The 257,062-nt window shown below is 50.5% G+C and overlaps 3 protein-coding genes across 5 annotated transcripts; 1 reads left to right on the top strand and 2 right to left on the bottom strand.

Moving 5' to 3' along the window:
• Nucleotides 1–7,610: 7,610 nt before the first annotated feature.
• NAIF1 (nuclear apoptosis inducing factor 1) lies at nt 7,611–9,521 on the bottom strand. Its single transcript, XM_032200028.1, has 2 exons — nt 8,938–9,521; nt 7,611–8,344 (listed from the first exon to the last, which is right to left on the bottom strand). Exons 1-2 carry the CDS (start codon nt 9,464–9,466, stop codon nt 7,881–7,883), a joined length of 993 nt encoding a protein of 330 aa, XP_032055919.1. The 5' UTR covers nt 9,467–9,521; the 3' UTR covers nt 7,611–7,880.
• Nucleotides 9,522–18,304: 8,783 nt separating this feature from the next.
• Nucleotides 18,305–33,359, top strand: SLC25A25 (solute carrier family 25 member 25). Of its 3 annotated transcripts, XM_032200218.1 has the most exons (11): nt 18,305–18,878; nt 26,270–26,396; nt 26,485–26,572; nt 27,012–27,047; nt 27,345–27,456; nt 28,178–28,336; nt 29,053–29,205; nt 29,322–29,429; nt 29,676–29,843; nt 30,252–30,402; nt 30,852–33,359. In XM_032200218.1, exons 1-11 carry the CDS (start codon nt 18,654–18,656, stop codon nt 31,034–31,036), a joined length of 1,512 nt encoding a protein of 503 aa, XP_032056109.1. In that variant the 5' UTR covers nt 18,305–18,653; the 3' UTR covers nt 31,037–33,359. The 3 variants fall into 3 exon arrangements, with proteins under 3 accessions (XP_032056109.1, XP_032056110.1, XP_032056111.1); XM_032200219.1 differs by lacking the exon at nt 27,012–27,047; XM_032200220.1 differs by lacking the exons at nt 18,305–18,878; nt 27,012–27,047 and adding an exon at nt 23,950–24,108.
• A 9,244-nt stretch (nt 33,360–42,603) lies between these two features.
• LOC116497028 (collagen alpha-1(XXVII) chain-like) lies at nt 42,604–192,854 on the bottom strand. The gene is made up of 61 exons (XM_032200523.1): nt 192,799–192,854; nt 183,841–183,911; nt 177,576–179,011; nt 168,666–168,719; nt 160,725–160,778; nt 155,693–155,746; nt 153,627–153,680; nt 148,485–148,529; nt 147,565–147,618; nt 145,120–145,164; nt 143,094–143,147; nt 141,830–141,874; nt 130,132–130,185; nt 125,943–125,987; nt 123,390–123,443; nt 122,937–122,981; nt 115,865–115,918; nt 115,092–115,145; nt 114,883–114,936; nt 113,311–113,364; nt 112,947–113,000; nt 110,966–111,010; nt 109,570–109,623; nt 108,062–108,106; nt 100,847–100,900; nt 97,912–97,965; nt 97,035–97,088; nt 94,066–94,119; nt 86,685–86,738; nt 86,265–86,309; nt 86,063–86,107; nt 85,804–85,857; nt 84,979–85,032; nt 83,102–83,155; nt 81,190–81,243; nt 80,650–80,703; nt 79,101–79,208; nt 65,866–65,919; nt 65,636–65,743; nt 64,252–64,305; nt 63,894–63,947; nt 59,342–59,398; nt 59,127–59,180; nt 58,144–58,197; nt 56,704–56,757; nt 55,092–55,145; nt 54,909–55,016; nt 54,467–54,574; nt 52,945–53,052; nt 50,528–50,581; nt 49,938–50,000; nt 49,434–49,487; nt 48,535–48,570; nt 48,005–48,022; nt 47,575–47,610; nt 47,210–47,236; nt 46,903–46,968; nt 46,352–46,520; nt 46,108–46,217; nt 45,093–45,311; nt 42,604–44,573 (listed from the first exon to the last, which is right to left on the bottom strand). Exons 1-61 carry the CDS (start codon nt 192,852–192,854, stop codon nt 44,427–44,429), a joined length of 5,238 nt encoding a protein of 1,745 aa, XP_032056414.1. The 3' UTR covers nt 42,604–44,426.
• Between the last annotated feature and the right edge of the window lie 64,208 nt (nt 192,855–257,062).

A 257,062-nucleotide genomic window follows, 5' to 3' on the forward strand; every position in this document is an offset into this window, starting at 1 on the left:
GCTACGCCGGGCCCCTCCCCTCCGCCGCCTTCCTCTCCCCCCCTGGGGCCGCGGGGAGGGAAGGGCGAGAGCGGCGCGGCCCCATTGGGTAGGAGGAAAGAGGCGGGGAGGGTAGGGAAGGGCGGTGATTGGTGGGTTTGGGAAAGGGGAGGGGAAAGGCGTGCGGGGATTGGAGGAGGGGGCTGTCTGTTTCGGGGAAGTCCCTCCCCTCCCGGCTGAGGGAGTGGGAGGGAGGCGGGCGGCTCTGTGGCGGCCCCGGGGGTCGCCGCGGTGGGAGGGGGGCTGCGTGCGGCCGGGGCGTCGTGGGGCCTTCCTGCCCCACAGCGGGGTGCTGGGAGCCCTTCCTCGGGCTGAACAGCCCCGAGGTGGCTTTTAAAATAATTGTTTAATCACAGAATGGCCTGGGTTGGAAGGGAGCTCTGAGATTATCTCGTTCCAACCCCCTGCCGTGGCAGGGATGCCGCCCATCAGACCGGGTTGGCCGTGGCCCCATCCAACCTGCTCCTGAGCACCTCCAGGGACGGGGCCCCCACAGCCTCTCTGGGCAGCCTGTGCCAGGGCCTCCCCACCCTCAGAATGAAGAATTTCCTCCTAACCACTAACCAAAATCCCCCCTCTTTTAGTTTAAAACCATTCCTGTCATCCCATCATCATCAGATCGAGCAAGGAGTTGCACCCCATCTTTTTTACAAGCACTCTTCAAGTACTAAAAGGTTGCACTGAGGTCCCCCCCCCCCGTGGGCTCTGGGGTTTGCAGGGCTCGCTGAGGGGGTGTCAGGGCTCTCTGAGGCACACCTCAGCCCCCGGGCCAGCAGCATGGCACTGGGGGCGAGCTGAGGTGTCTGCACCTCCCTGCGGGCTGGGCTGAGGCCATGGGGGACGCAGCAATGAGGGCTTGGGCTTCGTGCCCGTCCCATCCTCAGCAGCCTCCGGGTGCCCGGCAGCGGGCTGTGGGGCAGGCTGACCTGCCTGGGATGGCTGCAGCAGGAGCCTGGCCCTCCGCGTGTGTGAGATGTGCCAACTGCTTCAAGGCAGCTCCTGGCCAAAATGGCTCCCTCCTGCTGAGGTGTCGCTGCCCTGGCCCCGGCTGGCGGCTGGGCTCCCTGGTTAGGCAGGATTCCATTGTTTAAGGGCAAGCAGAACAAAACGTCCCTCCTCGTCCCGGAGGAGGCTGCAATCACTGGCGTGATTTGCCTATTTTTTAAGGTTAGGGATGTGCCGAAGGAGCCGTGTTGCTGAGAAGTTGAGGCTGGTGTGGGAGGGAGTTTTCCCAAGGCTGATTTGCATGTCTGGCAAGGCCTGGATGAAAGGCTGGGAGTCCCGGCTCTTTTTGCCAAGCTTTGATGCCCAGACTCCTTGCCTTTAATCTTTGCCATCTATGCAGACGGTATCAGAGCTATCAAATCATTTTACCACAGAATGAGTCTTTTAAAAGTAAATCTGCTAGGAAAAGTGCACGGCAACATACTTGGCCAGCACGGGCTTAGACCAAATGCTTTGCTCTGATTCTTGTTTACCAGGTTAAACAGATCCACAGGCCTGGGACTGGGAAAACATTTCTCGTGTTGGTGCAGTGAAACCATCACAGGAGATGTCAGCCTTCCCACGTAGCAGGGGTTGTGGAGGCTGTTTAAGGGTAGGGACCGAATCCATCCCATCAGCTGATATTCAGCGCTTTCAGTGCCTCGAGACATCAGTAGAAACGGGCTGTTTTTTTCACTTTGTTTGTTAATTTACTGGGAAGGAGCCCAGCCTGCTAAATATTTAATATTTGTAAGCTGGGATGCCTGAATGCAGGAAGCATCTGAGGAATCCAGCCCGGTCCCTCACACTTCTAATTCCCCGAGCATACCACCGACAGACGTGTCAATCTTCCACTTCCATCGCCACGTAAAGGCCAAATGATCTCTGTTTGCAGTGTGGGAGGAGGCCTCGTGTTATCTGCTGTGATTCACTCTGATAAATAACCTCCTCGGAGGACTTCTCTTGTTTGTAGCAACAGCCTCACATGGTAAAGTTTGCAGGGCTTTTAATCCTCGCTGCTCTCACGCATATTTACCCTGCAGTTTTAGCAGAAATTTCTCTTGAAAACCTCAGTGTTTTTTATAATTAATGGTATAATGTGACTGATGTTAAAAATAAACTGATTTGGAAAAGTGCCCAGAGAGCTGCTGAGCAGTGTGTAAGATAGCAACCGTAGCCGATTCTCAGGGGTATGTATATTTTCCTAACAAAGGCAGCCTCATGACTTCGAGATTACATCTCTATTAGTTCGAAATTCACCCTGTTGATTTTTCTGTGTTTATGCTGCATAATTACTTGTGGACAAAGCCTCATTTTTTAAAGGAGCAGTGCTTCTCTGAGGGTCTCCAGTGAGCCCTGCTGGGAGGGATGTCGGAGCCCGTCGGTCAGTCTGGGCCCCGTGCAGGTAGCAGAGGGATAGGCAGTGTGTCTGCCCATCCACCATCCCACTGGCTTTGTATTATTTTCAGATCCAGGTCCAAATTGTTTGTTAAAGGGTCGTATATATGATCAGGGTGCTCTGATGTACATTAATTCTGCTCAGCCCAGACCCCAGCGCCCAGCTCTTTATGCCGGTGGTTGCTCTTCCCTGACCCCGGCCCCGCTGTGCCCGTTTCACCTCTGCTCCACCAGCCTCAGCCACGTCCTTACCCCGTGCTCTCCCTGCCCCGAGCCTTTCCTGATGACTCTCCCCAGCGCTGCCACCACTTCCTCAACTTTTGCTGGTTCAGGGCATTATTGTATCAGCTGGAGATAATAATTTATCGGTTTGTGTTCTGCTTAATGCTGGGCCTCACCTCTGCTGCTGCTGGAGAGGTGCCAGCCAGGGGCTGGGATCTGCGGGCTCTGCTTGTCTTGGGACCAAGGGGCAAGCAGGAACAGAGGCGGCTTTTCTTGCCTCCTCCCTCCCGACCTAGGGTACCGGGATAAAGAAGCGGGGAAGAAACGAGGCAAGATAAATTCAGAAGGGACACAGCTCAGCGAGGTGAAGTGAGATAATGCGTTTGGTGAGCCATCAGATCCTGCCTCGTATCCCAGAGGAATCCCAGATACACGAGCAAATCAAGCCCTGTAATCTACATCATCAGCGTCTTCCTCTGGAAAACATCATCAGACTAATCCATTTGTCCCAGCAGCCAAATGATTAAAGTTTGAAAACTAAATTACACAGGGTTGCTGCAACAGCGTAAACACGTAATGGCTCTCCTCTCTTACATCTGGAAGCTCTGCTGTAATACCCTAATGGGCTGCCAGTCCTGTCACCCGCCCCCCAACCAACCAAACTACAAAAAAGATACCACACGGTGCTCTCTGCTATAAATATTCTTCTTGCTGCTGGTGGCCAAGCACCTGCAAAGGCACCTGCTGCCCGGAGCCGTGCTGGGAGCTGCCTTCCCCAGAGCTCGGGGAGCCCCCAAAGCAGGGCAGGGGCTGCAGGACCCACAGCGGCGGTGTCAGCCCTGCCTGCAGCATGCTGAACCCCCCCTCCCCAATTCTGTAAGGTTTTCCTGGGGTACGGTTGTCCTAAGCTTGCATCTTCTCCGCTTAGTTTAATAGCCGGCTGCGAGCTCGACTTTGATCTGCTTGGGGTTTTCGCTAGTTCCATATTTAACTGGGCTTATCACCATAAAAGCCAGGAGCTGTTTCACTTTCTGCACCAGGCTGGGTTTCCTGTTGGCCACGCAGAGGACACACCTGCTGGGGGGGTTGTGACCCGCCGGGTCCGGGGATCCTGTTATCCTGTTATCTCCGGAGACAAAGGGAGCACAGGAATCTGGAGCTGGTGGATTCCTTTCCCCAGGCACGTGGCCAGACCTGAAAACCCAGCTGCCTGCCTTTGGTGTGTTTGCTGGTTCCCATATCTGCTCCCGGCTTCCTGGGAACATGCGGCGGGGCTCTCCGCTTCTCGCTGGGAGGCCACGGGGCTGCTTTGCCACTCCTAAAACCTTCAGAGTGGAACCTGCTTTGCCTCGGGGCGTGCTGCAGTTACCGAGCCTTCCCTGTGCTGGCATCCCCGCTGCCACCCTCGGCACCTCCACAACCCATCTGCTGATCCAGGCTTCTGCCTGCAGCCCCGGCAAGCAGGGGCCTCAAACACAGCAGGAACAACCAGGGGACTGTGCTTTTCCCCTGCCACGGCAGCTTTTTGTGCGGGATCCCAGCTAGAGGCAACTCACCCCGCTGGGGCCATGCTTCTGCCCCACACAGGATGGCACCAGGGGCTCCCGAACCCAGTTTACAGGCCGTGGGGGCTTTGGGCTGACTCGCCTGGAAGCTGTGCTGGGCATCTGTGTAAGCTGCTCATCAGAGGCTTTCAGGAACCCTAAGAACCTGAAACGCCTCAATTTCCATACTGAGCTAAGCAGGCCACGCTTCTGTTGACAATATCTGTTGGCAATAACTTCTCAGATGGCAACAGAAAAAAAAAAAGCACACACAACCCAACAACCCAACTGCAGAGTGCTTTGCCAAAACAGCCTCGACAAACTAAGAACATGTCGGAGGAGGCAAGGCAGGTTGGGTGGATGTGTGGATGATATCAGCCTGTCTGCAGGATCGGCTCCCAGAGCTGGCAGGGAGCTATTTCAGCGCGCTGTGCCCGTGGGATGCTGACACATTCGTGTGTGGCCTCGGAAAGAAAATCTTCAAACCGGTTCCTTTGGTTATAAGGAAGGAATTCATGCATTTTTTATCATGTGCCTGCCCACTCTCGGTGCTGCAGTGAACTCATCGCTGCGAGCCCCAGCATCACAGCCCGTGTCCCCGTTCCCAAGCAGCCCGAATTTTCCATGGCGAGCGGCGTTCCTCCTCCCTGAGCTCTGCCCGTTCAATTTCTGCCTCTGCGGGCTCTCCGACCTGAGCAGACCCAGCGGTAAGAGGATGATGAAGCAGGCCCACCAGAGGGCTGGAGGACTCGGGTGATTTCTGAGACCATCCCTGCGGCACCCAGAACCCTGCTGCAGGCTGCAGCTCGGCATCGCCGCGTTGCGCAGTGCCATCTCCTGGAAGGCCGTGCCTGAGCTGCGCACGCCGCTCGCTGCCTGAGCCTCGCGACCAGGTTTTTGCTCCTGAAGCACCCGGTGGTGCCACAAGCAGCTCGGCCGCTGCCTGGACTTGCTGCTCAGTGTGCCTCCTGCCCCAGCACAAGCGTTTCTTCCTCCAGCAGCGAGAGGTCTGCAGGATGCCGCTCACCGCCGGCTGCTCGTCCTCCCCTCCGAGGCACAGCACAGCACAGCCCTGCGCTGCTCTGGGTGCTGCACACAAATCTCTTGGTACAAGAAGATCAGCACAGGAGTACAAACAGCCCTCTGTGAGATGCTGCCCTTAGCTTTTGTTCCGATTTGGGCACAAATTCCCCGTTCAGCGCCATACCGTGCGTGTGTTTGCCCCGTAAGCGCCCCGTGTGGCCGGCCCCCCTGGTTTTGGCTGTAAGGGACACGTTTTCTCTCCCGCCCCGAGCCCGATGACCTTGAAATGAGCCAAGCCCCTAATGACGGTGCTCACCCTGTACTTAAAACCTTGCTACAGCTCTTTAATGAGACAAAAATGCGCACGCGGAACTCGCTCCCGAACGCTGCCGGCCTGACTAAGCTCCGTGTTTATGCTGAAAACACCAGAAAAATGGGAGGTTCCGAGGGCAGCACCTTCACTCCTCTGAACAGTGACACCTTGAGGGCTTCGCACTGCCAGGACGAGCGCTGGTTTCAGTCGGGAGGCTGGCACCGCATCCCTCCTTTTGGGCTGGAGCAGCCGGGAGGTCGGTATCCCTCGGGAGTCTGTCACACGTGGAGAGGTTAGGCTGTAAAAGCTGTGATTTGGGGGAAAAAAAAGAGCACAATTATGCAAATACAAGGCCACAAAGTTCATAAACGAGGAAAAAAACCTACCGTGACACCTGGCTGTTCACAGCTGCCTTTGGCTGTTTCTAACTGAGCCCTCTGTGCTGCTGACTTGGTTTCACGAGCTCGCCTTGCCCCGCAGCACGCCGACGGACTGCAAACTGTTTACCAAAAACGTGTTTTTTTTTATTAAAATTTATATTTGCAAAGGAGAGATCGTTACACAAACGAGGTAAAACAACACACAGGGCAGAGCTTTTCGCTTTAAAAATAGCCTTCAGTTGAGCAATTGATTTGACTCCACGGCGTCTGAGAGGAGTCAGGCGAGCGTTACTCACACGGCTGGTGCCAGGCAAGGTGGGAAGGCGCTGCTGATGCCGCCCTGACTCAGCGCAGAGCTGTCGGTGTCAGGGGGTCAGGAGTCCTCCCCGGGCCCAAGCCTTGGGGCTGCGTTGTTCTTTTCTCCGCCCTCAGACTTGCAGATGAGAGCAGATCACTACCGGGGCGGGCAGCGGGAGCCTGTTCGCCTCCTGCTCCTCCCAGGGGGACCTCCTCGGCACCTCACCATAACACAGGTAAAGGTTTTGTTTGGTTGTGCCAATTCACTCCCTTGGCAGTCTTTGTTCAGCACTTCTCAGCCCCACAGGAGACGTAACAGCAAGCAAATACCAGCTCTGAAAAGGTTCGGTTTCAAAAGCAGCATCCGGCAAGCACCAAGCCCATTAAACGTGAAACGCTCTGCAAGGCATGGGGCAAAGAGTTCTGCTTCCTTCTCTTTAGTTTTGGAGTTTGTTTCCATGCAGGTACACATGGAGCTCTGTCTAAAATCTCATTTAGTGCCCTGTGACACTGAACCCAGCAGCCTGAGCGCCTCACGAACAGCGGCTGCGAACGCTGCCCAACCCCGTGTAACCGTAGGAAGGGCTGAGCTGAGCCTCGCAGCCGTTTCTCAGCCTCCTGGTCAAAGCCAGGAAACTAACCCGGCTGAAATAACTGTTAGCAGGCTAACAAAGAGCTGCTGTACTGCCTCCAGCTCTGAAAAATGCAGAACAAACACCACCACCAGACCCAATTCATGCTCCAAACCTCGCTAAAACGAGGGGCTGACAAACCCCTCAGGGTTGGGAGTCGCTGCATGGCTGAAGCCCTCTAGTCTGGGCCCTTCGATGGATGAATGGATCAGGGAGGTGACAGAGCAAGCGTGGCGAGGCAGAGCTGGAGCTTCGCCTGCAGGCCCACCTGAGTGAAACCTGTGTGTGCTCCGACACGCAGCCCAGGGCAGCGCCTGCTAACCAAGGCGCGGCGTTTTCATCTCTGCCGAGTTGAAAGTGCAATCTCCTGGCCGCACACAGACAGAACACGAGGTGAACGCTCGCTTTTAACCCCATTTATATCCTAAGGGGACGTGGGTGGGATTTAAACCGCATGTAGGCTCGATGCTGGCCTGCGTGGGCTGCATTTCGTGCTCTCAGAGCAGCATCCACCACTCGCAGTGCAGAAAGAGGGCTGAAGCGCCGCTGGCACCACGTTTCCAGCAAATGCTTTCAGCAAGAGACAGGAAATCACCCACGGCCATGCACCAGTTACAGTAACTGTACCTTGGCAGCTTCAGCACTGTGATACAACAACCAGGCTCTCCCTGTTACAAGGCAGCTAAAGGTGAGAGAGAGAAAGGTAGGGGGGGAGGAAGCGAGGTATCAGACTTAGGCGAGGTTTTCAAACAAATATAAAAATAATTATCGTCTTTTCTACGTTTTTTTTAAACAAATCTATTGTTCTGAGGAACTAAAGCAACCAATGTTACATTCCTGCTTTATTACACACCCGGCTACCCCTCTGCACGGTGAGTCTGAAAAGGCAGCTTAGCATAAGATTAGGGGAGAAGAAAGCTGTCCGGGCTCGGCCAGCCTCCCAGGCGAGGCCATTTCACACCGACAAGAGCTCGCAGCCCTCGCTCCGGGCCCAACGGCAGCAGAGGCAGTTTTGTGTTCCAAGAAAGACGTCCCAGCATCGTATCTTTCACTGGATAATGCCATCTTGCTGCCCGGCATGGCTGGGGTCAGCAGTCACCGAAGGGCTGGGCGTATTGCTCTGCAAAAACCGACGGAAGTCCTTAATCATGGGGCGCAGGACCTGGATGAGGGCGCTGAGCGCGGCCTGCGTGCCTTCCATGGCCTGCGCCTGCCGCTCCTGCGCGCACGCCTGCACCTCCTGGGAGCGCCGGATCATCTGCAGCAAGTCATTCTGCTGCTCCAGGTGCTGGGCGATCTCCTTCACGTGCAAGTTGGTCACTCGCTGCTCCTGCAGGAGCTTGGCTGAGTTCAGGGCGATTCGGCTTTTCAGCTCCTGGGGTTTGGCCGACACCTCGTGCTGATGGGCCATCATCTCCAGGGGCGCCTCGGCCGTAACCGTCGCGGGGGCTTCCGTGGTGCAGTACTCCACGACGCCATCCTCCAGGCTGTGGTAGGTCGTCTCCGCAGGAACTGAGAACAAAGGACAGAAAGGGGTAAGGAGCAGCGGCAAAAGGAGTGGTTTTATCTACAGGACTATTCAATGAAGGTAACTGTAACACTGCCTGTTCGCCGAGATAACGTACAGCAAACACTGAGTGCACAAAATGAGCTATTTAAGGCTGCTCCACCCTCATCTCGGCTTCCTTCTGGGGTGTACACGCTAAAGTCCAAGGGAACAGGGCACGCTATGTCTGCCTAGACAAAATCCCGCTTCAACCTGCAGTTCAGCGGGCTCCTTCCAAGCACCATTCACCAACTGACGGAAGGGCAAAGGCCCAGAATGGCGCTTATCAACCAGCCAGCTCCTCTTTGGGGCACACCAGGGAGTCGGCCTTGGAGATATTTCTCCCTTTGCTTTTGTTCTGAGAGAAGGGGACCGCACAATTCCTGCTCTTAAGGCCGACCCCAGCTGTCAAAGCTGACTTCCAGTACACGAACACCTTGGAGCCGCTCCCCTACAGCGCTTTGGGAACGGGGCTTTTCGTTACGGAGTAACTTGGGGTGGGGATGGGGAGGCTCCCCACAAGACCTCCAACCGCACCTCGTGCGGGCGCCGCACTCACTCTGCGTCAGCGTGACGGTGGCGGCCGCGGCGGTGATGGGGATCTCGCCGCCGTCCCCCGCGCCGCACTCCCCGCCGGGCAGGCTGATGATGGTGGCCTCCCCCAGCAGGTTGCAGATGCGCTGCTGCATGGGCGTGAGGATGACGGGGGCGGCCGCCGCCCCTCCCGCCGCCTCCTCGCCCTCCGCCGCGCCTCCTCCTCCTCCTCCTCCTCCTCCTCCTCCTTGGCCTTCGCCGCCTTGGCCTTCCATGGCGGCCCGCACCTGGGCCACCTTGCGGCGCACCTCGGTCTTGAGGTCCGACCACTTCTTCTTCACCTCGGGCAGCTCCCGGCGGCAGGTGGCCACGGCGTTGACGCGCCGCAGGATGTCGTGCCAGGCGGCGGCCTTGGCGGCCAGCGGCACGCCGGCGTTGAAGTGGTTGACCAGCAGGTGCTTGCCGCGCTCCAGCTCCTCCACGATGATCTCCACCTCGCGCTCCGAGAAGTTCATCTTGCGCTTCTTGGCCGGGGGGGCCGGCGGCGACGCCATGGCCCCGAGGGGAGCCTCGTGAAGGGGCTTCGGGGGCGCCTCGAGGGGTCGCGGCCCCCCCCCGGCTGGGGAGGGGGGCCCGGGGCCCCTCAGGGCCCGGTGGAGGCCGCGCGCCCCCTTCCTGCTCCCCCCCCCCCAGCCGCGGCCCTTAGCAACCGCCAACGGTACGCAATTTGCGTACCGCCGGCAGCCGGCGGGCCCCGCTCAACGGCCTCCGCCCTGCGACACTGGCGTAATGGCTTCCAGAATCAGCCCCCCCGTCCCGCCGCGCCTGGTTGGGCCGCAAGGCTGCTCGTCACCCGCGGGGTCCCGCCCCCCCGTGAGAGAGACGCGCGGCTATTGGTTGCTCGGGCTGTCCCTCAAGAAGAGGGGCGGGGAGGTCCCGCCTCCCCGCTTCCCTCATGGCATTGGGCCTGAGTGAGGCCGGGCCCGCCCCTAAATTTCCCCGCTCTAATCCTATTGGTTGTTTCCCTGCCAATCAACGCACAGCGCCCACCCCCCTCTGGAAGCTGCTGGGTGCGCGCCACGTCCGTCAAGATCAAACGGATGCCGGGCTCGCGATTTGATTGGAGCATCCGCAGCTTTTCCCCGCCTCCCTCCCGGCGTTTTAACCAATAGGCGCTCGCTCAGCCCTCCCACGCCGGCTCGCGCGCGGCGCCGCGCTCCGATTGGCCGCGAGCCGGGAGGCAGCGCGTGCCGGCCCGACGTCAGCGCGGGGAACCTCCGCCATTGGGCGGCGGGGGGGCGTCACGTGGGGGCGGCGGCGCGTGGCGCGAAGGCGGAAGCGGCCGGCGGCTGGCGGCGGCGGAAGTGCCGCCATTTGGCGGCGGGGCGGGCGGCGGGAGGATGCCGGGGGCGCGGCGCTCGCTGGCGTCCCCCGTGGTGAGCGGCGTGCTCTGCCCCTGCGGCTCCCCGCGGGCCGCCGCCGCTTCCGGCACCGCTTCCGTGACCGACGGTGCTGCTGGTGGTGGTGGCGGCGGCTCCGGTCCTGGTCCCGGTGCCGGTCCCTGCGGGCGGGCGCTGTGCGAGGCCTCGGAGCAGGAGCGGCGGCTCCGGGCCCTGTTCCAGAAGCTGGACGTGAACCGCGACGGCGCCCTCTGCATCCACGACCTGGCCGTGGGGCTGGGCCGCCTCGGGCTGCACCGCACCGAGCTGGACCTGCTGGTGAGCGGGGGGCGGGGGGCACCGGGGGGAGCGGCCGGGCCCGGTTTGTGCTCGGTAATCCCATGTCAGGATTTTTTTTTCTTCTTTTTTTTTTTTTCCTTTTTGCCTTCAGGGGCTCAGAGCGTAGGCAGGAAGGTTTCTGGGGCCGTGCCGTTGGCACACGAACCCTACAAAGCTCCCCGCTGGGTGCTGGGCATCGGGAGCTGCCCCCTGCTGCGGGCACCCAGCTCCCGGGGCTGCCTACGGCGGAGCCCCGGTGCCAGCTGTAGGGACACGGCCCCTGGTCTGTAGCACTCAGCGGGGTTGAGGTCCCCGTGAGTCAGGAAGGAGCTTATCGGGGCACACGCAGCTCAGCCCATGTTATGGGTGCAGGGCCATAAAAGCGCTGCGTGTCCCGGGGTGACTCCAGGGAGGGGAAGGGCTGCAGCCGGGCTGTGACCGGCAGGGAGCTTCTGAGGCAGAGAAGAAAACTGAAACGATGGCTCCTGCGCCCTCCCTGCCCTGGGAGCAGCGACCCCTTTGCTTGCCCTGACCGCCTGCATCCACCCTTCCCGAAGCTGCTGGCTCCCTTCTACCCGTGATCCCCCACCTTTTAGGTGTTGTCCCTTTCCAGTTGGCACCTTGCTGCTGCAGAGCGCGATAACTCTCGGGCAGCATGAGGATCCTGGGGGTGATTTCCTGCTGCTGCTTCTGAAATTGCCATGCCGTGGCAATTTGCTTCAGTGCTGAAACCCAATCGCCCCCCATCACATCCCATAAATCAGCCGTGCATACCCTGTGGCATGCCGGCCTGCTGCCCGTGGGGCTGGAGCCCTGGGGGCTGGCAGGAGGCAGTGCCCCAGAATGTTCTGTGCCTGTGTGCTGCTCTTGGTTCGCATTGCCTTCTCCTCCTGGGGACTTTGCTCCATCCAGCCTGACACTTTCCAGGCTGGGAGGATGCACCACGAACCCAAATGCCATTCTGCTTTCCAGCAGAGCGTTTCTTTGCTTGCCACACTGCAGAACCAGCAGAGAGGGAACATTTTGTGGGGTCTGGAAGTGCCCTGCCCCAGGGGAGCGCTGCCTGGCTGCTGGTGCTGCTGCTGAAGCCCTCACCCATTGGGACTGTTCCTTGGCCCTTTGCCTCCTCTGCTTCCCCTCCTGCTCCTTAGGAAGCAGCTGGGTAGAGAAACAGAGCTGGTGGGGGTATCAGAGCCCCCCATGCAGCAGTGTGAGAGCTCCGGGTAGGGGCTGAACGCAGGGTTCGGAGCTCTGGGTTCCACTTGGGCATGTGAGAGCCGGCTGGAAAGCTTCCGCCCTGTGGCTTTTTTTAAAAAACTTCCTGTTTCCCAGGGAGTTCTATTAAAAGCCGTTCCTTTGCCTTCCCCAGCCGGGCTCAGGGTGACAGTGTCATGTGGGTGACTACCGCCACGTCGCAGTCAGGGCTGTGTAAGGTTGGGATGAAAACCTCCGATGGAGCAGACGTGGTGTTGGAGATGGGTTTGAGCACAAATCACACGGGCTGCTTGTGCTCAGTAACTCGCTCAGGGCCTCGGGTACCTCTCACTTCTCCTCCCATGCAGGAGTACATTCGATAGGGGAGCTCCCTCCCCGTGCCTGAGGGACAGCAGGGGCAAACGCCAGCCCTGCGATGCCAGGTCAGTGCCAGCTGCGGGTGGCTGAGCTCTGTCAGCAGGCCAAGAGTCCTGGTGGCAGCAGCACCCGCTCTGGGCTGGCACTCAGAGCAAAGGAGCAATGTTCTGTCTCCCTCAGCCTCCCGGTTCTCACCCAGATAAAGCCCCGGGCCGTGTTCAGGAAGCTGCTGCCTTTTGTTCTGGGGTGGCCTTTGGCGGCAGGGAGAGAATTTGGACCCAGATGTCCTTTGGGGTGGAATTTGCTTATGTAAACCATGTTTTTTTTTTAAGGCTGTGCTGTTATCTTTAAGCCATTTGACAAATACCGCGTGCCAGATCTGTGAGGCTTCCAGAGAAACGCTTGTTTGTGCTGGGGCCGGGAAGCAACGCGCACACCTCACTGCCCGAGCGGGCAAACTGCTGTAAAGCATTGCTCATCTCCCTGCTCATCTCCCCTGCAGGGAGCACGAACCTGCCTCGGGAGCAGTTCATGTTCTTACTGCTCTCTGACTGCCCTCCTGAAGACGTTTGTGTGGGTTTTTAGAACTGAAAATGTGTTCAATGGGAGTAGGGGTCGTGCAGCCAGCACTGTGCCTCCTGCTCTGTGTCTGGAGACGGCGTGTTGCTAAAAACTGATGGGATTTGGCCTCTCTGATATCCTTGTTTCTCCCAGCCTCACCTTTGTGCCTCGCTCTCACCTTCCCAAAGGAAGCCGCCCCAGCTCTGCCCCAGTCCTTCTGCTGCCTTTCTCTGCCTGCTGTCCCTTCTCTGCTCTCCAGGCGCTGTCCAAACTCCCCCACAAGTCCTGGTTTCAGGTGTCCTGGAGGGGCATAACCCTGCTGCTGCGGGGTTTGGTTCCTGTCAGGCAGCTCTGAGGGCTTTGCTCTGGGGGCTGGCTCCTGGGCTCCTCCAGCTGGCAGGGAACAAATGCAGTGCCCCTGCTCTGTGCACTTGGACTCCGATGGATGGACTGAGAAACGCCTTGTGTTACTGCGATTTTGTAAAGGTTAAATCTTATTTCTGATCAGTACTGTATCATCTCTCACGCCTTTATTTGATATTTCTGTTAGACTCCTTATTTCTGCAACTATTTTACTCTCCAAGACTTGACCACTCCGTATCACGCTGTCTGTAATGTCCTAAAACCCTCAGCAGCTGTATGGGGTGGAGGCAGCAGGGACTTTCTGTGCCGTGCCCTCACCTGCTTCCCTCTGGCAGCTCTCTGGAGGCAGATAACCCGAGCTTTTATTGCGCTACAGCAGTTTGATTTAAAAAAAAAAAAATAAAAATCAAAGCTCAGGTGGTGTTTGGTAATCCGGGCTGAAATCTCCCCCCGAGCTGTGTGCTCTCAGGTCCAACACCTTCATGGTCTGTGCATCTCAGACCCTGCCAGGGTGGTTGAGGAGCTTGTGGCCAGGGCTCTGTAACCCCTCGGAGGGGCTGAGCCCCGCAGGGTCACAGGCACAGGAGTGAGGCCGTGTTACGGGCTGAGGTCCCAGCTGCTGGCCTCTCAGCCGCCTCTTCTGGCTAAGAGAACAAGTGGAGATGCCCTGAGCCGGTCTGAGAGCGGTTTCACCTCGTGGTAATGACACCTTAAATACCTCCAGAGGTTTGGGGGTGGCGTGTGTTAAATCAGCCAGGAACGGGGTGCCTGCTGCCCGCGGGGAGCGGGGCTGGTGGCTCTGCGTGCTCTGAAACGCGGTGTGAGGAGAGCCCTGCTCCCGGGTGCTGGGGAAACACAGAGTGTAGGTCAGTGCTTGTGCTGCAGATAACCCTCTGCGTCCGTGCTCAGGGCTGAGCCAGCTCCGTTTCACCCCAGGAGGTGTTGTGAAGACGTGGACGAACCCTTTGAACCCTTCACAACCCACCAGAGCGCCAGGCGTGATGCCTGAGATGAGAGAGGAGGACCGAGGCTGAGCCCTGCCAGGCGTGGAGGTGGCCCTGAGCTCCCCGTCCTGACTGCTGCCATCACCCAGTGAGCCCCGGTGCTGCAGAGAGGTGCCCTGTGTCCCCGTGGGGCTGTGCCCTGGGGGTGCTGCTCGCTCCAAATGCCTGCGGGGTCCCCGAGGTGCACTGAAACCCTGGAGCTGGTGCGAGGCAGCTGGCACGCCGAGCGGGGCTGGGGCTTTGGCCTTTCCCTGGCAGCCCTGCGCGGCGGTGTTTAATTACCCGGGCTGCCTTCCCTGGTGAGCAGCCTGAAACAGCCTGCTCCAAGCCAGGGCACTGCTGGTTGTCAGCTCGGGAGGGGAATAAATGGAATTACTGGGATAGGGGCAGGGAAACGAACCCAAAACTCAGTGTACTTGGGGGTAGTCTGATTTTCCTCAAAGAACAGAAGTCAGTGACAGCTCTGGCTGTGCAGCGTTGTGTTAGCACTGCCACGAGGACTGCCCTCCTGTTTGGGAGCCCCCGTTCATGGCTGTGCCCCCAAATGTGGGACACCAGCACGCTTCGGTGACACCCCGGAGTTTGTCAGAGCGAGGCAGAGCAGCGGTGGCATCGCTGCCAGGGGCTCCCCAGCAGCTGGAGGGGCTTGGGGCAGGGAGCTGTGCTCCAGGAGTGATTGCTGACCCCACCAGGCCCCGAGCTGCCCTGAGAGGCGCTGCCACACGGAGTTTGTGGCCCCGGAGGTGAGCAGGGGCTGGGTGACGTGGCCGCGGGGCCGTCACGGCTCAGCTGCTGCTTTCCTGTGGGGCTGTGCCCGCTGAGCCGTGGGGTGCAGGGAGAGGCCGAGTGGCCGCCTCCTGAGCGCTGAGGGCGCCCTTCTGGCCCTCCCTGGGATGGGACACGGCCGTGGTGGATCCCTGAGCTCCCCCAGCACTGTGCCTGTGCCCGGGTTCCTGCGAAGACGCCTGCCTTTTGTCCTGCTGCTGGCTGGGCTCTGCCCCACCACCCCGATACGTGAGCGGGGCTGCCTGGTGCTGGGCAGCTTCAGTACTTGAGCAGCAGTGGCCAAGACGTTGAGGTTCCTCCAGCGCGCTGCCAGAAGTGCCGTGCAGGGCTCCTCTTGGCTCCCTTTCCCCTTTTCAAGTCCGTCAAGTCTCATCTTTCCCTAATTACGTAGGGAAAGACGAGAGGTGAGCGCGAGAGCGCTGCCAGCAGCATTCCTCGGGTGTCCCTGCTCGGGGGCGTCCCAGAGCTGCGTCACCGCGGGGTCACGCCAGGCCCCGGGGCAGCTCCCCTTGTGCGGGAGGTGAGGTTTGGCTGCTCCCCTTCCCTCTGCCCGGCTCTCTTTTCACCCTCCCTCCCGCATTTTTTCGGCGTGAGCTAGCTGTCTGCTGATCGGACGTGGGTTCCTGCTGGAAAAGGCTGCGTGCTCGCCCAGGAGCGGTGCAGAAGCCCTCTCACAGCAGGCAGGGGCTGGGATTCGGCTCCTGCCCGCTGCTGCCGGCCCTGAAAAACCCCAGGGCCCGCGGGAGACGTGGCAGGTACCGGGTGTGCAGGGTGGGATCGGAGAGGATCCAAAACACCTCGGGTTTGGCGCCTACCAGGAGACCTCCCTTCGCCAGCCTGCAGCACGAGGCGAGCACTGTTCTAATTAAGCAAAACACGGCATCCTCCTGCTCTCTCCCTTCTCCTCTGTCTCCGTTTGGGTTTTATCACCTCCTTCTCCTCCCCACCCCAGGGCTGCACCTCGGTGGTGCAGGACAGCGGCGTCCCCAGGAGCCCTTCCCTCCCGAAAGCCCGACCCTGCCAGGGGTGAGGTAGGGAAAGGAGCTTTGGGACAGCCTCGGTTTGCAATTTCTAGAAAAAAAACATGAAGTTTTGTTCCCCTTCGTGCCGGCTCAGGCCGGACCTGCTGCGTTTGTGGCATCTTCTGTGCGTGAGCGCTCAGCCTCCTGGTGCCGGGGTGGTGCTGGTGTGCGGCTCCCCGGAGGAGAGCCTTGCCTGCAGCTGTCTCATCCCGCTGTTCCTGCCTTCATTGTTCTGACCTAATAACATTCCTCGCTTGGTAAAATAAATGCTTTTTTTTTTTTTTTTTTTTTTTTTCCCAAATATGATTAGAAAAGTCTGTTCTCCAGGAGCTGGGGGAATTCCTCCGAGGTTTTCAGTAGCGAGGACAAAAGCCGAGGAAGAGTTGCCGAGTTCCTGCTGGAACTGCACCCCGAGCAAGTACTTCCTTGCACAGCTGACTGTTTACAGTGCATGGGCGAAGGCAGATGGGGTCCCTGCCATGCACACACCCCAACCAGCAGCTCGCCCAGCACAGAGGAGCCGAGCAGTGGTTCCCAGTGAGGTTTGCTGGCCTGGCAGGTCCTTGCACGGAGCTGCCCGGCGCCGTGACCGCTGGCACAAGCCCAGTCCTGCTCGTGTGCCCTGCCCTCCGTGTCTCCGATCCTTCTGGTAGAGCCATGTGCCTGCCTCCTCCCGACCCCGTCCGTGCCTGCAGTTGTTCCCCAGCGCTCTGCGTGTCCTGGCTGTGTCGGTGAGGCTGCAGGAGCGAGGTGAGCGCGGGGCTGATGGGGCTGTGGGAGCTGCCTGAAGCTCACGGCCACCAGGAGAGCTCCAGTTTGCTGCTGCTCATGGAGCTGTAGCCCCAGGTTGCTAAAAGTGGATTTTGAGGGACTGTGCCCAGCTCAGAGAATCTGCTTTGCTCCTCCTTTGGCTCAGCAGCATTAAAATGCTAAAACCCCACCTCAAAGGGCTGTGATTTGGGTCCACAGAAAGCAGTGTAACTTCTGTGCTGGCAGCAGCACCACACAGACACCTCCCTACCTGCTGCTCCTGTCCCTGCTCGTGCCCCGTGTGGCTGCCTCTCCCTTCCCTTTTTGGTTCTGCCCCGGTGTGTGCCTTGAGGTTTAAAGTTAAAACCTCTCCGTGCTGTGTGTGGGCCTTGTGATTGAGCAGCATTTTTGTCTTGTTAGGTAACCCTGAAGCGCATTTGCAGAATTCTTTGTAATGTGAGTTCTTCTGCATGCTCGTCCCTTTTTCCATTACTCAGGTTGCTTAAAGGAATTCAGCAGCAGCAAGTCCCCTAAAATGAGATGCTTTACATTCTTCCTCTCACATCTATTTGCAGATGGGCTGCTTAAAACTTGTGGTTCGTCCAGGTTTTGGGTTGTAGTTCTGTATCTGATGCCTGTAAAGCAAAACTTTCCTCCTGTTGCCTCCAGCAAAGGTTAAAAAGTGGAAATGGAGGTCGGGTGCGTGGCGAGGAGCTCGCTGAGCTGCTAGTGGGAGGCTCGGTGATGGGATGTGCAGCGTGCTGTGTTATTGGGGTATGGAAACGAGCTGTGCTTGTAGGGCAGAGCTGTAGTGCTCCGGGAGGCGAGGCACGCGGTGCCCTCCTTCTGCAGACACAGGAGGTGGGCAGGGATGGGGGCTGCCAAGGAGCTCCCTGCTACCCCAGCACGGACACTGTGGGGCTGGTGCTGCTCACGGGGGCTGTGCTGCAGCCCCACAGCAGCTCCAGGAGCTCCCAGGGGGATGTCTTGTGTTCTGGGCCACGCGCTGCTGGCTGCTGGTGCTGCTTGTGCTGCCTGCGCTCTGTGCCCAGCTAATCCCTCGCTCATCACGCAGAGCCCCAGCCTGTTTGCTCGGCGGTGCCGTACCCACGGCGCGTCGGAGCGTGCTGGATAAGCGGCCACCCCGTGCCAGCAGGGCGCTGGGAGCCCGCTGGCAGGAGCACAATGCGGCACCAGCAGCTGTTGCGGTGACGGATGGCGCTCGGACAGACCCCGGGGAGACGGGGGGAGCAGCTCGAGGTCCGTTCAGCCACAGCTCCGGAGTCCCATCCTCTGCCCAGCCCCAGGAGCGGGTAGGTAACCCTTGTGCCCAGCCCCGAGCTGCCCCGGGGCTGCTCTGGCCGCTCTCCCTGCCCGCCGGGCGCGCTCCCCGCGGGTCCCCGCGCGCTCCCGGCCGCCTGCGCGCGCTGCCTGGCTCCGGAGCCCCGCGGCGCTGGGAGCGGCGATTGGCTGGGCGCTGCTGCAGTGGGGACGCAGCCCCGGTGCTCAGCCCTGCCGCTGGGATGCGCCTCGGCGCCTCTGAGAAGCCAGAGCCTTTCCGAAAAGCTCTTTTTTTTTTTCTTTTTTTTTTTTTTTTTCTTCCCCCTAGCCCTCCTCCCGAGCGCGGCATCTCGGCTTTTCCGTGCAAAGCTCGGCGTCTTGGCTTCTCCGCGCCGCAGCTCCTTGCGCTTTGTCTGTTGCCACCAGATTTGTGAGGCTCTGGTACAATGAGCTGCTTGGCAGGCCAGGCACGACCGCGCTAGCAGCAATTTCCAAAGGCAGGAAGCGTCCGCAGGAGCCGGGCCCTGAGGAATCGGAGCCTGCAGAGCCGCCGGCTCGAACCTCCCGCTGGTGCCGTGCCCCTTCCCGTCCCCGGGGTGCCCGGCGGGGTGCTCAGCACCCTCGGCAGCGGGCGGCTGCGAGCCTGGGGGGCTTTCCCTGCCGGGGACGCTCGCCGCGGAGGCGATGCTGCAGAGCCTTTGGCGTTTTCTGTCTAGCTTCCTTCCCAGGGCCGTGTGCCAAGGTCCTGCAGCTGAAAAAGAGGATGAGGCCGGGAACGGCAGCCCGCTTCCAGGCCCCGGGGAGAAAGGGCCAAAGATGGTGGGGAAGCCCCAGGACAGAGGGACTGACCCCACTGAAAGGAGACCAACTATCCTACTGGTGGTTGGACCCGCAGAGCATTTTCCGAAGGTAACGGGACCTCCAGGGGCCTGCAGAGGGGTCGGCCAGGCCAGTGGGGACAGGGGGAGCGCGCAGGGACGAGCCGTGTGTGTGTGTGTGCTTGGGGAGGGGGCGGCAGCAGCGAGCGGGCCCGACGCGTGGGCTTGCCAGGAGGGAAAGGGGGGGGAGCAGGGGAACGGCTGCAAAGGGACGATGTAACCTTTCGGGTGTGATGCTCAAGGAGAAAAATAGTTATAAAGGGAGGAGGGGGGTCTGGGATCCTTGGTGGCTTGGAGGGCAGGGGGTGGTGACGCAGGTCAGTGATGGGAGAGGGACCCCAAAAGGTCCTGAAATCCTTTGGGGTCGGTCTGGTAATTTGGCAACCCCCTGGAAACTGCAGAGAGCTGCCATGTGCTGAGTAACTGAGCATGGCCCGCAGCAGGCAGGGCTGGCCCCGGGGAGGGGGCCAAAATCTGTGGGGTCGGTGGGTGAGCGGGGGCTGTGGGGGGCGCGTGGTTGGCGGCGGGTGAATGGCGAGGCTTTGTCTGGGGGGAGGCGAACAAAAGCGGCTCAGTTTCCTGCTGGCCTCGTACTATGAGGCTGGCTGCTGGCAGTTCGGGGTTATTTGTGAGGGGGAGGGAAGGCCGGGGGGGCATCCTGTGGGGTTTGTGACCCGGCAGAGCCCCTGGGGGAGCCGGGGCTGGCTGTGGCGCGGAGGGGAGGCGGTGGGTGGCTGGCAGGATCCAGCTGGCTCGGTGAGGAAACGGGGCTGCTGCTGCCGGGCTTCTCCCCGAAATGGGCACTGAGCGGGCTGGGGGGGGGCTGAACACCTCCTGCTGGGGCTGTGAGGGGGAGCAGGCAGGGGGTGTTCACGTCCTGCCGAGCAGCAGCCACTCCCTGCCTCGGCCCCGCTGGGATATCTGCAGGGAGGAAGACTTCTGCCTTCATCCCTGCCGCCGGCAGCGAGCACCGCGCGCCTCCTCCAAATCCAGAGGCGTGTGCGCCTTGAGAAGAGGAGCGCTCCTGTGCGCAGAGGTTGGAGAAGGACAGAGGCTCAAAACAGATGAGGTTGTGATGAAAACCTGGGGAGAGCAGGGCTGCAAATCCCTCCGGTACCTGCCGAGGGAACAATGGCCCTTCAGTCAGCTGTCCGCACCTGCAGATGAGGTTTTCTCTGCAGTGGGGAGGGCGCTGACAGCGATCTCCTCTCGCCTCCGTGACCCTGAGAAGCTTGGCTTTGTAGGAACCCTAAAATTGGCTAATGCAGGAGTGCCTGGAGGATAAGGCTGCGATAACGCGGAGTTACTGCCGCTTAGGAAGGAGCTGCCCATCTGCTGCGGGGCTGGGGCTGTGTAATTTTAGCCTGTCCTCCCTGCCCAGTAAAATACGGAGCAGAGCTGTCCTCGGGAGGATTATGCAGATGGGTTTTACCTTGCTGGGCAGCCAGCTCGTGCTGCACCCAGCCACCGCGGCTCGGCTGACGGACAGCAGCTCGCGAGGCTCGCTCGTGTATCTGTGCTCTGATTACCTGCCTGCAGTAGGGGTGTTGTAAAAAGTCCCTTAGGGGCAGGTTGTAAATCACCGCGAGCAGCTGGTGTCATGGGAGGGGTAAAGAAAATGTGGGGGACTCCTGGCTTCTGGCCTCTGCACGGTGCTGACCTTGGGGTAAGTGTCTTCGCCGCGTGCCGCTTTGTTTCCTGAGGGTGCCTGTAGCTGCTAACAGCACACACAGCACCGTGCTGGGCTTCCCGTGAGGAATTTGTGCCTCCATAAATGCCTGAGGGTGCTTCCCAGCCGTGGCTCCTCGATCCTCGCCTCGGTGGCAGCTCAGCTCCTTCACCAAAGGCTTTGACACGAGGTGTAGGAGAACCTAGGCGAAAACGCCGCCCCGAAAGGCGATGAGTTGGCTCCGGGGCGTGTGCGCAGGAGAGGCACGACCTGCCCTCCGTGTCACCGCCTGGACTTGTGACTTTGGAGCGGTGTTGTCAGCGCAGCGGGTCACCTTTCCTGCTGTCACCTCTCCCGGTGTGCTCACCCCTGTGCCACACAGCGTTTGTCTGCCTGCCCTGCCCCGGGCCTGGCCGACCGCTGCGCCGCGCTGCTCTGCGGGGTCCCTGCAATCATTAACTCCCCCCTCAGTCCGCTGTTTGTGCTCCGCGAGGACTTTCTGTACTGTACAATTAATTATCAGCTAACTTCCAGCAAGCAAAGCCCCGAGTCAGCAGGACCTCCTGCCATCCGCGGGCAGAGCGGGTCTCAGCGCTCGCCCCGAGAGCTCGTTGCCTCCGCAGGATGTTAGCCGTGCGGCTGTGACGCTCGCCGCCACTTGATATTTTTAGGGACTTTTTTTTAGCCAAGTAAATTAAAAATCCAACGGCGTCGTCTCTGCTCCTTGTATGGCTGCATCTGCCCATCCTCTGGGAGGTACCTCCCGGGGCTGCTGGAGGAAGCCAGCGGGGAGGCAGATGCCTGGGGGACTACAAATGACTTGGGGAGGGTAACGCCGACGTGGCAGCACGTTGAGCTGCTAACACAACGTTTAAGCAAGGGCCAAATCCTATGAATAAACTGGAAAATGGGCTGGCGGGTTCCTTGGTGAGAAGAAAAGTGAGTGTCTGGTGGAAGGAGCCCAGAGCCCTCTGCTGCTGCCTTAATTTGTGGGGTGACAGCTGGTGGTGATGGCGAGGGTGACTTGGCAGGGCTGGCTTGCCTTGCAGCCCTCAGCCCTGCCCTTGGCTCGATGGGCTGGGGACACAGCCCGTTTTTGGGGGATGCACTGCCCGGAGATCCCACATCTCAAGCCCTGGGACTCCATGAGCGTTTGGGGGCTGCGTGGTGGCAGGGGGCAGCGAGCCCCTGCTCCTGGGGTGCAGGCAGCACGGATCCGGCAGCTCAGAGACCTGTCCGGCTGTTGGGTGCTTCCACACTTACCAGGGTGATTTTTAGGTGAAATCTAAGAACTGGTAAATGTTTTTTTTAAACTCCCTTCATCATTATAAGCAGAGCTGCCGGTATAAGCTTAGTTCGTAATCTGCCTCTCCTTCTTAGCTCGCTGTCCTGTAATTAATACCCTGCATAAATCAGCTTTCTTAGCCTCGCTACCCCTCTCCTTTCCTCTGACGTAGGTGGTAAGGCTTTCTTTCCTAAAATGTGCAGATTTTGCCTTTTGTTCTAGCTGCCAACTGGCGATGGAGTTTATTAGGGAAATCTGCATCACGTCGGCATGGCAACTGAGCCGCCAAGCGCCTGGAATAGTGATGCTTGGCGGCTCGGGGGAAGGCGTGCAGGGGATCTCGAGGCTCGGTGGGCAAATTTTGGGTTCTGTTTGGTCATTCAGCACCTGCCCTGGGCTGGGAGGTCCCGTGTGTGAAGTTGGGGCGCTGCTTGCAGCGAGATGCAGGGTGGGCAGCCTGGGGTGCGCGGTGGCGTGCGTGTGGTGAGCTGCTGCAGTTGATCCCTAAGAGGATCGGGAGGCGCTGAGCAGATCCTGTTTTCGTGCAGAGACGTCAGCAGGGAGCAGGTTAAGCCCAGTTAGGTAACACAGCGGTGGTGTCGGGGCAGGTGAGGTGCTGGGAAGCCCTCATGGGTCACGGCTCCCCGCGGCACCCCACGGCTGCAGGGCACGAGCTGTTAAGCTTTTCAGCAAAATAAACCAACAACAAACCTTGAAATAACCCCCAGCTTAAATATCCCCACTTTGTGTCATGGACACGCCGCCCTGCAAAGAGCTCCCGGCTGCCCTTGGCTTTTTCCCCAAATCTAAAGAGCAAAACACCGCCGTGGCAGTGGGAAGGGCCCCCCGAGCATCAAGCTGCGAGGAGGGGAGCGCTGCCTGGACTTTGCCCCGGCCGGGAGATCTGTTTGATGAGCAAACACAAGGAAACGGCGCTGTGCGAGCAGTGGTGCCTCGAGCGTGGCCAGCACCAAGCGTCTGGGACCCTGCTCACCGGGTTTGGGTCCTCAGCGGGACAGCTCTATGGAGAGTTTCAAGATAGAAATGCAGTTTGTGTTTGTAACTCGTGCTCTGTAGTGGTGCTGGCAGTCAGTCGGTGTGTTCACTGCGGGGCCAGGCGTTATCCCGGGCACCTGGCTGCAGGAAGCGCCCCCAAGCCTGTAATTAACACCTGCGGTAATTGCTGCCTGTGCCGCGCTCCCCCTTGTCAGGCCGTGTTTGGGATGAAAGCTGGGGAAGTCACTCACCAAGTGGCAGAAACTGGGAAATGTTCTGCCTGGGTCACTTTTCGTTATGGAGCACAACCGAGTGCCTCGGGGCTGAGGGAGGCCGGGCAGCTCCTGGCTGCTGGGGGAGCCGTGCTGGGAGCAGCTGGGGGTGCTGGAAGCCTGCCCGTGCTCCGGGAGGTTTGCTGGGCAATGCCCTTCATCGCTGCCTCCGTCAGGGTGCTGGTGTCTGGGGAAATCTCCCTGCCAAAGCCGCTGCGCTCGGGCACAGCAGAGGAGCTGCTATAACGGTGGGATTTGAGGCTTTTGCTCGAGGTGGGCATCCCAAATGCAATGTGAAAGCGACAAGTGGCTGGCACACTGCTCTCGCTGGCTTTTGGAGGAAGTAATTTGGGGAGGTGGCGTCAGTGCTGCTGGGAGAGGTGGTGATGGAGCCTGGATCCCGCAGTGCTGGGCGTGCAGGTCCCTGGTGTTACACAGCAGGGTCGGGAAGGAGCAATGGGGTGGACGGAGCAGCAGGCGAGTGCCGCGGGTGTTGGCCGAAGCCTCCTGGTTGAGAGGAGACACCCAGCAAGAATTAACCGTGGCGAGGAGTGATGCAGGGCTCTGGGCGTACTGGGAGCGGGCTGGGAGTGTACTGGGAGGCTGGTGCCGGCGGCGGAGCCTTCGTGGGAGGCTGCTGGCTGTGACGAGTGCGCCGGGGCCACTGCCGCTTCCCTTTTAAGTAGAAGGGCAGGGCTTGAGCAGCCAGTCCCACCCGAGCCGGGGCGCTCATAGGCGCGTGGCGTGGGGCTCGCCGGCATTTCCTTCCCACCGCGCTGAGCTCAGCTCACAGGGCTCGGGGCTCGGGGCTCGCCTTCCCTTCGCTTCTCGTCCCTTCTCGCCCGTCGGAGCAGGGCAGCCGAGGCTCCGGCTCAGGACCATGCTCTGCCTCTGCCTGTACGTGCCGCTGCTGGGGCAGGAGCAGGCGGAGTTCGAGTACTTTGAGTCCAAGGGGCTGCCGGCCGAGCTCAAATCCATCTTCCGCCTCAGCCTCTTCATCCCCTCGCAGGAGTTCTCCACCTACCGCCAGTGGAAGCAGGTAGGGCCGCGGCTGGGTGCTGCCGGGGGGCTCGGACAGCCCCGAGTGGCTGCTCAAGGGGGGGAGAAGCTCGTTAGGGCCCCGCTGTAATTTTGGGGCACGGCCACGTGTCCCGGAGCAGTGCGGGTGGGCTCCTGGGTTCTTGTGCCTTAATTCCGGTAGGAGCCCCGTGCCTCTCAGGCTACTGAAACCAGTTGGTGTGACGCAATTTAAATAGTTTTTTTTTTTCAAGCTGTGGCTTCCTCTGCTCTAATTAAAGGCCGCACATCCTCTTCCTTTTCCTCCTGCGTGCTGCCGGCTCTGCCCCGTATCCCTGAGCCCTGCCTGCTGCCGCAGCGGCCACGTGCTGCTGAGCGGGGAGCGTGTGCAGGAGCACTTCTCTCCCTGCTCACGGCAGATTCGGGGACTGCCGAGCGCTCTGCTCGGCTCCATCTCACAGCCTGTGCTTCCAGCTGGCTGCTGCTGGCAGCGTTTTCACCCCCAGGCTCTCGAGAGCATGGGCAGCCGGCGGTGGGGCTGCTTTTGGGGCAGCCACCAACCTGGCTGTGGGATGCGTGGGGTCCCGAGCACGCTGCAGGGCCACGTGCTGTGTGGGTGGCTGTGCAACGCAGCCGGGGAGCGGCTCTGCCTGCCCCCATCGCTTCCCTGCCGGTACAGCAAGGAGCTGCAGGCAGCTTTTTGTTCATAGAGGACGGCGAGTTGCATAGTCCCATCTCCGCGCTGCCCCCGAATTATTCGTGGCTGCCAGCTGGCCGGGGTTAGGCTCAGGGGGAAGCCCCGGTTCAGCTGTCGGGGCGGCTGCAGCATGTGAGAGGGCTTGGGCTATCTATAGCCCGCGAGCTGGCTGCCGAGCCGGGCCTGAACTTTCCGTCAGGCATGTGATAAGTGGCAGGTTAGCGAGGCTGGGCACGCCTCAAAGGTCAGCGCGGCTGGGATGGCACTTTCTTATTTAAAGCTCCTAAATGATTAGGGGTAATCCTCATAGCATTAGGGCCGCAATGACAGGACACGGCGGGGCAAGGGGAAGGTGGGATTTTCACAGGGAAGTGTTCAGCATTGAAATTATCTTAAAATAGCAGTGAAATCAAAACTTGGCTAATGGAGACCGGTGTCCAGAGGCTGGGGAAATAGCACCAGGAGCTTAGATTTCTCCGTTACCTCTGAAGCCTAAATATTGAACAAAATCCTGGCAAATGGGGTCAGCCTGGTGCTGGGTCGTGGTTCAGAGCCTCCTTAACAACCCGCCTGCCGCTCACACAAGTGGTACCAGGGTTACAACCAAAATACAGGCGACGCAGTGGGCGGAATCACGCACCGCTTTGTGTCGCTCACTGACTCACGTTGGGGAGGGCTGTCAAAGGCAAGTGACTGAGCGAGAAGGGAAATGGGAACTCCCTAAGCCACATTCCTGCAGCCTGGAGATCACCTCTCCTGTCAACAAGGAGCCACGTGCCCCTAGGTAGGACAGTTCATCTGCTCTTGCCCCATGCTGGAATGAGTTAATTCATCATTCGCCTTGTCCTAGATGTCTGACACCACCTGATCTGGATTCTAGCTTTGCCCTACTAAGAACCTTTCCTCGTTCCTTATGCTTCTCAGGGAAACTTGTACAATTAAAGCACATAGCTCCGGGGTACTGAAACCAGTTCGGAGGGGTTTTTATCTTTGGCCGTGTCCACTAGAGCTGGACAGGCTCTTTCTGGTCGGAGTCGGTTCTTGCCAGAGGTGGCTTACTTCTCTAAGTATCGTATTAGGCATGAAATTCCTTCTCCTGCTGACTTTATTATTACTGAACTTTGGTGATTTTATGCAAATCTGGTTGCCTCACACTTAATCCCCGCGGAAGCTCCTGAGCTGTCATGCAGGATGTTAATCAAGATGTTGGGCTGAGATGAGATACCTGATAGTAGCAGAGTATCCCCAGTAAAAGCATGAGGCATTCCGTTTGCGTAACTAACTTTGGAAGAGGGTTGCCTGGAAGCAGGTGACTTTTAAACGCTTCGCTCAGATTTCTTTGAGGAACTTTCATAATTCTGTCAGCTGCTTTCTGAGGGGGAAAGGCCAAAGTCATGTGGGAAATAGCATTTGGATATGGTGCAAGAAGGGGCAGATCTGAGCAAACAAAGGAGCTGACGGTTTTTGGGTTTTGTCTTCTGAACAGAAAATTGTGAAGGCTGGAGACAAGGACCTGGATGGGCAGCTGGATTTTGAGGAATTTGTTCACTATCTCCAAGACCACGAGAAGAAACTGAGACTGGTCTTCAAGAGTTTGGACAAGAAGAACGATGGTAAGTGCCTTTCTCCTGCTCACCAATAGACTGTTGCTTGCTGCAGCTGGTCACACACGTACTTGAGCTCACGGCCTTATCTTTGCAGGCCGTATCGATGCTCAGGAGATTGTACAGTCCCTTCGGGACCTGGGAGTCAAGATCTCTGAACAGCAGGCTGAGAAAATACTGAAGAGGTAAGGAGTCAGCTGGTTCTTCTGTCCTCCTGAACGTGAAATCTTCATGTTGAGAGAAGGAAACCTCTGTCTCTGTACCCCGTACATACTTTCTGGTCACGTCAGCTCCTCCCTTTTCGCCCAGTACTTTTCTTTTTGATTTTTTCAATGAATTAACACTTTAAATGCTGTAATGTGTTATGGGCAGTGACTGCTAGAACCTCTTTTCTTGCTGGCCTGTTGTGGGGAAGGGCTTGCACCTGAGCTGGTTTGCATTCCTGTCTGCCTGTCCTGCTACCCTGAGCTTGCTGCTTTGGAGAGGGGCTGTGCAGTTGCTCTTCAGAAATGCTGAGTGCGTTTTGCATGTGGCACTAACATGTTAACAACCACTTATCTGTGCTGTTTTTTTCCTCTTTCTTTCCTCTGCAACCTTCCCTCTGTCTGTTTGCCTGTGTGTCAGAATAAGGACGGGACACTTCTGGGGTCCTGTCACCTAGTAAGTATTTTCTTCCCTTCAGTTGGGAAACTAGCTGGACTTGCTTTGGTAGGAGGGGGTTCAGCAACTTCTGTGGTTCAGTTAGAGGGGAAGGAGGGGAGAAGAAGGGAGAGTGCTTCTATCTCTGCAGTGTTTGGTGAAGAGATTTCCTAGCTTTGTCTTGTGTCTCTTTGGAAGTCTTTCAGCAGTTGCTTTGCAAAGCTTTTTCTGGCGTAGGCCTGAGTAATCAAAGGGAAGGGGAGGAGGAATCTGTCACCCAGTGGGAGTCTGTGCTCATCTAGTGATAAATCTTTTTAGCATGGATAAAAATGGGACGATGACAATTGACTGGAACGAGTGGCGAGACTATCACCTGCTGCACCCGGTGGAGAACATTCCTGAAATCATCCTGTACTGGAAGCACTCCACGGTAAGAAAGGCTTCCCCCACAGCAGGTCTTGGTCTTTCCCCAGGTTCTCAGTCAAAGCCATGACCCCCAGGAGATGCAATCAGCAGTCTCTATCATTTTCTTTATGGTTCAGTAGCTGCCTGGAAGCCGGTTGCTTCCTGTTCTGTCCTCTTATCTTGCCACCCATCACAGGCGCTATTTCTGGAGCCTCTGGCACAGGTGATAACTACTTTCTGCAAGATGAGTGTGTTTGCTTGGCTTCTACCTCTGAGAGCTTGTACCGGTGGCCAGCTCCTGCTAGTTCAGAACTCATTAAGAGGAGGAACTGATGTGACAGGCAGCCGTGCTTCCTGGAGATATTTCAGTGTGTGTAAATAGCGTGTAACGAGATTAAACTGGCTGTGAGCTGTGAAGGTTGAAGTGAGGCTCAGCTTTTTCCCTACGCAGTTGCCCGCAGTGGATCATTTTGTTCCATATCCTGATCCACGGCACCTTAACGCAGACAAATGTTTAGCAATTCCCAGCTCCCCAGACAGAAGTCTTGTAAACGTAAGGTACCCTTGGACATGCTTTGGTGCTGGCAGTCCCGCTGGTCAGACACAACAGTTAATGGTTACAGATAAGCTGCTGACTCGGAGTGAGCATATTCATTGCTTCAACACTTAGCACTGATAAAGAGCAATAAAACTTTGGCAAGATTGCCAGCTGATAAAATGTTTCTCAACACCTTACATTTTTGCAGATCTTTGATGTCGGAGAGAATTTGACCGTCCCTGATGAGTTCACAGTGGAAGAGAGGCAAACGGGGATGTGGTGGAGACATCTGGTTGCAGGTGGAGGTGCAGGTGCCGTGTCCAGAACCTGTACAGCTCCCTTGGACCGCTTGAAAGTGCTCATGCAGGTATGATGGAACAATCCCAGTTTGTTTGAATAGCCAGGTTGATTCCTTTAATATTCCTGCCAAAGTGATGCTGAGGAGACGATAATAATGATCATGAACAGTACGGCACTCTGACTGGCATCAATCCTTTTGCTCCTGTATTAGCATTTTAGAAATCTTTTTGGGTTATTTGAATAATCAAAGTCATGTCAGCAAGTAATTCCTCACTGTCCAGAAGAGAGAGATTTCAGGAGGTAGATGTGAAAACTGTCAATAGTTGGAGAGCTCTGTCGCTTAGATTTTGGTGAAGCAGGTTCAAGTTGTTTTCCCACGGGAGTTGAAGTGATTGTGGGGATCCGCAGGCAGAGCTGGCATCCTGTGCAAGTGTTATGTGTTATAAAGGCATTGCTAAAACATAATTTTTAGCCTGCACCTGCTTTTAAGCCAGCTGAGAAGTCTGTTCTGTGTAGCTGGCCCTGTTCTAGGTATGGGAGTTGTCTGTTTAACCCTTCCCCCCATTCTGAAAAGGAGATATTGATTAGATTCATTAGCTAACATTGGACTTTTCGAAAAGGAAGAGAAGCTTGCTTTTCTATTGTAGAAGTTATTTGGAAGGGATTAAAGCCTTGGCAAATCTCTGGGTAAATAAAAAAAGTGCCCTTTTGTCCCTGGATTACGGAAGAACGTAACGCTGTCGTAATCAGGCCTGGAGCTAATCCAAGCTCGCTTTCTCCCAGGTTCATGCCTCCCGCAGCAACAACATGTGCATTATTGGTGGTTTTACCCAAATGATCCGAGAGGGTGGACCAAGGTCACTGTGGCGGGGGAATGGCATCAACGTGCTGAAGATTGCACCGGAATCTGCCATTAAGTTCATGGCCTACGAGCAGGTGAGTAACAGAGCGTGGAGGAGTCTGGCTGCAGAGGGGTCCGTGGAAGGACAGGGTGAGAAAAGAGCAGCTGGGATAGTCGGTGATCCTCAATCCTTTCTTTTTGGCTTCCGCAGATCAAGCGGTTCATCGGCACCGACCAAGAAATGCTGAGGATTCACGAGCGGCTGTTGGCTGGCTCTCTGGCTGGGGCCATTGCGCAGAGCAGCATCTACCCGATGGAGGTGAGGCCATGGGGCTGCCGGCCCAGCCCACGCAGGGTGGCGGCGAGGTGCCGAGACGAGAGCTTATCGTGGAGCTGGTGTTCTGCCCTTATCTCTGAGAACTCCTTAGTTAAGCTGGTGCCAAGTAATACTGCTCACATGATGCGTGCTCTAGTCCTGGACATCCTGCTCCCGAGAATGACGTTGCGTGTTTTTCTCCTGTTGGTTCTCCTGTGGGTCTTCATGGCATTTATTCCTGTCTTCTAGGTTCTGAAAACACGGATGGCTCTAAGAAAGACGGGACAATATTCAGGCATGTTGGACTGTGCCAAAAACATCCTTTCCAAGGAAGGAATGGCTGCCTTCTACAAAGGCTACATCCCCAACATGCTAGGAATCATTCCATATGCTGGTATTGACCTGGCAGTCTATGAGGTATGGAGCCTTTAACTCTTTTGTAGGGTTGGGCTACTTTAGCTTTATTACTGTCAGACCTCTCAGTCACTACAGGATTTTAAATAACTTTTCAAGGCTTTCCTAATCAGCCTTAGGGGGGGGTACAGGTGGATTTTTACTCAAAATGGCCTAAATGACAATGCAGTACAAGAATCCTGCTTTCGTAGTTGGCATCATGCATGATCCCTTCTTTTTTGGAGAGAATTGCAGCAGAAAATGGAAGGAGGGTTTTTTCCTCGGCCCCTAAAGTAGCAGTAGCTCAGAAACAAAACTGAGAAGCCTGGTTGAAATTGCACACATCTGCCTGGGCCTTTATGCCAGATCTTTTATATAACTTGATACTCTTGATTGCTTCTTCACTGCTAACATCTAGCTTGTTCCTTCCAGACACTAAAAAATGCCTGGTTGCAACGCTACGCTGTCAACAGTGCTGACCCTGGAGTCTTTGTTCTCTTGGCTTGTGGCACCATTTCCAGTACCTGCGGACAGCTCGCCAGTTACCCACTGGCTCTTGTGAGGACACGCATGCAGGCCCAAGGTGAGAACTTTGGGGAACTCTGTAGTAGTGTGCGAACTGCTGCCATGGTCTCTGGGCAGGGTAAAGGTCTGCTGGTGCAAACATTGCAAAAACAGCCTTAACTAGCCCGTGCAGCTGAGCAATAGGCTATTTGCCATGCCGCAAGAGGACAGTGGACTTTGTTCTGCCCTTAGCACCTCGTGTCAAGCACCTCCAGGACAGAGCAGTTCTGTTTTGCTCACGTTAGGAACTGGGGCTAAGGGCATTGGCAGAGCAGTTTGGGAAAAAGGCTGTGATGCGTGGCACAGCCACGGCTTGCTGAGAAGTTGGGTGCTGTCCTCCCTAAAGCACCTTTGGTCTGTGAACATCCACAGGAAGCGCGTGACTCAGAATTGCTCTCTGAGACAGGGGTTATCTTAGTGTTTTAATGACGTAGGCTGCATTACTTACTGAGTCTTTTCGTGTTGCAGCTTCTGTGGAGGGTGCTCCTGAAGTGACGATGCGGGGACTGTTCAAACACATTCTGAAGACAGAGGGAGCATTTGGTCTGTACCGGGGTCTGGCCCCGAACTTTATGAAGGTGATCCCGGCCGTAAGCATCAGCTACGTGGTGTATGAAAACTTGAAGATGACTCTGGGTGTGCAGTCACGGTGACCAGGAGATGCTGAGGACTTTGAACTCTGAAATCTTGGGGTGTAATCCCAAGACGTATAGCCATCTCTCATTCTGTGAATGTGTCGACACTAAGCTGACTAAGCAAAGCTGTGAAATCTCAGATAGTTTGTGAGTCAGTAAGGGGAGGGGAGCATCTGGTGTCCTTTGCCATCTTGCTACTCAGAGCTCTACGTAAACCATCAGGTGGTCCGTTTTGTTGGGCCTTTTGGGAGACCAGGAGCTGAACTCCTGGCACAATCCTAAGGCGTGAGTTGCTGAGGTCAAAGTAGCAAAGATTTGGGGAACAGTCTGCTTTCAGCATATGACATGTACGGAGCTGTATGCCTGCAGATGAGCACCTTCTGACTTGCTGAAAGAGCTTCTTTTTCCATTCAGTTGTTTAACTTCCTACCTGTTGTTTAAATTTGTACAAACCTTGTGTAGGAGCTGCTGCCTCACCAGGCTTGTCATTATGTTTACATATATTCCTTTGGGTAGGAGACATTCATGTTCTGCTTCCAAGACTTGACATGAAATGTAACTTTGAACTATACTGGTTTTGAGGGCTGGTGGGCAGTGGTTTATCCGGTCAGGCTGAATGTTACTTAGGCCAGCCTGATGAAGGATTAGGATTATTTATTTTTGATAGGTTTAAGTGTGTCTCATAAATCCACTAACAAGATGCACTTACTAACAGAAGCAGCAGACTAGAGCCTGCATGCCTGTATCCTTTGCATGCCGGGATTGGCTTGTCTTATACTCAGCAGGGGCTTGGAAAGGGGAAGGCTTGAGAGTCCTCGGTGGACCGGCACCTTGATGCATGGCTTTAGTGAATAAATGACAATACTTCACAGCTCCTGTGCAGCTGTGCTCCCAGCACGACAAGAGAGCCCCTGTGCAGCATCGCATGGACCTCTGAATTCCATTCTGCCTGGTGCCAAGGGTAGCTGATGGACCTTTCCAAACCCAGTGCCTACGCTGCTATCTATCTCTTTAGACCTCTTTGTAGATTGATGTTCAGGTTTGCATTAGCGGGATGGAGTCCCCGAGCCAGAAGGGTCTGTTGTGGGAAGGGGTGTTAGGGAGAGGGGCTGGTTGTCACTGGGAGAGGTGAGCTTTCAGTCCCGAGGACGCGCTTGCTTTTGTTTCAAAGGGTGCTTTTCATAAGGCTAAGGGAAAGAGCTGGCTTTAAAATTTCTCTGCATTATGGGCTACTTTAGTTGATAGGATCTGGCTTCTGAGGCCTGGGAGATCCTCATCCAACTTTTCATTTTGGGCAAGATGGACCAGCGTTGCATTCCACTGTTTTACTGCTTAAAGCATATTTATTTTGTATTTATTTGAACAGAGTTATGTCAGACTATTTTTATAGACTTGTTTAAATATTGTTACTGTGCTTGTATTTCTCCTGTTTTAAAAAGTTCTCTATTTGTTCTCGTACATCACACAGCTGAGTCGTGGGAAGGACACTGAAGTCACTAGCGTACCTTCCCTGTGGGGCTTGAGCTGCCTTTCCCCAGTCTGGGGTTGTTGCTGGAGGACCTCAGCCCAGAGAAATTCTGTAGCAGGATGCCATAAGAGAGAAGGGAGCTGGTGAGGAAGCAGGGATGAGGGCAGAGGGTGCACCGCGAGGCCTGCCTTATTTCGGAATTGCCTCTGTGCACGGCTGAAGGGGTTTCGGGTGGATGGCTGAAGTTGGGAAGTAGAAGGTCTGTGCATGTTGGGTGTCACAACAGCTAATTGAGAGCGATCTTGGGGAATCTTTAAGTAAAAGGGGAGGGGGGGAGAAATCTCAGGGACTAAAGAAAACACAAGTTTCTAGAGAGATGGGAGGAAACTTGCCCTTGGACCCAAGCTGCTGCAGTTCTGCTTTGAGGCTGAATCAGCAGATCCTGCTGCTGAGCCACTGCTCTCTATGTGCAAATGGACACTGGGGAGAAGTGCCTGAGAAGTCAGAAAAGGATCTGTTAGCACTCAGCAGCTGCTTTTCTGCTGACAGACTTCATGGAGAGCCTTCCAGGTGAGGCTCTCTGCCTTGGTTATCCAGTGCTGTCAGTAGTTAGCCACGTGGGAATCTAAGCGGTCTGGATTAGTGATAAGATTTTTTCCCACCCCCCCCCTCTTTTTTTTGAGATCTATTGTAAATTTTGCAGTGGCTCCTTCCTACCAGTGTGGCCTAATGGAAATATGAATATCAGAATGCAAAAATCAATGCAAAATGACAACCATCTTTGTAGCTGTAACCACAGATTGTTAATATGCAAATCTAACTCGGATCCTTCATGTAGGGAACAGTCTGCTAATAAAGGTCTGTCAAAGAGATGCCATGTGTCTGTCTCTTTCTTGATCTGGCTTATTGGTGGTCTGTGGCCAGACTAGGATGGCTTTTACCAAGGATGGTGATGCTGGGAATGGTTCTCCCTACAAGGACCTGGGAGAAAAGAATTCTTAAAGGGAGAAAAGAGCAAAAATGAGATCAAAAGTAATGGTGGATGTAATGGCTCAGAAACACTTGGATATGGTTGGCTTAGCTCTGAGTGCTGCTGGACGTTTTCCTCATCTGTTCATTGTCCATAACTTGTTCAGAGAAGTGAGAGTCCTGGAAAATCTGGAAACTCTGCAGTCTAAATAATGCCCCTGAAGGAACAAAGGAACCTTGAAGGACTTTTAAGGTTTTCAAAAGTTTTTTTTTTTTTCCAATTTCTGTCTAAAACAACAACAATAAAACTGAGCTATTGAAGGTTCCAGAAAACAGCTAAATCAGAGGGCACTTGCACTACCAGCAAACAGAACTCTCCGTGGGGACCACACTGGGGTTGGTTTTTATGTCTCTAACTGTATGTCTCTGACTGTCATTCAAGGCTTTTATTCATCTATAACTCTACTTATAAAGCCTTGGCCCTTGCAATCTGAGGAGCTGCTTTCCAGCAGCGTCAGCTCTGCTCAGCTGAAGACATCGCAGCCTTCACTGCCCCGCAGCTCTCAAGGCTGCTGGCAGCACCCATCTCTGCTGTCCTCTCCTGCCCTTCCATGGCTGGCTCTGAGGTGTGGGGTGTTAAGATTTTGCCACAAACTGATAAAGGTGCTGGAAGCAAAGGCTGGCAGGTACCTGTGCCCTGAGACCCCGAGGGAACGTGCTGATTTCACTCTGTAAAACCCAGTTTTGCTTTTTGCTACAAGTAATTGGGCCAGAAGCCTGAGTGAAATGCTCCCCAGCATGCGCTGCCTTGCAGGGTAAAGGCACCCTGGTGGCACTGCAGAGGGGCAGGGCTCCTCGCTGTGTGCCAGCAGCTCGTCCTTTTCCTCCTTTTTAAGGCAGAGATATTTTCAGTGCTTAATTACTAGGTTAGAGCTGAGACTGAATTACCTCCCAGCCATGCAGCAACCACGAGTGCTTTTTTTAACCTTCCCTTAGTGTCACAAGCATGGAGCAGCAGCACTGTGCTCCCCTGGGTGAAGATGGAGGTGTGGGGTGTCTGTCAGCACCATACCCCGGCACCGTGCTGAATTTACGGGGATGTGAGGAATTGTGCCCTTTTTCTGGGGAGGAATCAAAATCCTGCAGGCCTGGGTTAGCAGCCCCAGCTCCACCAGTGTCACCACAGCCGAGCATGCTGTGGGTGAAGGCTGGGGAGCTCCAGCCTGGCCCGAAGGGATAAGAGGGAAGGGCAGCAGCAGCTGGGCTCGTTTTGGGCAAGATGGACCAGCTCTGGCAGGAGTTAGGGGCTGCTTCCAGCTAAGCCTCATCTTCCTCTCAGCCCGCAGGTTGAGAAGTTTCTGGCCTCACATGGATTTCAGTTACGATCAGATGCTTGGCACGCTCCTATGCGTGGTAACCGATTGCCCTCTTCTGGTAAGCCTCCATCACTGCTTTCAGAGTTACCTCTGGAGGAGCCCAGCTCCCAAACCCGGGCCTGGAGCACGCCATGAGGGGCCGTGAGGCTGCAGTCACCCCATGCGCCTCATCCTGCAGCCACGGCTGATCGAGGCTGCTGTTCCCAAACACCAGGCGAGGCACACACAAGGCAAATCAGGTGCTCGATCTCTTTTTTTGCACTCTTGAGCCCCAACCTCTCAGCAATGAACAGCAATGTGTCGGAGTGAAGCATTTATTGGTGCTGGCTCATCGTGTTCCCGGCCCCGCTCGGTGCTGGTGACTCTGGGCCTGTGGCCGGGGGGGCTGTGCCTCCGGCGCCGCCATCTTGGGTTTCCTCCACTTGACACAGCTCCTTCAGAACAACCAGAAATGGATAAATGGATAAATGAAACGGCCACGGCCTCAGGAGAGAACGTACTGCAGGAAGAAGGGTGTTTCTTTATCATTTTTTCTTTTCAGCTGATTATCGTTTTAAACAGGCACAGAGATTACGTGTGCTTTCCTGTGCTACCCGAAGCACAGACCGCGCAGTGAGCTGCTGCTGTTTTCTACACCCATGCCCAAAAGAAACCAGGTTTCTGAAGCAAATCCGTGCTGTACCAGTACACTGCACCAGCTTGCTCTGAAGGAATGGGAGATTCAGGCTTAATGAGGAAATAAGCTAAAAACGTGTACTACCTGCATGCTCAGAATTGCTAACACCTGGGGCTGATGCAGTGATACCCCAGCCTCCGCTCACCTCTGGCTCCTTCAGCCCAAGGCCTGCATTACATTTGTTTTCCCACTTTAACTTCAATTCACTTCAGCCCTGGTGAACCCTAGCACCTTGGCCTGGCACAGAAACCCCTTCTGGCTGTGATCCCCAAGCTCTGCCGAGGACACATTGCTCGGGCACGTTCCCCTCACCTGGGCTTTCTCAAAGCATTTCCATTTTGCCCAAATATCAGTGACAGTCCCCACACCTCTGTGTCCCCTCGTCAGCAGCTGGTGAGCCCAGCTGGGCCCAGCCCCAGGTGCTGCTCATTGCCTGAGCACCTCTGGCACCTCCCTGCCACCATGGGGGCTCGAGGTGGGCTGTCTGTCCCTCTGTCCCTCTGTCCGTCCCCTCCCTGGTTTGTGTGAAGCTGTGGGAGAGCCTCTGTAAGGAAAATCTGGGTGAGCATGGGGAAGGCAGGTAGGTGCAACTTAGCCTGGGCACGGGCTGGGGTGAGGGTTGGCCCTGCTAAACTTTTGGGTGGGGAACGGCAGGGAAAAGCTCTGTTCGTGTGGGGAGTGGGTGCGGAGTTGGTCGGTGGCACTGCCCCCTCTGTCGGCAGCAGGAGGGGGATTTGGGGCTTTTTTCCTGATACTCTGGGCTTTTCGGACTCAGGGCTGGATTCCTGACCCAGAGGAGCCCTCAGTACTCCCAGCCCTGGTTTCAGAGCATGCCAAGCTTTTTTCAGTTGAAGTGGGGCCGTGGTGTGCCCAGGGACACGAGCCCCTTCAGCCCCATGCTGCAGCTCCAAGGGATGCGTCCGCTGCTGAGGGTACAAAATGAGGAGTTTGGGGGCAAAACTGGGGGTTAGGGATCCCCTCTGGGCAGGGGGAGGTGGCTGCAGAGAGTCACCCCAATTCCCTTTGGGGCTGCTGAAGGGCAGGAATTTGCTCTGGGGAGCTGCGGCTCTGTGGGCTGTAAATCAGGGGAAGGAGCTCTGCATCTCCTCGGGGAGGCGAGGGCACCCACCTGCCTCCATGGCGCGTACACGATCTCCCCTTCGCTGAGCCCCAGGCGCTGGGCGTGCTGGGTGAACTCCTCCTGCTGGGCCTTGCTCACGGTCTGATTTCGGGCTGAAAAACAGAAGTGTTAACACAGGTCGGGGGCCACACTTGGTCCATCGTGCCTCCTCCCAGTCTGTATTTCGTGCCCTCCCCTTGCTCCCACACATACTCATTGTGGAGGTACTGGGGTCCCTCACCCCACCTGTCAAAGCCAGCCTTGGGCATCATTTTATTTTTATTTTTACTCCTTCCTTGTTCCCACTTTAACTGCTTGCACAATAGTTTGTCACGCTCCTGGGGTGTTCGGAGGGATGCGTGCCCCAGGCAGGGACCGAGGCAGGTTTGTGTTTGCCAAACGTGGCTTTGGACTTCCTTAAGCAATTGCTCTGCAGCTTGTAAGGGCAGCGGGGAGCTTTATCGTGGTCTGGTGTGCTGCTTCATGGGGCTGCGGGTGGGCCTGGCTGGCACTGCCTGTGCCGGTGCTGCAAAGCCACGTGCTCTGCCCCGGGAGGTAAGCACTGAAAAATCACGGTTGGCTTGAAAATATTGAGATTTCACGGTGATATCTGTGGTGTTCTGCGTGTGCTTCCTGTTCTTTAAATATTTATGGCGTAAGTGGGTTTTGGCTTTAACTTGTTCTTTCTGCTCTGCCCAGAGATTTAGGATTAATGGGATTCTGAACTATTCCCCTGACCCTGGCATGGTGGTTTGAGGAAAAATCACAGATTGTTGGTGGAACTGTGCAGCTGTGCGTGGTTAAGTGGTGGTTCTCAGTGCATCGCTTGGTGTTGGGTGGCAGCTCGAGGTTACCTTAGGATGTGGTTCACGTACCGTAGAGATACAGCGCCGAATACATCTTCTCCTTCTGCAGTTGGTGCTGGATGAGCAAAACGTCCTCAGAGCTGAGGTTCAGCAGCATCCCCACAGTCTGCTGGGTCTTGGCTTCGAGAGAGCAGCGCCAGCGTTGGGGAGCGAGAGCTGCGTTAGTGCAATGAAACGTGCCACGAATGTTCCCCGCCGTTCCCAGAGGGATTGTGAAACCATTTGGAAAACGAGGCGGCCTCCTTCCACGTCGGAGGGGGCAGGTTTGTTGCTTGTTCCCGGCACGGCATTGCTTCATGGGCTTTATTGCTGCCTCATGCGGCTGTGCTGCGTGCTGGGACCTGGCTGTGGGGTGGGCTCGGTGCCCGCTGGTGGGGCCCTGGCATCACATGGAGCTTACCAAGGCTTCGGACCCACAAAACCATCCCAAAATAAAAAGGTGTGGGAAATTGCAAGGCATTGATCAGTGCCCTTCTGAAATGTGGGCTTAATCACAGCCCTGCATGCCGTGCCACCACTCACCGTGCTTCACCAGCACCGTGCCACCACCATCAGGGAGCTGGAAGTAGGTGGAGTTGCTGGAGAGACAGCGGCCGCCCCTGCGGAGAGGGGGAATCGAGGCAGAGCCGTGGTGCTGAGCCCCCCCTGCCCCAGCCAGGAGGGCACCGAGCCCAGCCCCACCACGGGGACCTTGGTAGGGAACAGGCAGGGGGTAAACGACAGGGACTGGTGGCACTGCAGGGCCCTGGGGAGGGTTTGTGTTTGCCTCCCGTGTCCATGGAGCAGGCAGGGTGAGGGCAGGAGGTTTTGGTTTGGGTAAGCTGGGGGCTGCTGGAGGAAACTAAGATCTGAGGGAAGAAGGGGGTGGGAGAGCGTGCAGAGAACAGCCAGGAGCCGCTCCTTGGCAAAACCGATATGAAACCGTGCCCACATCCTTCTGGAGAGGCCGGGCACCGAGGGCTGATGTTAACACACACGGGGGGTTAGGAGGAAGGGGTCGGGGACCGGCGGGGGTGCGGGCGTCTCACGCGGCCACGTGCTGGGTGACGAGCAGCTCCTGCCCCCCGGCGCCAGGCTCCACGCGCAGGTGGCCGTGGTCGATGAGCAGCAGCTCCAGGAGGTGCTGGGGCAGCTGGGCGGCCCCGGCCACGTACCGCCACGTCCCCAGCAGCTGCGGGAGAGGTGTGGGGCTGTGGGGGCTCCCTGCCTGCCCCCCACCCCCTCATCCAGCACCCGGCCCCCTCCTTACCCCCGGTGCCGTTGCGTTGGCCGGGCTCTGCGTGGGCTTGCAGGGAGCGGCCGCAGCGGGCGGCAGCGCTGTGAGGATGAGGATTGCGGCGATGCCGGCCGCTGCCATGGCCGCCTGAGGGAGCGGACCAGCAGGATGGACGGACGGACAGACGGAGGGACGGACAGATGGACGGACGCTGCTCGCTTGGGTGTTTGCTTTCGCAAGGCGGCTGCGCGCAGCAGGGGCTGCGGTGGCGCAACGGCAGCTTTCGGGGAAATCGCCCCGGTGAGGGCCGGGTGCCCGGCCCCAGCTCAGGGCTCTGACTGGCTGGGCAGCACGGGGAGGGCGATGCACTTCCCATATTTAAAAGTGAAATCTGCCCAAAATTTCCCCGTTTCGCTCCCCCCTATGCAGCTGCTGTAGTGGCTGTGCAAGTGAGGAACTGCGCTGCTCACCGGGGCATGGGCGCTGTCGCTGCCTTGTGCCAGGGCGCGGGGCTTTGGGAGCCCTCTGGGTGTGAGCTGTGCTCACAGCGGGGCTGGGATGGCCTCCAGGGGCTGCCCGGCCTCCAGCCCCAGGCCAGGGACTTTCCCCATGCCTCGTGTGCAGCTGGCAGCTCACGGCACTGCTGCCCTGGTGCTGTTCCTCGCAGGAAAACTTCCTTGGGGTCTGCCCTGAACCCTCCGTGTAACCTTATTTGTCCTGCTCAGTGCCCCCCGTGTGCTGCCACGTCTGTGTCTTGCTCCATGCCCTCACCCCTGGCAGGGCACAGCTCGGGGGCTGGCTCGGTTTCTGTTTGTGTCCTGTCCCCGAGCCCCACGGGCCGGCCCTGGTAGTGGCTTTTCCTCCCCCCTGCCCTGCTCAGAGGCACTCAGGGCCCCAGCTTCCCCAGGGAGCCTCGGAGCTGCTTACAGACACGAGCCCGAGGGTTAAGTCACCACATCCCCTAAATCCCTGGGGTTTTGTCTGACACTGGGTAGGAGATGGGGTCCGAGCTGTGCCCCCAGCCGTGCCCCATCCCACATATGGGTGCAGGGAAGGCACGCAGCAGGCGGGTGTCACACAGGCTTTATTCCAGCTCGATGTGAGAACAGAAAAGCTGCACATCCCTTCTGGGAAGGGCACGGTGTGGGTCCTCTGTTGGAAGAGAAAAACTTGCCAGGACCTCCTGAGGCTGAGCCGAGCGCCGGGGGACGTCCCCACGCAGGGGCTGGGGGCCACGTGCAGGGGGGATGCGGGCTCACTCCAGTTACACCTCTGCGGTGGCCAAGGTGGCTTCATCCTTCTCCTTGCCCTCAGGGGGACAGGCGTCCTTGGGGAGGGGGGACAGGGGCTCGCACCCACCCAGACACAGTCCCGGGGTGCCCCGTCCCACCCGCGGGTCCCTACCTTCGGGGAGGTGACGAAGGTCTCCTCCTGCGTGAAGCCGAGGCAGCGCACCTGGGCCCGGAACTCCTCCAGGTGCTCCTTGCTCACGTTGGGCGTCCGCGCTGTTGGGAAGGTGGCGTAAAAACGGGGGGGGGAGAGGAAAAAAGGACGGGTTTGGGGGTGCTCCCCCTGCAGCCATGCGGGGCAGTGCGCTCACCTGAGAGGCTGAGGCCCAGGAAGGACTCCTTGCTGTGCTTCAGGACCAGCAGCTCCTTGTCGGTCTTGATCAGCTCGGCCATGGACGCCTCCTGCCCCTCCACTGGGAGACACGGGGAGTGCAGGGACCCCAGTTAGTGACTGGGATGCAACTGGGGACGGGAGTGTCCCCCTGGCACCGATGTCCCCAGTGTGCGGGGCTGGGGGTGTCCCCTGCCCCCAGACCTGTGTGTGGGGGTAGGAAAGGCCCGGGGGGTTCCTACAAAGGGCAGTTTTTGGGGAACGTGTGCCGGGAGAGGCTCAGCAGGGCACTGCCTCTGGGGGCTGCGGCCGTACCGTGCATCAGGGTGGAGTTGTGCCGGAAGATGAGGATCTTGCTGGCGTTCCTCACCACGCACGTCTCGTTCCTGGGGGGGCAGAGAGGTGAAATGGGGCACGGCTGCCCCGAATAAACCTGGGGAGGGTCCTCGGGCTGCGGCCCCCTCCCTCGCCTCCCTGAGCTTGAGGCAGGGCAGCCCTTTTGGGCTGCAGAGCTTGGATAAATGTGGGGTAACAGCTCCCAGCCCCAAATTTAGTGTTGATAGGTAGCACGACAGGCACTGGGGTGGCTGCTGCCACTCGTTTGTCCCCCATCACGGTGGAACCAGAGCCCTGACCACAGCCTGGGATGGCTCTGCCCTGGGGACGTCCCGGCCCATCCCCACCCCGTGCTTACAGCCGCAGGGTCTCGGTCACGCTGAACTCATCGTCGTGGCTGCCGGGCAGGAAGGTGAAGGTGGCGTACTTCAGCTCCTTCATCTCGGCCACGTGCGGGGGGTAGTTGGAGGCGCCCATGATGTACACCCAGTGCCCCAGCAGCTGTCGACGGGACCAGAGCGCAGCTTTGAGGACACATTCCCCTGGGGGTCGCATGGGCCCGAGGGATATTTTAGGAACCGCGGGTGTCACGGCTTACCCCAGCCACGGTCGCGTTGTCCATGACGGCCGGGGTGAGCGGGGTGCAGGCGTGGGGCTCGGTCGCATGGGCACGCACCAGCCCCACGGCCAGGACGGGCAGGAGGAGGCAGGGCAGCATCGCTGGCACCGTGTGGGGCTGGGGGGGCTGCGGCGAGGCTGCGGCGCGGGTGGGACGTGGCTGCCCGCCGGCACTGTTCTATACGGCCCTGCCGCAGCCCCGAGGCGCTTATTTAACCGCAGGGCTGTTTGCTCAGGCGTGAAGCAATAGCAGCTGAGTGGATGTAAACTGGCAGAAAAGTGCATTTTTTTTTTTTCCCGGCAGAAAAGGTGAAGAAAAAAATAAACGCGTTGCACCACCGTGGGCTTTGTTCTCGGAAGCCGTAATTCACCCTGCGGGTGGCGGGCCGGGCACGCTGCGGGCTGCAGGTGTGTTTGTGCAAAGTGCCATGGGGCAGCGAGTGCTGCTGGGGGCTTTTGTACCTGCCCTGCCTGGGCAAGCAAACCCCTGCCCACAGCCTTTGCCCTTAAGCCAAAAAATTTAGCTTTTTTGGTTAATTATCCCTCGCCTCTTGCTGCTCGTCTCGGCCCAGCCTTGGGTTGCTAACGCAGCCCCTGGGCCGTGGTGCTGGCGGTGGTGCCCAGCACTTGGGTCTGACCCAAATGGGAGCACTGGGACTGGGATGGGGCCAAATCTGGGCTGGGGGCACAAGGCGAGGACATGAGCAGCAGCGTTACACGAGGCTGGGGCTGGTGGGTGCACAACCACGTGCGTTGCATCTATTTATTTATTCACTCTGTTTTCTCCCTGACCACAAGCTGTGTATACCAGCAGTGACCCCGGTGCTGCAGCCCCACACACCCTGACACAACCCGCGAGATCCCAGGCTGTGAGCAAGAAGACTCCTTCCAAGGTCACCTCGGAGCCACTGAGGTGAGTTTTTGGTTCAGCAAGGAGAAAAGCTCATCGCTTGGCCTCCCCACCCTTTCCTCTGGCTCCCCAGCACTGCCAGGACAGGGGTGACGATGAGAAAGGTGCCGGTGGGCACAGCAGGGGACGTGTGGTGGTGGGGAGCTGCGGGGCACAGCCATGTCGTGGGCTCAGCATCGCCCTGAGGGCTGGGTGGGCGCTGCTGTGGGATGGGGATTTGGGGGCTCCCCTGTGGGGGCCTGGACGTGGAGCCTGCTCCTCGCCCCCAATACCATTTCTCAAGAAGAAGGAAAAAAACAAACCACAAACATAAAAGTCCCATTTCGTTGCTTCAGTTTTAAATATTTATTTAAGTAAAAAAAAAAAAAAAAAAAAGAAAATGAAGAAGAAAAGGAAAAAAAAAAGCGTAAATGAGAACAGACGGTAACTGCGGCCGGGAGCAAACACACACGGGCAGTGGGGGGCCGGGGGTGAGGTATCTGTGAGCGGGGCAGAGCGCGGAGGGTGAGGTATTTGAGACGGATCCTGTTAACCTGTGTCGAGGGTGGTTGGCAGCCAACCAGCGGGCAGTAGTAAAAAAAAGAATACACCAAGAGAGACGCACATATATTTCTTTTTCTTTTTTTTCCTCAAAAAAATAAAATCCATAGTCCGTACGAGACATGAAAACTCCAAACAGGCACTGAAGCGTTTCCGATACAGTACAGCTCCGATTACATCAATATTATTCCTTATATAGAATTAAAGATTACCATAATTATCCTCTTTAAAAAAAAAAAAAATCCTCCAAATTTACATACAGAGACTAGATTTCTACAAAACTTAACAAAAGAAAACCCCTCCAAGCCCGGCCGGGGTCTGGAACCAGGTACCATCCTCTCAGTCTCGGCAGAGGGGCCCGGACAGAAGGGTGCAGAGCTGGGTTTAAATACGCGCTGAGCCCGGGGAATCGCTGCGCGCGGAGCCGCGGCCACGGGGCCACCACGGCTACAGCAAAACGAGTGAGTGACCTGGGACCGGCCCACGCAGCGCCCTGAGGCTTCATCCTGCAGCGGCTGCGGGTGAGCTGGAGCCCTCGCTCTCCTCCCAAAGCAGTGAAGTGCTGGTTTAAAAAAAATAAAAAATAAAAAAATAAAAAAAAAAAGAAGAAAGAAAAAAGGCAAATTTGCTTTTAAAACATCCTGTGAATTATTTTGGATGCGCTTCGAGTTGTCGCGCAGGATTGGCATCCGTGGTGATTCAAAGATCCCGTTAAAGGTGTTTCTCTGATTTAGCTGTAGATCGTGACCACCTCTCTTCCTAGAGAGATGGCCCTATGGGCTTTTTTTGGGTCTGTGGCAAGACACTGTAGCACCTTCACAACCTTAAATAAAGTCATATATATAAAATAACACACTTTTTTTAAGAGCACCAGAGATTTCACAGTGAGAGGTAGAAACAAATCAGACAAGCCCATCCTCTCTCTCTATTTTAGCACCAATCTCTTCCCCTCTCCTCCTTCCATTCCCCTCTTTCAGCTTTGGGACTCTCCCCTACCCCACCGCCACGCCTGAGAAGGGACATTGGTTCAACTCACCCATGGAAGGAGGAACTTAGTTTTTTTTTTTATGTTTTTTTTTTTTTCCTTTTTCTTTTTGCTTTAAATAATATAATATATATATTTTTGTTTCTTCTAATATTGCACATCAAAATGCTTCCGGTACGCAGAGCAGCCAGATTCGACTTGCGGCTCCGCCTGGCAGAGCCCGATGCAGCGCGTGGCCGTCCGGGAGCGACGAGCTCTGCGAGGGAAGCTCTATCATCTTTTAATTACTTTTCAATGGAGACAACATTTGGTAACTCAGGAACCAGGTAAGACAAAAATGGGGGAGGGGAGAAAAAAAACAAACCCACACGCTGCAAGTTGCTTGAGGTTTCTCTCAATGTTTTCTTTGGTCATGGAAAAAGCTTTGTGTGTGGAACCGCTTGGACACCTAGTCCCCTGATCCCTTTTCACTGGTCACGTCCCGACTGATACCCGCTTCCCCACCATCCTTCTTATTCCTCCTTTCCACAACCTGCTGAGTTCAGTAGATCACGGGTTCTTTGAGACCTTGAGCCGAAGGCTAGAGCAAGAGTTGACCCAAAAAGACACAGCCCAGCTGTCCTTGCTGCAGAGAGGTGGGAGATGCTGTGTGAAGACCTAGGCCAAAAGTGGGGTCAAAGCCTTGGAGCCCGGGTTTGGCGGCGTTGTTCAAAGGAAGCACACGGGGCCGACCTCGAGGTGGTATTGCTTTCCTGGCTCGGATGGGGGAAGGTTGTAGATGTTGACAATTGGCAGCTGCTGAGGGTCCTGCGTCCGAAACGAAAAGAGAGTCCGATGCCAGCGTCCGTCCTTGATCTGTGCAGGGAGGAGGGAAAGACAGAAAAAGTTGTTTTGCTGCTGGAGAGGGGGTGAGTTTCACGGCAGTGTATGAAAAGCCCTGAGCAGGTCTGGTGAGAGGTTTTGGGGAACCCTTTATCCAGGTCAAGTTGAGGGAAACAGATTAAAATGGCATCATAATACTCGTGATGCAGTGGAAAACCCAAATGCAGGCACACTGCTACCACAGCAGCACATTGGGCATGAGCTGAGCCTGCTGGTGGCAATTCTCCTTCTGCTGTGTAACTATACACGTGTAAATTTGGAATTCAAATTTTAACTTTCTGTTTGAAGGCAGTCTTCCTAACAGGAGAACCCTATAGCACCCTGGACTGGAAAATTAAAGTGTTAAACAGGTATCTTAGTCCCTTTCTCCCCCCTTTTTTTGGGGTGGTCACGGAATAAGAACCACAGGCATAACATGAGTCCCGTTGTGTACACTGAGTGGGTTCTGCCTGGCATTTCTCTCCACCTCTCCCCTCTTTCAGGACAATGTACCTTGCAATCATCAGCTGCCACTTCTGGCTTGAGCTGACCTTCTGCCTCAAACATCTGCCCGTTCCAGGCCTTGAAGCGCACAGCTTTGTCTGAAGGTTTCTTGGATGAGCCTTCCCGCCAGACGGAGGTGTTCAGGCAGTGGATGGTGATGTGCTGCACCACCTCTGAGCTCAGCAGGCGAAGGAAGTTCATCTGGACTCTGCCGACGTCAAAATCCAGCTGTGAAGGTGACAGAGATGTTAGTGTGTGCCCCCTGCAGTGGGGCTGGGGGAGACAGCGGTTTGTCAGTGCAAGGGCCAACAGCAAAGGAGTGCCCTGGGCTCTGTGCAAGTTGAGATGGCTGTGCTGGATGTCTGAGCCCCAAACTGGTTCTGGTGTGACTATGGGCACGAGGGCCAGGCACAAAGTCATTCTGGAAAGTTGCTATGGGGACATGGCAGGTGCTTTGTTTTTCATAACAAACTGGTAGGTCCTTAAGTAGGAGAAAAACAACGCGTGCTTGAATTCAATGCGTGCTTCTGCAAGGAAGTGAAGCAGCTGGCTCTGGTGGGCACTGCAGATGAACCCAGATACTGCCACTGGTATTTTTCGGTCCAGTTACTTCCTCAAGAAAAATTCCCTGGCATTCACGTCAGCGTCAACTTGTGTATTTAAGCTGACCACACTTTTTCAAGTGGCAGACAACAAAATGCAAGAGTGACCTGAACATAAATTAATCCAACAAAGCATTTGGGGGCAGCATGTTTGCAGGATTACTGGCCTCTGTTAAGGTTATGGGTTAATTAAACACTGCTGGAAACATGCTGCTCTGTCTTGAAAAGTCAACAATGTAGGAGGTATGTTTTTAACTGCATGAGAGCAGTGCTGAATGCTACCCGCACAGCCACGCTCGCCCTGCTGCCGGGATTAAGGCAGCTTGCTGGGTTATAGTGGTCACTGTCCCGGGTTCCGGGAGAATATGCTTGTGGGTAAACATTTCGTAACGGTTGTATGGGAAATGCTGCAGTGTGTGTACCTTGGAGACAGTGATGGGGCTGAGGCATGTCTGCCCACCGTTGGTGAAGTTGCAGATGACCTGTATGGTGTCTGAGGAACAGCCGAGATTTGGGTCGATCCAGTAGGTACCTAAGAAGTAGAGGATTTGGGGATTAACAAGAAAATTTAACTTTGCTGTGCATAAGCAAAGGCAAGTCTTGATTCCTGCGTTACTGGTCCCAGGGAAGGAGACCAGGATGGGGGGATAACTCGGGGCTTCCTACCATCGTTCATCTTCTGTTCACAGTTCATGAGGTCTCGACAGATGCGTGCAGGGTTTTCCTTGGTGCCCAGGGGTCTCTTGATGCTCTGAATGAGGTTGCTGAGGTAGTGTAGAGTCTTAAAGATCTCCCCTCCGTGGTCTAGCATGAGAAGGTCTGGATGCTGGTAACTCTGGAGAGAACAGGAGGCAAAGTCAGGTGTGCCCTGGGGGCATGAGGTGCTCTAACCACAAGGAATTCTCTTTATAGTGGGAAAACTCCATGGGCCAAAGGCAGGCTGTGGCAGCAAGTTGTGACAGCGTGCACTGTCCTGCATGGGGAATCGCTGCTGCATTGGCAAAGTCATGATGGGAAAGCCATGAGGTTTGGAGCCTCACAAGTAGGGAGCAGAACTGCATCCTCGAACTGGCTCATTGCATGCACAAACCCCGGTAACTCCACAAGAAGCAGACAAAGCAGAGCATTGCAGACAGAAACTCCAAGCATACAAAGAACGAGCAAGGCTGGGAACGGCCCCAGCACAGACCGGGGGGAGTTCCACAGTACCCCCGTACCTCTGTCTTGAGTGCAGTGCTGGAGTCGATCAGTGTCCGGAAAGCAGCCCCAAAGCCATCTTGTTGCTGGTGTGGGGTGAAAAAGATGGTAACTGGGACTGGGGGAAGCTGAACATGCCCTGATGCAAGCAATCCCTTCTCAGTCTAGGGATGTGATTCAAGCCTTGTCCTGCTAACACAGCGTCTCTTGCTAGACCTGAGTGTGTGTTTTTAGGGTCCCAGCAAGCCCTTCTTGATGCCCCAACAGCACCTCAGCTCTGCATGATTTATTATCGTCATTAACAAATGAACAAAAAACAGAACTTACAAATGAAGCTGGAATTCCTGGAGGTCCCTAGAAATCAAAGCAGAAAAGGGGCATCAGCCAGAACAATGGGCACTCACTGTTGCAAAGATGCTCATTTATATCCTTTTGAAATCCTCTTTACCCCGAGTCCCTCAATACAGATGAGTGAGAGAGGCAACAATGCTGTCTCTATAAAATACTTGGAGATGGTTTGGGCTGAAGTGCGATAAACACTAGTCCATTCACACACACACACACGTTTTTGCATATGAGGAATGGGGCTAAGCTATAATTTCCAGGGAGTGAACAGTCCCTCCGGAGAGTATCGCTGCAGTAACTTCAGCTTGTTTCAATAATGTCTTTGAACTCTTTCCATGTATACGTACCGGAGGGCCAGGGTGTCCTCGTGGGCCTGGAGGACCCTAAAGACAGAGGGGCATCAGTTAGTGAAATGTCTTCAATTTGCATTACAGTTTCCTATGGCTGTCACCAGAATGAGTCTGTTCCCTGCTAAAAGCCTCCAGATTTTTGACATTTTACAGTATCCTCTCCCTCAAACACTTCTGGAGACAGGACATAGCTCTGTTTCCTCCATTTCCCAGTTTTGGGTGCATCTGTCTGTACCCGGTCCAGTCCTGCTCTATCTCTTGTTCCTACCCTTGGTTCCTGAGCTCTCAGTAATGCCAAATGCCCAGGTACACATCATGTTCCCTGTTTCCATCATGTTACCCACCCTACAGCATTATATTTGCTAGCAGCAACTGCTTTGTTTAAATGAAATACATTAGTCAGAAAAAAGTGATATCAAATACTCACCCTTGGACCTGGAAGACCCTGTAGGAAAAAAAAAAAGAAACCTTCAGATGTTTATTATTAAATTGATGCTCATTACACCCTGTACAGTCACGGCAGAGCCCCTGTGTGTGGAACAACCACTGGGAGCAGTGTTGGGGTCCCAAGGAAGAGGAGCAACATGTGTCCTGTACACCCGACACAGCCCCTGCATGCTGAGAACAAAAGGAGCTACAGGAAGGTGTGAGAGTCCATCAGGGCCCCTGCGAGAAGGGGAACGAGGGCAGCAGGAGGGAAGTGCCCTGGCACCACCACAACTCAGACAGGTCCCTGTGGGAGGGACACGAGGGGGTGCAGCCTCCAGCCACTCGCTGCATTTTGTGCCTGGAGATGCCGCAGTCATCGTTCCAGTGGCAGCTTTTGCTATATTGAGTTAAAGAAGCTGGAGTTTTAAGAGCAGCATGTATCCATGAGCACATGTGGGTGCATGCATGCATCATCTCGCTCAGGGGGGACCCGATGCCTGAGCAAGAGAACCCTGGGTGCCCACTTACCATTTCCCCGCGGCTGCCTTTGTCTCCCTTTGGCCCCTGTGAAGGCACACGAGACGGCTGTCAGTGACTGCAAGCTGCGCTTTTGGATGCACTGCCACCCAGAATCGCCTTGCAAGCACCCAAGCACATCTTAAATAAATCATATTCCCACCCTAAACTCCATCCAAAACAAAAAAAAGCCATTCCTGGACGTTTCAGAGATGAAACGTGGAATAAGCAGAGGCCCCTAGAAGCACCCATGCATGCAGCACAGAGGTGCCCAGCCCCTGCCTGCCGTGAGCAGCCGCTCGCCTGCCTTTAGGCACAAGCAACCCCTGTGTCCAAAGCATGGGGCTGCCGGCATCTTCCTGGTTTTCACCTCTGCCAACAGCAGCCTCTTTGTGCTGAGCTCTGAATAACTTCACGCTCATGTTTTTATGAAGCACTGACCTGAACTTTAGTCTGTGTTCAGTGCCTTTGGCATCTTGGGGCAGGCAGAGATTTTCAACACTTCCCTGAATCCAGCTGGTCCCAGTTTAATACATTTATCGGTTTTCTGTTGATTTTTTTTATTTTTATTTTTCATTCCTCCCTGGGGCCCCCCAGCCCAAGTTCTCTGGAAAAGCTGGCAACTTGCTTTTGCAAAACTGAAATGACATTCTTGTCTTCCAGTCTGATCTCTCTATCCAAAAACTTGCACATAAATAGATTATTCCTCACTTTTCAGTTAGTAATCCCCCTCAACTACATATTCAGCCAGAGACTGTCTCGAGCTTCTCTCAAGCTGCTCATCTTGAAGATCACTTTGTTTCCCTCATTACAGAAGGACTTGAGATGTAGTTAAGATGGCCAAAAGCATCTTGGATCTCAACCACTGTGCCCTGCTACAAAATACAGGCAGAAGAAAGGCAAATACTCACGGGGCTTCCCGTGGGACCCAGAATGCCATGCGGACCAATAATTCCTTCTTTTCCCTAGACAAGAAAAGATATCCATGAACCACCAGGTGGGAACCGATGGTCAGTTTGCCATGGCAGACTCGGTGATGACACCAAATCTCTTTGCAGCTTCTCAGCAGCAAGGCCACGGTGTTTGTGTAGCTGAATTAAACCCCTTTCAAAACACAGACCTGAAGACACAAGCCCTCACAGTGTGGTTGTCACAGCCCATGGCAAACCTCAGAAATTCCAGGAACAGAGGGATTTCAGTGTAGCTGGAGCGATTTGTGCAGTGCTCAGAAAAGCACGACGGTCTCTAAAGGCAGGAGTGCCCCATGTGGTTCAGTACACATGCTCTTGGTGGCAGCTTGGCCACAGCTTGGCTGATGGGCACTGGGTGAACTAACAGCCTGTGGCCTCACAGAAATAGAGGCCAGAGGATGGAAGAAAATCCTCCCACACCAAACAAACTGCAGAACCACTCACCATGAGGCCGGGTGGCCCACGTGGTCCCTGAATGCCTTTGAAACCAAGGTCTCCTGGGGGCCCCTGCGAGCAAACACGAGATGCCAGGTCCTGTTAAACGTTCCCCACACGTGTGCCCCTGCTTACAGCCCTGCTGCAAGGGCAGTGGTGCTGCCCCTAGTCTATGGGAATGGGACGGTCCAGTTTTAAACATTTCCACTCCTCTTTTGCAAGCCTTTTACTTTCTACAGAAAACAAACTGGTTCCCCTTCACCAGTAAAAGTATATGCCAATAAAATGGGTCTAAACTGATTGATGTTGGAGAAATGAGGGACTGCAAGATGTGCGGGTGGGGGGCTATAGGACAGCCATTTTCCATCTACACCACACCCATTTTAACAGGAATAAATTTCATCAAAGCATATGTAAATGCACTGTCAATGATTCTTTCAGCCATTATGATGCATAAATGAAAGAAAGTTGGAATCACAATTTAATTTCAATAGTTTCTGCAGAACTACTACTAATAAATAATTTTCAGCACTTATTGCATTGTCTGGCCACAATAAAGAGAGACTAGAAAGCCAAGTGGTCACAAGATAGCCTCTTACCTTTGGCCCAAAGATGCCCGCGATCCCTGGAAATCCTGCCTCACCAAAGTCTCCCTGGAAACAGCAGCCAAGACAAACACAAGAACAAAGAGCAACAGTAAGTTCACATTGAACTGGTCACTTGAAGACACGCCAAGAGCGCAGCAGCTTCAGAGAATGAGAAATCCATTAGTATTCTTCAGTCTAAGCAGGACTGATGAGAAAGAAGTATGAGAGAAATCTGAAGGAGGCATTACACAAACATCAGGCTGGAAGCAACTCCAGAACATCTCACAGACTAAGCCTTTTTGCCCCCAAGACAAGAGGCATACCTACAATATTTCTAGCAGATGCTTGGCTAGCTTGGAGAGCTTGGACCACAGTCAGCAGGAGCAGGGTGAAGAGCATCTACTCTGAGATTGATCCTGGAAGTCCATGCTCCAAGCCCTTTAAAATAAGCACTTCTTTTATTTCTAATACCAACTGGACTGATTTACTGAAGGGTAATTTCAAACTATGCTCAGTTATACTGTCAAAAAAGTGTGTGTTCCTACAACAGAACCTCCCATTCAAAACCAGGAAAGCCATACATATCCCCTAATTCTTTTCCTATTCATCCCTGCAGGGATTTTTGCTCACTTTCTTAAGAAAAATAATAATAATAAAATATTTGGAAGGCCATCAAGCTTGGATTAGCACGTAGCATGCACTCAGAATTAAAAAAAACCTCACTGGGTTGCACGTCCATATAGAAACACCCTCATTTCACCATAATGTTTAGGATATATGCCCTTTGACATTTCTGGGCTTCTCAGATGTTAAAATGCAAAATGATTCAACATTAAAAAAAATGGGACAGAAACATGCACCAGATGATTCATCTACAGTCTCAGGAACACAAGAGATGGAAAAGGCTTGTTTGGCCTCTCAGCTGGACGGTGTGACCCACGCTGGATTGTACTTTACGGGATGTTTTACAATGTCTTGTTCAGCCCGGTTGTAAATGACTCAAGCGATGGGGTTTCCACCACCTCTATTACAAGGCTATTCCAGAGTCAGTCTAGAGACCTTACTGTTAGGAAGTTTTTTCCTGCCACGACAGTGAGAAACTTCTTGGCAAGAAAGGTCTTGGTTGGACTCGGTGGAGTGTAAGAAACTTTCCAAGCATACGAAGTGATTTCACTGCCCGCTTACGGATCCTGGAAAGGAAACTCGCTACTAACAGAGGACTAAGGCCTTTCCTGTTTTACAAGAACCAACCAGGCCCTCTTTCTAGGGGAATTTAGGGCAAAAGTAAATGAGAAGTCAGAAGGGTTTTAGAGAAATCTAAATGCCATGGAGTCAGCTCAGCTGAGGGGACCTGATCAGTGTTTACGCAGCAAGGTATGCCCCAGTTCTGGGCAAAGCAACCTGCCAGAGGCAGGCACAAGAGGCAAAACAATGCTGTTGTTGTTGGCTGCCACCTTCCAGCCTGAATACTGCCATCACAGGGTTGGATATAAAACATGCAAATAGGGCAGCTACCTTTAATTGAGGTGTTGAGGATAACCATCTTGTGCCTTGCTTTGTGTTAGTCCTAATCTCTCTGGTTTTATGTCTGTCGTGTTCTGGAGATGCTCAGGCTGCCTGGGCAGGGAGAGGTTGCACAATGTCTGTGCATGTCAGGTGGCTGGAAATGCCACTGGTGCCAAGATGCTGAGCAGACAGAGGGTTTATTAAGTGAGACTTGAAAAGGGCCCTGCTTAGGGGTTTCTGTAAGATTTCTAATAAGTGAATCTAAAGCATGTAAGTAGTTATAGTTTTGTCTACTCTGTAAGAGTGACTCCTAAAAAGCTTCCAATCTAAATAGCTCAACATAGCCTCAGGCTGATAAAGTGTGACACCTCAGTGCTAAGCTGGGCAATCCCACCGGTACAATAAAAAAGCACAAAGGATTAGGAGCCTGCCCTGCAGACAGGTGTGGGAATTTAACTTCTGCTTCAACTGAGGGCTCGTGATGCTTCTCCCACAGCGTGCTCTGAACCTACATCTCCGCTGCCTTCCAGCCTGCACAGGTGATGCCTGCTCCTGCATCTCCTGCATGTCCCTGCTGGAGCTGCAGCCCCTTGCACCTTTGGGATGGTTTGGATTGCAGGAGCAGCTGAGGGCACTGGGGTTGTTTGGTCTGGAGAGGAGGAGGCTCAGGGGAGATGGGCACAGCTGCGATGTCTTGGGGAATGCAGGCACGGATTAGACATCTCTGCACACAAGTGAGCAGTGAGGAGCAGAGAAGCGTACACATTGGAGGGAGCTGCTCTGACACTCTGGCACTGATGTGCAAGGTTTATGGGTTCCCTTCTCTGTGACCCTCCTGGGGTGCACCCTGCTGTCCTGGCGTGAGGCTCTGCACCTCCTCCTACAGCGAGGGGTCAGCGCTGCTCAGCTCAGCGGTCACTCACCGGCTGGCCTTTGGGGCCTGCATTGCCAGGGCTCCCTGGAAGGCCCATTCCTCCTGGTGATCCTCGCTTCCCTGTTTGGCCAGTCTGTCCAGGCAATCCTCTTTCACCCTAAAAATAACAGAATTCAAACAATTCCAAAGGACAGGAGCTAAATATAACAACATTCAGCCGAAATAGCCATAGATGGAAAGCTGGAAAAAAGTGGCTCATCAGGATAAGGAATGTGGTTTCATCACAAGATGCCTCAGGTCTGCTAGGGCTGCAGGATGCGAGGCCAGCGAGGGGCATGGCTGGGGCCCCTCCTGAGCTCCATGCGGGGCAGGAGCTGCAGCAGAGGGGTGCTGCCTGCCTGGGGGCTGAGCACAGCAGGGGTTGAAGCATCTTCATTTGCACTTGTGTGCGTTGCCTGTCCTGCCCGGCAGTTTCCCATAATCTCGTCCCCCTAGCAGCCGAGCAATTGATGATTAAGCCATCGGAAATGCTGAAGTCATTCCAAGGCTTCAGCTGTGGGACTTCAGCACCAACACTGCAGCTCAAGGCCAGGAGCGGGGTGTCAGACCCAGCACCGCTGTTTGCTCCCCAGCTCTTCCCCTTGCCAGGCACCAGCAGCAGCACAAACCCCAGCTGCTGGGACGGAGCATCCATGGTGGCGAGTGCCCGGGGTGGTCGAGCAGGTGGCCAAAGGGCAACCAATTTCCCTGCAGCCAGGGCGTGAGCGTGGCACAGCTACACAAGGGTCTGTCAGCCACTTCTGCTAAGAGCCTGTTATTCTGCCCAAGGCAGCTGGAGGGCAGCAAGTGACAGTTTAAGTGTGATGTGTTAGGGGAGGCATAATTTAAATCAGACCTGATAGCCCCAAACCCAGCTGCAGTCTTCCTACTTAGAGCCTTTCTACACACGGCTCAGTTGCTGTTGGTCCAGTTTAGGCCCTGGGGCCTGTCTGGACCAGGGCAAGGACCAGTAAGAAACCCAGCTGTCACCAAGCAGCTTTTCCCTGTTTCCACCCAAAGTGATGCCCAAGCCCATGCTGGTTCCAGCAATTCCAATCAGGTAAATGTACGCTAAAAGCCAGTGGCACAATTTCGCTTCCCCAGCTCAGGCCTCACAGGGCAGCAGGGGGAGGACATCCACGTTTCAGTGGAGTTGTCCGTCCTGGATATCTCACAGCCAGGCTGTAGCAGTTGCCTTGCAGCTTCTCCAAGGTCACATTTCTTTTAACCGGGTTTCTACTGAAAGGAGGCTAACGTGTTCGCAGTGTGGGTACATGTATTTGTAAACGCCTGTGCTCAGAGAACTTTGACAAAGGAGGAAAAGTTGCTGGGACATTCAGCTGCTGTGAACTTAATGAAAATGGATGGGTGGATGAACGAGAAGACTGGATGGAGACTGACTGGGCCTCCAGCTAAGTGAAAGGTGGCAGCAGGAGTTCAGACTTCATTAGACCCTGGAGAATCGAAGCTCTAGAGACACGAGGCTCACAGACTGCATAGCTCATAGAAGCATTTTAAAGTCACAAACTCACCTTGAACCCTGGTGGTCCCTGTGCCCCGGGCAGTCCTGGTATGCCAGGGTTCCCTCTTTTGCCTGACATCCCTGTTACACCTTCTTCCCCATCATCTCCCTGCTCTCCCTAGAAATGAAACCCAGGAGAGGTTATGAAACACGGCGCTCTGTCTCTACTTGTGCACATCTTCTGGGGGCAGCAAGCATGCATCTGGGCATGGGCGGACTTGCAAAATCTGTGCATGCAAGAAGCTATTTGTCAGGCTAGAAGCACAGGGTTGTTTACAGATTTGGCCACGCCTGTATGTGAGATAGGAAGAGCAACATAGGATCCACTCTGGGTACGTGTAAACTGGGATATCTGTGGCTGGACTACATCCATTTCTCCTGTGTTACCTTTTATTTTTCCAGCTCCTAAGCTGCACTTGCATCAATACTATGAGGTTACAATGCGAACTCACCAGCACCCCAGGCACGCCATCCTTTCCAGGCACTCCGTCCACACCAGGGGCACCCTCTTGACCCTGCCTTCCCACCACTCCTCGAGGACCTGGTAGCCCAAGGGTGCCCTAAAATCACAAAGGCGTTAGCGATGGAACTCCTGAACAGCATCTGCTGGGGCAGAAAATCAATTTTTTACCTACCGGTGAGCCTCTGCTCCCGGCACTGCCCCTTGCTCCTTGCTTTCCTTTTTGACCCTGCAAGGAAAATAAGAAAGACATCTAAAACTGCAGCAGTTCCAGCACAACTCCACTTCAGAGCCTGACTTCAGGGTGTGCTTTTGGATAATGGCTGGAAAGAGTTTTATAAAAAGGAGATTTATAAAGTCAGTTGCTCCAGCACTGGGGAATGAACTGCTATTTGGTTTTATTACAAGTGATTCTTCGTATGTCTTGAGAGTTCTAGGGCAGGAATGAATAGCTAGAAGGCAAGGACCTACATTTTTCCTAATACAGAGCAGATGAGGACAAATAAAGCAGGATGAACTCAAGGGAGGACTCAATGCACTGGCAAACATTAGAACAAGATGCTTAAAACCTGTGTCCTCTGTCTGTTCATTGACAGCACAGCACAGAACCAAGGCACTGGCAAGTCTTCTGCAGGGCATTCACTCAGGGCATTTCTCCCCAAGTAGCTCCCTGTATTTTGGGAAGTTAATGGAAATGAAAAGGGTTCCTTGTGTCTAAAATTTGCAGTGCTGCTTTGTGAATAAAGACGTATAAGAAATACTCCAGAGGTTTATTAGCTGTAAAAAGGATTAATTTCGGCAGAATGAATGGAAAACTCAGCCTCACCATCTTCACTAGGGCTCTTTTAGTGAGGTCATGCACTAAAGCACTTTTAAATTGAGGCACTGCATTTTCTGTGCATTGTTTCTCCATCTGCAGAGGACCAGGCAGACCAGCTACACGAAATAAATACTCCTGGGGGTGCTGTCTCTGCTACTCATTAGACCCAAAGGTAGTTCCAGATCATCCACTGATGGGTAGAGTTTATTCATCTTATCACCTGGTACCTCCCTTGCCAAGAACACCTACTGTAGGTTAGGCTATCTTCTGGCATTAACACAACAGGGTAAAAATAAAAACCCTAATGCCTGCCAAAAGGGAGCAGGAATGTGCTGAGTATTGAGGTCACATTCTTATGTTTTAGCAAATAAAATCCCCGCTCTGTGAGAATAATTAGCAGGCTGTCATTACAGCCAGATGTGGAAGTTGGAGTAGGTACCACAATGAACCTTGAAGGAGCTGTGTGCTGTGTTTCCTTGCTCAATGAAGGCAAGGAGTTAGAGGGACTCCTCCAAGAAAGGTAAAAAATGCATGGATAAATTGACTCCCTAGCTGGAAGGTTTCAAGTCAAAAAATTTGATGGTTCAGGTGAAGGAGAGGAACACTTGGCTGGCTCAGATCCCCTCAGGGACAGACTGGAGATGGAGCTGGCTGGAGCTGGAGGCAGCACATGGATGAGTACGGGAATGGGGCACAATCCATGGCAAGGACTAAAGACCTGCCCAAGATTCACCTGTCATGCAGGAGCTGTTATTGCCTTGATCATCTCCATTTTCAAAAAGTCAACCAACTATTGGGTTTAGACACTTAAATGCATGTTTACAGCCCTCCCACTAGGTTTTCCACAGTCTTTCAAGGTGTAGACCATAGGCCAAATCAAACACATTGGGAAAACACATGACAGTCCTCTTAATTAGACATTTTCTTCAAACTTGGGACACTATAGATCCACCCTGCTGAAACCTACCACATCACCTTTGGATCCCTTTGCTCCTGGCTGGCCTGGTGGTCCAGGATCCCCCTACAAAACATAAGCAAGAAAAATCTGCTTGAAATTCTCTTCTGGCAATATCTTGCATGAAGTACAAAGAACAGCATTTTTTGTGCCCTAACAACGCTGACCGTATGGAAACAATTCACGGGAACAGCCTGTGCTCAGACAAGCCTCCTGGGGAAAAAAGAAGCAAGGAACTGTCTCCAGAGAGCATTTAACAGGGTATCAATCAGAGAAGAAGCAATGTTACCCCCTCACTTGGGTGGTGCTCGTGTTTGGGGGAATCAATCACTAAATTCCAGATTGCGCCTGGAAAACCATGCCTTGAAGTGAGCAGGAGGGAGCCTGGTTTGAGAAAGGCACTGCACAAGCTACGTGCAGAACGAGTGGTTCACACAGCAAACACATCTTGAGTGTTGGTACCACCTCCCTTTTGCGTGCTGCAGCCCTTTCCTTGGTTCTGCCTGGATGTCACATCTTGGACAACTACCTACAGAAACGTGAAACTCGTCCTGTTCAATTCCCCATCACACACATCTCCGTGCTTTCTTCTGGCCATCCAGATTTTTGTGTATTTGTGTTGGGCAGTTTCTGGAGGACCCACCTACAGAGCTCCCCCTCTTCAGCTTGTTTCTGAGCCGCATTTCTCATGTCCTTTCCTAAAGACAAGCCAAAACTCCCGCTTCCATTTGAAACACTGACATCTGCGGGGAAACCACCCCTCAGAATAAATTTACTCCACTGGGGAATGCAGCAGCTCTACCCATTTCCAGACAGAGCACATGACAGAGCACTAAGATTTTAACCCAAACTGGAATTTGTTGTTCTTCCCGGCAGCCCTACAAAGAATGGGAATCAATTCAACTTGATTTCCCAGTATGAACTCCATTGAATGTGCTACTGCACTCTTGGCTGCGATAGTACACAGATATAATATGTCTGTCTGTCTGTGTGCTCACATATGCAAATTAGATCTGCCTTATATAAATAAAGGAATAAAAAATAATTTCCTTAAATTTGGATTTAATTTACTCTTTCACAATGCACTGAACTGGGAGTCACTGTGGTCTCACTGGACCAGCTCTCCCCAGAAGCATCATTTCCAAGTGGCCCCTTCCAGTGTCACTGCCGTCTTGCACTGCCCACCTCCTAAGCTTTCCAGCCCTTTTTGGGTTCTTCACAAAAGCCAGTTCTAGGGACAGGCTTTTGCAAGTGCCCCCTGTCCTGTCACCTATTTATTAGTCTCAAAATGTGACTCCAAAAGCCCATTTCATAGACCTGGCTCATGGAAACACACACCCTGTGTTTCACACCTCACCGTACATCCCTACTGCAGCCCTTCCTACCTTCCTCCGTCTCTTTTTTCATATGCATGTGACATTGGGTAGCTTACAGTAAAGCAGCATCTCTTACAGGTAAGCCTTGCTGTCCAGGTTTTCCTCTTTCTCCATCAAGCCCTTCTTGACCCTTAAATAAAAAACAAGAGAAGGAACATTCGTTTGTTCTTGGGAATTTCGGTGGGAATGGGGAACAAACACAGGTGTGACAAGCAGAACGGGCAGGGTAAGATGAACATCTCTGCATTCTGCTAATGCACAAATGTTGAACCTTATGGGTAGTGTGCATGCTACCATGGATATGCATTGGAAAGAAGTAGCTAAGTGGAACTGCTAAAAACTATCTAAGCAAGGGGGAAGTTTTTCTAATGTGCCCCTAAATACACACAGCTAACTTAACTGCTGCTCCAGTGAATTTAAACTTTTCTGTACTTTCCTGCAATGGGTTGCTCTGACCAGCTGCTTTTGGAGGTGAGACAGTCAGCAGAGACTTTCCGACCAACAGCAATTAGCTGGAGATGTCCCACAAAGTGGAAATCATTTGTAACTCTGGTCTTGCTTTTGAGAGTAATTGCATTAAGATTTTGGAAGCTTCCAGACATCCAAGTTAACAGAGATCTTCCCATGAAACTGTTTACAGCCATTGGCACATCAGCCTTGAATTTTGTCTGACTGACAATGGCCTAACTTGTACACATCTTCCCCAGGGCATTTCCTTGATAACCACAAATAATCCTAATGAGAAATTCCTGCTCCTTCTTTCAGTCTAGTGTGCTCCAGCATGTGCACAGCACTGTTGGATGCTGAGCTGCAGGAACTACATTTGACTTCAGCAAAATTTTTATCACTTCTGGTAAAGACAACTGAATGTCTCTTCCTTGTTTGAAACACAGCCATGTGCAGCAGTTGACAAGGCACAACAGCAGGTTATGAATTGTGCCTACTGGGCAAAGGGTAGACCTTCAGGGGGCTGATACAGATTAGGGGAACTTCTCCAGGACTACAATTTCTGAATCACGCACTGGGAATAAGACAATCATTTACTGGGAAAAGACTCACAGGATAACCAGGGTCTCCAGGTTCCCCTCGATCTCCTCTGTCACCAACGGGGCCCTACAGCCACACAACAAAAGGCTTAAGTTAGATGTTAACAATCGTCTTATCCACAGAATCTCAATGGCTTTATGCAGATTCTACAAGAAAGGAAGCAATCCAACTAGTCCCCTGGCAAAAAGCAGGCCAGGACTGATTAGAGATGGGATTTAACATCTTACTCTGTCTCCGGGTGGTCCCTGCGGGCCTTCCACCTTCCCGTCATCACCTTGTTCTCCCTGTGAGTAAAAATACTCGTATGAATATAGATTACAGCTTATATGGCAGATGTTTCTGTACAGATCTTATCCAGTCTTCTCATATCATGGGCATGTAAGTCAAAGTCTGCGTTGATTTTGCTAATTGCTCATCCAAAGAACGTCTAAATTTGTTTTGTTTTGTTTATTTGTTTCACATCCTGTGGTACCCTGACTGTTCACATCACTTCCCTGATTTCTTGGTGGTTGTTTCTGCCTGGTCTAACCATCCCCACTAAGAAGCCAGGTGCAAAGAGTTATATTCAACAGTTCCTAAAACTAAGCAAGAAGCATGTAATTAGGACAATATGGAAAACAGTTTTCTGCCTCTGAATTTCATTGCCAACAGTCAAACCAAACTCTTTAATCAAGCACTTCCCCACCCTCACTGAGAGCAGCCTGGGCTGTCAAGGGAACGGGGGTGGTCTGGACGGGCTCCCTGGTCGTGTGCCACCACCGTGGGCTTCTCTGACGTTGGACCAGGTGAGAAGGTCGGTCCCTCACGCTCGCTGTGTGAGCAGCTCTGCTCATCGATGGGATGCTCCCCAGCAGGAGCTCAGAGCTCATGGTTTGGCTGGCAGATAACATCACCCGGATTATTTATAACTGAGGTCTCTCTAAAACATCCATGGAGAGATCCCTCAAGACTCTCAAAACAGAAACTATTTTTTTTTTTTTAAATTCAGTTGTGTAAGTCACTTGGGGTCATGGTGTCCTGTTTTCTCTGGAGTCTTGCTCAGACATGGCTGTTTCTTTGCTCCCCTTCAGTTTTTGGCTACTTTCTATCAAGCAGTCTCTGGCGCTCAGGCTCCTTAGCGTGGATGCATCTCACACTTTGATGTTGCAGCTACTGGAGCGAGGAGGTCTGGGGGGTTCTGGCACTGTGGAGCTGCTGTGTTTGGACTGTTTGGTATGCGTCAACATCCAAAACGAACATCCAAATCCACACGGCTATGCAGGCACGCATCTTCCACAAACTTCTGCGATTTCCAGTGGTGGCATCAGCTCTTGCTGGTGTGCTTATGGCTGTCTTTGACTGTTTCTCTGTGACTCTCATCTTCTGCTTGAGTTGGAGCTGCTGGTAGTAAGGGTGCCTGTGCAATTTCTCAGTGGGAATTTCTCTGGGAGAAGGTTTTTGGGGTGCGTTGCTAATATATGATGTTTGCTAATGGCATAACTGGAGCAGCAAATAAGCAGCAGTGAAAATGCTCTGATAATGGAGCCGATGGCTTGGCTTCCACAGGGACTGGGCACACAGCTTGGAATCAGGGCTGTGCCACTTCTCATGGTGCTGAGCACCAGGACTGACATTTGCAGCTTGGTAGAATGAGACTAGAGATTTGGAAAATCTCCTGCAGTTAACCTCAACAGGCAGCAAAGAGCTCAGTGCACCTCTCTTCATTACGTGCTTGATGACAGTGGCATTTTCTCTGCTGTTGCACCATTTGTTGGATGGGTGCTGCAAGGATTTTAGATATAATCCCAGGTTATGGTTATACATAGCCATAGGAGATTGGATGTTGGGTGATGAACTGTTTACTTGCCTGTTTTTTGGGGGCAGGTATCTTGGTAAAATAATAATAACAATAAAAAAAAATATATGGGGAGAAACTGTCAGTATGGCTTGAGAATGCAGTACTGAGCAATAGGGACAGAGAGATTTGGGTGGCAGAACAGAGGGAAAGAAAAGCAATGCCTAACAGGCTCTGCCAATAAAGTTTCCAGTGCTAATGAACTCACCGATTGAAATCAGCTGCAGAATACCTGGCAGCTCATTTAATTTCTAGTCACTATCAAAGGAGTGTAGGATAGAAGAGAAACAAAGCCACCATTTCTCAAGTCTCAGAGAAAATAAATAAATCCCAGCATACGTGTTACTGCGCAGAAGTCTTGGCACCAACTGCTTCTGCTCAAACAGGATGTGAACACCTTGCCATTTGGGAGCTGGGATGGGTGTGATGAACACAAAGAAAGCTTACAGCTCTGGGGAGCTCTGAAGAGCATCAGGACTCACAGACCTTCTCTCTGAAGTTTTGTGTCTTATTGCCACTTTGTCCTTTGTCTTCTGAGAAAATCCTGCAGGACTGGTGAGCTCTAGGACTGCGAGACTGAGCTCCTCCAGGACTTCCTGATGCCTCAGCTGCTCGAGAGGGAGATGAAAGGTCTGCACTAATTCTTTGGAAAGTTGCAGTGAAAAGAAGTTAGAGTAAAGGGCAGCAAAGTAAACATGTTGGGATACAAATGGAAAATGCATGGAGAAGAAGGGAAGGCTTGTTGTTGTTGGCTCCTTTCCCAAAGTGAGATACACCAGTTTGTAATTTTTAAAAGGATCCCATCTGGACTGCTTTAAGCAGCTGCCAAGTGCAGGCGTCTGCTCTGAGCAAGGCCTCTTTGAGGAGCTGTAAACGTATTAAACACAGCAGAGTAGCTGGCTGGGATGGCACAGCGGAGCTGGACCCACAGTAATGCCTCTCACCACTCCACCTTCTGCTCTGCAGGAGGGAAGGCCTTCCCCACCATCCTGTATCCTCTTTCTTCAGCAAACCTACATCTACCACACGGCTTAAAGCTCACAGAACAGCCACGGTCCCACTTTCATTTCTTCTTCCGTTCCCAGCTCCAGGCTTCCATTTTAACATGCGCACGCGTGCGCGAGGTTACAGACGTCTGGAGGGGAGGAATCTGTCTGTCCTTGGGCTGAGGTCCGGGCAACTCTTAGGAGATAAGAAGGAAGGATGGATAAGAAGACTGAGATGCAGGTTTTGTGGAGAACCTGGGTGCTGCAGGAAACGATGCTGGAGACTGAGCAGACGAGGCTGGGCTCTCCCTGCAGCGTGCCAGCAGACCTGCTGTCCGTCAGGGACGGTGTGAGCAGGACCTGGCTCTCCGTGGTCATTAACAGGCCTTACTGTTCTCAGCAGATGCATGAGATGCTTTGGAGTTTTTTGCCAGGCTTCAGCTTGGATACTTGCAATTAGAGTCCATTTTATCCTCCATGGTTAAGCTATTGCACAGCGTTGTTGCGCTCTGACCACACAAGATCCGTGCTATCTCCGAGGAGCTGCAGGCTGTGAAGTTTCCTTGCAGCTGGGTGAGCAGAGGGACACAGGCAGCTCTGTCACAGCAGCGCTGGTGAAGGGGAGACAGCTTACCAAGCACTTCAAATTAATGATTTGGGGTGATGGGAGCTTTCAAGATGGCAAATTTAAATGTGGAGAGATTTTAAAAAAATCAGCAGTAACAGTTTCAACAGAGATACCTGTCTGCACATCTGTTACTCCTCCTGTTCTAAAGCCAGTGGCAGTTTTGCTCTTGGTTGCCACAGCTCCCAGTGTTTTGCCAGGATGCTCAAGTTTCAGCAGAGAGACTGTGAGAAACCTCTGGCCAGGCTGCACTGGAGAGTGCAGAGGGTGGAAATGCATCAAGGCAGTGATGTAGGTGCTGAGCAGCAGGAGCATCACCAGCTGCTGCTGTGCCACGGGTGTGACAGAGGCAGGAGAGGAGAGAAAGAGCAGCAGGAACTGCAGCGTTTCTGAGACACGGGAGGTTTGTTGGTGGAGCACAAAAGCTCCTGGCCACCAGCGTGAGGAGCCTGCAGGCAGAGTGAGAGGAGCAGCACGAACAGGGTGTCCTGACACTGAAATGATGCACTCAAAGGCCCAGCACGGACGTGGCCTCGGGATCTCTGCCCCGAGTCCCACGAACTCCTTTTACAAGCAATGAAGTTCCTGCTTGCAGGCGCACATCTGCAGCCACACACGGAAGGGAGCAGAAGGAGTTTGCACATCTTTCCTCTTTGCTGGGACCCCACGGCTGCCCGTTCCCAATCACCACCACTTCCCTCCCTGTGCTGGGGGAGGGAGCATCACCGCTGCTACTGCAGGCACGTGAGGGGCTCCAGCGGCACCGAGAGCAGGGCCAGAGCCAGCTGGGTTGGCCTGGGAGCACGGCAGCCAGCCCCACCGGCAGGAAACCATTAAAGCGTGAGTCACTTCTCCAGCCTGAACTGGTTACGGCCGCGCTGACTCAGCAGAAGGGGAAAAATGCACGGGGAAAGGGAAGGAGGGCTCTGAGTCAGCCCAGCACCCCTCGCCGAGCCCCCTCGCCGCAGCTGGGCTGAGTCAGAGCCCTCGGCCCACGGCAGCGAGGAGGGAAACAGGGCAAGGGTGATGGAGACCGGTTCTGCCCCGCTTCGATAACCTCATCTTAGCATGGGTGGGCTGGAGGTGCACGAGCTTTGAGACACAGCAATCCTAGTGCTGTTCCTGCTGAAGATGGCTATAGCACGAGCCTCTGTCAAGAACACAGCTTGCGTTTCTGCTGCAGGGTATGACCATTGTCCCTGTGGCCTGTGTGACTGCGCTGTGCAGGCCTCCTGGGGCTGAACTTTGGTGCTGAGGCCGTAACTGATGCTGCAGCAGCAGAGCAGCGCTGGCTCATGTTTATGACAGACCGGATGGCTACACCGCCAGCTTACCTTCTCCCCCTTTGGCCCCGGTGGTCCAATTGGCCCTGGTGGTCCTGCGTGTCCCTGCGGAGAGCAGACAGCAAGTGAGGAGACAGGAGAGAGCTGCTGGACCAAAGGTCCTGCCTGGTTTCCTGACAGCTCGCACAAGCCCTTTACTGTGCACCCCAGCTGTGGAGGCACACGCAGGTCATGGCAGAGATGAACAGGCTGGATCTGGAGAAGCTGACACGGTGCAAACAGACACTAGAAAAACAACTAAACCAAACCCAACTTCAGATCAGAAGTAAGTCATAGCCACGTGCTGCAGTGGCAGTTTTGCTACAGCTCAGAAGAGCTGGAAGCCAGAGGATGAAAATAAAAACCTTACCTGGTAACCCTTCAAGCCGGGCTCCCCCTGAGCACCCATTCTTCCCGGAGCACCCTGGAGAGACAAGCACAGAAAGCACCATGAGAGCAGCCCGCGGGTGCAGCCGCAGCAGGAGGACACACCAGGCTGCACAAAGGAAAGCTCAGCACAGCAAGGGAGCATTTCAGCATGGCCACCCTCTCCCCTGGCCGCTGGGGAGCATTGCTGCAGCCATCTGAAATGCCCTCTCTTTATACCCAAATTGGCTTTGTGCTAGGAAGTCCACCAGCGAGACCCTCCTCACGCATGACCTAATCCTAAACTGCAGGGAGGAAACCTTGCGGTGTGGGTTCTGAGGCCGGGAAGGGAGTTTTCTGGGTTGTGCTGAGGGCACTGCAAAAGCTGTTCATTGTATCTCTATCAATCTGCACAAAAGGGTTTTAACCAGATCATCAGGTTAAAGTGAAGAGCAACCTTCCCAGATAATCCCATTTAGTGTGGAAGGAAGCTCTTTCCTCAGGACAGACTGCAGAGACGTGCTCAGCCCAACACACTGCTCGGACACTGCTCAGCTTCCTTGTGAAATAATCCACGGAGGCTTTGCCAACGAATCTAAGGGAGGATATATGGGGAGGCCATAATTTTTGACACAGGAAAACACTGTCCGCAGAACCCTTATTCCATCACTCATTTGCTACTGTTCTGAAACATCACCGCGATTCCCGGTTCATAAATAATTCCTGCTCTTTCACTAAGTTCTACCAAATAAAATTGCAATGAGTTTGCTTACCAGCCTGCCACGTGTGAGGAGGTGCTCGTTACTTACTGCTGCTGACCACACCTGCTTGTCTTACGTTCCTAAAGCAAATTAACTTTCTTCCCTCTCTGCCACAGAGCTGTTCTCTCTGAAAACCTTACCTTCAAGCCCCAACTCAAACCCTTTCCCATGCTGTATTTCTTCTTGCTGTAAGTGTTTTAGATAACTATATCAAGAGTGGGTGTAGAAGCAGGGCAGAAGTCCAAGGCAGAGTTCCTTTTAACAACACAGTTTGACTTGGAAGCGGCTCTTACCATGAGTGTGCAGTCTCAAAGGGAAAGATCTTAGCAAAAAATAGCTTATCAGCTCACTCCCTTCTCAAGAAAAAATCCCCAATACTTCAGCTCGTCTAGGGACTTGTAAAGAAGCGCCATGCTGCAATGTGAGCTGGGCTCACGGGCACCACCACCACTGTGGAGTCTCCTCTGCTGCTCAGAGCAATCATTAAGCTCTTTTGGTCAATTTAACCCATCTAGCATCATTTCACTCTCCCTGCTCTGGAGCCCTTGTTGGGCTTTGTGTGGGCTCGTGCCCAGCACAGTGACGTTTCTGCGTGTTGTGTTCAACCGTCTGCAGAGCTCTTCTCACCATAGGTCCCAGGGTACCTCGGGATCCTTTAGGGCCTTGGTTCCCCTTCGGCCCCTCCTTCCCTGGAGCTCCTGTCTCGCCGAGCTGCCCCTGGTAGCCCTTGCTGCCCTGCAGAACAAAGGCACAGACATTAATGCAGGACAAAACAGCTTGTGCAGATAAATATCAAAGAGGAGCAAAGAAAAGGGAGATCCAGAGGAGGCAAGGTTATCAATGAGAGATGTTCTTACCTTCTGGCCAGGCTTGCCTTTTTCCCCCTGTTTTCCTGGTTTCCCTTCTGGTCCCTAGGAAAGATTTAAAAAGCTGTTGGAATGGGAAAGCAGAGAAATCCCGTCCCAACCAGGTCCTCATTTCATTTTCCAGGGTGCCTGCAACCCTGACAGCATCCTCTCCCATCCCATCCCATTCCCAAGGGAGCCAACAAGGAGGTGAGGCAGTCACGGGCACAATTCCCAGGTGCTCGGCAGGAGCATGGCCAAGTTTCTTCTTCAGCTGCTCCTGCACGTGGACACGGACCCCTGTGCCCAGTGAGCACAGAGCAGCAGGGCAGAAAGGCGGCGGATTTCATCTTCACCCCACATGGCAAGGACAGGCAGGGGATGGCAAACCACTGCCTGGTGTGTCCGTCCGTCCTCGAGGGCCTGGAAGGGGAATCTCAGCAGTGCTCCTTGAAGCACCCAATGAACTGAAAACTGGTACCTGCCCCTGCTGCACAAAGGGTTGTTTCCCTCACCATCAGCTGAAGCACCAAATTGGATATCAATACTTTTTAGAGGGTTTTAGAACAATGGCAGTGAAACCACTGCTTCAGCAGCAATCCTCTTTATCTTCACATTGACAAAACAGTTGCTTATTTCATTTTCTATCTACCTGCCATACGCAGGTCACAATGCAGAAACCATCTCCCCGTGTTACTATCCCTGCAAGGAACGGCACACAGAAACCACAACGTGCTGGTCAGGCACTGAGAAATGCACGGGGATGCAGCACTTCAGGTGGGAGCCACAGCAAGGACAGACAGAAACGCTGGCCTGCTCTGTGCCCCTCCGTGGGTGTCTCACGTGCAGCACACCCCACCAGCTGTCCTCGCACACACACAAACCGAAATTAGCGGCGACGAGCAGCTAAGTATAGCACACTCTCCTTGGGGAGCCCAGGGAAATTATTTTTTCAATGTTTGACCCCGTTGGCTGCAAGGCAGACAACATATTTTGGACTTGACAGAAATGAGCAGAAGTATCACTGAAGAAAATAACTCAGACTTCTTGGCAGCTGCCACGTGCTTTTCAGCAGCATCCACACACCAGCACAGCATCTCTCCCCTGCCCCGTTAAGGAGGTATCGTTTGCACCCCTGTTGATGCTGCAGGACAGCATTGGTCTCTCAGGTGAACAAAAGCTACTTGGAAAGCTGGCCATGTCTGAGGGTTTTCACTCTGATCTCAAACACGGGCCTCCTGAGTGCCTGCTCTTAACACAAAGGAGCAATTCAGGCTTATTATAGCCCTGAAGAATCGTGGCAGCTCTTCACTGCCCCCGAGGGAACAGCTCCGTTTGAATAAGTCAAACATTTCAAGAGCCCACCTTGCCAGCACTCTCAGAGCTTCACAAAGGACGAGTCTCTGCGAGGACTTCACGGGTCCTGGTCTGTTGCCTCTCCAGTCTGCTCGGGGCTTTTGTTGGCTGTTTTGTGCTGCCACTTCCCCAGAGAGCACTTTGGGGATTAGTTTCCCACAGACGCTGCCCAGCCGCAACAGGCGATGAATTGTGGGTGACAAGGCCCTGGCGTCACCCCGCGATGTACACTTTTGACAGGAGTACAAAGAAATTCTCGCCAACAAAAGCATCCGACTGGGAAGTGGCCACCCCTACCCAGCCAACCCAACCCCTGCCAGGGTACCAGGGCGCTCAGCTTCCCCACGTGTCGGTGCTTGGAGGCACAGCAAAGCAATGTGAACGCTCACAGACCCTGCTCTGCAGGAACACTGCGATGCCTAGTGGCTTGAAAACTGGGAGAGGGAACAGTGGTACCACTCACAAAAGTTTACTGTCAAAACAAGACCTGAATGAACAAAGACACAACTGGGATTTCCAATTAGTTGCATAATAATTTTTTTTCCATCGGTCTCCCTGGGCTGTGCTCTAAGATCTTTTGGAAGTTTGGGCAGTGGATATTTCTTGCAAATTGGAGAAAGGACGTTTGAAGCTAAATCTGTTCCTGGCCCTGGTGAGGGCCAAGCTGTCGATCTTCTCCAGCAGAGTCATTTTGCACGCTGAGACGTGCTCCTGAATTGCTGTGATGTGAAATCTCTTGAAACAAATACTTCCATGCTACTTGTGTTTGCCTCCCCAGGACGAGGATGTGTTACAGGGTTTGCGAAAAATGCAGACGTCCCACAGCGACATCACAGGAGCAGGATGTAGAGCCTGATCCCCCCACCTGGACACATCTCCCATGGAAGCAATGACTGAAAAGTGCTTCTGCCCTGCACCCAAAAAATGTCTTTGCTTTTTGAGAAGATGGGTTTGGGTCTTAACTCTTCCCTAACGAGAAACAAAATTCCCACATCACTCCTGAAATCTGCCAGCATCCAAGTTCATGCCACAATCATGCACTGCAGCTACAGGGCCAGAGTCATTTAAGAGAGGTGGGAAAAAAAAAAAAAACACAAACCAAACCCCACTTTGACAGCCCAAGGCCTGTGCACAAAAATAAATCGACCCATAGAAGACTGTGCAGTGCTCAGACAGGGTCTCACTCTCTCTGGGCTCCGTCAGCTCATCTTTCCGTGTTGGGATACAGATACAGGCTCTGAAATCTTCCTGGGCTGTCTTTTCCCCTCCTGATGCACCAGCCTGGGTGAGCAGCGATGTTCATCCACTCCTGGAGGCTCTCCCGAGCCCTTCAGCCGGGGTGCGGCTCCTTCTCCATCACTGGAGAACAAAACTTGGCAGCATCTCCGCCTCCTGTCAGCGATAGCTGAGCGACCAGCAGTGACTCGCGGTAAACCACAGAGCCCTTCCTTTCAGGCTCCCTCGCTGTGCTAGCCCTTGTCGGCCAGTTAAAAGCATCGCCGGGGTAAATAAATGGGTCAAACCACGCTGGCAGTGCCGGCAGCCGAGACGTGGCTTGGATCTTGCAGCCTCAGCCACCTCCTCGAGCGGAGCGAGCTCTATCAGCGAGGGATGTTTCTGGGCTCCACCAGCGCGCTTTCTAGGACTTTGGCCAGCGGAGCTGTGCTGGTGCGCGGGAAGCCTACCATATGGCTCATTTTCCTGGATGTGCTTTCTCCAACTGCGCAGGAATGTTGCCCAGATGAGTTTAGAGGCAGTCCTGCATTTGTCTGGGGTTCCCAGCTATGTGGTATCTCTCCTTGTGATGCTCCAGATGCGGTTGCTGCTTGGTGCAGTCCCAGAAGTTTGCAGGGCACACACGCAGCGGTTTGCACAGCTCCAAGCAGTCACCGTGCCACCACATGCCACGTGTCACACAGGCAATAACCAGCCCAGCACCAACTTTGGTAGCCTTCAAAAAAAGGTCAGGTTTTCTTTCTCCCTGTTCTTTTGATTCATCTGTCCGGGGATGAAAAAAATGGGGCCAGAACAGGAAAAAATAAATCGACCGATAAATCAAATTCAGCGGGATTGACACTTCATGCAGAGTCTCCAAAATCCATCAGCAACCCATTTGGTACCTTTTCCGTTGCACTGTGAAGTTTCCAGGCTTCCTGCTGCCTTTAGCAGAGAGAGCAACAAGGGGTAGAAATGCAGAAAAGATGATACATAACAATAATTCATTCCAGGTTCTTTTTTCCTAGATACAAATCAGTTGGGTTAGTGTGCCAAGACACTGAACGCTTGACATGTTTATTCTTGGGGTTTGTACACATTTTGTTGTATGCTTTGGGTCACTGGTTTTCTGAAGAAACAAATCTTTCCAAGCTTCTTCTGGGAGCAGCATTATTTTTAAATGGCCATTTCTCTTTACACACTGTGCCCGTCACTGGAGAAACACATCGGTATCTTCAGAAGATGGTGGTATTTGTGACCAGGGACAGCAGAAAGCAGCAGTTTTTACAAGTTTTTCATGACTTCAAGTATGCCAAAATATCCCAGGAAAGCAAAAATGTTCATCTTAGGTCTAGTTTGTTTAAAATTTCATTGCCAGCTTCAGTAAGGAGCCAATTTTTTAAGATTTCTTCAGCGTTAGATATTCCCGTATGGGAGAGACGTGGATGGTTTATTGTCCAATGCAGATCGATACGTTTGTAAGGAAAGCAGAGGCATCCAGAAAACCACACTGAGGAAGCTGAACTGCAGGGATATCTGCCCCAAGCAGGGCAAACAAGCTTACGGTGCAGCCCCAGGCTTCCCCCACACGTAGCGATGCTCCGCTCTGCATGCACCAGGCCTCGGGACGTGGTTTCTGAGACTCCCCGGCCTGGTTGGCCTCAAGGAGACCGTGGCTCTTGGCACTTCAGAGGACAACTTTCTTCTTTTCCTGCAGGCTTGAAGCATGGCACAGGAGGGAGGCTCTAGGAGGACACAGCACCTGGCGAGACAGCTTCCCAAATCCCGTCTCAAGCAGGTTCAGGACTACAAGACTGCCGTGGAGCATGTTTTTGGGTGTTTTGGGTGTCAGTAAGTGGGGTCTGAGGTCACTCTCCTCTTCCAAAAGTGAGGCAGGAAGAAAAAGAAGAACCAGAATGCAGCCAGGGAGTAAAGAGAAGAAAGTGCCAATGGTGATGGAAAAAATGGTGCTAGTTTGAGGCACTGGAAGCAGGAAGGGCAGAAAAGCTAAAGCAGCAGTAGGGGTAGTAAGCATGAAGCGTAGGATGACCATGCCCATATTGTTCAAGGCCCAGCCAGCTCATTTAAAGGGAAATGAAAAAGCCCCATATCATTTCCTACTGCTCAGCAACGTCTCCATATGAGAACCTCTACTTAATAAACTTTGATCGAGAGAAGCCTCCCCCCATAGAGGACAGCTCACAAGCACTCAGGAAATTAGTGGGATTATTGGGGCCGGGCATTTGAAGACATAAATGTTTTGGATTTATAAGAAACACATTTCCTAATCTCTCTGCCTAGCAGTAGTTTGCAAGGGGAGGAGACACGGCAGTAGCTCCTGCATGGGTTTGGGAAAGAAGAAAGACTCAACTGTTCTTGAGAAGAAAGACCTGATTGTACTGTAAGGTTCAGAGGGTTTTGCTGGTATCACTGGGAAGCAACGGGCTCTTGGGCTGCCTGTGGGAACCCAAGTGGTGAGCGCAGGTAGAGCTGGCTGGCTGGATTCAAAGAAAACGCAAACTGGGAAACCCTACAAAAAGATCTCAGATGGAAAAACTACTGCAAGCACCGCTATGACTTCCTTTTCAGTTGAGTTCCTCAGCTTGAAGTGTGGAATCCAAAACTAAACCTTGTATCCCAAACTCCCTGCTCTAGAGCAAGTCCTTATCTGCAGGCAATGTCGCTCTGAAATATGCAGCTTTGGTTTTGTGGATGGGGACGTCTATTTGACTCATCTCTTCTAAGCAGCGTAAGCAGTTTCACAGTGCAAGGCAGCAAAGAGAATTGCATGGGGAGCAGTGCGGTGTGCTCTGAGCCACTCTGGTTTGGCCTGATTGCTCTGAACTGCCACTGAGTTGTTGTTTCTGGGAATTTCTCTTTTTCTCCTTTTTTTTTCTTCCTTCCCTATTTCCTCATCTCTAAGGCAGCACACGAGACAAAGGTGCTACCCAAAGGTGGCTCAATGATGGGTGGGAGGCGCAGGAGAAGTGCAAGCCCTCAGCACCATGGATCTGGGAAGCTTTCCCACAAGATGACACCAAAACGCTCCAAAGAATTGGCCACTTCTGGAGGCTGCCAACTGGGAAGAAAGCAATAGAGAGAGCGCTCCGGCAGTACAACTCCTACTTGCACTAATAAGCACTGCTCGGGTCTTTCTTTTCTCCTGCAAGCACTAGGGGTTAACATCTTCCTTCTGAAGGACACGAACGCCCTGGGGTTGTGGAAGAGGAGGGGAACGAAATCCTCTCTCGCAATAAGGAGGGGAATCTTGGAGTAACTGCACAGAAAGCGCGTCTCCTTCGTCTGAGTCAGGAAAGAAACCGTGCCAAGTCAATGGGATTTATTTCAAATTCTGGCTCATTTCAACTCCTATTAACTCTAAACGAAGACCAGCTGGGATCAGCCTGCCTTCCCAAGCGGCAGGGACCGAGCAGCGCTGGCCGGCGTGCGGCGAGGACCAACGGCCCCGGGGCTGCAGGCAGCGAGTCCCCACGCACCGTGGGGTGCCCGGCTCCCCGGGGGGCTGCGGTCTGCTCCAGGGGACTCAGTGCATCGGGTGGGCTGAGTCACGGACACCAGAATAGCAGATGAGGGTAAAAAAAAAAGCAATAAAAGCTCCCAAACAACAAAATCCAGCACGTACCTTCCCCTAAAATGGGATGTTTAGACTGCGGCAGAAGCAGCTGAACCTGGGGCCATTGGAGATGCCGTGAGTACTGAAGGAAAAGGAGTGCACAGAGGGCAGTGATTATGAAGGACAAGGACTACACGGAGGGCAGAGCTGCCCGGGGGTCACAGCACCGCTTCCAGAAGGGGAAGGAGAACCTGGGGGCTGCAGCCACACAGAGCCACTCACCCCGACCCTTGCTCCAGCCCTAGCCAAAGCAAAGGGTTCAAGCACGTTTGACTTCACTCCTAAGCAACCCTGTTCCCCTTTGATTTTTGCTGCAAGGCCAATACTTGCTTATGGCTCTGCTGGATGTTTGTCCCCACGAGGAATGACACTCAGCGGCTCCAAGGCTGTTAAACAATGACACGCCACGGCCAAGCACAGCACCTCCAGCTACAGAAGCTTCGCTCCAGCAGAGGAACTGGCGCTGTAGGGACTGGAAGGGACAGGCAGGAGAAGCACGTCCCACTGCGTCCCCTCCTCTTGCATGGAGGCCGTGGCTGTGCCTTGGGAGCTGGGTCATGCACAAGCCCCAGAGACACTCAGCTGCTGCAGCATTGCACCCAGAGCCTGTGGGCCAGCACAGCCCACGCTGAGACAATGCAAAGGGCACAGGAATGGTGCTGGGAGACTCCTGATCCCCTTTGGCCTCTGCCACCGACCTCCTGCATCATCCTGGGCCTGCTGCTCAGCCAGAGGGCAACCCCACATCCTCAGGGAGCTCCTGCAGCAAGGGCTCCACACCCAACCCATCCATCAGGGCACAAACAGCTTGTCCAGGAAACAACAGCTCAGCACATTATTATATATTAAAAAAAAAAAAGGCATGGATTCCTGCATGGACAACTGAGATTGAAACCAGAAGTGACTCCGGGACTGTCCCTCGGCAGCCCCAGTGCTCTCTTGAGCCAAGTGCCATGGCAGTGCCGTGGTGCTGCCAGCTGTCGCTGAGCTCATGTGCTCGACTGAATGGCTGGATGCAGCAGCGAGGCGCTTTGTTGCAGAAAACCTTTGAATTATGTTTTCAGGGGCAGGAAACAGAAAAGAACAAAGAGCGAAAAAAAAAAAAAAAACAAACAAAAAACGCTTTGGGACAAACGTTGCTGTAAGTGATGTTTGGACAGCTCTATAACAGAGCAGTGTGGCAGATGGGAATTAGCTCCTGCCCAGTGCTGCTATAACAGAGCCCAGAAACCAGCCCCAGCGCGGCTGTGACCACGGCGTGGTGTCACTGGAGAGAACATGTGAGCTCAGAGCACAAGGTCTTCCCCGACCAGCATGTCTTCCTTCTGCTTCAAGATTTTGGCTTGTAGATGATGGAAAAAGGACAGGAACATTGGGTGTAAGTCGATGGGAAGGATGCTGTCCTCGGGACACCACCCAAGGCTGTGTGTGGAGTTGCCGCTGCTCTGGGGAGACGTGGCTGGGACCATGGTGCTGGAGCCAAGAGCCACGAGTTCTCTCATTTCTCAGGCGAGTGGCTTTGCCCTTTTCAAAGCACATTGAGTTCCCTCCGAACACCTTCTCAGGTCTTCACTCTTGCCCAGTCCTGTTACTCTACCCTCTGGGAGAGCAAACAAAAGGACTCTGACCTTGTCACACCGGAGCAAAAGGACTCACCAAGGCCCTAGAGCTCTTTGGGCCTGGCGGTGCACATCTGCACCAGGCAGCAGGGCCGGCACAGGCAGCCAGACCTTCTCTGATGTCATTGTTTATGGCCATTCCTGCCACTGAAGCAGCTGGCTCAAAGCTTTCCATGTCCTGACGTGGCTTGAATGACACTGCAGATAGGATTTCAGGTTAAAAAGGAAGTGGAAAAAGAAAAGAGCTCAGCTCCCAGTTTTGCTGAACAATGAGGGATTTTCTTGTTTCTGTGCTTGTTGTATTTCGTTACCTAGAGGCTCTCCAATTGCTTTCCTGGAACTGTAAAAGCCTTGCTATCAGATGTCTGCCTTGTATGACAACCAGCGCGTTACGAAAACCGCAGCGCGCAGCCACGGAGAGCAGCTGGAAAGCCACGGCCTGCCGCCTGCCAACTGGCCCGGGCCCTGCGCTCCGGCACCGCGGGCCGGTCGTCCTCCACGGGAAGGGCTGGACGGGGGCTGGAAGGGAGCACTGCCAGGAGGGGTCACCCTCTGTGACCCTGCTGTGTGCCCAGCTGGGTGGCTGAACACCCAGACTTCAACCTTCGGTTCCTTCCATCCTCTGTAGTGGAGAACGGGACTGACCGGCAGCTGGATCCTCTGTATATAAACATTACTCTCTAAAAATGTTCAGGTATTTCAGACTCGATGGCAATGTCCCCTCATACAATTACCAGTTACGATGAATTAGCTTTTTATTTTCGTGAGCTTGCGTGACACTTGCATTGCTGCAGGACAGCTGGGGTTGAAGGGCTGTTCCACTCCCATTCTGCTCACAAACTGCAGAGGTACGGCCTCCTCCTGCTCTCCTCCCCAGAGGAAAAACTGCTCCCCGTGCTGTCAGCCTGGGACCTGCACCTCCAGCCTGATTGGAGATGCCCAAAGTGGTGCTCTGCAAGGGGAAGAGGTTCCCAGCTCCTTGCGGCTCACATGAGCCGACTAGAGGTCAATTGGCCAAGCCCAGAAGAGTCAAGATCGAGTGACAGCAACGAGTTTGTGTTAGAAGAAGTAGGAAACCACCGGGAGGAGATGACAGGTAGGACAACAGATGCACATCTCGGATGGATTTCTGAAACCTCAGCTGGATCCTGCACTCAGCTGTATGTTGGTGTTTCAGATGCTCTGACTCCTCGCTCACTACCAGAGGGACAACTGGCAGGAGCAGGACCCGGAGTTGAACGGAGCAGTGTGAACTTGGACGCAGTGACCAAAAGACAGAGGATACTTGTGCATCACGGCTCCAGCTGCCTCGAGCCTGCCAACCGCAGCTGTGAGACTCATGGCCCATCTCGGCTGCCAGGTTTGTTTGCTGAAATCCACTGGCTTTGAAATGTGTACAAACTACCCCTGGAGACTTGGCTGGGGCCTCCCTGCTGCTTTTGTTTGAGCTTTAAAACCGCAGTGGAAACCGATTTTCAGATATGTTAACGCTGGAGATGGCCGGGCCAAGTTAAAGCTAACAATCTTTGAAAAATGCTTCCTGAGCACCCAGGGAAGCGCGGGTGTGCTCTGTCGGTAATGCTGTATCAGCATCGGGATGGCTCTCTGGAAAACAGCCTTGCTCAGTGAAACCAGGCTGTGCCCTGCCGTGGGGACCAGCTGCCGGTGAAAGCCTCTCCTCGGTGTGCCCCAGCAGGGCAGAGCAGGTCCCTGCTGCCTCCTCCAGCACTAGCACCTGTGGAGGTGCCCCAGGACGTCCCCTCTTCCCTCACAGGGAGCTGTAGGACTTCACGGGCCAAACACGCTGCTCTCCCCTTCCATCTCTTCTGCTGGTCCGTTGCCAAGTGGTGTGTGAGTTTGTACGAGCCCAGCCAAGCTTGACCTGCTGTGGGGCTACAGGGGAGCTGCCAGCATCAGGTCTTTCCCTTGGCCATGTGTGCAACACAGACTGAGAATGTACCAGCAGTAAAGCTGGATTGTTTTAGAGCACTTGTCTGCTTCCTTGTAGAGCACTCGTCTGCCTCATTTCCTACATCTGTCAAGGGGATACAATACTGAAGTGTCTTTTTCCTTTAGACATAAGCAAGACTAAGAACAAGACTAAACATCGCCTTGGTGTTAGGGAAAATTCTCCAGGAGGTGGTGTGGCTGCGGGGATCTGCGATGAAAAGGGTGTTCCCAGAGCTGGTGCTGTTCCTGGAGGTCATGGCCGTGTGGGTTCCCTCCAGCACCGGTGCAGAGAAGCAACACAGAGCCAAGCCGAGGCGCTGCAGAAGCTCATCTCTGTGCCCAAGACCGTGGATGGGTGTCAGCTTCCTTGAGCTAACCCGAACCTCTTCCAGAAGCAGAAGATAAGCAACACGCTCCCTGCTGCAGGTCAATTTGTTGGCACAGGGAGCAGCCAGATCCTTGTGCGTCTCTTCCAGTAACAGCACGGACATCTCCCCTGTCACTTCTGCAGACGAGGATATCTCAGCATCACTGGAGCACAAACCACTGCCTCTAGCCCAGGGAAAAGGCAGGGGAGCCAGGTGAGACCACAGCAAAGCACAGGTGGAGACCCCTGGGTACTGCCCCAGCACAGCCCTACTGCAGATGGATGAGCTGAAGACAAGTTCTCCTTAACACCACCTAAAGCGGGTACTGGACACAGCACTGCTGTCACGTCGGCTGTATTAAACAAAACCAGATGCAGCGTGCGCAAAGTGTAAACACACCGCAGCCACAGCACACCCAAGCCCAAGGCACGTGTGCCTCATCCCCATGGAGCGGGTGCCTCTGCACCTTCCACAGGCGATTTCCATGCTACCGGGCAGTTCTGCACAAATCCTGGACAGGATCTGGACATGGTGCAACCTTTGCACTTGCCCTTGTGTGAATACCTTCAAGATTTTCTCCTGATGTGCTTTCTCCTATCTTTCTCCAGCAGCCTTAAAAGCCTCTGTCCATCACTCCCTTCTGCAGCGGGCTGTGCCTGTGTGGCTTGTCTCACTGAGGATGGTTTGACTTTGTATTGCAGCTTCCAATCCTTGCTTGAAAAGGAGAAGTTGTGGTTATTGCTCGTGGTTTGCGTCTCTGGTCCATGAATTTTGTACCTTGGCAGAAACCTGAGGAAGATCCCACTAATATTTGTACATTCTCTCCATGGGAAGCTAGGATAAAAAAACTCCAAGAAAAAATGGGAGGAGAAAAATTATTTGTACTTCTGTCAGAGGGCTTCCATCTCTGAATTAGCTCGGTGAGCACAGGAACACCAGCCTGTGCATTAGGTAATGGCCAAGCGCTTGGCAGGAGGCAGAGCTGGCTCAAGCCTGTGTGGGTCCCTGAAAGTCTGCTCGAATTTCAACGTAGGGGATATACAAAGAAACGTTAAAATAGTAGATGGAAATATAGCACTCTGCTGTAAAAAAAAAAATAAAAAAATAAGAGGGGAGTGATTATGAGCCGGAATCTTGGCTCTATTGAGTATTTTTTTTATATAAATAAAACAGAAAACGGCATCATGTTCCCAGGGACATGCTGGCAAAGAGCAGGGATGGAGTCTGCGAGAACCTATATTTTATGCCCTATAACTTAATAAGGCCTTTGCATGATTTTGGTATTTTTATTGGTTCTCAGAAGCGCGCAATGTCAACACGTGAAGCAGCCAGAAGAGCAGCACGTGGAGGGCCATGTGCTGAGAGGCAGCAGGGACGTTGGGGACCACGGGATGGCACCAACCCTGCAAGGGCTCCTTGTGGGCACAGGGGGAAGCAGCCTTATTTGGGGCAGGGCTACAGCCTTGTTCTGCGTATTTACGGTGCAGGACTGCCATATTAAGCCAGTGTTTCCACTTTCCAGTCAAGCCAGTGCTCAAACCACCACCTCAGCCCCAAAACAACACACATCCAGCTCCTTTGCTGCTTCCATCCCCTCACACTGTTCTCCTTTATAGCAGCCACAACATCACCAAAGAGAGAAACAATGCACTCCAGCATCAAGCATCCACACCGTGCTCAAGGACACCTGCCTGCCCTGCAGCCTCCCTTTGTCCCAGGAGGGACTCCAGGAGCTGCCACCAACCTCGTTCAGACGCGGGGTCCCTGCACGCCTCCTGGCATGCACAGTGTGGGAGCTGACCTGTTCTCTGGCTGCAGAGGCAGCAAAACTTGTGCCCCAGGTGAGCCTGGCACCTCCAGCAGCACTGGCTGCATCCAACCTGCTGGGCTATTGCCCCACAGGATGAGCCTCTGAGTCCATGCTTCTGACAGCTGAGATCCACCACAATAATCAGAATATATAAATCATGTTGTCAGGCTGATAACTCCCCTTTACAAGCAGAGAGATCTGGCTTCAGTTGCAGAGCAGCCCGTTGGCACTGGGCAGCACCATCCTGCACCCGGCACCACCGAATGAGCCCAGGCCAGATCCTGCCCTACTCCCTCGGCCCTGCAGCTCTCGTCTCAGAGACAAAATTATGTTTCTGTTTCCTATAGCATTGAGATCAGACCTCCAGACAAACCACACAAGCCTAGGATATTCCCTGAGGATTCGGAAATCATTTCCTACTAATTCCTCCTCCTACCTATATTTAGGGGAGAAACCTTGGAAGGGAAAAACAGAAGTAATCAAGTAATCACCCAAATTAAGTGACAGAGGGCAAATCCCTAAACTGCAGGCCGAGGCCAGCTGGGACAGCCAGGGCAGATGCAGCAGAGAGGCAAGCCCAGGCTGCACAAGCTGTCCCAAAGCCTACGCAAAGCCTGCAGCAGACCAAAGAAGTGATCCACGTCTCAAAGACCAACCCTCCCCCTGGATGCAGCTTTTTTTTGTGTATAAAAAAAATAATGTTTTACGCCAACCCTTGCAACAAGCCATGTCTTGGATGACTTCCTGCCCTAAGCAGTGTCCTGGTTCAGTGCCTGCATCTCCCACTCAGTCTGCCCCCACGTGTTTTGCTGCAACATGGCAAGTCCTGTTACAGCAGGACTAACGTCCGCAGTATTTGCTGTCCTTGAAATAAAAATAAATCAAATAAAAATGCATATTTCTTTCTTGCTAAGGTTTAAATGGAATCCAGCCTCCCAGACAAAACACTGCGAACTTCCTTTTGTCCCCTCACTGCAAAAGATGCCCGTACTGCACATCTGGGCTCACGCTTCAGCCACGAGGAAGGCAGAAGTCATCTTGCACGTAGGGGATTTAGACAAGAGCACACAGCATTCATCACTGTCCTTCTGGGGCAAGATGCAACCACCAAAATTTGGAAACCAGATCACAGTGACCCTCTGGAGAGGGTGCAGGAGCTGTGCTGGGCCAAGACGTGCACCTGGCTGGCTGTGACGCACACAGCCAGCCAGTGCAGCTGGGAAGAGACCACTGGCTGCTCCAGGAAACCCATGGACCGCCTGGCGGAGGTGAGCAGGATGCTTTCTCAGACTCACTCGGACACCTGTGATGCCGGGATATCCAGGAGGCCCTTCTTTTCCCTTCAGTCCTTCAGTGCCCTTTTCTCCTTTCTCTCCTTCCAGGCCTTGCTCTCCTTTGTCTCCCTGTGGAAAAGAGAAAGTGGGAGTTTTCATACCCACACCATGCACGGATCACCGTAAATGCCTCTCGCAAGGTAAAAAAAACACCACATAATTAATATTTCAGGAGTCTGGGAGGAAGAGAGCCTGCAACCAAAAGGATGAATGAGGATGAGTCATAATACACTTGACATTTAAAAAAATAAGCAAAACCATTTTTTTTTTTAAAGTTTCTTGGCTGGAGGAGAAGGAACTCCCCCATTACACAGGGTAATGTGAACTCTGCTTCTCCTGCGATGAGGCCTGAACCTCCCACGTGAATGAGACAGCGGACAACATCTGAGAGACTCCCTTGCCTCACCCAGAAGCCCTGAGCTCAGGATGCTGGAAGATTTTAAATAGGACAGGTTTGTCTGGAGCAGCCACCTGGCTCTTTCTGCCAGCGGGAAGCAGCCCAGGGCTTGACTGAACACTACAAAACCGCGTTATCTCACCCTGCGAAGGGTTTGCGGTTGGAGCAGTAGGTATCATGCCATGTCTGCTCTTATAGCTGATGGCACGTTTCATGGAGATCATCAAAAGGGCCGATTCTGTACTGAGAGCGGCACCATGCTGGTGCACCAACCAGCCTCGATGGACTCAGTCTTTGCTGTGCTAGAGCAGAGCCACGTCTCTTTGGGTTACAGCAGTGAGCAGTGGCCCTTCTGCTACCCAGAGACAAGTTCAGTTCGAGGAAACCTTGCCTGGTTCAAGAGCTCTTGGGGACAACCAGGGTGGCAAAAGAATACAGACAACTTGACTGTCTTTAAGGGGGAATCTTTTGGTCCAGCACTCAGAGATAAGCAGAACTAGAGACACATGGCAAATAGCTTAACCAGAGCGAAGCAATAAAGTGCATTGTTGTGGGACCGGCTGCTTTTTCTTTCCATGGAACAAAACTGTTGGCCTGTTTGGAAAGGCCGGCTGTGCAGGGACAGAAATCAGAGTCCTGTTCCAAAGGCAAGGTAGCAAGCTCACAGCAGTCAGATAAAGAGAGCGATGCAAGCCCTAAGCAAGCACCTGGGACCTTGCCAAGAGGAAGGGGATCTGATTTCTCTCCTTGCAAACAATGTTCTGGTCAGCGGTGCAGGGGATAATGATGGACAATTCTTGATTTCCCCTGCCAACCCCAGGAATTCCTGATTAGCTGGAAATTCAATCTGTAAAAACTCAAATAAAACAGACAAATTGTTGGAAACTAGATCTTGAAGGAGTTGACCTTTTTGGAGATCTGATCACATGCCAAAAATGTGGGTAGAGGAGTGAAACACGAGGAGTCCATTATGTGTGTCTGCAGGAAAAAAAAAATCTTCACTTCTTATTTCTAAATAAATTAACCCATCAAAGAAGTGAGGGGATCAGAGACGAGGGCACACTGCACCAGAATGCCCTGCCTGCTGCAGACCCTTTGTATCACACATCTTACCTTGATTCCATCTGGCCCGGGTGGTCCGCTGTCCCCTTCCAGCCCTGGTTCTCCCTGCAAGACAGAAGCAAGCAACATAAAGCTGTGCCCACACACTCTTTTTCCGCCCCTCCCACTGCCTTCAGCAAATGATTCATGGCAGCAGGTCAGGCTGCAGCAAGAGGAGCCCAGGCCAGCACTTCCAATGTGTCCCATCCCATGCCCTAACGCTGATTGAGCTCTTCCTGGGGCAAGAGTAGCAGCTCAGCCTCCTGCTCTGTTCTGAGCTTTTTCTCCATAGACCCAGCTGTGGAGAGGAGCTCTTTCCCTGTGCTGGAAAGGGGACTCAGTCTGCCCTCATTTCACCTGGGGCTTCCCCATCCTGCTCCAACAGCTGACCTTGGTCCCGAAAAGGGACAAGAGCCATGGCCAGCTTCAGTCCATGAACTCATCCCGTCCCTTCTCCCTCCCATGCGGCACGGAGCAGCCAGTGCTGCCCTGCCTGCTGCCTCTGGGATCTGGTGTAAGAGAGGAGCCCGAGCAGAAGGTGACTGTACTCACTCTTTGACCGATGAGGCCTTGCTCTCCAGGAGCTCCCAGCTGGCCAGGATCACCCTAGAAAGAAGGCACCACAGACATTGAGATGCTGCTAATGAGTATGGAGTGCTTCCTGTTGCGCTGCTCATTTTGGCTTTTTGTCCCTGTGCTCACACAAACACCTTCATCTTGCAAGGCTGGCATCACCTGCACCTCCTGCACCCCTCGGGGGCTGGAACAGGGACACCCACCAGGACAGGGCGTGGAGGAGTGGGGCTGGGATGGGGGTAACGTTCCCTGCAGCAGCCATACAGCGCTGTGCTCTGCACCCGTAGCTAGAACAGCCCTGGTATCACACCAGTGTTGTGTCTTGGTGAGCAGTACTGGCACAGCACCAGGACTTCACCCAGAGCCAGCAGGCCAGGGGTGGGTGAGAGATGGGAAGGGGACATCGCTAGGGCAGCTGGCCTAAAGCGACCAGAGGGATATCCCATACCGTGTGGTGTCACACTCAGCAATAAAGGGTGGGAAATGGGAAGGGGAGAGGGGGCTCTTGTCTCTTGTTATGAAAATGTCTGTCCTCCCAAACAACTGCTACATGTACCGAGGCCCTATTTCCCGAGACATGGCTGAACATTGCTCCTTGATGGGAAGTAGAGAATAAATTGTTTTTCCCCTCTCTGTGCTTCCACGCAGCCTTCACTATTTTTTTTTCCTCTTCCTGTTCCCTTTAATTAAATTATCCTTATCTCATCCCAGTCTCATGGAGGAGACAGCCAACTGCTCTCCAAGCCCCAGCATGACTGCAGAGGGCGGAGAAGATCCACAATCTTCAATGGGCCCCAAATGAGTGACCTGAAGGTGTCTGGAGCTGGCAGATGGATCTTGGTGACAGGCTGCGAGGCTGGGATTTCCCTCTGAGGGTACAAGGGACATGGGGCAGCTGCCTCCCATGTGTGCCATCCAAGATAACTGCTTTGCGAGGAAGAGAGCTCAGGAAATGCAGTGACAGGGGCAGAAGGGGAAGGAGTTGTGCTGTCAGGGGGCAGAGGGGTGCTTGTGCAAATCACCATGTCCTGCTCCAGGAATGGCAGAGCAGGGGCAGCCGGGAGCACGGGAGCTGAGACAGCCACGCAGTATCAGGACGCCACAGACACGGTAGCACCAGTGAATTGTCAGAAGATTTGCCAAGGAAAACATGGCATAGGATGGGGCTGGGGGTGGGGAGCGAAGAACAGCGAAGAGGAAATTGCATTTAATCCCCACACAGAGACTGTTCACAAGCTCTCCACACAGGAGCAGACCTTCAAACCAAGCCGAGAGGGGGACAAAATAAAATAAAAACCCCTCTGAGCTGCTCTGCACAGGGATTTTGTTCAAACAAAGAGATGGTTTTTATAGGCCTTTCCATGTGGACAAGAAGGTGCATTCATGGCCCTGGAGCAGGGCTCCCTCCCCCATAACCCTTAGAGGAGCTCAGTCCCCACATAGCTGAGGCTTGGAAACTGTGGCAAGACCTTGTCTGAGGGTATTTTACGCTTGAGACCTTCCTAAGACTCTTCTTGTTTCACATCAGAAGCTGCCTGGATCTCTGGGTCTCGAGGACTCGCTTCTCTGCTCAGATTTTAGACCTGTGAAAGAGCTGAAGTTTATTGTCACGGCCCTTCCTCAGCTCAAGGCAGAAGATCCCTGGGACAGAGCTTGTCCCTGGCACTGACAGCTTCCCCTGCTGTGATGGGGCTCAGGAATTGGTAGCCAAGGACTTGAAGTTAAACTGTTTATTTTTTTTTTTCCTTTTAACCTTATCTTTATCGATTGTGCTGTCTACATTGGCTGCTGGAGGGTGAGCCTGCAATGCTACCCATCCCTGTAGGAACCAAAGTGTCTATTACCTCCCTGCTCTGACAGAGAAATCGCACTGAGGGCTTTTTCTTACCTTCATGCCAGGTTCACCTGCAAGGCCAGGTTGTCCCATTGAGCCAGGCGGTCCCTGGAAAAAAAAAAAATGAAAAAAACCATTGTAACCAAGTAGAAAGCAAGATCAAAGGCATAATTCCTTTAGCAGAGCCCTCCTGGGATAGCACAGCCCTGGTTGCAGTGTAATTACTTCCCCGGAGCTGGCTCAGGGTATGCAGCATCAAAGAAGCCAGCATCCCCTTGTGCCTGGTCCCTGCGGGGGCTCTGCTCTTCTCTCACGCCCCCAGCCTCCTCTGCCAGGCTCCTCTGTAACTCCTTCCAACCCTCTGCTGGTAACCCTGGCAGAGGGGCTCAGTATCCCTCTGACAGCCAAAAATGAGTGCCTGAGCTGCAAAGTATGGAAAATTAAGGTATAAAAAGGTAGAAGAGAGAATGATCTTGCAAATCGTTCATACTAGGTGTGCAGCTGCCACTTGCAGCTTTGCAGTCGTGGGGCCACAGTTCCTTAAACACCTTTGGTGCTGAGATCTATTGGGAGCTTTAATCTTTGTACATTTTCTGCTACTGCTGGTAAGAATGGGGAATGACAGTCTGGAAAGCAAGCCCCAAGATGTGACAGCAAAGCTTGTCTTTAAGGGATTTGAGGGCTTTATTTTCTTATAATACTTGCTTTCTGGACAACAATCCCCCTTCTCTTTGCAGCTAGGAATAAAGGAAAAAAGAGCATATAGTCAAAGGGAGCACTTGGCTGCACAGGGAATAAAGCCAGTTCCTGGCTTGCTGAAATGGATTTGGGCAGAGGAGGGAGCAGGGTGAGTGCTGGGTTTATTAACAAATGGTCAAGTCACGCAAAGAGAAAACTCAAGCTCCAATGAAAGCAAAAATCCTGCTTTGGTTTCCCCAGCAGTGCCAGTGCAGGGAAAGGCTCCTGGAAGAGACACAGATTTGAATAAACCTCTGTACTTTCTTGGTTGGCAGCATCCAGAGAGGCTTGGTAGCAGCTTTCCAGCTCCCCAGTGTGGTTTACCACGCTGAGAGCTCGCTCCATCCAGTCTAGCAGCCATGAGAATGGAAACTTTCCTGACTCATACACTTTGCAGTAGACTGTATTAAAAGGCACCTTTGCTGCTGTTTCCACAACCAAGCGAAACATCATGGCTGCTTCACAGCTCAGGACCTGTGGAAGGAGCTACCCAAGGGGACTGGTACCCCGGTATAATCAGCCAAAACTCTAATATTTCAACGAGAAGCAAATAAGGCCAAGACTGTGAATGAATTAGGGGGAAGTCATGGAGGCATCTCCTGCATCAGGGCACTGTTTGGCAGCTGCTGCTGCCTTGGTTATGGTGTGTTTGTGCCACTGCTTCATGGCAACAGCAACCCAAAAAGCACCGTCAGCAGCGCAGGCATTTCTCTGAGCTCCTTCCACTGGCTGCAGACCTCTGATGGGAGTGCCACAGCAGTCCAGGCTGGCTGACAAAACTGTGCCTGGTCAGCAATGGGACTAGTGAGGGAGGCAGAAAAGACCAGTTTTTATTTTGAAGGCTCTATTTTGTTTCTGACTCTGCTCCCTGGTACAGAAGTGGTCCCTGGAGTGGTGGTAGAGCCACGCCTGAGGTGTGCTTGCTGGAGGGTGGCCAGCTTTGCAATGTTTCTCTTGTTGTGGAGATGGGGCTGCCCACATACCAGCAGGGTGCCCATGCCCTGAGATGAAAATGATGCTCGGATTTCTGGCTCTCACTGTTTGCTTTGGAAGTTGATATTCAGACTTGAGGGAAATCCTTCCTGCTCATGTCCCTGGGTGTGAAAGCTTTCACCTCTGCACCCTTGATTCTCCCTCAGTCCTGCCACTCTCGATGTAAAGGGAAAATAAATAGGAGCAAAGACCAGACCTACCTTATGCCCGATTTCTCCCAAAGGCCCAGGTGGCCCCTGTGGTCCTTGTGGACCCTGGAAAACAGAGACACAAGGCTCTTTTCATGCAACTGTTTTCCCTTCTGAAGGGCCATCATTTCTGCAGCCTGTAAGATAAAACACTGGTTCCCTCCCACATCACAGCAGAGCTACGCAGTGTGCCAGAGATGGCCAGCAAGATGGAGGGACCGGTAATGGGTGCTCTGAGGCATCAAAACAGGCAAACAACAGCTCAGAAGGCCCTTCACCTTTCTGACTCCAACCTAGAACAACCGCTGATGGTTACCTGGAAGTGTCTGGTTAATCCTCTCCCTCCAGTCTAGGAAAGTCCTGCAGACACAGACAGCAGAAGGCCCCTCACCTTGTTTCAGTGGTCCTGCTGGCTCTCCTGCAGGTCTGTCTGCACATTTCATCTCCCAGAGCCTCCCTCAAAGCTGCAGGCTCAGTTCTGACACCGTCAGACTCCCTCCTGTTCCCCCCTCAGCCCAGCCCAACTCTTCTCATTACATCTGATCCTGTCCAGACCCAGCCTTGCATTTCTTTCCTCCCTTCCCCTCCAAAATCCACCCCAGGCTGTATCCCACACTGTCCCTGGTTGATCCACAGTCCCCTTTTCCTTTCTAGGGGTCTGACCTGATCTTTCCTCAGGCCTCCTAGAACTCTAGCCACATCTTTCACATCTCTGACCACACTGGAACTGGCCAGGATGGAGATGGGAATCAGTAGCGGGGACAAACAGACAGAGAAAGAAATGAAGACTGTATGTGCATGGAGAGACAGATGGAGAGAGAATGGTGAGACACTTGCCGGGTCGCCTGGTGCCCCTTTTGCTCCTGGAGGTCCTGAAGGCCCTTGGATACCCTAGAAAAATAAACGACACCAAGGTTAGCTCTAACCCCATGGCAATCCTTCATGCTTCATAGCAGTGACATGCAGTAAGAAGAGCGGAAAGGTGGCCCTGTAAGTGTGAGACACTCCAAGTTCTTCCTCCTGGACCAGGAACCAAAATATAAGAACTTGAGTAAAAACGAGTTTATAAAAGAAAGCACCAGTGATGGGCACTTACTGGGAAGCCACGCGATCCTGTCTCCCCAGTCTCGCCCATCTTCCCCTGTGAACACACGGTTACAGCCATTAGCAGCTGGAAATGTGCTCGGACACCTGCAGTGCTTTGGCCAGAAGCTGCAGGTTTCTGGGCACCGTGGGCACCCCCAGGGGGTTTGTGCCTTGCTGGAATTGGCAGGCACTGGGTCCCTCAGGGGACGTACCTGCAGCCCTTCTGGCCCCAGCTTGCCTGGCTCCCCGGGACGGCCCTGCAAGGCAAAAAGACAGCACACGCTGTATTGGTGAAGCTCTTTGCCTCACCCCACCTGCTCTTGTGTTTTTCTGCATCAGATATCCACACCAGTTCCCTGGAGCTTTTGAAAGGCCAGATGCCCAGCATCCTGCTCTGAGGAACACCCCAACCCACGGGGAGTTTGGGCAACGGGCTGCATGACCTACATCCTTTTGAGCAAATGCTGCTTTGGAGGAAGATTTTGCTTTGGCTGCGTGGAGGACTCATTCCTGCTGGCTGGTTCTTGTGGAGCCATTGGACAGCCCCAGTTTCTGGAGGAGGATGGGACCTTGGTCTGTCCAGGGCGTTTCATAATGCTGCTAAGAGCAATCTCAGCCAAGCTGGCACTCACCTTGGCACCTCGCGACCCCGGCTCGCCTACTGGTCCATCAGGCCCTCTGGCGCCCTGGAAAAATGAAAAGAAGGGAAAACAAATTAAGAAAAAGAGGGAAAGAAGGAGGAGGAGAAGGAAGATTCCTTCGCCACTGTAATCAGCAGTGCAGCCTGTGTTTGGGGAAGGTTCCCAGCCTCCCTGCTACAGCCTGACAACTCCCACCTCCACCAGGTGAGGTTTGGGGCACACAAGGAGATGGCTCAGGGGAGCTCCACCTGTGGATGGCTCCAGCCTCAACCACCACAGTTGTCCTTGCTCTTCTAACCCTTGGGGCATTTGGGCTTTGCAGGCAGGGCAGGGCTGTAGCTCAGAGGTTGAAGTTTGGGTGCCTGAGCTCCGCTCCTGTGCTAAGGCTTTACAGGATTTGTGCAGAGGATACGGCTCATGGGGAATGCAGCAGTCACCCCAGCTGTGGACACCTGGAAGGACACTGAGAGCAGTCCTGGGGAAGCCAACCCACACCTGGCTGGGCTGAGCAGGGCAGCTTGGAGCCCAGGGCTCAGAAGATCCCTTCTGTGTTGTGTTCTGCCTCATTTCTCACCATTCACCAGCACACTGCACCAGAACACTTTTTATTCCCCTTTAAACTAACCACCAGCTGCAGACCAAAGCCAGAGGAGAAAGGCATGTCAGGAACAGCCCAATTCTCAGACACCACCTCCATGCCGATGGCTCTGCCATGCACAGGGTCACAGTCCCAGCCTTCCTGGTATCACAGAATCACAGAACGGTTTCGCTTCCTTCCTAAAAGCCCTGCTGGTCCACCTGCCCCATGGCACATCACCTGCCTCATGGTCACAGTCGGGGCAATGAAGCTACAGAGCACACGGAGAAGCACAAAGCCCCTGCCACACAGCCCCTTCACGACTGTCCCGAGTCCCAGGGCTAAACCTGCTGGCAGCTGAGTTCATTACCTGCTGTTTAAGGAGGGGGCAGCTGCTCGGAACCAGGCAGGTGCTCATGCATTTATGCCTGCTGGGAAGGCAGCAGCCGGTTGTGCCTGCTCTGGCACCTCTGGTCCTGTGCCAGCACCTGGGTGCGTGCGGGTGTCCGACAGGCTGGGAGCTCCCGAGGTGTACGTGACACTGCTGGCACCCACGTGAGTATGGACTGCGAGCGATCCCAGACCCCATGAGCTGAAATTGCACAGCTCGTGGCATGGCTCTGGCATCCTGCAGCAGAGGATGATGTTCTTCCAGAGGGTGCTGAGCCAGGAGAGCACTGGGCTTGGTGAGAGAGCACCTGCGATGAGCATCCGAGCTCACGGTAGCAGAGCCCAAGGTGCAGCCCCCTGCATCCTCCGAACCCCAGAAACCCATGGGTCAGTCTGATGGGGAATAAACAGAGAGGGCAGGGAAACAGAGAAGTCCACAAGAAACAGAGAAGTCCACAAAGGGCATAGTAAGGGACTGTATTAACACACGGCGTGTTCGTAATCAGGCTGTGATCTCAGCTGGGACTCCGAGGCGCTACTGCAATATAAATAATAAATAATAACACAGAGCGGTGCTAGAATGTAATGGTAAGAGGAATTCTGAGAGCAGGCCAATGTGGAAATAGGGAAAACAGGAGCCAATGTGCTTAATCGGGATGCAAACCGAGTGCCAAAAGTAATAAGAGCGTTAGGGAGCCAACGCGTTAGAAAAGCAACTCCAGTATGACAGGCGAAGAGGGAGACGCACAAAGAGCGGCAGTGTAGCAGCAGAAGATGTACAGGAAGCTTCGCCAAATTATTACAGCAGACAAACACTGTCCATATAAAATAATGCAAAAACTTCTACTGTGCTTGGCAAACCCCCGTGCCGCTGAGCGTACCAGAGGCGGAATAACCAAGAGCCTGTGCTGCATGCCAGCAACCCACGGCTCTCGGTGCTCTGCCTGCTCCACGGGACAGACGGACAGAGGGGGACTGCACAGGCAGGGATGGCACAACCAGAGGGGTGACACTGCCACCACGGCTGCTATCATCAGCTCCAGAGGCTGCTGCCCTGGCTCGTGCTGCCCACTAGACCCCAGAGCAGATTTTACTAACCCACGTCCCTGCGAACCGCAAAGAACAATGATATAAAATAGAAAGCTGTTCAACACCAGGGCTCCCGACAGCTCCAGCTCTGTATGTTGGAGCAGCGGGAGAGCAGCACACGGAGGTTTGGGGAGCACGCAGGAGACCCAGAAAAACACAGAAACCTGCCCCAGGCTGGGAATTGGGCTGCCAAAGACAGTGGGGTGTCAGCACGTGGATGGCACCGGCACACTGCCACCCAGCTCCTTGCCCTCCTTGGAAAACTAACCGGCCCCCTTGGCTCTGAGAAGCGATTTGGCCGTTTGGGGCATTACACCTGTACTAGCCAAGGTTGAGCTGCTTGTGCAGAGGGGAAGGGTTCAACAGCTTGGCCCTGGTTTTACAGGATGAAGGAACAGGGTCCAGAGGCAAGTGGGACATGGGAACGGCAGCAGTGACCCTGGTTAGAGGTCTCTGCTCCAGGACAGGCTGCCAGGAAAGCAAAGCAGGGTGCATCTCGCCCCTTCAGAGCCATCTTCTGCAGCCTGCCCTGCCCAGCCCCGGGATTTTCCACACTGCTGGAGGCTGCTGGGTGCTCCCAGCCCTTCGGCTGGCCGGGGCAGTGTTTGCAGTATCCGCGTTTCCTCCAGCAGAGCCCTGTCACCAGCATGGCAGGACCTGCCAGGGCAATCTCCCTTCGCAGCAGTCACCTGGCTAATCCCATCACAACACATCTCATCAGCCTCTGACCTGCCGGAGGAGAAAGTGACCCCGTGTTCACAAACGCATGTGGCAAGCTTCATCTTCCCCAAGCCTCCTGGGCTGAAACCCAGGATGAAGGCTTCCCCTAATTCGCCCTGACAGGAAAGGCTACGTTTAGCCAATTAGCGAAATCTTTTAAACTCTTTTTTACTGACAACACTGGTTAGAGAGGGGTGAGCGAGGTCCTGGCGGCTCTCCAGGAGCATCCCATGCCAAGCGCCGCGGCGCGCAGCACGCTGCCTTCCCCTGCGGCCCGGCTGGGCACACGAGGGCAGACGCGGCACACACTCGTCCCGAGAGCACGATACGGAGGGTGCAGAGAGAAAGCAGGATTTGGTCACCAGCCCAGCACCTCCAGGAGCCCATGAACAGAGAAGGAAGCTTCTCTTTAGTTGTGTTACAATTCCTATGGTGGTATGCAGCTCAAGAGAGGTCCTGATGGGCCAGGGCTGTACAAGCAGTGCGAGCTCTGGGCAGATTTACAATGTAAAAAGGAAAAAAAGGAGGGTTAAATCACGATCTGTCTGCTCCTTTGCACATGGACTGCCAAGGCACAGAGAGATACAGGTTTGTGGCTGAGGGAGCATTTGAGAACCCGCTCACCTGTTTCACCAAAGCCAGGTGGGATGAAAATGCAGCTCCAAGGCACTGCCGTGCCCATCCCAAAGCAGCTCACCCACGGTCAGTGCAGGGATGTCCTGGGGCAGTGCCACCACGGCACAGGAGCCACTAGACCAAGTGCCACCCCTCATCCAAGTGTGGATACGTCACTGTCACAGTGTGGCCAAGTGGAAAGCAAGCAGATGACTCAGCTGGAGCTTGGAGACATCACTGGTCTGTAGCTAACATTTCCTCCAACACTTCTAATGCTTGTCAGCCAATTAGAAAGAACAATTAGGAGCAAACCAAAAATGCCTCTGCTATTTCTCCATAAGCAACTTCTCAGCTACGCCTGGAATAAGCAACTGCTTCCAGGTTTGTTACAGAACACCACAAATTCCCAGTGTTTAAAGTCCTGCAGTCAGTGCTGCTGCAAAGCAGCGGGGCTGGGTGGCAGGAGATAGCAGTCCCCCCGCACGGAGGGTGCAGATGTGCCCTTGTTGCCTCCTTTTTGCAGGCTGCACCTGGGCAATGCCTAACGCAGGAACCTGATGGCTGAATGTAAGAGAGAAATGTGCTCTGGGACCTGAAAAGCGCCTCTGTCAATATCCAGCATCCCCTCCAGGGAGAGTAAGATCCCATTGACATGGACAGACACACCTTGGCCAGAACAGGGCAAGGTCACTTTACAGAAGGATTTCAGGTGTGGCTTTACGTATGAGTTGCAAAGTTAGTGCTCCAGTCAATATTTTGCCTTTTGTAGAGGCTCTCAGTCAATTCGTAGGCTCCTCAATACCAAACTCCTCAGCAGAGGACGCTGGAGGCCAGGCACTGTCCTCCTGCATGGAGCTGATTGACAGAAACGGGCTTTGGAATATACAGGAGATAGAGTAAGGGACTGGCAGAATCAGCCTCCTCCAAACACAAACCTTGACGTGGCTAAGCAATTAGGTTAAACATGTGCACGGCTGTCGTTATGTGAATGTTACCCACGTGCCCAGGTGCTACACTGAAGGATGAAGAAGGGAAGTGAGCCTGGACTCGCAAGTCCCAGTTTCTCATCCTCTCTCCAAGAGAAGAGAGGAAGGGGGGACTGATCAAAACAAAGAGATAAGGAGGAACAATTGTCTTGTCATGATTGAAAAGAAAGTTACAGTTCTTAAGGAAATTTCTTTTCAAAAGTTGTGCTTCTATCTCGACAACACAAAAGCTATCACAACGTAAATACAGGCCCCCAAAAGTCTTCATTGTTCTTTACAATCAAAACCATACTTGCTATTTACATTTTCTTCAAAAGTGAAATTACTTTAACGAAGCATCCACAGAGCTCATGGAATCCACAAACATCTGGCAGAGGCTGCATTCATGTTTCCACTCTGAATCGAATTACACCCCTTCTGTAAACGGGGACAGACAGAGCGTAATGCCTGAAATTACAACTGGGGGATCGTTTCCCCATCCTGAGAAAACCAAGAGCTGGAATAGCAGGACAAACTAAGCAAACAAAGAATAGCATGTGCCTGGAATCTCTTCTGAGAGCATGAAGAGAAACAAAACGTGAGGGACGGAGATACAAACCAGAAATCCTCCAGGCATGAGATCTGCTGGTCCTTACAACAGCAACGTTCCCACATCGTACTCACTGAAATCTGTAGGATTTCAAAGCAATGCCCGAGTTCCTTCCCTCTGTTGGGGATCTTAGAAAGGATGCCTGTCTTGCAAATTCTGTAGGGATTGTGTTACTGTGGTTCTGGAGAGGAAACGCAGCCTGTGGCTGCCAAGCTGAGCATCTCTACCATGTGGTATGTCGTTTTGGGGATGGACATCGCTGGTGGGAGCTGCTGCCCTGCAGGATTGCTCCTGAGGGTTTGGCACCTGATCCAGCTTCATCTGAAGGCAGGTCCCTGCTGTGCCAGCCCACCTCCTGCCGTGGGAGCTGAATCCACCTTGGCTCTTGGTTTTACTAGCAAGATAATAAATATCCATCTCCTTCATCACTCCTGCCAGTACAAGTGGAGCTGAAAACGGCCCGTCAGCCGTACTCTCTTTGTGGCTTAAGGACTTTAGGCCAAAAGAGATGTAAGAAGCCGAACAGGAGTTACATGGGTGAACCTCCCATGAGCCAGGAGCCCAGCACCGCAGGTGTGTGCTGCTCCTGCTGTAAGGACAGGCTTGGTGCCAGGGGCTGGGAGGGGGCAGCGGGGACTCCGCTGTCCCTCTGTACACTGGGAAGAAATGCCCAGTGCTCCCAGAAGACCCACCTCTCCGAGAGCCCGCACAGCCTGGGATTCATTCAGAAGGCATTTCCCGTTCAGCTCCGTGCTGCAGTTTTACCTTGAGATATTTTCCGCTGTCCACTCAAGGCCTCCCGTGGCAGAACGCCTCCAGTTTCTCATCTGTTGTGCTCACTGAGAGCCCGGGCAGCCCAAGTCATGGCTGCGTAGCAGAGAAACCTCACTCCCAGGGGACCCTCTGAGAGAGGAGCTGGGGACTGAGACCCAGGAGCCTTCCCACTGAGGGGAGCAGAGCCAAGGAATTTTCTTCCCAGCCCCACGCTAAAAGCTGAACCCTGATATACATCTGCTCAGCTTGGATGTCTTTGGTGTCCGTCTAGCTGTGCTTTTAAAGGTTACAGCAGTTCCAGGGTACATAACTCTGTGGTTATAAAGCTTTCTAGCTGGTTATTCCATTTCCTTTTGCCAGTCCCAGCTACTTGAATGGAGTATGAGCTCTGGTAGAGGGAAACATTTAGCTGTCCTGAATTCCCCAAGCAGGAATTGCAGTAGAAGCAGAGTCTGGGGGTGGGTAAAATGTTTAGTTTACTCCAGCCTACGTCTTTGAAAACAAAACATGGAAACAGATATCACAAGATCCTTGGAGGGAGAAATGCAAAATATGTTGTTGTTGGGGCCTTCAGCAGAACCCATGTGTGCTTGTTATTAATACTTTGTAAAGCAGCTGGACAAAGGGAAAAACAACCCACAGCAGAGATGCTCCTGCAACGAATGTCCTGCTGAAGAAGAAGAAAGATTGAGGAGCTCAGTGGGACATGAGCTGGATGTCACAGCCAGGAAAACAAGCAGCTTTGGCAGGTCTAGAGGTCATTCTGCTGTCGGCTGTCACCCAAATGGAGCAGGAAGAGCCACAGATGAACTGACACCGAGTGTGAAATATTCATCTGGTGTAAGGAGTGCTCGCAGCGCTGTCAGCAATGCTACCCAGTGCCATTCGCCAGTGCTGAGCTGGGGGCCTGCTCTCCCCACGCAAAGCACGTATTCACACATGCTTCATGGTGTGGCACTGTTAGATATGCACAGATAAAATCAGAGCTTGTGTTATGGACTGGAAAATCACACGGGAAGACAGGACGTGCTTGTACCTTGCAGCACCAACAGCACACAGCACACCTTTCTGAAACCACGCACAACACTGCCAGAAGGTGTGACTGCCTCCAGCGAGGCTCAACGGGCAGGCTCTTCTGCTTCTTGTCAGTCCCATTTCTGCCAGCCTCAGCTCCTGATTCTATTTCTTAGCACAGCATATCCTGCTGTATCTGCCTCTGGTTAAATCACACCACACCTCAGCTGCTCACTGTCCCTTGGCAACAAAGGCACCTTGTTGGTCCTTTACCTGCACACTTTTCCCCAGCTGAGGCCCACCCTCAGACGACTAAATCTTTACCATCCTCCCCAGAAGCATCCATAAACCCTGTCTGACATTGCAGGTGGCTGGAAAAGCCAAGAGGGACTGCTTCCACGACAGACCACACTTGGACACTCTTCTGCTCATCCCCATCACTTGGTATTCGCGTCCCTGGTAAGACTTGCTTCAGTGACCCTTGTACACAGCAGAAACACAGCTGAGGAGGTGCTGCCACAACCACTGCTCATCTTCACACCCCCAAACTACTCCACCAGATTCCTCTTCCAAAGGCTGAAAGAGGAGAGGCGTAAAAAATCCACGGGAAGCGCTTACCCTGCGGCCCTTCATCCCTCTGGTCCCTGGTGCACCGCGGACTCCTGCTGGACCCTGGGAGGGGAGAGAAAACAGAGTGAAGCTGCAGGAGGAGGCAGGCAGCACTGGGGGTGAGACCCCACGTCCCCGTGTGATCCCCAGGGGACATGGACACAGAGCCTGGAGCAGCCACTTGGCTCCCCGAGCACTTGCCAAAGATGTGGCCATGTTTCCTCGTCTGTAAATGGTCTTTTTGTGAACTCACCGATTGCCTCTCAATTATCAACATTTAGGCCAAGGATGCTGGCTGAGGTTTGTAAGCTTAAGTATCTGCAGCCTGTTGTCTGTGTAAGTGGTATGATTTGAAGAGAGGCTGAGGATCCAGAATTCCCTCCAAAACTATTAAAAGCAGCTGTTGCTCGGTGTCAGTACAAAAAATAATAATAACCAGGATGTGCTTTTCAGTTGTCCAAAATCAGGCACCTCATTGTAGGTATCCAAGTTCGACCCTTTCAGCCAAACTCTGATTTTATTTTCAAGTAACTGTTGTGCTGCTAGTGCTGCACAAACATTCATGCTGGCAGACAGACTAATTTCATTCAGACTGTTGGTGTTGAGGGTGATCCTGTTCATCACACCCTTACAGAAAGGCTTCATGTTGTCATTTATCCTGCATTTGTACATGTTTGATTCATTAACACGCATACAGGAAATACAGAAGAAAATTAAATAGCTATTCTTCTGTTCAACACGTATCAGTTTCAAACACTGAATGATGTGTTCAATTAACGGGACTTATTTCTACATTACAACTTGAATAACCCATATTTGAAGTTGGTGCCTTTCTGCTGTCAGAAAAGAAAACCTCAGAATGACACATTACATTCTTACTCTCTCAAAAATTCCACATCAAGTTTGCTATTTATATATTCAGAGTTTTTGCCAACTGTCAACCCTGCAAGCTCCACCAAGGCCTAGAACAAAGTTGGACTGTGATCTTCCTTCTGCTTGTACCACTGCCGCTAATAAAGATCTTGCTTTTGGAGCCGAGTTATTCTGCATGGCATGTAAACCCAGAATACAAATGCTTTGCTGTTCACACTCAAAATGGAAATGTTAGTTTATGGTAACTATATTTGTAATTATAGCACATCTCAGTGTTGCTGGTGAGGTCAGTAGTGACTGGCACGGAGAAGCAGTAGATGTGTCAGTTGCCTGTTTTATGCAGATTTTTATGAAAAACACATACTGAAATGAAAGTCTTTGTTGGCATTTAGAATATTCTCCTGTAAATCTCAGGCTATCCCAAATAGTTATCCCAATGTGAAAAAAAATGAGCACAAAAAGATTAATTGTGGTGGCAAAATTTTGAGGGGAGCAATTCAATACCATGCTCAGAATTTCAAGAAAGTATTTTAGGAGATGAGTGACCTTTAATATACCAGTATGTATACATCATTTTCAAAACTACAAATTAACAGAAAAGATATACCACGATGGTGAGAAGGAAGAGAGAAAATAAATTCCCAAGCCTCAGTGAGCTGAAATTAAGGGCAGATTTTCCTACCATTGCCTATTCCTTTGCTTTCCATTCACCCCCTACCGAATTAAGCAGCCATCAGGGCTGCTGAGGCCCACTGGACAGCTTCATCTCCAAGAGTTTAACAGTTGATAATAAACAACAACACACCACAGGTCTGGCTTCAGAAGCAAATAATGAAGGGTTGTTTGGTGGAGAAACAGGCAGAAACAGCTGGAGTTAATAAGAGCAGGGATTTAATATTAGGGGATTATTTGATTTACTGGCTTTGCGGGGAAGTTTGACTTACTGAATTACAACTTTTTAAATGCAGCCTTGGAGGAAACATTTTGCTTGGATGAACCTGTTGGTTATTTGCCTGCAGGAGAACAGGGCACTGAGGGAAGCTGAAGGACCTGGGATGGTCTCAGCACCCAGAGCTCTGCAGGGAGGTTTCATCATCCCTGGTCAGAGCTGATGTCCTTACCCATACTGTTGTCCCAGTGAGATAAAATTCAGCCCTCACCAAGGGTACTAGTTAGGGGTACACTGGGCAGTGCTTCAGGGCTGAGCTCTGTGCCACAAGGTCAATGCAGAGCCCAGCTCTGCCCAGGATGTTGTCACGGCCTCTCTAGTGCCTACAGGCACGGAGCCTGCCTAATTCCCTGGCCATCCCCAAGTCACAGAGCAGCTAACGTGCTAAAAAGGGATATCTGAAGATATCCATCTGCCTCCTAGATTTCTGTCAACAGCAAGTGTAAATGCTGCCACGAGGGGCCAGGCAGCAGCTCACTGCTGGGGGCTCTGATTGTAAGGGACTGGCCAGTGCTGTGTTGCTGTTCCTCAGGTCACCCCAGGGCGCTGCTTGACCTCAAACCCTTTCCTTCCATCATCACAATAGACACGCAGCTGTGAAATCTGTCCCTAGCCAGCAGCTGGCTGCAGCTGGTGTGCCCAGAGCATCCCTGAGCTCACTGCGTTGGGCAGAGCTGCCACGGGTCTGGAGGCCAAGCCTTTGGCACTGCCCATCTCACTGCTGTGATCTTCCTCTCAATTAACCACAACGTGGGAATTCACACGCTGAGCAAAATCTGTTCCCCGTTCCCACCCAAAGCTGCCTTCCTGCTGGTTCCAGCACACAACGTGCACTGCCTTCACGGGGCAGCACTCGTGCTGCTGGGAGAGCTGGAGCTCCACCTAAACAGGCTGTGAGAAACTGGAGCCTGAGTAAAATCTACCTCCTCACCAACTGCTTGCCCCAGCTGCGTGTGCACCAGATGAGCAAATCCAGACAAAGGGCACATCTGGGGGCTGCTGCTCAGCTGCCCCACTCTGACAGCGCACGAGGTCTTGTTCACAAATTGTCTTTTGAACTCAAACCAGCCAGGACACGATTGCTTGACTCAATCCATGAACACCCAGGATAGAGGATGCTGTGTAGCACTATGAGGAGGTGATAACCTTTACTTACTGCTGGTCCGGGGATTCCAGGAAAACCCACTGCTCCTGGTATCCCGGGGTGCCCCTGAAAGGGAAGGAAGAAGACATGCCTGGTGTGAGTTCCCGAAATCTGCTCAGCCATTCTTCCCCCAAGTGAGAAGACAGAAAATGAGGCACTGCTGGATGCCTGTAAGGTCTGGCAGGTCTGTTATTTGCCAGGGCAAAACAGCTGGGGCACACATGGCAAATGCCAGACCATAAAAAACCCAACCTCAACTCTAGCAGCAATATAAGCAGCGAGATTTTCTGAGCAGCCCAGAACAGAGGGGGCTGAATTAATGTGAAAATCCATCTTTGGATCTTGTGCTATGGTGTGCAGGGGGTGCATGCCGGGGCAAGACAGGATCTCACTAAGTCCCCTCTGTTAAACTCATCGACAAGGGTCCCCAGAGAGTGGTGCAAATGGCAAAGCAAAGCAGCCTGGCTGTGTGTGCAGGCAGCCCCATGTCTCATGCTGGGATGTGACCACCAGAGGTTTGGAAATCCCTGCCCCCAGGCCCTGTCTGGCCCGTAGCCAGAACATTTGGGAAAAGATAACCCTCGGGGTGCCTTCGGGTGCCATAGCACCTGGGTAGTTCTTCGTTATCTGTTTGATGCAACAGGTCCTCAGCTGCTGGGAGATGCAGAACACACATGGAAACCCAGTGTTACTGGGGAGACTGTTGAACAGGAGTGCTGGGGAGAGGTTACACCTCAATAACCAGCCCACAAATGGCCTCCTCCATCCCCCAGATACAGGAAGAGTTTGCAGCTATTCTCATGTAACCAAAAAAACAGAAGCTGCACCTTTTGCTAGGAAAGAGGAAGAGGCAGCAGCAAGAGCGAGAGAATGCAGACTTACTCCTTACCATCGACCCCTTGACTCCTGGAGGGCCCGGGGGTCCCACTGAGCCACGGTCACCCTGCGAGAGACAAAAGTACATGGGGAAGGGTGAGGAGTTGTGCTAATGAGCACTCTGTGCTGGCTGCAACGGGGATGTAGAGCAATGCAACAACTGGAAGACCCACAGATTGCAGCCTGTGCCGTCAGATTTCCACCAGAGGCTTCCAGTACAGAGTGCTAAACATCTTCCTTTAAGCACCCACCTCATCAGGGTAGCTAAAGGACTACAGCAAGAATTAGCTGACCCTCTGTGACCCAAGAGATGAGACTATACTATCGACTTCAAACCACTCAAGGACGAGAATCGAGCCACCCACTCAGGACCACCTTCAAGTCCAGGCAGTGCTGGGGCTGGATCCCAGAAGAGCTCCGGCCCATCCCACCCACGGCCTGCATGCCTCTGTTCGGCACTACCCCAGTTCCTACACGTCCTGCCCTTTTCAGAGAGATGGATTTGAGAGCTGTAGTCATGAGGGGCTTGCTGAGAGCAGAGAATCACGCTGGAAAAAGGCAGAGAAGCTGTCTGGGACAGATGGCTGGTGATTTCAGGAAATCATAGGCATTTAGGGGTCCCATCCTGTGGCTCATAGTGAGACTGCAGTGCAAACAACGATCTGGAGGCCTGTGTTTATGAGGGATACAGAGCTGGATTCCTCCTTAGCCCAGCTCCTGCCCTGAAGACACCAGTCCTTTTAAAACAAGCCACCATTTGGCATTAAAATCAATAACATACACCCCCAAAATTACTTATTAATTCCAAAAGTCCTACTTATCCCCACAAACAGAACGTCTCACTTCTCCAAGGACATCCTTGGCCCTTCAGCTCAGCCAAGGATGTGGGATGAGGTGTGAGGCTCTGCGAGCACCACCACGTCCCCTGATGCTGTGGGCAGAGCTCTGGCTATGGGATGTCAGCTGCTGCTTTTTGGAGACTGGCAATTCCCACCACGAATGCCTGTGCCCCGTAATGCACCGGGAATTAGGTGTGTTGTGTTTGTGTGCTCGGGGGGATGAAGAGGAGGAGTTAGCAAATGCTGCCAAGGAGTTTACGCCCAAACTCTGACCTACCTTCCAAGGGCTATACTGTAAGGGGAAATATTTTCTGGGCTCTGAGCATCTTATTAAAAAGCAAGCCCCAGAGTATGTGTTGTCACCAGTTGGCCCTTGTAAACCAACGGCTTTTTTGTTTTCCTGTGAATGTATGGATTTTATTAAGTCTGTATTAACCGTATTGTTCTCTTTGATAATCTTTGGATTCTACTGGCTTCGGTCTTAAATTTTGCAGCTCTCGGGACAGAGATTGCTGACTCAGCTCTGTCTAATGAAAGCATATTTCCCACTTCATTTAGCTCGCAGCAACATAGTAAGCTGCAGGATGCTATGCCAACTGGAGGCCTGGTCAAGGTTTTGATTTGATGATAGTTATTTTTGTCATCTCCGAGTTTGTGTTGGTAAAGGAGAAGTCTGATAGAAGTCGCAGCTGTGCTGAAGATCTCCTAGGGCGGATTATAAAAGGACAGCCCGGGTTTGCTTGGACACCAGTGTAACATCACCGCGTTACAGTTGGTCTGCAGCTAGATAGAGCTCATGTGGTCAAGGCATTGGCACAGAACAGGGACAGATGTGATACTGGAGTTTACTGGAGTGGGAAAAAGGTCTTCCCATGTCTCCTGCCTGGCAGACCTCATATTTCCCATTCAATTCAGATCTGCAGCTGCCACTGAGACCCACACAGGGCTCACTCAGGCACTGACTTTCTGCGTAACCACCTTGGACACTTCACAGATGCTTTATTCCTATGCTTTCCTCCTGTAAAACGCAGCCCTCATCACGTCCTTCCTTTTACTTCTTGTGTGCCTTGGCAGTTTGGACTGAGCCTGCTTCTGCTACTGCCCCACCAGAGGAGAGCACAGGGCTCCCCAGGGCTGCCGCAGACAAGCAATAAAAAGCATTTGCAGTGAACACAGCGTAACTGTCACAGAGGCTTGACATCATTACCCAGAGGACAGGGCTTGAAGTAATAAAAGAGAGCGAGTGAGCTGATGTGCGGAATGCATCATTTTATGCTCTTTACTATCTTTATGGCTGGACTGTGAATAATTAAGCCACCAATGAAAACCAGCACTCTGCAGCTGAAATATAATGAATGACATAGATGATTTGTCTTTAAAAGCTACCCCTGAATATAATTTTACACTCTAATAGGAAAGGAATTAACGGCCATTTGCTTTTTATGGAAAATAAAGTCATTTTTCTTCCTGGAGGAAGCATGTATCTGTGCTGTACACAAGAGGGCACCAGCCCTTAGCAGCGTGCCCAAGGCTAGCACAGGGCAGGCAGACAGCATGGTCCTTGGTAAAGTGAAGCATTTGGACAGGCCTTTGCTCGGCTACACGGCTGTGCTCTTTGATGATTTCTGCACCTGGGAATTTGGTGAGCCCTCCTGTCCAGAGCAGGCTCAGCCCTGGTCTTGTGTGACCCTGTTAGCAACGCAGCCTGGGCTTGTGAGCACATCTCTGCACGAATCCATCTGTAACCTAAACCCCTCAGACCTCCCCTGTGACCAGGAGCACAGGGCTGACGGGTCCTTTGTCTCCAGGAAAAACAGAATTGACTGTCAAATACAAGTCTTCTGGCAGATTATGAATGAATACAGCTTAAATAATCCGTGTTTTCAGAGAAGAGTTGACAGCATCTCCTTGGAGGGTAAGGATACTAATTCCTATGCAAAATGGGTGACTTGTGCCTGGCCCACGACTCACTCAGACACCCTGGATGTGCTGCTTTCCCAGCTGGGTGTTACACTGACACGACAACTTAAATCCCTTCAATCTTTCCCCACCCCAGTCTCCCTCATCCTGCAACAGGAAGAGCAACCAGCTCGTTGCAAGCAACCTTACCTTTTCTCCCACTATTCCAGGCTCCCCTACCGGACCAATGAAGCCCATTAGACCCTGAGGAAAGAGAAAAGCACCATTAATTCTCAGTTCTACTCGCTGCAAAAGTCAACGATTTCTTTGGTCCACCTTGCTGGCTGAAGCAGCAGAGCATCCCTCGAATGCAGCTCAGTAATTCCTCCTGGCTACCAGAGCGCACGGAGCTGCTCCCGGCCATGGGAACGGCTCACTCCACAGCTGGCTCTGCTTTGGGTGCCAGCTGGAACGGCAGCACGAGGAGCTGCAAGAGCCACAACACACGCTATAGGGGATGAGTTAAGCACGTTTCGTAGAAAGGCCGAGGCCGTGGTGTGGCTTTGTTTTGCAAGCATTTCCCCAAACGTCAGCACAGCTTCCCCAGGAGCATCGATAGCGGGAGCTCCTGGGTCGCACAGAGCTGGGACTCACCGTCATTTCTACTGCTGCACTGGCTACGTTTCCTCTGGGTTAACTGAGCCACTTCAGACCTTCGTGCAAACTAATTTTGCCTTGGATAGTATCATGCTGTTGGGATGCTAGTAGGAAATAAAAGTCTGAGGACACAGCCAGAGGGGCCAGCAGGGCAGCAGACCTGCCCCACTACTCAGAACATATCTTGGAAAAAAAAATCTAAACAGGATTTGTCAGCATTTAACAACATTTTGGATAATGAAGAAAAACACAGAACTGCTTTTAATTAGGGAGATGGAAACAAGCTATCTTGAGCTAAGATCCCTGAGAAATGGTGTACAGCACCCTCCCCAACAACCCCAGTGCGTTTCTGGCTCTGGGGATGCAGAAGAGCATCCTCTCTGCCACTGCCGGCTCTCCCGCTACGCAATTCCCATGACCTCGTCCCTAGTCTCAGCAAGGGTCATTGGGAGATAGCTATCTATATTTAGTTAGTCCAGTGAATCTGTAACTAAAGGGATTCGCTTCCTGTTGAAACACTTCCTAACCTGCCCACAGCTGGCAGGGTGCTGTCGGTTCAGCCATGCCCAGGCTTGTTTGACAACATCCTGATGGCTACTGGGAGGTGGCTGCTGGGCATGTCAGAGACAGGAGATGGATTCTCCACTGGTACCATCCTGCTATTTCTCTCTGTAAAAGTAATTCAAAATCTTCATAATAAATTGCAAGTTCTTCTGTTGCACTTCAACACCAAGGAGGTTTTCAAATGGCACCCTCAGGAAAACATCCAGAACGAACAAACGCAACGGGGGGAAAAGCTATACCTGCAAAGCAACGCTCTGGAGTGTGGTCCCAGAAAAGCAGGAGGTTTTCACCCTGATATCCCCTTTCTAAGGGGACAGCAAGAAGCAAAGGTTTCTTGCCATACTCCTGTTTCTTTGCTTTCTCCATCCCCAGCTGGCCCAAGATACACGTGCAGCTTGTAGAGGAGCTCTCTGCAGCTGGTGCATTGCTGTGGCTGTTCACAGCAGTGCTCTGATGGTGCAAGGTGCTACAGAGGAGCTACTCACAGGTTGTGTGTCTTCCCCTGCCACCAAAAGCCTCTTTTCCATGAAGTTACGCTCACAACATAAAGCTGTGTCATAAAATACCCTCACTGCTATCCCACATGCGAGACCCAGCAGTTGTATTCAGAGACATAAACCACGACGAGGGTCACTCTCCAGTGCCTTTCAGAGGGAGTAACTTCTGATAATAGCTCCAAATGTCAAGAGTCTTCATGCATTAATGTCCTTCGCATGGTGCAATTAAATGTCGTCCTTCAAACCTCAGTGGAGCTCCTCCCCGAGGCACACTGATGGCACAGAAGCATCCCTCCCTCGGACACCCAGCTGGCTGTGCCTCTTGCAGTGAGCAGCCACGCGCTTCTGTGGAGCCGTAGAGCTCTTGTCAGGCTCTGCATGGGAGCAATATCCAGGTGAGAAGCATTTGGAAAAACTCATGGGAGAAGGCAACAAGTGCAGAGCCTGGAGTTAGATGCTTACATTAGAAATTCATCCAGGGATGATGTCCCAGGCAACTGCTGTGCTGCAATGGAAATACTGACTAATCACAGGAAGGCACCAACTACCAGGAGAGCTCTGCTATCCCGCCAGGGGCTCCATGTCACCAACCCTTCCATCAGTACTGACATTGTCTTTGCTGTGTCTGAAGCTGCAGCAGACCCAGTGCACAAGTGTGCTGCTGTGGCCAGGCTTCACGGAGCGAGAGCAAAGCTGCGCTCCACCGAGCAGCAGATCGGCTGCCGCAGGAACCCAAGGGGCAGCAGGCAAACCTTCAGGATCTGCATATGCAAGGTTGCCACTGGGTGGCATTGCTAAAGGCTGCTGAATCAATTATCCCTTTAATTAGACACAAGTGCGGATACATAGCTGATAACTGCTTCAAGTTACTGAGGTTTTCCATAGCCCAAGGCCACAAAGTTGGCAAATGCTAAGGCAGAGGGGAGGATGGAAAAGCAATGAGATGAAACAAGGCAATGTATTGCTAAACAAAAAGGAGATAAACAAAAGAAGCAAGAAAGAGTAAATATATTCATTTCCAATTTCTCAGAAACCTGCAGACATCCCTTTCCTTTCTCCCTTTAAGAGAGGGAAGGTGCTCTCTAAGATGTTTCTGGGGTACTTAGGTCAGTCCCTGCAGAAGAACAGAGATTCCCTGCTCCTGCAGCAAATGTTGTTACCGGTCAGAACACGGCTATTCCAAAAACATTTCGCAGGGGCTGGGGTGCATCCAAACTTGTACACCCAAACTCAGGCTTGCAGGCTGGTACTTCTGACATACTGTCCGTGGCAGCATCAGCTCCCACCCTGAAGTCTCTCAGGAATCTGGGTCATGAAGCGAGATGTACTGCTTGTGCTTCCCGGCCAAGCTGGTGGTGCTCTCCAGATGGCATGCAGAGCCCTGATTGCAGCACAGCAAGCGGCCCACGAGCCCAGCACCCTCCCGAGACCCCTCTCTCTGTCACAGATGTGCCATTTGTTAGCGCAGCTCGGGCAGAAAGCTGCCAGCACTGCCAACGCAAGCAGGGCTGAGGCAAACGCTGCACCTGCTGTGTGGGTAAATGGATGGAGGGGGAGCGCAGCCAACATTTCTGGCCTGGTTTTCACTCCAGAAATGGGGAAAATTCTGCCTGTTCTGGTACATTATGTTGCTGCTCCAGGGAAGACATTGCTGCTCCCAGCGTACCGAGGAAGAGGAGCATCCCGTGGTGTCATCGTAGCCAGATGGAGAGCAGGGACCCCGAGATGTGGACAGGCTTCCAGCACGGTAGCTCTGCGGTGTTTGCAGCCAGTGCTGGCTGCTCTGGGCTGGATTAACCAGCGCTGCTGTCTGCAGGCAGACAGAGCATGGAATAGATACGTCTAGGCAAGATAAATCTTGGTAAGTTATTGGGACTCTCTGAAACAAGCAGGGAAGATCAGGTAACGATATCCTTCACTGGCCGGAATGGTACAGGTGCTGAAGGGAATATACGCAGCAGAAGATTTAGGTTTTAAGAACCAGAAAAGTCATTGGCAGCAACCCTTAAATCAAAGTGTGTGTGAATTATGGGCATTACACTAAAATGGCTGTGGCATAACATTTTTCCCCCGGTTCTCAGGGTTGAAAAGAAGCTCTACATCAAACATGACTGCAGGCAGATTGCGTAATGATGCACGTGAAGTCCTAGCAGCGGTGGCTGCCCTGATGAAGGGCCATAGTATACAGGAAGGAATGTAAAACATTTGTACTGGATGGGGAGTTCAGCATGTCGCTCCTGATTCAGTTGCTGTACTCCCCAGCCAAGGACATGGCAGAAAAAGGATGGAGATTGTTAAAAAGTTGCTGGAGGCTTGGGGGGCAGAAAGGGGGAGACCAGCAGATTGTAATTCCTAACTCCTGCCTGGTTTTCCCCATTTATTTTCCAGCCCTGTCATAATTAAGCCCCCCCTCTTGGCTGCATCAACAGAGAGCAAGTCAGCAATGAGGCCTTGCATAAATCATAGCCCATTTGAGAGGAACAAGCGAACGGCGAGCGCAGCGTGAGCAGGGTCTCCCAGGGACGGCACCGCCAGTCGCTCCCAGCAGGAACCGATGGTGGCCTTTCTGTTTTACTGGTTCGCTAGAACTCAAAACAAAACAAAGCAGGGACAAAGGGTGGGAGGGAGTAAATGTACAATCCTCCCATTCAGATGAAAGAAAGGGAAAGTAAAACAGTAAATATCGCAGTTTAAGGGAGGACGCTCTGACCCGCAAAGAGGAGCCACGCGGTTTAACCCTCTGCACACCACAGCTACCCGGGGCCACGTCCCTCTGGGAAATGGGTGACGGGAATGTGGTGACACGTGGACATCATGCCTGGTCAGAGCAAGGAGGCTGCGTGCCCTCACGTGCCCATAAAGCCCTGAATGGGGATCCCAGGTGGGTCTGCAGCTCAGAAAGAGACGCTGGAAGGAAAGGTAGTTGCACTGGGAAGGTGCTGCTGTGAGATGTAGGAACATCAGTGAATTCCCTGCTTGCTTCTCAGCGACCCATCTGACCCTGTTCAAGTCAACTCCACGTCAGACCCCACCTGCTGAGCTGGTATCACAGCACCTCCCTCCTCTGAAAGGGTGCTGCAAGGAGAACACACTGAACAGGGAACTGCTCGTTTCCTTTGACAAATTATTTCAGAATAACATCTGCTGTTGTTGGGACAACATCCTTCCTGCCTGAAGGAAGAAATACCCCCTAGATGAGTGTCTGCCTTCCCTGCAGGGTGTGATGGGGGCATGGATGACCACGACATTGCCATGCTTCTTGGACGGGAGGAAGGATTTAGAAAGCTGTTCCTGCCGTGACAAGACCTCACTCCCACTAAGGACGTTTGTCAGCCTTGGCCTTTTTCAGCTGGCACAGGTCTTCACTGATATTTTCAGCCTCTAGTGCAGGGTGCTGCTTCTCCTGTAGGGCTCTCTGACCTTCAGGGTGGACACTGAGGTGAACTCCCAGCTCTGGGATGGGAAAGCTGGTGGCCTGGGCCAGTGGCTCCGTGTTCTTCATCATGTTATTCTGCCTCCATCTACTTGCAAGGAAGGGTTAAATCACACATTTCAGGGTACAGGGGAGATTGCAGCTGGACTTCCAGCATTTGAAGACGACAGGCATCTTATGAATGAACTTTCCCAGCCAGCGTCCTTGTGATGGAAAAACAACGCATCAGGAACTGCCCTGTGCCTTAAAAACTCAGCTCCTCAATGAGAGCTCAAGTGTCTGGAAACACTACAGGAACTCCCACGTTAGCCTAAACAGGTGTCCGTACGAAAGGGGAGAGAGCTGCAACGAGATGGATGGCCGGTCTTTTCTCATGCTGTCATGCTGAGGGTTTCCAGCCAGAGGAAACCCACAGGGAGGGCAGAGCAGCAAGTCTGGGATGCCTGACCACTGCTGTTGTGCCTCCAAGGCCTCCCCAGGAGCAAACAGGGAAAAGCTGAAGGTGGCTTTCAGCACCAAATGACCTTGTTAGCTTGACCCCTCAGAGCTCTGCAAAAAAGCAACGCAGCCCCAAAACTAAATGCTGAGGCTCAGGAGGACGGAAAAGCCAACACTCTGTTCAGCAGAGGTGTGATGGGAAGGGAGGTTATTTCTCACTAAGCCGCTGCGACATTTTTCTTCTAATGACTTAACTGGTATGGAAATGGAAATTCTTTCTGGGTGATATTTCTAGACAGAGACTAATTGACTAAGAATAATACAGGCAGCTTTCATACCACTGTGCTGGTTTCGGTGTCAGCGGAGGCCAGCTGTGTTTTCTTTTCAGCAAACAGTGCCTACAGTTTGCATCCAAGGTCAGTCCCGAGGGATGGTAAAGCATAATAATCCTAATGATGCTTTGTCCTTCAGTGGCAACATCTTGTTAAGGTTCTCAAAGCACTTCTAAATATTTATTTCTAACTGTAATACAGCAGTATCCACATGTACCACCTGAAAATAGGAGGCATAGTGCTCAGCCCAAGGTGTTTCCCTGTCTGTTCTCCTCTCACCAGGCCCCAGACTGGAAGGCAGCACTGACTTGTGCCCTCTACAGGAGGGGAAACTGAGGCACGGAGCACTGGGAGGTGCTCCCCAAGGCCATACACAGGGTGCTAAAGCTGCAAACAGCACTTGGGCTGCAGCCTCAGGTGTGTGGAGCAGCTTCGTTTCTTCAGTTGTTGCTCTTCATGTAGTAAATCATTAATGATAATATAGAAGGGCCTCTAATTTCCAGACATAAATCCTTGATATGAACCATCCTTGATTCATACTGAGGCCCATCAGATTGCTTGGTACTGAACAGGATCCATCATGGCTTTTTTTTGACACACTTGGTCAGAAACCCACAAGTAAGTGACCCTCAGCTGTTGGATACAGAGGAAAGAAAAGCCAGGGAGACTGATGAACTAAACCAAACCAAACTTGCTGACCATAGGCAGGGAAAGTGCTGGGAAGGACAGCTGTGCTGAGCAGTGACACCCTCTTTGCCAGGGCCAGCGGCTGCATCCAGCCTGGTGTGGTCATGTAGGAACGCAGAGAACATGTTGGAGGCTCCGCGGCTGCAATTTCAGGGTTGGTGGTGGACAAGCTGGTTGGTTTCAATCACAGACACGGCAACGATTGTTTCTCTTTCCTTGATGCCTGTGGTTCCCCTGAAGCCTACAGGGATAATGAACGTCCCCTGCTAACCCAGCAGAACGTTCTCTCTTGTGGTACACCAAAATGCAGCTCAGTGCCTCTCCTGCCCAGGGCCTGGGTCCTTTGGCTGCTGTCTCCTCTGAAAGCAGCGCAGCACCTCAAAGCAGGGGGTCCTACCCTTAAAGCCTACATAAGCAAAGCCTGGAAATTGCCCCTTTGTGAATAAGTGGAATACACAGAACTCCATAATCTCTTTCATTTCCAAGGCTTTGCCTCCTAGAGAAGCACAGCCAGTTTTGCATGCTATAGTGCTGCCAGCATGGCCAGCACGTCCACCTGAACTGTGACTTTATCAGACGGCCTATGGGAAAACCTCTAGCTCAAAACAGACCCCATGGCTCCTGGCAGTGCTGTTTGTTGAGAGCTACAGCTAGACTACGAGACGTGTTTCCTATGTCACAGCTGGAGCACCAGGACCACAGAGAGGTTTGAGGTGGTCAGAAGCTCCTGGCCATTGCCCTCTGCCTGCACATTGCTCATCCAGAAGGTGTTAAACACAGGAGACCATCAAACAGACAAGAAAAACAAGGAGTTTACCTGCTCACCAACTTTCCCTGGTCGGCCGTGGTTTCCTGGCTCGCCCTGCATGACAAGAGGAGAGGAGGCACATGGTTAGCTGCTGCTCCCAGTCAGCCCCTCACTCATTACAACATGATTCTGTGTACACCATCATTTGGGAAGCTGCTTCTGAATTGTGGAAAACCAGCAAGAGGCAACCTCTTACAAGAACTTCTTACAAAGCCCAGTTTTTTGAAAAATAATCCAAAGCAAGAAACATAGCTGCCACAAACATGGAGACAAACATGACACAAACATGAAACGTGCTGTTTTGAGTGAAATGCCCCTAAAAGTTGCTGGTTGTGCTGTGGTAACATAACCTACACAAACCAAACTCAAACATTGAAACATAAGCTGCCAGCTCTCCTGTGGCATAGCCTAGTCCTGGGTGATTTATCCATATGGTTAATAAGGTGTGAGTTCTCATCAGGGATCCTCTTGAAGCCAGGGTGTTTCTACCCCATCATGTTTCTATCTGAACAGCTGAGTAAAATGGACAGATGAAGGCAGAAATGCATCAGTCACAGATTAAGAGTGATTAACCAAAAGATCTGAAGAACATCTAGTAGAAGCAAGAGTGTGGATGCCATGGGGAGGTGCTGTTCCTGAGTGACAGAGGAAAAGGGATCGAGAAAATTCACCGGCTGGTGGAAGGGTCACAATAACAAAAAGCAACCCAAATATTCCCAGGCAATGCTGCACCCTGATTCTGCTCTTACAAAACCTCCACCATAGGCAAATTACTGTCACATGGAGCAGGAAAACCACAGGAACGACGCACACAAGCTAAATCATAGTGTAGGATCAGAGAAATTCAGAGAACGGGGAAAATGAGGGCTGAAGTGAAAAACAAGAGGAAGAGGAGAAATCCAAACCTGCATGTGGGACAGCCATGGCAGCACGAAAGGCCACACCGTGCCCCTGGACAGGCCATCCAGGGGCCAGAGTCACCGCTCAGCAGTATTGTCTCTGGGTGACGGCAGCTGTATTTTCTCAGTAGGCAGATACTCCAGATGTGCTGCCAGACCACATTTTTGCTATTTACTGCTTGAAGAGGTTGTTTTTGTTGGGATTTCTCTTTCCTTTTGAGTGTGGGTTTGTGGAGCGGGCTGCCCTGGGATGGCTCCTGCTGCTAATTAGGCAGCAGAGATAGGAATGATGTGCATTGTTTTAGAACAAAAATGTGGAGAAACAATGGAAAATAACATGAGATGATGGAGGGTTGTGGTGGTGAATATCAGAGGAGAAACACTATATAACAAAGCACATGGCTCAAAAAACACACCATCATTCTTCCTTCTGAAGAAACCAAGCAAGAACTGAGACCCCAAAATTGAGAGAAAAAGATAAAACCTCAGTTCCCCTTGTCCTCTCTGAAATGAATACCCTAGGCTTGGAGCACTATGAAATTGAGAAAAGAGACATCCCTCTACCTCTTCTCCTTTCTACTCACTGCTTCCCTGATCATTAACCAACTCTTTCCTTACCTTTGGACCATCAGGACCAGGTCTTCCCGGAAATCCCTTCCGGCCAGGTCGACCCTGAAATACACAATAAATATGAAAAGCTAAATAATGACTCCTGCAGCTGCCCGGGGTTACAGCAATGTGTCTGTGAATCCATATGACAAGGTGCAGCTTACAAGCAACACTCCCAGCCAATCCCTCGTGCTAAGGATGCAGCAGTCCTCACTGATGCCAAGGCAACACAAGAAGAAAATGCTGTCTTGAGTGACACTGGGTTTGATTTATGTGGAACATGTTCAGACAGCTACTCTAAGGTTCAGCACATTTCTGCCCCTGCAGCTCGATTCCATTGCTTAAACATCACATCAGAAACATTATTCATGGACTGTAATCAACCAAGCCAAGGTATTTGTTGCTGCCTTTTAGCTCATTCTCTGCAGTATTTAGTTGGATTTATTTGACTTCCAGAAATTTTCCTGTGATGCCAGCAAAGACACCAGCTTCCTGAGCATCCAAAGATGGCACTTCCCTGGTGTTGGCAGGGACTTGGCTATGTAGGCTTCTTGTGGGCTCTATCCCTGGCATCGAGAGAGGGTTTGGGAGCAGGAGTGTCCCTGCAGTGGAGCAAGCCAGGCTGACATCCACAGCTAAATTTAGAAAAGCACGAATAAACCTGCAGACCCAAGGGTTCATGTTGATCCTTCCCTCTAGCTAGGAGAACAATTACGGCGTTCCCCCAGGCACTGAGGTAACTGGATTTGTTACGTTGTTCCAAGAAAGGAATAAAAGTATCTAATAGAATAATGGGGGAAATGCAAGATAAAAATTTATTTCCTCATCCACTTAGAAGCTCTCAGCAGTTTCCAATTTACAAGATATTTCACTATCTTGCAATAACAATTATGTTCATAACCATTATAAAACCCTGTGAGCTGGCAGGCTCACAGATACAATAATACTCTTTCTGCTTCTCCTAACTGCATTTCTGCAATACATCACCATGTTCAGAGTGATGTAGATGACAAAAAGGACTCTACTTCAATGTCCTGTCTTTTTTCTTACTTTTCCTTCTACTTTCATTGAAAAATACCATAAATCAAGGAAGCAAACAACAGAGCTGCTTACAAAGATGCTTTCCAGTCAAAGTACTTTATCTTGTGCATGAATGTTAGATAGTTTTTCAAGGTCTGAAACTTTAAACAAATTATAAAATCAGTCTTACTCAACATCCTGTGAAAGACTGTTCTGTGACTTTCATACGTCCCGGATCAAGCAATTGGACAATGCAATATTTTCTAGAAGAGCAGATGACTTCCCACTTCAAGCCAGAAGGGTTGAAGCTTCATGTTATTTCAACTACAATTTCATGGCAAAGTCAACAGAGCTGGTAGTAACTGAGTAAACCACTAAAACTTACCTCTGGACCAGGGACTCCTGGTGGTCCTAAGGGTCCTTCATCTCCCTGAGGAGAAAAGAAATTAAAATAAAGGGCAAAGTAGTGACAAAGCCTGGTCTCACCATGCACAAGAATGAAAGGTCTGCAGTATGAGCAGCAGTTAAACACAGGCTGTGTGTTCAGCTGTCACATTTTAAAAACTGACTCCTGCTGAACCCCTACAGAAGGAAGCTCAACATCTCTGAGGCTCCCCAACTCCTCTCCCCACATCAGAAATACAGTCTGAAGTCAAGTCCTGCCAGTAAAAGCCACCCAAAATTTGACCGAAGTCAACACCAGTTGGGTGGGCTTATCATGGGCTGAATTTGGCCCATGGGATACACTGGACATGCTCACAGGGCTCTGTTTCATGTGATTTGGCAGGGACATGGATGCTGTTGAGCTCTCTACTCTTTTTCTTTTTTTTCTTTTTTTTTTTTGCCCCACGAAAACAGAGACGCAAAATTTCCCACAGAACCATTTGGCAACTGCATGGAGGTTTCCCTTTTGCTTTCAAATGGGACTACACTTGCTACACGATGGAGCTATCTCAAAATCTCACACAGCAATTGGACTCGGTCTTCTCCCTTGGCTCTGCACCAGTTTCTAATGTGATAGGATCAGATCTACAGTTTCTAGGAGACCTTCAATTAAGCTTCACAAAAATTATCTCAAGTGTCTAAAACCAACTGCCAAGAGAAATTAAAAGCGCCCTTGGCAGCCACGGTTCTTGCTGCTCTCATTTAGGTGGTCAGCCGTGGTAATGAAGTGGCATGAGCTGGCGGGCTGAACTTGGGACTGGAAGTCAGGAACCCAGACTGGTGGGCTCAGACAAGCCACCCACAGTATGCCACATTTGTAAAGAGGGTGTAATTCACAGCCTTGACCTTCCGCCTCAGGTTACAGAAGCAGTGAAGGCACAGTCGTATGCTGTGATGCACATTCAGAGGCCCTCAGCACAGCTCACGTCAAAGTCCATGTCCATGTCTTCAGTCTTACTTTCATGCTCACTAACTAGAGTAAATTGAAGGCAGCTTGGTCATGCCTGCCTGAACCTGGAATGCAGGGCTTCGATTCACTTTGTAAATTGCCTAGAATATTTTTTCCCTATTTCAGTGCAAATAAATGAGCTAATTTGCATTAATCACATTTAGAGAGCAAGCAAAAGAATTCCCAGAAAAAGTTCAGAATGATTGGTGCTATTAGTCTGAGCTGCTGCCCATGTGTGCACTAAGTATTTTTTGCAAAATGTATCATGACTCCAAACAGCTTACACTGATCTGACCCAGAATAAACTACACTGTAGCCGCTGGAGTTGCAATGGGATAAACAGGAGGGCTCTCGGGCCTTCTCTGCTGCCGCCATGAAGTATTTGCAGCTCTAGGACAATTAAATCAATGACAATTTTCCCTTTTCAATGACTGTGACTGGAATTAAGCTTCAAGTCTTCCTGTGCAGTGGAAGGTGAAAGCTGCAAGCTCTGAGATGCTGGGGCAAACAAATCTTTGCAAATAGCAGTTTCAGTTTCTGCATTTTTTTTACAAATAACGTTGCTCCATGTGAGACAGCAGAGTCTGCAGGTCTCACAGTTGAAAGAAAACACACTTGAAAGGAGCAGAAAGCAAAAGCCAGGTCAGGGCATGTCTGTGCAAAGGGATGTGCAGGGAAAAGGGCATTAACATCCGTTCGGGAGTGTGTGTGGGTGTGGGGGAACAGACTTAAGAAGAAAAGCCAGTGCAGAGTTTAGGGTCAAGGGATGCCAGCAGTGACTGGAAGCAAGGGCCTCAGGGCCTAGGGGAAGCTCCTCTTCTGTGGGTTTCTGACCGGTGAATATAAGCATTTACTTCCAAATTCTGAGGGACAGAAGGATTTCAAAACACAGGCACCACTTCAGTGTGCATTAATCTTCAAAATTCAACATTATTCTTTAAATCCAATCTGCTTTTTGTCTGAGGACACTCACCTCTTGTCCAGGCAGTCCTCTTGGCCCAGGTAAACCTCGTGCTCCCGGCTTCCCCTGAGAAGAAGCCAAAGGAAAAGATACTCAGAAAAATAGTAACATAAGCTCAGAAGGGCCATTAAAATGAGAAAGTCTCTTTCACAGCCATGGGACGTCATCCAATGTCAATTTTGTTACAGAAAAAAAAGTTGAAAAAAAAAAAGAAAACCCCACTCTTGGAGGGACCTCAAGCCAAACAGACCAAGCTGAAAGGCTGGCCAGGACAGTCTTGAGGAATCTCCAGGGCTTTCTCTCTCCCCCTTCCCACTACTTTGTTTTCCCTGGCTGCCTCCCACCCCTACAGAGCTTCGCTCTCAGCTCCACTCACCTTTAGGCCTTCAGGGCCATTTTCTCCTGGCGGGCCGATGTCCCCTGGAAAGCCCTGAAGAAAAGGAGAGATGGTTTGGGTGCAAAGGACTTCTGCAGCCTCTGTGAGAGGTTCAGTTAAAGGCTGAATGCTGAGAAACTGGTTGTATGCTGGTGGTGTCCGTGTGTGGGCCACCACGCAGCACGCAGAGGGAAGGAAACACCGCGACGGGAGCCGCGCTATCGGCTGGACACAAGGGCAGCCTTCCCCAGCAGCTCCCTTTAGGTCCATCGTCTGAGGAGATTTATTGCTGTGAGGGCCTTCCTGTCATCACAGGGCTAAAAATGGCAATTTGGGTTTTAATTAATCTTTATGAGTCAGCGCATAATCTCACTGCTCCGAGAAACAAACTGCATGCCTCGGCGACAAAGGACAGCGGGCGAGGAATTAGGAAAGGTGCTGACATGCTCATTAGCGGCCGCCCTCAGCCAGGCAGCGGCTCCTTTCCACCCACCACCCCTTCGCCGAGCACACAAAGGAATCTGCAGTTATTTCCAATAGCAACAAAGAGCAAAGATTGCTAAGTGGCAGCACTTGACCGAGAGCCCTTCCAGACCCAGTAAAATACCAGAGCAGTGATGAAGGGAAAACAGACCATCGTTCGTGCTGGAAGAGGCTCTCTAGCATCTCACAGGCATTGTCTGGTTGCTTATGAGGGAGAAAAACCACAATACGCTGGGGGGAAGCCGAGCCCGGGTTTAAGGTATCACCATAAAAATTTTTGTTAAGGGCAGTGAGGGTTGTTTTCTACTTGAAATGGTATTTTGCAGGCGAAGAAGTGAAAAAAAAAAAAAACAATCACAAAACCTTCAGGATATCGATGACAAATAGAGAAAGAAGAAACTAGGAAAACATGAGATGCAGAATGGGTCATGAACCTATCTTGGTCCCCTCATAGCCACTGATGTCCCATAATATCCTAGCAGAGGAGTGAAGCCCCAGGCTTGAAAAGAGGAGGGTAGGTGGAAAGTGAGGTGTAAGACTGGAGAAATGAATCTTCTGCCCCAGAAGAACAGCCAAAGAACAAAAAGGGTCGAAGAACAATATGATGAAAAAGACTAGTGTTCACAGAGACTGGCTGGTGGCTGTGAGACCATGTGGGGCTCTATCTCTGTTCACCACTGCTTTTTCTTACAACTTTTGGAAGCTCCTAAGAAAAGCCTTGAGAGCTTCCCTCTGCAAAACAACAGGATGTTCTGCTTTGCAGCGAGTGTCTGCCAAGCTGTTAAAAGTGAAAGATGGGGAGAGGTGATGGGTTGTGACATGCTGTGTGCCAAGGGACGGACAATCTTTGGAGACGGACCTTTTGGAACAGGAACAGAACAAGATGTTACGTATGGGACTTGCAAGTAACAAAATAGGAAGAAAAAGGCTTGGAAAGATCAGGCAGAAAGACTAACTGCAGATCAGGCAATGTGAGTGTAGGGTTGTCAGAGGGTACAAGATGGACAGTTTGTCCCATTTCCCCGTTTGAACAAAACTGGACCTTCATTGACTAAAGAACAACGAATCCCAATGCACTGTGGGACATACCTCAGGGCCAGGTGGTCCTGGAAACCCGACTGGACCTTTGTCACCAACTTTTCCCTGCAGAAGTCAGAAAAAAATGGAGAAAAGTGAGCTAGCTCCCAGCTGCTATGTTTCCTGTTGAGCAGAGCATACCTCTGCCAAGCTGTCTTTCCAGCTGGGCACTCAACCTTTGGAAAGGGAGATTAGGAAGCAGAGGACATCTGGTTACTTACCAGGGGGCCTGGCTTCCCTCGTGCCCCAGGGACCCCAGGCAAACCTTGGCTACCCTGAGAAAGAGAGAGAAAGAGAGGAGTTTTGAGAAAACACAACAAAGCATCAAAAAACACCAATTCCCCCTGCTCCAGCCCCAGATTCTGCAGAGACAGGAGGAGTTTCTAAGCAGTTTCTTAGCCCTGCAAGGGACCAGGGTGATTGCCCTGGTATCAGTGAGATGTCTCTGCTAAAGCCGGGGATGCCTTTAGCCCTGAGGAGCACATGAACTGCTGCAGTTGGCTGTGGCTCAGGGCCATGTAGGCCCCAGTGCGGTGCTAAGTACAGCCTTACTCAGCTGAAGTCAGCATCACGTTGTAGTCCTGGGGGAGCAGTCATTTGCTCAGCAGTTCCGCACAGCGTTAAGTGCTTCACTGGGTCAGGGTTTAAGTTGCTGCACCGAGTACTCAAATTCTCTGAGTCGGCAGCCGCTGGACCACACACAGGCACACCAGTCCAACCCTGTCCCATCATTTCCAGTTTCTGCATGAGAATATGGCCCTTTATACGGAAAGCCACTAGCAGAACATTTTTTATTATAAGTAACAACAAAATCCATCTAATGACATAAATTTTAGCAGAGTACTCCAAAGGGGAACTATCTAAAGAAAAGGACCTGGCAACAGGCTGCAGTTAGCCCCAGCTCCTCATGGCTTGAAGATGCATAGAGAGGCTGGTGGCCACACAAATTACCCATAAAAGGGGAAAAAATGATGAAGAAAAGGGGAACAATTACCTTGTCTCCTTGGAAGCCAACATCTCCTGGCACACCTGCTCCTCCCTGATCACCCTGGATACACACCACCAAAGAGAGTTAAAATAGGCAGCAGCAATAGCCCAAACGCCCAGGTAGATGCTAGACGGTGCAATGTACAGCCAAAGGCTCATCACCAGCTCCATTCAAAGCTGAACTGGTGACAAACTGTAGATAGCATTAACTGTAACAATGATCCTGAACACTGTGTGCATTTCCCAACATTGATTCCGAACTGAAAAATGAAACTGCAGGGAAAGAAAAATATGGAAGTGCAAGCATTGTGTTTCCATGGAGGCTGCAAGAAGAGAGGCTATGTTCCTCTGGCTAACAGCAACCGTGAAGGTGGCGAAGTGTTAAAATTCAGCTGAACAGAAGAGTTAGCTTAGCGCCTGATGAATGGACCTTTTCTCTCATAAGGCTCTACAGCACAGAAAACAATACTCAGGGTCCCTGCTTCAGGCACCAGAGATCAGTTCTCTCCCAAAAGAAAACAAGAGTAACTTCTCATAACGCTTTACAACCATCCCACTGGCAGCATTTTGGGTGAGATTCCCTGGCAGGGGTAGGCTGCTGTTTGCTGGGATGGAGATCCCAACTTTGAGCACAGCATCAGTGACAGTATTTTCTACCTGAGCTGTCTTTCCCCTCTTCAGGACTTCCTAATGCATTCCGACTCCCTGTGTAGAAGTCATTATCCCTAAAGGAAGGATTTCTTAGAAACAGTGGCTATCTTGTATTACCTCTTAGCCCTGCTGTTGGACCAGGTAACATCCTGAGGTCTCTCCCAACCTCATTTGTACAGTGATTTACATAAATAAAAGCTGAGTCAAGGAGGGTGCAGAGAAAATTCATATATAAATAAAAATTCAATACATAGGAAATCAAAGGAAGAGTGACTATCAAAAACTGGGTACACTGATAAGACCCACCAGAAGTAACTGCTTGAGGAGCTGTGTCCAATACATGGCACACGCATCCAAAATGTTCTTCCCAGTAAGGGAACAAGACACAGAAGAGTAAAAGGATCTATGTTTAAACATACTCCGCGTGGAAGACACATGGACTTCTGCTTCAGAGCCAAAGCCCACGGAGAGATGAAAGAGTAAGTCTACTTCTACTCAGGCAAAAGCCACCCACTTGTTATCGAAGGGTTGAAGTAATTACAAGTACTGTGGCAACTTGCATGGGATAATGAAATTGTGAACGGGTAAGACTTGAATTGGGAAAGACTTTTTGGACACAACTTTTCCAGAAGAAAGTTAATTAAGAAGCATGAAGATTCAATGACGGAAACATTTCATGGATTCATGCTAAATTTGCTTAAATGTTTTGGTAAATGTTCTCAGAACTTTTGACTGAATCATCTTCAAAACAAGTCTTTTACATATCAAAATTGAAATGCCATTCTTAAAAAAAGTTAAATGCATTTACTCTTTTTTTTAGCTTGAAGTATTTTAATTTGAGTCAAACCAAACAGTTTGCTTCATCTAAACTATTTTCCATCTCCCCCTTTTATTTTGGCAAAGCAAGTAAATGGAAAAAATCAGCTATTTACACAGCTTTGGTTCGGATGAACCACAAGCATTAGATACAATAGGGGTGGCAAAAAACTACTGTATGGCCCAGCTCATTTTCCTGCACAGCAAAACAGCGGGGCACAAACGATGCATTGGCAGTGGCCATTAATAACCCAAAGCAAAACTGAGGTTCAGGGCACCCACTTTTAGCTGCCTTGGACATAAATCTGACACTGACTCAGGCTGTGTGTGCTTAACTCGAGGAACAAAGTAAAGAGGAGAGGTCAGAGTATTTATTAACAAAAAAAAAAAAAATGATGCTGAGATGACAAGAAGGGGCTGCAAGCACTCTGTTCATGGGGAGGGGGAGGAATGCACGATGTGGAATTGCAAATGGGATCTGCCCATGGGATATTGCCTGTGCTTCATGTTTCACCTATAAAAAGAAACGCAGCTTCACCCTGAGGCCCCTCTTCATGCAACGCTGCACAGAGGGGGCTGTGAAGGAAGCGGCCGATCAGCAGGCGTGACGCAGGTTTGCTGCCTGCAGCACGCAGAGGAGGTGTCTGGGCTAAAACCTCATTTTGCTCTTGATCCCACATCTCTTCTTCCAGGGTTTTCTGCTTGGCAATATATGGGGAGCTAACACTGCAAAACTACTTGAGGTGTTTTACCGAGCCATGTCCTTCACTAGTTACAGATGTCCTCATTCATAAAACTCCTTCATAGGAACAAGGAGCTAGGATTTCCTCCGCTTCCTCCACCTCCCCCCTGTGCTCATCACACCACGTGGCTTCTCAAGACCACTCTGTTTCAGGGTTATGCAGTAATTTCACTTCTCCCTGTAAGAGCAGACACAGCCCTGTCTGCCTCCTCTCCTTGCCTCCAGGAAAACATGGAAATGGAAACAGAAGACAGGCCCATTTTGTGGGAAATCCGAAGCTGCAAAAGCCACCATTAACTTCTGGGCTACCTTTTATGAGAAGGATGCAGAAGGGCTCTGCACATAAAGCTGCTGCCCCTTGCAGAATACAGAATACTGAAGGCAACGTAGGAAACAACACCCAAAATACAACGAAAACCCCTGTCGTGGCAAAGGACAACAGCAGCAGCATTCCTGAAAGACGCAGCATCGCAGTGAGGACCTTTTCCCAAGGGGGCAGAGGCAGCAGCCTCAGGCACACGGCACCCAGCCACTCTGCACCATGTTTGGGCTTCAGCTGCTTCTGGTCCAGCTGCTCCTGTGCAAAGGGGACAAATCTGCATGAGGCCACACACTTGGACTGAGACTGAGACAGATGGGCTGCACAGGAGATCGCAGACATCTAATTAAATCTTCATCAGCACATCCACAGAAAGCTCAGTGGGCTGCAGCTGATGGGGCCGGCCAGGCACGGGGCCGGGCTGTGCTCCAGGTACCCCAGGACACTGCAGGGTCCCCAGGGAGCAGCGTGTGGCACAGCACGGGCAGCTCTGCAGGGAGGTACAGAAGAGGTCAAGATCTGTAAAAATGTGACGGGAGAAAGACCCGTCCTTTGCCAAGGAGGATGTGGGACGCTCTCAAAAGCCCCGCTGCTCCTCAGAGCTGGGCTAATCCACAGGTGGTGGCAGATGGAAGGTGCGAGGAGCGACCCTCGGGGCTGCTCTCATCTGCTAGGAGCTGCTAATTATGAATGGTTACTGATTACTGTCAGCATGGGGCAGAGAGTTTTGCTGCTCTCTGCCCTTGCTGATCTAGCACTTCAGATGCTGCCAAATATCTAGGGCCTTTTTTTTTCCTTTTTTTTTTTTTTTCTTTTTTCTTTTTTCTTTCTTTCCCTTTTTAAACGTGAAGTTTAACTAGATTTACCAGCTTTCTGAAAGCCATGGCGGAGCAGAACATTCACCCCTCTCCCCTCTGGCTGGATAATGGGAAACTTCTGCACTAATCCCTTGTGTGTCTTTGGAGAAAGCTTCCATTTCTAAACGGGTTTATTAGAAACTGCTTTCAAGAGAATCCAACTAACATCCTCATACAAGATGCAGCCTTCAGTAGGCTGGGACTCTCTGGGTAAGGTGCTGACGTGCTGCTGGAATGGAGATGTTCAGTGAGGTTGACAGCTCCTGTCGACTGCCTGAGCATCATTTGTGCTTGCTAGGACCTGGATGCATTCACCTTGCACATTCAGCACACTTGGCACATGGCTCGGTTCTTTCAGAGATGAACTAGCAATTTGGGGTGCCCACTTAAAGTCCTAGGAAAGACACTTGGACAGTTGAAGACGGCAGCTCAGCTCCTATGGGAAATGATGCATCTTGAACTGTTTCCTGAGCCCTGTTCATGAGCAGGGATGTAACCAGGACTCCCAGACTCTAACACAACTTTCTCTATGGGCTGTGCAACCTCAAGGTATGGTGCCAGCCCGTCCTTCTGCAGCATTCCCTGTGAAGGCACTGCAGGCAAAAAGCATCAGCTTGGAAGTCTGAACCAATCCGCTCTTTGAAGGGAGCTCAAGGACCTCACGTACTCATTGAGTATCACAGCAGGATGGGTGTGCTCCAGCCAGCAAACACCAGCCTGCAGTGGCTGGAGTGTTTTCTCTGATTAGTTAGCTAAGTTCACCTGGTAATTGCATCCCCAACACCCAGCAGAGAAGGGAACTGTTACTTGGGAGGTGAGTGAGCTTTAAATGAGGATCTCTGCAGAGGCAGATTTCCACACAATCATGCTCTGGAAATGTTTCAAGAATGGCAGGAGGCAGACTTTCAGACTGACAGGCACAGAGAATAAGTGCATGACTCAGGCAGGTTGCTTATGTTTCTGGTCATAGCAGTAAGATAGTTTTGTCTGAAGATGATGATGGATGATTTTAATGAAGTCAAAATCTAATGGACAGAAAACGAATAGTAAGCAATCAGCGAAATCAGTTAAGATGTTCCAGCCCCAAAATAGCAGTAGCAGCAGAAATTATCAGTGACACGACTGCTGGAGATGACAGAATGGAGCCTCCAACATAAATCAGCTCTATGCAGGGTCCTTCTGCAGCCCAAGGGCTGGGCACTACACAAACACAGAAATCCTGCCTCTACTTTCCGACACCAGAGATTTCCTTAGGCCAGACAGTTCTAAGACCACCTTCAGCTGAAACGCATAAGGCCAAAACAAAGTGGGGGAATAAAGAAAGATTTATCACGCAGCTTCTAAATAAAGTTTGAGATGGAAAACATCTTTGTTGAAATGAGGCAGGCAACAAGAGGAAAGATGATGCCAGAAAGAACAGAGTCCAAGAGGCCAGGGTACACTTCCCACCTCTAGTATCTTCCTCCTCGATCACTTCTGTGACTCAGAAGCCCTCATGAAGAGCATAAACATCCCATCCTCCAACCACGTGTACATTTAGACCATGAGCTATTTGAAGGCAGCGATTTTCCCTTGCTATTAACTGAGGAAATGCAGCAAGACCAGCTATCATTTACATTTCTCAGTGGTACCAGAGCATAAACAATTAAAACACAAATGTAAACAAGCTGTAAGAGGGGATGAGTGTTTTTGTTCATGAAGCCCAAATTGGAGTGAGAGAAAATAAAATGTCTTGAGGCGCAATTCACTGAAGAATTATTGGAGTAAATGAACACAACAGCCTTTTGATCAGTTGGAGAAGGGATGCATTATAAACTGGGCCAAGAACCAAGTAACTGAACAAACCCCGCTAAGCTGTTTCTGGCTAAATCCTCCCCCAAACATAAGGAGAACTGAGGATCTCATGCAAGCAGGTACAGCAAACTTGGATGCTTTGGCTAAAACCTGCAATGTCAGAGCTGCATGCATTCACCAGAGCAGATGAGAACTGTGGTCATCGATGCCTAAGTAAATCTGGTTCCCCTTTGCCTTGTGTTTTCCATCCCTTTGGCCTTCAGACTGCTGGAGAGGATACACACAAGCTGTTTGGAAGCTCTCTCTTAGCTCTGGTATCATTGTTAGTCTGATCTGAGCGTTTGATAGCGCCCCAGGATATTCAAACTAAGGCCAACTCCTTAGGGACAGAGGAAGCCTGAGCAGGAGAGATGGTTTGTCAGTCCTGGATCAGCAAAGGGCTGTAACGAAAGCCAGGAAGGGAGTCTGTCCTGTCCAAGGAAAATGCAGTGAGAGAGGTAGCTTGGAAGGGAAAGGAAAGTTTCCCAGCACCCCAGGAGAGGAGCTGTAAGACTGAGCACAGGGCTGTTGGGAGATGGTGGGTAATTCTGCTCTTGGGACTGTTGTGAAGATAGCTCCAGGGAGAGCTGAAAACTGGTCATTTACTGTGATAGCAGCAACTGGAGAAATACTGGGGATAAATACAGCAGTCTGTGTAAAGCAGTGGATACTGGAATGTCCATGAAGTTTAGTTTTGTTAAACACTGATTTAAATGCTGGCCAGTTCTTAATAGGTTTCTTCCGAGGAGCAGTCAGAAGAGTCTGTGGCCTCTGGGAATTGGTTTTGAGTCAAGAAACCATCTCCGATGTCTTAAACTTGTCCTAGAGAAAAAGCCCTTCTGTTGCCCTGTCCTTCCTCTCTACAAAAGCGAAAAGGCAGTACAGGGGAGAAATGGAAACTGCAGACAGGAGCCCTGGCAAAGAACTGCTATAACGTAATAAGAGTGGAAATAATTGGCTTGACACTACTTCCTCCATGTGCTGTTTTGGGCTACTAAATCATTCTCTAAAAGCAAACATCTAATAAGAGAATAAAACATCACACAGAAGGAGGAGAATACAATTAATGGTCATTTTGCATTGCCCTCCTGAGCAATCAGAGCCAACAATAAATGACTGCACCTCCCACTCTTTCAGACTAAATAAATCCTGCAGCTGAGTATCTGTAGGAGGATGGTTCTCATGACAATGAGACATTTACACAGGCAGATTCATGCTGATTTAGCTCAAGCTGCGTGTTTCTGTGCCAGCAGCACTAAATCATTGCCATCAATGCCCCTCTCCTTTTCTCTTTTTCCAAAGTGATTTATATCATTTCGGCATAAGGCAATTTCCTCTCGGCAGGAAGCTGAGCTGAGGTGAGCCTCTCGAACAGGAGCAGAGGTACCTAACACACAACATGTTTTCCTGGGGATCCAGTTGTTTGTCTGTTCCAGCGAGCTGTGCTGCTTTGTTATATCACGTTTCCTCCAAACACATTTATGCAAACCCACTTCCAGTGTTAGGTCTTCACCCTCCTCCCCATCCCATCGTGTAGCCAATATAAAAACATAAAAGCCCAGCAAAATACCAGATAATCTTAACGGTTACCATCATCATCAGTGGGAGACAGAAGCTCCAAAGAGGAGCTGAGCATAACTGATCTACACTAGATCCCCATGGAAAAGGGGATGTGGCAGATACCATAAAAGAAAGAAAAATCAAAACTTTGGTTTCAAGAAAGGGGTAGGATGGAAGGGAAGAAGCTAAGAGCCAGCCAGAGTGGAATCAGTACCATGGTGCTGAGTAAGAAAGAGAAGCTAGAAAGGGGGTTTCCCATGCAAAATTAAAACACAGTGCAATAAGGGAGTATTCAGATCACCTTATCACCTTTCAGTCCATGTTCTCCAGGGTTTCCCATCAGCCCCTGAAACAAAAGAAAGTTCAGGCTGAGACTGAGCCACCACAAAGACTTGCTCAGGTCTCTGACATCGATGTCCCTGGTGGGGCTGGTGGCTCAGACCCACAGCACTGGCCTGGCACAGCCCCAAGGCCAAATACCAGGCTGCTCCCAAAGCATGCTCCACCAAACCTTCAAACACCCTTCTTGGGCTGGAGGCATGCAGGGAAAATGCCCCAGGCATTCTCCAGTAACTTGCACCTACTGCAGACCACCAGCAGGATGTTGTGTTGAGCAATCCTGTGCCTGGGTGAACGGACAAGCAACACTGGGGACCATCCTTTCCCTCAGGATGGTCACCCGAGGGAGGAACAGAATGATCTTCAGTCCTGCCATGGAGGGACGAGAGCTCACGTAACTCAGGTATTCTCTCACCTTTAAGCCTTTTGGTCCTGGATAGCCTATAGGTCCAACAGAGCCCATGTCACCCTAGTAAGAGAAAGAAAATTATTGAAGTCATTAGGTGCAAAGCCAACAGACATCTGTATTGGTGGCACGTTCTTCTCCCATCCAGTCCCCCAGTATCCCTCAATTTACAGGAGCCATACCACTGACCAGCAGAAGTAGCATCCTGGGACTAGCCAAGAGACTTTTTATATGTGGACAGCTTCTAAGTAAAAATGCACAGGATGTTCATCTCACATTTAGCTTCTATTAGTTAAGGAATTCAGGGTGGTAAATTAGTGGCAAAATAATCATAAATTAATTAAGAAAACACCTTGAAGTCTGCAACTGTTGTAGGGTCTGAGATTTTGGTTCTGTCTGTTCTTCCTAAATTCATACATTTTATGAATAGATTCTTTTCCCTCTTCCACCATTTGAAAAAATAAAATATTGAGCTGGTTTACTACAGTCCTGGAGTGTATTTATTCTTGGTGAAGTTACTCTTGGTCTCAGAAAGAAGCCACCACAGTATTCCTGAGTTCTCCAGAGGGAGGTTAAGGGAGTGTAAAAAAGGACACAGACCCAAACAGCAAAAGAAAAGGCAGTGGTCAAGAAATTCGGGTTGCTACTCAGATCTGATATCTAGACGGATATGGGGAGGAAAGGAGAAAACAGGAAGGAAAGGACAGAGGTGCCTCAGCAACATGGACACTCGGCTGCAGGGAGAAGACAGCCCGGCATCACGTATCGGGCCTTGTGCGAGAAGCTGCTGCCCGGGACAGTGGAGTTCATGGTGGCGGTGTGTACCTGCACACGCACGTATAAAAGGAAGCCTTCAGTGGCCGACATTGAAGCAGGCTTTGATTGCTCTCAGCCCATGAAGGGAGCCAGTGATACGGGCAGCGTGTCAATAAACAGGGCCGGCCCTGCCGAGGGAGCGCGGCCCTGGCCCGCAGTCAGGGCCCGCAGCCACGCCGGGAGCGCTGGGCCGCGGCCTCTAACAGATGCCCTTTTCATGCCTCCTAGCATAAAGGCTTCTTGTAGAAAGGCGTTTACTCAAAGCTTTGCCCGCACAGCTAATTAGGAGAGCAAGAGGCTTTAGTTACCTCTAATTCTGCTCTCCAAACCCTTTTAAATGAGCCCAAACACCTGCAGGGCACGCGGAGGGAACAGGCGGTCCCCGGGGGGCTGTAGAGGGGAGGAAGGAAGGGATCGGGATCAGACATAAGCCAGCCAGGAGCAAACCCCAATGCCTCCGTGTGCCCTGCAGCCAGACCAGGGCAGGGGGTGGCTGATTGCTGCCCTGCAGGGAGGAGAAGGCAGGCTGGAAGTGCCCCCTTCTCCCTGGGGAAACAGAAGGAATCACCCTTAGATCAGTCCCACCAGGGTCGCTTCGGCAGCCCAAATTCGGGAGCTGCTTGTTCTCCCGGGACACAAGATCCTGCTCAGTTTGAACTGAATCTCGGGCTGAGGTTTTAATCTTCCTGGAGCAGTGCCAGCAGCTGAGTGTCACTGCTGCGGCACGCGACTCCCGAAAAAACAGTGCTGCCAAGGATTGACTTTCTGCCTCAGAAGTAAAGCCAGGAAGAAGCCCACAACAGAAACCATCTACCTTTGCCCCAATCCCCCAAATTCAAGGTACACTTATACCACCATATTCTCTGCTTTTCCTCCAAGGAGTATAAAATCTCCAGGTTTGGTGCTCTGTGTTTGTGCAATGCCCAGTGCAGCCAAGGCCTTAATCTGGGCTGACTTACACGCTCCTGTAATTAAGTTATGGGACGGCAAAAGGAGACTGTTTCTAACCATTCAATGCAAATTAAATTTTCACGGATTATCATAGCTGAGGAGGAACTATTTTGAAAGAAAGCTATAGTTGCTAACAGAGCCTACCACTTCTTGTGCAAGGAAATACCTTGAAACAAGTACTGAGCCCTAAAAATAAACCAGAATACGTTCAGCTGGGTATTCACTAACCCCCGCCACAGCTGCCAGGGGATGAGCTGCCACCCTTCCTTACAGCCATTTATCTCCTGCTGGGGAGGGGTGTAACGAAGGGTGGAATTTGGCTAAGTATGCAATTACCTGGATTAGTGGTGGGACAGTGGGAGCATGCGCAAAATTTCTCTATACCCAAAGGACAGACAGTTCCTGCACGTGGTCTCTCCAGTGAGCAAGAACTGTGCATCCTTGGGTTACTGCTCCCAGGGACTCGCTTTTTATAAGACGACAGATTCTAGCATGGAATGAATATTGCATCTTAGAAGAAATACCCTGGTAAATGTTATCAAAAGGGCGAGTTATCTAGCAGTAAGTGCTCTAACAGTAAATATTTACTCTGTTCCCTTTTGCTTAGAAAGGGTTTGCTCTCTTCCACCTCCTGGTCCACCAGCCCACTCCTCTCTCCCCAGCCGTCACGCCTCCCCCATGCACAGTTATCCCTTTCACTGCCCGGCACAGGAAGGAGAAAATCTGTGTGTAGTTATGCACACCAAAAGGGTTAAAGCCACGAGAAGCCAGATCTCCATTTGTTTTTATACTTACAATGAGTCCAAGGACTCCAGGAGGACCTGGGGCTCCCAATTCTCCCTAAAAGGAAAGACAGACCGACATGGTTATGGGCTCTTTGTAGACAAACAGAGGCTGAAAGGCAGCTCAGTGTTTCAAGGGCTTGAGGGCAGGGAAAACACCATCCCTCCCCCTTCCTCCCCCCTCCTCAACCTCTTTCCCTGGCCAAAGTGATGGAGAGACTCTACTCCACTGATCCTGCTCTCGTGGGTGCTCAGCCTCTGCAGACACAGGGCTGCTTGTTGCTCTGCAGCTATTTGCAGGCTGATGTCCCCTCCCAGCAGCAGGCTGGATAAAAGCAGCATTTTATGTGCATGGGGCAGGCAGGAGAGCAGGAGCTGCCTCGAGGGATGGGAAGGCTCGGGCAGAGAGGGGGCACAGGGACTGCAAAGCTAGGGTGGGATGGAGAAGCAAGGTGCTGCTCTGCACAGGGAAAGGTGAGGGTTCAGTACTGGTAAGAAACAGTAAAACTCATGAAAAAAGGAGAATGCAGATGAAAATTAAACTGGGCAATTTGAGGAGAGGGTGTGCTGGGTTCTGGTGCTGGCAGATGGGCCCTGGCAGTGTGGTTGGTACATGGGGTACTCCGAGGCTGCTCCTCGCCTGAGAGCACCCAGGAGAGGTGGTGTAACATGGGGAACCTGCAGCCTCCTCTGTGTGCTGCCTCATCCATCTGGCCTCCCCTTAGAGGCTTTCCAAGTGGCTCAGAGCTCCCCATTTCAAGGCGCAGGCTGCTCTCCAGGTCTGCTTTGAATTCGCAGCTTCACCACAAACTCCCTCTGTGCCAGCATCCCAAAGACAGGCGGGTGCCAGGGGTGCCAGCAGGTGCCTGGGAGCATTTCCTGGTGCAGGGCAGCAGAGAAGCTGCGAGACCCCCACAAATCACCCATCCAGCTCCCCAAGCACTTCACCAACCCCTCTGTGAAGCTCATCCCATCCCTGTGCCTCTCCCTTGGCCGATATCCTGCTGCCTGGCCGCACAGACAGCGGGCTGCTTGTCGGAGCAAGGAGCTGCCCTCACACACCTCCAGCTCCAGCAGGGCCTCCCCAAACAAGTGCACTGGAACTGCTAAACTTCCCCTTGGCTCAGGCAACCCTACCCCTGCTCTGGATCACACTGGCTACTTTCTTTGACAGACCAGCTCGGTTTATGGCGCACATCTGGTGGAGTCCCCTTCGGTGCAATAAAGCTCCCCTTTTATGGCAAGATTTGCCCAGTGAAAGAATGAAGGAGAAGGGGACGCAATGTGACTAAACGTGCTCAGCCTTCCTGGGCAAAGGGTTATGTGTGTTTATTTTATGGGAAGTGGAGTAAAGGACTATTGGGCAAGCGCACACAAAAAGCGTTTCATAATCTCAACCAGCCTAAAATTGCTTTTTTATGGCCGGTTCCTTTCCTGCATACTTGGGACATCTGTGGAGCAATTGTTCCTCATGGGTGGGATTTCTGTGTCCTCAGAGCTACTGCAACAAGGTCGGCTTCGAGCATCCAGGCGAGGCCTGGCACTGCTAGGGTCAGCGAGGAGAGGGAACATCCCTGGGGATGCTCGGCAGAGGAGCTGTACGGTGGCCTGGATCTCCCCAGGAGCTCTGCAGGCTCCAAAGGGTGGTTGGGAAGATCAGCTGGATGCTCAGCTCTGGGTCCCACCGCGTGGGACTGCCTAGATTTCTGAATTATGTCACCAGGGTATTCCTTAAGAGAAAGGGTAAATGTGGAAACACACAGCCTCAGTCTAATGCAAAAGGATTTCCTCTTGGAAGAGGAGGGGGTGGACTCCTCTGGGAGAGGCAGGCCAGACAAATTTTTGTTTGAGCCGTTCCCTGTGCTGGGAAGGAAGGATTTCCAGGTGCTCCCTTCCTGGCCATCAGCAGCGACAGGCTGGTCCCTGACCTGCGAGGGAAACGGGGCTCCATCCTCCTTTGCAGTGCATGAATCTGGCACTGGGACACGAGACAAGGAGATGAATCAACAGTCCTTTCCCATGTCCAGTTCCTGTGATTAAGACACTAATTAGAGTGGCTAAATCGCTCCGGGAACGGGAATCTGGAATGCAATGGCTCGACAGTTCTCAGCGAGCTGCTAGGAGGGAAGAACGCCCCTGCGGTCGCGGGAGCCTTGGCTCTGGCTGGGAGGCACGGAAAGATCAGAGGCTGGCGGCTTCGGCCGTCCCCGTGCGACGGCAGCGGCCTAAGTGCTCGGGGATCAAACGGAGGATGGGGCAGCTCAGGACCCGTGGCAGCCTGCCCGTGATTTAGCTGCATGCTCCACCTAGCAAGCCCGGCATAGCTGTCTGTTCCGCAAACAGACTTTCTGGCATTTTTCTGTGTCTGTGACTCCACTCGTGACCCTGTGAACCTCCCTTCAAGTCCGCCGAAACAGTCTGTTTTCATTCTACGATCTCCAAGGCGCATTAATATTTAAAAGCCGTTGATAAGATGAAAGAAGAGCGATCTTTCTGGGTGAATTAACGGAAAGGACATTTGCTGCTCCCCGATGCTCTGGGAACTGGCGTTCGGCTAACATCGAGCACATCTTCTGAATGGGGCTTAGACAACTAGCGAATTTAAATGAAAACAAAACAAATTATTTGTAGAAAAGGAGCCTTCCTGACCTCCAGGACTCCTGCTCTTCCTGGTGGGCTGGCTGGAAACAGCAATACAATCTAGAAAGATTTCTACTCTGGGACTACTGATTCCACTCTGACCCACGGCTTATGTTGACTGAGGGATGGGAAAACTGCAGAAGGATTTCTTGGGAATCTAATTCTTTCAGTTCACTGCAATTGTAACTCTTCTGCTCAATTCCCACAAAGGCTGGAGCATAGCTGAGCTTGGCCTGCTGGCTGGGGCTGCTTGTGAAAATAACTTTTATGCCGCATATGTGATGAATGGGAACTTAAGACGTGTAAGGCGCGGATTGCTTCACACAAATCACTCCATTGAACACCACAGCCACACTGCGATGTTGTGTGCGAACAGCCAAGACAGTATGAATCTCAAAGATGAATCAGGACGCCTCGTCTGCTAATTGAGGAAGAACTGACAGAGCCATTCAGAAAATAATTTCAAATAATTAATACATCTGATAATTTTACAATCCACAATGGCATGTTTTGTGAGCAGTGGAAAACACAGCACATGCCCAACTGTTTGGCATGAAGTGCTACAAGAACAGAGCAAAATAATTCTTATTAGCATCCAGCTGCTCAGATGGTCTCCGGGACCATCCTGACCCAGTTCCCAGGAGACACATCCCATTCTTAGAAAGCCAGCAGGGGTCAGATGGAGACCGGAGGGAGGCCGAGAACTCAGGGGCCTGGAGACCTCTCTCACCACAGTGCTGGGGCTGGGGGAGGCACGAGGCAGGGGTGCAGAAGCCCAGACCTCTGCAGCTGTTCCCCAGCACACCCAGGCTCCAGAGCAGGCAACCTGGCACTTGTACAGGTGCCGAAGGTTCCCTTTTGCTGAGGAAAGGCATGAAGCTTGGAGCGCTTTAGAAGCTCACAGCTACATGCTAGTGAGATGCAAACCATGCAGTAGCAGCTAGCTAACCCTCATCAGAAAATGAGATGTGGTGAAAAGCAGAATAGGAGCAGCTTATTTCTCTACACACTGTCTCAGATCTCTCTGCAACTGAGTAGCAGGACTGCACCTTAGAGGGCTCATGCAGTCACGTAGCCATCTGTGGTGCCTTCTGACGATGTATCCCTCTCTCTGTGGGCCCTGTCTTGCTGCTCTGTTCACATACTGCTTCATCCCAAGCACACCAGAGTCAGTAGGGCCATTCCTGTGGCCCTGTGGCATGGACCACATGCTCTGGCCACTGCTTGCTCCTCACGAGAAGAATCCCTACCTTCTCTCACCTGATTTTTCTTCTAATCACATCCTCAGGATGAGAAAGCATCTATCAAGACCAAGGTGTAAGAAAGGTGATGGAGGGAGACAGAAACTAAATGGCAACGTGATTACCCGGCAGTTGCAGGATGTTGAACTGAACACAGGAATTCACAGCATGCATGAGCAGGGCAGGGGTGAACATTTGTTTTTCAGGAGGAACACCAAAATGCTATCAGCTGCCACCAAGCTGAGAAGCTTCACTCAGCTCTCACTAGCACGATATGTCCACCACAATGAAAAGAAACAAGGGGAAAAGCCATCAACTTACTGGGTTCCCATCGATGCCTGGAGGTCCTCGCTCCCCAAAATCACCAGGAAAACCCTGAGGAGGAAAACATCAGTATTACTTATTGATGCAGCCTGGTGTGAAGGCAGCCAGCTTAAAAACTGTCCCCAGCACGCAGCGCAACACTTGACAGCAGGTCACCAGGAAGCCTGGGCCAAGCCGCCTGCTTGTCCTTGTCCAAACCACCCCTGCTCCACCAGCACGCGCCCAGCGAGAGGCTCTGCGGGGCCAAGAGCTGATTCACTCCCCTCTCCTGGGGCCAGTGAAAGGTAACCAGAAGTCTCATTTACAAGGCTCAGCCGTGAGCTGCACATTAAGTGGTGGAAACCTCAAGAGGAAAACCCAGCGAGGAGATAGGAAGGCTTTTTCTTTGGCCGTGCTGTGGAAAGCATCCCTTGCTGAGGCTGCTGGACCCAACTTTTCATGCCTTGCCTCGCAGGCTGTGCCCGGTCCTCCATCAGCTGTGCCTTTGAGCAGCAGCTCTCAGCCCTGGGCAGGCTTCAGATGGCAGGCAAGGCTTTAGCAGCACCATGTAGAAAGCGTGAGAGTGCGAAGGAGAGAGAAAGGTGAAAATCAGTGCTTTTTTCTCCTTTTGGTTCACCGAAGTACTGTCAGTATGTCCCACAAGGGTATGCAGCCCTGAGGATTACGCTGTGTAGTTTACAAGTGAAACCTTAATCCCACATTCGGAGGATCAGGCTCTGTATTTAATGACACAGTCCTTCCTGTCCTCTTTAGGAAGAAATGCCCTACCGATAAATGCAATACCTCCTTAAAAGTCAATCCTAAATCCTTTACGTTCTGGAAGAATTCACAAACCTTGCTGCGATGACTGTCCTCAAAAATGGGCTGTCAATCTGCATCATTTCATCCCACTGACTACCACGGTCATTTTAACAGTTCCCCCTTTAGCTGAATAGCTTAATGCCTGCTGGAGCCCATGCGGATGCTTAATGGAGCTGACCAAAGACGCCAGGAGTACTCACTCCGATGCATTTATGACCTTGCTGTGTGCCAGAGGAACAAACGGCTCCAAGCTCCTTACGGTCTGCACCCCGGAGCTGTGAAAGACCATGCTAACTACACCACAAGGCCTTCTGCATCATCTCATTCTCTCCGATACGAATCTGGAAGGTATCAAACCATTATAAAAGAGGTACCGAGCCAGAACTCAATGGTATAATGTTCTCTTTCAGACAGACCCCGTGCTGCACTAAGTCCCCCGTGCCCCACGTACCAACGCACCCAGCAGCTGGCTTTCCCCTGTCCTGTCGTGCTGTGTCCCTCAGCCAGAGCTCAGCACAGGGATATAACTGTGCTTAGCAAACCCTGCTGGTCTCTACACTTCTGTTTTCAAGGAGGAGGCCGTTGAGTTTAAGCCCCAGCCTTCCCCTGAGCTTGCACTCCATTCAGCAAAGGGCTGGCGGGGTGCAGGCTGCGGAGAGCTGTCAGGGACCTGCTCAAACACCAGCAGCTTCAGATAAAATATGGCATGGCATCCCCCTCCTTCAAGTCTGAGCTCAGAGGGAGGTTGTCTGCTGGAAGAGCTGCCCATGGACAGAGCAAAGGCAGAGCCTAGCCCCAGGCTCTCCCTCCTAGATGTGGGCTATGATCCTGTTTTCCTCTCCACGCTATTCTGACCGTGGACATCAGGATGGAAACTAAGAACTGTATTTACACGTAAAACGCTGCCACGCCAGAGCCAGACCTCCACTCACCTTCAGTGGCTCACAACTCGTGGCCAACACAACCAGGCAGAAAGCTGCTTGGTCACACCCCAGGTGAAATACGGGGGATCTGCTGAGACAACTGTAATTTTGCTACTGACTTCTGAGCTAGGATTTCACCTCCTCTGTACCAGTTCCCTACAGTACACTCTCATGAATGGATGCAAGCTATCGCTTGCTTGTTTGGACTCAATACTTATATTTTACAGGCATCACGGCGAATGGGAAAGTTGTCTGCCTTTCCAGCTGGGCACTGCATCCCTCCAGCCTGTGCACAAAGCCAAGAAGCTGTGGTAAGCAACCACTGGAAAAAGCCTTCTGCCATCTAGAGACAAAGACGTCAAATATAACAAGCAGGCGGGGGGTGCGAGGGGGTACAACCTTCTTTAATAAAAGTAGAGGAAAAATAACTCTGCGACATGCTGAATCAATAAGATCCGAACAGAGATTTGTAGGGAAAACTCATTGCTCAAGCAAGACAAAAAAAAAAAAAAAAAAAAAAAAAGACTGCCTTGGAATATTTTGCTGTTTACAGTCATACAACTTGCCAAGGAAAATATGAGTGTGCACAGCCTGATACTGTACTCACGCTGCTGCAGAGTGCAGGCACAGCCCTCAGCACACCCCCAGCCACAGCCTCCCTCTCTAAGGGGGCACAGCCGGGCACAAAGGGACCCAGAGATGCCACCGAGCAACCTGGCCCTGGGGCTTCTGAGGTGTCTTCTATTGAGCTAAGGCCTTGCCAGTTTGGGAAGGTTTTATTAGTTGGAATAGTAAAATGAAATCAATACAGCCACAGCAGCATATCATCTAGGGAAATGCATGCTCCAGACTAAGAGGATTTTCTAAATTTGGGTTAAATCTCTTCCAAAGCGATATAAACAATGCACTTTTCTGCCAGAAAAGTGCTCAGATAAGAAACTATTTAAATGAATGTTTCCCACTAATCTCTTTTTACGTCTCAGTTTCTAGTACTAACCTCACTGCTTAAAGATAAAGACACAGGAAATTTGAGGCATTTACTAATAGAGTTAATAAATATCTAGCTTTTATATAGGTGTTCCAACAGCAGAGCTCCAAGTATTTTACAACACAGATTATTCCTGTTTCAGAGGCAGAGAGCTGGGTATGTACCTGGGCTGAGGCTACTTGGCCAACACCTCCCTGCAAGGGATTCAAGATGGAAACCCGTTCACAGCAGCACGCTGCGGCTCCCTCACAGAGCTAGGGCTTCTCCCATCCTTGGGATGGGCTGTAAAAAGGTCAAAGTGGCAGAAAACAGAGAATAAAACCCAGAAGGATGCAGGCTGGCATCACAGCTACAACAGCCAGCCCCAGGACAGCAGGCAGCAGCAGAGCCCCATCCTTGCCAGCACCTTAACGTGCTGTCTGCTCTCCTGGGACACGCACCACCCAGCCCACAGGTCTCTGGGAGGATGGTTGGGCCCCTGGTAATTTTTGGCCTCCATCATAAAACCCAGGAGAGGAGAGAAAGGGAAAGAGCAGCTTCAGTTCAATGAACTCCAGGCACCCCTCACTTTGAGGCTGGCAACACAAGTATGAGCAGCCTTGTGCGTTAAACGAGACCAAAGCTGGGGGCTGTGGCACGAAGGAGGATGTCTCCAAAGACTCCAAAGGCCTTGTAGCACAGTGCTGTTCACAGCAGGAGGCAATCAATCTGTTAAGCCCCTAACGAAAAAGGAAGCCCTCTTTTTCCATGGGATAAGCAGTAGCAGTTTAAACCACAAGAACAGTTCCAGCGACCACAGCATCCTAACTCCCTGGATCTCGCACGTCTGTAAAAGCTATTTTTTCAGATCCTCTCCCCTCTTGCCTCAGCCTGAAGGCCAGAGATGTTCCTCAGGAACAAAACTAGAGCTATTCAACTGAAACAAGCAGTGTAGGAATTGCAAAAGGACTATGGCAACCCCTTTGTTTTGTCCGACTGCGTCTCCTCTCCTGTGCTCTGCTCCAGCAGCCCAAGGAGCCCAAACACGGGGGCAGGCAGCTCAGCTCGCTTCGTGCCCATTACAGGAGGCTTGTAAAAGGGATCACAGAGCTCAGCACATTTTCCCAAGTCTCCTGACCTTCCCAAAGTGAATGCAGTGAATGCAGAGGGTTTTTTTTTTTGGTATGGAAAAGTCCACTGTTTTCTCAGGGTGCAGCTGTTTTTCTGGGAAGCCTGGTCCCTGGAAATTCTGCTAAAGAATTGGGATAACAAATGAAAGCACCCTAGTGAAAAACATCCTGCTGAGCATCCTGCTTGCTCTGTGGGAGGGAGGCGACACGCAGAGAAGGACCAGGACCAGGAAGGGACGGCAAAGGGTGGCAGAGCTGGGAGGAAAAGGTTCGCCTCACACGTCCTGCCGGCCAGGAGCCAGCGGGGCGCTCCTCCGCCGTGCCTGGAGGCAGGTATGACAAAACTTTTGGCTCCATCTCACAGCTGGGAAATACAGAAGGTAAAAAAAAAAAAATAAAAAAAAATAAATGAGTAAAGCTCAGCTGAATGGATTTCACATCGTCTGAAGGAGAAATTCAATGAAAGAAGTGAGGTGAAACTTGAAGAGGAGCTGGAGAAAAACCATACAAGCAGATGGCTCGCACTAAGCAGGACCCAGGGCTTCTGTGCTCCCCCTGCCCACCCCAAGCCGTGGCTGCAGACTTTGTCCTTGCTGCACTCGGTGAAGGCAGGGAACCAGTGCTGGAGAGGGAACCGAGACACAGAGACGCAAGCTGATTTATCCCAGGTAACACCAAGAGGCCTGAAGCTGGACCAGTGACTAAACCTACACCTTGAGGTCCCCCAATAGTTCCTTAATCCTTGTTCATCCCGCTCCCTGCAAAGGGCATCCTCTCGCATGCCAGGAGACTCCTGCTGAGAACAACCAGACCCAGACAGACTCTGGAAACAGCTCCTCCTGCAGCGGGGATTACATCCCCCTCCACCTCCCCTTCCTTTCTTCCTCTGCTTAAAGCAAACAGAGCAGCCTGCCCTTCCTTGCTGTCAGCCAAAGGGCTGCTCCGAGCAGTTGCCACCATTTCTCGCCTCGTGCCCCGCAAGCAGCCATCCTGGGGGAAACTGAGAGGGGTCTGATACGCCGAGCCCTTTGCTTCCCCGAGGCCTTTTCAGGTGTGCGCGTGTGGGTGGGTGTGTTGTATGCATGCGCCATCTGATCCAGTTTAAAACACTTTCCCTGGTGGAGTAAGGGAGGCAAGTCTGGCAGCTGCTGCTGCGAGGAATCCTGGCAGGTCTGCGCGCCAACAGAATCCTTCTCCAAAAATAGGATTTTATTTTCCTGTTGGCTGAAGGTGAAGCTGCTCAAACCAACCAGTCCTCCTGTCTTGTCTGCGAAAGGCTGCATTTGCCAGTTGGCTCCGGCCAGGTAAATCTCTGCCCAGGAGTCTCCCCAGGGATGGAGCGTGCAAGTCAAACAATTTAAACCAAAAAAAAAAAGGTAAAAAAAAAAAAAAGTTGGTGGGGAAACGAGGCTGAGGGTGAGAGAAGGCATTGACTGGAAAAAAAGAAAAAAAAGAGGGAGAATAAAATAAACAAATGTAGCTTATGTTGGCAGCTGACACCTCTGAGAGCATTCCTGGTGGAGGGCGCAGACGTGAGTCCCCCGCAGGTGGGTGCGAGGGTGAGCGGGGTGGCTTGGGGCCAGCACTGGGTCCCTGAGAGGCCAGAGTCACCCTGCGGGGCCCCTGGCAAGGCCCCTGCTCTGGCTGGCCTCTTTGCCAGCTCTGCTTCATGCAGCTATGTGGGAGCCTCTGCCTCCTGCTCAGTCTAGACCCGGGACCGTGACAGCTCGCATCCCTGCAAAGAAGGGGGGTGTCCCCTCTGCGGGGTGTGGGGCTGGTGGGCTTGCTCTTTTGTCACCCCAGAGGGAGGTTTGCTCTCTGTCTGTGTCACACTTCACATCTCTGTGCCACATCCTCTTTGGATAAAGATTTCGTGGCAGTTTTTAGCGTAGCTACCCCTCCAGCTGCGGGAGCCTGGCCCTCCAGGGCAGCCAGTTCCACCTGCGGTGAGCCAGCTTCCCCCGAAGCCCCTTCAGCCAGACACCACTGAAGTCACCCTACAGCCCCTCCACCCTCCCGACCATCAGCTTTGCTCCTTTTATGCAAGTATGTGATCTGGTCCTACTTCTGAGGGGCTCTAACAGAGCACAGATTACACAGACTCTATTACCTAATGCTGAAGAGCGCTGAATCTGCCAATGCCTCTAATTATCCATGGCCAAGATTTCCAAATCAAGCAGCCTCCTATTTAAGAAAGTCAAGATCAAAATGCTTTCAGATTCAACAGGGACAGTTGTGTTAGTTTTTCTTAGTTCTGATGAAAAACATTTTGGACTTTGGTCTGATTTATGAATGAACATTTCCCCAAAGGAAGAAGGATGCTCTCGTGCTTAGGAGATGTTGATTTAATTCTTCACGAGCTTTCTGAATGACAGTTGACGAATCACCGAGAACATTCTTGGAAACATCCTTGGTTTCAGCAGAAGTTATGGGTCTTGGCACCTTTCAAAGCCTTTTGCCTATGCTTTCAGTGCTTCGTTTTGCCTATTCTCTAAAAAATTAAATATATGCCAATATTGTCCAGCTTGCCAGATTATTTGGATGTTGTAATCACGGGCACAGAACATGTGCTGGTATCAGAGTGATCAGTAACCACACAAGTGTCTCACCACAGAGATTTGGGAAACTCTGGACATGTGGAATGCAATTTGGGCCAAAAAAGAGACCGTGAGATTTGCTCTGGGCTTGGTCCTGCATTTCAGAGCAGTGAGCCCGGCCCAAAAGGCAGAAGAGAACAGCTGCCCAGTCTCAGCAACCACATTAAGCATTAAAGAAGTCACTGATTGCTCAAACTAAATTATTTCAACAATTTAAGCTAATAAAGAAAAATGATAGCAAAGAATCAACTTAGATGGTTAGCAGGAAAAACGCAATACACAGGTTAGAAGTCTCTCTCAGTAACGAGGGAGTTCTGCTAATTACCAATTTTCAGGACCTCCACTTTACATTTCTTGCAAACAGAATGATTAAAAGCATTTTTAAAAAAATAAATCAGTTCCAAAGAAGACACAAAGTTTTTGGTGCTGTGCTGGGGTATCAGTACAAGACAGAGCGAGCTACCTGAGTCCTTTCCATCAGCTCCTACAGCCCACTTGCCCTCCCTCCTGAAGCTCATTTTGGTGGTTTACCTGCACAAACACCCCTAACAGCACAATTAAAATTAAAATTACAATTTAATTACAGTATTTCTTTAAAGTATTTTTATACGTGAGCCCATGTGAGCCACAATACTCAGTGCCATAGGTGAGAGCTCTCAAGGTGCCACGTTTGCCATATGGGCAGCCTTTCTGCGCCTCCAAGGAGACCACTCCGGGGAAGGAGTTTGGCAGTGATTCGTAAAGGAAGAGGTACTTGGAAACGCTGTTAACAGCTTCCCAAATCTCAGCTCGTGTAGTGCAGGAGACTCTAGCTTGGTTCCCTCTAAAATGCAAGGAAGGGCCTCAGCTTCATCCAAAGCAGAGAAAAGACTGGAGCTGTTTAAAGTCTCAATCCCTACAGAAGGGAGCACAATTTATTTTCTCAGTGATTTGTGGTTATGCCAGCGTTTCCAGACACATGGCAAAACTCGTCCCCCCATTGTTTGCATGGACAACAGCTACGGCTGTGTAACTTGGCAGAGCCGCACACGCTTACGTTCCCCACCAAGTTATCGTAGCCATACGTCAGGAGGTCGGGGGAGGCTGTAAAATGAAACCTCCACAACCCCAAGGCTGCCCTGCTTTTTGCTATCTGGTCTCCCAAGGCAATACGCTCTCAGATGATGCAACAGCCTTCCCACTGCAGTAGGGAGTGCAGGGCTATCGCATGCACTTCTAACAACTTATCAGATGGAGGAAAAAAGAGTATTTGGAGGCTTGGCATTCACTGGAGGCATGAGTTAAGACATTAACTTTATAAGTCAACATGGAAGAAGACAGCAGACATGAAAAATAGCTTGGCAAGAAGGCACCGCCGCATTACAAGCTGGGAGCTGGCAAGGGGGACCCCGGCTGTGGTCAGCTCCTGGAGAACGGATGCCAGATTCGGCAGCTTGCCACCGCATTGATGCTCCCAACAAATACTGAGCCTACATCAGAGCGGCTGCCAGATCACTGCTGGCTCTCGTGACCTCCATGCTGCGGCCGACAGGCAGAGGGAAGGGAGGCTTCTGGCGTCACCCCTATAGGGATCCCTAATGCTAAAAACCCCACACCACTTCACCGAACCTCTTCTGACATCGGAGCAGCAATCCTTGTCACTCACATGCCACATTTCGGTCACTGAGCCCAAAGGGCAGCTAAGTGTTATCCCCACTTTGCACGAACCCAGGAAGAGCCAAACAGCTTCTCTGAAGTCACACACTGTGGGGAAAATGGGTTCCCACATCCCCTTCCTCCCCCGGGTAGTGCAGCATCTCCCCACCTGGCCTTGGCACGCTCCGGCTGCTCCCCCAGTGGAGCTGTCAGCCTCCTGGCCATGCATCCCAAGTGCAAAGCCTCCCTCTGTGCCTGTACTTCCAGCTCTACATCACGTTATCTCCTCCAAACAGCAATGCTGGCACTTACCAAAGGCTGCGCAGAGCCAGGTGGCAGTGCCCGAGCTGTTGGCAGGTGTTTGCCCCCTGGCTGGAGGTCTGCAGGCACACAGGACGCCCCCTCACACTGCCCAACAGCTGGGTATCGCTCACCAACACGAGGTACGGGGCAGCAAAAGATAAATAAGTAATGACCAGCACTGCTAGGGAAGCCAAAACGACTGCTCGATGTATTAATGACCTGGCTCACCCTACTGCTACCTCTACCTCCCAGCCCTGGGGCTGGGCTGGTCCTCTGCTGTCCCAGGACCCAACCTGACGGAGCCTTTCTGGGCCAGGGCTCTTCCTTCTCCAGGTGTTTGAATTGTGCCTGGCACAGCGAGGCTCCAAGAGGGCCAGGCACAGGACCAGCAGCACCACTGGGCTCTCAGAGCAGAAGGCAACCTCGGGCGTCTTTGCTAAGATGTGAACAGACTTCAGACAAACACAAGAATTACTAAGTGTGTCTTCGAACTAAGTTTTGTTCCTTCCTATCTCTTTTAAAATAATACTACTAAAAAACCCACTTTATAAGCTAATATCAGGCAGAAGACAGCACTGCTGGTGTGCTATTGATACTCTACACATGTGAAAAAAGAATAAGGGACACGAGCACTCACCATTAACAAAGGGGAACCAAAAAGAGCTCAAAGCTCTTTGGATATGTTTCCTCAAAGTTCCCCTTTAAGTTTTTCTCTAACAGGACACGAGAACTTCTGAAAATATCATATTCTATTTGAAGTTTACTCCAATCTACAGCACAGACGTACCTGACTGTAGCTACCCATCTTCCATAGTGTAAGAAAAACACGCCACTTTCAGCTTTTCCCACCTCCAGTGGTAACTAGCCGTATCTCCTCTTCCTGCGTGTTACTTCAGTGTCAGCATGTCTCCTTTCTAAAGGTGAATTAAGACTGATAGATCGCTTGCATGCCATGATGGAAGGTGACAGCAGCATCTATCATTCCTTCCCCCCAGCATGGCCCTGCTGCCATCATGGAAACGTGGCTTTTTTATACTTTTTTTTTTTTTTTTTTTCCAGACACCAAACAGAATGCCATAAAAAATCCATAAAAACACTACAAAAAAACATTTTTGCCAGCCATCACAATGGCAAAACTGAAGGTTTCAGCAGCCAGCCCCTTCAGCTGCAGGCCTCCAGCCTACCTCTAAAACAGGCAGCAGACCCAGAGATGTGCAGAGGGCAGATATTTCCTTCTCCCCAGCACTTTGTGCTCTAACCACGGCTCTCTCCTACCCCAGCCCCAGCCTCTCCTCGCCCAGGAGCCCCAGTGCCCACGGTGGGAAGTGCACTGGGGAGAGCGGAGCTGGAGGTGGGGCTGGCTGTTTCCACGACAGATCCACCGTGTCCCGCACAGCTCTGCAGAACTTAACTTCCCTGGAACGCTTTCAAAATCTGACTCATGTCCAGCTCGTCTATTTTAATCGTTTGCTCTTACATCATTCTGGGAGGCCCACGGTGTCACATGCAAACTCCCCCAGCCCCCTGCTCCTCTTAATCCGCTGCTGTCTCATACCGAGCAAAACTAGGTAGAGAATGTGTTTGATAACAGCTCCTTCCCCACTCCCCAGAGCATTTACCAGCCTCGGATGGTAGCTAATAAAGGCTCCCAAGAGCTCTCCATTGCTGTGACAGCGCTGAAGTAGAACAGGAACAGCAGCCGTGCCAGCAAACCTCGCGGAGCGGGGATGTGAGAGACCAGAAAAATCACAGCAGGCTCACGAACGCTGCAAGCCGGCTGGGAGACAGCCCCGGCCAGGAGATAAGTGCTGGGAAGGGAACCAGCTCAGCTGGTTCCTGCTTTCTGCTTTCCCAGGGATTTTCTGAATACCTCTAGATGCCACATAACCTTTTTGTTCAGGCTTGGGAGTACAAATCAGCAGCATCAGTCCATTCAGGAGTTCTTATTAAACCTGATGGCATGAAACGTGGATGGAGCCACAGCTCTCAGAGAGAGCCGAGAAGAACAAAGGTGCTCACGTGCAGCCATTTAGTCCCTTCTCTAGATCCCAAGCCTGAATGCCTCCAAGGTTTTGAGACTCCTGGGTCTCAGGGGAGTGCCCTGTTCATAACAGTGACCACAAGACAAAAAACCCTTGCCTGGAAGATTACAGGCGCGAGCCAAACAACAGCTGGGATGCTTTGAGCCCACAGCATGGGCTGTGCAGAAAGGAGCCGGAGAGCAGAAAGCCTTGTACCTAACGACAGTTGCTTTGTTTGTTTTGCTCTGGTCAGTGAGTCATCCTTACATCGAGCAGCTCGCTGCAGTTATTCATCACGGAGGTTTCTGGTGCAACGAGCGGCTTACAAAACTGTAAGACTTGGTACACGTTTCCACCACCGCCCCCAAAAAAATCCTCTCGACCTTCCCCCATCCTGGCGAGAGAAGAGCAGCCAGCCCGGATGAATGGGGCTCTGTCGAGCTGCTTGCACGGCTGTCGCTGAGAACAGCACGCGGTGGGCGTGGGGATCCTGGAAAGCACACGCTCGCATGCAAGGGGACAAGGGGAAAGCACTGGGTTTTTCCGTGCGTGGGTGAGAGGATATTTTACAAGGAGCCTGTGAGAGCAGTGTCAGGAGATTGAGACACTCAGGCTGACATGAAGAACAAGGTGCAAAGGTGATGCGAAACACCAGAGCATGAATGTGTCTGCTCTCTGCGCTGACTCCTGATCTCTACACTGATTTCCTCAATCAGGCAGCACAAACCCCCTTCTGTGCAGCTTTCAGTTCCACCTTCTATTCATCCCTACCTTCAGACACCTCTTCCTCCTGGTCATGCTCAAGTTTACCTGGTCTCCTTGCTCATCAACCATGTCCTCATCTCACCTGTCTGTACCACCAGGGACGGACATGTGCCTATACCAAAGCACGCTGGTGTTATACAAACTGAGACGATACAAAGGTTGGAGGGAATCACAGCTAAAAAGGGAAATGTGATGGGACCAGCAGAACAAGCACAGATACCTGGGATGTTGCAGTCACAGCAGGAATTAAACAGCACATTCAGTGGGAGCACGAGGAAAGACACTGCAGAAGAGAATCTGAGCAGTGTAGGACCCAAGGGAGCATGGGCAGTGCAACAAAGAACAGAAATGCCTGTGCAGTGGGCAGAGCATGAAAGGAAGAGAACAGTACTTGTATCTTCAGTTTTCTTCCTGCTTGAGAAAAGAGACATGGAAAGGTTTGTTTGATCTCCCCATTTAGTTCCCATCAGAAGACACTGAAGGGCCCAGCCAAAAGCCTTGTGTTTTGTTTACATTCAACAAAGTCTGCATAATAGACGAGGAAAAACTTTACCGGCCTACCCATCTTGCCCCTCTTCCCAGGAACTCCAGGGATCCCCTGCAAGGAAAACACACAGAGAAAAAAAAAAATAGGTCTGGTTGAGAAAGCAAACAGCCAACCAACAACACAAAACAAAACGAGAAGAGAAAGGGGAATGCAAACCAGCCTAATGACTGCGGCATTGTTCGGGAAGCAAAATGTCAGCTCCTTGCAGTCAGCTGCGAGAGCAGAGGACAATTAACCTTCACCCACTAACTACGGCCCTGAGGACACACGCAGGCAGCATCCACACCCAGGGCAACAGGCTGAGGCTGTGCTTAGCAGGAGCAGTCATTAAGCTACTGGTCTGGAACCAACTGAAGGCCACCGCCAAGGCGCTCGCTGGAGAACTTCTGTTTATGTTTCTTATTTAGTTATACAAGCATTAAATCAGCGACTCTCGAGCGCAGGGCAGTCCCCTCCCAGGCAGGCACACTCACTCCCACATGCTCCCGGGGCCTCTCTGGTTTCTGGAGCTTGCGTTTGAGGGAGAAAAAGTGAGAATAAAACAGGCTTCATCTTACAGTGCCCTTCCTTAGGAGCTCGTGCTGGGGGAAGAGGGAGTCCTTGGATGGGTGGAGATGAGGCAGGTGGGGGGACTTGGGGAAAAGGAGCAAAAAAGCAAGAGAGGTTCTGCAAGGCTCTGAGCACATGGGTTTGGAGAAGGCATGATGGAGAGGGTGGGAGGAAGGGAGGACACGTGGGAACACAGCCACAGGTGCCCTTCCATGGGCCCCACAGTCTTGACTGCCCAACTTGATGCAACTGGAAGGAAAGCCACCGTCAGGAACCCCAGGCACTGCTGCTTCCGAGAGGCAGGCTCCTTCCAGACACCTCCAGCTGGACACCCAAAAGGCTGAGATACTGTAGTTGGGATGCCACTCATGTGGGAGCAGGAAATTTCCACTCACATTGTTCTCCAGCCTCATCCTACTAAGATGAGCTTGAAAGTGGGAGGAGGACAGCAGATTTTAAGTGAAGGACAACACAGAAAAGCTCCTTCCTACACATCAGTGTGGTCTGAGGATCCTGCCTGAAGTGTGGGTTTTCCTGAGCTGAATATTAGCATCTAACAAGGACACAGGTCTTCATGCAAGGGCAGAAACAGGCTAACGGAGTGTTCAAACACTAGGCATGCTTGCCTCTTTTCTCAGGAGCAAGGATAGAAAAGGTTACACCAGGCTCTGAAGAACTGCAGTCAAGCAATACACCAAGGTTTTCTTCAGAAAATACTCACTCGTTCTCCATCAGCCCCTGGTAGCCCAAATAATCCCGGGAGACCAATATATCCCTAAAGGGAAGAAGAAACAAGTAGTCAGCTCTATTTATCCATTAGCATTCAGTCAGTCTGTCTTTCCTGAAGAGCAGCAGAGCATCCTCCAGCGTTGGTCAGTGGCAGCCGTGATGAAATAAACCTTGAGGCAAGTGTATATGCCCATGGACTGCATGGTGCTGGCTTCCACGATGTAGTCCAAGGGCACATACCCTCACACCAGGGATCAGGAGGGTTCCGGGCAGGAAGAGGCCAGCAACAAAAGACCTTACCTGGGCTGGCTCTGAGCATACCTGAGGGAAAGGCAGCTTGGTTCAAGGTTAGCAGGAGTGATGGCAGAAGTAACCCATTCCTTCCACGCTCAGCAGCAGCGGTCGCATTTCGAGTACGCGATGTTTCTGTGCGCCTCTGAGATCCCGCTCAGACAGGACGCGCTGCATAAAATGCTACATTTCCTTTCCCTTGCAACAATTGAAGCCTTGTGTTTAATCCTCTTTGCTCAGCAGTTAGCACAAAGTTACCTTGTGTGCTGGTCCTTTGCAAAGGACTGTTTGTGCCAAACATGCAGAATCGAGAGGAAGTGAATTTCAGCAGGGAGCCCCCTCAGTGGCACCTCGCTGTTACAAGAGCCAAGTGCTAACACTGATTTTCTCTCATCTTTCTTTCTCCATCATCACTAAATCTCTTACTGTCAGCCCCACCAAATTCTTTCACCAGTCCATCGCTCCCTTTGGGTTGCGCTTCCTCTAGGGACGATATCCCACTGGGAAATACGGCCACATTGTAATGATGCTGCCTGCCTTTGCCTCCTGAACCCCAAGACAAACCATGCGACTCCTGAACTACTCCCTGCAGAAGAAAAAAACAGAGATGGGGAGGTGGAGAAGAGCCCACAGCTGATTGCCTTACTCCACAAAATGCAGAGATCTCACCTTAGAGATCTGTACCCAATTCTGATTGACTGCAGTTGAGCTGAGAGTGGCTTTCCTGGGGAGCTAGAAATACTTCAGTACGCAGCACTCAGGTACAAAGCAGAAAATAATTTTCAAGTCTTTCTGCTAAACAGTGCTCTCAGAATTATACAGCTACCAGTTGACAATTACATGAGATCTTGGTTAGGCCAGTGAAACGGATGCACCAGGAAAAATGTTACCGCTTGCAGAAGAGAGGTGAGCAAGCTGTTTGTTCTCTCCCAGACCTTTCTTTCCCCTGCAGGACACCAAGCACGTGTTCTCCCTCCCCAGCTCAGGAATACGGCTAGCTAGAGGGTCAGCATTTGTTTATTCCTTGCAGTTTTCCCAGTGATGAAAGCCAGCTGGTTGAATTTATTGCATATAGAGAAAGTATCACGTGTCAGGGAGAGAGGGAATTTTATTGGGTCAGAATCTCATTGTGAATTTACAATTGCAGGAAAAGAACAAAATGTGATTAAAGGGAGTCTTAACTGTTAAAAAAAATTAAATCCTTTGCAGTGAGGAAGAACTCCCAGAAATTCAATTTGATGAGCAAAAGGAGGCAGAACAGAAATATTCATGTTTATATTTGCACATGGCTTCAAGATGCTGGCTTACCCTTCTGCATAATGATATAAATCACTCCCAAACTCAAGACTATACCCAAAAGAGCCCATATTCAGCACAGTCAAAGACCACTGAACCACATTTATTGAAACTAAAGAGGCCTTTGGGAATTGGGGCTTGCAGAAAGTTCAGACTTTGGTCTTCTGTAGGAATTTGTATACCATTCTTCCCTTCCTGCAATGTAAGGGGTTGGCTTTACATCATCAGAGCTATCATTGATCTTTAATCTTGGTATATTCAGAGTTTAATTTAAAAAAATTAACAGTGTTTCAGTAAGTAACCAGTGTGCAATTCAAATCCCCTGAATCCAACAACTTAGAGGAACTTGTCTCAGGTTTGCAAAATTAAGCATACAGTTTCTTGAGAAGCCCTTTGTAGAAACAAGTAAACACAAATCAAAGGCTGCTTACCCGACTGCCTTTTGGACCAGCTTCCCCTATGGGGCCAGGTAAGCCCTAGAACAGAAGGGAGAAAACAAAGACAAATGTGGACAGGCTTTAACTTCACCTAACGAGCACTGCCAAGTCTCCAGCACTGTCCCTGCGTGGTTCTGCTTTCAGTGCTGAGTCCAAGGCGTATCAACAAAGGAGGAAAAAAAAACAACAAAATGACACAAACACAAATCTCCCATTGTTGGGGAGCTGTGCCTCTGCAGAACCTGAGGCAGCTGCATGTAGTGAGCCTTCCCCGGGGCTCAAGTAATGATTTCTGATCATAAAGATCAGAAAGATTCATGCAGCAGGGCGCAGAGGTTGCATTACACTTCAGAAGCAACATACAGTGATCCTCTGTACCCGACAGCTCTCGTTTCATTTCCCTGCCTAACTGAACACACATAGCAGTGACAAATATATTTTGATACCTGTTTGGGGAACACAGTCGGGCCCTGATGCAGTGACAGAGCCCCTCTCATTTTTACAGCCTACAAGGTCACGTAGCAGTGCAGGTGCTGCACATCTCTAGCCCTCTGCAGCATTACCATCCATTTCTGTCCCTACTGCTGTGAAAAGGAACCCTGTAAAAATGCATGATGAATTTTCATGTTTATTGTCCTCTAGCAAGTTTCCAGATCAATTTTTATCCAATTCCAAATGTTGTTGGGCTTTTTTGGAAGCAAAAAGAGTAATAATAATAAAAAAAGGCAATGTCCGTATTTCCTTTAGCTGGCAGCACTGCACGCACAGCCTGGGATCTGAAAGTCAAGTTGTGCTCTTTTCTGGCTCATGCATCATTGCCAGTCAGAGAACTCAGCCACCGGGGCAAAGTTAACAATTCTGCCTATGATGCACAAATCAAAACAGAGCCAAGCTTGCTCTCCCATAGCACTGCAGAGCCAGCACAGCTGACAGGAGTAACAAGTAGTAAAATCTCATTAAAGTAAACAGCCCCGATGCTGGATACACACGGCATTCAGATATACTGAAAAAAGCTGCTTTAAAAAAGAAAAGTCACTTTCTTGACCCAAACCACATTTGAAGAAAGTGCTTTTGTTCTTCATATGTCAAGCGCAAATATTTCACCCTGCTTATCTGATGGGCAGAGCACTGCTGTGAATTGCTAAACAGCATTCATTAGCCTTGTATGTCCATTAAAGCTCGGACCGTTTTCTATTAGTCATCTAATGCACATTCACACCTAGGAGATTCTTTGGCACACACATCTCTGAGGGCCTTTCAGGGTATGAATGCAGCATTTAGTCAGGTGCACAAAACTTCCCTCCAGGTCTACCATCTGCATTCTCCAGCAGGCATCTGTGTATTCCACCTACAATTTGCTAAGCGAGGTATCGATCTAATTTAGAATTTAAAATAGATCATACACTACTGATAGTCTGAGGCAGGGGGAATGCAGACTTGTTCTGAAGATCTAGCTCATGCTTAGTCCAATACCATGTACATCTGGGTAAAAACTCTTGTATGAACTCATGGGAAGTCTGAAAGACAGCAGACTTCCTGGGGTCTTTGACATCTGCCTACCTTCTTAATTATGTATGTAAATACAAAAATGGGTGAATCTAACAATAATATGTCCATTTAAAAAAACATGACAAACTCATTTCACTGTAAAATTCTACAGGACCTGTCTCCTGCCTGCATACAGATTCCAATTAGAGATCTTTTAAATTCTACTTCTTACTTTTCTTCCAACTACTCCACTTCTTACATAAGTAAGAAAATAAGGTGTCTGATCCTGCTCCATTTTCCTTTGCATGCTCCACCATTCCTAATGTTGTCTTAGTAATTTTATTTTTCAGATAGAAGACAAAAATTTGATTTTCTTTTTTTTTTTTTTTTTTTTTTTTTGCAGCCACAAATTCGATTTATACATATTATTGGACCACGTATAACTTTATACATATGAATATATATGTATATGATTATATAAGCAAATTTTACTAGCTAAAATCTTTTAATTCAGAAATACGCTTTATGTCCCAGGTTTCTAACCTGTTCAACATCAGATGCAAGAACTTGCCTAAAAGTGAGGGGTTAGCAGCTTTCATGTTTGTTTCTCTGCTGTTATTTGTTTTTTCATAGTCTTATAGTGAATCAAAAACCATATAGATTTTGTTACAGAAATTCAGGTTTTATCCATTACAGTCATAAAATACATTCTAACAACCTTAGTGTCTCCCTCAGTGATAGGCCATGGCATTGCTACAGGATCTCGGGCAGGGAAGAAGGAAAGCCAGACATGGACTTGATCAAGTCTTTTCCAACCTCAGTGATTCTTAGTTTCCTTGTTCCAGGGGTCTGCACTGTCTTTAGTGGGGCATGTATTTAGCATGGCACATATTTAGCTACCTGCACACCCAAATCCCTAGTCTGTGCACAGCACGATGAGATTTACTGCACCTGCCTGCCAGGATAACCTTTGGCACCAGGGCTTCCGTCTGGTCCTCGTTCACCCTTTGGAAAGAAGAGAGACAAGGTAAGGTGAATGCTGCACTTGAGAAACCTTTTCAGTTACTTTGAGAGGGGGTGGAATGAATTAACTTTATGCAAATTTATAAAGAAGAAAATATTAAAAGTGGACAGCAAAATAAATTAATGAGGGGAAAAAAGCAAGCAGAAGCCCTGTCAGTAGGATCCATGCATTAAGCAAGTGTTGGTATTTCTCCTTCTCCCTCCATCTGCAGTGAAAGCAGCAGATAGTTCGAAACAAGGAGGCTAAGAGAAGGTGTAAGGCTGCATCTATATCTGGCATATGGAAGCATTTTACTGGTGAGGAAGCACTGCCAAAATTCTTCAGAACTAAATGGATTCATGTATAATATCCTTTAACATCATTGCTAACAGGGCCTGCTATTCATTGCCCTTTTTTTTCTGAACTGCAAACATCAGACTTAACCAAATAAAGGGGGGATAGAAAAGGGGAGAGGGGGAATAGGCTTTGGGAGGGGAAATACATGTTAGTACTAAATATGATGCGGCTAGTAAACTCCAGATGAAATTAATGTAAAAGAAAAAAAAAAGTGGGGAATATGGTGAGCTGGTATTTCTTCCACCACATAAACCTAACGTGGTCGAGCAATAAAAATTAGAAATTCAATTTAGAAACTCCAAGGCAGTGTCCTCTCACCAACCTGCTGATGCTCAGTGTGTGTGCACAGCTCCTGGCAGTGTGGGAGCTCACTGTGCATCCCCTGTGTGTACCAAGCTGCCCCTGGCAGGAGCTGGCTGTCCACACTGAGCAGGCTGTACAGGATCCAAACTAGCAGCAGAGTCAGTCAATCCACCCCTCTTTGCAGGTTGAGGAAATTGAGAAGACTCACCTGGTCTCCAGGGTGACCTGGTGGTCCAGGGTAGCCTTTATATCCCTGTTGAAATAGGGTAAAAAAGATGAATTAGAAAACAAAAATGATTATGTATATAAGGTTTGGTTTGAATTTCTCTTTGCAGGTAGGACTAAAGTTCTGACAAGAAGCAGGTCGTTGGATATGGGCTAGCACTACACGATCATAACCTTTTAACGTACTAGTTTGTCTGCACAGCCCAAATCCTGCCCATGGTCCCAGGCTGTGCTGCAAGGCAGTGTGGCAGCAGCCTGCACCACGAGGGTCTGGCTGGCGGCTACTTGAGAAGGACTTGCTCCATCAACAGACAGTTGTATCTACAGTCAGGTCTGGCTATTCGTAATCCACAGTTATCTGTCATCCTTAGGAAACCACAGGCCTGTAGGCTAAAGCGTTGGCTTTGGGCAATCTGGGGGACTTGAGCTGCTGCCTTCAGAAAAGCCTGGATCTCAACTGCAGATCTCAAGCCCACGGTGAAAGCAGTGATCATTCCTGTGTAATTTTATCTGGCAATTCTTGCACCAATCCTTACATGAAGTGGGTCACTCGCATTTCAGAGAGAGCTCTCACTTTTGCTTTAGAAGTTGAAATGCCATAGGAAAAAGCTCCAAAACCACTTACTGTCATGGGAAGCTTCAGCTTGGTTTCTAGCTTGAACCTGTCTAGCTTCCAGCTTTTCTAATCTAATTATTACAAGGTATGACAACATGCAGAGCTCTTCGTTACCAAGCTACCTAAAATGGTGAGCGAACTCTCTCTTAACCTGCTTTCTGCTGAATTAGTTTGAATGAGTTTCTTAATCCATCTTGCTAGCTGGCAGGTGTTGCAGGCTTCAAATCATTCTCACAGGTCTTTCATAAACCTGCTTCAGTTTCCTTTTTATTTTTTTTTGAGATGCAGACACTGGAGCTTTACAACGGTAGCCTGTTCAGCTGCAGACTGATCAGTATGTATTTTAAGACAGTTCCCTTTCCCCAGGATTTAGCTAAATCTCTCTCCAAACACGGGCTAAATACTGCAAGTGGCAGGCACTTCAGATTTTTTTGTTTCCCTTTATTATGTTACTTCAGCTATTTAAAATAAATCAAAACTCCGTCAAGTGGAGTCAGAGCAGATTAGAAGATTAAATTCGGTTAGAGAGATGATTGTTTAGCTGGGCTACTAGAAAGACTGAGAAAAAAAAAAGGAGGGAGGGGTGCAGAAAATTTAACCTGAAACAAACGGGCAGAGAAAACAAACAAGAAATAATCCTTGCGCACATACTACAGAAATAACAAAAGGCTTTCAGGGTGGGTTACAACTGCTAATTGCAACTCAGCCCCTGCTCCTCGCCCTGTCCCAGCCCAGGGCTTCCCGCACACGTTGCCTGTCTGCAAAGCCCACGGGGAGCAGCCCCCTGCTCTGGAAGCCCTGACCAAGCCCTGGCCACGGCCTCAGCCTCTCGCTTCCCTCACCAGATGAACCCAGGCCTGTTTCTGCTCCCAGGTCCACACCTCTGCTTAACTGCTTTTTTATTCTTCCCATGGGCTATTTTAGACCTGCAGCTTAAGCCTGCGCTGGCGGAGGTATGCAATGCTCTCAGCCATCCTGGCTACTACCCACTCCCCTTCGCATTCCTCCTCGCTCGTTATTTCAGACATTTTGGCCTGGAAAATCATCAATTCCCTTTTCACCGCATCTCTCCCCTGCTCAACCTTGCTGATGTATCACGGCCTGCTCTTTCTGAGCTGCACACCCCCGAGAAGGCGGTGGATAATCTGAAAAACCATCTGGCTACCGGCTGGCCCTTATCTGAACTTCCTAGAAGGTCCTTTCTCCGAACACTGTTAGCACGTTTCAGCCTGTGGCTCCTACACTGGCAGTGCCCAGCAGCTGCTGGAGCAGCACCAGCAGATGGATTCCCTGCACACCTCCAGCAGTTTGCCCCTCGAGATCCTGTCACGTTTAGCTGCTCTCTGGCTCCTGGACAAGGCCCAGAAAGGAGGGGAGATGGTTGGGATTGCAAAGCTCCAAACCCGCCCGGGTGTGGAAGGCCAAACATGGCCTGTCCCTGCAGCAGGGACCAGCAGGGTGCTGTGAGGCTGAGGACGTCTGTTCTGGTGCCCACCTCACCCCTTCCAGAGAGCTGCCAGTGCAAACAGCCCGGGGTTCAGCATGGCCAGACGCACCCTGGCACAGCATGGAGCCCATGGGTTTCTTCCTGGGGCCTCTGCCCAGCTCCTCCATCCACGGCCTGGAGCAGGAACTATGTTTGTTTCCAGAGAGCTGGAGGAATTACCTCCATGGATATACACCCCCAAAGAAGTCTAATTCCATCCAGACAAGACAGAGGTGCCTGGCTTGGCTGCTCTGGATCATCCTGCTCTGGCTGGGTTCCTGCAGGACAGGGATTTCAAGCCTCTGCTGTCCACCTAGGGCAGGTGGCTGGGGGAGAGCCCCTCAGGCACTCAAAGCACGACCTGAGCTAATGTCTGCACCAAGCACTGCACTGCTATCTCTATAATGGTAAGTGAATTCCACTGAAGTTAAATACGTACTCTACTACGGTTGCATCCTATTAAATATCCTCTTCACTATTTATAGTGAGCTCTGGGAAGCTTCAAATGTGTGTTTCTTGACGGTATATTGCAGTTATTTCTGTCTCAGGTTAATTATAATGAGGAGAAAACAGAAAAGCTTGTATATGCTGAAGTTAGCTGGAATGTGAAAGCATTTACCTGCTAAATCCTCTTCAAATAGCTCTAAAATGACAGGGCAGAGGGTATGAAAACAACTGCATTTGCTCTTTTATCCAAACACTTCCTGATGATTACAGGGTGTTCAACACAAAGGGCTGTGATTTAGAAAGGAAATTGCACTCCAGTGAAGGATTTGCTCATCTGTGATGATATTTATAATTCACTCTATCCTGGCTATAAGGAACCATCCTGCACTTTGATAGGAAATGTAAGGAGTAAAGAGGCCAGCGAGTGAGATCGGCACGACACGATGTGTTTTCAAGCACTGACCAATTCACAGCTCTGCCTTTACTCCCTGAGTGACTTTAGCAGAGCTGCTTCTCTCTCACTGCTGCTGTCCCGCACAACCTTGCACTTTGCTACAACCACTGGCTCCTCCACAGCATTTGAGGCCGACAGTAACGATGCAGTGAGTGCTGCTGAGATGTCTGGGCATGGCAGACCAGGCTCTCTGGTCCTACAAAGAGCCAAAGGTGTGTATCCACGAGGCAGGTGCTATGGTGTAAGCCATGCTGTCCAAAACCGTATGCCGCTTGCTTGTGGCTCCAGCTCACGCTGCTGAGACATTTGTTTCATTTAGCGAGAGAAGTGTTTTGTTTCTTTTGCCTCTCCGAAAGTTTCTACACAGAATTCTCAGATCAAAGTCCTCAGAGCTCTTTTCACTGTCCCCCATGGAGTCAGAGGGAGGGATGTCCATTTCCAAGGCGTAGCTGTTTTCTGGTAGCCAAGCTGTGTTGCCTATTTTCGGCCAAACACCAGCATATTTTCACTGGGAGAATGCCAGCAGGGAATCCAAATAAAAAAAGATTTTTCCAAACATTTCTCCAACAGCTGTAATTTATTTTTTTTTTTCTTAATACAGGATGCTAATAAAAGCCAGGTTACACCAAAACCACTGCCAGGCTAGTGCTACTGGGAGGTACTTTTTTTAAGCTGTACCAAAGGAAAAAATTCTGCATCCAACTTGTTCATTACTCAGAGAAACAGAAGCATACCCCTGCCTTCATCCTGTCCTAGGGGAGCCAAGATCAGATGTGAAGGCCATGTGCTGGACTCAGGAATGTTTGTTCAATCTCCTATTCCTTCTCCATTTTTTTCCACTATGAGGCCTTGCTCTCCTGACATTGCATTTTGCTGATCATAACCACAAGGTTTTGTTTTATGAGCTGTTATACCAGGAAAATGATATTCTTTGCACCTTATTTATTAGAAGTTGTTTGTGACAGCAAAAGATGGCTAATTAATCACTTTTCTACTCCTAGCTCCATACAGCATGATCAGCTTTGGAAGTAGAAACATAAACACAGTCCCCTACCCTTGCCAGTTTGATTCCAATATAAAGCATACAGCGAGCAGTCGCGGAGAGGAAGGGTTTCTTTTAGCTTCCTTCAGAGCTTTTTTCTCTCCCTACAGTCTTAAAGCATACTTGAGGTGGTGTTTGTGTGCAGCTAATTGGCCTGAGGAACAGCAGTATATCTTCAACGGCCCATTGACCAAAAGTGCTTGAACCAAGAGTGCTAAATTTAACTGTTCGGCTTTGCTCTGTCAATGTTGGCTCACTGGGAAGGAGAGTCATGTCTGCTGAGCACAACTATCAAGCAGCTCCCTTCAACAGCTTCCAGAAAACCAAATCAACCTGCCAAAACAGCCTGGAGCTCGAAGGTCAGCTGAAGTGTCCTTGATGTATGAAAGGTGCGGACTCAAGGTAGGGATCACTAAGGTACTGTGGTGTGGACTTGTACATGTGAACACACGCACATGCTCTGCTGCAACATAAAGGATGGAAGGATCTTGTGCTCTGTCCCCGTGTGTCGTTTTCTAGGCATAGGCATGTTGTTGGCAATGCTAATGTTGAAACATCAACGTGGAAGCAAATAAAGCAAAACCTGACTGGTGCTGTCAGTCTCCAGGCAAAATAGAGGGGAGGCCTACACATGTTTTGTTTGAAATATGCTTTAGCAGGAGAGACAGTCAGGTTTTCCCCTGGAGTGCCTAAACCTATCCTGAATCCAACCTTTGAGTACTGATGTAGGTTCTAGGTCCACCCAGTTAACATATGAGCTGAGCCAGATCTGAACTCAGCCTTCTGATGAGGACCCAGTGTCAGGGCGCAGAGGGATGATGCAGTGCAGTGGACACCAAATAGAAAGAAGGAAGAGAAACCTGGATTCAGAATTTCATTTTGTACTCATACAGAGTGTTGCTGTTACAACCCCCAGGCAGTTGCTCCAGCCCTGTGTCATGGTTTACACACCTGTGAAACAGGCAGAAGATTTTTTTTGCTGGGTACCAGTGCTTAACTGAATCTTTCAGCTAGAGTTAGAGGAAGGCAATTTAAATTAACAATAGTGATTTTATCCATTAGAAAAGGACACACACTTACCTTTCTACCAGGTGGTCCAGGGAACCCAGTCAAACCAGGTAAGCCCACATCTCCCTGTAGGAAGCAAGCAAGTCGCATTAATTTTCATCAACATTGTCCCTGTGCTCAGCACACTGTTACTAAAATTATTTTGCCTATGGTAGTACCCAGCTATTGATATTTGTGATTCTAATTGCGACTCTTCAAAAACAGAATGGATAAGAAGTGTAGATTTAAACACCATCTTTTTAAACTGGCTCATATAAATTATAAACCCAGTTAATTAGTTACAGCTGCTGCTGGAGCCCAGCTTTTTACCAGCAGAATGAATGCCTTTTTTTTTTTTTAAAAAAGGCTCTCATTCAGCCACTTGCTTCATTTGCCTTTCCATAGGTGTTTAAATCTCCAAGGCAAGAAAATTCTAGCTTTTATATGCAACAAGAACAACAGATACCCCCTGCCAAATCCTGTGGTTCTGCTCTTATTGCGCTACCACGCTGGCTCAGCTCATGGCTCCAGTTCAGGTGGCTCTGTTGGTGTAAGTATTTAACCTGCCTATGTAACATGGATTGAAACTTTACAGGCTGCTCTTGGGAGAGGTTTTTCAGTGGCCTGCACTTCTGAAAAGGGATTGCATCACTTCCCAGCTGGCAAATCCAAATCATCATAGAAAGAGCACTTTGGTGTGAGAACTCTCTAACATCTGATCCATTAGCACAAGTACATTTTGGCCTCCTCTGATTAGGATCAAACCTTTAGGGTCTCTAACGCTTGGAGTATCTAGCTTGAAAATTAGGCATTGCTCCAAAGTCCTGCTGGAAATTTCTTGTTTCTATTACTGCTAACAGGAACAAAGCCTTGTTAACATGAGCTGAAAGTGATCTGGATCTCTCCCTTTCTTACATTAAGCATGCTTACAGGAGAACAGTTCCAGATTGTCCGTGTGGATGGTTTCCATGTGATGCCGTTCTGATATAGTACCCGACATTTCAAAAGGCATCTCGTGCTGTTAAGTTAAAGGCATTGTTTCAGATTTAGCCATCTCATTGTGTGCTAGTGTCACCCTCCATCTCGTGTTTGTGTGGTGTGCACTACATCATTGCAGCATCTGGTTTCAAATGAAGGGCCTGAGCTCTTCATGGCTGATGTTTTCTATTAGCTGTGAATTTACAGCAAGGCATATGATGAAAGGAAGAGGTGCAGGCTTCTTGCCCCGAACATGAATTACGAAGTATTGTGCAGACACTACTGATAGAAGTAACTGAGGTAGGTGTTGGGAAGTTCTGATTGCTCTTCTATTCATTTCTAGACTTCTGTGAGGCCTTGCTGCTTCAGTAAAATTCACTCAGCTGTGAAACAGCAAAAAAGGGGCTCATAATTCATTGAAAGGAATTAGCAGGAGAACTCTGATCCTTAACAGTTGCTACATCCAGAAAGCAGCCACACTTCCCAGTTGTGTGTGCTTTGTGTCAATTTGATGAGACGTTGGTGGGAAGGCTTCTGGTTACCACACAGCAGGATCCACACTTTGGCAGTGCAGTGGTCTGAGAAGTTCTCCTTCTCTGCCAGCGAGACAGCGAAGCTGCTCTCAGAGCAGCAGTCTGCTGCGGGCTGCGTTTGTGACGGGAGGCAAAGCACTGCTCCTCAGCAAGAACATCATTTCTTTTGCCTTCACGGTTTTAATTGCGTGTATTGGGATTGCCTCCTTCTACAGCTGCATGCCCAGAGACGGCAGTGTGTGGCTGTATCTCACACAGATGTATATCCACTATTTAAGCACCTAGCTTAAGCAGCCGCATGCTTGCAGCAGCAGGGACTTAAGTTTGGGCTTTAGGTTACACCTAAGACAGATAAACACCTGGATGACAAGAAGCTGTGGCAGCAAGCACTTCAGTGCACTGTGGCCACTACCTTAGCTGACTCTTTAGTCCTGAATCCAGGGTCTAAGTCTTAATTTTAAGTCCACAATCTACTTGAGTGTCTGTGTTGCTTATGGCTGCAGTACGGACCCCCTCCACATGAACACACAGGGCTTATACAATAAGTACAACACAGTCTCAATGCCTGTGCAGTCTGGTCAGTCTTACCTTCTGTCCACTGCGAGCTTTTCCAGGTGACAGCCCAGGATCTCCTTTCTGACCCTGAAACAAAAAAACTTAAATTAATGACATAATCTAAGGATCCTGCTCATAGACATTGTTTTGCTTTCACCAAGCCCCCAAATTAGAAAAACACAGTTTTATCTCTGTTTCGTCCTCGCATCTCAAGTGCTACTCCTAAAGAGCTATCCCTACAGCCCCTAGGTACAGCTCTGTTTTCCTGGGGCTGGTTTGGGTGAGTGAGTGCTGCTGCTAAAGGGTTGAGTTTTAAATAGTATTTGACAGTATTAAATTGACTAAAGAAAGGATATCTGGAAGACGGCAACGTCAGGACTTTTGATACTTATTAGACTAGACAGCTGTGATTTCTTCCTTGTCTACAAGTACCATCACAAAAATAATTACCAAGCCTATTACTGTGGGTAAACCATCCTTCTTAACAACTTCCTAGCTGCTGTTGCTTTCTTTAACTGTGGGGAATAGATGAAACTGGAGAGAAAGTTACACTAATTAGACAGCACCAGCAGCCAGAGCAATTGTGAGGCTTTCAGGCTGGCAGAGGGAAGAGGCACACTTTATCTTAAGTGGCAGTATGCATTATTTTCTTGTTCAACAACCATGACGAGAGAAAGTACAACTGAAGACCGACCTTCTGACAAACCCAGGCTGGAATTTCAGCAGCATATGAACGTCTAATTTCAGTAGATGCCTTTGAAAATCCCGGTTTAAAATCTTTAACAGTGGAAAGGTGGCGTGTGTACCTAACAGGTTAAGAGACAGAAGCAGGAAAAAGTAGAAGAGATTTGAAGCGTGCCAGATTCTTTTGGCAGGGGAGAGGTAAGGCTTAGCACACCCAGCAGCTTAGGTCTGTATAACATTGTGCTGGCACGGCCAGGACAGTATCAGGCACTGGCTGTGTAACGCCCCTGGGATCACAAACAAGTCCCTATCTCTGCATGCCACGTCGGCAGCCTGGGATTCAAAACTAACCCAAAGCACAGGACAGTTGTAAGGGGTAATTAATCTTTGTCAAGTGGAGTGCTTGGAGGGAAAGCGAGATCGTACAAAGGAGTAATAATATTTACTACCTGGCATTTCTCATTGACAGCACAAAGATCTAGCTATGGCCAGCTGATTTTCCATGCAGCATCACTGCGACGACTTCCCAGACATACTTCCCACCTTGCAGAGTGTCTGTCTCCCCTTCTCCTGCTCACCATCCATCACAAGCTGTAAGGTTCAGGGAGAGACTGCTTGGCTACGGACTGTAGGGAGCACTGCTGATTCAAGGCAGATGCGTCTGTACAGATCCTGAATGAAGGCTGCCTGCCTTCCAAGCAGTAACTGAAGTCATGCAGGCGATCTTGCTTTGCACACAGCTGCTATCAGGGCAATTCTCCCACTCTTTGAGCAGGCTGTGGGTGCTATCACTGCTTGGAAAAGATTACAGCAGTCAAGATCACAGGGTATTCGTTTCTACTCTGCAAAATGAACATACTGCTGCATGTAGACACCCACCACCCTCCACAAACGTGCTCCGTGAGATGACTCCAAGCCATGCAGAGGAATACAAGCCTCTCACATTTTTCCCTGGAAAGCTCCAGACCATGTTAGCAAGGACTGTGTCTCATACCACACTTCTATTTTCAACACTGCTGCAGTCCTCACACAGGGGGGGAGCTCGGCCACGGTGTGATCACAATTTCCTAAGATTAATCAACAAGACTGCATCAGGGCCAGAGAGGACAGATGGCTGGATGTTGAGGGCTGAGACTGAGGATTAAGTGCCCAGCTCTTCTTGTGCAGCAACTGCAACAAGAGAATGCCCCTACACCTTGTCCATCGGCACCTTGCCCACAAGCCTCTCGCTTCCCCCTTCCTCTTGTAAAGGAAGAAATTGCTTTCTTCTGTTTTTCTTCCCTACATGAGAGAAGTTGATGGCTGTGCAATTTAAACACCTCAGCTTTGCAATCCCACTAACAGTATTCCAAACATCAGAGGCATCAGAGTCAAACCATTCACTAAAAGGAAAATTCAACTTTGCCTCACACTGTAACAAGAGAGATTTATCCAGAGCAGCTAACTAAGCAGAACATACCAACATCTGAGGCAAAGGCTTCTGGATAAGAAACACAAACCCAACTCTTGTAGTGCCTTTGGAAAACACCCTGCTGGACAGGTAACTTCCCTCCCGGTCCCAAACACTCCTAGGACATCCCCAGAGCTGCATCTATTCATTAGCAAGAACGCCCCTCCTGCTCCCCCCAGCAGGTTACAGATCCCACAGCCAGCATCCCCAGCCAAATATATGTCTGCATCTGCTTAAGAGGTTATCTGCTACAATCAGTCTTTTCTAATTAGATGCAACAGCAATGTTGCAACTGCCAAGGACAAAAAATTGAAATGCCAAGAAGTGGCAGGAAGGCCTCTTTAAAGTGTTGCACGTTATAAATTGCTGAGAAAAGCAGGATGAGCTTATTTCTCGGGTGGCACAAGTGGGTGTACTGCCACTGAAGTCAGTGGAAGCGTGCCCAAACAGATCGGTGGGAATTTGGCTCAACAGCTACATACAGCTCTGTGCAAAGCGAGCTAAGTTCAAGCTTAGCTTGCTCAGTACAAGGGCCTGTGAGTGCTCAGCTCCAGCCACCAGAACAAGGTGTGCTCTGCACAGGATGGATTCAGAAATAAAGCCAGTCTGACAACACAACACCGGTGCTCGCCAGCACAATGCACCCAGAGCTGAGAGCAGAACTGAGATGCACACGGACATCTCAGGCAGCTGCAGCACTGAATCACATCCCCTGTACGTAGGCACTGACCGACCTTGTGAGTGCTCTGTTAATTCAGCTCATAAAAACTGTGCTCTTGGGTTACTTCCTAAGTGACAACGACTTGGTGTTAGTCATAATTTCCAAGCTGTACCTATCTGATAAGTTCAGTTTCCTTTCCAAGTTGCTCCTTTTTTTCCCTGTTATTAATGGTTGTCCAGGGAAGACCTGGCCCTGCTGGCACTGCCACCTGAAGGCTCCCAGCACAAATTCTGGTTGGGGCTGCCCTTCACAATCCATAATTTTGGCCATGGGCTGGATGTGCTAAGAAGATACCAGGTGCAGGTTTGTCAAGCCTGGTGAAGGGAATTGGTATTTAAAATGTAAGGAGGTGAAATACCTTTTTTTTCTTTTTCTGTGACTACTAGCTTCTGGGACTGGTGTAACACCTAAGAACTTAAGGCAAGAAGGGAAGACAAAGCCCTGGCAACTGATACACATCTTCTAAGAGCTGCTTCACATGCAAAGGTCTTGCAAATGTGGCTTTGCAGGCTCTAGAAGCTACTAGAGGTGGAGTTACACCTGGGCCCGGGCTGAGCTCTCAGATCCCTTTGCAAACTCAGTGCTTCTTGTGACAAAGCCTCACGGAGAACAGTCTGATCCTGCAAATGGTGCCTGGGTAAAATTACACTACGTAGTACAGACTGATGGCACCAGATCGCTGCTGCCGCCTGCTACAGCCATCCCCCAGCTGAGGGCTTCTGCTGCCAGACAGACTGTTCAGCAGGACGGGGGGAAATACCTATAGGAAGTTTTAATTTCTAATAGAAGGCCAGCTGAATATAGCTTTATTACAGCCAAATGATGTTTTCTGACAAGGTATTGGACTGAAGTCCAAAAAAAAAAACAAAAAAATATAGCATAAAAAAACAGTTTGATTGCACAGATTGGATCAGGCTGAATTTGCAGGCCTGGAAGTTAGGTAAAAAGGACTTTGATTTGACTTGTAAAACTCAGCAAGTGTGATCTGGAAATCACTGATGGAGAATAAATGCAGAACACTGAGATATAGAACTTTTACGGCCTCACTTTGCAGGCCATATAGCCATACTTCAGAATTTAAAACAGCTGCTGCTCACCACCACGTCTCCAGTGCCTAATTTTTAATCGCATAATGGCAGCACGCCAGGTTTCCAGAATCTTTTTCCCAGAGCATCAGCAGTGCTTCTAACGGCTCTGCCTACTGATGAGATCATAAAAAGAAAGGAATCTTGCTTGCACCTTTCTCTGTGTTTGGCTGAAACATCCTGCAGCTTCCTTGTTAGTGAAAACCTCTACGAAGCTCTGCCCCTTGAAACTCAACGACAGTTTGGCCCCAGAAAGGCATTACGAGACATAAATCTATTCCCGTGTAACCGATGACACCAAAACAAAGCAAACAAATTTCCCAAGAACTTCACAGACTTTAGGCAGCAAAAAGTCTTGGACGCAGGAACAAGCTGGGAATTCAAACACCTTTCTGCAGGATTTTGCAGCAGACTGAATTAGCTCCCCTTTGGAGCTGAATGTGTGTGAACATCCCCGGGCAAGGGCAGGGGCCTGGCAGTGGGGATGCCCCCAGCACCATGGGGGGACACGTGCACAGGATAAAAAGGGCAGAACATGGGGTTCTGGCACTGACACCTCACGGGTGACTCACAGATGAGGACATCTAGGAGCAAGCAGTTTGGGAAGAGTGCTGGCTGCCCAGGAACTGTGCAGATGGAAGGAGAAGTGAGGGACCTTCAGGAGGGGGAAGGCAGAGGAGATGTGGGTGCTGCCGGCCCCCCACTGCTGTGTGGATGCGCAGGCAGATGAACAGGCCACAAAATCCATGAGAAATAAAGTGAGCAAATCAGGACGTGGGGCGACTTTGTGAGTGGGAGGCTTCCGCTGCCCTCATCTCAGCAAAGCAGCGTGCTCCCTAGCACAGAGCGAGCTTCAGCGGGATCCTAATTAGGCAGTGTTTGAAATTAGGGAGAACCAAGAACGAAGGCGCACAGCGGGGTCTCCTGCAGGCACAGGAAAAGGCTTGTGCTGTGCTGCTGGAGGGCCTGTGCCGAGCAGAGGGGAGGGGATAAATGGCTTCAGCTTCTCCTCGTTTTGTGTGGGGCAGGACGAAAAAAGGCTGAACTTCCCCTATTGGTACGTCTCCGAAATGAGAAAGCAACAGCTCTGAGAAGGCAAAACTCCTCGTGCCGATGAATACTTACTTTCAGGCCTGGGGGGCCAGGTAAGCCAGGGTTTCCGTGGGGACCCGGGGGACCCTAAAAAACACAACAAACACAAAACGTTAGTCAAGGGGCAGATGTCCACGGCAGTCACAAGAGATGCAGGAGGCCAGACCTGCCAGCACTGGGACACAGCATCAGCGGGGCCCTCCCTGGGAGCCCACGGGTGGTAATAGCAGCCACCCGTTCCTCACCTGTACAGAAGGTGACATTTACTTATCCCCACAAGATACATGCCAATGAGGCGATTCAGTGACACCAAACATCCCATGGCCAGGAACAGGAGCTACCTGGGGTCAGGGGAGGGAAAGCTGTGCAAGAAGTCCCAGCAAAAAGGGATGGAGATAGGCAGAGGGCAGAGGAAGGGCATGGAGGTGGTAACAAGTTGTTTTTTGGTGAAAATGGAAGAGAACAGAAGTAGTTACAAAAAGGAAAATGTTAATTGCTTGGCTATTTATTTAAGATGAGCTCTTTTCCCCTACAAGGCAAACAGATTTTTGTCTTTAGAGGCCTGGAAGAGAACGGATGGCAGGACAGTAAAATGGGAGGTGAGGAGGCAGGACCCCATTTAAACCATTTGACTTGGCATTCTTGCATAGGTCTCAGAAGCCATTGACACTGTCAGGGTATCCACCTTAGGTCACACACACCGGTATCTCCTTTTACATCATGTTTTAAAAGCACTCTGCATATTTTCCGAAGCCTATTTAAGGAATTATCTGGAATAAGCAGCTAAGAATAGTTTATCCTGGGATTGTATATAGCACAAAAGATCTGTTAACCTTTCAGGCAGAAGTAATAATAATTCTAAGTCCTCTTGAACGCGTTCCTGGGAGATGAAACAACCTGAAGATTCAATTCCAAGGGCTCCTGTTCTGCCAGCACTGTGTGAGCTTTACACCGCCGTCAGGAGCACTTTAATGTACCCTCCAGCTAGGAGGAATACAGGCTGGGGGATAAAAAGCCAGTCAAGTGCTTTCTCAGTAAGCTGTAGTATTTCCAATAAGCACTTTAGCATATGTAGGGCCAAAATCTTCAGGATCTGATTTCCGAGGAAGATCGCTGCAATTAAACATGCGACTGCCAGCCAAGTTCAGTGCCCCTGCCCTCTTTTGAAAGAGTATCAGTGGGCTAATGTTTATTCAGTTTTATTTTTACTACACTGTAATAGAAAATAAAGGCTTTTTTGTCTAGCTATTGTATCTTGCGGTATAGACAGTTGATGAGTGCTCAGCACTATTTCACAACCCATGCTGCTCTGCTGTAACAAGCTGTTCAATTAAAAGGCTGAGACTGAACTTTTCAAAGGACATTTTTTACCCAAATACTTTTATTGTCCCATTCTTAATTTCCTCCCAAATTTTCAACCGGAAATTCTCTGATAGTTTAGCCTGGCTGTGAATTTTCAATGAAACTGAAAGAACTTTAATTAAAATTAAGGACTTGGAATGACAAATTATCATCTGAAAACCCATATAACTGCTGCAACCACAGCACATGGGCACCCAGTGGTCTTGAATAACTTCATCTCCCCAGTAAAACACGGCATCATCTGTCCACTTCACTGGGTGGGATGCAGAGACTTCACGTTTTGCCTAAGGTGGTTCAGCAAGCCTGTAGTAGCAAAAGCACCTGAACCCAAGTCTTCCAGGTCCTAAATATGGATGAAAATCAATACAAGTGGCAGAAACCAGAACAGGAAAGCCTTTATAAAGGATGAGTTCCTAAAAAGCACTTACACATAAGCAATAATCTAGGTAGCACTGAACAGGGTTCATAAATTTAGGCTACTGCTAGATTTGAGGAGGGAATTCAGCTGTTATTCAACTTCGAAGTCGGCAGCTTGGCTCTAAGCCCACGTCAGTGCAGTTAGCTGAAATCTGTGCTCCACCATAGCCTGGGGCAGGCTTATAACAGCGTCAGACTGGAGGGAACAGCTTGGTGTGACTCCTAGCTGACAGGGAGAGTTTCCAGGAGGAAACCTGGAACATGGGAAGCTCGGCCGCCCACCCAGAGCTCCTGGATAGGAGACGAATCGTTCCTCCAGCCAAATTTGGTGCAGTGCTTCCAGAGCTAAACCAAAGCACAGCGACATAATCATAAAAAAGTCTTAAACAGAAGTGGAACTGTAAAGGAGGAAAGACTGGAGAAAGCATCTGGTCCCAGTATTCAGGGATAAAATGTGTGATTATGAAAAAACCAGGCTCCTGACATACAAGATGAAGGCTTTAACACCGAATTCAACGAGACTCGTAGTGTGTAATCCGAGCAGAGGATGATCAGAACCCCATCCTGTTCCCAAAGACCAACGTGGTCTCATCCTAGCGAGAAGCAGCCACATCCTGCTGATGGGGTGATGGTGGGAAGTCCAGCCTGGCACACCAGTGACTGCCGGAACCAAATCTGGGGGCTGTGCTAGACATTTTAAACTGCTCTCGTAACTGCGGAGAGAAAAGGGCGTAGCCTGGCAGGAGTCCTAAAAATGGTAAAAATAACTGATCTTGATGTGTTCCAACATGGTTAGTCCTGAATCTATGCTTACACCCACATTCTTGGCAGAGTTGGAAGATGCAGCGTGGTACAGTTAGCTGGGCTGAGTAACAAAAGGTACGGGACAGCATCCGCCTCGGGAGCTGTTAGCAGTACGAAATCTGAACTGACAGGCCTTATAAATTAATCCACGCACTGATCTGCAAACCCCAGTAAAAGTCATCGTGCCCCCGAGCTCCCCACCCTTGCTCTATTAAACCCTGCCCAATGCTGGTTCCTCTCCTCCTGCTGTGCCCAGCACAACTGCCCGCCTGCAGCCGGTGCTCCCCGAAATAGCTCCTGTTCCATGGAGAAGCCATTCAAGAGTTAATTGCTTTGTAGGTCTACAGCTAATTGCTATATTCTACTCAGGCTGTCCTGGATTTAATTCAATTCCCCACTCATATCTAGAAATGAGGATCCTCCTAAATATATTTATCATCATTATACTAGTTTTGCTTCTCTTTTCTACACACAGGATAGGACAATGCTGAGACCACTGGGTCAAAAAATCCCACAGCACGTTACTATTTGCAAATGTGCCTTTACCCACCTGCTTTGACTCCTTTATAACTGCTGAAACAACCCAGCCTAGTGACAAGCTGCCTTGCATCTGAAATCGCTCAAAAGCTGCACCACAAATTCCATGGAAAATGTTATCAAGGGGCAGCAGCAGCCCAAGGCTCTGCAGCAGCGAGGACAGAACAATCCCCGAATGTGTTCTCCAAGTGAGGAGGGTTTCCCAAAGGTGACGTGTTTGTAATCTCCCTGGAATGTCTTTCCCGTGAACGAGAGCCACTTGAGAACGGCGCTGCACCATCCAGCTCCTCGGGGTGACGTGCCTGGAGATGGGACCCTGCTCACAGAAGCGCTTTTATGTGTAGTGTTTCACAGCCCACAAAAATTAACAAAAGTGGGACTGTGCACAGCTGCCCCCATCCCTTCAGCAGTCACAAGGCGGGGGGAAATACCCTCCAAACTCCTGCTAAATGCTGGAAGGCTTCAGTCAGAGGAATGACCACTCATTCAAAACCCATTATGTCTTGAGGTTTCACTGAGTAAAGCGACTTCTTTGCTCCTGACCTGCAGATCCCACTCTGACCTTTGGCTCACTGAAAAATGAGCTAAATATTTATAGTGAAGCCAAACAAACACTTCTTTTCAGAAACTGGAAAATCTTCCTCACGGAATGAGGATACCGGGGAGCCTGAAGAGCTGACTAAGTTCTTGCTTGTTTTAGGGGGGAAGCCCTGCATTTTGAAGGAAAGGGAGACTTTCTGCAACCACAGGCCAAATGTAACAGGGACGTGTTATACTGGGACCCTGCAATCTCTCAAGCTGCTACGGTTCACAGCAGGATGGTAAGGGCATCCCAGAGCATCAGTGAATGCTCGTGTGCTTCCTTCACCCATCCTTTTGGGTTTGTGCTGCAGTGGGCTGAGAGGCTGGAACAACTGCAGCATGCCAGGCTTTGGGGCCTTATTCCAAATTGTGCCTCCGGCCTTCTGTGTGGCCGTGGGTAAAACAACTCCCTTGGGTAAAACGCTCCCCTGGTACCTGAGAGCTCACCTGTCTGAACGGGAGGCTGACTTCCAGTGGGACTTGGCTCCCTACGTTATTTAGGAGCTCAGACCATGGCTCTTTCTTGCTGCCCTGGGAGTGAAGCCAACAACTGGACTCCTGTCACATGTCGACTTTGGTCTCCATCACACAGGAGGAGGACAAATAATAAGGATCTCCTTTACACCGGGGGGACGACGACAAATAACGAGGGTCTATGAAGCGCTTGTCCGAAAAGCACCAGTTAAAACCACGTACAACGTTTTGCAGGATTCTCTGCAGTCAAATCAAGTTGTGGGCACTTTTCTGGCCTAATTACACCAGTGAGGACTGCAATGAGCCACACTCTGTGACCAACACAAAGATGCTGGCAGCCCAGCACATGGGCAGCCCTGCAGCGAAGCTGCTCGAGGCCGGGGTGAGGCGGAGAAGCTCCGGCAGCACAGCAGCCACGGCTCCAGAGGGAGCCCCTTGTTGGCAGCTGCTTGCAGAGCTTGTTAGCACAGCTCCGCCAGCAGAATCCAGCCCAGCTGCCACCTCCCCGCTAAACCTTGGTGTTTGAAGGAGTGTAAAGGTCACCAAAAAAAACTGCTCCAGGCTGGAGTGTGATGCACAACCTGCACTGAGCTGCTTTGGGGGCTGTGTGCGTGCCTGAGTGATGCTGCTTGGAAAACGCATCCCACCTTGTGCCTGGCAAAGTGCGTCCACATCACAGGAACCTGGGGAAAGCCTTCCCTGCTAAAACTGCCTCCCCTCCAACAGGCACTTTAACAGGCAGCATTTTAACTCCTTTCCCTTGGAGTCAGTCCCTTTTGCAACAGGGAGGAAGAGAAACACTCGGCTTGTATTTAATAAACCTCTCTGCCTTCGTGGTTGCAGAGGGGGGCATGCATCCTGAATGTCTCTCAACAGACCTCTGATTCTGAGTGATTGGCTGTACAACTGATTTAATTGTCTTAAAATGGGCAGGTCAACATTTAAAAATCACGGAAATGGCATTTTCAAGAAGACTGCTGCTCCCCACTTGGCTTCTAAGCCGTGCTGCACTTGAGCACTGAGATGCGCCCAAACCCAGCCTCCTTCATGCTATTACAGACTGGCATTTGTTACTGTAAACCAGGGCATTTGCTTACATGGAGAGCAACGTTCTGACTCTGCATGAGTCCAGAGAGATTTATCTGCTGGAAACCAGGAGGCAGAGTCATGGCTTCAGCCAGCTTTTCTTACAAACTGTCGCTGCCCACAGTCTCACCCTCGACGCAAAGGCTAAGCTGAGCTTTCATTTTACTCTGACCAATATGAGGAGAGAAAAGGAAATAAAACAGAGGCGATACAGAATTCAAAGGAGTAGAAATACTGCGCTACATCAGCAAGACAGACACTTTATGGACTTCACAGCTACAGAAGGTCATGAGTCAATTGCTGCAGCTAGATTTTCAAATAAGCCAAGTTACTGTACAGGCATTAATAATGTAGAAATTATGCAAGCTACAACAAGGGCAATTATGTCTCATGCTCTAGGCCATAGACTGCATTGGTGACAAGAAGAAATCCATCCTTTCCCCTGGCACCCAGCTCTGCAAGTTGCACACAGTACTCACCCCCACCTCGGGAGGTCCAAGCTTGGCCTGGAGCCTCACGGGACACCTCATGGGCTGCCCTTGGGCTGGGCTGGTGTAAAAATTGTGTGGCTGCTTCGTTTGAAGAGCAAGTAAAGCAGAGGTAGAACATCCCCCCGGCCATGTTGCACGTTTATTTTTAAGTGAGTCATGCACAACAAAAGCAAAAGATGCAAGAATTCCCCTAAGCATGTCTTAGTTTCTGGCAGTTCCTCTTCCTTGCAGTTAAATCTTTAAACCCTGAAGAGCCACGGGAAAAAAAAATACTAGAAACGTGTTGCAAAGTCAAAATATCTTACGCACAGAGCAGTTCTGTCTCCAGTGCTCCAGGCCAGACATTTACAGAGTGACCCTTTTGCCCCCTCCCAAAATTAGCACAGCCTCTTTGCAGCAGCCTGAGCCAAGCCAGGCTCAGCTGTGCTGAGCACTTCCTAACTGGGAACTCTTTTCTGGGCTGATTCTCAGCACCTTTGGCAGGGACTGAGCTCAGAAATCCTTTGTTGCTCATTGTCTTTCAGGGGATTGTCTTAAATATAGGATGGAGCATGCCACGGCTGGGGAGTAACACTGAGTTGTGACATGGTTTCCACAATGTTTTTTTTCCTTCTAGAAAAACTCGAGTTTTGGTAGGTAGTGGAATTCAGAGCTAGAGGTGAAAGCTGGTCATTCATACAGGCAGGGGATGCAGCTGGGGCTCCAGACACAGAATTTGTGTACACACCACAGGATTGCAAAAAGTAACACCAAACACCCCCTGTGAGCAGTGAGTTGGGTTAAGACCAAACTCTCAGCCTTAATGGGGACTTGCTAATAAAGGCAAACTCCAGGCCATCTGCCGATGTGGTCGCTGTTCAGACATTGGTAAGCAGAAGACATTGGAGCTGCATAACCAGTTGTGCTGATATTTCACCAAAGAACACGATCATAGAATCGTTTAGGTTGGAAAAGACCTCTAAGATCATCTAGTCCTGCCTTTAACCTAGCACTGGAACACCCGTATCTGATGTGGAACGCTTTGTTTCAAGCCTGATGCTATCTAGTGCCCTATGCTTACAGCCTCAGTCAGCGTTCAGGTCTGTTGATATCCATGTCTGTGCTGCAGTTGGTCCTGCAGACCTTTATTATTATTTTTTTTCCTGTTACAGAAAGGAGGTGCATTTATCTTTACCAGTTGCTGCAAGATCTCACAGGACTGTAACAAGTGTCCTTGGGGAATGCACAACCCTCTAGCTCTTAGCCTCTTGGTTGTTCTTTAAAGACATTACATAGGGCTGAGTTTGAGCCAAGTATGTGTGAGCAAATCTCCCTCTGCTGCCAGGCCAGGATGCTGCCTGGATCACAAATCCAAATATTCCCTTATTTCAGCCTCAGACACTTACATCTGTTGGATTCCCAACCCACATCAGTGCAGCGCTCAGGAAATGTGCTCCACGACCATACCTTGCAGGACAGCACACTGCTGCCACGAAAATGTGCCAACAGTTAACCGTATCGAGGTAGGGCACGCTGCCCAGCTTTGAGAGACTATTTCTGCAGCTAGGCCAACGCAGAAAGCTTTTCTCACATAGCACAGCTAGCTGCTGCGCTCAGCTCCAGGCGTTTCCTCAGCATGGCATCCACTGCTCAAAGATCTGCACCAGACTTTAGTGTGGGGAGGGAAAAAAAGTCAGGAATTTGCAACAGATCTTGTAGGTCAGCTTAGGTGTTTTGTTCTAGATCTTGAAAATGAGTCAGAGAGCAGGTCTCTGGTTTGGGAAACACAGAAGTTTGCCCTTGCTACTGAGTCCTTGATCTTAGACCATGGTCCTACTACTGAAGGCACAGTGACAGCGAAGGACTGCAAAGGAAACAGTCTAGGAAGAGTGGAGAACAGGCAAAAAGCAGCCGAAGCCAGTACCAGCAAGTTTGCAAGAAGGAAGGGATCCCGAAGACCAAATGAGAGATGGGGCTCCTCATCCTTCTGACAGCCATTTGGAAACATTCATCCCCAGCTTTGCTGAGGTCAAACCTTAGCTCAGCGAGGCTGCAGATCACCAAGCTGTGGCATCCTGAAAGCCTTTAGCATGGAAGGGGAGAAAGGAAGAAGGGCAGACCTCAGCAGTGGGGCTTGAAACAATCCCTGCTCAGCCAGAGGACCACACACCAGCCCTTGGAGCAGTAGGACACGTGGATACAAGTACAGATGGAAAGAAACAGAAGTTTTTAAACCACTCACCCGGGAACCTCTCTTGCCAGGTGGTCCTGGTAAGCCCGGCAGACCTGGGGGACCCTAAAAAAAATAAAAATAAGCATTACTGACAGCTCTACATCAGGATATTGCTCCTGACTGCTTCAGAAATACCCATAACGCAACCATTTGGAGAAAACCTGTTGACATGGACCATGTAATGATAAGGCCAGAATCCACCTTCAATTTATACTATCACTGTAAGGGGCTAAAAGCCGTGCCCATAACATCTGCAGAAGCACGTATTTCCACAGAGCAGAGACAGAGCGTTCACATCTCTCTGCTGAGAGCCACATTTCCCTGAGCACAGCCATGTTTCACACTTCCAGCTTCCTGGACCCGTGCTGGAAGGCAGGGGTAACACAACTGCCTCCCAGCCCCAGTTTCCTGCTCCGTGCTGGCACACAGCAGCAGTGACGTGTTAGCACCTTGGCGAGGGTGGGCTGGAATAAACCATGGGTTCCAACACACACCGCCTGAGGGTGTACTGGTATTGTCGGCTCCGACACGAGTTGCCACCTAATTGCACCCAAGCACTTCATACTTTAAAGCAGCGTGTTATAAAATGTAATAAAATTGGTGTCGGTGTTGGGAATTCCTAAGCATGGCTCTGAAATACAGGAGAGGTGGAAGGAGACGGGTCAGAAAAGCGGGGGCTCTTGTAAGGGGGTGAGAACAAGCTGGAGATATTCAGCTGCCCAGCTGCACGCTGATCTGAAACAGGTTAGGAAACAACATTTAACCAGCGAGGTCTGAACTTCTTGGAATTTATTCATTTATGTATTTATTTATTTTTTTCAATGGACTGGAGAATTCCGATTTCTGGAGAGCCGCTTGCAACTGCTAATAGCTCTGCAAAACGCCTTTCCCCCCAAGCCAAACATGGCTAACAACAATAGCTGTTAATTAAAGCGTCTCCCAGAGGATTTATATTCTAGTAGCTGGTTACAAAAGCTGGGCTTTCAGTGCATTCAGGGAGGACAGAGGTCCAGAGCAGGCGGCTGAAGGATGTTTGGAAGGCGGCCTGAGCTCTCCAAGGCACAGCGGTGAGGGAGCAGCGTGCTGTGGGGAATTTGGGTGCAGTGCACAGAGCAGGTGCTGCTCGTGCCCTGAGACCACACGGTGCTGACACGGCCTCGCTTCCTTCCCAGCAGCTTTCCCCTGCAGAAACGCAATGCCCGACGGCAGGGCCCGCTGCAGGGCCGACCCCGTCGCTGCTGAAGGGCTTCCAGGCAGAACTGCTCAGGCTCTGCTGCGCGTTGCTGGCCCTGAGGAGCGGAAAGTTCACGCTCTCCAATCGTCAAGTGCGGGATTTAGTAACAAAAACAAACCCTGGAGATCCCTACCCGAAGGCTCCTGCCCAGCCTAAGACTGCAAACAGAGAAAACCTGCCCGAACCATACAGGTAACTCACAAAGGAACACTCCCCTGATGTTACCAGCCTCAGGTACAGCGGGTAAGCAATAAACTATTGGTGTAAGAGAGAGATTTTAAAAGACATCCAACCAAACCTCAGGACAGTAGGGAAAAGCCAGAGGGAAGAGTAAACAAAGCCCAGGGCAAGTCTCTCTCTGTGCTAGTAATTTGACAGGACATCAAATGAACCAGAACGTTTCTTTCTGTAGTTATTTCTATCTGCTGTAAAAACATCAAAAAAAATGACTGATTTAGAGGTGTAAAAGCCTACAGAGGACGGAACAGCTAATGCCCTGCTCTGAGACACGCAAGGATGCACTTCTACTGCTCTTGCTCACTGCTGCTACCCAACGCTGCTCCCCGTCCTGGAGATTTCCAGCCTCTGTGGCCTGGGACACTTTATCTGACCCCTCTGCGAGCTACTTGCTGCTGGCTGACACAGTATTACTGCTCCTTGTATCAACAACCCTCACTGACACAGCCGACCCTCATTTTAGCAATACACACAACTTTTTAATTTGCCATTGTGCCAGCTCAGGGCTCCGCACATAACACAATTATACAGCTGTGCAAATAGACACAATTGTACTATTTTTTTAAGCCCCACGCATAATTGTGCTCCAGAATCCAGGCTTTTATTAAAAAAATCCCCTTGCCCTTTCAGTTGGGAAGATAACTATCAGAAGATGAATGCAACTGATGTAGTGACAGTTAATGGAGTTTACCAAAGATTAATTCAAGTCCTTAACCTCTTCTCCACCAAAAAACTTCAGGGAGATGTGAAAGAGAAGATGCAACTGCCTGAGAAATGTGTTCCTGCATACCAGACTCGAGGTGACCTCTTCTACCTTCCTGCTAACAGCAGCTGCAATTGCACTTGGCCACTTGAGTTAAAATGTTCTCCAAAAACGTGTGCTGTTCAGAACACAATGAAGCTAAAAAAAAATACAGAGTTAACACCTGCACTGGAGCGGGGATACAGAGTTAGCAGATAGCTGGGGCAGCACAGAAGGAGCTGTGCAGAATTCTGGAGTCCCTTCCACTTTGCTTCAGTTTAATTTGCTGCCTTTCCTTCAACCTCTTTTCCTCTCGTGAAGAGCATGGCAACAGATAAATAAGCAAGGCAAGGTGGAGATGACGGGGGTAGCTGGATGAACACGTGTAGTTGTAGAACATGACACGCTGCAAGGCTACGCTCTTCTTTCTCACGTGGTTCCTTGGTAGCTAGACTGGATGGGACACACACCGTGCCTTCTTCGTGACTCACTTCTCCTCTGCCCTGTGCCCCATACATGAGGCTCTGTGTCATCCAGCTCCGGTTTTCAAACACGAGGCCCACGTCAGACAACTGGCTTTGCCTGGGGAGAGCAGTGCTGAAACACACACACAGAAAAATGCACATCCGTAGAGGCAGCCAGAGAAGAATAAGGCTGGACCGGGGCCCAGCTACTTACAGACGATGGATGCTGTCTCACTTAAAACACAAAGCTCCAAGACACCAAGAGCGAGAGACGTCCATCCACGAGCTGCCACGCAGCAGGAGCTGGGCTCTGCCTGCAGGTAGTGCCCAGACAATCCCCATACTCCATCCTCACCCCACTTCAGGGATGCAGGGAAGCATTAAATGAACCAAACAGAGCCTGTGTGTACCTTTTCTATTGTAACCCTTGAAAGCATCCCTGGGGAAGCCCACTGTGAACAGTGGGAAGGGCTCAGAGAGGCAGAATTTCCCTTCCCTGGCAGCTGGAGGAGCACAGCACTCCTCCTGCCTTCCCTCTGCACGGATGCTCTGCAACACCAGCACAGCCAACAGCCTCCCGCAGCCTTCCAGCAAGCTGCCGTTCCTCGCACCTTGGGTCTTGTCTCCCTGGCTTCTTGCCTGCTCCTTGCTGCAAACCGGTGGCAGGGAACACACAGCCCGCTATCACACGAAGCAAAATGGGAGATCAAGGAGAAACGTGGCAGAAGCAGATACTCTCTCTTCTCAAGCCAAGCAGCAGAGCTGTTAACCAGCCTGAACAGCTCCGTGGAGCAGCTCGTGGCGGCCACATGGAAGTTTAACCCTTCTCAGTTTCCCACGGTAGCATTAGCAACAATGCCTGATCCCACCAAATGATTACAGGATTTATTCTAAGCTGCTGCTGGGAAACTTTCTGGCGCTAAAAGGACTTTTTTTCTTAGCTTTTTGTGCTTCAAATTGCAAATTAAGCTAGGTTGTCTGAAAGTGAAATACATCAGGCCCTGAGGACAAGCGAAATCTCACCGTTTCCTCCTGCTGCTGAGATCAGCCTGTTCATCCCCCTGCCCTTCCCACACCAGGACCCTCCTCAGGGCTCCCCCTGCCCCAGCAGCACCCAGCAGCAGAGGTGTCTTCAGGTCTCAAAACCAGAGCAAGTCTGAGCCTGTCTGGGGAGGGCTTCGAGGAAAGCATAATCGGTACAGGAATCGGTGCTGGTGGTTTGGGAAATGACTCTCTTCCTTTTGAGTGATTACTGATTCGGATTGCTCAGCTAGCAAAGTATTTCTGTAATTGTTTCCCCAGGGACGGGTACTCAGCCTGGCAGTAAATAGCTGATGACCGCCCAGGACACGATTCAGCTCACATTCCAGAGCACACTGACGGGCTGACACATCTGTGTTTTAAGGTCTTTCTGCTGTATTTCTGCCTCCCATGCTCAGCACCAGTGGCTCCATTCCCCTCTATCCCAGAAATGGCTGCATTTCAGAGCTGGGCACGCTGCTGTGTGCAAACAGGAGAGAGGAGAGGCAACACTCCTCCATCTCAGATGCTCACACATGTAGTAAAGTCACCTTAAAAGCAAATTCAAAAAATTCATCGAAAGCTTCTCCCCAGGTTGGCACCCTGAGCAGTGATGTTATTTATCCCTGCAGACCGAGAACCTGCCTTTCCTTCCTGGAGGCAGACGAGGCACATTTCACATGCCAGGCCACTGCCCCAAATCCACTGCTTAGCCTTGAACATCTGGGAGGCAGCAGCACGAAGGGACTGAGCAGCTGCAGGGGCAGCACTGGAATTAGAATTTCCCTGCTCAGGAGAACAGAAAAGAAAAGTTCATCCCAAAAGACACAGCAGCCCCTCTTCACCTCCCTGCTCTTGCCAGGCACTCCGCAGGGAAGCAGACAAGACCTGAACCAAAACCCAGCTTGAACAACTGCCTGAAACAGATCTGGAGGTTTGGAGAAAAAAGTCCAGCACTTTGGTCATGTTCTTCTCCGAGGCAGGTTTATTATTTTATAATTAGGACACATCTGGGTTTCAACCAGGCTATAAACAAAAGCCCTCGAAATTCTGGCAGAAACCAAGATGCTGGTGGGCAGCCAGTCCTGTAATACCATTTCCGCAAGAAAGAGATGTTTATTCTGGGTCTGGGCAACACCTCTCACTGAAAAGTCCTTGTCCACAATTGGATTCCTCATAGCATGGCAGCACAATAGCACATAGCAAAAGATTTGGGTTCCAGCTTGATAAAAAATGCTTTTTTACAGACGTTTCAGGAACAGACTTTGCATGAGAAATCCAGAGGCTCGAGCAATCCCAGACCCTGGCAGGAAGTCTGAAGGGGTGTGAAGAAATAGAGGGATCCCATTCTCTATCACTCACTTCCTATTTTTAGAGGTTTATGAAATAACTATAACTATATATATTCGTATAACACATCCCTACATCCTTTGCAGTACATCTATCTCAGTCACACTCTCAATGACTACTCTTCAAAATGAACTTTGTCTTATGCACATAAGAGCTCTCTGATGTTTAGCCGTTTGCCTACAAGATTTTTTCCCTTTGGGGATAATTTTGGTTAAATTAGCAAAAAATTATGACCCAACTGCATAAGTGAAGCTAAAACTTTTCCCATGTATTATACAAAGCATGCAATTTCTTTCTTTTTCTTTTTTTTTTTTTTTTTTTTTTCAAAAGAAAACATGACTCATTCATTAAGAGACATTCAAACACATTGTGTGTTCCTTAATTTATCATAGACTGTCAGCCTGAGCAGCTTTTTCTGGTACAAGGAGGACTGGAAATAGGCACTTCATATTTTATCAGCGTTCCCAATCACCTCTCTCTCCCCTCCACGCTGATTGAATTGGCGAGGACTGCTGCTCTACAAAAGCAGCCGGGCTCCAAGACAAACTCCTCATGCGGAAGATGGCAGCTGGAGCAGTCTAGACTTGGGACGGGCTCAGAAACATCTGCCTTTGCAATGATGCTGCCTGCCAGCGCCCTGCCACACCTGTCTGGGATGCTGCCACCGGGGTTCAGACGCGGGGACCTGGCCATCCAGACAGGGGCTGCTGGCGCTCCTACGTGTCTGATAAGCACGCTCATTTGGTAATGCTATATGCTGCCCAGCAAGACCATGGCTGCACCAGGGCAAGGGGTTGCTGCAGCTCTACGGCATGCCCAGAGCATGAGCATCCCTGCTGGTGGGCAGGGGAGGGGGCTGCAGCCCCATATGCCCCCCAACAAGCCCCCTGCTGCCATAGCCCCAGCCCCAGGCAGCCACCACCACCCCTTCCATGCCAGGACTCAACGTGCATCCCATCGCAGCCCTGCCAGGACTGGAGATGCTGCCCCCAAAACACAACTTTGTCTTTTCTTCTTTCATGGCTTTCCAAGCTGCTCACGCACTGGGGGCATGCTGCAAGCCTGCCTGCCCCACGCAGGACCCCGAGACCTGAACAATGCCCTTGGGGACACACAGCGGGATGCCTGCCAGGTGCTGAGTCAGTGCTGAGCTACTGCCCTAGCGCCAGGCCTGGGGGCTCTTTGCACCATTCTTCCCCTCTCCAGAAGAGATTCAGAGCAGAGATCCCAAATGCTTGTGGTTATTAGTGGTTCCCAAGCAATTTTTTTATTTTTTATTTTTTTAAAAAAGCGCATTTTATCCTCCCTCCTCTGGCTACCCAGAAAACCCAACATTCCTGAAGCATTAATGCTCTGCATGTGGGACAGTGCCTCCGTTTCCTGTTGCACAGCACCGTGGTGGTCTTTTAGGGCAGATTAATCCACAGATGGTGCTGCCTTTTACTACCAGGTGAAGGTATCCCCTTTAGCCTCTTGCTTGTATTCCTCTAACCACATGGACACATCCCTCAACCGTGGGGAAGGGGCCCCTCTGCGTGGCTGAGGTTGCACCGCGGTTATTTTGGGACCGTTCACAAACTGCACAGAGACCACAGCGCCTGAGTCATCGCTGCCTCGTCCCCATCTGTCAATCACACCCTGATTTGGGGACGATCTGGATGAAAGCTGGTCCTCTCTCCTCTCCTGGAGAGGGGGCTGCCAGTCTGTCTCGGCACGCAGATCACAGCCAAAGTGGTCCCAGCCCTTGCTGAAAAGCTTTTCCTACACCCTCCTCTGCCCGCAGTGGGATACCTGAAGTCTTCACAGGGTCTCGAAAAGACCTCGTACCAGGCAGCACAAGCAGACAAGTGAATTAATCACCTTGTCCTCCCACCCTTGCACCAGACTTCACATGTCAGGTCCCAGCCCACGGCCTGCCCCATCCAGGGCTGCGGCATCGCCCCCAGGCCAGGAAGGGCTGCACTGACCTCACCTCAAACGCCTGCCCAACAGCACGAGGACGGTGCCAGGTAATTACTCAGGCACGGAGCATTTATCATCGCTTGCTCTGAAACACGCTCGTCTGGCCATGGGAGCGCTCCATGAATTTCCTCATCCCGATCCTGGTCCTTTCTCCTCTTTCCCTTCCCACGTCAGAGACGCTGAGGGAAGCGTGGTGCAGCGATGTGAGTCACAGCAGCTATCGAACACCGCGCGGCCGCCAGCTCCAGCCAAGCTGTAACCTCTCCCTCCCTAAGTGCCGGCTCGGTTTCCAGCAGCCAGAGAGGATAAGGCCAGGCAGAGCGTCAAGATGTTCTCCTCTGCCTGGCTTCAGGACTCCAGTTGTTCCCACAGCAGATGGAAAAAGCCTGCCATCTCTCCCCTCAGCCCAAATCACTTTCTTTGCAGTGATTCACAAGCTGAGAGGGATTTTCCACTCCAGTTCAATAATTCACTCTTTAAATTGCTGGGGGAAGCATGGGCTTGGAGCTTGGTCAGCCTTGTAACATTTGCAGGGCAAGAAGTTTGGGATTTCAGAGCTCAGCAGGCCACACAGCTATGCCCGGTACAGGTAAGTGATGTTTTAGGAGCAGTTCACAACTGCTGAACTTCTGCTCTTGGAAAGATGCCTGAAACGCATCCCCAGGAAACAGAGAAAACTGCCCACAGACAGAAGTGCTGAGGCTCCCTCTGCGTACTCAGGGATTTAGCAAAACCCCAAGCATGATGAGTACAAGGGGACGTGCCTGTGAAGTCAGGCATCCTTCCCTACAGGAGAGAGCCAACACGCTGCTTCGAAATGTGGAAGACAGGGGGATGCAAACCTTGAAGATAAGCACTCGTGAAGGGCTTAGCAAAACACAACCCTTGCATTTTAGGTGTTAGTCGCAACAACGAGCAGCTCATCTGCAGACACAAGTGCTGTTGATTGTGTTCCTTAAGCTAGTCTCAAATTTTCCATTGTAAACCCTTCTTTCACTATTTTAAGAAGTCAGCTGTAAAAATTTGCTCTAGGCTGGAACTTGGCAACCAAAGTCTGTCTGGGAGAAACTTATTATACATGTACAACCCCCTCATATACACAGTATAGCAAAAGGCTTGGGTTGGAACACCAAATCCTCCTGAACGTTGGCCAGATTAAAGATCCTGTTTGCATTCTTGCATTAAAAAAAAAACATGTTAGCAGATAATTAGTGTGTCCTGACTGCTTTTAGCATTACTAAACATGTGAATGCTCTTCTGATGGCCAAGACACACACCCTGAGAGCGGTTATTGAGCATGGAATGCAGTAGTTAAATTTATAAAGGAAACTTGTTGCACGTTTTAAGAAATATATTAAAAAATAAGTTACAGCATAAAAATAGAGAAGGGTTTGTTAAAAAAAAAAAACACAAACAAAATGCACAAGAACCCCTGAAGCAATCTCTGTATTTGCTGAATAGTACACTTTTCCAGAAATGTGAATTTTAGGAACAACACAAAATAATAACCAGGGTTAAGAAAGAGTTAATTTGTGGCCTGTTTTGAGGCATCTGGATTTTCTTTGGGAAGTAACGGGAACCCTGAGTAAAACCAGGGCTGCACAGCAGAACCCCAGCCTGGCCATCAGAACTGCAATCAGCAATTTGTAGGATGGGATTTCCTTTTTGTTTTTAAACTAACATCAAGCAACAACTTCAATGACCAACTTTTAGGGGGCATCTGCCTTCACAGAGCACCAATGCTTACCCTGAGATACACAGTAAATCTGTCATCAGAGAGATAATAGTGCTTGGCTAAGGTTTTGAGTTGCCACATTCCGCTAAGATTTACAGAAAGCCCTGTAGGTTTTGGTGTGCCAACCAGCCAGCGGAGTTGGGACTGGGAAGAGTTATTAAGAGCTTGAACTTACCTGGGGTCCCCTCTCTCCTTTCACTCCTGGAAATCCCACTAAAAATGGAAATGGAGTGGGTCCAAGGGGGTCAAAGATTTGATAGCCATCGGTCGCAGCTGGGGTGGTGAGGTTGAAGGCCTGTGCCCGGGCTCTGGAGACGGGACGGGCAGACCCCAGGGGCGATTTGGTGTACACCAGAGGGACACTGCTGGGATCCACCTTCCTGGTGGGGGGCGACGCATGCTTCTTTGGAAGGAGCCCATTGCTTGGGGTCTGCGGGGTTTGCTTTAGGGTGACAAAGTGGACGCTGCTGGTTGTGTTATCAATCTTCCTCCTCGCGGGCTTTACAGTACTGGGCACTTCCGAGGACTCGATGGTCGGTTTTTGGTTCATCTTCTTTTTGGTCTCTTGCTTGGACTCCTTCCTGCCGGCCGTGGCAGGGTTCTGGCTTGCTGGCGGGGCCTTTTTGGCAGTGGGAAGGGGAGTTTTCTCCATCCGCGTGCTGGGAGTGGGCCGGGACACCCTGAGGGTGGTCGCCGTCCCCCGAGGCTGCGAACGAGTGGGTGGCTGCGTCTCGGTACTCGATGGGACAGGAGACGGGGCCACTGTGACCTTCGTGGCTTTGGTGGTCAGTCTCGGCAGAGGGGCCAAGACCAACGCGGCGGTTGTTGCACCTGAACCTCGAGGCTTGAGGGGTGCCGTGACCCTGCCGAACTCCAGCCATGGGGTGGCAGTGGTCAAGTTCTTCAGACCCTGAAGCGAGGGCTCCATACGCTGTGGGGTACTCGGGGAGGCGCTGGGATCCCTGGGCAGGATGGGGATGAGGGGGGGCAGGTTCGGCCGGTAGGTATCTGCTTGCCTGCACTGTTTTTTCAGGTATTTACAGTAATGATGAGCTGCCTTGGCGGAAGGATAAATATCAAACTGGCAGATGGCTCCTTCAAACTGCACGGAGTGCTGGTTAATCTTCCCAAAGAGGAAAGACCCATGTGGATCCAACGCCTCGTCCTTTTTAAAATGCAAATCCGCATGTACTCTGCGCTTCCCACAAGAAGTAAATAAAGTGACTGTCTGGCCACGGATATCGATGGCCATATTGTGCCACTGGCCATCGTGAACATTGTAATCAAAATATACAGAGCGCTTGTGGCCTACGTATACTATGACCTTCCCAGGCACAAACTGGACCCCCAGCTGCAGTTTTTTCTTTTTGCTCTTGACAGCAAAGAGAAAAGCATTGTTGATGCGGTGGGAGCACAGGCTCAGCACTAGGAGCAAGTCAACGCTGGAGCCTGCGGGCAGGATGGTGCTGATCGGTGCTTCGACACGCGCTCGCTGAGTGAAGATGACCCCTGATTTGAAAGGAATGACCCCTTGAGGAACTGCACGTGACGAGGACCATCCGCTTGACGTCCTTCTCCCTGCCAGGCCCAGCTTCTGAAGAACATCCACATCTGAAAGGGAAGCGCAGAGAACATGTCAGCTGGTGGGCAACCCAAGGGCTGGATCCATGTGAGACGTCTACGAGGGGTCAAGCCAGTCCATGCAAACGTGCAACAGGTTTCAGGAAACCTCAACCACCATCTAACACAAGTATTTTCAAGTAATGACAATAGAGAGTGCATTACTCTTCCTCCTGCACATAGTGTGAACAGCAAGTGCATGCTCAACTTGGTCATTAACAATTGTCAAAATGCAACAGCTCCATGGTGCATCTGGCTAGCTGTCCTGTCTTACCAGAGACCTGCTCCAGATGTTCTGGAGGGAGCTGACCTCACTGCGAGGAAATTTCCCACTGAGCACCAATACTGCACTTCCCTGGGATTTAATTTTGAGTACTGACCACACAGCTGGAAAGGAATTTGAACAACAGACTGAGCTGGGATTGCAACATGTTCTATCCCCAGAAGGCAAGGAATAGAACTTTCAAAGGGAGCGAAAGCCTTGTATCTGTGTCTCCAGATTAGTAAGCAGCAGCTTTTGATCTTAGAGACTCTGGAGAGTTTAGGGAAGCAAAGGTGCCTCCCAGCATGAAAAAACTGCACCTAGATTTCACTGAACTGCTTAAGGTTCTCAACAGCAGTGATTTTTTTTTCCCAGAGGATCATCTTACAACTTTAAATTATTAAAATAAGTTGGAAGAACCAGGCTTGGTTTGTGGAGAGCTGAGAAACTAGCTGTGGCTGCCACTGAGCAGGTAGGAGTCACCTCCAGCACATCCCTCAGAGCTGGGTGCCTTGTCCAAGAGAGAACAGGACACTTGCTGCCCAGAGGCACCCATCTTTGGCTGCTGATGCTGGGAGAAGCCTGCAGCAGACATGCAAGCAGAGTCCTCTGGTTCCTGGCCCTGAGGTCTAACAGGAGTCACACAGCTTGGAGTCCAAAGCAGCTTAGCAGGCAACAGCAACACAGACTGGAGCCAGCTGGCTGCAGCTTTAGCTCAGCTACTTAACTGAGGAAGATGCTCAGGTCTATGAGAGAACAGCTGCAAAGGTAAATACGCCCATACCTGAAAAAAGGGCTTCATGTGCCCAAAATCTCATTCTCTTATTCCAGCTCTAGCATTTACTCTAACAAAAGATGGCAACCACATGGTAAAGACAGATGAAGGTAAGGCGATGATGATTAGCGTGATGCAATCACTGTTAAAATGAGCTAGGACAGCTCTATCTCCTTCCCTCCTCCCTGCCCAAATGCAGCCCCCATTACTCGATGACCAACTCTTGCATTAAGCGCTCTTTGGGGAAGCCAGCCTGAGCAGGCTGCTTGTCTGGGCTGTGCGATCCAAACCCTGATCTCTCAAGGTAAGAATTTAACCATCAGAAGTGCAGCAGTGCCAATTATGGCTGCACATCAGTTAACATCAGGGGATTGCAGTAGTTTTCCTATATTAAAAAAAAAGCAAACCAAAGGTTGTCCAAAGGAGAGGAAAAAAAAAAAGCTGCTTTTCTAGAGGGGCCTTGGAATTTGGCCGCTTTTACCCTCAACTATTAAATATTCAGCACAATTCTCAATATTTGGAGAACCGGCACTAGAAAGAGATCCTCACTTTTGGCCAGAGGGGCTGTAGACTCAAGCCAGTCCGAGGCCTGTAATGTCTCTGGTCAGGAAGGGAGGAGAATAGCGAGAAAACCTCTGTTCCTTGTCTTTGGCAAAAACAATGGCCATTTCTGTATGCAAGAACAAGTCAATCAATATTTTCTTTGTCTGAGATCAGCTTTATTCCCACTTCCCTTTTTCAAGGCAGCTTGACTCATTTGCTAGCAGAGACTGTCCTGGAGAAGATGTGTCAGACAGATGTGCAACGGGACAGATATTTTCCCACTCCATAAAGAGAGGATAATTCAGTGCACAGCATGTTCGAGTGTTAATAACAGTACTTTTGTACTAAGAAATCCTTGGTCCCCCACTGTTTTTTTGACATATTGCTCTACAGGGCAGTCCCTCACCCCACAAAGGTAGAGCCTTGCTCTTCTCTCCCCACTGAATGCAGGAATCACGGCAGCATCTTCAAGCTGGATTGTTCCCAGAGCCCATGAAACAGTAAAGGCCAAGGCATGGCTCTAGCAAAGTCAAGTGGGACCTTTGCCACAGACTTCAAAGGCACTAGGATTTAGCCCTAAGGAACTAAATTTACTGCTTAAGCTGGGAGCTAGACTCCAGCTTCCAATTTCTACATGTATTTTTAGGTTCACTCCCAGAGACAGACTGCGGTGTGTCTCTGCTAGGCAGAGAAGCTTTACACTCTGAGAGCTATTCATTTGGTAGCTGCTGTGCGAAGATGTAAGGATGTTTCCCTGCTCAAAGGATGCCGCTGCTGTTTACAATACCAATCCAACTGCTTTGTTAGCAACTGCACCAAACAGTGCTTAAGGAAAAGGAAAAAAAGCACGACTCAACCTCTCCTCTCCCTGAAAACCCACAAAGGTAGAGCCAAATTCTAGATGCCTACGCAAAGCCTGATTTAAACAGACCTCATACGGGACAGGGATGTGGATTTTCCAGCCCCAGGTCCAGGCACACAGCTCTGGACTCCTGTGCACCCAGCCCGTCTGCCTCCGCGTCCCATGCCGACAGCCCGGGGCTGGTGGGGCATGTCTCCAGGGAGGACGGGATGTCATCAGCTAACGTAAAATGCAAGGTAATTGTGGCTTCTTTAAATAGCTCCAAGTTTAGCAAAGCATTTTTTCCTCCTTCCATTTTTTTTCCTCTGTAGATTTTTCCATCAAAACACATTATTTAAAAAAATCCATTCACTTAGAGCTGCCTGCTCCCAGGTGCCTCAAACCTCGCTGCAGCATTCCTGTAGCAACGCTTGAGCAACTGGGGAAAACTTTTCTACCAGACTCTGTGCATGAAGCAAGATACGCAGCACATCAACGAGCACACGATCATCTCTGAAAGAGGGGATAAAGTGTTTTATTGCTACCCTTCGCCTTTCTCTCCCTCCCCCTTTCCCTACATAAAAATCTTTATAAAGAAAGAAGAAGCCAAAAGGCAGGAGAGAAATAACTCGCAGCTTCCTGGATTCCAGCAGCTGAGATCTGGTGCCCACAACTAAAACGGGGTTGAACAAATGCTACATTTCCAAAAGTCACTGCCCAGACCCTTAGTGCGCATCAGATGAACTCACTAACCTCGTGATCATTTGGATTTGTAATGCCGAGGGAAAACTCACCCTCGGTGTTCCCTGATTTTCCAGCATGCAGGAAGATCTCTGAGCCTTACAGCAATAACTGAGGTCATCAATAGCCTCTAGCATTGGCCTCATTTCATCCTCATGCACATCTATGAACAAGCTCTTATTTGTTTTCGTAGATCTCTCATTCAAAAATCCTGAGTGATAATATAGTCTCAAATCACCAGGGTTTCCTTACAGCTTTTGCTTCCTTGGAAGGTTTTGCTTTTTGGTCCCCTGTCTCTGATTGTAGGGAAATTGAGCAGGACTTTGTAATTCCTTTATCACGGAGGAAGCATCTCAGAAAGGAGATATCTGCCGCACTAAGAGCAAAGTGAAAGAGTTTCCTTTGAACTCATGGTAACAATCAAAAAAGATGGCACCATCCCGTAATTATCCCTCATTTTCCTCCCATGATAAAGACGAATCTAAACAGCATATTAAAACCTCCTTGAATAGGAGATGCCAAGACACAGTATTTATTCTGCCTCTTTATGAGCTGACATAAAACTTGCTCTGAAAACTGCTTGACTAAGTAATTCAGCCAGATGTTCACCTCTTTTGCATTGAAGCAGAATTCGGAAAATATTACATTTTTCAAAATTACTGATGGCAGGGATGTTATTTTTTCTTCTGTAAAAAGTGCTCCATGGGCTGGCTTACAGCTGAGCATTGACCAACTTTCTATTTTTCCTTCATGCTTTGGAGACTGAGAGGAGAGCCCTGGAGCCTGCTAGTCCACTTATTGTTGTCTCCTGATTGCAGGAAGCTGTTCAGTTCCAGCATGTACCCGCGTAAAACATCCGCGTGGAAGAGGTGTTGCTATTTTAAGGGCTGGCTCCCTGACAAACAGATGTTGCAGAGAGGCTCAGCTACCACTATCAGTTGTAAAAGATGCGTTTATTTTTTATTTTTGTTGACTCTGAAGCTGCCTCATCACATGGGGATCACTGATTATTGTAGCCCAACCTTTTGTCCTGTCTCCATCAGCATTGGGAAGGGATGCCTAGAGGAGCTGGGGTAAAGAGACATGGTCACTCCCTATAGAGCTCTCTCCCTGCAGCACGGGGACCGAGCCAGACATAGTAATTCTCCTATCAACCACTCCCATGGGATACTTCTTCCTGAAATTTGCTTTCACTTTTAGAGCTCCCATAACTTCTGTATGCACAACATTACGTGTCTGCACCAGGAGTGGTTGGGTTGCATTCAGGTCAAGGAAAAATCCATCTGCCAGAGGTGCTTAATTCCTTAATGCCCCGGCCCCAAGGGGCACTTCCTAAAAGCAGTTAAGCACTAGCAAATGCAGGTAGATGCCAGTGACGTTTTAGATACACTGAAGGGCTTCATTCCCACCAGTTCCACCAGGCAGACAGGCACTTCTGAAAGTCCTGGGGGGCATGTAATCACCTGTAAAAACCCGGTTCTTTTGCCGGCTGTTAACTGCGTCATCTACATCACGTGGATCACTGCAATGATCAGCAATAAATGCACTTAATTCTGTGCACTAGGCTCAGGGATTATTAAATGATGGTCCTAAACTGATGCACAAGTCCTTTGCTTTTACTTTGTTTGAAAAAGAGGGGGGAAAAAAGTGTGATTTACCTTCAGAATTTCCCTGTGTGAATCCCAGGAACCAGCTAAAACATAACACAGTCCAGACAAAGCAGAATCCCCTAAAATTGGAAAAGAAGAAAAAATAATGAGTTTCTACAATGTTAACAACAGAAAACAGCCCTGTTAAAGGCCTTCTCCTGGACCACAAGTCCAGTGAAGTCAATGGCGGTGTTCACACACCTCTAGGAAATGGGTGCTCAGTAGAATGGTGCTTGTTTCTGACTGAGATTTCATTCTGCTGCTTCAAAGTCCTCTAAACCCCCCTTAATTCAGCGGGAGGTTTTCCCACCAGCGTTAGGGGCTGTTGATCAAATCCTGAACGAGGACCAGACCGGTGTTTTTAGACACAGCATCCCCAGTGCCAGGTCAGCAGTCCTTTCACTACTGCTGCTTGCTGGCACTCATCCTGCCTAGGACAGAGCAGCAGAAATGCAACAGGATGGAGAAATAATTCAAGACGGGAAGGCCAAAAGACATGCCAGCAGTACATGTGCACGTCTGTGAGGACACAGGTAGGAAAGGGGCTGCCACGCAGGGACAGATCACCTGCCCTTGCATCTCAGCAAACAAAATGGGAGTCTTGTTGCTTTACTACATACTTCAAAATATTCTGAACATGTAAAATCCTACAGAGATCGACTAGTGTTTTACACCAACACCAAGGTGGGGGACAGCTTCTAACCTATGCCATTGCCACTAATGACTTTCTCATTAGTTTGTTACGGCAGGGAGTTTTAGAAAGCAAGAGCTGCAGCCTCCCAAGCGCAGCGCTCTCGCAGACTCCTTCATGTCTGAGAAGGAACTGGGCAAACCTTTCTGTTTTAGCTAAACTTTAAGAATCCAAGTGCCATTGAAAACAGCAGCAGAGAGGAAAAGTTTTACCAGAAAGGCAGCTGAAGCCCCCTTTCCCCTGCCAACTTCCTTGATTTGGAGCCAAATAACAAACATAGGAAACTCCTTGGTTAAGCTCACTTAAAACTGTCAGTGGAAAGTTTGGAGATTGAATTCCCTTGTCTTTGAGATGAGATTTAACTGCTCGATCAGCAAGGGCATCAGGCAGCTGGAGGAACTGAGAAAAAAAAAAGTAAACTACAGAAAGTCCCCGGCCAGAATAAAGCAGTGTGGGACATCCACCAGTTGCTCTTCACTTCAGCCAAGCCAGTGAGAACAGTGGGATTTGCAAAGCGATGCCGAAGTGGAGCTTGCTCCTCTCTTCAGATCTGGCAGAGACGAATCATTTATCAAATGGGATTATAGACCACTCTTCTCCTGCCATCAAGTCTCAGCTTTAACTAAAAAAAAATAAAATCTTCTGAGACAATGCAAGACCCTGGGCCAGATCCTCACCTAGAGCAGGAGACCCTTTCCCACAGCTAAAACGAAGCCATGGTGATTTACACAGCAGCGGGGAAACCTGGCCTCGAATGTAAAAATCTGTGCAGGAATCCAGCCACTAACTAATATTTTAAAGCTCGAAGGGACAAAATACTGGAGTGGCCCCACATCGGCTGGGAAAAAAATGAGATGAAGCTCATCAGTCTTTTGCTGTTTCCATTACCCTGACACTGGGCTGCACATTTCAGGAGCTCTGGGCCTGCTTTAGTTTACGCACGAAGGAACAGCAGCGTGGAGTAGCCAAATCTTTCTCCGTGTCCTGTAGCCAGCCATACGCTAACCAGGAAACATTCGGTGCACCCGAGAGACCTTCAGCTGGGGTGATGGGGCTGTTTTTTGCCTGCTGAATCCCACAGAATTCAGCTCTCGGGGCCTGGAGACGTGGCTGTGTGCAGGAGAGCTCTTGGCCTCGCTCATTCAAGAGGAGTAGGAAGGCAAAGAGAATACAATGATTCCTCATGGCCAGCTCTAGCTGAAACCTTTATATGACTTAAAAGAGGCTAAGATACCCTTTACATAAGACCTACATTTCTGTGCTCACCTCCAAAGGATCACAGTGTTAGGATGTGGATGCAACTCCCACACGTGCATGGAGTGAAGGCCGCACCGGGTACCAGCAACCGGGCCTGACTGCCCGATGAGAGCACGAGGGGAAGGGGGCGACCAACACAATGTCGGCTCCAAAGCCAGAAGACCCAAGCATTAATAACACCTTTTCTCTGTTGAGGACCAGATTTGTCCAGCTCTGTACAAAGCCTGGTGCACACAACACACCTAACCCAAGTCCACCTGCGTTCGGAGGGGTGCAAACTCTTTGGGCACCACCCAAACTTGTGTCCAAAATTCCTGTTGACCAACACAGCAAGGAGAACAAGCCTTAGGGAAAATCCAGCACGTAATTCCATTCCAGTGACACCGCCGGGGCTATAAAGGAGACGAATGCACAGCACGGGATCCAGCTGGCCCCAGCTCTGCTCCTGGACCCCTCGCGCAGCCAATGCTGTACGAGCTGAGAGCGGGGCCGAGTGCCAAAGCGCTGAAGAAAAACACTTTGGCAAAATTTACCAACTTAATGGAAAAAGCAAAAGCAGCTTCCAAATGGCAGACCTGTGACTGATGGGGCTGTTAATTATTGCAGGATTTTATAATGCAGGCTCTTTTTCCGTTACAACTCTGCAGCAACAGGATTGCATAAGCAGTTTGAGTAGCAGTAGTAAAGGAAGAGTTTTCTCCTTTTATAGAGCTATCAAGCGCACCTTTCCTTTATCTCTGCTTCTTCCCACAAGCGGTGATTTCCACAGAGACTCTAGCAAGAAGCACCCACTAGAGGCGTTCATTTCTTTTATTGCACAGGGCTTACGAATACCCAAATGAGGATCCTATTGCTACAGTTACTAGGTGAAGAAGCACCCCTAAACACCTACAATGTAGGTTCACACGAACCCTAAAAGTTTTCCGGTGGAGACACAAACTCCCTTTACAGCAAATTGAAGATACTGACTACAGAGCAATTTGGCTTTGGTACTTTTTGCAGAGCCCAGGGATCTGTCCAGAGCTACCAGGGTTGAAAGCAAGAGACAAGAGAGAGGGAAACAAGTGCAAAGCTGTCAGTAACACTTCTCAGACTCAGCGGTGACCTCAGCATCTCCCCGGTGAGAATCAGGGGCATGCAGGTAGCAGCTAGAAAAAAAAACACCCTGAGGAGTTCCTATAAAACTTAACCCAAAGGTCCCCGCACCACCTCTGCTGGGGCTGGCACCTCCTGGAGGACCCTGTACAGGGTGCTAAGAACTAGTCTGGAGATCCACCGAAATCACGACTGCTAATTAGTGTACTAATTAGCAAAACTCTGCCCTGGGTTCTCAGCTTCCAGACTTACTCGCTATCTTAATGCATATTAAAAATCAGACTTCAGACAGCAGTAAGTTGTGGCAGAGCGGCTTACAGAAGTTATCACTGCTCCACATGGCTTGTGCAGAGCGTGTCTTACTCCCAGCCCCAGTACAGTCACATTCAGGTGGCAGCCTCAAGAGCAAAAGCCAAGAAAAAATCCTGCTGAACGTATCAGTTCTTACCTGACAGCCAACAGCTTCTGTAACAGAGGAGAAAAGGACTATGATGAATCTAAAGACAAGAGCAATATAACAGCCTTGAGAACAAACCTGGTTGGGAATTACCAATAAAAAAGTGCAAGTTTGACAAAGCTGAAGCAATCTGTAAAACGCTTATCGATCAGCTAGTTCTACACTTTGCAATTTCTGGAATTGGTTGGCACAATTTCAGCATTCTTTAATTAAAAGTTGTGCTTAAAAAAGAAAAGAAAAGAGGAAGTCGAAAGTATTTTACATCTTGTTTGAGTAGATGATGGGTCAAAGCTGAACAAAATGTTACAAGGGTCCAAAACAGTGTTTTTTTTGCCTTCATTTACAGTGCAAGATGTCTTTGAAACTGCTAACATTCTTGCAGAGTGGAAAAACGATTCCCCCCACACTCTCCTCCATTCAGGTGTATTTTTTTTTCCTGTCCAAAAGACTAGAAAGCCAGCTGGATGCTGAAAATTGCTTTTCAAGGAAGGCAAATCTACATTTCTAGCTGCAGTACAAACAAGAGTTCTTAACAAGAGAAAATGTAGATGCTGTTTAAGATCCCATGCACATGACTGTAGGTGACTTTTTATAAGACTCCCAAGCAGTTCTGGCAGCCAACAGGAAACAAAAATCACAGCCTATGTACTGAGATTTTAAACTGCACCATAGAATCGATTCCACGCCCAGCTTTTTGAGGTAGAAATCTCATCTTGTACTAGATCACCCTGGAAACTATGGTATTTCTTCTCTCACCCTCAGCTTCAGGAGAGAGGGATGGGAACCTATCATTATGTGGATGTCCCTGTTCTGACCCTGCATAGTTCTGTGCTAGACCCTTTTTTGCAGCATTAACCAGCTTTGACCTCCAGTCAAAGATTTTGCCTGGTGTACCCAGGCTCTGCTGAGAAACTCAGCATGCTAAGGGGAGCGTGTCTGAGATGACTGAAACTGTATTCACTTTAAACCCCCATTCAGCACCTACACTTATTTATTACTTTTTTTTTTAAGAAAAAAGGAGAAAGCATACAAGCAGATATGGTCCAGACAGATATGTTTTCATGGCCACTTTAAATTATGAAATCTAAGAGTTACCTAAAACTTGCCAATATCAAGTGGGGAAAAATGTAAGGCAGTACCTCTCTCTGTAAGATTTTAATGTTCAGAAAAGCTCCCCAAAATATCATCCAGCAACAAGGTCACAAAACAGGTTTCAAAGGAAGGTTTCAAGGACTGCCCCACCACTCTTACAGGAGCCCAGATGGGACTCTCTCAGCCAGACTTGCACCCATCCTTGTGGGGATCCTAAACAGGAATGTCCCAATCACTGCACCCTGCCCCAGGGTTTGGACCACAGGTGCAAACCCAGAAGTTCTCCAGCACCATTTTGGCCAAATCTCATCTTAATTCAGGGTGAAAACAGCCTCCAAGCTGTGCCTGTAGAGCTCTATCTCAGGGCTTTGGCAACCGTGGACCAGAAAAAGCTGCTGCTTACTCAGAAGGAGGCCCCTGGCAGTGAAGAATGATCCATCAGGGTCTGATGAAAGGGAAGAATCGCACTCGCAGAGGGGAGGGACCTCGGTGCCTGGCAGTGATACTGCAGCAGGGCCCAAGCACAGCCTGAACAGCCAGGCACAAGGAAGGTGTGGGTGCATACAGGCCTGGTATTTGCTCCCCCCGTGCCTCTAGCTCCACGTAGCATTTCTCCATGAGGGTAACGCAGACCTGCCGTACACAACAGGTGGAGATGAAACACCAGTGCGGCCAACCCTCCCTCCTCCAGGCACCTCATGTTGTTTTTCCATGGGTTTATGCTGTTACCTGCAGACCAAGGACTGATGGGGTTCAAAGAGCTGGTCCTTGTCCTCCTAACCAGGAATTCATGTATTCATTGCTTCTCTGAGCTCCTGCTGCTGACAACCTGCTTCCTCATCACTAGATGCAAGACCGACTGATGAGGCTGGGATGACCCAAACACCCTTCTGGATACCCCCCAGCAACTTCCCACAACAGGGGATCTTTCCTGACAACGTGCTGCTCGGTCTCCTTTTGCTCAACATCACTGCCCGGGTTATCGGCTTTGCTGCTGTGTGAAGTGAGAGCACTCACTGCGGTCCTTCCCTTTGTGTCTGCAGCTAGTAACTGAAGCCCTGGACAAACAGAAGTGCTAAGCGTGATCTGTCATCTAACTCCTTTTTTGTCCTTCCAACAAATGCCTTTGCATTCCTTCACTTTGTCAATGGGGTTTGGCAGAGCTGTATAGAATTCCCCATTGTTTCCATTTGCACTTCACTAAGTATCACAATTGCTACTTATGCCCCCAAAAAACTGGCAGAGAGAGAAAGAAAAAAATATCTCTATTTAGAAATTTCATACAACTCGCTACTGCAAGACCTGGGCGTCCCCTGGTCTTTAACGCAACGTAACGTGGTGTTTTGAAGCAGGGCAGTTTTATCCCCGCAGCCCAAAGCAGAAAGGGGATGAAGCTGGGGCTCTGTTAGGGTGGCACATCAAGGTGGCAGCAGAGGGGAACCTGGGCACAGGACCTCAGCCACACCACTGCCCTTCCCTCCTGGGTCACAGCTCCAAGAGTCTGTGCCGCTGCCTCCTCTTCGCCCCAAGGTACCAGCCCACCTGTGCCGTTTGCCCAGTATTGCCCTAATTTGTCCCTAATCACCTGCCCTGCCTGCAAGGCCATCATCTCCCCTTGAAACAGGAGCCGGCCTTTCCTCCATCCCTTCCAGGGCTGCCCTGCCACTCAGTCCATCCTCCCCAGGGGCACCAGAAGGGTGCTGTACCACCGTGAGGGGCCCAGCGGGTGGGCCAGGCAGCCCCAGCACAACATTAGGGCCACCACCTGGGGCTGCAGCAGCAGGCAGGGCGAGCTGAGGCTCAGGAGCAGGAGGCCAGCATGCAGCACCAGGGCTCGAAGGGGCCGGGCTGGTGCAGATGCAGCTAAAGAGCACGAGTGCTACGGCTTGGACACATTCAATGAACAGCAGAGTGCAAAACCTTCTTCTGTGGTGTCGGGGAGCTTGTGCACTGAAAATGCATCAACAGAAACGATCAGGAATAACATTTTAAGTTTGTAAAGCCCATAAGCTTTGTGTTCTCCTGGTTTTACAGGCTTTGGCTGCCTGGGCCAGAAGGCTTCGGTTCCTTCACTCTGCAGCTGCTTCCCCTCCACCGGCGAGCCAGCTCTGCTGTTCCCATCCGGGGGTGTCCCGCAGTCCGGCAGCTCCCCAGCCACCAGCCCTACTCCAGAGGATGCTGCAGGGGCGCTGGGACACGTGGGGACCCAGTGCCCCGAGGGACGGCACCAGGAGGTTCCCATTAGGGGTTGCCTTCAGGAGCACCACGCTCAGCACCCCGAGGCAGGCTCTGCGGCACCAGGGTGTCCTGGTGAGCAGCTCCGGGCTCCCAGGACCCTCCCCGAGCCTACAGGGTTCAAGAGGAACACCCAGCTGTGGGGACAGGGGGATGCACACACAGCTCCGCCGGGCAAGTGGGAGCCCAGCACCGAAAAGCCCATCGGGAGATAATGCGAAGGGCAGCAAGCGACCTCTGCCGAGGAGGGAACGGATCAGCAGCACGCTGGCAAGGTATTTAACCCCGAGCAGATCCTGGGAACAAAAGGCGCACATATTGAGCCACCAGAAGAGACCACAGCGCAGATTTCCGTGGCACCTCGCACGGCGTTAGCCTGGGGCACAGAGATGCGAGGGCAGATCCAGCCCTGCTGCGGGCACGCAGCCCCGCCGGGCACCCCTTTCCTCGCCCCGGCCTCAGTGGGGTCTGACGTGCCCTGGGGCTCGAACAAGGTCCCCCTGTCCCCATCTGCAGTGAGACTGCGGATAACTTGGCCACCATGCCCCCAAGATAGCGTGAAGGGACCTTGCCTTGTGCCAAGCGTCTCCCCGGCACCCGGCCCTGCCCCTCGCTGCCTCGTAGCGCTGCGCCTGGTGCCCCAGAGCAGTCCCCGTCCCCCTGCTCCCCTTTCCTCCCTTGTCGACTTCTCCATTTGGGACACAGCCACGCTCGCACGCTCCCAGGCAGGCACTGGGCTCCAGAGAGCACCCAGTGTTCAATAGGTGCAGCTGGGGGACGGTGCAGTCACCAGCATTTCCAGACACACCACAGCCACGTCCGGCCAGAAAAAGCCCCAAAGCCCTGAAGCTCAGTCCTTGTGAGCGTACAAACATGCACCAACTTCCCAAGGAGAGCTGCTTGCAGGCTCTGGGAGCGGTTCGGACCCCGCCACATAACTTTACACACACAGACACACGCATGCAGGGCAGGCGTGTGCTGAGCCTACAAAGGAAACTGCACATTCATCCCTGTCCAGCTCCGGCACCGCGCTAACGGGGCGGCTGCGGGGAGCGGGGTGACCTCGGGGTGCAGACGGGGAAAGGGGGGATGCCCCCAAATCCCCCTGCCCTGTTTCTGTCCTTTCCCCCCATCTCACAGCCCGTCCCGGTCTGGCAGAAGCGCAGGGATCCTGTACACAACTTTTTCAAACTGCCAGGCAGAAGAATCCCAGTCCTTCCAAGGGAGTGTCGGTAAATCATCATTACATCCGACAACGCAACCAGAGGGCTTAACCCTTTGCTAGTCCCCAGCAAAATAACAACAACAACAAATTTAACAATGAAAATCCTCAAAGCTGGCCCCGGCTGCGTGAGAAAGAGGACAGGCAGGGTGGGGAACCTCATTTTTCATGTCCCTGTAGGTACAGAGATGGGAAGATAGCTTTGTGCGCGCGGACACGAAGCACACGAACATGCCACCACGCACCCGCCTGCCTCCCTGGACGTGCCTCCCAGCCCTCCCCATGGCTCTCCCACTTTTCGGAGGACTGCGGTGGCGATCTCCAGGTACTCGTGCCCCCGTCCCGCGGTGCAGGGCCAAGGAGCAGCGTTCCCAGCCTGCTCCCCAATGGGGCTGGGAACCTCCTGGTGCCTGCCCAGGGTGGAGGTGCCTTGGGGGACCCCAGGGAGGCGGAATCGCCCGCTGCTGCATCTCAATGCGGGTGCAGCACCCGCACTGGGGTGGCCCACCCCCGGGACCAGTTCCCATACTGGGAGCTCCTTTTCCCCAGGGCTGGGAAGCGGGGGTTCCTCCTGCCGTCCCCAGCACCCTGACCCCCAGCTCTGCTCCTCACCGAGGCGCTCTCAGCCCCGACCCCATACCCCAGCCCCATTCCCACCCTCCCGCTCCAGCGTGGCCTCCCCGCTTCCCAGCCCATTCTCCTCTGCAGCCCAGGAGTTTTCACATCGTCCCCTGGCAGCAGGAATGTCTTCCCCCACCCCATCCCCAGCCGCCCCGAGCACAGCGGAGCGGAGCGGGGCTCCCTCCCGGGCACGCTCTCCCAGCCCGCGCCCCTCGGGCTCCCCCGGCCCCCCAAAACCCCCATTTCCCCCCGGGATGCCCTTCCCCAGCGCCGGGAGAAGTCGGACTTTGTACTCACCCCCTGCCTGCTGCTGTAGCTCTGAGTCTGGAGACCGGCTCTGATTCCGGCTCCATCACGTTTAGTGCATTGTCTCTTTCGGGCAATTTTTGCGGCAATCCATCAGAAAAAGGGGAACAGGCCGGTTTGTGGGTACATCCTTCCCAGGAGCTCAGCTCTCTGCCTCTCTAAGGGGCTCAGCTGTGTCAAAGACACCCCCTGGCCCGGACGGCTCACTCCTTCCTCCTTCTCTTCTGGGTCCTTTTGCTTACACAGATCTTTTAATCCCATTTAACTCCCTCTCGGCAGACTGCAATTACCTTGGGAGAAAGGAGAGAGAACAGAAAGTACACGCTAGGAAGCCAGGCTGGCCCATGGTCGCTGGATTTCTTGCCTCTCTTTTTTTTTTTCCTCCTTATTAATAGTACAATTGCTGTGATCCCTGGTTTCCAAAATCCTTGATTGAAAGTGTATTTTTTCTTAGCTGTTACGTTTTTTTTTTTTTGGTTTGGTTGGTGGTTGTAATTATTATTTTTATTTGCAGTGCAGATGTGCCTCCCACCCCCCCAAAGATCTCTCCTCTGGACTTAGAGAGAAGAGGAAAAGGCAGATTTTCAGAAATGAAAATTATTTAAGGATGTCCCTGCTGCCTCTCTCTGCTGCCCTCCTCTGTAGTACTGAAGCACTTGCAAAAAATAATACAAAGTAAATAAATAAAAAATTGAAACTTAGGCTAGAAGAGCTGCAGGGGAGTAACCCAAGACCCTTTCCAGGCTGCACAGAGCAGGAGAGGGTGACTCCATGGAGGAAGGCCCAGCTCTGGGGGAGGCTGCTGATGGAGATGGCTGCTTGGCCATGCTCACCTGCCCGGCCACGAACCCTCTGCCCAAAGCAGCTCCGGCCCAGCGCACCGGGACAGCGATGGACCCACGGTACGAGGTACCTGATGTGGCTTCTCCCTGTGGGTGTGGAGCTTGAAGGAGGCTGAGAGCCCATGGAGGGGGCTCAGACACGCAGGAGCCCCCCGCTCCCCTCCTCGCCCTGTCCTAATCCCATGGGGAGGAAGCAAAGGGACCCGGGTGGGGGCATCCCCAGACCCTCTCTCCTCCCACCGCCAGGTGATGGAAGCTGGAACCTGAGGGGCTGGGAGGGGGGAAGGAGTTTCCTTACGTGAAGCCCAGCAGAGTAAAGCAGATCCCAAGCCCACCCAGGCGGCTGTGCCACGAGAGGGGACTTTGTGCTGGACTCTTACAGCAAAACCCCACCGAGCCAGGATCCCCCCCACCCAAACCCCATCCACCGTGCGCAGCCAAGGTGACAGGCAGGTCCCTCTTGTCCATGTTGTCCACGCCAGGACACGGCAAAGCCCTCAGCTCTGGGGGTCCCTTCGTGCAGCCGAGCCCCCGGGTGCCCCCCAGCCCTGCCCCTCGCACAGCGTCGCTGCCTTGGGCACTTACTTGGTGAGGCGGGAGGCTGCGCAACGTCTCCTTGCAGCCCCACCTTCATTGGCATTCATTTGTCCCAGCAGCTTACAACAACGTCTACTTCTTAAAAAATAATACTACTTATATAAAAAATAAAAATAAAAAAGCAAAAGGAGCAAACACAAAAGAAAAAGAAAAAACACAAGCACCCAAGCCCTTTCCTGCCTCCTTCCCCTTCAGTCCCAAGGTGTCTGGAGCCAAGGGGGTGCCTGCCAGGCTCAGGGCCCCTGGCCGAGCCAAGGCTCCCTGGCAGGGCCGGGTCCCCCCAAATTCAGCAGGTAACCCGAATTCCCCCCAAATTTCAGCAGGTAATCCTTCCCCGGGGCGCACGCAGGCAGGGGCCCCGCGGGTCCAGGAGGGAAGGTGGGCTGCGAGCGGGAGGGACACGGATGGGAGAGAGGTGGAAATTATAAGGCTGCCCTTGTCCTTTTAAATAGCTGCAGCCAGGGGACTCCGCTGGCTGGCTGGGGTGCCCCAGGTATCCGATTTCAGCAAACAGCAGCTAATGAGAGGAGATCCAGCCTCCGAGGGGCAGGTTCAGCGCTGCCCTGCGGGCAGGGGGGCACTGGGGCACCCCTGCAGCAAGGGATGTGAAGGGGGGGGGGGGGAGGCTGGAGGCTGCCCGGCAGAGCTGGGGGCAAGGAGGGCAGGTTGGGGTGCCTGGGCTGCCAGGGTTACGCTGCAAAGGTTGGATCCTGCAGGTGCTGAGCCAGCCCCGGGGTTTGCTCCGCATGGGTAGGGGGCTGCAATGCCCCCTGAGATGGGGGAAAGGACCAGGCAGAACCACAGCACCTGGCTGTGGGCCCTAACCTTGATACACCCCCTCAAAAAAAAAAATCCAGCTGCAAGTAGGATGAACACTGTCCCACCGAGTCCCTGAATGTGAAGGTTTTGCTGGGGGCAGAAAATTCAAGGAGCCGCTGGCCTGACTCAGCACTGCAGGTTTTACTCGAAAAGGTGACCTCAGCGTGGCCAAAAGTTAAGGTTTCCACCAGAGCTCAGACCTCCTGTGACGTCTCCTGTTACCAGGCATGCTGAGCACTTTTCTTTAATACAGACATTTGGCTGAGTCGTGGTTGCTTGCAGGGACTGTGGTTTTGCATCTCCCAGTTTCTATAGGCAGGAGATTTTATTCATACCTTTGCTCTGAAACATCTGCATTTTTCTTTCTTGCTTGCTATTATCGAGGAAGCTTTAAGCAATAACAATAAAGCACAAAGGAATTTGAAATAAGCAGTGTTATGACTGGGATAAATAAGTAACAGCCTCACAGTCCACTTTCCTCAGGGACACTTTCCCAGAAGCGTGCAGCCACGTTACGCGCCCAGACACTTGCTGGGAGCTCCTGTGCACGGACAGACCTGTCGCAGTGCTCTCAAGTCCCGGGAGCTTGGACAACCCACCCAGACCAGCTCTGAGGACTGGGACTTGAGGGACAAAAGGTAGTCACACAGTGTGTCAGAAACCACATAAAACTCTATTTTCTCAGCTATTTTTTCCCCAGCTGTTTTTCCATGTTTCTCAGTCATGCATTCCTTGCTGAGAAACATATTCTAGCCAAGCCTAGAGTGTTTTACAATTAAAGCTTTAGCTATTATACATATATATGCATATAACTTTGCAAAGAAACGCATGGAAATTCCTGTGCTGTTGACTGCGCCTTGTAGCCTACTGTTCTTCTCTAATTTCTAACTTTTCCAAAACCAGCAATTATTCAGCAACCGTCCTTCCCCTCAAAGAAAACCGTACTATCCCAGAGAACAACAAGGGTCCAGCTTCCCAGAGCAAGGGGACAGAAATGAAAGCAAAAAGGCGTGCTGCAGCTTTTTGGGAAGATGCACGCAGATGCAGCAGGGACAGGTAAGCGGTAAGCAAAAGGACTGGCAGAGCTTCAGGACCGTAGCGCTGCAGAGACCACAACGAAACACACTTGGAGCCCCAACCTGCAAATATTTATGTACGTACTTAACTTTGCTCATATGAATGGTTTCAAACCAAACACATGCATAAAAGCTTTGCTAGCATGCAGACATAAATGTAGCCCAGCAGTAGGAAAAAGGGAATTAGTTTAAAACAAAAGGAAACCCAACATTGTTGAAGCCAAGAGTAGTGCCAAGTGAATTCAGGTTCAAAAATTAGACCTCATTCTTCAAAAAGAGAAAAGCCACAACATATGATCTGAATAGAAATATATTTAGCAGATTTATTTTTCTTTCCTTCCACATTTAAATAGAAGCCATTTTAAAATACTAAATAAACTCAAGTAAATCAGCACAGCAGTGAAATGTAAAAAAAAAATACAAAAAAAGGCAAGAAAAAGGGAAAAAAGGGAATTGACCGCCCTAGTTTAATTAGCCAAAATAAGAAAAGTACAGGGGAGGAGGAAATGCCACCACACACCACACGACGCTGGGAACAGAACACTTGCTTTTGACAAAACACACCTCTCTCAAAAAAAAAAAAAAAAAAAAAAAAGCAGCATGTCATTACTGCTTGAACAAATACAGCCTTTAAAATATTCATCCATGTTTAGCCAGTTTCCAAAAGAACCCTCACCCACCTCTCCTCTGGGTCCGTAGTTTGGTTGAGCATCAAGGCCCTCATTAATACTGCCCTGTCCCTTCGCTCCTCTTGGAAAACCAGGTGTGAAGGCACCTAGGGGCTGTGGCGAGGTGGCATCACGCAGCTCCTAGCACCGGCTCCGAGGACCGGAGGAAACCCAGGCACTAACCTGTGCCTGCCCTCCTGCTCAGCCTGCAAGGCGACAGCTCGGGAATTACAGCTTGGTCGTTCTTACGCCCAAGTTGGGAGAGTGTCCCGCATCCTTCGCTGCCCCCAGTAGTCACCAGGAATTACAGGGATGTGTCCGGATATATTTAGATAAATGCCCTATTCAGATTGAGGGCTGTGGCATGACCGGGCAGAAGGCACGGGCGGTGTGAAACCCCAAGCACAGGAAAAGCCTGTGGGAGGGATCAAACAAACAGGCGAAGGCGAGATGGGATAAAGAGCCTTTCACTGCCCTCTGGGCTGAGGATTTGCTCCATCTAACCTTGGTGCCTGGCGAAGGACTGCTGGAGCCATAGGGAAAGGGGAACCCACCCTGCGGCAAGTGACACTGCCATGAAGGAATGACGGCCCAGTGGTGATGGGATGCAGCCATGCTGCGTGGCCCAGGAACACACACTGCCCACAGCAGAGTTCCAGAGGAAGGATGGATCCACTCCTGTAAACCCAGCAGGAACAAAAGATTAACCCCCCACAGAACCGGGACTCAGCCCCAGCCCACACAGCAGCACAGGGTGCACCTGGCTGTTCTAGGCCGGGGTTGACCTGGCAGCCATGTCGCATGCCAGCAGCCTGGGCATTGAGGAGCCCCCAGAGAGCTGGGGACACAGGGCCCTACCTTCAGGGCTGTACTAGGCCACTGGCACCAAAGTGAGCACCCACAGCCCCTCCTGCTGCTTTTGGGACCTTTGGGACCAGCCCAGCCCCTCTGCTGCAGGGAAGCGATGCCCAACTCAGGACCTCCTAATCCCAACACAACTTTTGCATTCAGATCCCATATTTAACATGACCGTACTGCCATTTCTCATGCTTGTGAGCTCTGTTTGGGCAAACTGGCACTAGTCCAAGCCCTGAACTCAAGTCTTTCCTACCCTAAGGGAACCGGGCATGAGCAGAAACTGCTGGTGAGCTTCATGTGGCTGACAAGAAGGCTCCTCATTCATGGCACAGTCAAGGACTCCATGAAAGCAAAAGCTGGCCCAGCTGGGGTCCAGCCAATTCACCTGTTGGTTTTCTCTGTCTGGCTTCAGCTACCTCTGTAAGAACATGAGGCTTCAGCTGAGGAGAGAACATGTAGCAGTTCTGTTCTGATTTTAGGGACTGCTGTCTGACACCTACTTTGAGATGGAAAAGCTGCTGTGGGTTATGTTTCTTGTTCACTATGGAGAATATCACTTCTACAGGAGATGTACAGAAAGCTCAGAAGTCAAATATCCAACCAAGTTAGTACCCAGTGCAATTTCCTCCCTCTCAGCAGCCTGACAAACCCCATCCCACCCCGTGCCACAGGCTACTGGTGACATGTTTGAACTTCTGCAGCCGTTTGATGTAAAATGTTTTAAATTCTTTTCGGGAACACTAAAGGCTTTTGTCTCTTGACCGGTGCTGCAGAGATGCCATGTCTGGCAAAGACTGATCTTTCTGTGCTTTCTGGCTATGCCATATCGCATTGGGCTGCCCAGCTGGCTGAGAGGTAGGAATTGCTGTTAATCATTAAACTGAGCCTTTTTCCATCGGAATGAAAGGAAACACAATACAGCGATACAAGTCCAAGCCCACCCTTCCTAAGGAAATGCTGACTGCTGATTATAATCCCACCATACGCTTCTATTTAGACATTCAGGGAACTGCAGTGTTACAGATGGCTGCGAAGCTGATAGTTCAACTGATGTTACAAGCATGTGGTGTCAAACTGACAGGTAAGCCACAACAGGGTAGTGCATTGCATGCTTCCAGGGGAAGACAGTACAGCTCCTAGTCCCTGACTGCCTTCATTTGAGGTACCAGGCAAAGGCTGTCTGGTTTTGGTAATATCCCATTTCCCTTGTTTGTCCTAAGCAGATTCCTAAATTTTGTTTAGGGATTATTCAGTCACTGGTGCTGCTGGAAAATACAAGTTCTGAGCAGCATCCCTACATCTAAGCACCAGACCAGGCTGTTCCAATGGTTTTGGCACTGCATGGTGATCCAGTGCTACATTTTGAGCTGCATAGCAGATAACCAAGGCCAATTTCCCCCTCTCTCCATAGAAAAAAACAAAAAACAAAAAACAACCACAAACCCAGTCCACCATCAAAATCAACACTGGGCTGCTGCCCGTGGAGCAGTAATTCTTCCACCGTCTGGAGGTTTGCTAGTTAAACGCAGTAATGCACCAGCAAGCACAAATGCTTTTCCCACCGGCATGCCAAACGACCCCAATGGGTTGGTGGAGGTGGACACGTGCTGAACTGGGCCAGGTCAGGTAACAGGATCTTTCTCTAAAGAAACAGCACATCTTTTCTTCATGAAACAGAACCACCCTGAGAGCGCTGTCTCCTGCAGCAGGGACGGATGGTACCCCAGTGCTTACCAGTGCCTGCTGATCTAAATCATTTCCCGCAGGTTAAGGACAACTACCACCATGGTTGCTGCTACAACAGCATTTTACTGTGGCAGGGAGCACAACCTGGTGTTTAAAACTTAAGTCAAAATTCTGCAAGTCAGACATGCACACTGCTGAATTTTGGGCTGCACTGCCCACTTCTAGCATGCTGTCAGCTTTCTGGACATCCCAGGAGCAGTGATGTGGGTGCGGATCACTGCTTGTGCAAGCACGTGCAGTGCAGAATTGATTTAGGCACCAGCAGCCTGACCTGTTCTGAATGCAGCAGACCAATACTAGAGGCTGCAGGCAACAAATGTTGGAAGGTGTTGACCACTGAGATGTGCGACGTCTGGTCTGAGAGGTGCCGCTGGCTCTGTGCAGTCGGGTGCCTGCACGCGGGGATGCGGAGCTTGGCCAAGTGCAGTGGGAAGGCAGAAAGCAGTGCTGGACCCTGGCCTCCGCCAGGCAGCAGGATGCAATGCAAACGTCTGGTTCTGTGCACGACAGACAGACTGAAACAAAGCCTGAGTCAGATTCTGAGCAGTTTCAATGGGAAGGGGAAAGGAAGAAGAGCCTAGAAAAAGCCAAAGCAACTTTTTGTTATGACACAATGTTTAAGGCAAAACTATTTAAAACAAAATGAAAACAAATGTTCTCCCTTTTTTTTTTTTTTTTTTTTTTTTTTTTTTTTTTTTCCTTCAAGTAAAACATGGTGCATTTTTAGTGTCTGATTTGATGTTGAAAGTGGAAAACTGTCAGCTCCAGCTGCTGTAGGAAGGACAACGCCTGTGTCCTGGTGCTGGGCAGGGCTGTGGGAGCAGCTCACTGTAAAAGGGAAATCATACCTGCCTTGTGGCAGAAGAAACTGAAGTGGAAATAAGTACATGGCAAAACGAAGGAACAGCGAGACTGGATGGAGCTGAGCATCTCCTGGACTCCACCCTGCTCTGGGCTCACTAATGGCACCAGAAACACTTTTTATTTTTTTAAGCAGAGACAAGGATGAGACAGCTCCTCACACGTACACATGTATGTTAAACAAAAACTTGTACTAAATTCTGAAGTGTCAACACCAAAACAACTTGATTTGTGTAGTCTAAGAGTAACTCCCAGGTACAACTGAACCAGAGCAGGGAATCTCTTTGCTTAACCAAGCTAAAACGTGCTGCCGTGACACCACTTCCATCGACTGCAGGCAGCTACTGCTGCAACCAGCTTCTTGTGGCTGTGCTTTGCTGCTTCCAATGCGAGGCGATGTGGCTGCCTGGTGAGGAAGAGGAGTTGCCTCCTTTCTCAACAGCTGCTTGGCCTGGAGCTGTGGTCGGGCTCTCCCCTGCCTGGAGGGGGCCGTGGCTGAGGGATGACAGCTAACCCAGATCTCAGCAGAGCTCGGGGTTGGTTTTCACTATCCCACTGACCTGCAGGGTGACCTGAAGCAACTTAAGCCATTGCTTTTGTGCCGTTACGTTCTCATCTCCCGAGTGAAGCTTGTGATATAGATCATTGTATGTGTAAAGAGGTTTAAGACCTTCAGACATGAAGCGCTGCCAGCAAACTGTTATTACTTTACTGTGCAGTTGGCAGCAGCCTCTCCTGCAAGAAAAAGTGTAAATCTATTTCCCAACCAGCTTTTACATTCACCACAACCTGCAGTCGCCCAGATGCACAGTTTGTTAGAGATCATTTAGTTTTATCTGGCTGAAAAGTCCCATGTAAAAAAAAAAAGCTGCTGATTAAACACACAATTCAAATACATCTCCTGGAGTACAGCAGACAATTCCTAGCACTTTATCTGCACCGTCTGAAACGCAATCTGTGCCACTTAGAGCAGAACAATGCTCGATTTCTTCATACTCCTCTTGAATTGTTAACACATAAAGCAGAAACACAGCCCATTTTCACCGAGAAGTTCTCTTCTGACATACTCGGTATGTTAACCGAGGGCATACAAATCTGCTTCAAAGCTAATAGGCTCTTTTTCTTCCAGCAAACACACTTCTTCACATCTACACACTCTTGCTCTCTCTCTCCACTTCAATAGCAATAGCATTTGGTAAAGCTCTCCAAACTGGAGCCACTGCAGAAAGACTGTATTTACTTATGTTTGGGTAAGAACTAATAAGAGACCCGGTTGTGTCTCGGCTCCTCCAATTCCAAAAGGAAAAAAAAAAAATCAAGTCAATATTTATACACCCACTGGTGAATTAAATCCTCTCCTCCCTGGAGGAGAGGAAAATAAAATGAAATGATTGAAACGGGTTTCATGGAAGAGAATTTTTGTTTGTTTGTTTGCTTGCTTTCAGAGCTTGGGGGATTTATTTATTTTCCTTGTAACTTAAGTGCAGCCGTACTGCGTGGTGTGCATCAGGTCAGCTTCGCAGTGGGATCTTCCATTCAGGACCACAAGCTCAGGAGCCTTTGCATTGCTCCCCAAGGTATCTGATGGACACAGGCTTGGGTACATCAGGGGCTGGCCTGTCCCCATCAGCTCAGCCCTGATGGAGGATGAACTTGCCGAATGACAAATGGTTCATGTTGCAGCGGGTTAGATACAGTATAAACAACTCAATCAGCATTGCTTGAGCTCTCCCAGCATGGAGATCCTGTCCAAAGCCTGTCAGGGCCAACAGAAAACCTTGCACTGATTTCTCTAGCTGTCACAACATGCCCTGTTTTCACCAGGACTTCTCACTGGCGTAGCCCCACGGCTAACTCTGGCCTTTCCAGTGTAGCTCCTTGGACCAGTAAAGCCCTACCAGCAAGAGAGAGGCTTTTTGCCTCCATTACAAACTGCTATGCTGGCCTTTGCCCTCCACCCACGTTAAGGCTGTAGGACTTGTCTGTTCCATATGATTCATAAATCCTCTTATTAAAGGGATAATCAGAGCATCAGGTACTCTGATCCCATCAGTGTGGCTACTGAAGGTAGTTTCTCTCTGCCAAAGACAAATCCCCTGAACCACGCACCTGGATGAAATCCCACACGGCTCTGCAGTGCTCAGATTTTCGGTGTGAGCTACCCCACGGCAGCCAAGCAGAGCACTGTGTGTGCAGCATGACTGGCATCTCTGTACCGTGACTAAGACGGAACAAGAAGCCTTTATTTTAGATATGTTTTTCCTATTAAAAGTATATATCCTCCAATCCTATTTTATTATTGTTTCAAAAGAGGAATTCTGATTCCTTCTGCACAGGATACCTAAGGCTTTTACAGGACAGAGTCTCACTGGGATGCATTTCATGAGCTGCTGGAGAACCTTCCTGGAGCAGCTGTTCTAGAGCAGGCAGCATATTCACCTTCCCATGTGGCTTAGGAGGATTTAAATCACCAAACTTGTTCTTAATCAAATATAAGTTGACAGAGTGCCATGACTGCAACTGGACATCCTCCATTCACCATGTGGAACCAGGAGCACATCTGTGTATATTTGCAAACAGAAATAAATACACAAATACCGCAAACACTCATTAACATCCTCTCCACGCCTTGAGAAGAAAATAAAAGTCACAGAGGAGTGAATGTTAGCAAAGTAACTTTGACTTTCCATTACAAAGCACAGCAAAGCACACAGTAAGTTCCAATTCACTGCACTGTCTCAGTCCAAATGGGGCAACTTCTGCCACTTTCTATTGGCAAAAGGGCAGAGATTCGCACCAGCAGCTTCAAACGAAATCCAGCATTTCCACTGCGCAATTACAGCAACAGAACTTCAAAGAATTTCAGTGAGTTCAGCTGAAATTTATGTTTGCATAGCAGCACAGCAAATTCAGCCCTTATATATTTTAGAAACATAGCCAAGGGAGTAGGTCCTCCTTTGCTCCATGCAGTAGCATCATGATAGAGGGGCCGTTGTACAGACCCAGTCGAGCCATTTTCAAGCCTGTTCCCCATTGGCCAATTCCCCAAAGTCTCTGGGACTGAAGAAGTCTTGTGACTGACAAGGGTTACATCAGGGTCAAGTTTTACACTCCAAAAACCAAGGGAGAATCACTGTTTACTCTCCAGTTTCTCAGAAAACACTCAAATCCCTCTTCGTATGGAACATCTCATTTGCATGTCATCAGCAAACTTTTCCACTGGCAAGCTTGCCATGCTTCAACATTTTCTTCATCCACAAACAAAATGTATGCTTTATCAGTGTCATCTTGCTTCACAGGCAGCTTCAGCACCTGCCTTTCTTCTCTTACACTGTTCCTCTCAGGGATTTCTTTATTATGAGTTCACATTAAACTATTTCTTGTTTAGATTTTAAAGGACAAGTTTTAATCTCAGTGTATCTTGAGATGCTCCTCTCCAAACAGCTCCGACTGTGGCTCCTTTCCCACCAAATCCCACATTTAGCTTTCAAGCCAGACCAAAATTCACTGCAGGACTTGCATTAATCAGCAGAATGGAATAAGAGGGACTAGTGAGTGTTTTGCATCTCCAGTGTCCCTTGTAGGCAACAACGCTTTGTTAAAGCTCCTACGGGGCTGTGCCCCAGGTGGAAAGCCCTGCTGACAAGCAGCTGGCATGTCCTTGGGCACTGACCGATGGACATGGGCAGTGTGGTCTCACCTTTGCCTTGCTCAGAGCAACAGGCACTACACACCCAAGCAAACGCACGATGAACAGGTCATCGGTCCTAAAACCTCTTTGATGTGCCTAGCATGGCTTTCATCATAGCATCCTAAAAGCACTTTGCAATTATTTCGAGCCCTAACTCATCACCACCCACACGGTGGTGATGGTTTCCCTTGTTCACTCGATCTACAGAAAGCCCCAGGTACTTAAGGGTGTGACTTACGGGGAAGAACCCAGGGCTCCTGCTCCATCCACCATGCCCCAAGGCCATGGAGTTTCCCCGTAACACCACTGTGCCCAGTAAGCACTGCGAAACACACGTGGGTCCTACGTGCATGGTCAGCAAGGAGACCTCATGGAGAGGACACACAGCTTCTCTGTACTCTTCACCCCTTCATCGTGAGCTTTTTCCCCCCCTTCCCCAACATGCCACTATTAAACACCAGGAACAAACTGGTTTCTGTATAAAACTTTCCCCAAAGTATTTAGAATAGAGCAAGAAATGCCAAGCTTTCTATTTTCCTCCTTCTTTAAAGGAGAAATAACATCAAATTAAAATATTTGTAAATAGCTCTGATCAGCATTTTATTTTCTAGCCCTGATTTTTTAATATATATATATTTTTTAGTCCAACAAAGACCACCCTCTCCCCCTAGCAATGCTAGGAGGGGACTATGCTGAAAATTATAGTTTCCAGAGTTTGCGAGGGAACCACAAAAACTTAATTATAGTTATTGACATACCAAACACCCACTGCAAGCTTCATCTTCCCTTGGCCAGAAATAACCACACAAAGTGAAGGTAGCAAACTGACATCAATCAGCCTCAACTCGGGACAGCTAATTAACCCACTGGGCATGAAGATGAGCCTCGCTCGTGGGCTGCCGCAGCCCGGAGGAGCACGGAGTGGGGCAGCTGCTGCTCTCATCCCACCAGCAGCAATGACCTGGTCTGTGTGGGCTGGGTTTTGCCCCCCCAGAGTAGGGTTGCACAAGTTAACTGGTCCCTATGCCTTCCTCCCAGTACTGGTTTGAAGGAGCTGTGCTGTGCGATCAGCACTCGTGTTGTGCACCACCACTGCTCAGCGCAGCCCCGCTGCCCCCAGGTGTGTGCGAGCTCCCCATCTCCCCGGATAGCAGGGACTGGTTTGGGAGGGAGGAAAGCAGGAAAGCTTCTCAGGCAGAGGTGTGACACCCCTGGGAGTTAGCAGATGCCTGGGCTGCTCTGCCCCAGCCCTGTTTGCTTGCCGGCTGTGCTGGCACATCCTGAAGGAACTGTGCTTGTGGGCAGCTCGCTGCCCTCTGGGCAGACTCCATGCCGCCAACAGCTGCAGTCACATCAAAGCCCGTATGTCTAAGGCAATGCTAAAAGGGTTAGAGAAGGTGAAGCATGAAGGGTGTTCCCTGGGAACCCAAGGAGGCTGCTGAGCACCAGTGGCTCTGGAGGGATCCTGTGCAGTGAGCATCGCCACGTGGCACCGGCCAAGCACGCTGCTAATGGGGCCGTCCCGTCCTGTCCTACAGCTGCTGGTGGTTGGTGGCCTGTTCTGTGCACTGCTCTCGCAGGGCCCCACAAACCATGAATGTGGCCTTGTGGCATCCTCGAAAAGGCAGGGAGGAGCATGATTAAACAGGGAGTTGAGGTACAGGCAGCCCAACAGCTTGGGCATTGTCACAAAGTTACACTGAGCTGGGGAGACAAAGCACAGGGCTACCAGAAGTGACCCATCCGTAAAACATTCTCATTGCTTTTCATTTTGTCAGCATGGGAAGTCCCCATCTTTGTCCCCCCCAGACCAGAAGATGTTCTTGTGGGGCTGGGGGAAGCTGTGCCACCTGGGCTGTGTTTACCCTAAGGCCCCACTAGCCCATCACTGTCTGCTGCGGTCACGTAGCCGTGTTTGTGCAGTGCTTCCTGGTGCCCTTTCCAAACAATAACAGGCTGGACCGCAAAACCCTCATTTAGACTGGAGCGAGGATATTCATGCATAAAACCACAGCCCAACCTTTAGGACCTGTAGGAGTAAACATTTGACAGAGGGAACATGTTTCACACCTGCACCGCTCCGGTGTGGCTGCTGAACACCACGTACAGGCAGGCAAAGGACGGGCTCCACTGCAGGCTAGGGCTGCACGGTGCTCGAGGGATGTGGCTACAAGGAAAGCAAGGTCAGGTAGGCTCCATAATTTTCCCCCATGAAGGGACAGTGCCTTGTGCACCACACAGCACGGCTGGTACCTGCCCAGCTTCAGCACCATCCCACTCCTGCGGTGCTCAGTGATGAGCTGCGATGGGAGCTGCTCCCCAGCCAACACAGTGGGAGACAAAAAGCTTTTGTAGGAGGGGAGAGGTTGGAACTAACCCTTTTTTTTGCAGTGAACTTGAAGGCGTTCGCCTCCAGGAAATTGGCCACTTAACAGCAGGCCCAGCGCACGTCCCCGCTGACACGCTGTGATTTGTGAGGGGTACATCCACAACTTGAGACCTTGAGAGGCTGCAGTGAGACCTCTGAAGGAAGCAGACTGCCAGTGCTGGGCAAAAGAGGAGCCTTCCCAGGAGAAACATGGCACCAGCCCCTGGATACAAGGCAAAAGCAATGCTTGGTGCTCCCATTTACAAGGGTGATAGAAGAAACAGACTTAAATCCAAAGCAGAGAAAGAAAATGGAATAAAACCTAATCTGAATGGGCTGGTTATTGAAAACAGAAGTATTACACTGATTTGTTTCTCATCTCCTATGCACCAGCTTCAGTCCACTGAATAGCTACAGAATTCACTGGCACTATTCCTAATTTTACAATGATTTGGGAGAAGAGGGGACAAAGGCAAGCAAACAATGCTAATTGCCTTCAGTGTTTTGTTTATCTGGTTTTTGTTCAGCTAAACAAAGAGGACGTTCAGGTCCAAGCTGACTGTGGAGCCCACAGAACGCTTTTGCCCCTCTGATCTGTTTAAAACCAGTTTGCAGTTTTGGCATCTGGCGTCTTCGGCAGCTACCACCGGCGTGTACTTGCTTATCTCCATCCGATCACTGCAGAAACTCTGGTGACTGCAGCTACTATTACTGCCGATTAATCAACCTTGCAAAATCCCTCCAAAAAAGCAGGATGTCCTCCAAAAGCCAATCCCTTGGTTATAAAAAGAACAAAGCCAGGACTAGATTAATCACTGGATGTTATTTCCAATGCAAAGAGTCCAAGCAGGAAAAGTCCCGATGTTAATAACAAAGCTATGCGTTCTCACCCATCCATACCAAGGAGCTTTTGTTCTTTGAGACAGTGAAGAACACGCTGAACAGAAATGTAAATAACACATCACGCTCTGCAGGGAGAGTACGCTGCTGGAAAGCAGCAGTGGGATTTAGGCTATGTGGATGAACCACAAGCCACCAGTTCTGCTGGGTTCAGCTGCCTTCCCCGCATCAGCCAGTATCCAGATCTTGTGGCGGAGCCTGAGCGAGGCAGCGTGGGCATCGTGCAGGGAACAGACAGACCTCCAACAGCCATCCAGAAGAGAAAGGCACGTCCTAACAGCGGTACCTGTCCTAAAGTGCCCAAACCTGCAGAAAAGCTGCAGGCAGCACTTTGGGAAGCAGCCCACATGGGATGCTGATGCAGGGCGCTGCAGCTGGATCCTCGTGTCTCCCCAGACAGGCAGCAGAGGCTGCACGGTAGGGCTTAAGGGTCAGCAACACTGCTACAGCCTCAGAAGTGTGCAATGACAGAGGTTTCCTAAGGCCCTGGGACTATGAGAACCCTTTTCTCATTCAAAAAAGAACAAACCAAATGGTAGCAATCTGTATTTCTGAAAAATCTGCCTTGGATTCAGTGACTGTGTTGGGGTTTTACTGCACTTTCCCAACCCTTGCCGTGCCCACTGGCTTGAACACATTTCTCAAAGAAGATCTTAAAATAACGTTTCGAGTTACAAAGCTTGGAGGTTTGGGGATAATTCTTGAAGCCAGGTTCCTGACTGCTTTCATCTTCCTCGAGCACAATGGGCTGCCCTGTGGTACTGAGCGGAGGTGGATTTGGATGAGCCTCCCAGTGTCCAGTACAGACAAGAAAAAGGGAGCCTAACCTGCTCAGGGCTTGCAGCTCAGCAACCACAGCTCTTACAGTGCCTGCTCTACAAGAATTTACCATTAATCCTTCCAGTTCAACTGTAATAAAAAGACTCACCTTTAAAATTTATATTACTGGTTTCTATCTGCACACTTCTTTTTCAGAAAGGATCCACAATGAGCAAGAGAAGGTAGGAAATAAGGAGAAACCAATGCAGATATCTCTGGGAGGGACCCTTTGAAAATCAGGCAAATTTTAAGATTTCTCTTTTGATTATCCTTTAACCTCCTTGGGTCTGGGAGGGAGCACAGAGGAAGCAGCTCACTGAATCCGAGGGAAATTCAAAGAAATCTCAGCTGAAACCCCTGAGATTAGCATGTCACGATCCTGTTCCGAAAGGAGTTTATCCTTTGTTTGACTGAAATGTGAGCAAGATGGGCTTTAAATAAAACAAGTGGGGAGAATATATTCGTGTCCAGCCCCAGTTTGCTCAAGGAAAACGAGAAGGAAAAATTGGGTTCGGAGGGTTGGATACCTAAAACACCATTTTGCTTTTGGATGAAAGCCAGGAGGGGGAAATGAAGCAACAGCTCACCCTAACATCACGTTGGAGGCAGACCTGCATTTTGAGGAAGGGATTTTGGGTCTTCATTATTTGTAAGGCTCTTTAAAAATCAGCTTTCGTTAATGTAATGGAAGTAAAGCTCTTAATCTCACTTTGTAAACACAGAGGGAAGTTACACATTAAAGCCAAAGATTTTGAAAGTGACTGGTTCAAGGTGCTTCCACAGTCACAACCCTCCTTGTGACCCCAGAACAAAAGCCTTTGTTTCAACAGCTCGATTTTCCAACAGCGCTCCACGTTTGCACCCCACAAGAACCTAGACATTTTCCTATGCATAGGAAAGGGTTTCCTACATCCCAAAATACCCATTAGAAAACCTCACATTTTCCCCATGTTCTCCTATTCATCAGCTACTTTTTTCCTTCTGGTTGTAAAGCATGGATTGACAAATACCGAGCATCATTCTCACAGTCTTATACCCTATTTCCTACACCGGGAGATTCCTCATTTTCAACGACACCTACACACAACCGGCAGGAGAGCTTAGTGTCCTAATGCCACAAAGCGACCTAGCTCTTTCCAGTGGTTTTCCAAAAGAAAAAGAAGTGACGAGCTAAGACCAACTTTTCCAAGGTTACCTATTGCCCAGGTGCTGCTCTCTCCCCTCCTTGCGAGCTGCTCACCCCCAGAACCTCTGCTTTGACTGCGGTGGTGTGAAGACAACGGCAGCCCTGATAAATGCCTTGGCTGGCTTCGAAGGATCACTGCTCCCTCAGGGCTTTGTGCCCTCCTTTTGGCCATGGGAAGGATGTCAAAGCATACTCTGAAGCACCCACCCACCAGCCCAAACCAGACCTGGGGTTTTGTGCCTCAGAGCATGAGCTGACCTCCCCGTCTTGCAGGCGGTTCGCATTTCAGCCTGACACAGCCCAGGTGTTTCCTCAAGAGGAGGCCAGGCGGCTGCAGAACGCACACGTTTCTTCCTGGTTAGTGCATCCCCGAACAAGCGCTGACAAGGATCTGCTGGAGTTCGGAGATCACACCGGATGGCGAGAGGGATTCATAATGGATTTGGAGGCTCAAAATAGAGCTTGCCCCTTCTTCCTGGACTTGCAGTATCTATGGTTGCTTTACACATGCCTCTTCCGCACTTCTGTGTCCTCGTTAACCCTTTTCCTATTACATTCATCTTTCCCCCCACATCTTTTAAACTACAATAGATTTATTATATATATATTTTTTACATTCTCTTGCATCACACACATCAAAGGTTACCAGCATACAGAATTGTGTGTGCATACAGCAGAACACTGTACCAGAAGGCTGGTCATGTCCACCCTTCTCCTATTATTTGACACGTTACAGAAACCTTGGGCACCCACTGGGGCCCTCGCTGGGCTCAGGGTGAATAAGAGCAAAGAAAACATTCCCAGTGCTGAAAGCACCACAGCTGAAATTTTTAAAGATCTGGGGAAAGAGAGCCCCAAGGGGACTCTAGTCCCCAGTCACACAAGCCATGAGTTTTATATCCTACCTCACATCTCTTACAGGCTACAGAGTATCATATCACACTGAGTGTTCCCTATTTTACCATAATTAGGCTGTATGCAAGCAAGCCTGGTGGGCTTTACACACATCAGCGTGTCCTGAAGATAACGAGTTACCACAGATTTGCTAATTTGTTTTTGGAAGGTCCATCTGATAGAAGCTGATAGCTCTAGCTTTGATCTGCTCTCCCAGAGGAAACTTCGTTCATGCTGGACAGAACATGTAAAGAACAGCAACAACAACAAAATAAGGCACCAAAATGCAAACCCAGAATTACAAAACGAAGCATGGAGTTCATCCACGCTTCCTTACCTATTACACCCCCTTCCTCCCTCTTCCAAATTAATCAGAGCTGCTGCTCACTCAGCAGAAATTAGACAGGTCTGCTTTAGAAGAGGGTAATTAGAAACCTCTGCTTTTGCTGGGTTTCTTGTGTGCCAGGTGAGAACAGCAGTGAGCAGAGGGGTGCAGTTGTGGACTAAGGGAACCTCCAGGCACCCAGCCCTGCAGCAAGCAGATTTCTCACTGGGAAGCACCAGGATTTCTTCCCTGCATAACACCTTCTCCAGGCTCATTTACCTTATCATGATACACCCATCAGAAGTGTGAGCGACAGTCTGTAGATGCGTGCCTTGGAGCAGGAGGCTCCCTGCACACAACCCCTTGCTGCAAGCCTCCGTCCCTGCCTCCTGCTCCGTGACCCCGGGGGATGCCCCAGAGCCTATCTGTTTGCTCAGGCTTTTCCTGATCAAAGTGGGAAAAGCTCTTTCCATTCTTGGAGCTGGGGAGGAAAGAACTACTAGTGTTGTCGCTGTTGCTTGCCAACGCAATTCATCTTGCAAATTTCTAAAGCTGCAGTTTTAAGGACACACAGGGATGCGTAATGTCGCTGGAACGACACGCTAATACAGATGTGGAGTCAGCGCAGTCCAGAGAGGAGAAAGGGGTGAAGGTGGGGGAAAGACAGCCAAGATCTCCATTCAACTTTCCATTTTAGAAACGCAGAAAACCACGTTTCTTATTGAAGGGCCCGGGGGAATAAAGATGTTCAGTGGTATTGAGAGTTAATCAGCAACTTAAAAATAAACAGAGAAATGAAGACAATAACAACTCAATCCTCAGAGAAGCACCAGCTTACTTGTGGGTATTTTCAAGTCCTTATGTAACTGTAAAAGCTCTATAACCTTCTAGGTTGCTACATAAACATCATAAGCAGAAGATCACTAGAAAGCTTCACTTTTATTCCAGAATTCTAATTCCATCCCTGAATTGCAAAAATATGAAGCTGTCTTTAATTATAAAGGACTGTCTCTTGTTAGTGTAACAGTTGGTGCTGAATTTGTCATGAACTAAAAGGGATTCAACATTGGCTGGAGGGGGAAAAAATGCCTAAAAGGATCATTTTAATGGTCCTACCTTATTATTTCATGGTTTTAGCAGACTTCAGTTACGCTTCCAGACAAAAGGAAGCGTCTTGGGATTTCTCCCCTATTCCCAACAGAAAGGAACTGGAAATTTTCTCACCTTGCCAAAACCTGACTTCAGAGTCTCCTGCCTCTCCTCACATCTGTGGCTGCCCCCACTCTCTCCACAAGGCAGCAGCCCCACAGTCCCAGCCAGCTGAGGGGCCAGAGGAAACCCGACAGGACATGAAGGCTCGCAGCTCTCCATGGATAATTAAAGTTTTAGCCATGGGTGCCCCCTTGTGACTTGGTGAGCAATTAAGCATGAACGATGGAGTCTTAAGATGGCACATTGCAGCTGACACGGGCTTACTGGAGACACCCCGGTGGTGTGCTGGTGCTTCGTGGCGAGCAGAACCCAGGTGCCTGCTGCTGTATGGTGAGAGCTGGAGGAGCAGTTGTCTGCAGCAAGCCTCCAAACCCACCGGGGCCATGGAGAAAAGGAGGCTGCTGCCTGCTGGAGGACCCTGCCATGGACAACATCATGATGCACATCCCATAGCATTAATATATATATATATATATATTAATATTTATTTATTTATTTATTTCCCTCCACAAAGCACTTTTTCTCTCTTTCTCAAGATGAAAGAGGTTTCGGGAAGCTCTGGTGTGCTCTGCTGCCCCCAAGCTCAGGTGGAGGTTGGCACCAGCACCCGAGGCATCCTCCTGCTCCGGAGCATCTCTGCTCCCAGTGCCACACCACAGCACCTCCCCATGCCCACAGCCCATCAGAGGTTAGTTCATCCTTCCAGAGACAGCTACACCTGCAAGAAGCAACCCATGCATTTGTAGGAACAACCCTCTGCTCCTGAGGGTCCCCAAGAAGGGACCTTCTGCCACCAGACATCTCTTCCCCCAAGACCTACTACAAGCTCTCTTGTGGGCACACTTGCTGAATCTCCACATCCCTTCCTAAACCCTTCACTTCAGGTTCACCCGTTGGCACTCTTTCCAGAAGGAAAGCTGAGCATCCAGGTGCTGCACATGATTTACGTGACATGCCAGCATGAAAGCAAGCCTGAGCCGTGCCAACCATGAGCCCCTCATGGGACAACACAAAGTCTACACAGGATGCTCGTCTTCACAGCAGCATCATTCAAGGTCTCTGGCATTTTGGCACAACTAAAGATGATTTTTTTTCCTTTTCCACCACTTGGCAGCTTATTGCCTGGGGCTATTTGGCTCTGTTTTGATATTTCTGCTGCAGGAGGGCCGGTACTAGCACTCCTAATTTTCTCCACTTTCACAGCAGAGAAGGGCAAAGTCAAATTGTTCCTCTAAATCAAACAGCAGCTACTTCAGTACTGAGCCTCAATCAATACTTTAATGGGCTTAATTTTCTAGCTCTTGATCAAATGTCTTAGAACAGCACATCTTCAGATATTGCTGCTGGCCTTTGGAAATAAATGAACACGATAACCTTTGTGAGACTTTGTTCCCTACAATCTGTAGCTGAATCCACACAACCTCAGTTCAGTGTCCCAGTAACCCAGCCTGGTACACGAGCACTGAGTAGAACCGAATGGAAATAGTTTCCTGACAATGTAAAATACAACATTTTAATCTGCTTATTTTTTTTGGGAAGGCATGGCAGCTTCCTCATCTCAGAAAATATGAATATTTTGTCTCTAACAGCCCTGCACAGCGTGCAAATTCAAAGTTTGACATTTGAAGTCCAAGCTGAATTTAGCTGTGACCAACTGCATGAGTCAAGTCATCTGGCTTTGGTACTTCAATGAAGGCAACTCTTTTTAGGGTGGCAGCTTGGGAAAATACACCAAAAATATAAAACCACCTTAAAAAATCCATTGCTATTTAAATCCCTTGGTACAGACAAATCAGAGAAGCAGTGTTAGGCAGTTTTAGACTGCTTTTTTAATTCACTGAGTATGGACCAGACAGGCTACGCTTCGCGTCACTTCTAGAAATATTCAGATCGCTGTAAGAATAACCAACAAAGATTAACGCTACTCGATGTATAGTTCTCTGTCTCCCCTCACCAAAGTTACTGCACACGTACATGGTTTTAGCTGCTATAGGACTTGGCAGAACCTCACCAGGTTCCATTGCTTTGATGCCAAAGGTGGAAGGGTCTTTCATTTGGTCTTGAAACAAGTTTCCCAATTAGCACTGCCATCATATTGGGTGTTTGCTCCCATGAGCATTTTTTTCAAGCAAAACTGTCTTACTTTCATCAAATTAATACAAAGCTGAAAAACTGCATCCCCTTCAGAAACATGGAAATACCAATAATACCAGTAGGAAAGCTTTTTTTAGTGGTTTGCGCCAGGTCTACAGCACAGTCAGGCTGTTCTCACAGGCGATGCTGGCTCTGAAAGCAGCAGCACCCGGGGTATTACAAAACCCCACGTACTGGGGGTTGGACTAGGTGACCTTCATAGGTCCCTTCCAACCCAAACCATTCTGTGATTCTATGGTTTCACAGCACGCCAGGATTTTCTGATCACTTTCAAAGTTAACAAAAAACAATTTTTGAAATGGAGACAGTAACACTTTGATGTGCAAATACAGGAGAAAGCTTCTGGGTTTGCTTCAACTTTTTCTTACCCAGCTGAAAAGCACTTAGAATTGGGCAAAATTCACAAATACCTTTGGTTGACCTGGAGTGAACAACTTTTAGCATGTAAATTATTCATCCAAACCTCTTTGCCCAGTTCCAGAGTTACACATCTTCCAAAGTTTTGTGTTTTTTTTTTTTTTTTTTTTTTTTTTTTTTTTTTTTTTCAGTGCAGGTGGGCCTGCAGCTAAGAAGTGTCTGTGGTGGGGATATTTGTTAGTTACACGCAAGGCTCTAGACCTACATTAGCCGAAGATCTTTTCCTTGTTGCTTTGGCTTCAGAATCAATTCCTATGGCAAAGGTTATGCCTGAAGCCCAGGTATTGCTGCTGGGCTGAAATATGTATATTTTAAAAATTTATTATTGTCTCTCTCTCTCCTGTTTGGTGGGGCATCAAACCACTCAACAATCCACACCACAGGGTCCTCTTCCATGAAGGGAGCAAACCTTGCTTTGACATTTGCTATTATTCTCCAGAGAAGCAGCACCAGGTCAGGAGACTATGGTATCAAGGGAGGGGGGGGGTTGAAGCAGGATTGTTCACACATTAACAGTTAAGTATTTTAAAGCACTTCTAGAGATGCACACCCACATGTTCTGTTCCTCATTAAAATTAATGAAAGGTTTGGATTTGAATCCCTGTGCTTCCTCGGAAACCTCAGTCATTATGGTTCAGAAGTTGTCTCTGTTGTACAAAACCTCCAAGGATGATTTACAAAGTTATACATGAGTTATTTATTTATTTCTAAACTCACAATAATTATTTAAAGCTAAATTGCATGTTGGAGAAAAAAAGAAAGGAAAGGCTTCAGGATACACTGATGGAACAGAGTCAATAAAAGGGACCGCAGCATTTTACAGGCTGAAGCATCAGCAACGCAAAGACATAAAAAGCAAAGAGAGCTAAAGCAGCTGGGCTGAGCACGGAAGCAGACAGACAGCAGGGACTCTTCAGATCTGAATGTTCAGATTTTGTTGTAACATTCACAAAGCCAAGAGAGAAATGAAAGAAGAGCAGCAGGAAGAGAGCGGTGAGTCCCTCTTATACTCATGGACAGTAAGCGCAACTCCAAAATTTTCTATTTTTCACATGCACAAACCCAACCCTCTCCCCCAAGTGTTCGTATTTTTGTAGTAATCATTTCACTGCCTCATTTGCCAAAAGCTTCTCTCTTGCACCAAGCTTCTGTCTTCAGAGACACTGCACAGTGGAACATGAGTGAAACGAACATTAAGCAGAGTCAGGCTCCAAAGACTGCCATTACCTAATCCTGTGCCATTACACAAATGTATTTGTTAGGAATATTCCAGGGTTTCAGGAAAAGGCTTACAACAGCTCACAGTGTTCCTGCTGCCCACCACGAACACCGCCTTTATCCAGCGTGGAACCACACTTGCACTTCTGCATGGAAAAGACTGGGAATGACAGCGAACCTCAGAAATGCTGAGGAAAGGTTCCTTCAACCTCTGAGAAGACTGGTTTATTATGTTATTACAATTCCCTGGAAATTGCTGTGTAGTCGTCAGTAGAGCGTAAAATTTCATCTGAAGCCTCTGAAATATTCCTGTGCATACGTTCCAGGGCAGTTTAAAAAAGCCTCCTGTGCACGGAAGATCACAGAAGACCCATTATCTGCGTCCTGCGCCAGAGTATTGATCTGTCAGCACAGACTTTTGGAGAGCACTGCGACCAGCCGCTGAACACATTTTTGATTAGCTACGTTGCTTCAAGCTACCACAAGCACGGGGCTGCCAGGCAAAGGGTCAGTCCCAAGGCTCAGCCCAGCTCCACTGAATTCTTCCAGTGGTTCTGGGCTGAAGTTCAAGGGAACCTTTTTGATGGGGAGATGGGTTTAAGTTTAAAATTGGCAACCCAGACTGATTTTATCACAAGTCTCATGATGCTCGGCGTATTGCTTAAAACTCCAGCTTTTGGATTCTTGTGCAAGAACTTCAAGTTCTGCTTGGAAACCCCCAAAACCTCTATTTCATTTCATGCAAGCGTATCTGTGAGACGAATCCTACACACTACAGAAGTCAGAAGGGAAGGACTACGCATGACGTATCATTTAAGTCCCCTTATTTTTGGAAAACATTTATGACTTTTTAAACATCTGGTATTAATAGCCTGTTTCTGGAATCACAACATGAAAATTTTCTTTCAAAACTGACTTTAGCTTGTTTGCTTTGAAATTTTGGATATATTCAAAGAAAAATGCAAAAGGAGAGAAAGGGAATGAAACAGCAAAAATATTCAGATGTCTTTTAAGTCAGAATGAACTATTTCCTCTCTAAAACAAACTATTGTACTTTTTTTTTTTTTTGCTGTGTCTTTTGCCAGCCAAAAGACCATGAGCTAGTCAAGATATTCCTGCCTGACCTATAGCCTCTAGAACATGGCAGGTTAGGCAGGGCCTGGGACAGGACAAAGTAAATCCATCCCCAAGCCCTGGTCAATGATCCCCTATAAAGCAGTCTGCAGAATGACTCCAAAAATGCCCAAGATCCGTACCTGAAGCCAGTCTAGGCACAGTGACTCCAATTTAGGCCCTAACAGAGCTGTACCTGTGATCTCTTTCTGGCATCCCCAACACCATTTACGTTCCAGCGCTGGTATTATCTTTCCCTTTTCATCCCTCATGTCTCCCCCTCCCTCCTTCCTCTCACACAGTAGCTCTTTCATCTGCTCTCAGTAGGTGCTGCTTTACCTAATTAATTGACGACTCAACAAGTGCACTTTCTAATTAAAGTAAATAAGCCCATGCTTGGAACAGTGGCTCACAGTGTTATCCAGCACTCCTTCCTCAGAAACAGGATATTATGGGCTCCACCTCTTCTGTGCCAAATTAATGCATTAAACTAATAGAGCAGAAGAAGAAAAAAAAAAAAAAAAAAAAAAGCTTCAGAGAAAAACTATAGGAAAACCTATAGGAAAACTACTCTAAAACAAAGTGATTCCCAGCCTTGAGTCTCTGAAGCCAATGGGATCAATTGTTGGAAGATCACAGACTTTAAGAAGAGGGGAAAAAAGAATAGATTTCGATTTCAAACCAAGAACCATTGGGTGCTACCAGTGCTCTGGTTGGAGATGAGTACATGGGTTGGAAGGAGGCTAGAGAAAGAAGCCAGGGAACAAAATCACAGGAGTTTTTTTTTTTCCATTACCTCCTTCAATGCCTAATGGCAAAGTCTGTCCCATAATAACACTCCATAGTAAGGCTGCTCTCCTCCTCCTCCAGAGTCACTTCTGTGCCACATACAGGAGATGAACACTTGGAGGGGCTGTGTGGAAAACACCCCTCTTTTCTCACCATTCTTCCATACCTGAAAGTACACGAGGATCTCCAGCTCTGCTATTAAACTGATGTTGATATCTTTAACTCACACCATCTACTTGTAATGTGCATTTAAAATCCAACCGATGATTAAATTAGAATCACTTCCTCCCCCTGGGTTAAGCTGGGCACTCATTGTTTAGTGGAAGAGCTCAGATTGGGGAAGCCTTTGCACAAGCTGTCCTAGCAGAGGAGCCCACCTTCACATCTTGTCTGCAGAGCGAACCTCAGCAGCGTTACCTCCCTGGGAGAAGTCTGCATTGTGATGTCCCACTTGGTTGGAGGCACCAGGACTGGCTTGCTGCACAAAACAGAACAGAAGCCAAAAGTGTCAGACAGTGTTTTGACAGGGAGGAAAAAGAAAAAAAAGATCCTTTTTCCCCCCCAGCGCAACTAGTTAAATGAAGCAGCAGGGGTCTGGGGAGGTGGTTGGCATCCAGCTCAAAGGCATGCAGAGGGAACAGGGCATCAGCTGTGCCATCTGCAAGTCCAGCCTGTGAACATTCAGAAAAAGGGTAGATTCCCCAAACAAATCAAACCAACCCATCTTCCTCTATTGCTGAGGGCTTGTTTTGCAGTTTTAAGGATGAAAACAAAATCCTGAGGATCTCAGAGTTTTATGTAAATGGTCAAAAGTGCTTCCAAACCAGCATTTGAATTGGTGTCTGAATTTGTTTCCACAGATGGGCTGGGAGCAGGACCATGTTAGTTTAGGCCTTACGTACTTAAAGTTCATTAAGTCAAAAGAAAGCTTTGTGTCCTTCAGTAGTTTTTGGATGAGCTTACAGGTTTCAATAGCCTGGACAGGGCTACAGGGAAGGACTAACATGAAAGAGGGAACAGAAGTGTATGGAGAAATGAGGAGTGTGAAAACGGGGTGACAGAACTGCATTTTGCATCAAGTTATTCTCAGCTTTTTGCAAGCTCCTGGCTTTAAGCAATTAGTCCAGAAATAAAGATTTGTTTGTATTTTCACAGTCTCTCACTGTTGTGGAGACCAGACAGAAAGCCAAAAAAAATTGTGCTCTTCCCACTGCATTTCCTTCAGCAATAAACACCTCCTTCGTTTATATACATTGAAAAAAAAGCAAGGAATTGGAGCTGAAATCTCATTCAGATATACGTGAAAAATCAACCTGTATCCAGAACAAACAGCTGGACAGCTCTGGGTTCAGTCTCTAGTCCTTAATATTCATTTTACCTCAAAATTCATGTGTCCTTTTGTCTCACAGAGCAGCATGAGAAATGGAGCCCTCAGAATTTGGTTGAAGTTTGGAGCAGCATAGCTCAGAGCTCATCTGTATGCCAGCCACGCAGCCCTTCCTACAACTGCTTCTCCCTTCACACGTCCTGGATATTGTTTAACACCACTCAGAAGCGCAGATGTGCTCTCTGAAGTAAATACAAATTTTTAAATATTATTTCCAAGAGATCTGAAATCCTGTGCGTGCCACGATTACAGTTCTGCTCAGCTTTCAGGAGGAGAGCTGCTCTTTTTCAGCAGGTCCAAAGCCTTAAGTCACCCCTTCAAATATGCGTCACTTGCCTTTCCGCTGGCTAGAATTAAGGCCAGTGGAGAAACAACAGCTCTGCTCCAGCCCCTGACATCCTGGGCTGCAGGAGGAGGAAGGAGGTGAAGCAGCTGAGCGGGGAGCACCGCTACAGGCAGGGTAATGACCGGCAGCCCCATAAACTCACTGCACTCTGGTTTTGTGCTAGCCCTGGAAGCATTACACGAAAAGCAACATTTTAGTTGCATTATGTTATTAATTTGGCAAAGAGCCATCGCCTTTTCTAGATTGTCTTAAAATAACCATTTCCTACTGAAATAGCTTCCTCTGGCCCCAGCCAAGTCACAGAAATAGTCGGGTTTGGGGATGCGGGGGAGAAGAGGGCCCCAGGTTGTTTCCAGTTTTAAGCCTATGGAAACTTAACAGAAGGTAGACAAAAATGATGAAAATCCAAAAGGGCTGGACTGCTTAGTGCTTGTTTTTGTTCCATCCCTGCCAAAGCAGCAGCAGTTGCCCGTTCTTTCCTTTGTGCCTGGCAACCTGGCTGCTGGTGGGACAAGCCTCCAGTCTTGGTACCCACCACGGGGCGTTGGCATCCCGTCACCGCTCTGCTGTCCTGAGCTGATCCTTTTATTCCATGGCATTCACCTCAGATGTATTTTAGCTGGCTTGGTGGCCTTGCTATTAAAATAAAAACCTGGATGAATCACCATCATTTTATACACGGAGGGAGTCACAAGCTCGCTGCTCCTGTTAGCCTCTGTTTGTCCAGCACGCCAAAATATCCACCCTCTTCTGGGTGTTTCAGCCACTGGAGTCACCAAAAAACCTCCTTCAACAGGGTGGGCATTTTCACAGAGTTTACTTTAGCCTTTAAAAAAAAAAAAATCCTGACTTCACCCTGTAGGCTTGCTCATGAGAGCAGCTTGCTCACTGATTTTATTATCTATTTCCAAGTCATGTTTTTTTGGAAATCCTTTCCATTCATTTGATGCTGAAGCAAAAAATCCTCGGGTTATTTTTGTTATGTAAACACTGATATTTGGTCTTGCGTTGACTTGAAGTGTAAGGATGTGCTCTTCAGTGAAAAGAAAGTCAGGTAAGTACATCAGCCAAGATGTACTTTGGGTCATGCTGTTTGATGTCTCCTTACCGAATGCAGAAGAACAGGAACCTCTTTTTTTGCTACTGTTTAAAACCTGACAAATTCTTTGATAGAGCCTGATCCTGTTCTCCAGGTAGTTATTCCTGCTGCCACTGAAATACAGTCTTGTGATCATATGGAAATACAGCCTAAACCCCCAGGAGCTTTGTCATCAGCTTAAATAGAGACAGAGTTTTCCTGCAAATCCTCTGCAGCAGACGGATTTGTTGTGCTACAGTGTGACTGCGGGGCTGGGAGAAGAAAAGAGGATTATCACTAACACCTCAAAGCCACTGCATCAAACAACAACACCTGGCCAGGACCCAGCAAAGGTAGAACAGGTAGAACAGAGATACCAGGTGAAAGAAATACCAGAAGCTCAATGCAGCTGACATTTCTGGTACCAGTCCTGCCACCTTGAACTGCTGCTGATGGCCCCAAAGCATCACATCCAGCACACAATGATGAGCTCCATCACCTCATACAGGCCTGCACATCAGGCACAGCTCTGGAGACATGAACACATTCACACAGAGCGTAAAGCAGCCCTACAGTAGGGCACAGTGCACAGCTGAGCTGTGAAACCATTTGTTTTGGGACATGGCAAAAAACAATTGGAAAAATATCAATCGCTAAGTGTGGAATCCAAAAGGCACCATCAGTGCCTGAGGAAGCCCCTAGAATCAAGTCACCAGCAAAACATGTTTTGGGGAAAACTTATCACTTTATGCAGGTCATTACCCTCTTCCTGGCTGCTCTTGCTAGGGACAGGAGCACGAGGCTGGACAGATGCGTCCTTGAGTGCTCCTGCATACATTCTTGGGGTCTTTGACCCATGCACAGAGATTGCCTTCGCTCCAAATTAGCCTTGCTGACTTTTCTAAACAAGACCAAGGTCAGGGTGCAGCTTCGTGCTCTTGCCATTTGCCTGAAGTCGCAGTACTTTGCCTGCACTGGGAATGCAAAGCACAGGGGCAACACAGAAACAAGAAGGATCGCTGCCAGGTAAGAGTAAAACTGTCACAAACAGGGCATTTGCACATCATCTGTCAAAGCCTTTCTGGTGGGGACCACTGCCACACCTGACACCTTGCGTGCAAGGCCCAGCTGTCGAGCTGTACACAGGTTGCTAACTAAACAGCCAAGCTGAGAAGTGATCCTTCACAAGCTTCTGCTTGTTTGCTTATTTTCCAGGCTAACAACATCTGACCCAAAGCAGTGAACACATACATCGCCTTTCATGCGACACAAACAACAAACACAGGCTTTTAGAGAGGCTTGGAGAAAGCTACGGGTGCACATTGGAAAGGGGACACGAGTAGGACATCTGGAAGCACCCAAGCATGAATGAACCATGGCTTGGGTTGAGACACAGGGAATGGGCAAGCCAGCAGAGGTCTCTGATCACAATCCAGTGCAGATTAGGAAACAAACTACCAGCCCCAAGAAAAATAAAGGCTGTGAGGGACCACAAGGGAGCAAGCTCTCCCTGTGATTCTCCCATATAAAGGAGGATCACAGCCTCCCAGGCTTGGATGGGATGATTGGAAAACTCTGTGCCACTATCAGGGAGCCTGTTCTCCCCAAAATAAGCAAAAGATTTTTCAGATTGATTCTCTGCCCCCCAGAGTAATGATGCAGACACATCAGGGGCCTTAGAGACACAGAAGACCCATCAGAAATGCCCTGCTGCTGCCCCTGGCTGCTCCCCGCCAGACACCTCTCCTTCCCAGCCAGTTCACCTGACTGCTGCACGCTCTTGTCCCCCAGTCCCACAACAAGCAACCTTGGGACCCTCAAGGAAATGATGAAAATTATTTAGCTGCATTTTTAAGGCAGAAAATGAGCGTGTGGGAGAAAGAAGGAAGGAAGGAGTCTGAACTCGAGGTCTTGCAAAAGCACACATCCATCAGCAGGAGGCCTTTTGCACATCCTTCACCACTTGAACGTGGCACAAGAGCTGGAAGAGGTGACTGGATTTACACCAGTCACCCCCTCTTCCTGCCACTCCATAGCCAAGCAAAGCATTTATTGTCTGGTGGCTCAGCACCCTGCTGCAGAGCTCGGCCCCCAAGGACCCATCTCCTCTTCTGGCACTAATTTCCCATGTGCCCTTCCCAAGCTGCTCTATTTTCTAATCTGCTACTTCTCTGAGACCTTTAAATATATATTTTAAATTCCAACCAGATTCTTGGACTTGGCAGATAAACTGTGGGTCCCATAAGAGTCATATTTTCTTTGAAAGCCTTGAATGAAGTCTTTATAAAAAACTTCATTAATATTACTACCTATATGCCTGCTCCCCACTTCCTGTTCAAATCCAAACAGATTCTCCACACAGAAAGACTTTTGAAATTCGCATATTTACTTCCCCCAAACAGCGAGAGTGTTACTGAGGAGTTTGTGGGAGAGTCAGTCCACATGTGTGTTGTCCTGCTGGAGTTTAAAAAAGATGAAGCCTTCTATTCATCGGAGATGAAAAAAGTAGATGCAAGAGGGGAGGATATAAAGCCAGGGAGATTAGGGCTCTGGAGCTCTCTGCTCTGGCCTCGTGCCATCGGCAGAATTTGGCCCATTTTTGCAATTAGATTATATGACAGTAGAGAATCATTACGGCTAACGCAGTACAGCGTGTACAAGGGCGTGAAAGCTGTTCCTGCCAGCAATAGTTAAAATTAGTAAAGGAGTTGTTTCAGAAGTATCGTAGGTTGTGGTTTTGTTCCCCCCATACAGACTCAATTCAGCAAGAGGGGACAGATGCACATGCCTGGCCTTCATCACAAGTCCCCCACCGAGAGGCAGCTGGTACCTGCAGCAGCCACGTCCTGCTCCCACTGCAGTGATGGGGCGAGCTCCCCGTGCTGAGAAATTGGCTGGAACTGAACTGGGATGCACAGGAAGGTGAAAATACCAGAGAAAACACAAATCCAACATGTCATAACACCGCTGTTTTTAAGAGTCAGCTTCTTCCGAGGTCACCTCGCTATCAAAGTTTGAGTAACAGCAACCATTAGCCGCAGACAGAGAAGGGTAACATGCAGGCACCAGGGTGGATAAGAGACAGACAGCGAGAGATACAGCCTTCTGGGATGTGGTCCCAGCTCTGTCATTTACCATGTTTTCAATTTCTCTTTTCCAAGGCAAGGCCAAAAACATATGTAGCTTTTCACCAAGAGCTTAACAAGCTATAGCCTATATGCCATGGCATGCCAGTAATCTCCCTGAAGGCTACTTAAGTGTTTCCAATTATTCAGGCTTTCAAATATATAACAAGAAAAGTGATTGGTACAGGAGGAACCTACTCAGTTCTTTCAGAACTTTACACGCACCACGTGGAATGATCTGCCAGGCATGCACACTTGTAGGACATGCAGCAGTTTAGGACCTCCATTTCCACATTGCTAGAACCAGCACGATCCAAGGAGAGGACCCTGAGCAGGTACAACACACCCAACACTAAGCTGGTTGCTGTTCGTATCTCCTTTGACCAGGAACACTTCACTGATGGCTTTAGAAATTCTCCTTTGACCAGAGCAGTCCAGGTTATTGAACTCAAGTACACTGCAAGCTCATTTATTTGGGCAGGTGACTGGAAATGGCCAGACTTAATCCTTATTTTAAAAGGATTTAAGATGGAGGGAGTTTTGAATATGTCAACAGAACCTCTTTAAAGAGTGGTTTGTTTAAAACAGGGCTGTTTTAATTAAAAGGTGGCAAGCAAAGGAAAACAAAACAGAAAAGAAAATCCATAAGAAATTTTCCTAATGAAAAAGTTCGTTCACATTAAGAGTTGTGTGACCTTTCCTTCTGAAGGAACATCAGAAATTGCTGAACAAAGCACAGAGCACGCGATATCTCATGGGAAGCTGTAATCAGCTATTCAGGGTCCCTCTGCTGCTCACCAGGCAACGTTCCCAGGCACGAAGCATCCCGCACGCTGCTGCTGCGAGGGGCTCCCCCGACATGGGGACCAGGACAGGAGCACACCAGGGAGCGGTGGGCGCGAGCGAGGCAGCCTGCCGATGAGCAGCAGGAACATAATGCAAAGCATCACGTGGAAGAACTGGAATATTCCGATCTGGGATTTTGCCTAAAAAAAAAAATCCTATTTGGATGGGGGACTTTTTCCAACCAGCTCTTGTTTTTAGTTTATTTGTCAAGGATAGCTATAGCCCACTCCAATTTGTTTTGCGTACATAACGAAAATTAGAATTGCATCAGATCTTGGCTGCACGAGGTTGATGCGGAGTAGCTGCACGCAGAGTAGCTGCTTGACACCATGCTGGGAGAGCTGCCTCCCACCCCCTTACTGCAGCGCTGCAACCAACTCGCCGCTTGGCCTGAACTAATTCCAGTTGCACACCATGCGGCTGGTGGAAGGTTGGGGGGAGCACTGTGACCACTGAGCTTGGCTCTCATCTCACCACAGCTCCGCAGAGAGGCCACATCCAGCCTCCCGACTGCTGGATTTCTGGTGGTACTTCTCTACCTCCCCTTTCCCAGGTTGCAGAGGAAGCTTCCTTGGCACCTGGAGATGAGCCCAACCTTCCTCGATAGGAAGGCCCACAGAATTACAGGAAGCCAATATCCATCCTCAATTGCCATGAAAGACCTTTCTTCTGCAAAGTTCTCAGCTTTAGGGTCTACCTCAGAAGGTGCTGAGCACTGAAGTTAGATTGGAAATCCTGTTTGCAGCACAGATTTCATTATGAAGATCTATAATCATAGTACCTCAATACTTACCCATGGCACATGCTGTGCCCTGGCATGTGCAGAGGGAAATAGCACACTGAATTTGAACTGCTGCAACTGAGGATGAGCTTTCAGTTCATAATGAGAACCCACTGCAACGAGAGAGAAAACTCCAGCACTGGCTAGTGCTTCGAGAGGATCAAAGGGCAGCAACATCCCAGCAGAGAGCACAGGAAGGGTAAATATCCATGTGCAGCAGAGCCAGGGATCATTGTTTAAAAGCACTCTACAGAACAGACAGAATGCTGAAACCTTAAGAAGTCACCCCCTCTCTTTTCTTTTTTTTTAAGGAAGGAAGGAACATCTGTGGGAAGTATTTATGAGATATATAATGCACCTCGCATATTACCCTAAGGGCCATCTTTAGAGTGGAAAATAAAGCTTCCATACGAGGAGTTTGTTAACATCGCAGCAGGAATCAGATGCAAACACAAAAGCTTGCTTGTTCTGTAATGACTTGCTGAGATAAGTGTCCCTTATCAGCGGTACTGTTTTCTTTTGGAAAGGAAGGGACTCTGTGTGTACAAGCAGGGGATGGAAGTCAATGAAAACAGAAGGCTGGAGAGGTCTGAATGGGTATTTTGTACTGTAATTCTAGCTTGGGGCTGCTTTTTTGGGTGTGGAAATATCAAACACTGACCTCCCACTGACGGTCCTTGGCAGTGGGATAAGTCACTCATTTATTTTTGCTCAGCCACAAAGCTGCTGTGTAACATGGCAAGGTCCTCGCGGAGCTACAGTGCCCCGATACATCTCCCAGGCAAACAGCACGCACCCAGCCCTCGCATGCCCCTGCCCAAAATATCCCCGGGCTCATGCCCACAGCCAGGTGATCCCCACAGCCCTCAGGCAGCTCTTTCACTTGGGGAAGAAAAGAGGAATTGTGCAGGAGAAGGTTGGCGTGGGAGAGGTGGAAGGATGCCTTAGGCATCCTCTGTTATGGCCAACAAGGCCCTCGCTAATAGGGACCGGGGGCGGTGATGTCCTCCTGCTTCTGACCTGGAAACACCAAAATAAGCCAGGTTGAAATGAGCCACGTGAAAGCACCACACACAGGAGAAGCTAGGTGTGCAGGAATTTTCCTCTATAAAAAGGAATATATATATCATTCTTTTAAACACAAAGGGAAAAAAAGGAAAAGGTGAAGGAAAAACAGGGGTTGCAGAGAGACGACCATCTCCGATCTCAGATTTCTCAACAGGAAGGCAGCTGTGGGCTCCTCGGGGTCTTGGCTCAGGCCTCCCCATGTCCACAAGGAGTTTTATCTTGGTCTTGGGGCTGCTTTAACAGCAGGGAATGCTCTGTTATGGGCTGACGATACATTAATGAAGTGAGAACCTATAGGGAAATGCTGGGCTCTTCTCTTGAGCAAAGCACTCGGAAATTAACATATGGCATCAAGATCTGGGATAATTAAGGCAGAACCACAACCACAGGGAATTCTAGAGAAGTCCCATCAGAACAGAAATAGTCTCAGCATCTCTCTGCTCTCAGGGGTGTGCTTCAGAGCTCTCTGTTCTATTGGGGGCTCAGCCAGAGAATCTGCACAGCTGTCCCAAACCATCCCAGCACCTGCAGGCAGGCCCCAGATGCTGACATCCAGAGGTCCCCAGCCTTTCATCGCAGGGCAAGTTTGGGATGTGCTGTACCAGCCCATCTGAGGTCTCCCCCTCCTGCTGCATTAACTTGCCTCCTGGTAATCTTACTGGCAGATCTGAACATAACACAGAGCTGTGCCACAGTCTGCAGGGAAAAGCATGGGATCCATCAGCAGGGTGATCCTGTGTCAACAGCCCGTGGCACACGATGCAGAAAGTCACTTGTTCCCAAGCACGTCATCGCTCCTACAAGGCACTAGCTGTGCTCGGTTACACGTTGTTCCATCAGACAGAGGGAGGCTGAAAAGTCTGGATTAAATAAAAGCAAAACAGCTCTGATAACCATCAATGTATCAGTTAACGCTGCATTTCCCCACTGGCTTCACGTAAACAGAGGGGACGGAGCACAAGACTGGAGGAAACTTGCAGCACTGCCCTGCCAGATGGCAGACGCCAGCTTACTGAACACACGGCTGTGCCATCAGGTCTCTCAGCCAAGTCAACATGGATAAGTGGCCAAGAAATCACAGCTCAAACTTGCCTTTCATATTTAAGGCTACCCAGCTCAGCCACATTCTGCCTCCAGAGCAGCCAGGGCTGGAACATCCTCTGAGCAATCCTCAGGACAAAATTTTTTTTTTTTTTTTTGACCTATGCCAAGTACCACTGAGAATCCAGTCTGATGCTGCAACACATCTCTGCTCCTCCACTGCTAACCAGCCACTAATACCTACACAGACTCTGTTCCATAAACAAGTCTGAAACTAGACAGGGGGATCAAGGGATTTTGTAGGATTTGCATGCTGCAGCCAAGGAACGCTCCGATACCATCCACCGGAGACAAAAAAGAAAAATTAAAAAGACAGGTTGAGGAAATGACAGCCCCCAGGAAGGCACCCACACGCAAAGGAACAGCTGGATCTTGAAGCAACTGTCACCTTCGAACACATTTTCTTCTGACATGGATTCAGTATTTCTGAATCCAGAAGCTGTGGAAAGGCAATCCTGAAAGAAGTGGGTTTTAATAAGCAAAGGCCAACTCCCTGAGATGGAGGTCCTCCTGCTCAAGACAATGCAGCCTCCGTCAATGGACTGGCAAGCAGGGAAAGGGAGCAATCAAGAGCCCCGACCCCATCCAGGACAGCCAGTCAGCCTCCTGCAGGGAGCAGCGACGTGCTAAGGCAGAGGCAGGAGATGGGAGGAAGCTTTCAGACAAGCCATCGGGCCCTGCTGAGCAGTCAGCAAAACATTATGGGTCCATACTGTTCTGGGCATCTCGTTTAATTGCATTTTATGGGCAAGTTTGTGGAATTTGGTGGGTAAATGCTGTGTGTGGGAGCAAGGGGGCTGACAGGAGGTTTTCTGTTGGCCGGCTGGCATGCAGCGAGATGGCTTGTTGAGGTCTTCTGGCTACAAACCAGGAGCAACAAGAAACGCAGGCTTTTTGGTGCAAACTCCCTCCCTTCGGTGTGACTTTGATGATGAAAAATAAGGCTCTGCAGAGCAGAGGTGACAGGGTCTGTTTGTGCACTCTGGGACGGGCAGTGGAGGAGCTGGAGGGAGATGTACAGGTATGATAAATACAGAGGCAGGAAAACACATCACTACCTTGGCTGGAAACCAGCAAGGGCATCTCTGCCTGTGCCATCAGCACAGTGGAATTTGAGGCCCAGGGCACAAGAGACGCACAGGAACAAGCAAGCTCCTCTGTCTCCGCGTAGCTGGCATCTGCTTGGAGAGCTCCCAAGGCTGAAACAGTTCATCCGTATTAAAATAAACTCCCTGCACTTACCTGGCTTGCCCCAGCTCTGCAAAGCAAGGCTTGGTGGGGACTTGAGGAGTTTGCTTAGTGTTTGACACTGCAAAGAGACACTCCAGCAGATGTACACGGCACTAGCTTTTGCGCACAATATCTTAGTAAGCACAGCACAACATTTATGTTTCGCAGCCAGCTCTTGAGGAGCAACCAGCCCACACTATCTCAGGTACAGGCACAAGGCTCCTGAAGCTGCAGGTTTCTGAAGAAAGCTCAAGCATCCCTAGATGCATGCAGAAACAGCATGAGAATGTGCATCACCACGAAGCTGACAGCAAGCAAGCCTTTGACAACACTGCAGTGCCAGAACGGCACCTCTCCTCATGCTGTTAAATAGACGTGAAAATAAAAGGTAATATCTGGTGAGAAGACAGGCAAACCACCAGCACACCTCTTTCCCAAGCTCTACCAGAACAATTGGTTACACACAAGACCATAACTCAAAAAGAAAAAGTCAGCGGGGGAAAGATTTTACTGCTCAGAGAAATCCATCACCTTGCATTCAACACCCTTGCTCCCCTCTGAGACTACAGGGGTATATTTGGAAATGCTCAGAGGTGCAACTGAAATGCAGATATTTCCTTGTGGTGCTCACCTGAAAGCCACCTAGCTCAGGAAAAATGCAGAAAGCCTCTTCGCAATCAGAAGAAACATTTCAACCCATAGCCATTTATTGGAACTGAGCAAAGGCAAGCTCAAACTGAAATTCCATTTCCCAACTATCACAGCGATACCTAGATTTACACCCGAAAGAAGCCGACGCTACAGGACTCCGCAAGCCGCTGACATTGCACAGACCGACTTGTCTCAGCAGATACGCATCGATCACGTTGTTCTCTTGGAAAGGAGCAGCGCAGAGCCACTTCGTCACAACCTGGAAGGATCTGGAGAGGTTCCCAAGCAGCAGGTGCAGGGAATTACATCCTGGGCCTTGCCAGCAGCCTGCTAGAGAAGGAGCAGCTGAAGACACCCCTGTCACTTTCCTGGCCAGGCACCGTGATGAGCAGAAGCAGAGCAAGCCCCGGCTGCCAAATTATGGCAGCTCCTGTCCCAATGTCCCAATCAACAGCACAGAAGTTGAAAACCCTGCTCATCTTGGGATCTCCCATGAACTCTCCTCAACTTTGAATGCGGTACCTTCACTTTTATCTCCCCTCCTATTTCTTGGGGGTTTCTGGGGACCTCCTGGCAAAGCCAACAAAGCCCCATTTTCCTTCAGAACAAGGCTGGGACGGTCATCTGCAGGAACAGGATCTGGCAGGTTTTTTCCTTCCTGCAATCATGCAGTGGACTGCTCCCAAACATATTCACCTGTGTTTTTAGGGAATCACACAGGGTTTGGTTTTGATCTAGGAGGGGTTCCCTCAAGATCAAGCTGAAATTCATCTTCCAGCACACTTGAAAACCTCCCACCTTGCTGTTACCTGCAACTTCTACATGACTGTCCTACACTATCATCCAGATCATTAAGGCATCCGAACACCAGGACAAAACACCACTGCACTACTCCTGATCTTGGAATCTGGGAAGTTCTTCATACCTGCAGGTTGGCAATGTTCTCCAAATTAATAATTTGGAAGAAATGAACTACAGATACATACCACATCACATTGCAACCCACACCACATTTTCCTAGCTCATTCACAACATCAAGTAACAAGACATCAGAAACCTTATCTACAAGGTCACTGCTCCTACCCACCCACGGGCCCCCTCCCCACGTTACTGAAGCAGACTGCTTGCTTTAGCAGGCTGTGTTTTTGACAAGGCCTTGGTATCCCCTAGGCAGCCACAAGCTGCTCCTTTAACCCAGAAACCAGAGATAAGCCACTCTGCCCTGCAGTTCCTATTTTCCTCCCCCGTTATTCAGAGCCAAGTACTAGGTTTGCCCTTTCAGTTTTGTGTAACCTCAGCCATCCTCAGCAGCCCTTGAAAGGAGCCAAGAACAAACTGGTGCTCAAAAATCTCTTTGGCACTACTCTGGACACTTCAGGATTAATTTCATCCCAGCCAGTTACTTAAAGATCTCTATCGTGAGCCCACACCATCAGTGGCTGTACAGCATTAACCGAAATAGCAAACTGCAACCATGCGGCACGACAGACAAGCTGAGGTTGTGAAATGCTCTGGCAACTTTCACCATCAGTTTCCCTCCAGGAAAGGCAGGAGGCAGAGGAAAGCTTGGTCTTACTCACCACGGTTTTGCCCTGCTACTGTTTTTTCAGAGGTGCACCTATTCATTTAATCTAGTTTCCACTTTTTGTGTGCTTCTTTGAGTCTCGGGGCACTGAGCAGCTCCCAGTTCAGCTGAGCTCATCACTTCTTACACTCCTGATGTTTCCTTTGCATTGGGACAATTTGCATTTATGCCCTTCATAAGCAAGTCTTTAACGTATTACTGCCTCAGATCAGCTGATTGCTAACAACAAAAAACAAGCGTTCTGGGAGGTATACGATGATCCTGGAGGCCACGCGTTTCCACCTCCAGGCAGCATGTAACTTGTGCTTTCCATCAGAGATCGCTGCTACAGAAGCCCCTTTTACCCAGCCTAAACCTAAGCAGTCTCTGTCTCCCTGCTCCCAATGGGAAGAAGGAGGCCAGCCTCCCTTTGCCAGGAGAAGGGTGTGATCTGTGGCCAGGGAGGAGCAGCCAGGACATGCCATACATACAGCCCAAATATCCCACTCAATCTGCAGCCATTCACACGGAAACAGCCTTGCTGCACACATCTTCCTCACGCAGCTTGGGCCACGGAGATCCACCACGAGGCCACGCCATGCACATGACACTGCACATGCACTGTGCAGCCTCCCATCCTCACTGCATTTGTAGTTTCTTCCCCAGCTGTGTTCTTTAAAGCCAGGTGCCCACCTAACGGGCTCCTCCAGCGCTGCTTTTTTCCACCACACACCCAACCCCGTGCTGGATGCAGCCAGCTCTACAGGGCTGGGCGTTTTCGGCTGGGTCCACACGCACCTGGGCACAGGCCAGCACTACTCCCACACTTTCCTCCAGGCCATCATCTCACTCCTGCAATAAGGCTCAGTGCAAACCTCTTGTGAACAGACGAGCCGTTCATAACCACCTCCACTTAGCCTTAGTACCCTCCTGCCTTGTGGAATGCATCAAGCAGTTTTAGGCTACTCCAGTGCCACTGATTTCCCACTGATGTCCTGCGGTGTAGGCACGGCCCTGAACCCAGCCTAATTACAGTTAAAATTTTCCTTCATCTCTCTCCCTCCTGTCCCCAGAAAGCCTCCCCCACACGTCCTTGATTGCTGTGACCCCCACCTCCCAGCTCTGCTGCCAAAGCCAGACCATGGCTGCAACTCCTTCCCTGCTCCCCGGCTAGACCCCAGCACAATAACTGCATGGGCTTTGCTGCTCCGAGACCACGGCCCCTTGCATGTCCCCAACCTACTGAAATCCTGCATCAGGTCCCAGATCCGCTCACAGCCCGGCTCCTGCAGCAGCCCAGCCTCTGGCCTCGGCAGACGGACTCACTCCAGCACATATCTGCCCAGAACAGTGCTATGGAGATCTCTTCTTGATCCCTTTGCTTTTCCCCTGTGTGATCCCTCCTCCCACATTTATCTTCTGCTTCTCTCTTCTCTACTGCATCAAAGCAAAGCCACTTCCGTGCACTTTCAAGGACACTTCAGAGCCCCCAACATAAACAACAGCAAAGCGCATCCCTCTCCTCCCTCCAACCTTTTGCAGCTCCTTCCTGCGATATCTCAAAGACCCTGAAAGCAGCCAGGCTGCTGGTGTGCCAAGGCCATCACTTCTCGCAAACCCTGCACTTTGCAGCTTTGTTCCTGGGGCTGCTACGCTCCATTCGCCCCAACCAGCATCACAGCCCAGTGACAAGGGTGACAGAGGCTCAGGGACAGACACCCACTCCAGGCCCCATCTAAGCCGAGCCCTCTGCGTGGCAGTAACACAGCCAATGAATTACAATTTAGGAAGACTCGTGCATCTGAACAAACCCAGATTTCTTCCATCTTCCTCGTAAAAGAAAAATTCATCCGATGCAACTTCTTTATGAGGCCAGATTTTACAGACCCTCCAGCTCTCGTTATGGAAAATAAGTGGAAACTCCTGGCAGTGGATTATATTTTTTTGTTGTTTTTTTCTTTCTTAATAATATATATGAGAAAAGCGTATATTATACTCTGCCTACATAGACCTTGCCAATAAAATTTGCTGATGCTTGCAAAACTATGGGACAGTTGTCCAAATGCCTGCCACTTGCTAGTCGTAGACAGTCATGAATTGTCCTTCTTGCTGACAAGTTAATGTTGCATCATAAACTGCCCATATGAAGTTTTGTTGCTATAACACATGACTGAATTCAATATGTCAGAAAAATGATTAATTGCCCCTGAGATTTGGATCTTTTAAAATAACAAATTCAAAAGCCTGATGTTCTTTATTCTGATGCTGGTAGGATTTACATCATGGTTAATAAATAACAGTCTTCCTTCAGAAATTAGGTCATTAGATTATTCTATTTGCAAACATAAAAATGCAATCAGATGGAACTAGTAATGTCTAGGATACACAGACTAGACAACAGTGACATCTCCAATGCTTGGGGGGATTATTGCGAGGAAGTCTCGGTCTGACTTTCAAGCGTCTGCAACTTTCGATGCTACAGTGTTCAGGGCAATACAGAAAAATAAAAAAGGTCCTTCACAGAGTCTCAGAACCTGGTGAGTTGTATTTTAGGATATCCCAAAGCTTTGGGCATCCCCTCAGAATAGAAAACTCGTTGCCAGCCTAGGTGCTGTTTCACTGTGCATGTCAGTAACACCAACCTGCTCAAGCCATCTCCGTCGGGCAGTTTTACGCCTGGCTGCCAAAGGGATCAGTCCACAGAGCGCTTGAGATCAGAGCAGCAAGAGGTTCTTCCGTCCTGCCTGCCACGTGAGTTATCATTACTATAAATATGCTCTGATCTCACCTGTTCTCCACGCTTTTTGCTGCTGTCCCTTCAGCTGCGATCCACAATGATGCCCCAGGCAGAAAAAGCACTATGCTGAGCGCTCCACCCTGCAGCCAGAGAGACCGGCCTCTCTCCACTCCAAAGAAAATCTTATTTCCTGGACTTTAAAGCTTCAATTAGCACAGTAATCTGTGTTCCTGTGTGGGCAGACCTCCTAGCAGCTGAGGGCCCAGACTCCCCATGTGGCAGATGCCCTGAGACCATTTCCACCACCTGTGGGCACACGCCAGGAGGTGGCACGGAGCATCGATGGGACCTCTGCACATGAGAGCAGCACACAATGCTTCCCCAACACCACGCTGCTCTGGGTTTGCACCCAGCCAAAAGGCTTTGCCTGCACAGAGATCTCATGCACCAAAATGCCCAGAAATGGGTTATTTGCCAGGCTCATGCCACAAACGCTTTGATGGCACGCTTGCTTCAAGGACTCACCACTTGCTCCTGCCTGCGAGGCCCTGCTCATTCCAACTCATCAGCAGATCATCTCCTCCTTCTGCTCCTCGGCCAGCACGGCCACACAGCACCTCCACAAAACCCACCCTCCCTCTGCCCTCCCCCAAAACAGATCCACCTTAATGTGATTACAAACCTGCCCACCCCAAAGCCCTTGCACTTCCCCAGCGCACCCAGGGGCACCTGGCCTCCCCCCAGCAGTGCTCCCCAGTGAGTCCACGGGTGGGATGCTCCTGCTGAGATGACCTGGCAAAGCTGGAGATGGGGATAAAGGGGCCATTTTCCCCTTCCTGAGCCATTTCTGACCATTTGTTCGCACGCCCGGAGCAGCCTTCCCACAGCCTGCACCCACAGGCAGCCTGGGAAGAGCCACTGTTGCCAGGAGGCGCACAGAAGAAGTAAAAGCTAATTATAAGTGATGGCTGGCTTGACAGCAAGGACTTTTAATACAAGCACCACACACAAGTGCCAACACACCGAGCTGAATCCCTTTCTCATCAGCCCTTTGTGCACCGCCGACTGTCCAAGGGAGCTCATCCAAGCTCGTGCAGCCCCGGTCCAACAGAGCCTGACCTCAGGTCTGCCTCGCTCCACAGGATCGGTGGGGAGCAGATGCAAATAAAGTCAACTGAGATATCACCAGCTGATTAAAGCAGTATGTTCTGTCTCAGTTACATCTTTCAGAAATCCTGGCAGCGCAGGAAGACTCGATAGCTCCCCAGCGCTGGAGGATGCCTTGGCCATCTGGAAGAGACGAGGTGTTTTTTGCCAATAGCACACTTACTCCTGAGAGCAGCGGTGAGATTTGGCACACAAGCACTATTGATTGAGTGGCTTTGTCATAATATAGATCCAGGCCCAGATGTGGGGGAAAAAAATAAAATAAAAGACTCCTGGGACCAGTGTGAGAGCTCGTCCCCTGCCAGGAGCATGGAGCATCCCAGGGGACAGAGGCAGTGGCATTTGGGGCTCCCCATCACTGCTGCTCCAGGCACAGGGCTCTTTCTTATTTTCTCTTTAACACATCTCTCCTCTTCCCCGTGAGCAGGGGAAGGTTGGTAAATAGGCCCTGAGCTAGTACTGAAGCACAAGCCTGGCCTGTACAGGGTTGTTTTTTTAGAAACGCTCTCCACTGAGGCTTTTCTGTTCCCTCCAGTCTCTGCACCAGGACCCCAAGCTTTGGCCAAGCCTCTGCTCCTAACACTTTTTTGTTTTCTTAAATGGACTGAGAAGTTCTTTCATAAAGTTCACGTGGGGAAAACACATTTGTCCCAGGGTCTGGGCGGGTTTTCAGCTCAGCCCCTCGCTCACGCCAGCAGCAAGCCCATCTGATGACAATGCCCAGGCAAAGACACGCACAAAAACCCCTTTCTGTGAAGTTTTCTGCATGCACAGGGCTGCTAGGAATTAAAGCAGTTCTCTCACTGTCAGGAGTCAGCCACGAGACACTCCCTCTACTGACTGCAGAGAGCCTTCGCCAGCCTGGTGCAGACACAGTCTCGTGAACACAAAGCATTCAGGACATTCCCCCCGTAACCTTTCAGGTCTGGACTCCTTAGCATGAATATAAGTATCTGGTTCTGTGAGTGCCCTGGAGTTTTCCTGGCCTTCTCTGTTGAAGGCAATGCTTAAAAACAGATGTAAGCACTTCTGCACCAGAGCAAGGTTTCAACTTTGGTTGTTCTACATTATAACTAATCAGATTTTTATTTTATTTTATTTTTTACAAGTCCTTCTGCTCAAGGACCTTAAAGCATCGCATAGTCTTAGACATGCGAGACATCCTCACACCATCAGGTGAGCATCATTTACTCACACCAAAGACTCTAGGGGGGAAAAAACAAACAAACAAACAACAAAAAAAAACACACAGCAGAAGTGAGCGAGAACTGGAATGAGAGCTCAGAACTCCCCTGAAGGTCTCCTCCAGACCCAGGGCTAGGTGTGCCTCCCTTTCCCAGGGTTTGGCCTTCGTGCAGACAGAAGAACGGTGCAGAAGCAAAACAGCCCCACCCTGCTCAAACCCATCTTGACACTCAGGCTATGTCCTGGGCATCAAAACTTAAAACTGCTTCCTCTTCTTGGGTCCAACTGAATGCAGAAGCACCCTCAAAACATCCATGTCCTGTGCTTATTCCAGCCCAACACACCAACAGAAGACAACTTGGGAACTCCAGGAGCTGCCAGACACCACAGACACTGGTGCACTGCTGTGAAGGAGCTCAACAATTCAGAGATTTTAAAGTTTAAAGCACATATAGACAATCTATTTTCATCTTGGATGAGCACACTGACCTCCTTCCATTTTATTTACCCTGTGCACTGGACCTGGAAGAGGTATTATCCATAACACACAGACCTCTTCTGAGCCCTCCTCAGCACCTGACCACAGGTCCCACCCAGTGTCACGGCTCCTTCCTGCACCTCCCCATTTCCTTGAATGCTTTTGAAGAATAAGCTCTCACTGCTGGTAAAGGAAGGCACAGTAAAGCCTAGACAAACTAAACAACACTTGTTTTATGGGGCAACACATCCTGAGGCAACACACACAGGTTCCAAGGCTAACTCTGACCCTGCCACGTGGACCTTGGTGGACATCATCTCCATCTGACATGCTGGATTCCCACCAGGAGCAAGGAGATACACAAACACCTAGATGATGAACTATTTTCCATGAAATAAAATAAAGCTGGTAAAAATGAATTTTCCTTCCTGGCAGCCCAGTGACAGGCACCTCCCAGGATGCACAAAACATCAGCATGGGATGGGGACAGGTTTTCCAGCAGCCCACGTCAGGAGGGATGGGGCATGGAGGTGATGGAGAGAGTTCAGTGCCCCAGGGGAGCTGCAGCACAGGGCTCCAGAAGCTGACCTTGCAGCCAGCCCCACCAGGGGGGCTTTAACTCTCTGTGTAACAGCTACCAAAAGCATCGGGGGTGAGGGTTTGTTAATTTGGGGGTTTCCCCTCCTGTATGGAGGAGCATGGGACCACAGGAACTAGAAGCAGAGCTCACTGCAGAGGTGGAGCATGCCTGAAAACTGGCACGACGCTTCCCTGGGCTGAAAGATTTTGGTTTTCACATGCTCCGTTTTTCCAGCCCGAAAAGATGAAATTTTCCACAGAAGCAGATGCTTTTCTTGAAAGATTTCTTTGAGTAGAAATGCCAAATTCTCCATCAGGAAACTGTTCTGATGGAAGCATTTTCAACAAGCCCTGTTCGAGATCTATTTCGGGACTGGCCTTCGCTGGCCTAAGTCAATTCTTTTAACTCATCGCGGCTTGTTTTTCCTGCTGTTACGTACTTCTAAATTCAGAGTGTCTCAGTTTTAATTGCGCTCCTGCCACCATTTAAACAAGCCCTTGTTCTGAGTCAGGGCTGCTCAGCCCAGCATGACCCGGGGCTGGGGGCAGCCAGCCCCAGAAAGCCCCTTCCTCATGCAAAAATACTTTTTTCCAGCTCTCTCTCTGAAAATCCACCCATTTTAAACCAGCTCTAAGGCTCTTTTTGCTCACTCCACCCATTTCCAGACTGACACTTCCTCTGTCAGGAGGGTTTAAAACCATTGTCTGCTTCCACAGGGTCATTTCCCCTGGCACTGCCGGTGGTGAGCTGAGAATTGTGTCTTCAATCCCAATTCCAATCCCAATTGCTGCTGCAGTCATGCAGCATCCCTGGCCTCGGAGGAGGATGCAGGGGGTGGTGTTTGGTTTTGCATGGCCTCGAGCAGCCCAAGAAGCTCCACCACATCCCCATGAGTGGCTCCAGCATTTGGCCACCCTTCCCAGAGAGGGCTTTTACCAAATATCTGATTGCAACTCCCTTTGCTGCAGTGGGATCCAGGCCATGACCCCTTCTCACTGCTTTCTGCTCCCCGTGCATGGACCAGAGCCATTGCGGCCATTCTGCAAGGGGACGGGGTCACACAGCTGACCTCCAGCCTGTTGCTGCTCCAAGACACGCAGCAATGTAACACTGACAAGTTCTGCTAGGAAACGTGTCTCATGCCTTTGGTTTCAGCCATTTTACTGCTTTTGGTGTTGACAGATAGTAATTAACAGCACAGGGCACAGTACAGCCCGCTAACCCCGGGCTGACAGCAGCAGCCTCTGCGTTGATCCACTCGATGCTGAAGCAGCCGGAGCAAATGGAGCCAACACCAACAAACTGCTCCCATTGAGAAAGCCCCCTGGGATGGGCACTGCTGCACAGACACCCACAAAACACACCACCACTGGCAGGTCCTGCTCTGCACCTGGGAGGCGGTGGCTGCATTTTTAGGTTGGAAACGAGGAGACATTTCCTCCCAGAAAGAGCAGTCAGGCATTGGGACGGGGTGCCCAGGGAGGTGGTGGAGTCACCGTCCCTGGGGGCGTTCAAGGAAAGGTTGGACGTGGTGCTTAGGGACAGGGTTTAGTGGGTGACATTGGTAGTATGGTGATGCTTGGACCAGGTGATCTTGGAGGGCTTTTCCAACCTTAATGATTCTTTGATTTTCCAGCATGTCATCCTTCCCCAGATCTACCAGCATCTCCTGGGCTTGATCAGAGCATTCGTGGCCTCGGGTTGCCCTCTTGTGGCGCAGCTCAAGTGAGATATTGCAGCAGCATCCAACGATATTCAACGTTTCCTGCAACCCCCCAGGAAGTGCAGATCTCTGCATCATGTGTTCAGACCTACTGACACGGATTTGTTCTTCTCTTACCTCCCTGCATGGCTTTGATGTAGCGTGCAAATCGGCAGCTGAGGTCTGCTGTGCTGAGCTGCACCCGCTCTGCAGCACGGAACAACATCCTTCCACTCAATGCTGGTTTTCATCAAAACAGTTAAAAAAAAACATGCGTAAGGCAACTGGATTTCCAATAACAAATCAAGCCAAAAAGCTATTTAAAAGTTTGTTTTTAAGAAAATACCAAAACAGCCTATGCATTAGCCAGGAACTGAACCAAACAGTTATCCTTGTCCTTCCCCAAATAAGCCCTATGAAACACTAGGTCCTTTCAAACCAAAAATGAAAGTTGTACCACAAAGAAAGGTTGCTTGTTCTCACTTTTATTCTTTCCAATTACAAAGGTCCTTCACCTTTTATTGGGCTGACCCCTGTTAAAAACAAACAAAAAAAACCTTTAAACTAGAAATATCATTTTCCTTGCTCAGCAGTACATACTGGTGGGAGCTTGATAATATCAGTAGCAGTCAGGACGCCCATGAGCTGTTATTCAGGCAGGTAGCTTGAGCCACAGCCCTTATAGAGGTGAGTTAAATATGTCCCTACAGGGCTGATGGGCACTGCCACATCTCACGCTGCCAAAGCCAAGCTCCTCACCTCCTAGGCGATGCGTCACTGCAGCAAGAGCGCTGGATCAAGTGCCTCCAGTTTATAGGTGCTTCCCTGGGATGCTTTCCCCCAGCACTGGGCCGGTCCACACAGCTACTTTCGTACACTGCAGCACAATCTCAAGAGCTACCACATGGGGTTGGACCAAAGACATCTTTAATTCAGTGTCAAGCATCTGCTGTGAGCTCCCACCAACCCAACCAAGAAACAAGAGGTTAAAAACCAAGCAAAACAAAGCCACAAAGCCTGCAAATTCAGTTGCAGTCATGATTTAGTACAAGTTATTTGACAAACAAACAAAGACTATGAGGGAAATGGCCAGGTAACTAATCCATTTCCCCTAGACTACACAGCCTCTAGGTTGGAGCAGGTTTCTCTTCATTTATCAAGCACCAGCTCAGCACAGAGCCCAAAGGACAGAGATGCAAGGACTGGGTTGTATGGGAGGTAAGACCAGATGATTTAAGAGCTGCCTCCAGCCCTGAAATCTGCTAATAGACTTGGCATTTCAGAGAAACAACGGTTCTAGTAAAATCAATGGCAACACACTTTGATGAAAAGCTCCCTCCTAAGAGCCAATCTGTCTTTTTACCAGCACATCAGAAGCACAGCGAGCACTTCAAAAAGCCATCAGTGCTCCGACTTTTCTTTAAGCTGGTCTCAAAGTGAGAAGCATATTTAAAAGCCTGAGATGCACAGGAGCCAGGAGTGCTCTGCTGCCATCTCCAGTGCACAGGGCAAAAAACACACACAGACGTCCAGTACGTGCCTCATCTGCTGGCACATGCCATGTGCGTTTTGCAAATTAGAGAAACCTGCTGGCATTTGCTACAGGAGGAGATTGGTGCCTTATGCTGATGTCCCTCAGCAACATATCTGTTACTGCTGGGGACTCTGCTCTCATCACTTCTTGCTTTCCAGCTTGGGCACCGCCCTCTCTGCTCACACAGGAGGAGAGGACACAGCGCTGATGTGCACGATGTTGTGGTGACAAACTGAATGGTGGCAGGCAGTTATCCATGGAGAAAGAGGACGTGCACCCAGCAGCTCCTCTCTCACACAGCACTGAACTCCCAGCAGGGGGACACAGGTGGCTTTTTTTCCCCTGATCTTCACCCATTAATCAACCAAACAAGACACCCCAATCAGTCAGGCACATGCTTAGGCCAGAGCTTCATGCTCCAGCTGGCCATCTCCTCCATCCTCCCCTCCCTCCAAGCAGACTGAGAGCCACAGGGATTTGAAATAAACCAAGGAAAAGCACAGCTCAGGCTACATCATGGGGGCACCCTGCATCCACCAGTGCTACAGCACATCTGAGGGGCCAGCAAGGACAAGGAATTGGGGAAAGGAAGCTTGGGAATGCCCCAAGTTTGTATCTTCACCACCAGCCCAGTATCTATTTAAGTTGGTGCCCAACAGCTTATTCCACTGCTAGGATTTTTAAAGTTACAACAAACCGAGAAACTTGGCATGTTAATGAAATACAGGTCACAGAGTGGTAAAGAAAATAGAGAAGCCATTGCTACCTTAAGTGGCACCAGCCCCCTCCAGAGTGCCACTGAGCCTTGGAGCTAGGGAACAGGAATAGGCATTTCCATAAGGGAACAAGCCTCCTGAAACCCCATAGGAAAACCTCTAGCCCCCAGTCATTCCCCCATGCAGGGCTATGTCCTGTGCCACCAGGGTACATCATCCAGTCTCACCTTACCTGCCCACAGCCAAACACTCACCCATCCTCATGCCAGCAATCCTAAGGAACCAACAGAAGGAGCTGAGCACCTCACTGGGACACACCTCACACCCCCAGTGCTCAGGAGCAAGTGCCAAAGCCCACCTCCAGCTTCCCCCAGCTGGTGGCAATTCATCCCACATCAGAGCACACAGCTTTGTGACTCGGGGCACCTGTGTCATTCCCAGCACCATCTGCTCTCCCTCCTGGCTCCTAAAACACCCTTTTTATTTTTCTCTCAGGTGTCACTGCACCTTCTGTTGCACAAACATGGCCACTTGCACCCCCTGCATGGACCTGCATGGAGCACAGCACTGCTGTCCCCGCAGGAACCGCTCAGCCATGCTGTGAACAACCCAGCAGCTCATTTGTGATTAGCTCTTTGCACATCTAACACTTCCTTTCTGGGCTATCAGAACAGCTTACAAGTGTAAAGGGCCCCAGGTGCTCCCCAGAGCTGCTGAGCAGCACAGCGTGGTGCAGGCACCAGCCCTGACCCCAAAAACAGCTGCTGGGGCTGAGCCCTGGATCTTGGCCGCACCGTGTGTACCCTGAGATGTGGGCACGCCGCCTGCAGCTCCTCGTAGCAGTGGTTACACGCCAGCTCCATATGATAGCAAGCCACCCACAGACTAGACAACAGCAGTAACCCCTTTCCCCTCCTCCACTTTTTTTTTTTTTTTTTTTTTTTTTTAGCCAGATGTAAGCTTTACAGCCCATTCGAGCCACAAGTTAAGTGTTGAACAATATGACTGACCTGAGGATGTGGGCCACAGCAGTTTTCATATGTGCTAATGAGGGCAGCAGCACCCTGATCCTGATCTTCTGGGTGCCGCAGAGAGCTGCCTGTCTCTGCTGGGGAGCTGGTCACTGTTTCTTTGCAGCACTGTCCTCCTAAATAATAATCAATTCATAATTTTGCCAGAAGGACGTGCATCACAAGCAAGCCATCAGAAAAACAAACATCCTGCTGCTCCCTACGTGGCTGCTAGGGATGGTGAGGATATCCTCCACATGGTAGGGGCAGGAGAAGGCCCCACCGCATGGCTGAGGTCCCTCCATCACCTGGCCCATGGCCCCGCTGTGTCCTGTCAGCAGCCCTGCCATGAGTGGGGCATGGGGCACATCTCTGCTACGGCTGCCCCCCACCATCTCCTGCAGACAGAGAAGGCCGCAGGTCACCTCCCCTCATGGGGCAGGGATGGACCTTACCCTGGGTCCCTTCACCATGTCTACAGGGGTTGAGGAAGCTTCCCCAAGTGACCACAGCTCGTGCCATGCCTAGCAGAGAGCCACAGGGTTTCACCCAGCGCTGTTCTTCTGTAGCTCTCTCTGAAGGGAACCAGACAAGAGTTCACCAGAGGGGATCCTGAAGCAGGACCTCTTTGTACACATGCACAGAGGGAGCGTGGGACAGGAGGCACCACCGCTGCTTCCTCCCCTGTTAGAGACCAGGACCTCCAGCTGACACCAGCACAGCCCGACATACCTGCCAGCTGCTCTTCTTCCAAGCTTTTTTTGTGTCTCTGTGGGCCAGGCTGATGCAAGAACCAACATGTGAAGCTCCCTGTCCCTACTTTCCCCTTTTCCTCCGATTTCTGGCCTCAGCCCACCTTGCCCACATCAAGCAGCCGGTGCCCTGAGCCTCGTGCGGGAAGTGCTGTTGGCCCAAATGAAGCGTAACGTGCCGGGCTGTCCCTAACAATGGGCTCCTCTGTTTGGCTTTCCCCCCGAGGGTTATTATAGCCGGCGTTTATCTTGGACCAGGGCCAAAACACGCATTAGTGCTCCTCATCCTGTGGGTTTCTGCACACAGCTCGGACGAGCGTAGGGGGTTTACAGCCACCGGACCAAGCTGGGGGAGAGGTTTTCAGGGGGTTGAAATCTTCTTCCTGCACATGCATTGCTCTGTGAAATGGGGAAGGTGACGACTGGCCCCATCTGTGTGCTAGGGACAGGTTCAGGGTGCTGCCCTATAGGCCCAACAGTGCTATGGGGTTGTGCAGGAAGTCATTTTGTTTTCTTATGTTGGGAGGATGATCCTGAATCCCCCTCATACATATTTTGGGACTTAATGAGAAAGGTTCCTGCTGTCCTGGGAGGATGGATGTGCCATGGCTGGAGAGATGCTTCCACACCTGGTACTGTAGACACGTCTCCATGCCAGGCACTGTGTGTGCCATTTCTCTTGCTTTCCACAGAGGCCCAGCACAACTCAGGCAAAGCTGACACCCCAAAACCTTCTCCCTTTCCATCCCCAGCCCAAAGAAGCTGCTGCTGTTCCTACCAACCCCACCAGGGCAGCTCCTGCCCAAGGTCAGAAGACCTCGAATTGCTTTCTGCAGCCCAAAAAGAAGCACTATCAGCAGGGTGTTGGGCAAGCACGGCTTTCAGGAGGTACAGGCACAACACCAAGCTGTGCCACCACTGTGTCCCCTGTGTCAGCCGGTGCTTGCCACAGCTCCAGCACGTTCCTGGCTGAGTTCTGACTGTCGTACAGCCTGCATCTGCTCCCTCTGCTGGGCTGTAATTAGGAAACAATATTATTAAAACTCATTCCCATCTCTGCTTTCCTTTCATCTCCCCTCCTTCTTGTTGTTCATCTATTATCCTCCCTTCACAGCCTGTGGCCTTTGGACTGCATGCTGATGAGCCCTTGTTTAGTCTAATCGGCAGTGCTTGTTAATGGTGCTCTAAGTGCAGTTTGCAACCACCTGCTCTGCGTTTGCTTCCCCCAAGTCCTGGCCTCAGAGCCAGCTCGGCTTCTGTGCCCCAGCCCCTGTTTCTACAAAGTCACAGGGGTTATTGCTGCTTTCATACCAAGATGCATGTGAGCACCAGTCTCACTGCCCACATGGAAGCTGAGCTCTTCCAGCACTGAGCAGAGGGGCCTTGGGGGAAAAAGGTGGAGCAGAGGAACCAGAGGACCTTTGAGGAAGTGTTTTGAGGCTGGTGGAGATTGGCAAGGGACCCCTCTTGTGCCCCTCTGAAGGAGGACATCAGAGTTTGAACTACCAAAACTGCATGCTCCAGTGGGGTAATAACTCCTAATAGCAGCATGATTTGGGGCAAATCACTGCATGTAGGCTTTCCAGATGTAGTTTCATACCCATTAGTATATTCTTCACACCCTTACTTGTTTCCACAAGGTTTCTTTCAGGTCATCTTCTCCCCCTGCAGCCATCCATGTGCCACCCCTGGGTGCTGGGTGCTTGCTGTAATATTTCACACAGCAAAGATTTATCTTTGATTCATGCATTGTACAGTCAAATTTCAAGTCTTAAGTGTGGGCCCAACACCCACAAACACAAGTCCCTCTGCTGAATTCATCGAGTGGGAAGAAACAGATGGGAGCTGATGACAAGTGGTGCTGCTGGAGGGGAAGGGGAGAATCGGGTGGCTCAAGAGCAGAAGTGCCCTGGTGTAGTTACTGAACTAGAGAAATAGATTCTCCTCTCTGCAAGACAAAGGGTGACAGCAGGGCTGTAGGAGATGAGCACTATTTATACGTGGCACTCCAGAGCATGCCAAGATGTCATTGCAACCCAGGTTCAAAGACGCAGCAGCTCTGCACACACTCTGCAGCACAGCAGCGATGCCCTGAGCTCCTGCAAGGGGCTGGGCATGGGAAGTGGCTCAGAGCTGCTGGAGGAGCAGCTGGAAGCCATCCACCACCCGGCACAAGAAGCACAGTTCCCCTGCAGTCAAAGACCAGGTGTTTGGGTGGTTAAACCTGGCTCCTTTTCATGGACTGGGCAGCACTCCCTCTGCAGCAGATGACTTAGGTTGGGTTTTGAAGGCCTCTCTCATTTTGGTGTCTGTGCTTACTGCAAGTAGATGGAAAGATCTAGAAGCTGAGGTCGAAAGGAAAAGTTAGTAGTTATTTACAAAAACAACAAAAGCATATTGAAGACCTCTATACAATTTCCCTACCTAATTTTCTCCTTTTGTTTGGCTTCAGCTGGATGAGAACCTCTGTCTCTAACCACTGTGAGCCATCAGCTCCCAGTGACAGGGCGCTTGGAGACGGTTTGCTGGGAGCTGCAGAAAGCAATTTGCCAAGCACAATGCTGTCTTTGAACCTAGTAACTTGCAGACAATAGTACTCTTTTACATGCTAATAGATAGCATTGTTCTTCAAATGTCTGACATTTATAGCAATATAATATCTCTGTCGAAAAGCATGCCAGTAATGGGCACAACTTCCCAACGTGAGTGCTGAGGAAGCAGAAGGATGGAGCGGGAATTAATATACGAGATTTGTTACTGAATTTCACTTTAGGTTTCCTCCAATCGCTGCCGTTTCCTTCCTGTATTTCAAAACTGATGACTGCTCTGAAAGGTAAGTCACAAAAAACTCAGGGTAAATATAGCTGCAAACGGAGATGGGCTGTAAATCAGCAGCATCCACCTGGAGGCTTTGTTGGCTGGTTTCCAAACGAAAAATCAGGGACAGGCCTAAGCAGCCCTGCTCATTGTCAAAGAGAGACAGCAGGATGGAATAACCACCTGGAGAAGACGTTTGCTTGAACTAGATGAATTATTAATAAACTTATTGATATTTATTATTGTTCTTAAGCAGTCTGTCTCACTCCACATTTTAAAATGGATTTTGGTCCTTCCTTATTATGTCTAGTAATGTCCAGATGTGAAATGAGGAGACGTTTCCCATGGGGATGGTACCTAAATCGTGGTGTGACTGGCTCTGTGCTCTCCTGCTGGCTGCATTCCCTGTCCCAGCCATAAGGACCCACCTCCACGTCACCAATTGCCTCTTTGTACCTCAGAGGGAATTGCTGGCCATTCTGCAAGTGAGCCTGTGGGTTTGTTAAACTGTCTGGTTGTTGCCTGCCTGTGGTGAGAGGTCTCAGACCTGATCCCAAATCTACATTCCCCTCAGGCAGCCTGTGCTGTTCCTGCTTGCTATGGCCATGCAGCTGCAGTAGAGTAGATTCTCACATATGTGCATCAAAACCTTCATAATATTGTTTGTATTACAATAAACAATCCCTTAACCAAGGGCTGCAGGACTGCATTGTTCTCTCCTAATGTCCTCGGCTTCCTAAACCCACAGAGTCTCTACCCTGAAGCAGTCTCAGCCGAGCTGATAGATGCCCAGAGGTGGAGCAGTGAGTGGGGCAGGAGGTGGGGATTGGAAACCTGCCTCTCTGCCTCCCTGCCTGCCAGAGGAATACCTCTTGTTTGCACGGGGTAAGCATCTTACAGGTGGGAGGTCAGCCCAGGATGTCACTGGAAAACCTACGAGGAAAAGACATGCAGCAGTTCAAAAGGGACAGATGAGGTGAAGTGCATGTGGACGAGGAGGCAGAGGGCAGAGCTGGCACTTGACCCCAAAACCCGAGGGACTTCTTCTGGGTCTCGGGTCCATGCATCCAAACAGCCTCACTACTGCATTCCCAAAGGAGAGGAGGACCTGGGAAACAGCAAGCCTTACATTCCTGGTGCTAGTTCTTGGCTGAGACAGGAGCAAAAATGTTGCCGTGATGTCTACTGAATAAATATGTGCTACTGTTGCTCGCATTTGTCTTTACAGTTTGGAGGAGATACAGATGGCCCTTTAAATACTTGCAAGGCCTGCAACTTTTCCGGAACGTTTTTTTTTTTTTTTCCCCTTTTTTTTTCCAAGCTACTTGGCTCCCTACAGTAATTAATATTATCTAATGGGGGGAGAAGCAAAGCAAAGCCTTCATATTTGAGATTATTCACACAAACAAAAATGTAAACAGCTGTCTGAGAGACAGGAAAGAAATGGGCTCTGGGACAGGGCCTGGGGGGACCGCGCTGCCTGCAGCCGCAGCAGAAGCTGGTGCTGGGTGCTTGGTGTGGGCCTCAGGGCGGTGATCCTACATAGCCACAGCCTCCTCAGGGAGTGAGGCCACCACATCTGTGGGGTTTTGTTCCCTGGAGTGCCTCAGATCCCATAAATACAGGTCCTCTCCCACGCTGCCGTGCCGAGGGCCAGCGCCACACTGAGTCAGGCTGGAAGTCCTCAAGAACTCAGGGGAGCACAAGGAGAAAACTCTCCCCCACAAACTACAGACATTTGGCTTTGGATCTGTTCCTGGATAAGGGAGAGTGGGATTGTAAGGCTGGGTGATTTCAGGACAGGTTGGAAGGATGTCTCTGGGGGCGATCATCAGTCCCCATGCAGGGCAGGTGGCCCTGGTCGGGCAGCCCCGGCCGAGGCCCCAGCACAAGCGTCCCTGGCTGCAGAGCAGCTCTGTAATGAACTGGGCTGCGAGCTGATGCCCTGCACCGTATTTTTGAAGCATTAATGAAGCATTTCCCTTCATGTTCCCATGTCTGTCACCCTCTGGGAACAGTAGCCCCCTCCTGCATGTCTGTATTATTCATGCTGACTTTGCTTAAATTTTGAAGTGGTGCTTTTCCTCCCATAACACTCTTAAAAAAGCAATCTCTTTTTTCAAGAGGTTTAACAACAAAAGCTTATGCCTCTGGGGCTGAGAAAAAAAAAATCCATGGAGACATTTGGCTGGTGCTGGCATCTGCGGGGCTCTTTACACAGAGAGGGGCCTGAGGGGGAGCAGCAGGGATGGTGGAGGAGGAGAAGGCACCTGCAGGAGGCTGCTCCCAGAGAGCCCACAGCAAGGACAATATCCCAGACAGTGCTGCAAGCACTGACTGCTGACTGGGGAGGTTGGGTTTGCTCAAAAATCGGTGGGTAGGCTGTGGCTCTGGGGGAATTAATGGGTATATACACTGCAAGAGGTCTGCAGGAGCCTGTGGTAGCAGCCGGGGATTTCTCTTTGGCTGTGTGGTTTTGAGCATCCCACCAGGGACCCTCAGATTCCAGGGAAAAACAGAGCCCTTCATCTGTGTTAAGCAGAAAGACAAAGCCCTGGTTTTACAAGGAGGAATGCCCACTTCCTTTCTTTCCATGAGGTTGTCCAGTCCCTCAACTATTTGAGCACAATAACCAAACAACCTGCAATATGGCATACGCTTGTGGGAGCCGTGACAGGTCTCCTGTAGAAGTCGGGGCCCTTGCTCTTGCACTGTACACTGCCAAAAGGTGTGGGGAAGGGCTAGAGCAGGAAGAGGGGCTGCACCCCTCAGCAAAAACCGAGCAGCAGCAAGTTACCAGATACCAGATACCAGATACCATCTTGTATTCACAGCTCTCATGGCCAAAGTGGGTCACCAGGCACAAGTTCTGGCTCTCTGCTCCCCTTTCTCTGTATCAGGGCTGGCTGCCAGGCTGGCTTTAAAATCATGTGTCTGTATTTATTCATGGAGTATTGTCTCTGCCTTGCTGAGATGGAATCCCTTTCACAATTTTCCTTGCAAGTCCTGATGGTGGTTAAATAGTGAGAGTGGACAAATCTTGGGAATACCAGCTATGTACTTTCTACTGCATAAATGTGAAGGTGTCTTTCGAATCCAGTCACCTTCTTTATGTGAAGAGCTGGTGATGGCCCTTGTGCTTCCACCATCCAAGACTTCTGTGCCTCATAAGCCCTGAAGAACAAAATAATTCACATGATCTGTGTGGATTCTGGTAACAGAGGTGTATGTCATAATGTCTTGCTCTTCTCAGGATGGAGTCTTGGTAGCAGAGGCAGAGGGTTTTAAAGCAACGCTCCACTGTCTGTGCTTGCAGAACTTCCCTGAGCTGCTTGGACAGACAGTGTGGGTGACTGAGACCTGGCAGAGGAATTTTGTTCCAGCTGGGAGAGAAACTGGAAAGTTTTGAAGTTCTCTGTGAGAGACTGGAAAAAATATTTAGTTCTTGGTCAAAATGATTTTAATAATTAGAAACATTTTTTTGTTTTCATGTTGATTTGTTTTATATTCTAAAATTAGATTTAAAAAAATGTTTCAGAATGGAACAACTCAAGGAAACTTGTTCAAAAAGTTTGGGAAGAGGATGTTGTGACTCGGTAGGAGCAATGTGTTTCTCCTTCTGTCCCTGACATGACATTTCTGTCAAGTGGACGTAGTCTTTTGATGTAGAAATGGACGCTGTCTTTTGATGTTTTCATTTTGACATGCTAGCATTGGCCGACAGAATAAAGACTCTGTTTCCTCACTTTTCCAAGCACCTGCACCTATTTAAATGAGAGCTGCACTTCTGCTATTTGCAGGCAGTATAGGCGAGATGCCGTGGGCACCATCACCATGGATATTCCTTGCATAGGCACGACCGTGCCGACAGAGAAGCCGTACACTGCAGGGAACACACTTTATATAACTTCAAGGCTCAGGAAATATTTCCCAAGTTTATGTTAGACACCGAGCAAAGCTGTTGGCTGCACAGAAATGTCTGTGTTGCCCACGTTACCTGCAGGCTGCAGGGCACCACAGTGCATGGATGACGTGCAGTTGATGCCCAGGGGCTCTCATGTCTCTGCTCTCTGCCTCCATCACTGTGATCCAGCCCCCCATGGCCATCCTCCCCATTTGCTCATACTTATGGTGTGAGTAATCTGCAGTGGGGCATGGAGCCTGCAAGCTGACCACAACAGGGTCAGGACTTGCTGCTGCTTCCACAGCTCCGGCTTGATTGCTCCCTGTTGGGTTCAGACCCAAAGGGAGCCAGGATCTGGCCTGTTGTTTTCTGAAGCACAGCAGCGTTCTGCTGATACTGCACCAGCAAATGGACTTGAAAGGAGAAAGGAGCAGATTAACCCTCTTCTAGCACAGCCATCTAGAAGAGGGGCATCGTGAGGCTTTCTCCTGCAAGCAATGTCTATGCCAGCAGGCTAAGGGTTAGCCACAGAATGGATTTAAGCTTCCCAGACCCCCCTGTCCTGTACATTTTTTGCCCCACTGAGCTCCATCATTCAGATGGCCTCCCAAGGGACGTCTGCCATGTGATAGGGTGGTTGTTGCCCAGTCCTACCTGATGCTATCTGTGCAGGGGGCTCGAAGGGACAGCTTGGTCCAATGTCCCCCCAGGAGATTTTGCCTGTATGGTGATGGGCAGTGTGAGCCCAGGCCTGCAGACAGAACCTCCTGTGGCCATGAGTCTTTGCTCAGCACATTTTAAAAAATATTTTATTTTATTTTATTTTATTTTATTTTATTTTATTTTATTTTATTTTATTTTATTTTATTTTATTTTATTTTATTTTATTTTATTTTATTTTATTTTATTTTATTTTATTTTATTTTATTTTATTCATTTCATTTTAAGAAGTTTAACCAGCTGCTCTACTTTCTCAGCAGCAAACGGTGCCATGTAACAACATTAGGGAAGCACTGCCACAGAGAGGTTCAACAAATAAATCCTCAGGACCTTCCCAGAGGTCTGGAAAGGTTTAGTTTGTTTGGATGCTTGTTTCCCTTTCGTGGAGACAAGGGAAGGGGAGTGCAGGGAAGCGCTGTTGATCCCGAGGATGGCCTCTCCTTCAGAGCCCCATGTTGGGCTTCCCGAACCGAGGGGGGGCAACCCCTGGGCTGCTGGGGCACAAGTCAGGCCTTGAGAAACACCTGGGTAGGCTCTCCTGGCGGGCTGTAGCACTCAGGCACGCAGCCAACAAATCTGCAGCTTTTGAATTCAACACCTTCCCCCACCGCCAAGCCAACACGGGCTTTGTTCGCCTGTGGACAGCCCGATTTCCACTGCATAAACCCAGCCCCCTTCTGCCCCTGCGTGAGGCACCGCCAGGACTGTTATTCCACTAAACCAAAGCAAAATTGATGTCTTTTGTCTCTTTTTTTTTTTTTTTTTACAAAACCATTGGTCTGCCCGGCTGCCCGTGGGGTTGATCCCGGGGCTGAGCCTGCGGCTGGAAGCCATGGGGCTTCCTGGGGCGGCCACGCTGTGCTTCACCTTCCTCCTCCTGCCTTTGATGTGCGTTTTGTTGAGGTGATGGACGCAACAAGGAAACACGTTACCAAGGCAATGGGAGGAAAACCTGAGCCTCAAATTACAGATTTCTTCTCCAGCAGGGCCTGGAGGGGATGGGGGGAGCGAAAAGCACGCCTTGCTGTTGGCTTCAGCAAGAGCTGTGTGGGGCTGTGTGGAGGACTGAGCACCCCACGCTGCTCACCCTGGGGACTGTTACCCATCACAGAGGGATTTTGTCTTTGTTCTGCAGTTCTGGAGGGTTTTTGTGTGCTGCTGATCCTTTATCCATGCAGCTGTGCTGAGCTAGGCCCCACAGAGGGATGTGGGGGACGCTGTGCTGCGCAGGGGGCTCAGCCCAGGGTCACGCTCCCCCAGGCGGCCAGCCGCCTTCTCCCGGAGCAGGGATGCAATTCCCAGCCTGGAAGCCTTGGGTAGGAGCTGGGGACCTCTGGCTTGCCGTGTCCCACCACCAGGCCTGCCTGGCTGTCCGCAAAGTGCTGTCACATCGTGCTCGGAGAGCCCGGACTGGGAGGCAGATGTTGCACAGCTGCACACTGCGTGGAGCAACACTGCCATGCAGCGGCCGCTGCCGTCCCCTCCTCAGGGGCTGGAGCCTCGCTTGATGGCAATTCAGCCATTTCCCAGGGAAAAAGGATCCTGCCTGGGAGTCTTCTTCCTGCAAAAGCGGTGTTTGCCACAGGGGGAATCCCCTGCTGGTTGAAGAGGGGGGAGATGTTAGCAGCTGTCCAGCGAGAAGTGTTTTGTGCAAAAAGATTTTTCCAGCATATTTAGCTTTCTTTAAAAAAAATTGTCTCATAGTGCTGCCACAGCACATGGCCAGGGCAATGACAGCAGGTCCCAGAGATGCTGGGCAGGGCCAGTTTGTGGCCAGCTGGCTCCAACCTGGGCTCCCTGACCCGAGCCTGGCTGCAGGCGGTGCCTGTGCTCTCAAGCAGCACCCACAGCATGGCCCCACAGGGTGCTGGGGGCAGAAAAGGAATAACAGGGAAATGGTGACACCTGGCACAAAAAAATATCCCTTTTCCAAGGTGGAATGCCAGCATCTGGCATGTAACAAGCTGCACGCTTCCAGTAAGAGCCAAAACACCACTGTTGTGGCCCGAATAAATGTGAAATCACAGCAGTTCAGGGAGAATCACCTGGGAAGGAAGAAGGAGCTCAGACTTTAAGCAAAGGAGGGTAATTTGGGCTGGTTGGGTTCTGTAAAAAGACTTGAGGGGGTTATAGCAGGGCACCAGCTCCATGGGAGCTTCCAGGTGATGGGTGACTCAGCCGGGACTGAAAACCATTCCTGGATGTGTGAGAGGGGAAATGGTAAGCAGGAGGTGGGAGAGGATTTTCTATTTTATGGGGCCAGGGAGACTGATTTGGGAATTTTGCAGCCAGTTCAGGTGTCTGCAATTAAGAGAGGGTGTTGGAGAGTGTTGAAAAGAGCTGCAAAAATGATTGAAGGAATGGAGAACCAGCCATACACAGGGAGAACTTAAAGACCTCCATCTGTTTGTGTTATTAAAAAAAGAGCTTGAGAGGTGACTTGATGACAGAGGATAAATACCTGCACAGGGGGGAAAGGCTGGGTACTGCAGGTTCTGTAACCTATAAGGGAGAAAAACACAAAGGGGCGGCTGGAAGCAAGGGCCAGACGAAGTCAAACTGGAAATAAATCACCTCATTTATTATTTATTTATTTATTTATTTTTAAAGAAACACAACAAAACCAGGTCTAACATTTTGGAACAAATCCAAAGCGAGATAGTGTTTGTTTGTTTGTTTGTTTGTTTGTTTGTTTTTTCATTCTTGGTGCCTTGGAATGAAGTCTGGGGTCTTTTCTAAAAGGCACATGTTAGCTAAAGCTCCAGTGCTTAATGGCCAGGGCCTTGTGCAGGGCTGGTTGGGTTAAACAGCTGCGGGGCTGCGCTCAGCCCTGCGGTGCCGTCAGGAAGGACACCCCGGCACATGTGTTTGGGTTTATCCACCAGGCTGCCAATAAATGATGTTAACTCAAAAGGAAGTATGTAGGCAAGAAAAGAGGTAAAAATTCCATTTGGGCCTTTGCATTTTGCTTATTGGCTTTTAAGAAAAATAAATAAATAAATAAAATCACAGAGTATCCAAAGCAACCCCTTTACACAACCACCTGCATGTGCAGAGCAGCTGGCTGGGGTCCGGTCGGTCGGAATAGCCCCTTGTGTGCGGACAAGTGGCTGTCTCGTGTTAATTAAATCAGTTTAAGAAGGGGTTTGCTGTGCTGATGCAGAATGTAGATAACCACGGCCCTGGGGCCTGTCAGGGTAGAAATATCAGATCTGGCTTTTGGAGAGTGGGTTGTGCAGTGGGTCTGTCATCCTGGAGCATACAGAAACCTCTTTGCTCCTGCTCTCCCTGCCGTGCTCATGGTCACATTTACATCTGGCTCATCCGATTGCCCTTCAAATCCTAGTTCCTGGATCAGGCAGCCCAGAGCCTCCGGTCCCCCAAAATCATGGCTGGGTTTTGGGATGTGGCAGTGCCTGGCTGTGGCTTCTCCACACAGTGACAAAACTCCCCACGCGATGCTGAGCACCCCAGAGCTGTTCCCCGCCGTCAGTACAAGCCCCAGCCTTGGTTCAGCCCCGTGGGGATTCATTAAAACAGAGACGTGTGGAAAAATGGGAAACACAAAACCTGCTCTGTTTAATTTGGGCTGCACCCCCTCCCCTTCCCCCAAGCCCCGGTCCCTGCGTCCCAGGCAGTAATGCGCTTTCAGCATCAGCAACAAAACCCAAGCCCTGCAGTGAAAGGCAAAATGCTTGTACGTGGCAGAAAGTGGGAGAGATTGAAAGCGTTACTGCTGATTTAGGGTGGGTAATAGCAGGAGATTTGCTGAAGGGATCTGGAAAAAAAGCTCTTTTTTTCAAAGGAACTGTATAATCCCTGGTAGCTCGGTGTCTCATGCTCAAGGACTTGCCTGCACGATCTGCTGTCAGACAAGGGACGGATTTGCTGCTCTCTTCTGTGGATGTGCAGTACAGAAACTCTCCCACACTGCTTTTCTAAATCTCATTTGAAGGGATGCTCTGCTGCTCCAACCGAGCGACAGAGCTGCTCCCGTCTGTGCCCCACATCGCAGAAATAATCCGAACTGAAAAGGGAGCAGAAAGCAGCAGCCACAGAGGGATGCTTCTGGAAGCCAGGAGCGCAGCATCCCCGGGGCTGCTGATGGGAGAGGGGCTGGGGGTGATGCTGGGGGCTGCAGGGCTGCGGTGAGAGGAAAAAGCTGGAGGTGAGGGAAAACATCTGGGTTTGAAACGTGGTGTATATATGGGAACGATGCTTCCCACGGGGCCTGCAAGCTGTCCTGGGCAGCCCATGGAGAAGCAGGAGTGAGGATCCTGCTGGGATGACCTTGGTGGAAAAAGATGGCTCAAGAAAACCCACCTCTTCCCCCAAACCCCACAGATTTGACCATCATTGGCCTCATTTAGCTCAGAGCAGGAGCTGCTGGGAGCGGCAGAAATGCTGTAAATCAGAACCAACCCCAAGACTGTCCTGAATTAAAGCCCGTTCCCTGGAGCATGATGGAGTGGGACAGACCTTGCTGAGCCGTGGGTGCAGCTTGGGTTGAGCCGTCCCAGCCCCTCTGGCTGGGAGACTCCTGCCCAGGTCTTGCTCCAGCGCTGAGGGAGGCACCAGGAGCCTGGGGGCCGTGGTGGTGGCAGTTCCAGTGCCACCAACTGCAGCTCCACAGGGGTCCCAGCTGCAGGCAAAGCTGTGTTGGCAGCAGGAAGAGGAGAAAGCACTTCAGGAGGAGCAATTTTTATTAGGGAATGCAGTTTTGCTGAAATCAAACCCTTTTGTGGGAGCACGTAGGAAATTATTGACAGGGAAAGAAATCAGAGCCACTCATTTTGACCTTCAGAGGGCTTTTTATATTTTTTTTTCCAAAGCAATTTCAATGAGTTGCTTGATTTAGTTTTAACTTCCCTGCTCGGATTGATTTCATTTCAATCTTGCGAGGGCGCGAGCTGCTGTTTCCCGCATCGCCCCTTGGCACCGCACGCAGTGCTGCACCAGCTGCACCCTCGTCAGCCTCCTGCTGCCGTGCTTCTGTTAGCACAGCAAACGCAGTCACCCTCGATCCAGGCCTCTGAAAACCTTCTCTGGGAAATTTTGGATGACTTTGGAGATGAAAGCACATTGCAAAGTGCCACAGTTTCTGAGCAGTTTGAGTCAGCAGTGCAGAGCTGTTTCAATCCAGCCTCTCAGAGAGCAGTGATGAACATATGCAGGAGGCAATTTATTCGGTCTTTTACATGTGCGGGAGATTTTTGATGTGAAAAGGAGCTTAGCTTTCCGTTTGTATGACCTTGATGTACTTAAAGTCAAGCTGCTCTTTAAGCGCGTGCAGAATTGGGACCTACAAGCGCTGCCTGCACCGCTGCCACGTCCCACTCCGTGCCACCGGTGCTCCCCCCTGCGAGGGAGAAGGGCTGGCTGCTAATTGCATTTATTCGAAATGACGACAGACCTGTGCTCATGCTGGCTTTGTTTATGCCCAGGTTGGGAGCAGCGGCTGTGGCAGCGTGTGGCATTTCGCAGCCCCGTCGGCTGGTGACTTGTGCTGCTGGCTGGGAAGTTGCAAGAAAGATGCCAGATGTTGGCTGTTCTGAAGCAAGCACGTATGCGTTTTATTTCTAAAACACACAGAGATATAAAGCTACGTGTTCTGACGTCTTCTTGTTAGCGTTAGGCCTGATCATAAAAACAGAAATGTTTTTTAAAATGTTTTGTGTCTCAGCACACATGCTGCTTGCATCTTGCTTGGCCCTGGCAGTGAAAATAAAGCCGTGGCTTTTGCTTCTGTTTTAAATCAGTTCCTGGTGAGGATCATTGTCCGAGCCCTGGGCTAGCTCCGCGCCGTGATGCATTTGTTCACGAAGGCTCTCGGGAATTCCGAGTCTCATCCATCACGCCTTGGATTGTTTGAGGATTTTAAAAAATGGTGAACGTGCATGTGGATTAATGAAACTATTCACCATGGAGGTGCAGCCTGGGGAACATAGCAGTGTCCCTAAAACCAGGGCAATGCTTTACAGGGCTCTGCAAAGGAGGGCAGGATGAGACACACCAGTTCCTACAAAGAGCTGCTGGGTCTGGCTCTGGAGCAAAGCTGGAAAAGTTCTCAGTGCTGCACAGGGGAGACCCTTTGCATTTAAAGCATGATTTTCCCCAAAAAGAGGACCGTGATGTACCTAAAGCTGCCCATATCCTCTAGCAGCCAGCTTTTTAAAGAGGGGGCAGCCACCTGCCCTCGCCCACCATGCTGACACTTTGCTGTGCCCCTGTCCCATGGGTGCTGTGCATGGTGCTGGCATTTTGGGGCTCTGCCTACCAAGGAGCTGCCACAAATTCAGAAAAGACGCGGTGCACCTTGGCCTAATGGGAGGTAATAAAGCTGCTGAGAAGATTCATTACTCCTGCATTGCAATTAATGATAATTAAAAAAAAAAAAAAAAAAAAAAAAAGGTTTTGTCTCGTGAGTTATGCTGGGTGTCAGAATTAACATCTCATTGAATTATCAAAGCTTTCGAGCACTGGGTGGTGGAGGGAGAGAGGCTTGGGGCTTGCAAATAGGTCAGAGAAAGCTGGTTGCTAAATAGCTCACAGAAACTTTCCGCTGGGGAAGAAAATCTTGCTGATTTGATGGAATAGGAACAATTCCAGGGAGGATGGCGATACCCTCCGAACTTGTGCAAGAAGCAGGCATGGCGGCTGGGCTGCCCCACACAACCCAGGCTGCTCTTTGTCAGCTCGTTCCCCATGGTTCCACCTCGCTCAATGCACACCTCTCACTTTCCCATCTCGAACTGAGGTCACGGAGAGGAGGGAAGCGGGACTGCTGCAGGGCAGCGCTGTGCCCAAGGGATGCCAAAGTGGATTTGGGTTTTGGGGTGCTCATCTTTTGGGGCTCACGTTGGGCTGTGCAGCACTTGCAACCACACCAGACATCACTGGGGTGAGCAGCAAGTCCTGCACCGGGTTCCCTGCTGGCTGTTTCCCCAGCCCCTGCCCAGAATCGGGGGGATTCAGCCTGGTGCTGGGCAGGTTGCGGTGTCACCACGAGGGCTCTGGGCCACCAGCAGGGCATGGGTGCCAAAGTTTTCTTTTTGCAACCCTTTCTATGAGCTCTCATCAGCCAGCGTGGAAGGCAGCCAGCTGGGCCAGATGTGCAGCAGCCCATGGATGCCCACAGATGCTGGCCCACATGGGGTCTCCTTGAGCCTCCTCCAAACGGGGCGACGGCACGGGGCATGTGGGGATGCGGAGACGAGACGGGT

Source organism: Aythya fuligula, chromosome 19 (assembly GCF_009819795.1).
Source record: "Aythya fuligula isolate bAytFul2 chromosome 19, bAytFul2.pri, whole genome shotgun sequence".
NCBI classification, from domain to species: Eukaryota; Metazoa; Chordata; class Aves; order Anseriformes; family Anatidae; genus Aythya; species Aythya fuligula.

Coding starts and splice junctions, on each gene's coding strand:
- NAIF1 (XM_032200028.1), bottom strand. CDS start 9,466: ATGGCGTCGCCGCCGGCCCCCCCGGCCAAGAAGCGCAAGATGAACTTC. Junction 8,345..8,937: donor CACCGTCACGCTGACGCAGA/GTGAGTGCGGCG, acceptor CTTTGTTCTCAG/TTCCTGCGGAGACGACCTAC.
- SLC25A25 (XM_032200218.1), top strand. CDS start 18,654: ATGCTGCAGAGCCTTTGGCGTTTTCTGTCTAGCTTCCTTCCCAGGGCC. Junction 26,573..27,011: donor GCTGAGAAAATACTGAAGAG/GTAAGGAGTCAG, acceptor CCTGTGTGTCAG/AATAAGGACGGGACACTTCT. Junction 29,430..29,675: donor GCAGCATCTACCCGATGGAG/GTGAGGCCATGG, acceptor CCTGTCTTCTAG/GTTCTGAAAACACGGATGGC.
- LOC116497028 (XM_032200523.1), bottom strand. CDS start 192,854: ATGGAGCCGGAATCAGAGCCGGTCTCCAGACTCAGAGCTACAGCAGCA. Junction 179,012..183,840: donor CACACAGGGAAATTCTGAAG/GTAAATCACACT, acceptor CTTCCCTTTCAG/ATGTGGATGTTCTTCAGAAG. Junction 59,399..63,893: donor CGGGGCCAAAGGGGGAGAAG/GTAAGCTGGCGG, acceptor TTTTACTCACAG/GGAGAACAAGGTGATGACGG.